At 34.6% G+C, this 288358-nt stretch overlaps 4 protein-coding genes and 3 pseudogenes across 10 annotated transcripts; 3 read left to right on the top strand and 4 right to left on the bottom strand.

The window, feature by feature from the left end:
* Window positions 1-11636: 11636 nt before the first annotated feature.
* On the bottom strand, window positions 11637-54150 carry Zc3h11d (zinc finger CCCH-type containing 11D). Its single transcript, XM_087192574.1, has 13 exons — window positions 53193-54150; window positions 49012-49131; window positions 48430-48550; window positions 29225-29386; window positions 28464-28589; window positions 28271-28381; window positions 26244-26354; window positions 21622-21729; window positions 20240-20356; window positions 18730-18834; window positions 18124-18327; window positions 15056-15151; window positions 11637-11875 (listed from the first exon to the last, which is right to left on the bottom strand). Exons 1-12 carry the CDS (start codon window positions 53289-53291, stop codon window positions 15069-15071), a joined length of 1467 nt encoding a protein of 488 aa, XP_087048700.1. The 5' UTR covers window positions 53292-54150; the 3' UTR covers window positions 11637-11875; window positions 15056-15068.
* On the top strand, window positions 51738-52551 carry LOC101700996 (sphingosine-1-phosphate lyase 1 pseudogene; annotated as a pseudogene).
* Window positions 54151-58732: 4582 nt separating the features above from the next.
* On the top strand, window positions 58733-124949 carry Rlig1 (RNA 5'-phosphate and 3'-OH ligase 1). Of its 2 annotated transcripts, XM_087192575.1 has the most exons (8): window positions 58733-58979; window positions 62938-63055; window positions 65488-65583; window positions 66272-66388; window positions 67834-68031; window positions 69046-69215; window positions 121369-121430; window positions 123152-124949. In XM_087192575.1, exons 1-8 carry the CDS (start codon window positions 58890-58892, stop codon window positions 123267-123269), a joined length of 969 nt encoding a protein of 322 aa, XP_087048701.1. In that variant the 5' UTR covers window positions 58733-58889; the 3' UTR covers window positions 123270-124949. The 2 variants fall into 2 exon arrangements, with proteins under 2 accessions (XP_087048701.1, XP_004867597.1); XM_004867540.4 differs by lacking the exons at window positions 121369-121430; window positions 123152-124949 and adding an exon at window positions 70637-72583 and having other exon boundaries at window positions 58735-58979.
* On the bottom strand, window positions 71428-155687 carry Cep290 (centrosomal protein 290). 4 transcript variants are annotated; one of them, XM_021246533.2, is made up of 54 exons: window positions 155394-155687; window positions 154753-154882; window positions 154530-154607; window positions 152824-152893; window positions 152492-152538; window positions 148154-148297; window positions 144851-144904; window positions 143975-144127; window positions 143444-143626; window positions 142445-142534; window positions 140215-140337; window positions 139321-139444; window positions 138127-138299; window positions 137202-137364; window positions 135493-135593; window positions 135334-135421; window positions 134089-134198; window positions 132758-132850; window positions 132387-132471; window positions 131720-131862; window positions 128352-128516; window positions 127727-127876; window positions 124922-125037; window positions 123075-123177; window positions 122680-122910; window positions 119652-119825; window positions 115609-115720; window positions 111309-111514; window positions 110206-110357; window positions 108274-108385; window positions 107219-107674; window positions 106264-106428; window positions 105200-105307; window positions 104793-104927; window positions 103410-103676; window positions 102685-102792; window positions 101857-102056; window positions 100575-100788; window positions 99066-99203; window positions 97227-97448; window positions 96787-96909; window positions 93427-93572; window positions 92948-93100; window positions 90306-90429; window positions 85866-86000; window positions 84838-84915; window positions 83591-83755; window positions 82913-83035; window positions 81357-81529; window positions 78205-78346; window positions 77002-77075; window positions 76358-76452; window positions 72756-72835; window positions 71428-71812 (listed from the first exon to the last, which is right to left on the bottom strand). In XM_021246533.2, exons 2-54 carry the CDS (start codon window positions 154852-154854, stop codon window positions 71582-71584), a joined length of 7500 nt encoding a protein of 2499 aa, XP_021102192.2. In that variant the 5' UTR covers window positions 154855-154882; window positions 155394-155687; the 3' UTR covers window positions 71428-71581. The 4 variants fall into 4 exon arrangements, 3 of the variants coding, with proteins under 3 accessions (XP_021102192.2, XP_012922025.2, XP_087048699.1); XM_013066571.3 differs by lacking the exon at window positions 132758-132850; XM_087192573.1 differs by lacking the exon at window positions 83591-83755.
* LOC147823557 (uncharacterized) lies at window positions 132858-134068 on the bottom strand (annotated as a pseudogene).
* An 85-nt stretch (window positions 155688-155772) lies between the features above and the next one.
* On the top strand, window positions 155773-222558 carry Tmtc3 (transmembrane O-mannosyltransferase targeting cadherins 3). 3 transcript variants are annotated; one of them, XR_002390148.2, is made up of 17 exons: window positions 155773-155977; window positions 164280-164496; window positions 170051-170269; window positions 171962-172061; window positions 178032-178147; window positions 178579-178751; window positions 180099-180351; window positions 185820-185968; window positions 188409-188529; window positions 189950-190061; window positions 196763-196866; window positions 198189-198358; window positions 200002-200228; window positions 201990-202927; window positions 206741-206857; window positions 207502-207590; window positions 221871-222558. XR_002390148.2 is itself a non-coding variant. In XM_004867541.3 (14 exons), the coding sequence occupies exons 2-14, from the start codon at window positions 164308-164310 to the stop codon at window positions 202799-202801; spliced, it is 2745 nt and encodes a 914-aa protein (XP_004867598.1). In that variant the 5' UTR covers window positions 155773-155977; window positions 164280-164307; the 3' UTR covers window positions 202802-206093. The 3 variants fall into 3 exon arrangements, 1 of the variants encoding a protein (XP_004867598.1); XR_015443507.1 differs by lacking the exon at window positions 221871-222558 and having other exon boundaries at window positions 207502-218524; XM_004867541.3 differs by lacking the exons at window positions 206741-206857; window positions 207502-207590; window positions 221871-222558 and having other exon boundaries at window positions 201990-206093.
* A 19913-nt stretch (window positions 222559-242471) lies between these two features.
* Window positions 242472-243147, bottom strand: LOC101701712 (large ribosomal subunit protein uL30m pseudogene; annotated as a pseudogene).
* Window positions 243148-288358: the final 45211 nt, after the last annotated feature.

The raw sequence follows: 288358 nt of genomic DNA on the forward strand, positions 1-288358 counted from the left end.
TCCTCTATTTTGATCTTCAAATTAAAAGGAATTCTTTGGGATTCATAAACTGAAAACGTTTATTATAGAATTTTGTAGACACTATTATCAATTTAAGAGAGTCCCTCTATTCTGAGTTTGCTAAGAGTTAGCTGCATTCCACAAATTTGATATGTAGAATTTTTTAAATACATTAATAAGCATTTTAATTTATCTTATTTCCTTATTTTACTAATAATTTATTTTGAAATACTTGATTTAACTTCCAATATATGAATATCTTGATTCATTTTTTTGTTGATTTTGACCAAATTGTCACAAAACATGGTACACAACATATATAACAAATTCAATGAAATTTGTAGACACTTGCTTTTAACCAAATATGTGGTTGGTTTTGATAAATGACTCATACTATATATGTGCTTTTAATAAATTAAGTTTATTGGTACACTTTAGGTACACTTAAGGATCACGTTCATCATAGGCAATTTGTATCTATACATAATATATCTTGATTCTTCTTTTATTTTCCCCATTCCCCTCCCCTGACTTCAACCTCTCTCCCCTTCCTTATTTACACAAGCTTTGTTTCCATTTTTTCCTTCTTCTCTTGTTTTATTTTCCTTTTTCCTTCCTTCCTTTCCCCCTCCCCTTCCCTAGTTCCCCTTCCCATTTGAACATTTTCTTCCTATTTCACAGTATCTATAACAAATTTTGGTCCTTATTTACACTTTAGGTACTCCCATGTTTATAGCAGCACAGTTTGTAATAGCTAAAGCTTGGAAACCGCTCACATGCCCATCAACCCAATGCTACACCTCTGAATACATGAAACTCTTAGAGGCATTTTACATATAAACTGTAACATATAGTTTACCATATTGCCAGAAATGAAGACTCATATTTTCATCTTTTACTAATAATTATTTTTCATAGAAACTAAAATTTGTCAAGTACAATTACAATGTACCAGGGACTAAATTCTATCTCTCTAACTACCTATCATCTATTTCTTGTCATCTATCTATCTATCTATCTATCTACCCATCTATTTCTGACTTAGTTATACCAAATAATAATGTTATGCTGGGGGAAAGCAGCATGGAGACACTTGGGGAAAAAAGACCACTTACTATCTTCTAATTTGTCCTTTAGTATAAACTACAAATCTGCTCTAGATTTTAGTTTTATTTTGCTCCATATTTTTTATATCAGAGGATTAAAGGCACAGTAAATAGGTTTGTATGACTTTCCCAAATTGCTCTTTGCTTAAAAGCAAAGAGCAAGGACATGCGTTGTTTTCACAGAGGAGTGCACAGGCCTAATAGTTCTTACAAAGCTTCCTTAATAACCACAACACTTCCAAATACAATGATTCCTTACATTGTCTATGGGGCATAGAATCAAAGAATTGGAAATTATGTCAAAATTATACTTTTGCTTATTTTCCATCTGAAATATTCTAAAAATGTAGTTAACTTGTCTTCCCCTGCTCAGCCTGGTCCCTTTAATGTAATGACAAATCTGTGGCAAAAGGCCACACATCTTTAGCACATCTGGGTGGGTTATGGAGGTGACCTTGGGTATGTATCTGGTCCCTCACCCCCTGAACTGTGGTATATTCCACTACTCTGCTTCCCAGCTGCCACCAGCTGCCATGAACTAAGGAGTTGGGCTATAATCATGCCTTTCTGCCATGACACTCCTGCCTTGGAGACCATTGACTATGGACTGAGAATCTCTGAAACCGTGGGCCATTTTCAGCCTCCATTCCCTTAAGCTATGAGTGTTAAGTATTACGTTCCAGGGACAGGAAAGCTAACTACTGCAGAAACTTGGGAGCAGATGTGAGGCCATTGCTGTACCTCTACCTGACCATGAGCATTAGAAGCATTTGGAATTGGCTAGTTATATTCTAGCAAAAAAACCTGCCTACATATTGCCCATATCCTAAGACTGTGAGAAGCTGAGTTTAAGGGCTATGAACTAATCGATCCGGCAGAGGAGATTTTAATACAGTCCAATATTAAGACTGTGGCATGGGTAGTGACATTTTTAACCAAAATTATAGTGAGAATGAGGATCAAAAAGCAGAGCAAAAAAAAAAAAAATTGGAAAACTTAAATTTTGGCCAAGAATAGCCAAAAGTTGGGACTAAAGAAGGTGTATATTAGAGCCATTAGGAAGAGGCCCAATATATTTGGCAAGGTAAAGAAGAAAGATGCCCTGTGGGTGTCTCAGGAATTAGCAAAACCCTACCCTTCACAGGTTTAAAGTTTAAAAAGCGTAAAACTTTCATTTGAGAAGAAAGCCCCTGGGCCCTTGCTCCAGAAAGGCCTCCTAGAGAATTGGTTCCTCAGGACTCCTTTCACCATTCTTAGCCATCCAGGCACTCAGAATCTGCTACTGCTATGGCCCAAGGGGGCCTGGCTACTATCCCTATGGGCAACAGACCTTGGCATCACTCATGTGATGTTTTAGGAGCAGGCAGAATGCAACTATTGTAGGGTTAGAAAAGCTTCCCCTTAGACTTCAAAGGAAGAACCAGCAGGCGGGGCAAGGAGCCCATAAGAGGGAAGTGCATGAAGCTGTGGGAATGAAGTCAAAGATGCGGTGGAGACCCCAGGGACAGGAACACAGGAGATCTGCCAAGGAGAGCCACAGACTATAATCAGAGTCACCCCGCACCACTAAAACCATAGGGTCAGGGGTGCCCAAGCCCAGTAGACTTGTATTTCACCTCATGTGCCCCAGATGCTGGATGTGGAAATATAGGAATTAATCTTTGCCCTGTTAGAGTTCAGTCTTGCTTTGGTCCTCATTTTTTCTGTCCCCATAGCCTTCACTTTTGGAAGGATAATGTCCACCCTATGCCATTATACTTAGGGTTATGTAAATTGCTTTTGATTTTTACACCTGAGGTTCACAGCTAAAAGTATGCCCGCATCTCAGAACAGATTTGGACTTTTGAAAATGGATGGAGCTGTTGAGACTTTAGAGAAAGGATTATTGTGTTTTTGGTTGTATGCAAGATATTTGTTTCATGTTAGGCAGAATTATAACCTTAGGTTTATTTGGGGATTTGTTATGGTTCTAAGAATTGCTTGGATGTCAAATTGACAAGGGATCGGATATGATACTTAAGCTTGATTATGTCAACTTGACTAGCTTGGAAACCAACCCTGGAATTGGTGGAGCACACTTCTAGATGTGCCTGGGTAGGTTATAGAAGCATGGCCTTGAGTTCTACAATTGATCCTTTGTCCCATCCTCTCTGGAATTTTCCTTCTGCTCTATTTTCCTGTCACCATCAAGTAAGCAACTTTGCTCTGCCATGCCCTTCCACCATGACTTTCCCACTTGGAGCCAGCCTACAATTGATTAAAGCCCCTGAAATCATGACCCAAATTAAACCTTTCCTCTTCTATGTTGTGGAACTCAAGTATTGTGTCCCAGTAATAAGAAAGCTGACTGATACACATAAAAAGTTCGAGATTCCCGGTAAAGTGCATCCTGCCTCTCTTTCCATTCCTTGCTGTGTCCCAAGCTCAGCAGTGTGTCCCAGTGCTCATGTATGGACAGCATAGCTTATATTCTCTACTTTATCAAGAGCTCCCCCAGTGCCACCGCCTGATAGTAAGATTCTCCCCTTTCCTAGGGCAGAGACCTGTCTAGCCCTGCAAATGCCCTTGGGTCATTTCAACAGCAAAATCCACCCTCCGAAGCAAGACAATGTCACCACAGAGTCCTTGCCCAGTATAAATCTGTCAATGCACAAGTTTCATGACAACGTTCCTTCATTCCTAGTCAAGCAGCTGTACTCTTTGAATTAAAGAAAAGGAATCTCAGAGGTAAACATTAGATGATTGTACAAGTATGAAGCACTTGCTGCATATCAGGTGGAAGGCATATAAAGACATTACTCTTGACTTGGAAACAATCATAGCTTTACAGGAGAAGAAATGAGTGAAACACTATGCATACATAACGGCATAATGAAATGCAGGTGCAGGTCCAAGTAAAAGAGTTCACTCTAAAACTAGTTTTCTCAGAGACACTTCCTGAGAAACAAATGAACACAATTTCTCTGCTCTGAAACAAAAGAGAACTACTTCCCCCAAATTTAGTGATTTAGCCTTCAAACTACAGTAGTGCCAGTGTGGGGGCAGGCCTCCACCTCCTTTAGTCCTATAAATCAGCATTCTGGCTCAATGAAGACTGCTAACAGCAAGAAAATATTTAAGAAATCTTGTAACCACTTACATCAAGCTAGATTGTAAGTTGCGATGTTTGGGAGGCATGCATTCTCTTTATTCTCATTCTATCTATTCTATATCTCCCCTATGGTGTGCGTGGCATAAGTACTTAAGTCACTTGTTTGCATCACTCATTTTATTAGAAGCTTCCAGAGTGAAAGATTTATCTTTGTCTCTAACATCTAGCAGAGGGCTGGACTCAAGAATGTGCTCTTTTAACATTTGTTGAATAAATTTCAGTTAGGTTTACACAAATGTGTCCCATTTTGAATATAGTGCTATTAATAGCATTTTCTTTAGGAGAGCGGACAATATTTTCTGATGTAGCTACCCATGTTTTAAGGGTTTTACTCTCATGAACCTTAAATTGACATCTCTGGCCAGAGTGCTCCAGGGTGTTTTTGCAGTAAACAAGGTTACAAGGAAAAGGATTAAAACTGGACTTTCATCCAGGGAAGTGGGTTGGCCTGGAATCATGCTGCCTCTGCTTACAACTACATGACCAATTAGTAAGATTAAGAGACGTAGGCCAGGGATTTAGCTCAGTGGTTTTGCCGCCTGCCTTGCAAGCCCAAGGTCCCGAGTTTGATCCCCAATACCAAAAAAAAAAAAAAAAAAAAAAATTAAGAGATGGGAAGTTTTTCATTAACAAGGATAATAATAATTCTTAATAATTCTTAGCTTATAGATTCTTTCTTTGTGGGTCAGGACTTAATTACAGTGGTGCCTCAATTTACAAATTTAATTTTTTTTCCAATTTTGGGGAAGATGGCTGTATTTGTGTTTGTGTGCGGAAGATGGCTGTGATCCTGTTTGTCACCCAATGCAGAGTTTACCAAGGAAGTAAAATTTTGCTGAATGCATTTGTTTGCAAACCAGATTGTTTGCAAACAGATGTGTTCATGAACCAAAGTATTATTAAACTTTATTTAGTATGGTGCCTGCTACATAGTAAACAATGATCATTTTTATTATGCATCTGAGAGGTAATTGTGGAAGGCAGAAAAATGGCTTCTCAAACATGTCCTCATTCTGATCTCTGGAATCTATAAATATGTTAAGTTACAGACAAAGAGATCTGATCTTAAGATAGTGTGAATATCCTGGGTCATCCAGATAAATCCAAAGTGATGATTAATTCTATCTGTCAACTTGGCTGGGCCATAATGCCTGTACATTTGGTTAAACATTATTTTGGATGTTCCCATGGTAAGACTTACCTTTAAAATGGTGAACTCTGAATAAAGCAGATTGCCCTCCAAGTAAAAGGTCTGAAGAGAATAAAATCCCTCCAGCTAAAGGGAATTTTCCATCAAAGTGCCTTCATGCTCTATCTGTACTATTGGCTCTTCTCGGATTTTTTCCAGTAATTTGCCTATAGATCAAATCTCATCTTTTTTCTTATTCTCTAGCCTGCTGCTCTACCCCATGATATCTTGGACTCATCAAGCATCCACAATCACATAAACCAATTCCTTAACACACACACACACACACACACACACACACACACACACTCCTTATTTGTTCTTTTGCTCTGACCTTGATTAATACAGTTTTGGAGCCAAAAGTGATGCAATAGGAACATAGTTTTAAGGAGGATGCATTTTCTGAACTGGCTCTAGGGCTTCTAGATTTGGTTCTATATTCTGGTTAAAGACACTAATGACTGTATTTCCAGCAGCAAATAAAGTTCTGATAGTCTGTGGCATAATGTGCTGATAGAGATATTTAAAATATCACCATTAGGGCCGGGGCTTTAGCTCAATGGTTCCGCCACCTGCCCCCACAAGCGCAAGGAGCCAAGTTCGATCCCTGGTACCAAAAATAAATAAATAAATAAATAAATAAATAAAATAAAACAAAATATCATCATTAGGCGCTAGTAATTAAGCACTTATAAGACAACAGAATCTGGGTGACCATGTACCTGATACCATTAAATGTTTCTGTCAAATTTACAAGGATGAAATTGGTTACACATAAAGTCAAAGAAAAAAGTGGAAAAGAAAAAAATAACTTCATGGATTCAAATTGCTAGCTCAAACACAGCATAAATTACCTGAAAGATACTATGTCTTCCCTGAAAATATACCCTCATCTTCAGTAGCCACAAGTGTGAAATTTCTAGAAACCAAACTTAGAATCTCAAATTGAATTTCCAGATTGGCAGAGTATATACTATTAATGGTATTATTAAGAAAAGAATGTGATCCTAAAAGTTGAAATGGGATAAAACACCCTAAAAAGCCTGAGAACATTGAGCCCCTAAATTTTGATGTGTCTTTTTTATCAGTAGACATAGCTGCTGCGATCCAAGTGAAATTAACCCCTTCACCCCTATGCAAAATTAACTTAGAGAGTCACTGATTCCCCTTCAAGACTCATCCCACTGTTATGGTTAAATCTAGAATGTCCCCCAGAAGTCTCATAGTCTCATGTGTTCAATGATGGGGCTTTAAAAAAAATCATTGAATCATAGGGGTGAAATACATAAATACTTGTCAGTGAATTGAACCATCAAGGAGTTCATAGGACCTGGTTGGAAGAGGTATATTACTGAGGGTGTACCTTTGAGATATATATATCTCCAACTCCTCCCAACTCTAATTGCTTCTCGGCCATGTAAAGTAAGTTAGCTTTCCTCCTCCATGCCTTTCCATCGTTGCATTTCTGCCTTGAAACCATCTGACCATGGACTGGAACCCCAAAACTAGAAGCCAAATTAAAACCATTGCTGTGACTGTACCTAAACATGTGGTTTAGAAGTCTTTGGAACAGATTTGTGAGAAGTTTGGAAAGCTTTGAAGATATGTGCTAGAAAAGCCTTAGAATGCTGTAAACACAACTTGATGGGTGATTTTGGTTGGAGCTCAGAATACCAGAATGCTAATAAGAATGCAAACAGTAAAGGCCCAGCTCAGGATATTTTAATTGAAACAAGGACTCCATTGGCAGAGTACAGACCGTGTGTGTTACACTTTTTCAGAACATTTGTCTTCATTTTGGCCAGACTGCAGGGTACTGAAATTAAAGACCATGGACTGATTAATCTATTTAAAAGAGCCCAAAATTCAGGCAGTGGCATGGATACTGCTTTTAGTTGAATTTAAAAATCAGGGACAAAAGATAGAGCATAAAGACTTGAAAAACTTTAATTTTGGCCCAGAAGGAACTATTTGGGGCCAAAAGAGCTGTGGGTGCTGGTTGCTGAAGAGATTAATGTCATTATAAAGGAGACAATTACTTTGTTCAGGGATAAGAAGAAAAATCCTTGGGAGCATATCAGAAATCAGCAAAGCCCCAACTATCCCAGGCTTAAAGGTGCAACATATTATACTTTTCATTTTAGTGGGATGCCTGCTCAAGAAAGTCATCCTAAGGAATTGGTTCACTGGGATTCATTTCACTATTGCTCAAACTAGTAGCCAACCTTGGAATCACCCATGTGAAATTGGTTTTACCAATATACAGAATGCAAGAGTTGTGAGATGGGGGGCGGGAGGGGCTTCCATTTAGATTTCAAAGGAATTCCTGGGAAACCAAGCATGGACCCCCAGAGAGGGAAATGTGTGAAGCTATGGGGATGAATCTGAAAGTGAAATGGATACACCAGGAACATAAAATATCTGCTGGAGAATGTGGCAGGCAGTAAGCAGAGCCAGCCTAAGAGAGAGGCCATATGGTGTGCAACCAGCAAGGCCCATAGAGTTAGAGCTGCCCAAGCCCTTTAGAGTTCACATCTGGCCATCTGTCCTAGGTGCTGGACCTGGAGATACAAGATTTAAGGTTTACCATGATGGGTTTTGGTCTTGTTTTGGACTGATTCTTTCTATCCCTCTATTCCTCTGTTTCAAAATGAGAATTTTTACTCTGTCTTTTTGTGCACCTCACAGCTAAGAGTTCAGAGAAGGGTTTGGATTTGAACTTTTCAGCCCTGCTGAAACCATTAAGACTTGGATGACTCTTAGAGATGGAATAAACACATTTTACATAATGAGGTGGACGTGAGTCATTTGGGGGTAACAAGTGAGATGTTATGGTTTAGATATGAATGCCTGCCCCCACAGTCTCATGTATTCAGAAGTGGGGTTGTTAGAAGGTGATTGGATTATAAGGAGTCCTATATTCATCAGTGTATTCATGCATTGATGAGTTCATAGCTAAATTTACTATTGGGAGGTAGGATGTTGGAAGAGGTGTGTCAGTGGGATTGTGCCTGTTGTGGGTATACCTCCCTCTGCAGCACCTCCCTTCTCTCTCTGCTCCCGACTGCCAAGAGATGGAGCAGTTTTTCTCTGTCATGCTCTTCCACCATTCCATTTTTACCATGGAACCAGAGAATCTTGGATTGAAACCCCCCAAATTTTGAGCCTAATTAAGCCTCTCCTCCTTTAAATGGTGGCTGTCAAGTATCTTGTCTCAGTAATGAGAGAGCTACCTAATACACCCACACCCTCTCTTTGCTAAGAGACCTATAACTAGATTCTGTCCCCTAAGATGAGCTACCAAATATGACCCATGAGAGGGAAAACTACACTCCAAAAGAACCCTATGTGAGTTTTCCAACTTACATAGACTAATAATCAGGGAATATATTTGGGGATGCACATTAAGGTATGGATTAGTAGTGGAAGTAACATGGACTTGGATTAGGCCAAAATTGTTGACATGAGCTCATTAAGCAAAGATTCTGCGTTTAATATGCACTTGGCAGTTAAAGGAATCTAACAGATTTTTTGTTTTTGGCTTAAAGATGGGCCAAAATGTGGCCTATTGTATATAAGCCAGAAATGCCAGCCCTGCTTTCACTTCTTGGAAAGGGATTTAAAGTCTTAGAAGGAGCTGAATGTTAGAGTCAATTTGTCTTTTAAGACTTACTCACTTAGCCTAGAATTGTCTAGAAAACATCCTTACATGTCCTTCTCAAAATTCCTATGTTACAGTCCTCATCCCTAGTACTTCAGAATGTGATCTTACCAGGACACAGTGTCTTTATAGAGGTAATCAAGTTAAAATGAGATCATTAGGATGATCTGTAGTCCAATAAGACTTCTCTTTTTATAAAAGGGGAAATTGAACACAGAGACACACATACAAGAAAGGTGAGATATGGAGACAGAAGGAGCAGATGGACATCTACAAACCATGAAAAGAGGCCTAGAACAGCCCCCTCACATTCCTCAAAAGGAAAAAGCTCTGCTGACATCCTGACTTCATACTTCTAGCCTCTAGCACTATGATACAATAAAATGAAGAACCTCACTACGGGGCACTTTGTTACAGCAGCTTTGATAAACAAATAATATACTAAGCATCTAATAAATGCTATTTTTATCATCATTTTATCACTGCTGTCTTTGAAAAGAGCACAATGAGAATACCCTACAATTAATCAACATCTTTTAGATGTGCTAGAAAAGAAACTACTGACCACTAGCATGATGAAAATTAAGTTCAGAGGCTCTATTTCTATGCTCATGAGTCAGCAAACACAGGCTGTTGCTGGCTTATTAATTTTTGGTTGTCAGCTTATTTTGTTATCTCCTATCTTTGCTTATTTTATTTTATTGGTACTGGGGATTGAACTCGGGTCCTTGCGCTTGCGCAGAAGGCAGCAAAACCACTTAGCTAAATCCCCGGCCCAATCTTTGCTTATTTTAGCATTTACTGTCTTCCTCCTTTTGTAATAAGTTAGCCCCATTTAAGCGTATTGTCTTTTCTCTGATCACAAATATAAGAACAGGTTTGGTTAATGCCATTGTCTACTTGGTCCTTTGGATAAAATTTATTATAATAAAAAATTTCCATTTATTCAGGAACATGTGTAAAATCATGCAGGCTTTTCTTCAAATTTTTCTCATTCCGCATGATTCTTTAGCTTTGAGCATGCAATAAAGACACATGCTATGAACTTGTACTTCAAGTAAAATATTTTTAATTGCCTTCATAGAACCTTCCCTCTTCACTAGTTAAAATTTTAGAAGCACATAAATCTGTTGTTAAATGGAATTATATGATTTCTCCTATCAGCTTCCATCTAGGCAGCTTTTTGCCTCAACTGTTTTCTTACATCCCTCCCAAATTTATCTCCCCGAGATTTTTGCTGGCACAGTTTCCACTTCTATCCACTTTGATTGTAAAAAGAAAATGACTACATCTTGATGTTATTGCAAGTGAGGACACGGAACACTGTTAAAAGCCAGGCATGCCAGGCACAGTGGCAAGTACCTGTAATCCCAGCACTGATGGGGGCTGAGGCAGAGGATCACAAGTTCCAGTCCCATCAGGACAACTTAGTGAGACCCTACCTCAAAATAAGTTAAAAATTTTTTAAAGGGGTAGGGATGTAGTTCAGTGACAAAGCACCCCTGGGTTCAATCCCCAGCACAGAAAACAAAAACTCAAACAGTGGGTTCATTACCTCACCAATTGGAATTACTTCTTATAAAATATATTTTAAAATAAAATATTTCAAAGAACACTCATCCCCCAGAAATACTGACATAATACTACCTAACCACAATGTTCCATGCAAATACAAATAGAGGATATTCCAAAATCATAGTGAAGTTATAAGATTTAATAAACCCAGAAGTATAAATGCTACAAAACTAGAAAATTATCACTTGAAAGCAATCTTCATATTGATTTCAGTTTGAGGGATAAATAAGTTTCTGTTTCAGTCATTCTGCAGATGATTAATTTTGACTGAAATTTTAAAAACTAAATAAAAATTTATTATTTTAAATGTGTGACCTAAACAAGGGCAAAAGATATAAAAATAAGCTTTAAAATGAGTTCTCTCTTGCACTTTATAGTACATTTCTGAGTTACTGAAGCCTTAAAGCTTCCCTAAGACTTTCAGGACATGATGTTATTAATTCACTATTTTACCAAAAAAAATGTTATTTTCTGCATTGTGATCATATAATTTTTGTTTTTATGACAGAAAAATGTTATTTTTCAATTTTGAATGTAGCATATCTCAGCAGATAGATTTTTGTAGTTGACAATTAAAAGATATTGTTCAGCAACTGCCCTGAATAAGAAACTTAACTCTATCTCTCTATACCACACATCAAAGGATAATTCTATTGAAATTCCTCTAATGTACTCATCACTAAACTGTAACCCTGGGACTTCACTGAATTTGTTTATACTTTATGTTTATCATTCCTGAGGGCCCGCCTTAAAATCCAGGTAAAGAAAGAAAATATGTTTCTTCCATAATGAATATTGCAAAACAGAAATCAAAAGCATAATTTTACTTTTCAATCTGTGTAATCTACCTGGTTTATGATTAAAGAATGATTTTAATTGTCAAACTTTTAAATTTTATTAAATGTTTGTGGTAATGCATCGAATGAATGCCAGACCTATATAAATACAAGCAGCTGTTTGTAATTTGCATTTTTATCAGTTTTGAAAGAGCGCAGTGTACCTCCTGCATTTTATTTTCAGAATTTGCATTTTATCATCTCTGGAATCTAGTCTACCATATCGGGTACTTGAATATTTCATTCTTTGAGTTTTCATTTTTGATTGTAAATCAAATGATGGCTGGCATTTTTCTCTCTTCTCATTTTTCTCTTCTCTCAACCTCCAAGTTTACTTGCTCCCATTTCTTCTTGGCTCTAATAATAAAATGCACAAAATATTTCATTTTCCTTTACAGCCTTTTTGGGGCCACCAATAGTTTATATTTATTTTGCTAATTACTTATCATAAATCTGAGCTAAAACAATGGCTATGTTTATTGGTTTTATTCCTAAAATTTCAAATTGCCATTCAAATTTCATCTATTTCTTACTGCATTCCAATGGAGAGGTGGAAAGGAATGGAAATAATCTATATATGAGTCTGTATTATAGGAGAGCCATCACGTGGAGACAGACACCTCTCCCCCCAATCTCTCTTCCACCCCTCCTTCTCCCCTCTCCCCTCTCCCCTCCCCTCTCTCCTCTCTCCTCTCTCTGTAGCCTCAAGAAAACATGGCAATGAGAACAATTCCTCAAGTCATCTTTAGTTTCTGTGCCTGGTCCACACAGAACCTGAACACTTTCCTCTCCTTTTGCTTTATCCTCATAGCATCCAAAAACGTTTTCGCAAAAGGATTCTCTCGCCCACTTATACATCCATGGCCCTGGCTGCCAGAACCCTAGAAGAACAGAGTGGCAGCTTGTCTTTTCTCCCTCTTTTTCTAGCATTCCATCTGTCCATTGGCAAATGCTAACGTTGCTGCTCAGTGCCCTAGCGACAGTGTGAGGGAAGAAACACAAACTAATCTTTCTCTTCATTTTCCAGGATGACAACAACTGGAAGGGGTGAGTTTGAGAGCTACTTGTTTCCCAATCAAAAACAAATAAAACAAATATCATGAAATATTATCTATAAATTTTATAAAAATTTTATAGCATTTATTTAATTTCTTGAATATAAATCCACATTACTCCTGATATAGAAAATGATTCTAGTCCTTTGTACATAAATTCCATCCAATCCAGTGATTTCTTAGCTATTTCCTTTTCATATTTGAGTCATATCTAAAGTTTTTTCTGAGTATTCTCCCTACTGGAATTAGTATGGAGGAAATGGTTGCCACTGTGTGACAGATAGGAAAAGGATTTGATTTCAACAGGTTTCGCATGTCTGGGTTTTGAACAGTAGTTCAGATAATTTAGTATAAAGTTCCTCAATCTTTAATGTGCATCCTATTCACCTGGGGATGTTGATAAGAAGGAGATTCTCATATAGCTGGTCTGACAGAGAGTCTACATTTCTAACAAGCTCCTAGATGATGTCTTCACAGCTGACCCTTAAATATTAACAAAGGAGTGACCAGTGGATTCTGGCTTCATTGCTGCCTATTTCTCTGGCAGAAGTAATCTCTTGAGATTATAGCTAAGAAACACACACACACACACACACACACACACACACACACAATAAGGTTCAAAAACAAGAACTTTCTGATGCATATCTCTTCTGTCTCATCCAGAAGACCTTATATAGATTCGCTGGTCCTCTCTCCTAGGAACTCCCTCCTGCTTAAGATTCACAAGAATGCATGATGTCTCCCGCCATGCAACCTTGGCCCTTGGAAATCTCAAAAAGCTGTCTTTGGTCCTCGTGTATCAGATATGCCTTCCTCCTGGCCCAGATGTCACTCAGAAATTCTCTCCAAAACTTTTCTCCCTAGATGGCACTGGGAAATGTAATATAACCCCACATGGATGCAGAGATCCTGTTGGACACATAAGTAGTACATGTTTCATGTTCTGAAGTGATGCTTCCTTCCTTCCCCAAATGCTTCTATGATTCATTTTTAATTATCTGGGATGGAAGGTGAGTAGGCTACTCACATAGAAGAGCCATCACCGAAACAGAAATAGAGAAGAAGCATATCCTTCAATACTCCCAGGTATCCACCTTCTCATAAGGAAACGATAGGAGAAAAGGCCATAGCTCAACAAATTCTAGTTTCATCTAGGATTTTCAGCAACTTTTCACCTTTTTCTCCCTCCCTAAATTAAGTGCAGTCACATGGAAAAAGCCATACAAAGTTTGAAAAGGTAGTCAATTGAATAGCAACAGAGTTCTCTTGAAGTATGTTACCTAAATGATTTGGGACCCACCTAAAGTATTAGTGAAGCACACTTCTGAGTGTATCTGGGTGAGTCATTGAGGCCGGATCTTGGGTCCCTGGTGCTCTTCCTCTGTTCTGCTTCCCAGGCACCATGAACTATCTTTGTTCCACTACACCCTTCCACCGTATTATTCCTGCCTTGGAGCCAGCCAAACATGAACTGAATCCTCTGAAACCATGAGCCAAAAAAGCCTCTCCTCCTTTAACTTATGGGTGTCAGGTATTTTGTCTAGCAATGGAAAAATGACTAATAATAGTAAAATATGATTCAGGAAGTGATGAGGAAAAAAGAAAACCAGCTGTGTCCAAGCATATTAATATGCACATGGGTCTGGAGACCAATTCACAGCTGCAATCAAAAATGGTTTTAGGAAGTGTGAGGCTAGCTATTTTGGAGAAGGGAAATCAGAGTCTGGAAGACTAGTCCTGGTGTGTCCTGGTTCCTTCTGGGAAGTTCTGGTATAAGAGCTTGTAGATTTCAGACAGTTTTGAAGGTTCTAGGATACTTATCTAGATAAGAACACTATACATGTAACTTTTTCCAAGAAAGTCATTTGTGGGAGAAATAACTGAAATAGTTTCGTCTTGTGTAATTTTCTAAACCTACTGAGCCAGCCCAAAACAGGGTGGGAGAAGACATCAAAGCTGTTTCAGCAAAGGAACAAGCTGAAATCAAGACCGCCAGAAACCTCTACTCTGAAAAGGTTGCAGGATCTTATCCCCTCCCAGGGGCACAAAGTACAAAGATGGGGACAGCATAGTCATGTGGCAACCCCTGACCAGGAAAATTCATCTTGGCTGCCCTGTCAGCCTGTACCAACCCATGATTGTTTAATAAATATTGTAAGATTTTAATATTTTATTTATGCCAAATAGTTTTATGCATTTGCCTTGTAGTATAGCAAAAATCTCATGTTAGCATATGTAGTTGATGCAATTATTATGCCTATTAACAAGGAAAGAATTGTATCAACAAGTTTTCTGGTAATCCATAAACATAGGAAGAGAAAAAATAAAACAAAGTAAATTTGCTAGTAGATTAGATAACTGCTAAACTCCAAATGATTAAATATATATTTTAATGTTTTCTAAAATATGTACCTTGAACTTCAAAAAGTACTCATTTTTAGAATTGCCTGATACTTTAAAATCACTAGTAAATATTTACCTGGATATATCTTTTAAGTTTTTGAATACGTTTTGGAAAAAGGAATTCTTTTTCTCCAGGCTGAACCATTATATGATGTTGTTGACATGTATTTGTCTGAGAAAAAAAAAAGAAGACTGCTTTTAAATATTTGAAAACTTTCAAATCATACTCCAAAAGTTTGCAAAGTTGTAAACACCTCAGTGAAGAATCTATTCTCTAAATATTTAATTTAGCTAAAGCTAAAGCATCGGGAATACAAGTGAGTTTGTTAAGACCATTTAAGTTATCAGTGAGCATGATTACAGATCTCTTAATTCCTCAAATAAGGCTCTATCTCTCATGAGGCTAAGCTAGAGAACAGAATGATAGCTGCATGAAATAAAAATATTTCATGCCACTGTTCTACCATAATTTAACATAGAATTTTACTAATGTTTGGAGAGATTTTCAAAATAGAGCAACATGAGATAACAGCCCAGTTTCCTTCTATGAAATGACATCTTGATCACAGTGATCACTCTGTAATAATGAACTTCCTGCCCCTGGAAGCCAAAGCATTTATATGCTGACCCAGACCTTAAAAACATACTTTCTCTAACATTTCTCTATTTTAACTATTATGTAACAGTTTGTATTTTCAAGTATTATGATATAACTGTGCATCTCAAAGCATAACAATACAGAGAATGTGTTGACATCTGCCCTGATGATACAAAAGTAAAATAGATATTCATTGCTGGCACGTTCACACAAATCTGGACACTAGCAACAAACTGTTCCAGTACTCAGTGTGTTCTTCACGCCCATCTACTTTTGTGAGATAGTAATAATAACATACATAATAATAGTAATAGTAAAACTAGTACTAAAAGCTAGTTTCACCTAAGAATATCCAGAGAGAGAGAGAGAGAGAGAGAGAGAGAGAGAGAGAGAGAGAGAGAGATACACTATATCATTTCATTCTAAAATAAATAGAAAAATAATTTAAATAAATATAGGTTCCATGTAAGTTGTTAAAGAAAGAATCTAAGAAAGATATAGCTATGAACTACATTGTGAACATGAAAAGCTACAAATGTGAAATTATAGAGAAGGCAATGGCACTTTGTTAAGTTGAGAGAAAGGAAATCCATCTTTAGGAGAGCAAAATCATCTGAGATAGGAATAAAAGAGAACTGGTTTCCTTCTTCCCTAGGGCCTCATCCCTCCTGACATACACTATGATTTCGCCTGTTACATGATGAAATGATTTAGAAGCAATTTGTGCATGGTGAGAGAGATGAGAGGTTGTCGAAAATATTGCAGTTAAACCCCAAACTAACCCTTTCAGAAAGTAATCATCAAGGCCTAAAGAAAGGGGGGATCAAGGTACTAGCTTGACAGTGATAATTGAACAACACAGTTAGTGGAACCGGAAATGTCAGCCATTTAAAAACAATCCTCCCTGGCCAAATAAAGCTATCCGGGGAGAACAGAGCACAAGGCTCTCGGACAAGACTCCAGGGACGAAGGGATGTCAAGTCATCTGCCCACGACTCGAGTTTCCTTCCGTGTGCTTTTAGATCGTGTGTATGACTGCACAGGTAAGAAATCCTGCCACTAGTTGATAAGAAGTTATGAGGCTTGGTGATGGCTCAGAGGAAGAAAGAAGGGAGAGGGCAGCAGTGAAGAGTAGCTGATCCATCCGGAAATTTCATGCATGCTCAGCACAGGCCAGAGTGAACCTCATCAGTGAAAAGCCTCACCTGTAGGGTTTTTATCATGAATGGGTGCTGGATTTTGTTGAATGCTTTTTCTGCATCTATTGAGATGGTCATATGGTTTTTGTCCTTGACTCTGTTAATATGGTGTATTACATTTATTGATTTATGAATGTTGAACCATCCTTGCATCCCTGGGATAAATCCGACTTGGTCAGGGTGTATGATTTTCTTGATGACCCTCTGCATTCTGTTTGCCAGTATCTTGTTGAGGATTTTTGCATCTATGTTCATTAGGGAGATTGGCCTGCAGTTCTCTTTTTGAGTTGGGTCTTTCCCTGGTTTTGGAATCAAAGTAACACTTGCTTCCAGGAATGAATTTGGAAGTATTGTTTCCCTTTCAATTTCCTTAATGGGTTTAAAGAGTAATGGCGTTAGTTCTTCTTTAAATGTCTTGTAAAATTCAGCAGTGAAACCATCGGACATTTCTCAGACAAGGAAGTAAAAGCAGCAAACAAATATATGAAAAAATGTTCAACATCACTCGTCATTCGAGAGATGCAGATGAAAACAACACTGAGATTCCACCTCACTCCACAAAGAATGGCTGCTATCAAGAAATCAACCAATAATAAATGCTGGCGGGGTTGTGGGGAGAAAGGAGCCCTTCTCCATTGTTGGTGGGAGTGCAGACTGGTGCAACCACTGTGGAAGTCAGTATGGAGATACCTCAAAGAACTAGGACTAGAGGTCCCATTTGACTCAGCTATTCCATTGCTGAGTATCTTCCCAAAAGAATTAAAAGAATCATACCACAGTGATATATGTGCATAGCAGCACAGTTTGTAATAGCTAAAGCTTGGAAGCAGCCCAAGTGCCCATCAACTGGAAACTGGATAAAGAAAATGTGGGGGGTTTTTATAAAATGGAGCACTACTCAGCCATAAAGAATGAAAAACTAGAGTCATTTATAGCTAAATGGATGCATATTGAGGCCATACTCTTAAGTGAAATAAATAGGACACACATGTGTAAATACTGAATAGTTTCATTAGTGTGAGAAACTGATAGTGTAAACAAGGGTTAAAATGATTAAAATGAATAATTGATAATTTGAAATAGGAAAAAAGGTCCAAAGATGAAGGAGTGAAGGGAGGGGAAGGGGAAAGGAAAAGAGGGAAAGGAAAAACTATGAGAAAAGAAAAAAAATGGAAATGAAATTATGTAAATAGGGAAGGGTGGAGGGGGTGAAGGGTGCACAGGTAATGGGAAAAAAATATAAGAACCAAGATATATCATGTACAGGTACAAACACCCAATGATAAATGTAAATGAATTGTATGCCTAAAATGTACCAATAAAAGAAGAAAAAAAAAAGAGCCTCACCTGGACAGACATTGATTTTGGGTTCCTTGTTAACATCAGCTTTATTGTAGGATCCATTTGTGGGCCTGTTGCAGGGAGGGTCACTCAACGTGACAGTCCTGACTGCGTCTCTTCGAAAGTGGATGTGGGATGCATTTTCAGCATTCCTGTTTTTATTATGATAATGGTAATTCATTTTATTTTTTGGATTTGGGTCTTGTACTGCTATAAAACAAAGGGTGGGGAGAGAGAGAACAAGCTGTTTCACACGGATAGCTAATGCCTTGTACAATAAAGATATGATAGCACAATGGAGTACAATGTAAGGTAAAAGAAGTAAATAAGACTCAGAGGAATGGGTGTACATTGAAAGTAATCTTTATGTTACATGACAGTGGTTTATTTTTCAAGTAGAAAATATATGATATTTGAGCCAGGCATGGTGGTGCACACCTGTAATCCCAGCACTCAGGAGGCTGAGGCAGGAGGACTACCGAAAGGTCAAGGCCAGCCTGGGCTACATAGTGAGACCTTGACTCAAAAGATCAAAAACAAAAAAAAAGAAAAAAAGGAAATATATGATATTTAATCTCTTCAAATTAGAAATGAGAAATAGCAAATATTTACCTCTTGGCATTCCAGAGCCAGGAAAGTTCTTTGGCTCATCATAAATGCATTTTCTTTTTTTCTCACCTTTAAAATGAGGCTTCTTCACAGGGTGGACATCATTCACTTAGAGGAGATACAAATTTTTACAGGTTTTAAGAGGTGCTTTCATCTAAAAATTACTGTAGGTGATAATTACATATCTGTGCATTTACATGTTAAGCAAGAGAAAAAATAAATGTACCACTCTAATACATTTTAGAACAAAGAATGATTCATTTTTAAGTGCCAAAATAATCTACCCTGAAAACATATCAATAAGAAAACTTCCAGTAAGTTGCTTTTCTTAAAAAAAAAATGCTTTGCACCAAAAGATTCTGTGGATTCTATTAAAAGAACATAAAAATTGCATTCCAAATATAATTAGATATCATTATAACATATTTTAAGGTAATTTTATAATAACTATTTTCAATATAAATTGTTTTGCACTTTTCTTTTAGCCAAACCTAACTCTTGATAAATTGAGTTAATTCACTAAAATACTTTGAATGAATTTTAGTTATCTTCTTATGGTCTTAATAAGTTAGATATATAATTTAGTTTGGACAAACAAACTGAAAAATCAGAATTTGTGAGTGCTAACATAAATGCATTTTTTTTAGTTTTTACTTACATATTTTACATCAAAATTTCTATATTCATTCTTAATTTTCCAAGAATTCCTAAGGTACATTTTCCCAGAGATTCTCAAACAACATAGCCTAAGGGCCATTCACAAGTAACTACTGCACAAAGAAAATGAAAATCAAGTGCACGATGCAGACTGACCAGCTCTCCATGTTGGACTAATAAATCTGTCTTAGCCTTAGCTCTCAACCTCAGTTTAAGGTTTAAGCCCTCAATGAAGCTCTGATTCACTGCCTCCTTGGTTAAATAACAAATTCCATCTCCCCACCCAAGCTCCCAAGGATTGGAAAACAATTTTTTAACATGCACACTAACCCAAGTTTCTGGGGTGAAAACCATTCTGGTTCCACTTCAATACCTAGCTGAAAACCAAGAATATTGTAGTTCAATAAATGAAATAAGAACTAGAAAGGAGCTGAGCTATGAAGGAATCCAGAAGATTCAAGAGTCTTAACTGCATTAAGATATAATAAATAAGTCAAAGTACTAAAGGTCAAAAATCCAAATCAATAAAAATAATCCTAAATATCATTGTAAAAAGCCACAAATATATTCCACTATGAATGAAATTTAAAATATTATACTAGTGAATCTTCCAAGAAGGTAGTGTATTATTAGTTTTAATATCAAAATTAAATTAGTGGATATAATTCATTAGGACCTACAGCACAATTCATTGTCAGAGTTAGAAGAGTACCGTGTCTTTAATTCTTAGTCCTGGATAATTTTCAAACCGTCGGTTTTTTATTTCTTTTTAAAAATTATATTTTAAATAAACAAAACGTATCCATGACAGGATGAATATATTTAAGACCTAAAAGTGATAGTGCTAATGTCTTACTTGAAGAGGTATCCTCTCTGGAATTCATATTGATATTCTCAGTAGCATTTAATACATGCATGGTGGGTACTAGTCGGGTAGTTAAGGAACACTTTGGATGAGGACTGTCCTTGTTATCTTTTAAAGCAAATTAAGAGAATAAAATGTCAATATTAGTGAAGAAGCATTTCAGTTGGACTTTTACTTTTCGAACATTACACAATTGGTTACATCTCTTCAATATATATGCATATTAGTTTTAGAAAGCATCGTTAAAATTTCCTATATGTCATGCTGTGCTTCATAAATCACTGATAAATGCAATGAGCAGCCATTATCTTCAATAGATAAATGACATCATTATATCAATATTTTAATATCATCATGCAAAATAATTAAGTTAATTTTACATCAAGAGGGCTCATTTAAATTGAATTTCCAAAAATACTTTAAATGTAACAGCTTTCACTTGCTGTCAGCTTTGGAGTAGGATGATTCAATAAGCTTTTCACAACAGTGAAAATGTTCTAAATCCGTGCAATCCAATATGATAGCCACTAGCTACATGTCGCTATTAAGCATGTGGTTTAGTGCAAGTGAAAAATGGAATTTTTTATTTTAATTAACTAAAAACTGTCATACAGAACCAGTGGGTGCAGTATTAGCATAGTTTTTTTAAATGAGATCCTTTGATGGATTGGGCAGAGCTTTTGCATCTCTGAGTGAGAAATGGACAGAAAGAGGTTTACGTATAATTTTCAATGAAAAAACTTCAATTTGATCACAAATGCCTTTTCCTATCCTTGAGGATATTTTATGGTGAGAAAAAACAGAAAATGAAATGATTTTACATTTTCTTGGAGAGACATTTGTACTTTTAGTCTGGGATTGAGACAGGTGACCAACAGAGAGATACTAGCTAAGAAGGACAGCATAAAACTATAGAGGAAATATCTTATCATATGTTTTGGTTATTCACAGACTATCAGTAGCAAGATCATAAAATGATGAAGTCATCACAAGATTAATAATCTTCATAGTGTTCCCATCAATGTTTTCTAAAGAAATTTAGTGGTTCTAAATTGGAAAAAGAAAACTGAAAACGATTTGGTATTACCATCTAAGAGAACCAATAACTTTAAAGTGAGTGATAGCTCTAGAAATAATGTAGGCCAGCAGGCTAACTATTCAGATTAACAAACTAAGGCTGAAAATATGAAAGTCCTTTGGCTAAACAATTAGGGACAAAGCCAAGACCAGAAGTTTGAGGCTTCTGAGTCCTATTTAATGTACAGTTTGATTTATTACCTTCCCTCTTATTCTGGCTTCTACAACTAGAAAGTTCTATGTTTAATTTATCTATCCAAAGTTACAAAGGAGTAAATAATATAATGAATTATTACCTTTGGTATTTGGACATTTTGACATGATGATCTCTTTCTCTTCAGTTAAACTTTCACTTTCATCTACTCCAAGAAATCCAATCCTTTGTGGAACAGAACAGTCACCTCCTATGACAAAACCATGTCCTTCTTTTCAACTCTTGATTAAATACTTCTCACTGATAACCATCCCTATCTCTATACATATAAATTCCTAGACTAATGCATTTGCATTAATATATAAGGGGTGGGCCAGGGATGTAGCTCAGTGGCACCATGCCTACCTTGCAAGCTCAAGGTCCTGAGTTTGATCCTTGGTACCAAAATATATATATGCATTCACGTATATATGTGTATATATGTATATATGTTTATATGATGACCAAAATATATAGTGAATGTTTACATTTTTAAACACTTTTACAGTAAAGGATATAATGCCAGTACTCCCTCTCAAAATACTCCCCCTCTTTGAACACATTTGACCCAAGGTTCTTTCATGTCTTTACAAGGTATGCTTAAAGATAAAATGAATGTTACTACTGAGAACTATCCAACTAGAAGACAAACTCATAAAAACATATCGTGTCCTTGTCCACCTTATTCACTTGATCTGGTACTGTACAACTTCTAATCGTTCCCCCAAATCAAAATGACCATGGAAAGGATTATGCTTTGAGTTGATTCATGACATCAGAGCAGCCAGGAAAATGCAACAAAAGATATTTACAAGAAAGAATTTCCATTACTGTTTCAGAAAGTAGCAAGAATAATGGGATAAGTATGTTTGAAGCAAAGGAGAGTATTTTGATGGAGATATTGGTAATATACTTTTCCTGTAATAAAATTTTTAGAATTTAAAAATTCACTGTATTTTCAGTCCCACTATATATATATATATTTTTTTGAATACCCTATACAAACTTACATCTACAAAATTATAAGAAAATTCATATATTAAACAAAAATAACTTTACATTAACTTATAACAAACTTTTTAGTTCTACCTTTAGAGATCCTCAGAGTAAATGTAATTTATCTTCCAAATAAAATTTTCAGATCTACGAAAGCAGTTTTCATGTTCCTTAAAGGTCTTCTAATTTTTATCAGACTAAATATCCATAGTTGCTTTAAATAAAAATTTCCAGATCCTTCACTTATACCAGCCTACCCTTTCTTAATATGTTTGAAATAACCTTTTAAAATAACACCCAAATGTACACTAACCTGTGGAGAAATCAAAACTAATATAATAAGTTGACATTTATGTAGCATTTTTCTACATGCTAAATCCTCCACCAGATACCTTAAAGTACTTATCACACTTCATTATCTTTTTATACTACCCCTAATAATTCAGTGTGCATTAACCTTACCTATTTGGTAGTGAAAGATATTACTTAATTGCTCTGAAACAAAATGGCCAAAAAAGCACTTTTCCTTCTCATAAACTATAGACCATGTCAGATTCTATTTGAAGAAAAGACATCATTAATGTCTTGAGCAGAAAGGTGAGAGTTTGTGTTTGTCACTGTTTGCTCACCTCATTGTTCCAGCATATTAACTTCTAGCATCTATAAATTTCACAAACATATTTCCCTTTACACAGTTGTTCCATACATTTAAACACACAATTATTTATCCTACAAGTATTTATTGAATGCACATCATGTGCTAGGCCTTCTGCTACAGAGATTTATCTATAGGAATTAGTTATATTCATTTCCTGGCTCCTGAAGCTTACACAAAACCAACTATAAAATTTTCAAAAAGGCTTGGTTCAGCCATGACCAAATGCTCATTTCCTGTGAAAAACAAGTATAAAATACCTAAAATAAATTGATTGGAAAACAAACAATGCATAGTACTATGATATCTGAAAGCAATAAGGCACATAGGCAAATTCCACATTCACATTCACTGTGGCTTTTTTCCATTAGTGAGTTAGGCTCCACGCTCGACAAAGCTTTTCCATAAAAGCATTTCTAATCTATCATGCAGAGAAAAATAACCCAACCAAAAAGTGACCAACCAACAAGGCTGAAAAGAAAAAGAAAGAGTCCGAAGTTTGAGCCTGTGTAACTGGCTTGAACCAAAGGGGTAAATCTGAAAGAAGAAGAAATAAACGAGTTCTCCTAAAATATACATAAGTTCTAAGGTGCTGCCTGATTCTATGCTATCTATGTACAATGTGGAAAAATTGGAAACCAGTTAAAAGAGAATCTAGGATGTAAAAAATTGGTCAGACATTTCATCACCTGTATACTGGTTGGAAGGTAAAATTGAGAGTTGAAGGTTCCCCCTGGTAAAAATATCTTGATAAATACCCAGGCTTTTAGTTGAAAACTCAGAAAGGTAATGTTTTAGGAGTAAGGGGCTTATATTCAGAATAAGGACTGTACCTCAACAGAAAGGGCAAGTAATATACCATCTACTAAGTTATTTCTGTTAAACCATACAACTAATCCTTGATTAAATCACGGTTCTGAAATTCTTGTTGCCTACTAAAAGCGAAGTTTCCCTGTGAGACAACAACTTCATGTGTGCACTATGTAATTCTTCATCTATAATGTCCAGGATATAATTAAGAATTAAAAGGCATACTAAGAAATAAAACAATTGATTTTAAAACAGTGGAAAATGAAAAGGATCCATGTATTTTCAAGTAGGAAGTTAGAAAAATAACATGACTAACATCAAAATAAAGGACTGATACAGAAATACACAAAAAGGTTTAATAGAAATTAAGAATTTAATACATGCAGTTAAAGGCAGAACCAGAGGATTAGTCGGCAGGATAGCAGATTGGAAGAATCAGTAAGAAAAAGATAATTTTTAAGTGCACTCAAGACATAAAAACACAGTTTAAGAAAGGAAGAAGTCATAATGGCCAAAAAGCTAATGAAAATATGTTCAACATTAGTATCAGGGAAATACAAAGTAAAGTTACAGCGAGATACCAATGACAATGCCTAAAATTAAAAGGACTGAAAATGCTAAGTATTGTCAAGGGTACAAAGCAAGCTTATTCCAAAGAAAATAAATGCATACATCTTTAGGAAACATGTACAAGAATACTCATAATATTCATAAACTAGAAACAGTGTTCCTCAAACCCCAAAATTAATACCCATGGTGGTTTCTTGGTTTTTCATAAACATATGAAGCATGGTAAAAAGCTTAATGTATAGTGGGCTGGGGATTTAGCTCAGTGGTGCTGCATACCTCACTAGCACCAGGTCCTGAGTTCAATCCCTGGTACCAAAAAAAAAAAAAAGTTTAAGGTATAGGATCCACACATTACAAGCTGAGATCCAACAAGGTGATGGGCTCAACATTCTTGGCCCAATTTTCATGCAGAGATGACCTGAGTATGGAAAGTAGGGCAGCCAGGTACAGAGCAAGAGCTCCAGCTCTGGAGCAGCTGCAAAGGGTTTAACTCTCAGCTTTGACATCTGTTAGTGCAACAGTCTCAGAGGAGGCACTGAATGCTTCTGAACCTTGTTTTCCCTTTAATAAAATAAAATAAAATCCACCAGAGTGAACAATTCGTATGATTTCAGATTTTAGTTTATGTGAGGATATGTATATGTATGGGGTGTGTGTGTGTGTGTGTGTGTGTGTGTGTGCCTGTTCACTGCTGCTCTCACCATATTATAATAGTGAAAGTGCAATGATAGTCTCACATTTTCTAAGTCCCATCATACTAATGATGTCATAACATAAGAGAAAGTTTATTTTTCATATGAAAGCATGAGTTTATCAGTGGTTGAAAATAAATTATCAGCAACCAAAAACACCAATGATATTTCACCAAAATGTACAATTACAGCTGATCAATCACATAAACTGGATCACAGTTTTGTTCTCATTGTTTAGAGCTAAAGCTTCTCGCTTTGAGGCACCCAAAGAATGACAGCTAGTCTAAAACTATTACAGATATAAGGAGAGGAAAGACTTTAGCACCAAGGGGAAAAAGGTAAAGAGAAGAAAATGGGTAAAAAGAATGAAATAAGGACTGCAGAAGCATCAGCAATGTGCTTCAGGTCCTTGTGAGTAATTGCTTTCAAACTCCTTCTGGCTTCTCACACACCTTCTTCCTGCCAGTCATACCTTTTCTCTTCTCACAAAAGTCTTTTTTATGTTTTTCAAAACAAACACTTAGAATTACTGTAGGAGAACAGATTATCCAAAATGCCTATGCTAAAGGCAGCTTTAATACATTTAAGCCATAATACACAATAGGAATGTGTACAAATGATACATATATGTGAATATAGTTGTTTTAACATAGGATTATTCAAAGAGTTCATTAAATGCTTCCCTGTTAATGGCTCTATGATAGTGCATTAGTACACATACTTAATATGTGAATTCACTATAGCCTGGAGTCGAGCCTACACACACACACACACACACACACACACACACAGACTTCTTATACAAATATAGGAAACTAAATATCTTATACGCCAAGCACAATTTCTCACAAAGCATTTGCTAAAAATACCAGCCTCTGAATGTATATGATTTTGCAATGTATAATCCCCTAGCATTACACATGAACTAGACAAAAATTGATAATACAAAAATTAGTTACGGTGCTAATGTATTCAGGACCACCCAATAATAAATTAACTCACTTCCATTTTCAAAAGCAGCAGTGTCAGTCGTTGGTTTCCTATCCAATGATATTTTTGTTTTGCCTTGCCTTTCGGCTGGGCTAACTTTTGTTGCAATTGTAAGTCCATCCCCTAGAAATGAGGAAGAAAAGAAATAAAAAGTCACCCTAGAAACCATTAAAAGCTTAAATAAGTTTATGACAGAATTCATAATGAAAACTAGCTTAAAATTTAACATAAATATTGTTTGCATAGTAATCTGATAATATATAAATACATTAAGCAAATTTTTATAATTATAATGAAGCAAGTGTACTAATCTTTCAATTATAATCAAAAGGCAACTTGAAAAATTAAATAGTCTAAAACTATTTGTATATATAATATGGTTTATTTTCATGTAATGAATTTTGCAGTATTACTTTTGTTTTTGTCTATTTACCATGAACAATCAAGTGAGAAATATTAGTCACTATGAACTACAAAATTCTAATTATACTATGATAATTATTCTCCCAGTTTTCCTTGTACATCGCTAAATAACTTTTTGTAAAATAAATTGTCAAAAGCAGAAAAAGATCACATGTCAAACTAATGTAATGTGTAGTAGTGGATTGGATCTACACAAGGAAAAAAAATTTTTTTTTGCCATAGAGGACATTAATGGCACAACTGGTGAAATGAGGTAGGAGCTTTAAACAATAATTTTATCAGAATAATGTCCTGACTTTTATGTTTATACTACAAAAATAGAAAATCAAAGGAGCATCATGTTTGTAACTTACTTTCATACTCCCAAACAGTTCAGAAAATAATAATAGCAACATGCACATTTAGAGAGAGTGAGAATTCACATGGTAAAATGCCAACATTTGGGAGAGACCTAGGTGAAGGGTGTCAGGAATTAACTGAAATTACAAATAAGAAGCTTTTAAAAGCTTAAGACAAAGCAAAATATAAATGACTGGCTTTGGAAGTTTTCATTCTTTTACCGTTCATTGCGAACTTTTGCTTTTTGCTTGTCTGAGTAGTGTGAGCTTGCCGTCTGTTCTTCCTTTGAAGTTAGCGCGCACCAAGATGCTCAGAATGTTCTAACCTTCTGATGGCCTGTTGCTGCCACCTACTACTGTAAGTTCAAATAACTTACCACATGAGAATTAGCGAGACAGTCTAGATGCTCTGTTGTGTGTTTTATCTTCTTCTCCTACTGATCCTCAGATTTTCCAAGCTATCTCTTCTCTCTTCCCTCTCCTCTCTTTTTCTTGCCTTTCTCGCCCCTCTCTCCTCTCTCTCTCTCCCCACCCCCCTTTCCTCCTCCTCCATCCCACTCACTTCCTTCCCGCATCCTCACAGAAGCAAAGAAGGTTACATTTCTCTCCCAGTACTGCAAAGTATGTTTTAAAACTCATCCTAAGAGCAAGAAAATTATATACACTAATGGCACCCACAGATTTCTTTTTCTTCCTGGTTTTAATCCAGAATTTGGTACTTTTTAAAATCTTGCCTAGAAGGTAAAATGTTCACCAAAATCAACAAGACCCGATTCGACAAAGAAAATGCTCCTTGAGAGAGAGACCTTGGATTTGTCCACCAGCCTTGCCCTGAAATTGTCCGGTACACAGGACACACTCACTTGTTCAATCAGCAAATACCCCTTTGTTCTGCTACTGTTACTCTGTGATCCCCCCTTTCTCCCTTTTGGGCCAGATTATCTTTTCTGTTTAGAAATAAAAATCTCTACCTATTTCACATAAACATGTATTTCATAACTAAATAAATAAAATGGTAAAAGCAAATTATATACAGAATTATTGAATGGGGTGTATGCTGCCCCCACGTGTTTATGAAACCTATTCATTCCCTGGCTCCTCTAAGAACACATAGCAGATTTTCGTAGGAAATTTGAAGCACTTCCTTCTTTCTCTTAAATGAAGTGTATTATTTATCCTTTGATACTTCTGTAGGGCACATTGTACTGAATAATTCACAGCATGTCACACCAAGTGTCTCTTATAGAACACTCGGAATATTGCCTTTTCATGTCTTACCTTCTTGCAATTCACTGTCATTTTCCACAGGCTTTCCTAGCTTTTTTTCCACTGCAGGAGCTGTGCTTTTTGATGAGATATCTGCAGGAGTATGAAATCTATAGTATTCGCCTAAAGGTCCCATAAGGAAAGAATGGTTAGTGTATATTATCACATCAAGTATCAGAAAATTCGCAAATGTTTAAGTTCTTACCAGATTTATAGCACATCTCCTTTATTATTCTTTCTTCTTCAATCTCTTCAGGAGTCTTTGTCCACAAATCAGAAGTATCTATAGGACATATTTTTTTAAAATTAAATTGTCCCCAATCCAAATAATCTAAAAATGTATAAATCAGAAAGAAAAAAGTCCCAAATAGAGTATTTGTGAATAGATTGTTCTTTTTAATTTTTAAAAATTAAGACATTTACAAACTGTTAAATTCCTACCATTTTAAGAATTAGAATCAGTTAAAAAATCTGTATATTATGTGTCTTGAAGTGATAATCTAGAGGCATAGGCTCACAGACTGAGGTAGCACAGGATTCCCTGGGACAATGAGGATGACCATGCATTGTATATGAGAAATTACTCTCCAAACCTCTGTAACTCAATGGTGAAATGTATGACAAATATATGATTAATAGATGTGTAAATAAACAGATAAACATATATGGACATCAGTGTGTCTTATGATAGTTGTGAAATATAAATAAGAGAGCACTTGTACTTATTTAAATCGGAGATCTGTCTCCCAACCATCATACAAATTTAACTTTCCAATCCAAATGATCATAAGCATGTGTGGACATGGAACAAATTAGAAAATAATGAATTATACTTATTCAATAAAAATAATTTTCTCATTAAAATATGCCCTATGTATTACATCATGAACCTCTAACATTTAAGTATGTAGAAAATATTGTGAAGTTTTTTAATGTGCATAATAATCTCAGAAAATATTTACTAACCATTTTGTTCCTCCTCTTCTTCTTCCTCTTCCTCCTCAAAGTTAATTTTCAAAACTAAAGGATGGTGAATGGGTCCTAATATATTCTCCTGAGGCTTCAAACTCTGCTGACTCTGAGTTGGGGATGGAGTTCCTTCCTGACTGTCTTTCTGTAGTGTGATTTCTACAGTAAAAATACAGCAATTCAGAGTATTCAAGACATATATTCTGAGGAGTATATTTAATGACAAATCTTCACTGTCCTAGTTAACCACATGTTTTGTTAAAATGTGTCTCTTATTTTTGGAAAGATTATTAAACCCACTTATAATAACTATCAAAATGTCATCTGCAATTCACGGAAAACATCCACTTCATAGACTTTAGACAACCATCATAATCATAGCTTGGTATGTCATACATTTGGGGATATAGATGGTCCCTGACTTGTGACAGTTTAACTTTACAGTGGTGTGGAGGCAACACAGTGGTGCCTCAGTTCATGAATGCTTTGTTTGCGAACAGTTTGGTTCGCAAACAAAAGCATTTAGCAAAATTTTTTGTTTGCAAACTCTACAACAGGTGACAAACAGGACTGCAGCCATCTTTCCCGCACAAACACAAACATGGCCATCTTTTCCAGAATCATGGAACAAATTAAGTTCATGAACCAAGGTAGCACTGTATAGGCATTCAGTAGAAACCATACTTCAAACTTTGATCTTGACCCAGGTCAACGATGTAGATATTCTCAATCAATCCTGGCACAGAGGCAGTCTCTCAATTAACTGGACGATCAAAAGTGTAAACAGCCAGTACTTTACAGTGTACTGTTTGGCTAAGCTATGACGTTTGGTATATTAGGTGTAATAAATGCATTTTCAATTAATGACACATAGAGGAAGGAGGACATGAGCCAAGAAACACAGATGGTTTCAAGAAACTGGAAAAGACAAGTCTCCAGAAGGGATGAAGCTCTATGAACATCTTAATTCTAATCAAAAGACCTCTGTGTCAAACTTGTAATCCATGGAAAAACAAGATAATAAACAGGAAATCAACTGAGACCACTTGGTTTGTGATAATTTGTTAAAATAATAGAAAACTATCACATGGAATATTAGAAAAAGTGCCATTGGGCTCCCTGTTGGAATGATCAGAATTCACATCAAAGGTAGAGTGCAGTAGGTTTGTTGAAAATTTCCCTTCTTCCACCTTGTTATTCTCAAGGAAAGGTCTCATAGCATCAATGAAAGAGAATACTAGCAAGAAACTGAAGAAAAAAATAACTTTAAACATAGACCATTTAGTTTTTCTCAATATGTTCCCAAGATTTGTCCTTAGCTGCAAAGAAAACTTGTCACTGACAATTCAAAACTGTGAACAATAAAAAAAATAATAACTGTGAACAGTAGAATCATACTTTTTAAAACTTCATTGAAATATAATTCATACATCTATAATTCATTGTTTTAGGTACATAGTTCAATTATTTTTTGCAAAAGTTTAGTATATTCAGAGTTGTACAACCACAACTATGATCAATTTTAAATCATTTCACCAATCCAAAAAACAAATACACATTGATTACCAATTACTCATTATTTTCTTCTAACCTCCCCACTCTACACTCACTAAGACATTCTTGTTTCTATGGATTTGCCTATTCTTGATATCTTATATAAATGAAATCATTCAATATGTGATCTTCATTAATGACTTCTTCCACTTATTGTCTTCTCAAGATTCTTTGATGCTGTTGCATGTAATGGTATTTCATTGTTTTTTCATAGACAAATAACATTCCATTGTATGGATGTATCATATTTTACTTACCCATTTACCAAAGTATGGTCATTTGAGTTGGTTCTATTTTTGTCTATGATAAGTAATGTCAAGGTAAACATTCTTATACATCTAGACATCTATTTTCACAACTCTTGGAACAGCTGGAATATATGATGACAATCTATAACATTTTGAGGAAATGCTAGTTTCCAAAAATAGCTGCACCATTTTATATTCCTATCTGCAACATATAAAATTTCCAATTTCCCCAGATTTTTGTCAACTTTGTTATTACTTTTTAATCAGAAAAAAGCAATCATCTTAGTGGGTATGAAGTGATACATCACTTGGTTTTGATTTATATTTCCCTAATAGTTATGGATGACCATCATTTTTCCATGTCTGTATTGGTCTTGATACATCTTCTTAGAAAAATATTCAAATCATTTGACCATTTTGTAAAAGAGTTGTCTTTATATTATTAAGTTTTAAGTGTTCTCTACGTATTCTAGATACAAGTTCTTTTATATATATATATATATATATATATGTGTGTGTATATATATATATATATAAAATCTGAAAATATTTTCTCCCACCCTGTGGGTTGTCTTTTCACTTTCTTTATAGTATTCTATGAAACAAAAAGTTTCTAAATTTTAAGTCCATGAACTTTTTATTTTGGTTGCCTTTTTTTTTTCTTTTTTGGTGTTATATCTAAGAAAGCTTTGTATGACCTAAGGTTTCTTCTGAGAGTTTTATAGTTTTAGTTCTTACATTTCATTCTTTGAGATATATATATATATATATATATATTCAGCTAATTTTTGTACATAATAATGTGAAGAAAAAGACCAACTTATTTTTTCAAGATCACAGTAGAGCTGCTTCTGTCACACTAAACTAAGATGCAGTGAAAGGAAAGAGTGGTCCAAATACCACAGACTTGCTGCTCTTACTGAGATTTGGTAGACTGTTTTGAATATTACTTCATTTATTGTATACCCAGAAGACAATTTCCAGAGATTTAATATTTTTATTATGGAATTTTTACCAAGTGTGTTCATCTGATTGGAGTAGGTTCATGGAGCTCTTAACATCATTTTGAAAGTTGTCCCATAATCACAATTTTAAAAATGCAAACAGAATTACTTACAGGTTTCTCAAATTACTTATGATATCTGACAAATGACTAAAATTTTAAAATCATTTTCTTCCAGTTGCATGTTGCTCCATGAGATATTAAAACCTATATTACCAGATAAAATCACAAAATATTCTAATTCAAAGCCTTCATCTTTTTTCTGATTATAAAATGTTTACCACAGTCTAACTCTGGTAGCAAATATTAGAATAACATACTGCTTTTAGACATTAATTTTTAGCAATTGCCTTGGTCCACTTTTGCTTCCATAACAAAACAATTGGGTAATTTATAAACAACAGAAACTTATTTTTCACAATTCCAAGATCAAGGTGCTTGCTGTCTGCTAAGGGCTCTCTGCTTTCACAATGGTGCCTAGTTAGTGCATCCTCTGAATGAGACAAATTCTGAGTCCTCACACAGCAAAAGATGGAGGGCACAAAGGTCAAAAAGGGCAGATTCCTCTTTTACAAGGGGCAATAATCCCATTACTGAAGGAGAAGCCCTCCTGGTCTATTCACCTCCTAAAGGTCTACCTGTTAATGCTACTGCTTTGGACACTGAATGAGTCTCAACATGAATTTTAGAGGAAAACAAACATTCAAACCACTCTGGCCTGGATCCCCAGATCCATTTCCTTCTCATATGTTAAATATGTTCTTTCCATCTTCACAACTCCCAAAGCCTTAACTTATTCAAGCATCAACTCAAAAGCCTACAGTCCAGAGTCTCATTTAAATATCATGTAAACCAAATATCTCTCTCCACCTCTAAGCCTGTGAAACTGAACAGATTATGTGCTTGCAAAATACAGTAGTGGACAGGCATAGGATGGAGATTCCCATTTCAGATGGGAGAAAGAGACACAAGAAACTGGTAATAAGTTTCAAGTATGTCCAAAACCCAACAAGGCAAACAACTTTAAATCTTATAGATTAAAAACAATATCCTGCCTTCTGTATACCCTGGAGGAGGGGAGAAGTTTTGTTCCCAAGGCTTCAGGAGGATCCTGCCCCCATGGACACAGCCCGTGTAGCAGCTGCCACAAATGGGAGCTGCACATTGGAGGCTCTGCAGCTCTGTGGTCTTGGGGTCGCCCCACCCTCACAGCTCCAATGACATCACCGTTTGGGGCTCTTAGTTGTGGTCCTGCTCACATGGCTCCACCAAGCACTGCCCTAGTAAGAGCCTTCTTTAGGGACCCATTCACAGGCAGGGCCCTGAGCCTCCTCTGAAGCATCCTTTGAAATTCCAGTGGGTTAACCATGCCTCTATAACTTACACTATATACTCGGCATACCTAGAGTTGGTACCCAATAGTCACCACCAAGGCTTATGGCCAACACATTTCAGAAAAGCAGCCGAGCTCAGTCTGGGTCTCCCTGAACTATAGCTGGGGTGACAGAGGAGCACTGCACTCAAATTCAGGGTAAAGGAACAGAGACTTGATGTGGCACAGGGCACCAAAAGTTGAGTGTATTCAAAGGCCCTCTTTCAACATAGTTCTGTCCTCCAGCCTTGACACTCTGGGCCTTTGATGGGAGTGGTAGCAAAATACATTGGGGCCATTCTTCCATGTCTCAATAAATAGCATCTGCTTCCCTCTCCCCGTGCTAAAATTATCAAATGATAGCTTAACAGTACCCTTAGTATTCTGTCCTTAACACAGTTACAGTTTTTCCAGGTTAAGAACCTTCCAAATCTTTATGGTTAGCTTCCTCTTTAATTATAAATTCCATCTTTGTCTCTTCTCACATTTTTCTATAAACTGTCAAGAGAAATGCACCACCAGCACTTTGCTTAGATATTTCTTCTGCCAAACATCCTACTTCATCATTTCCCTTTTCTAGTTTCATTTTGGTAACTTAAATATCAGTGGTTGAGTTGAAGTATAATGAAATGTTCATTTTAAATCGTCAGCATTGGTAAAATCTTGGAAATTATGTTTTTTTGTTAATTTGGTTTTTGTTTAAACTTATGAGAAATTTTAACCAAAAAACATTTAGGGGAATAGTTTATCAAAAATAAAGAGCAGTTCTTGTTACATTTTTTCATTCATTACACATTTCCATTCAGTGTATTAAAATATGTATCAGAAGAAGATAAGACAGGACAGGAAAGAGCACATTTAGTGAACAGAAACTACCCGCTGAGAAACATGAACAATTAAAGTGATGAATTCTTTGATTCATCAGCTGATTATTGATTATTATTACTCAGTAATCATGCAGTGAAATAAAACTTGAAATGCTTATTGGTTGAGTTTGCTTCTCTACAATGATTAAAACAATGATGTGTTAAGTGGCTAACACTTATTATTTTGCTTTTATTGATTTTCAGTAACTTCCCTATTCCACTCCAAATACCAATGGTCTGTTTTTGTACCATAAGGAGCTACTATAATGCCTTTTCCATGAATTTACACAAGATAATTTTTGTCACCTTGATTTACCCAGAGCATAGTTTTGTGCCACTGAGATCTATTTTGGTGTGATTAGATATATTTTGTATGACTTTTTGGAAAAGGATGTATATGGTTTTTAAATTATGTATTAAGCACTTTTTTTTTTTTTTTGCTTACCCTGTAGTCATTCCTTCCCTCATTTTAGGTCAAAGATGTTGAATGCTTGTTTAGAAAAATCATGTTCTCTTCATTTTTGTTAGCCCACTTAGTTTGAGTAAGGATTATTTTGGGGCCCCAGAGATTAACTTTTCTCCTGTTCTGAATAATTGCTAAGGATGAGCATGATTTTCATATCATTAGATGAGATTTGATATTAAGGCTTTATGTGGAAAAATTGCTTCTGATATTGTTAATTTAGAATGATGTGATGATAATGCTAATACTGAGTACTTGCTCCTTGCAAATAGCTTTAAGCTATTAGGTATGAATCTATCAAATGTCTAAAACAACACTATGACATGGGTGGTATTACTATTTTTATCATACAGATGAAGAAAATGGAGCCCAGAGATTAAGTTGCCTAACACTGTCAAATATGTGGTAAATTGAGATTTTCACCCAGTATGAGTTTGACCCAATGTTATGGACATTGGGTCAATGTCTTTGCTTATTCTGTCTTCAGGATCTAGTTCTGGAGCTTCCTAGTCAACTGCAGAGCAGTGTATGAAAACAAGCCTACTAGCTCTTTCCCAAGAGTTGTTGAAGAAAATCTCTTCATCTGTGGTCAGCTCTGTCCTTAATCTCTTCAATTAAGATGCTTTAATCCGACTGTGTGGTGTTTTTCTTCCTAACACCAATGATAACCTGGAGTAGATTCAGATTAGCATGTAAGAACAAGTTAAAATTTGTAGGAATTTTCCACACAAACTGATACACATTGGAGTCTGAAATTGGGCATAGTGGAAATATTTTCTCCTTGGTAAGTAGCAAAAGCTACAAATCAGGACTATTTGTTTTTTACCTTTTTAAAAAACTTGCTGGGGAAAAGATCCTGTTGTTAGACATTTAGCAGTATATAACTGCTTATAAGAGAGAGTCTCTACTAATACAAATGATAGATTACCCCATCATGCCCAGACATTTCAAATATGAGCAACCACTTTTTATATGCTATAAACTCCATAACAAATTCCTTTGAAATATATGTCATATACACTATCATCATAATGCACTATTTTCTGCTATGAATATTTTCCATAGTCAAAGTACAAATACAAGTAAAATATGAAGGTGTTAAAAATTTTTTGCATGAATAATTCAATTATGTATACCAACAACAGTATCTTTATTCAAATTCTGGGAATTGGGAACTACAGTTCCCCTGTGTTTGAAAGAGTAAAAAAAAAAAAGTGCTAATTTTTATAAAATTCACAGAGCAGAAATTCTTAATTTTTCTCTTTCTTTTTTTCCTTTTTTTTTTAAATTAAATTCTTTTATTGGTACATTTTAGGTATATGACACAATTACATTTCTCACTGGGCATTGTACCTTTACATAATGCATCTTGGTTCTTATTTTTTCCCCATTCCTAGCTCTCCTTTCACCCCTCCACCCTTCCCTGTTTACAAAGACTTTATTTCCATTTTTTCCATTTCTCAGCATTTTTCCTTTCCCTTCTTTCCTTTCCCTTGCTCCTCCCACTACCCCTACCCCTTTGCCCCTTTTCTTCCTATTTCACATTACCTATTATGCATTTAGTCCTTATTTACACTTTCAGTTTCTCACACCAGAGAAACTATTCGCTATTTATACATGTGTGTCCTATTTATTCACTTAAGAGTATCGCCTCAATGTGCATCCACTTAGCTATAAATGTCTCTAATTTCTCATTTTTTATGGCTGAGTAGTATTCCATTTTATTTTAGAAAACACATTTTCTTTATCCAGTCTCCAGTAGATGGGCATTTGGGCTGTTTCCAAGTTTTAGTTATTACAAACTGTGCTGCTATGAACATGGGTACACATATATCACTGTGGTATGATTCTTTTAATTCTTTGGGGAAGATCCCCAGCAGTGGAATAGCAGGGTCAAATGGGACTTCCAGTCCTAGTTCTTTGAGGTATCTCCATACTGATTTCCACAGTGCTTGCACCAGTCTCCACTCCCACCAGCAGTGGAGCAGGGTTCCTCTTTCCCCACAGCCCCGCCAGCATTGGTTATTGGTTGATTTCATGATAGCAGCCATTCTTTCTAGAGTGAAGTGGAATCTCAGCATTGTTTTCATTTGCATCTCTCGAATGACCAGTGATATTGAACATTTTTTCATGTATTTATTTGCTATTTCTACTTCTTTGTCTGAGAAATGTCTGTTCATTTCAGATGCCCATTTTTGAACTGGGTCTTTAAATTTGGGAGGTCTGATCTTTTTAAGTTCTTTTTAGATTCGAGATAGTAGACCTTTGTCTGAGGAAGAGCAGGTGAAGATTTTTTCCCAAATTGTGGGGTGCCTCTTCACCCTGCTGGTGGTTTCTCTTGCTGTGCAGAAGACTTTTAATAAGAAGAGATCCCATTTGTTTATTGTTTGTGCTAGTTCACAGGCAACTGAGGTTTTGTTCATAAAATCTTTTCCTACACTGATGTCTTCAAGGGTTCTACCTAACCTCTGTTCCAACTGGTTCAGAGTTTCTGTTTTAATATTTAGATCTTTAATCCATTTTGATTTTAGTTTAGTGCATGGTGAGAGATACAGGTCTAGTTTTAATCTTTGGAAAGTTGAAGCCCAATTTTTCCAGCACCTTTTATTAAAGAGGCTATCTTTCCTCCAGTGAGGGTGTTTGGCTCCTTTGTCGAAGATGAGATGGCTGAGTGTGTCTGGCATTGTTTCTGCATCTTCTAATCTGTTCCACTAGTCCTCAGGTCTGTTTCTTTGCCAGTACCATGCTGTTTTTATCACAGTAGCTTTGTGGTAGAGTTTCAGGTTGGGAATTGTGATACCCTCTGCCATGTCTCTGTTATCTAGAATTGCTTTTGCTCTTCTGGGTCTCTTCTTGTTCCAAATGAATTTTTGGATTGTTTTCTCAAGGTCCATGAAGTATGCTGCTGGGATCTCAATTGGAATTGCATTAAATCTATATAGCAGTTTTGGAAGTATGGCCATTTTCACTATATTAATCCTTCCTACCCAGGAGCAGGGGATGTCTGTCCATTTTCTGATATCATCTTCAATCTCTCTTTTCAGAGTGCTATAGTTTTCAGAGAAGAGGTCTTTGATTACTTTCGTTTGGTTGATTTCTAGGTATTTAAGTTTAAATGCTATTGTGAAAGAAATTATTTGCCCTATTTCTCTCTCAGTGAGTCTGCCATTTGTGTAGAGGAAAGCTATTGATTTTTGTGTGTTGACCTTGTAACCAGCTACTTGACTGAATTTGGTTATTAAGTCTAGAAGACTTTTGGTGGAGTTCTTGGGGTCTTCTATATAGAGTATCATGTCATCTGCAAATAATGACAATTTGACTTCTTCATTTCCTATCTTTATTCCTTTTATTTCTTTCTCTTGTCTAATTGCTGTGGCTAATGTTTCCAGAACTATATTGAACAAGAGTGGTGATAGTGGACATTCTTGTCTTGTTCCTGATTTGACTGTGAAGGATTTCAGTTTTTGACCATTTAGTATGATATTGGCTGTTGGTTTTTCATAGATGGCTTCTATCAGTTTGAGGTAGAGACCATCTATTCCAATTTTTTGTAGGGTTTTTATCATAAATGCATGTTGGATTTTGTCAAATGCTTTTTCTGTGTCTATGGAGATAATCATATGGTTTTTGTCCTTGGCTCTATTGATATAGTGTATTACATTGATTGATTTTCATATATTAAACGATCCCTGCATCCCTGGGATGAATCCCACTTGATCAGGGTGTATGATCTTCTTAATGATCTTCTGCATTCTGTTTGCCAGTATCTTATTAAGGATTTTTGCATCTGTGTTCATTAGTGAGATTGGCCTATAGTTCTCCTTTTCGGTTGGGTCTTTCTCTGCTTTGGGGATCAAGGTGATGCTTGCTTCCAGGAACGAATTCTGGAGTATTGCTTCTCTTTCAATTTCATTGAAGAGTTTAAACAGTAGTGGCAGCAGTTCCTCTCTAAATGTCTTGTAGAATTCAGCAGTGAAGCCATCAGGGCCAGGGCTTTTCTTAGTTGATAAGTTTTTAATTAAATTTTTAATTTCATTGGTTGATATTGGGTTGTTCAGAATTTTTAGGTCTTCTCCGTTCAACTTTGGTAATTCATATGTATCTAGGAATCTGTCCATTTCTTCTGTGTTGTCCATCTTACTGGCGTATAGGTTCTGGAAGTAGGTTTTGATGATCCTCTGGATTTCTGCTGGATCTGGTGTAATTTAACCCTTTTCATTCCTAATTGCATGGATTTGGGCCTTTTCTTTCCTCTTTCTGACAAGGTTGGGTAAGGGTTTATCGATTTTGTTGATTCTTTCAAAGAACCAACTCTTGGCTTCATTGATTTTTTTGTATCGTTCTCTTAGTCTCCATTGCATTGATTTCTCCTCTGATCTTTATAATTTCCTCCCTTGTATGAGCTTTGGGGTTGTCCTGCTCTTCTTTTTCTATAAGCTTGAGGTTCAGCATCAGGTTTGTTTAATTGGGCTCATTCTGTTTTCCTAATATGTGTATTCACTGCTATGAATTTCCCTCGTAAGACTGCTTTCATTGTGTCCCATAGATTCCAATATGTTGTATTGTCATTGTCATTTAATTGAAGGAACTGTCTCATTTCTTCTTTAATTTCCTCTGTGTCCCATTGGTTATTCAGAAGTATGTTGTTCAATTTCCACGTGTTTATGAAGTTTTTCCAGTTTCTTTTGTTATGGATCTCCAATTTCATCTCACTGTGGTCTGATAATATACAGGGGTTAACTTCAATTCCTTTGCACTTACTTAAACATGTTCTATTTGTGAGTATGTGGTCTATTTTTGAGAATGACCCATGTGCAGCTGAGAAGAATGTGTATTCTGATTTTGTGGGGTGGAAGACTCTGTAAACATCTGTTAAGTTCATTTGTTCAAGAGTTCGATTGAGTTCTAGTATTTCATTACTTATTTTTAGTCTAGTTGATCTATCTATTTGTTACAGTGGGGTGTTGAGGTCCCCCACTACACTTGTATTAGTGCATGTATGACTTTTCATGTCTGTTAGTATTTGTTTTATATAGTTGGGTGCACCAGTGTGTGGTGCATAGATATTTATGATTGTCATCTCTTCCTCTTGGATTCTTCCCTTTACAAGGATGTAGTGTCCTTCTTCATCTCTCTTAATCAGGGTTGGTTTGAAATCTACTTGATCTGCAAAGAGGATAGCTGCTCCTGTTTTTCTTTGGGTTCCTGTCATATGCAGTATTGTTTTCCACCCTTTAACTTTCAGTCTATGAGTTTCCTTTTGAATTAAGTGTGTTTCTTGTATGCAGCATATTGTTGGATTTTGCTTCTTGACCCATTCTGCCAGTCTATTTCTTTTGATTGGTGAATTGAGACCATTAACATTGATGGTTATAACTGCAATGTATTGACTTGTCATTGCCATGACTTTTTCTTTTTGTTGGGTTCTCCCCCTTGACATTTAATTTCTTGTCATGCCAGATGGGTTCATTCTGCTTTGCTTCCTGGGGTTGTGATCCTCAATGTCTGTTCCTAGGATATTGTGTAAAATTCTTTGGAGTGCTGGTTTGGTATTCATGAAGTTCCTAAGGTGCTCTTTGTCATGAAAGTATCTTATTTCTCTATCAATTTTGAAAGATAGTTTTGCAGGGTACATCAATCTGGGTTGGAGGCTGTTTTCTTTTAGGGCTTGGAATATGTCACTCCAAGCTCTTCTTGCCTTGATGGTTTGTGTTGAGAAGTCTGCTGTGATTCTGATGGGCTTTCCTTTCTATGTGATTTGTTTCTTTTCTCTAACTGCTTGTAGAACTTTGTTTTTCTGTTGAGTTTCTGGAATCTTAACAATTATATGCCTATGTGTAGATTTTTTTTTGATCAAGGCTATTTGGAGTCCTATATGCCTCACTTATCTGTATGTCAAACTCTTTTCCCCTGCTTGGGAAGTTTTCTGCCATTATTTCTGTGAGGAGATATTTTATGTCATCTGCACTCTCTCCTCTTTCTTCATTGACTCCAATTAGTCTTATGTTATTCTTCTTTGCATCATCTAGCAGCTGCTGGATTGATTTCTCATGTTCCCTTATAATTTTGAAGCAATTTTTCTTTTCCTGGTCACTAATTGCAATCTTATCTTCTGTATCTGAAATCCTGTCCTCACATTGGCTCATTCTGCTGTGTAGACATTCAGTGGAGTTTTTCATGTCCTGGAAATCTATTTGCATCTGTTTTATGGATTCCATTTGTTTCCTATTTTGGGATTCCATCATGTTCCTGAGCTCCTCTCTAGATTTATTAATCATGTCTTGCACTAGGGGCACAATTTCTCCTGTTATCTGAGAAATTATTTCTGCTTTCATTTTTTCCAGATCCCCTTTTGTTGCCAGTTCAGTGGGTCCAGGTGGTTGAGTATCAGAGTGTTCCATCTCATTTCCCTTTGGGGTTGCTGTAGGTGATCTGGAAGTCTGGTTTTGAGACTTATTTACGTGTTTTCTCATTTCGACTGGGGGCAGGAGGCTGTTGGCCCTTGCACGGATTACCTCCTCTGAGCTGGGAGAGGTGGGATAGTGGCTGGGAGCAGCGATAGGGATGGTGGCCCAAAAGCCCTTTCCTGTGGGCTGGGAGCAGCGGGAGCGATGGTGGCCTGGAAGCCCCTTCCTCTTGCCCAGGAGCAGTGGGATGGTGGCTCAGAAGCCCCTACCTCTGGGCCGGGAGCAGCGGGACTCAGTACCATGGTCTGGTGGTCTGGTGTCCTCTGCGTCTTTGTAGTGTGGAACCAGGTGGCTGTACAGAGGAGCAGAGGGTGGTGGGTCCAGTGGATTGTTGCCAGGGCGCGGGCTGATTTGGTGTCTTCCGTGAGACTCGGGACCTCGGTAGGGTGTCTGCAGCAGGCTGATTCGGCTTCTTCTGCTTGACTCGGGACCTCTGAAATTCTTAATTTTTTATTCACTATTCACTAATTCTTTAGTACACTCACATGGAATGATTTGATTGGGAACACTTACATACATTTTTATGATTATATCTAGTGTTCTTGAAAAAATACCCAATTTAAATGTAATTAGGAAGAAAGTAAAAAAACAAAGAAGCAAAACGCCCAATTTAAGTAATTTTCTCCAAAGCAACTGACCTGGACTCCTTTAAATGTCAATGATATGAAAGGGAAAAAGTCTAGATGTGTTTTAAAAATAGCTGCTTTATCAGAGTACATTAATCTCTAATATATACCATGGGAAAAAGAATACCTACTATGCTTGCAAAGAAAATACTAAAAATACTCAGAAATCCCTACAGAACACTTGAAATTACAGTAATATTAGATGACCTGTTTTCTTAGTATTCTCAATTGATTTTATAGATATTTCTTTTTAAACTTGCCGGTCATAACCAGAAGGACTATGATGTCTTTTGAAATTCTGTGGTTTAACAACATTTAAATCTCTTTCAAAAGAGTCTGAAACCTTTTAAAATTTGTTTGGTGGTTTATGCTTAAATTGAAAGAAGTCTAATGGGCAATTTGATACTCCAGCACCCCCACCCCCACCCTGCCAAAAAAAAAAAAGCAAAAGCAAGACTCCTGATATTTGCTTGGTGTTTAAAGATATATACTTGGCAAATCAACTAATGTAAAATTGCTTTTGGCAAGTGCTTCATATTGGAAGAGTTCAGCTGACAATTTAGATGGCATTTCTGTGGGTCCAGCTCACCTACTTAATATGAAGTATGTGACAAATCTTAAGGCCTTAAGCAGAAGCGCTAAAATGTTTCCAGGTTGTAAATTTGAACATCTAATTTTTTCTTATGTTAGGCCAAATGAAAATACACAGGTTGCATAATGCATTGTATATAATTAACCTTAATTAGTTGTTATTTTACTACTAAATAATTTGTAATAATCGCACTTTGAATTTACCAATTCATCACATAGATTTACTGAAAAGGTGCATTTTCAGAAGGTGCTATTTTGTAAAATAATCTTGGACTAAGGTGCAAATATTTGGGGCTCTAGTTTCAGTAGCTATAGGCCTTGGTGCTGAGATGTTCCTAGAAACACTGTAGAAAACATTATTCTACCAAAGATCAAATTGTACCATTTGTGATACTGAAATATTTACAGAATAAATAAATGAACTTGTGTACTTCAATACACAATTGAAAAGATCTTGAGTTGCTGTGGTGGGGTAAGTAGTCTCCCAAAGGTTCACATGCTGGAAGAGTGGTCCTAGCACGGTGGTGAGGAGGTGGTGTAACCTTTAAGGGGTGGAGACTGGTGGAGGTAATTAGGCCATGGGGAACCACCCTCATAAAATGATGAGCATCTCTCAGAAGTAAGTCAGGTCTTTTGTGACTGGGTTAGAGTGGATTGTTTTAAAGTGACCCTGACACCTCCTCTTGCCCTCTTTTCACACGCCTATTTCACCTTCTACTTCTCTGCCATGTTGTGATGCAGCCAGGGACCCTCACCAGGGCACCATTAACATACTATTTGGACTTTCCAGCCATCAGAATTATGAACCAAATAAATCTCTTTTTAAAATACACTATCTAGCCTCAGGTATTTTGTTATACCAACACAAAATGGACTAAGACAGTAGTTTATGTAGTCTGGAAATTGGACTCTTGTTCCTAAGTATAGAAATGTGTCTGGCAGAGGGAATTTATTTACTGGCTTAACAGGAATAAATATTAGAATTTCCTGGGATGGAGTTGGGTGCTATGTGAGATAATACAGTTCCTTTGTTAAGTGGTTGGGATTTATCAGAGAACAAAACAAATATTCTTACTCTATAGGAAGGAGTTGTGCAACAATCATAGTAAATGAGAAAATTATATTGTATCTGAAAAAATGACAGGGCATATGGCAGTGGTGGTGAACCTATGACAGGTGTGCTATAGCAGGCACACAGAGCCCTCTCTTGTCAGGACACAAGCCAAGTCCCCCCAGCATTGCCCCCACAGCTAAGCATTGGATAATGGCACACATGGGACGTAGTTGGCACTTTGTGATAAATAAGTGGGTTTTGGGTTGCAGTTTGGACAGTCAGTCTCTAAAAGTTTTGCCATCACTGGCATATGGGAAAAAGAAAATAGAGAAGATTGGAAGTAAGAAGGGGATGGGAAAGCTGACTACATTTCAAATAGCTGGATCCAAGGCAGAAACATCATGGCAAAAAGGCATGGTGGAGGAAAGCTGCTCACCCCATGGCAGCCAGGGGGCAGGGGCTAGGGGACGAGTTGGGGACAAGAATACATCCTTCCAGGTCATCCCCCTGTGATCTATCTACAATCAGGCCCCACCTCATAACAGCACAGTCAGTCATGCTCATCAATGAATTAATGCACTGATCAGTTAGTATAACCACAATCCTATTGGGGGGCATTTCAGATCTAAACCACAACAGAATCTTAGTTTGATTGGAACACAGTAAGCAAGTATGTGAGTGTGGAAGATAAATTCAGAGAGCTGACAGGGTACCTGGTCAAATAGTCCCTTGTTGAAGTCTCTATGAGGACTCTGAATTCTCTGAATGAAAAGACACTGGAGGATTTTGAGTAGAAGAGTGACACCTGATTTATATATCAGAATATATCACTGCGTTTGAGTAGACATAAATGGTCAAGAGATAAAGCAGAGAAAACAAGAGGCCACTGTAGTCATCCAGTTATGGGATGATAACTGTGCATTGGCTCATGTGAATAGTACAGGTGATGAGAAAAGTCAGATTCTGGATATAATAGGGTGGCAAAATACACAAGATTCCTATATGGATTAGTTGTGGGATATGAGAGAAACTGAGAATTTGCAGATGATTCAGTTGACCTAAGCAACTAGGATGAGATTGCCATTAAAATGAGATCGGAAGAGCTGTAAATGCAGAATGAGGCAGGGTAGAAAGAATGGAGGTAAAACTCATGAGTTCAGTGGTAAACATGTAAGTGTGAAATGTCTATTAGTCATACAAGAGTTCAAGATGAACAACATAGGAATATGAAGTTTGAAAGGTTAAAAATGGATATAAATTTAGGAGTCAATGACTTGTGAACACATTTTAAAAGATAAAAGACTGGATGAAAGCCAGGTGTGGTGGCACATACCTGTAATCACATCACTTGGGAGGCTGAGACAGGAAGATTGCCTTGAGTTAAAGGCTAGCCTGAACTACAAAGTGAGACCTTTTCTCAAACAACAACAGCAACAACAAAAACTTGATGAGATTACAGAGTGTAAACAGAGAAAACAAGAGAACCAAGGACTAACTCCTACTATATTGCATATGTAAGGAGTTGGAAGAAAGATTTAAAAACCAGCAAGATGAGTAGTAACAGAGCACTAAGAGAAGTTAAGGAAAACAAAGTCAAGATTTTAGGAAGCTAGGTAAGAAAATTACATCAAGGAGGAAGGGGTTATTAAATGTGTCAAAACCTCCCGATGGTTCAAGTTATATAAAAACTCAGAATTGATCACTGAATTGTACTGCAATTAGATTAAAAAATGATTACATGGAAGACAGAGGTCTTGTTGAACCAGTGCCCTTTAGTAAACAAGAGAGGTAATACCTGGTGATGAACTGGAAGTATAGACTTTAGGCAGGAATATAACAGTTTATCTATGGTAGGGGTGAGGAAAAGACCAGTATAGGTGTTTGTAGGTTAGCAGATATAACAAAGGATATATGCGAAAGTCTTCTTAAAATATTTTTAGCTATTAAGACAATATGGCCATCATCTGAGAATAGGAAGAGGAGGTGGAAATGGAAGTTTAAGGAGCAGGAAGAAAGAGTAACAAGGGAATAGGGTTGAACTGTGCAAGTAGCATGGAGCATGATAAGAAGTCAACTTGATGGGGTAATTGGAGGTTTATGGTCATGCATTTATCCCAATCAGCATGGTTGCACATTTTTCTTCAATAATGTTCAGTTAACATGGAAGCAGCCAGAGAGTAGGTAGAGCATTGTTTTTAACCAGTGTTATGACTGGCAAGGGAGTTCAGGAAAGCCAGACAGTGGCAAGAGAGTAGAAGATATGCAAAAGGGACAGATTACAAGGGAGAGGTGAAAGAAGATATCAAAGGGCCAGTGATTGTGAAAATACGGTAGAATCAATGAACTGGAAGTCCCAGTGAGTTTAAAGCATTTTTTGAGAAATATATAATATATATTATATTATTATATTATATATAATATTATGTATACTATTAATATATTATATTACATTATATATTATATATTACATCATTATATTATACATTATATATTATATATTATATATTTATTATTATTTATTATTTATATTATATACTATATTAATAACTCAGTTCATAAATGCTTCTGTCCCCAAACAATTCAGTTCTCAAACAAAAGCAGTCCACAGTGGCCATCTTCCCAAAAAATTATAAAACAAATTAAATTCATATTATATATTCACTAAGAATTGACAGAGGAGGACTGTGAGAGTGATAGCAAGAGGTCAGATTGTTGAAAGACAGAGAGAGCAGCTAGATGGGTGTAGACAAAAGCAAACAACATCTACACTGAGAGTTTGCAAAAAACACAATACTATCCATTGACATTAGATATACACTGAATGCTTTTAGGGAGAAGTGCCAGAGAACAGTCTGAAATTGGCAGTGATGACCAAGGAAATCTCTCACCTCACCTCCAGAGCCATGGTTGTACTTGATCACTGGGAGCACTACAGGAGTAATAGCACCTTCAGAGAAAAGCTACTCTTGGAATAGCAAGATAAAGATAACTGTTGATTATGGGAGGTTGGGGAGGGTTAGCGGAAATGCCAGGAGACAGACAGGAGTGAGTCATTTAAGAGAGAGTCTCTCATATTGACCGACATAGAGAATGAAATTAGCCCTTCTGAATTCAAAACATAAGTAGCTATGATGACGCTGTGTCAGGGAGGTAGGTGTATGGGGCTCCTGCTTGTCCCCGATAGAGTTAAAGAGATTTGGAGATGATGGGGTAGAATTCTTACGGGAAGGGCTTGGTCCCAGTGAATGGATCTAGATTTGGCCCTATTGAGGGGAGAGCTTACTCCAAAAGCCAGACCAAGCATTGTCACCGGGTAAAGAAACAGAGTTCCAGAAAAGCCAGAAGTTACTTGTCTTCAACTTTCAGATTCTATTTTTTAGGAAATGAGAATAATAAAGCTTGTACCCAAGCACTTCCCCTTCCCAGGCCATGCCTTACATTGGGGAGCCCCATAATTATCAGATACGTAGGTATTTCACCTTTCTGCCCATGTATGGAGATTTGTTTTTCTCTAGTCCTAAAGGAACTAGTTTAAAAGATAGCAATTTACCTATAGAACACTATGGAGCAATCCACTAAGCAGATATAAAGATTTCAGTACATTATATTTTCTGAAATAAAATCAACACATGTAAGCTAAGGGGGCAAAGTTAATCAGATACATGCAATAAGTTTCATCCTAATAGGTTACCTGTCAGTAGTCATCTAGCCATCCCCCACCCATATATCCAAACATCCAATTTTACTGAGAATCAGTGCTCCAGGCACTGTGAAAAACAACAGTAAGGAAACTAGTGATGATCCTCATCCTGATATTTAGTTTATTGAGGAACAGAAACGTTGAACAAGGTGTTACATGAATGATATGTACTGTGAGGTCAGAATTTTCCAGAACTGCAAAAAAGAGGACTTAGATTTTAGTTATGCATTTTCCAAGGATTATCTGAAGCCAATTTTTCAAATCTCAAAAGGACCAAGATCCTACAAGTTAATTTCTAGAGCTTTTTTATCAGAATAATTTAGAAGTTGGACCAGGAAAGTAAAATTTCTACAGCATCAGGGAAAACTTAAAATGTCTTTTGTTTTATTTGATATTTTTATTAGATTATGTTTGTAATACATAATTTCATTTCTCTTGGGAAACTGGTACATAGCATTTCTTATCTTCAGCTAGATTCTTGCCGTTCACTGCTTTTGAGTACAATGTCTTCTGTTTCCCTTCCAGAATCTACTTCAGAGTTCATCAGAAATTCGTCTCAGTATGGGTCAGTTGAATTGAACTGTGCCATTTCTTTTGTCGCAAAGAGATTACATTTTCTCCACAATTATAGTCTCAGGAAAAACCACAGCAGATAGCTCTGCTAGAAACTGAAGTGCATCACTCAGAGAATGTCCTCACTCTCCCCTCTGTGGGACAGGTTTCTGACATTCACGAAGAGCATTAAGGAGGCCATAACCTCTGAGCTTGGTTCCAGTGTTTGGTGCTTTGCTGAGATGGCCTCCTGCTTGAGATCTGTAGCACTCACTTTTTCAGATGAATTATATCTGTTTTAGATACAGTCAGAGAAAGTTGAACTTTTTTTTTTTTTTTTGGTCTTATTTCCTTCCTTCCGTCCTTCCTGAACCAGGGATTGATCCTGGGGATTCTCTACCAGTCCTTTTCATTTTTTATTTTGAGAGAGTGTCTTACTAAATTCCCCAAGCTGGCCATTAACTTGCAATTCTCCCGCCTTAGCCTCTCAAGTAGTTTGGATTACAGGCATGCACCATGGTTTCCGTCTTCTTGTTAGCTACAGGCTGGTTCATCTCAAGATTCTTAATAGAATCATCCCAAATAATCCATTGGCTATTAAACTGCATTGCTCACCTTGTCATGTTTTAATGTGTCATTCTGTGCTGCTACTCCAAAACCAGATTATGAGATGGTATGCCCATGTTATTCAATAAAATGTACTCACTGCTACTTGATGCCAAAAATAGTCCATTAATATTTCGAGGTTTGCTGTGATGAAACATACAATTGATCTTCACACAACCAAGAGGTTGAGTTTCCCAGAAGCATGAAATGCTGCAGTTTTGCTAGATAAAAAATGTGGGAGGAAATGTGATGATTAGATTCCATATTCACAGTAAATAGAAAGTGCTACAACAGAACATAATGTGACAAAAACAACTGCAATTATAGATTGAAGATCATCTATTTCCTGGCTTGCATTGTGTCAGTATTAAAAGACACAATAGATATTTCCAAAACATGTTCTATTAGTTTTCTAAGATTTTAAGTTAGATAAAGTGAATGTACCTAAATTAGATAATGGTAAGAAGAATAATTTTCCCTATCCCGTTGTAAAAGTATAACCCAGCATTGTCATTATTATTATTACTATCATTATTATTATTATTATTTGGTACCATGATTGAACCGGGGTCCTTGTGTTTGCGCAACAGGTGGTGAAACCACTGAGATAAATCCCCGGCCCAACTCAGCATTATTGAAAGGAGACGCTTTCAACAAAAGTGATGAGACTGAATAATTTTACCTGCACTTCCATGTGTCTAAATTTGCAATGTAGATCTAAACATTTTTTCTCTCTCCATAATGAGCACACAGTGTCACTGCCAAGGGCCTCTTTGCAGTGTCGGAATCGGCACTGGGAACCCTAAAAGCAAAAGGTAATCAGTCTACTGATCCATGATGCTTAAAATACACACACAAAAAAGGTAATCAGTGTAAAGAACTTAATGCTTCTATTTTAGTGTTCATCAATAATATATTGCTAATTAATTACAAGAATCATGAGTATATAAAATAAGAATCATAAAAACCATACTCACAATCTAGAACAATAAGTCTATATTTTAGCATTTATTTTATGTTTAGAGAGAAAGTGATGGGAGTCCAATGATTAAATAATACAACATGCCATGAGTTGCTTACCAAATGGTTTTTGCTATCATCTAATCCATAGGGTTCACTAAGAACAGGGATATAAGAGACCAGTGATACAGTGATCACAATTTAGCAATAGAATCATCTAATTTTTTCCTGAAGAAAGCCAGATAAATATTTTAAGAATCACTAGCCACGTTCTAACTTTGGAGACAACTTCTATCAGGCAATCCTTTTATTAGATCATCTGATTTGTTAGTCTGTAGAGATTCTGTTAAGTGTATTTATCTGGAGAAAATTAATGAAGTTTAAATTTTATATTATTATAAAATTTTTAATTACTACATTATGCTACATAACTAACGTGCCTTATGTCCTTGGCCTAAAAAGATAAGCAGCTGCAAATACTTATGTATAATGACATATTTATACTACAACAAAAGTAGAGATTATTTCAATGAGCTGCTATTAGTTTTTAAAAATAAATTCTATGTTCTTTTATACATAGATTTACAGTTGTAAAAATTGCAAGCCACTGTTGTATGTAGAGAGGCAACGTATAATAAAAATACTCCATCAAATTCTTTTCTCTTTCAACAGCACAGGATCTGTGGTTGTTCGTAAATTTTTCTCTCCCTCCTGCTTCTGTCTTCACTCTCATCCCCTTTGAAAAGTAGATTTGTGTACTCTCCAAGTACAGGGTAGTGACAGGGGCTTTGAAATCACATAAATCTGTATTTGATTTGTATCTGGATTCACTACTTATCTATAGTCACAAAGTGAATACTTCACTCATCTCTTTTCTGCCCCAGTTTTCTTATTTGTAAAGAAGAAAATAAAATACCCTTCCCAAAAGATAGCTGTAAAAATTAAGTGGTAAGGTATTGTGATTGCTATTTTTATTCATTTCACTAAGTACTTGGTGATAAGCACAGAAATACACACAACTCTGGGATATAAATTTTATTATTTGTCATCCTAGAGTTTAATCTAAAGGTAACAGAAGTAGATCTAATTCCTGAGTTCAGAAAGTTTGACTCCATTAGTGTTTTCTAGCAAAAATGAAACATTTTAAACTACATGTGTCATGCCTTTCATTGATTTTAGGCTGGTAAAAGCAAAAGGTCCTAAAGATCAAGTTTCTGCATTTGGTTTTATGGAGATCCTTTAACTTCTACACCTATTTTCACATTTAATTTTACAAATTTTTATTTATATTTGGCTGATTTGTTTATACCACGCAACCCTTTTTCCATGATATTTAATTACTTACTTGCTTTTACTTAGAAAGACTCTTGACAGAGAAAATTCAGTAACTGTGTTAATTTCAAATAGGAAAACAGATTTATTATACTGTTTACAGTGACTAAAATTCAACTCTTCAGATTTATATGCCCCAAAAAATTTACCCAAACAATATGATAATGACACATATAAAAACAGTTTCAAACAAGTCATAATTTAAAATCATTCCAGAATTCCTTAGAGAAATTCAGTGTATCACAAATACATGAGAAGATTTTACTTCAGATTTTTAGTGTACAAAATATCTTGTAGGAAAATAGTAAATTTTGATTCAGCAGTGCAAACTATTGCCACATATTCCTTCATTCTACTAAAAAGCTTAAATTTAAGCATGTAAAGTACTGTAAATTGTACAATATTTACCTTTATGCATGTGGAATTAAAAAAGAAATAGCAGTCATTCCCAACTTCTTTCATTTTCAACTCCCTTGCTGCTAATCCAATGACTTGTTTACATATAGATATATGTATTGCAGGAATACAGATATAAGAACTATCAAGGTGTGAGGGGGAAAATTTTCTTTTCCCCAGTCTTTGAGGCTACCAGTAGTATTCCTTTAAAACTGACCTCCTTTTGATAGTATACTACACAATAGATAATTATTAAATAAACTTAAATTAGAAGATACATTCTCTAGCTTTGCAGAAATGTTAAAAGTGGTTGCTGCTAGTAAGCACCAACCTCAAACTTCCAGAATTTTCCCCATTGTTACCTAATCCATTGTTTGCTCATCATAAGTGACCTCACATGTAACTGACAGCTGGTCTACTTTAGTAAATACTGTATATTCTTTACTCAATTCTAATATAGTAATCAAAAAAGACTAATGAAAATAAAGTTGTATGTTTTATCTGTCAATATTCTGCTTGAATATGGAACCTAAACTATTCTATACTTTTTCACAGTTAAAAAGTAGTAATTTCCCTCTTCTATTTCTAGAAGAACTTTGAGCTTTACTTCGAGATTTTGAAAGCATATTCCACAAAAGCCAAGAATTATGTAAACGGGTATTGCACCAAATATGAGCCCTGGCAGCTAATTGCATGGAGTGTCCTGTGGACCCTGTTGATAGTTTGGGCATATAGGTTTATCTTCCAGCTGGAGACCTTATGGTCAAGGTTTAAAAAGAAACTTTTTAGGCTCGTGAGGAAGATGCCGTTTCTTGGTAACAAGATTCAGAAAGAGTTGGACAAGATCACGGAAGACCTTGGGAAGCACTTGCAGTACCTGAAAGTGGATAAAGACTATGTGAAAGCCCTGCCTGCCCAGGATCTGAGCACAACAGCAGTCCTGGAGAGACTCAAGGAGTACAGCTCCATGGATGGTATCTGGCAAGAAGGGAAGGCCTCAGGAGCTGTGTACAGGGAGGAGAAGCTCATGGAGCTGCTTGTGCAGGCGTATGGAAATTTTGCATGGAGTAACCCACTGCATCCGGATATTTTCCCGGGACTAAGCAAATTAGAGGCAGAAATTGTGAGGATGGCGTGTTCCTTGTTCAATGGGGGACCAGATTCTTGTGGATGTGTGACCTCCGGGGGGACAGAAAGCATCCTGATGGCCTGCAAAGCTTATCGGGACCTGGCCTTAGAGAAGGGGATCAAAACTCCCGAAATAGTGGTTCCCGTAAGTGCCCATGCTGCATTTGACAAAGCAGCCAGTTATTTTGGGATGAAGATGGTGCGGGTCCCACCGAATAAGATGATGGAGGTGAATGTGTGGGCAATGAGAAGAGCCATCTCCAAGAACACTGCTATGCTCGTCTGCTCTGCGCCACAGTTTCCTCATGGTGTGACAGATCCTATCCCAGAAGTGGCCAAGGTGATGAGAGAATTGGCCCACCCTGGCAGTCAGAATGAGATTTTAAAATAGAATCTAATAATGCAGTACCTGGCAAATAGAAGCAGTTTTGAATTTTAGGTTTAACCATAGCAGTGAAAAACAGCTCTCATCACCCCTAGGCTGGCCATCAAATACAAAATACCTCTTCATGTAGATGCCTGTCTGGGGGTTTTCCTTATCGTCTTTATGGAGAAAGCAGGATACCCACTGGAGAAACCATTCGATTTCCGGGTAGAAGGTGTGACCAGCATTTCGGCTGATACCCATAAGTATGGCTATGCCTCCAAAGGCTCGTCCGTGGTGTTGTACCATAACAAGAAATACAGAAAGTACCAGTTCTTCATTACCACAGATTGGCCAGGTGGCATCTACGCTTCCCCAAGCATTGCAGGCTCACTGCCTGGTGGCATCATTGCAGCCTGTTGGGCCACCTTGATGCACTTCGGTGAAAACGGCTATGTTGAAGCCACCAAACAGATCATCAAAACTGCTCGCTTCCTCCAATCTGAACTGGAAAATATTAAAGGCATCTTCATTTTCGGGGATCCTCAGTTGTCAGTCATTTCTCTGGGCTCCCATGATTTTGACATTTACCGGCTATCAAACTTGATGACTGCTAAGGGGTGGAACTTGAACCAGTTGCAGTTTCCACCCAGTATTCATATCTGCATCACATTAGTACATACCCGGAAGCGAGTGGCAATCCAGTTCTTAAAGGACGTCCAGGAATCTGTCACCCAAATCATGAAGAATTGCAAAGCAAAGGTCACAGGAATGGGTGCCATCTATGGCATGTCCCAGACAATCACTGACAGGAACCTGGTTGCAGAAATCTCCTCAGTCTTCTTGGACAGCTTGTACAATATGGACACTGTAACCCAGGGCAGCCAGATGAATGGTTCTCCAAAACCTCGCTGAGCTTGGGGCTTTTCTAGGCCATCTCAGAGGGCTCCTGGCCTTCAGAAGGTTCTCCGGGTATGGAACAAGCCACCCACAACTTCGACAACTGGACTTGCTCCATAGAGCACAAAGATAGGCTGTGTGACAGCTTGAGCCTCAGGATTCTTACTCCTCCTCTTGTTACCTTTTGTGGTTTTAAATTTGAAGGCCTTGAAGGATTCTACTGCATAATGAACCTGCCCTTGTTATAAATGTAGCAGTAGGAATTGTTTTAACCATTTCCTCTCTAACTTCTCTTGTTTTTTTGTTCACTTAATCATTGTGTGGTGGCTCTGACTTGTAGCGAAGCTATGAGATCACAAAGGGTTTGCTACCCAGGCAGAGGTTTTAGTTAACCAGGTAGGAGGCATTTATGTAATAACATTTCCTGGGGTGGGTCTTTGGTGCATCCTAGGTAGGAGGCTTTTTCAGGCCTGTGCTTAGAGTAGGTCAGTTGTCTCTTAAGTCACTTTCACTGCAGCTTGCTCTGTTTTTCCAGGGCACAGGTTGTCCATGTTGTACCCTGTGACGTGGGGGAGCACGTCTGCTCAGTAGCCCATGGCAGGGTTGGTTGGTAGTGCTCCAGTGGCCCTTGTCTGTGCTTGCAGGCCCCATTTGATACTCACTGCTACTGTCTTTGGAGGTACTTATTTGAAATGATGCTCCCATTATCTTGTTGTTTCCATAGAATAGGATGAGAACATGGTTTTCAGAGGATCTAGGGCCTTCTGGCTTTTGTGCTGCCTCCTTGAATTGTCAGTGGCCAGAGCATACTGAGCCTTTTCCTGGACCTATGATGAACAGACACCAGACCCTTTTCTGTGCTTCCTGAATGTCAGTGTAGGTGAGCACCAGCTTTAAATATGTGTCACCAGAGTTGGCAGTGGTCCTCTGCTCCCCATTGCCTTAACTCGTGTAATGAGAGTATGTCTGCTGAAGGAAGAGCTCAGAGCACCTCCACAAGTTGCCTTGACTTACCCTAGGTGGGTAGGAGGAGAGTGCAGGGAACATTTTCCCCGCATTTGTGTGTTCTTCCTGCCCATTCCCCTTTGCTCAGTTTCCAGAGGTACTTTGGCAGTTTAGCCTCAACTACTGGATACTCCTCAGCTCTAGGTGAAAGGGAGCAGTGTAGGATTAGATAAATATCTGGGAATGGATAATATGTCAGCAAGCAGACATTATGGCCCTGGGCCTGGGATTCCTTCATAAAACTAGTTCCTCGGGCTGGTACAGGGACAGGACAAAATCCTGCACCCTCTTCCTACTCTCTTCTCCATTTCTGGGGACCTTGATCTAGGCCAAGCCACTGTCCTGCTCTAGTGACATACCATGTGCCTTTCTCCTAACACTGAGCTCTTCCTATCTGGACCCTGGGGAAGTGGACCAGACTTTGAGGTTTCTGTGTGGGTTGGAGGGAACTTAGAACAAGTGAGAAGGAAATTTGCTCCCTTCCCCTTCTCAGGGACTCCTGAACATGCAGCCTCTGCAGATGCTATCATCTGGCCCCCTCACGGGAATACTGGCTGGGAGAGCCATGGCCACCAGGTTTTCTCTCAGGCTTCTTAGCATGTCTGCTGCAAGTTTCTTTAGCATTGTACTTCTTAGGCAGTAGCTGACCAGCTGGCCATGTCACTGCAGAGCTCGTGTGGTGTGTGCATGCATGTGTGCATCTCTCTTCTTCAGCAATGGTCAATGTATGTGTGTCAGGGGGAGGCTGAGATCTTTAAGAAACAAGAATCATATGGCTTTCCTTCAGTTGCTGGACTGGCAGACACCTTGAGAGAGAAGCTGTCATCTAAACTGTGAAAAAACTGTCTCTGGTCTCCGGTGCATCATGTTGGAAGAGGCCTAGAGACCCAGAGTCACCAGCAGGCACCAGAATGGCTACCAGCCACTAAAATAGAAGCCTGTGCCCTACAGTCTCCCCAGGACCAGACCCTGAGCCCCTCACTTCCTCTATCCTGTGACTGCATTAGTGCCAGGGCCTGATGGTGTTCTCAAAGGGACCTACAATAGCCACTTTAATTTCTGATTAAGAGTCTTAGTTTGATTTAATGTTTCTGAAGGCTTTTAATTTTATGTGCCTTTGTGTGTGAAAGCACAAGATACCTGTTCTGTGCCAGATAGGTAGGGTTCTTAATGGTATGATGTTGCTAGCAGATGTCAGATTGGGTTCTGCACCCCATTTTATACTTGGAAAATGGTACTTGCCTCTTTTAAATCTTTTCTCTTAACTTCCTCCTCCCCATCTGCATGCTCCTTTCTTAATTGCACCAATAATCTCTTTAAAAGGAATTAAATAATTAAATGTCCCAAACTCTAAAAAAAAAAGAAAAAGTAGTAATTTCCTAGTAAATAGTAATGATCTAAACCCTCTATTATATGTTGTTTGGAAACAAAACTAAAAATTTTAAATAGGTAAACATGCTATCCATATTCAAAAAAAAACCAGGCACAATTATTTAAATATGTACTCACTGATCTGGAGAAAAATCATTGACATTATTACACATTAATAGGTACATGAAAATAAATTTGACTAGTTATTCATCTTGTAGTTTTATTCCACTTGTCATTCACCATTAAAAGAGAAATAATTTCTTCTTATAACAGAAAGCTTCCAGAGAGACTGAAAATGTTGAGAATTCATTGAAAACAGTATGATGTACTCTGTCAAAAAAATAAATTTCAATAAGCAGCTATTGAAGTCTTCATCCTACTATTTTTACTAAAAGAATTAGAACCTAGCAGAGATTAATGAAAATATTTATTATAGGTAACTGAGAAGATGCAATGAAGATAGTATTACACCAAGTCGAAATTTATGTTTAAATTGCAATGCAATTTTAATTGAAAAATTCAAAGATCACGAGAAATACGGAATTCACTTTAAGTTAAACAGTATAAATTGGTATAGATTTTTTGAATACAAAGCTTTAGGATAAGAATCCAGGAAATAAGATACTAAGATTTATAAAACAGTTATGTACCTACCCATAAGTAAATATGAGAAAAATCAAAGTCTTAAAGTAAATAAATAAGGAGCAAATAAAGATTTGGGCAGACTCTTAAATACACTGGCAGAGATATATAGGAAATATATCTTGACCTTTGTTTTGCCTTGGCTTATAACAAATATCAATCTACAGACTATACAAATAAAAATCACTTTCTTTACTGTGTACTTGGAGCTTCACTGGACCATTTTCAAATAGTGTTACCAAACTCCTTTATTATATGATTAAATAATTTCACACAGGAGAAATACTGAAAAATATTTTTACCTCTTGAAATTAATTGTGACTGGCCACATTCTATTAGATACAGCAAAAACAGGTCAAATCCACCTGGGGATTTTTTTTTCCTTTATTTATTTTTTATTTTCTTATTGTAGAGCACATTATTTTGATTTGTATGCTTTGGTAGTCTTTTGAATATGTAGGGCCCTATCTTTCCTTTTTAAAATTCTCTTCCCTCATTTTTTCTTTTTCTTATTCTCTTCACTTTTTTCCTGTTATGAATTTCACTCTCCTGTTTTAACAGACTCCTACGCATGGGCAGTTTTAGTTCCTGTAATGAAAAGTGATGGGAAATTTGTCTCCATACCTGGGGGTAGACCTGAAAAGTATTTTGTGTTAGTCAAAGCACAGTCACAATGAGTGTCTTTCTCCTTTGTGCATGCTAGAAAACTGACATGTCAAATTAAAGAAGAAAGTCTGTCTTGTAATTTGCAATCCTGTAACACCACTTTAAGCACAGTGGCTGGTGGCAACTCCTGTTGATTTTTCAGGTATCTGAGAATCAGGCAAAGTTGATTGCTGCTCCCCATCAGTCTAGGCGTCTGGTTTATGAGTTATCTGTGGGTCTTCTCAGATTTGGACTCTTGTTTTTCTGTTACAGATTTTGTTCCAGACATAGATGAAACCAAAGTATTAAAAATAGTGCTTCCTGGGAAATGATTAGCTTTGCTGCTACTATTCAAAGTGTAAGTGGAATATTTTCAAAGATTACAGTTTCTCAGAAATTACAGAATGTTGGACCTAGAAGATTCTGTGGCAGTTGAAAAATGATATTCGTGAAGGTTGTCTGTTTGGGACTCACAAGCTGGTTTCTAGGATTTTTTTTTTGTTTAATGAAGCCACTGGCATTTGTTTCAAAATGCTAAGAAGTTTCTGCTTCCAGTATCACATAGCCATCATTATGTGGGTCCTCCCCCCTTTCTTTGTAAACTTGGGAATTGTGACTTTGTTTTCCTATGAGAAAATTAAAGATACCAGGGGGGAAAAAACCCCACCATAAAATGGCAGATTTCTTCCTCCTTACCCTCTATATCCATAAATAAAACATTGAACTTTTGGAGAGGATATTTTATTCCTTGGGAGCCCCTTTATTATATCTCCAAGTAAGATACAGTTGTAATTTTTTCAAGGGCTAAGTCAATAAAATCCTGGCCAGTTGGATACTAACAGATAAAGACAATTACAGGAATGAGAACTAAGCCTTGTCCAAGTACATAGAAGATGACTTAAAATAAAAATTCCCTCACAATTTTAGGCTGAGAGCTTCTGCCTGCAATGAGATAGAAGAGGTATTATTCAATATTCAATATTTATTTTATTCAATCATGGTCTTTGTTACCAGTTCAGATTTTTTTGAGCGATGCTAAGACTGTTTTGAGCTTTGTAGTTGGCTGACTACAATTACTAAGTCCTTTGTTGAAATGCATCTTTAATGAATAAGATTCCCGTGAAAAAAACGGAGTGAATCCAGTTGTTGGTACTTTTATAGTTTTGGATTAGTTTAAGGCTAAACTCTTACTTCAGAAAATACATCCGAGTCATTTTCAACCATATTATATGACACTGAGTGTTAGGTAATTCAAACATATTTTTGGTCTATTTTAATTGTTAAAAAACCTTACCAGAAAATCAATTTTCTTTCTGTGGATGATGGATGGAATATCTCTAGTTATTTCTAAACTGTAGGGCTTCCGCCAGGAATTTATCACAGGGGGAAACAGGTTTCGCTAGAAAGGTGTTAAAATTGCCATCTGAAAGTATTTACCACTTACAACTTCATAGTTTAAATTTCGAAAATGTCACCGGTTACTGGTTGAGGTACGCACGCACACCCAGAAAACGGACCCTTGTTTCGACACAATCATCAAGCCAAGGGGAGGGTGACACATTCACGAGAGAGCGCACGCCCCGCGCCTCAGCGCCGGACTACAATTCCCAGAATGCATGGCGACCAAGAGCCCGCTTCCGGGCTTGCGTCCCCGCCCCTTGCTCCGGGTTGGCTGCCTTGCGTCGCTGGCGCTGTCCCTGGGCGCGCAGTGTAAGTGGCCTGAGCCGTGCAGCTCAACTAGGTAGGATTCTTCCAGGGCCGGGACTGGCAGCCTCGAAGAAGCACACGTTCTCTTCGCACTGCTTCTTGGAGCCACCATGAGACGCCTGGGCTCCGTGCAGCGGAAGATGCCGTGTGTGTTTGTGACGGAGGTGAAAGATGAGGCTTCCGCCAAAAGGGAGCATCAGGTACCCAGCGGCCCGGCGGCGCCCGACCTGGCGAGCGTGGCCGGGGCTTTTAGTGGGTTTTGCTGGGCAGGTCTGGGGTCTCGTGCATCCTGAGCTCCGGTTCCCTTACCTTAGTTGTAAGGGAGGGAGTCTGCGAGAAAATGTGTTCTGGTCAGGCAGTTCCAACTTGCCCTCGCAGAGAAATTGAAAACCTATATTTAAATACTCTTTTTCGCAAGTCAGCACCTTTTGAAGGAAAAACCTTAAGTAATCAGATGGCATCGCTGTCCATGCTTTATACTTTTCAAGAGAGTGGTTAGAAAGTGGAGATAATACTAGATTTTCCTTGCTTGTTCTAACCTGGGAAGCGATAGCACGGTGACACTTGAGTTGATGAAGTCACTGAGATTACTCAGTTACCAGTAATTACTTAATCCTAACTTTGGTGTTCCCATCTGAAGGTTACTTTTTTGCGTGGCTACATGTTTTACTTAGAACAGGCCCTCAGTAAATGCTAGTGAATGAGTAATAGCCTTCTGCAAGGTAATTTAAAATGTGGCAAAATCCTTGAGGAATAGAATCTCCAGCTCTCAGTTGGGGCTTTCCAATTTGGACAAAATTAATATGTGCATTGGAAAACAATCCCACTCCTATCATCATTGTTAGCATCAATCTTCTTAGACTGAATGACCCACCTTTAAGGCAGTTACTGCCCTCTTTAGTCCCAGCTTCTCGTATCTGACACATGGTCAGCCCTGATTTTCCATTTAACCTTGATGCTTTCACTTACTGATCATTCCATACTCTTTTTCTAGTGCTATACTCTAATACTTGCTACCTAGAATAATTATCACCGTGTTCTCCCGTAGTCAAAACCCTGTAGTCAACTACTCAGCGTCTGTAGCAGTAGTTGTCAACTTTTTGCTTTTATTCTAAGCCATATGAAATGTCATCCTTCATGATAGTTTACTCTGCTTCTCAACTTTGTATGTTGGTTGGAGTAATTTATAAAATGCTTCATCACAGTGGGGGGAAAAGACCCTTTTTGTCTCTCTGCAGTCAAGCATACCTTTTACAGTATTGTTATAGCATACTACCCAAATTCTTAGGTATATGTCAGAGCCTCCAATTAATTAGGCCCGTCTACTCTGTAACCTTCTCACATTGTAGTCTTTTAGTTTCTGTGTCATCCTATGAACATACCAAGCATGATCCTGTCTGTATTTTTGCTTAGGCTATTCACTCCGCCTGGGTCTCCTCCAGAATGTTTTTAATTTTTCCAATTTTTATCTTCTCCATAAAATCTCTGTAATCAATTTTGTCAGCCCAGTGGTTTCCCCTACCCAGAAATTGTAGAGGCCCCCTCAGTCTAATTGATACTTTTTATACACACATATATTATTTTTTCAGGCATTGTCTTAAGTCTTTGGTGACAACTGAAGAAGCAGAACATCCTGTACTCTTCAGTGTCTTGTATTTTCCTTGGGTCATGTTGATAGCAAAGAGTGATATATAATTGATTCTTGTGGAAGGAACATTTATGCTCAGCATGAACTCCATGGACATGATAATCTTCTCCATAGGAGCTCTGCTAAATTTAAATTCACCCACACAGCTATTGGGCCAGAGTCTGGCTTTACTACCGTGGGTTAAATTGGTATCTTTGGGTACTGGAGTCATAAATTAATGATAAATCCATATTTAATTATATCTTAAAAATACTGAACCAGTATTAGAGTGGAGCTAATTTCCTACTTTACTTGACTGTTTGAAATAGTAATCTGCCTTATTAGTCTTAAGCTGATACACTCTAGTATAATGTTTATATTGTGCAGGGTTTTCTTTTTCTTTTTACATTGTTAGGTGAATATTAACATCAGATTTAGACTATAAATATTGGCAAAAGCTTTTCTCAGAAGGGAAAATGAAATACACAGATCAAGTTGGTAAGAGCCTTAGAAAAGGTCTTTTTCCATCCTTGATATTCTTTACACTTTCTTCCAGAAAATAGAAAAGCCATCAATTAAATGTGTAAAAGGTTTACTATTGCTAAAGCTGAAAGGAACATGAAGTGAATACACTCAGACAAACAAAAGCTAAGAGAAAACAAAAGCCAAGTGGTTCTTGCTACTTTTAACAGTGAAAACTGTTAGGAAAAAAACATGAATAAACCAAATTCAGCCTCCAGTATTGGGTACTCCTTGTGTACAGAATAGAATTGAAGGATAGTGAAGAGAACAGTCAGCATATCTGAGGTGGCAAACTGGGCCGCCTGTGGCCATTGGTGAGCTGGAAGTCTCTGGGTACTCTAGGTGATAGCAGAAGCTCACTCCTTCATACGCTGCCCGCCTAACCCAGGACAATGCGCTTTATAAACTAGATGCCCAGACTTTTTGAAGGAGTGGCCACAGGGATGTTTGGATTGACATTTAGAGTGAGACTTTGGAATGTAACATTCACAGTTAAAGATCCATGAGACTACGTGGGGATATCAGTAACTGGGAAAAAACCACTATCAATGTGAAGCCTAACTCAAAAGAGATTTGTTTGATAGAGATGATTGCTATTTTGCCTTCTTGGCTATGTTGAAAATAAATGTAAACAACCATTACAGCAGAAAAATTTATGTTTGTAATATTGTGTATCTGTCCAGTATAAAAAGTAGTGGTAAGAGGACATCAGAGGTTAATCTTCCTTCCAAGCAGATAATATATTTTCCAAGAGTACTTGTTGAAACTTCATAATGCATTTTTTTAGGGTATAAAGAAGGATAAACATCTTGGAAATTAAAAAACAAAACACTTCAAGGTCTGTCTGTGATCTGAAGTAATTAGGCACAGATGAAAGATCCATCAGAATGGATCAGAAATGAAATATTAAAGGAAACTTTTATTTTTCTTGGAGTTCAGGAGGAAAAAATGTGAAACAAATCCAGAAAGCATTTTGATTTTAGCTCTTAGAAAATAAAAATTGATGTCAATTGTGTTAAGGACAAAAAGACACTGAAAGAGATACCAGATTTATGCCAAACGGCTCTTTCTGATTATACCTGGATCATGAGATTATGGATGATTTCTTGTTTATGCTTTTGTATTTGTTAACTTTACACATTTTCCATAATGAATAAGGACGTTGTTGCTTTGCAGGAAAGAAAAAGCAAAACCAAAATATGAACCATCTTCCTTATCTCCTTTCTCCTCCCTGAAAATGCACCTCGAGGCAGGAAAAAACACCATTATACTCTTACTCAAACTAAGAACCAAGTCTTAATTGAAAGACAAGTTTTGTAAATAACAGAATGTACTTAGAAAAGGGGAAAGGTCTCTTGTATTGAGATTCGTTCTTGTGACACTGAAAATTATGATTGGGACATAGTTGTATTAAACCACAGAAGCACCTGTGGAATTAAGCATAAACCTAGTTTTGCCTGCACTCAAGGACATACACTGGCTGTTATGCATTCTTCAAACACATGAAGAAGCTTCCTGACTCGGGGCCCTTTTTTCCAGTTACACAGTGGAGTCCTCACATCAAATGCTCACGTTGCCTCCTCGGAGGGTTGGATAGCATCTCATCCCTGTCTTTCCTTTATCCAATTTGTTCTTGTATGTAGCACCTATCCTACCTATTATACTGTTCCTCTTGATATTTCCAGTACCAAGGACAATACTTAATCTATAGTAGGCTTTTAGTGAATAATTGTCAAATATGTGATTGTGTGTGTTTTGTGTAGGACATGACTCATGATGGATGAAGAAACAAATAATTACAAATCGTATGGAAAATCAGGTTTTGCTGTGATAGCATAATAGGGAAGGGATGATTCAGAAGTTCATAGGAGAACTATGTTTAAATTGTTTTGAGTAGACAGAAAATCATGCATTAGAACTAATGAAATTAGGAACCTTTCAGGTGAGCATGTGCAAAGACAGAAGCTGTGTTTGTTAAACCAGTTTGTTTTTCTCTTTCTTTTTTTAAGCCATTTAAAGTTTTGGCAACTGAAACTATAAGTCACAAGGCATTAGATGCAGACATACACAGTGCAATTCCAACAGAAAAAGTGGATGGAACATGTTGTTATGTTACTACCTACAAAGGTAAAATAAACCTATAATGTTTACTCCAAGTATACTTATTTTTCTTTCTTTTCAAACCTTACAGATCTGAAATGGGCCATTTGCTCTTCATAAACCCTTAGAAAGCTAGTATAGGAGCAAAATACAAAGGTTACAATTGTTATTTATTACATCCTTGTTTTTTTTCTCTTGAGGGAGGAAAGGAAGGTAACTAATATGTTCTTAGTACTTTTTAAGGGTCTGGCAGTATGATAAATGGCTCATATATGTTGTCTCTAATTTTCGCAATAAGCCTCTCCTTATCACAGATAAGGAAACAGTCTCAGCCAACTTAATTTGTCCAAGGCCATACAGTTAATAATTGCCATACTGGAAAGAGAACATTGGTTTGTCTGAGCCTAAAACTTGTTGTCTTTGCTGCTTCCATTGGTTTTTATTATTATTGGTAGGTAATCTCATTAATTTCATTTTACTGTAATTTAAAAGAGGTAAAAATTCAAACTAGTTGTCAACTATGTTAAAGGAAAAAATGCCTTGAAGAGAGAAAAAGATTCTTTGTGTTTGCTCTGGGATTCTCAATTCCAACAAAAGAAACAACAGTTAAATGGGCATCCAGATATATTTCTTGAATCAGAAATCTCTTCTGAAATGTATTTTAGAAAGTTTTTTTAGCAGTGGTAAAAATACACTCTGTAAACATTTTAAGATGGTGTGCATTTAGTGGTGTACAGTATATTCTTATTATTGTGTTACTGTCACCACTGTGCATCTCCAGAGCTCTTTATTCTTGTAAAACAAACTTTTTACCCACAGAGAAACTCCCAGTCCTCCCTTCCCATCTCTTGTAACCAGCATTCTACTGTCTTCCTGAAATTGATTACTCCAGGTACCTCGTATAAATGGAGTTGTTGCCTGTCTTTTTGTGACTCATTTTCCTTAGCATGATGTCCTTAGGATTGATCTGTATTAGCGTAGATCAGAACTTCATTCTTTTTAAAGCTAAATAATATTCCATCGCATGTGGACAGAACATTTTGTTTATTCAATCACTGATGGGACACTTGGGTTGCCTCTGTTTTGGCTGATGTGAATAATGCTGCCATGAACAGAGGTAAATAAATATCTCCTGAGGCCCTGCTTCCAGCTGGGTTGTGAATCAAGTGGAATTACTGGATCATAGGCTAATTTTTATTCTTTGAAGAGACACCATTACATTTTTCATAGTGATTAAACCATGTTACATTGCCACAGTGTATAAATATTCCAATTACTCCACGTACTCCCTAGCATTTGTATCTTTTTTAAAAAGTAGTAGCCATCCTAGTGGATGTAGTAGAATGCATTTTTTGTTTACTGGTAAAAAGAACAAAAGATACTTTCAACCTAGCTAATAATACAGAATATCTGAACCAATAGTGATTAATGTTGTATAAACTTCTGATATATAGGTTTGAAGTAAGATTTTTTTTTCATGTTAGTTAAGAAACTTTAGTGTGCATCCTTATGTAATTATGCATGATAGCTGAAGGCTGGAGTTTTGTGTGTTTTTTTGTTTTTTTTTTTTTTTGGTACCTGGGATAGAACTTGGACCTTGAGCTTGTGAGGCAGGTGGTGGCACCACTGAACTAAATCCCCGGGGAGGGCTGGAGTTACAACCGTTAAAAAGTAAGGATGTGTATGTGTATAGAAGCCAAGAACTGTTCTACAGTGAAGAGACTGAAGAGGCCAGGGAAAGGTGTTTTTTCCTCATTTAAAACCCTAGTAGGACAGACTTTCTCAGGTCAGGTACCTCTGATGTATACAGGAACTCTCTGGAACCAGGGACTACAAAATAGACCTGCAGAAGGACTGCTGTATTTTCACTGGTCACGTAAGGCATCTTCCTACTAAGTAACCAGACTCAGCAGCAGAGCCCTTCGGTAGTCTAATACCAGGCCCAAGTCATCATTCGCACTCTTAGCAATAAGGAAAGCTGGCACAGTGCTGTGAAAGTCCTCAGAGCCACGATGACAAAGCAACACCATTAATCAGTATGTTTGATGCCTTGACCTAGGGATCGTTAGCATGCAAAGCTGGTCAACTAAGTCCAGATCTGGCAGAATTAACCCTTGCAAAATAGTGTAAGTTCAGGGGAGTGTGAATACAGTTACCTGGCTAAGTTTCCATTTTCAATAGCGGTATTTCAGTTTCTCATAAATGGTGCTTACTAATATGACTATAGAATGTGTTAAAAAAACGATTGTGTGCTTTTTATTTCATCCCCATCGTTTAGCTAAAGAAGTTCAGGTCCTGCTATAGGTAATCTGTGTCTTGGACTGCCTATTCCCCTTTGTCTTCTAGGATTGCTGCTTTGTTTAGAGAGAACCTTACTGTTTTCTGAGAAATTGTACATGTCTTTCAAGATAAATTTTGTTTGCCTCTTACACGTTTCCTTTCATTATTACTGTTTTTAGATCAGCCATACCTTTGGGCTCGGCTAGATAGAAAACCCAACAAACAAGCTGACAAAAGATTCAAAAATTTTCTGTGTTCCAAAGAAAACTCAAAAGGTTAGTTGGGTTTTTTTCTTTTCTTTTTTTTTGGTACCAGGGATCGAACTTGGGACGTTGTGCTTTCGAGGCAGGTGGCAGCAACCACTGAGCTAAATCCCAGGCCCTGTTTTGTTTTTTTTTTAAATAGCTGAAATTTATGGTTTATCTGTTGCTATACTATTTCTATACACTATATCCTAGATAAATTAAGCAATTTTAGGGGAAAATATTATTATTGAATGTTACATATAAAAGAATATTCTTTGTATGTAAATATTTAAACATATTTCCCTAATACATATTTTTGTGACTTTGAGTCTGTTTTATTAAAAGTACAATATTAGAAAGAGAGATATATTTTATTTGCATAAGAAACATGCAATTTCATAAATCAGGCAAAATCTAAAAGAAAAATTAATATTGTTAATTAGTACATTAAGATGCCTTTAAAGATATATAATAGCTATATATTCATTGTGTATCTGTTCTCATTCATATAAATTATAAATACATTTCTAACTTCATGCACTCAAAATTCATTAATCTACACAAAATGGAACACTGGCTACTTCTTATTGACTCTTATACACAAATGATGGTATATTCAAAATTTAAAATGTTAGTAACCTAACACTGAGAAATATAGTCACGTTGTGGTGGTAATGAATGGAGAATACTTATGTTAAAGATTATTTGTTCTTTTTAGAATTTCTTTGGAATATTGAGGAAGATTTCAAACCCGTTCCTGAGTGCTGGATACCAGCAAAGGAAATAAAACATCTGAAGGGGAATCCAGTGCCTGATGAAAATGGACACATTCCTGGTAGGGTGAAATCTCTTTGGAAATGGAATTTTCTGTCTACTAACAGAAAGAATCAAAGGTCTATTCCAGTGGTGGCGAACCTATGGCACATTTTTAAGACAAAAGATGTTAATGTATGAGTTGTTTTTTCTAAACTAAAACCTCAGTATTCAGGTTTAATTACAGTGTTGCCACTTTGTGATAAATAAGTGGGTTTGGGTTGCAGTTGGGGCCCTCATCTCTAAAAGATTCACGGTCACTGGTCTCTTCAATCAGAAATTGCAGAATTCAATTTTAATCTAGTTCCTCCTGTATATGTATACTGCAAATTTTCTAAATCAAATTTATGTAAAGTCTAACAGTTTATATCAAAGATCTTTCATGTCAAGAATATTCTCTTGAGTTTACAATCTTTTAAAAAAAATTTTTTGTGACAATAAAATTTGAGGCTGAAGGTATAGAGTGGGCTCAGATCTTAAAGCCCCTTGTATTTTCTAAGGAATTTTAAGTTATTCTGAAGATAATGATTATAAAGCAGGAGAACAGCAAAACTAAATTTAAATTTTAGAAACAGAACTATGATAAAGTGAGGTGGTTTTCAATGGAGGCTACAGACTGCTAAGAAGTTACTACAGTAATTGGGTGAGTAATGAAGGCCAAATATGTGGTCACAACTGTATAAATCTCCTAGTTTCTTTTTTTGCAATGAATTCATTACAATGAGGGGTCTGTTCTAGCAATAAGAAAAGGAAAATACCAATACCATTCAATAGATGTGGTATCAGTTAACTTGTTCAATATATATTGGGAAGAATTCAATAGGTTTTGGAACACTTAACTGTAGATCCACTGTCTGTGAAATTGGAGAGAAAATACAAAAAAACGTTTTAATGCCATGTATAGAGTGATGGTCAGTTCTTCCTGAATCAAGTTGAATTTTCTAGTTAGAATGTTGGGTGTTCTACAGTGGAATAATCAAACAGGTCAGTTCAATAATTGTGAACGTGTGGCATGCGTGTTGTGTTTTTATTGTTTTTCTTTTAAGACAAGAGATGTTAATATATGAGTTTTTCTAAACTAAAACCTCAGTATTCAGGTTTAATTATAGTGTTGGCACCGTGTGGTATGTAAGTGGGTTTTGGGTTACAGTTTGGGCACTCATCTCTATAAGGTTTGCCATTACTGGGTTAATTTCTCAATAGAATAAAAAATGAATGCTTTCTAATTAAAAAGAAGTAAAACTGTTAATTTTCTCAGTGTTTTTTAAATAAAAGGACAATTTACTACAAAAATCAAAATTGCCTTTATAGCCAGGGATTTAGCTCGGTGGTTCTGCCGCCTGCCTCGCAAGCACAAGGTTCTGAGTTCGATCCCTGGCGCCAAAAAAAAAAAAAAAAATTGCCTTTATTGTCAATCCAAAGAAAACCAGTATAATAAAAGTTTTTTGTTTTCTTTTTAAATAATAGGTTGGGTACCAGTAGAGAAAAGCAACAAACAGTATTGCTGGCATTCCTCTGTAGTTAATTACGAATTTGAAATTGCCCTGGTACTAATGCATCATCCTGATGATCCTGGACTTTTGCAAATTAGTCCAGTGCCATTAACAGATCTCTTAGAACAAACATTGGAACTCATAGGAACAAATATTAATGGAAACCCATACGGTGAGTGAAGCCTTTTCCTTATTCAGTTATAGCAGCTGTTATTTGTAGAGAACATTCTAGGATCAACTTAAAAAACACATATGACAAAACTAAAAAATTTGAGTTAATTTTCTAGGATTACATCCATTTTTGTTAATTTTATGTACATGGAAAAAATTATGCATGACTTTGATGTGATTTATTCAAACAAAAGGTTGATTTTTGGCCTATCTTCTTTTATTTTGATAGTATGACAGAACTGTGCAGGAAAAGTAATTACTCGGGTAACTTTTCATTCCTTTTTAAATTTAAGTGCGTTGCAGTGATTCAGAATGCACTTTTTGTGGTTAGGTAGTCATTTTTGCATTAATGAAAATAATCATGAATAAGGTAAATAATCAGCAATGAATCCACATGTACACCATGAGGGTCGGTGTATACTGAGGGTCCCATGGCTTACACTATTGACAGGAGAGGGGACAGACCTAAGGACACTGGGGATGTAACATCACAAACAGACTGATGACAGCCAAGTCTAAACCTAAGACAGTAATTATACAAGGTTCCAGAGACAAGATGCAGCTATTTGGCAAACATTAACGATAGCTGAATGTGGCTAATGGTGTAGAGGTGGACAGACTTTTTCTACCAAAGGCCAGACAGCAGCATTTTACGCTTTGTAGACCACACCTCTGAAATGGGCTTGTCTGCTTAAATGGATGGATATTCCTCTGAAACTTTACAAACACAGATATCTCTCTAGACTTGGTTTGAAAGTCATAGTTTGCTAACTCCTGGTTTATAGTACACATAGGTAGAATTTAGATTTCTTGAAATAAGATGCCACATTTGAAGGGATTCAATAGATTATATTCTCTTCAAGGAACATCATTTAAGCCTTTTAAAAAAAATCTCTTTTAAAAAGAGTTTGCCTACACTTTAAATGTTTAAAAGACTTTATCTGAAGAAGTACATTTTCTCACTCATCTTGAAAAGTTCCTTTGAGTGTGGCTAATGGCAAATTTTACTGTTTAGGTTTAGGAAACAAGAAACATCCAATACATCTTCTCATACCACATGGAGCATTTCAAATAAGAAATCTGCCTAGATTGAAGCACAATGACCTGTTGTCCTGGTTTGAAGGCTGTAGAGAGGGTAAAATTGAAGGAATTGTATGGCATTGCAGTGATGGCTGCTTGATTAAGGTAATAACAAAAATATAGCTTGTGTTGGGTTGTCATCTTTATGTTCCTACAGCAAAGAAGTGGCACTAAAAATCTCTGTACAAACTCCAGCAGTTCTAATTGCAGAAATGTAATTTTCTCATCTCACATGCCACCATTCTTTGTATGCTCACACAGTGTTTCTGAATGGGTATTCTGTGGGCTGTTGGTTCTGTCACATATGCTTCAAATTAATGTGATATTGCCTACCCTGCTCTTGGAAATTCACGTTGCACAGTAGATCTAGTTAAGACATCCTGTACCTGGTTTAACTCAACATCTCCCAAACTTCGTGATTAGTTTGTAGAATGAAGAGTAGTGCCAAGATAAGAACTGATATATACAGAATGAATTATCTTATACTTTGTGCCCTTTCTACCTGTCCCCAGACCTATTTGATTTCTCACAGGTACATGGAATTCATAATGTTCAAAACTGAATTTAGTCTTGATCCTCAGCTCTACACAATTCAGTGAAAAGCTTGGATATTAGCCGTGGTACCTTGGTTTATGAGCTTAATTTGTTTTATGATTTGGGGGGATATGCCTGTGTTTGTGTTTGTGTGGGGAAGCTGGCCATGGTCGTGTTTGTCACCTGATGCGGAATTTGCACACTGAACTGAATTGTGTGCAAACGAAAGTGTTTGTGAACTGAGGTATTACTGTATTCATAACCCCTATTACTTCCTTTGTCCACTTATCAGTTCTTAAAGATTCCTACCTATTGAATATATGTACTTCTTGTCAACCAATTGACTTCTAATTTTAATTTAGGCCAAGATTCATGCTTGAATTATTGTATTGTCTTAAACATTATCTTTCAGTTTTATCCCTGTCCTGTCCTTTCTTCACAAACGAGTAAGAGTATTAACTTCCCTGAATAAAACTGCTTAATTACGATAGCCCCTGATTAACTTTCCAGAACTGCTTTCTATTCCTGCCCCCCAAAACATATTCACCTTGTGTGTGTTCAAGCTGTGTTTAACTAACTGCAACTGGAGCCAAAAGCACCATTTTATCACATAGTATTTCTTTTGGTATGAATCTTCTCTCATATTTTTCTAGGTAGCTAGCTTCTATAATCAGCCACAGTCTCTTATTAATTAAATTTTTATAGTGCTTATAGTCAAATTCTTGGTATATTTCCAGGTGCTATAAATACATACAGTCACTAGAACAATGGCTGCCTTTACAAAGCTCATACTCTAATGGGGAAGACAGATTAAAAACATGTAAATATGTAATATGTCAGGGAAAGGACAGCTGGAAAAAAACATACAATAAAGTGGAGCCTTACTCAGTGCCTGACAGGATAGTAGGCACCCAAAATAAATACTTCTGAGCTGGTGAAGATGATATTTGTAGACTAACGCTAAAAGCTAATACCCTTTTTTTTCTATACAGGTACATCGCCATCATCTTGGTTTATCCTGGCCAATTCCAGATACTTACATGAATTCAAAACCTGTTATTATTAACATGAACCTGAACAAATATGACTATACCTTTGATACTAAGTGTTTGTTTAACTATTTTTCAAAAATAGATAATCAGAAATTTGGTAGACTCAAAGACATAACTCTTGATGTATAAAATGGAACTCCAATTAAAATTAGCTTTACTGTTAATATTCCAATCTTGAATATTCTGCCATGCTAAAAAGGTAAAAATATTTCAAGATTCCTATTATTAACTGTGAAATATATCAATATATCTTCTAGCATTTGAAGAATTGAATTTTCTAGTAGCAAATACCTGCTTAAAAACTTTAGAATCAATACATTAATTTTTGGTAATGAATGATAAACTCCCAAGCTTTTACAAAGGTTATATTCGGTTCACTCTAAATGGGTGCTAATTTAAAGACCGTTGAACCAACAATTTTATCTGTACTTTAAATCAAGCTCAATTTAAGTTTGCTAGACATTCAACAAGTGTATGGCTTAACCTCATAACTTAATGTGTACTTTTTATGTATGAATATATGTAAAATATATATTTATAGGTTTAGGAATTGAGACTTTTAATACATAAAAGTTATATATAAAATTCTAATTTTAAATGTTAAAATTATTTACCTTGTTAATATTTTAAGAAAACTGGAGAGATTATGAATGTAAATTCACCCTTGTTCATTGCCTATTTTATGGTCACAACTTATTCTAAAAATCTTCAAAAATATATTTTTCTAGTAATTTAAAAATTCCATATAATTTTATTTGCTAAAACTCTAAGTAAAAATATGAAGTGTTAAGAAATAAATTCTTTAGTTCAGACTAGATTTCCAGATGAAATTTTAACATATAAAATAAATAAATAGCTAAATTAGATTATAATTACACATGGCCCTTAATAAATGGGGAAATTAATGGGACTTTCCTGTTCATCTTCAGACTGTTCAGAAGCAGCAACAGGGCTAGTTAATTCAACTCCAAACTGTTCAGAAAGCTTTTTAAATTTTTCTTCCAAGAGAATATTTTTTTTCACTTCTTCCTTGTAATTATACTTCAGATCTTCAATTTCTTCAAAAAATGAAGGATCAAAGTTTTCTAGTTCTTTTTTCAGCTTTCTTATTTCCTCCTAATAGAAACAGAGTGTCTTTTTAAAAGTTACACGTAAGAGTACATGTTTAAGGTTTGAACTAAAGAAGTTTAATGATAAACATAAAAGCCACAGTAACCTACATAGTCAAATACATTCATAAAGGCAGAAAAATTTTCATAAGATTTGCTAATAAGGTTTTATTGTGCAGTATAAGTAACTTGTTAACTGCTACATCAAATTATCTTTCTATAAATGTTTTTCTAGGGTTTGACTAAAATTTACTAACATTCTGGTGAAATTTAATCTTTCTCTAAAAGTACATCAGGTACTTTCAATGAGGCATTGGAAAAGAACTATTATTCACATTTTAGTTATTCTGGTTAAGATTTTTTGGTTTAGGCCTCATTTGTATTTTCTTTATAAATACTGACTTTTTAATGAATAATGCTCAACTTTTTATAAATGTATTCACGATCAGGGAAAACCTAGAACTTCTGCCTGGTTAAGTCAGGCCTGTGGTGAAGACAGAATTTGAGCTTTAATGGTATACACAATAGCCAGTGATCAGGCATCAGCTAATTCTCAGATTAAGGCCCTTTTGTTCTGTTCACAGAGTATTAAAAAAGGTAAAGTGTAGAAAACATTTGTAAGGGAGCTATCACTTTAGAAAAAGATTCCTCAAAAGAGTATCAAAAGGTATTTAAAGACATTGTTCCCAATGTGACGTAAAACTTAAAAAAACAAAATATTACTGAAAAAGTGTACAAAGCTATATTTGTTAAAAAATAAATTTACTTTCTAATTCTATTTGTTTTGAGTATTTTGTTAGCTCTTACTTATCACATTTTTAACACAAACATAATGAACTTTGCAATATCAAGTGAAATAAAATGTATTTCCACACATTTTCAGGATACATACTTAAAACTAAAAAGATAATGATCATAAAAATTGTCGTCCACAAAACATTTATGTTTACCTTCAAATGCTGCCTTTCTAGATCTGATATTTTGAGCTGTGTCTCTAGATCTTTTATTGTTTCCTTTAATTGATCAGCATCTGATAAAAAAAATTAAAAAGACTCAGGTTTTTCCTCTTAAGTTCACATAAAGGATTTGTTTAAGAAAATAAGCAGAAAACTTATGAAAGCTACAGCATTGAAAATATGTCATTTTATGGCTGAAAAACTTTACAGGCTGTGAATACTAAATGGTATCTCTGTTAGGCATGTCATAGCAAGGAAAAAGAGAAAAGTCATTGCAAGTAAAGAATAAGTCTAACTTTTTACATAGGAGAAATTCTTATTTTCAGAGAAAAATTCTACAACCAGTACAACGTACAGAAGAAAAACAGATGCTTACACAAGGGGTTAAAACCAGAAGCTGGCCAAATGCTCCTTCTACCCAACACAAAACTGGCTATTCTATATAAGTCAGTATACATTAACTGTATAATTACTGTGTACAGAGTGTCCAAGGCAGGATGTGTGATACAAAGATAAATATGACATAACTCTTGATACTATGGTAGGAAAACAAAAATTCACAAATACCAACACAAAAGTTCTAATATGCTGGATCCTCTTCACATGCTAACGTACCTCTTAACTTTATAGTTATGAATCAATAGGCAAATAGCCTTTCAGATCTAATGACATCTTTGTTAGAATCATCTTCTCTAAACACTACATACACTGTGTCATGTCACGTGTAACCACTGAAGTATAAAACTCTTTGATGTTAAAGTTTGAGAAAACCAGGCAGAAAACAGATTTGCATGACTCAGACAACAAGCATATTCATTACGCAGTCCCTGCAATGGTCCTCTAAGTATAACAAAGAGACAGATGGAGATTTAAAATAAAAAGGACGGCCAGGGATTTAGCTCAGTGGTTTCATCGCCTGCTGCACAAGCGCAAGGACCCAAGTTCGATCCCCAGTACCATAAAATAAAAAGAACGAAGGAATTATTTTTCTAATGGTAATTAGAAGCCACAGCAAAATCACACTTCTTAAAACTCCCTTCACAGAAAGTGCTAAGGAGTTCTTAAAAGTTAATTCTTAATCAGCAGGCTATTATACATATATATTCCACAGACGGGTAGACAATGCAGGAAGAAGGGAATTACCATGTGTAGCATCTTTTGAAAACTATTCAGTGGTCACATTTAAATGGTGATTGAGAACTTCCAAAACAGATTTGGTTTGATTTTTGAGGCTTAATCTTTTGAAATATAGAATATCTTTATCTCTTCACTTAGAAGATAAGCAACATTAAGTAGTCAGAAGTTCACTGAGAAAACATTTATAGAATAGGGGCTCTTTTGTGCAGTCTAGTACACCAAGGGGCTGCAGTTACTAGAGATACATATCAAAAGATTAATGTCTTTATTTTTAGGTACAAGAGGCAGTGTAGCCTAGTGGTTAAGAGAAGGGAATATCGAGGATTTGACATTTCATTAGAATTGTTTTACTCTTTTTTAAAATTGTTTTACTCTTGCCTCTGCCACTTCCTAGAGGTCATGATTTTGGGGTCACATTAGTAACTTCATTGAATCTGTTTATCACATGGGAAAATGAAGACAAAAGTACTTATCTTGAACATAAGAATAAAGCAGAATACTTTAGCACGTAGCACAGTGTCTGGTGTCAGTCATACACAGGGCTTTAATACAAAGCGGAATCAGGACTACATAGGATACTGAAAAACGTTATATGAAATAGTTACAGATTCAGATAAAATTGGTATAATTTTTTAGGGTAGAATTTGGTACTTCAAGCCATCAGATAATAGCATAACTAGGTTAGAAGGTTCATCACAGATTTTATAGCAGAATCTTAATCACTTACCAGTTGAATTATTTAAATTCAGGATGACCAAAACTTGTAAATATTTTGTTAATTTTTGTAAGATTACAGGAAATATAAAAACAATTTTACAAAATTTATTTAATATAAGAATCGTGTGGCTGTCGGGATAGTATAAACAAATGCACTGCCTGAGTGATGTTCTAGGTAAACAGTTAAGTGGTTAAAATCTAAATATATCAAAAGGCAAATGGCTAAATATATTATCTGTACAATAATAAAATACAGAATTATTAAAAGACTGAGAGATACAGACTTCAAAAGATGTCCACAGCAAACTGTTAAAGGCAGTAAACTATAAATAACAACTGTGGGGTGTAGCTCAGTAGCAGACCACTTGCCTAGCATGTGTGAGGCCCTGGGTTAGACCCCAGCACCACACATGCACATACATATGCACAGCTAGAGATATGGGATGAATCCCATTTTACATCATCCTCCAAGAAAACATCTATATGCATACATACTACACAGGTCTATGCTCTCTCCTCACAGCAGGTATATCCTATAAAGCCGGCACAAACACTAATTAGTGAGTATCCAATCATCATTATTCCTAAGGGAAATGTGACACTCTCACACTCAGACATACAACACCCCTGATAAATTATGATCTCAAATACTAAAAACAAGTCATTCTGGTAGATTCTATTTTTACAAAAGAGGAAACAAAAATGTTAAGGGACTCTAGAGCATCCCACACTGCAGTGGCTGCCCCTTACTGTTTCTGTCCAGTGGTCATTTCTACATAAAAATTGAAACAAGGATGTCGAGCATTGCCTAACACATGGACATCAGCTGGAAATACACAAACTAGATTATTCAAATGCTTCACTGAATTATGTCTGCAAACCTACCACGAGTACTGAGTTTTGAGGTTACAAATGTTTTAGTCAATAGGCAAATTTGTAAATATGGAGTCCTCTAATGGGGAATCCATTGTACACTGTGTATATATGTATATACATACAGACACATTTTGTATATGTATATGTGTGTATGTGATATCTGTTAGATCTGTATATGTGGATCTGTGTATGTGCGTGTATCTGCATGTACATAGGAATAGGGGAATAATTAGTATTCACTACTGAATGGGAATGGAAGGACAGAATTTCTACTTTGCAATAGGAAAAAAGAATTTGTACAATGCCTACTTGTTTTTAATTTTTAAGAACAACAAAGTAACAATTAGTAATATTTAAAAGAATTAGCTCAGTGTTTTTGCCACCTGATGCGCAAGTGCAAGGACCCGAGTTTGATCCCTGGTACCAAAAAGAAAAAGAAAAAGAAAATGTTTACAGGGATTGACAGGGCCTATATGTACAAACCAGAAGTAACAGACCTAGTATTCATTTCTTAGCACTCTACTGTGATTAAATCTGTAACATCTGGTGGAACATGAGAAAAGTGCATACTTGCTACTCAACAATATAAACGGACCGGAATGGGAATATTTTTGCATTTTATTTTTTTTTGGTACCGGAGATCGAACTCGGGTCCTTGCGCTTGTGCAGCAGGCGGCGAAACCACTGAGCTAAATCCCCGGCCTTGAATGGGAATATTTTTATAGCATGGGGAGACAACAACTCTTAAAGGTTCCTATCAGGGATTTGGTTTTACAAGGAGACAATTATTAGAAATCTGAACAGAAAAGGTAAATTCTAATTAAAAAACATGGGGTAGCTAACAAGTCTTAAAAAAAATACATTACCAGGAATGGTGCTTTCAGCTCCACTTTGGTCCTTGTTTACTTCTAACTGATGCATTAATTCCACTTTTTCTTTATCCAGTTGACTATAGGCTAATCTGGAACACAGTGACGTATTTTTTAAAAAGCCAACAGACATCACTTCACAAAATGCATGAGCATTTCTTAAAAAGTAGTGATGTACAATTCTCAGAATATTAATATTTATGAAGGTAAGCATTTATTCACTTTCTTTCTCAAACATTTTCAAACAGCATGGGATCAAAAGCCACCAACATCTACCCTGATGTTTATTTCAAGAGTAGTTTTCTTACAAGAAGGGCCCAATGAAAGTGAGCTACAGAGACTCTTCAAAGTAAAGAATTGTCTTTTAGTATCTGCCTCTGGAAAATGATGGTTTAATCCAACTGTGCCATTAGTAAAGTTTAAATTACCAGTGCGAAACATTAGGATTGGGTATATATCCTGTTTCAGTATCTAGTATGTAACAGAGAAACTGGCATTAGAAGGATGAAATAAGGACCTAACTTTTTAAGCAGCAAAGGTGAAAGTGTCTAGTCTTCAGCTATAGAAAACCTAGTTATATAAAAGACAATTTTAAAAAAGAAAGAAAAAAAATAAAGTAGTCACATGAACACAGAATGTACCTAAGAAGCTGCAGCTCCCGTTTAAGGCCTTCCTTTGTCTCAGCATCTTCAGGGACATGCTTGAGAATCTCAATCTTTGGGCACAATGAAGTTAGAAGATAAAAGTTTAGGGTAGAAATATGAGGTTTTATAATGATACAGATTTTTAATGAGTTAAAATAATAAAAATGATTTTCAAGAGCACATAAAATCGTTTCTATGTTCTATTCACTATTCATTTATTCAACAATCACTTATTAACTACTGCATGGTAGTCACTGTCCTAAGTCCTGAGGACATAGCAATCAACAGAACAGCCAGAGTTCCTTTTTCCATAGTCTACATTTTCAGTAAAGGAAAATGAGGATGTGACACAAGGCTAAGATGGATACACTCACTGTATATCAGTGCAAGATGGGAGAAAGGCCGATCACAAATGACCCAGGGTGAGGACAGTGATGGAAGGTGAGGGTTAGGGACAGTCTCTCACCAAGATCCCTCACTGAGGCAAAGACACGAAGTGTGGAAGTGGACTGTGAGAATACTGGGTGAGCAGTACTCTAAACAAAATCAAATGCAAAGCTCTGTTCAAAAGACAAAAAAAAAAATCAGTTACTGTGGCAAAAACACTGATAGAAGGAGAAAATGGTAGAAGATAAAGACGAGAGAAAAATCTAAGTGTCAGATTAAACCGATAGGTTTACAGGCTAGGAACAGACTTTACTATGAAGTTTTATTCTAAGGCGATGAAGAACCACTGGAAGATTGAGGCAGGGACTGGTATTTTGCTTTACACTTGAAAAAGATTACTGACAACCGTGTGGAAAACAGACCAAAGATATGGAGAACTTTGTAAAATGATGGCAAGAGCAGGTGTCAAGAGACCAGGAGACCAGTTAGGAAATTACCGAAACTGTTTGAGTAGGAGATGACAGTTTGCAGAAGAATGGCAGTGATGGAGATGCTGAGAGGCAGTCAGATTTGGGATATATTTTGAAAATACAGCTGGTATGATTTAGTGATCAAAGTGATGTGGGGAATGACAGGAAGAATGAAGTCAGTGATTCATAATTTCTGGCTCAAATAAATGGGTGAAATGATGGTGCCATTCAGTTAGATGAGACTTCTTGGGGAGAAAGTAAGATTTTTTTTTTACTTAATACAAAGATTCTCTTGAGATATAACACATTATTTTATCATATAAAGAAAAATTATGTGACATGCCTGTTGTTCAAGGTCTTCAGTGTATTTCTTAACTTTTTGTTCTCTCTCTGTTGCTTCTCTTACAAGCTGTTTAAGGTCAGTAATGGTTTGATTCTTTTTGGCAATGTCAGTTTCCAATTCTTTCAGCTTAGTTTCATACATTCTAAAAGTATAAAGGAAAAAAAAGTACAGACATAGTATGTAATTTCTCATTAATTTAAGTCAGTTCAAATTATTACACTAAAAAGCAAGAATATCTTACTAGAGTCTCTTCTAGTCAAACCATTTTCCTTTTTAGCTACATAGTAATTTAGCACTAAAAGGTGATAACAGGGATAAGTATCTCTATTTAACAAATATGCTAATTAAAAGAGAATATCTAGGTGTTTCCCAAAATTATGAATAAGGATGGAGTCTGACGACTGTAAAGTTTAGTGTAAAAGTCACAAAACAAAAAAATACAGTCAAATTCATCAGAATATCAAATTTGTATTAGTAGAAATCATTAGGAATACAAAGATGGCAGAAAACTTTCTCATGCATAGACACAGAAAACTTTTTTCATATATACACACAGATGAGGTATCCATCTAGGAAAAAACAAAACACAAAACATTGTAGCAGAAGTAAAAATTTGACCAAAAGCATGGGTGAGAAAAACAGTGGATGCATGATGTGGGAAAAATGAAGCATGTGAAAATCTCAAAAGTTAAAAAAAATCCATATGACAAAGTAAATTTTCAGAAAATTGAGCCAAATACTTCTGTAGCGATATCATACCTAAACAAAGATAATGCTTGTAATATTCAAATTGTCCAGAACAAGGGAAAGGGGGGAGAGTGCCTTTCTGTTAAGTTAAAAGGGCTAGTAGTACTTATTCTTTGGTAACAAAATTTGGTAGAAACAGTTTAAGCAAGAAAAATTATGATTACCTAAATATACTCAAATAACTTTTTAATAGACCATAGAAGGCAATGTTCTTAACTTGAAAAGACTGTCTGCCAAGGATAAAGGTAAAATACAAGATGCTCATTCCTTCACTCCATCCACTTCGCTGTTCAAGCCATCCAAGCAGAGAGGCCTTCTCCAGTGATGCCTCCACATCACCCGGGTCTGTCCCAAGGACAGCATAAGGTGTGACGCAGGGTATATGTTATTAAGTTTGTTGAGCAGAGAATAGCTACTACAAGTGTTTCAGCATGAGGAAGACCACCTGTGTCATGGATCCCAAGAGACAGCTCTAAAGTGCTTCACTGAACTGAATGTATAATCTCAGTTTAAGACTATGGCAATTTTTTTTTTTTTTTTGGCCCAGGGCAGGGAGTAGATTCAGGGAACCTAGAAGTAAAGAATCAGAATGACCTTTTTCTCTGTCAAGAAACTTCTATTTTGACTTTTTTTTCCTTGAGAAAAGCATTCTCTATGCACAGTTGCACTGGCAGTTCTCAGATTAACAAAACATAAATGATCTAAACTGTAAAATCATCTCCAATTATGATTAATATCTTCATCTTTCTTCTCAACTGTTTATAAGTCTCATTAACCTCTTTTGTAGCTTCAGAGAACCTTTTTAGGAGAGGAATCATCATCTCCACAGATTCAAATATCTTGAGCCATAGAAGATATAAAATTTAGTCAAAGTCACAGTAAGAATTAGTTTTTTCTAAGCCATGGAAGTTACCCAGCTCTCCAAAGGAACCCAGGCAAGACAGGCCTTTTTGACATAACACCCAGCATGAAGGACAGATCCTCACAGTAGCAAGTACTAGGTAAATATCTGCTGAGCAAATACATCTCAAAGTAATTCAATATTCTTTCTGAAAACATATGTGACTGAAGAAGAAAATAAAGGATGAACCAAAACATTCCCTGATAGCGTTGGTAGCTGTAAGCCACTGCTGGTATCTGAGAAGACAAAAGGATTGATTGGTTTTCCCTCCATACTAATATACTTGTTATTTTCACACTGACACTAAATTTTGGGCATAATTTAATTATTTTCAGGATGTAGATGGGAAAAATGAGGGCTAAAGGGGAGAAGGGTAGATTCTGACTCCTCTAGGTATAGTGTCTCCATAGGAACCAAGGACTCCTCCAGGACCATATAGCTGTCTAGGCTGCCCCTACTACACCTGCTCAATCTTTCTTTTCTCCTTAGACTCAGCTGAGGGCTAGTACAATACGGCCAGTCCACCACAGTGTGACCTTTTAGTCTCACAGTGCTAGTAAGACTCCCATCCTACTGTAGTGATGGTGGATACCATCTTGCCTCCAATCAAGGTCATTCCAAATAGCAGGTAGGGCAGACGTAGTCCTCAAAGACGTCGGAGAGGAGACTAGACATGCAGAACTTTATGAAGATGGTTATGATGTAGATGAATCTGCCTTTTGAAACAAGAGGAGGAGATATGCTCATGGCAAAGAATACTGCTTTACACAGGACAACTTTGGTGGGAAAGGAAATGGCAGGATCCAACTGGTCACTTGCCTCAAGACCCTGAATCAGCAATGAGAACGACTCCAGAGCCTTTTGCCAACACATCACCATCATGATAAACCAACCATGGTGATATGAATCATGGAGATTCAAGGACACATGAATATTTACCTGTAAAATCCCACAACCACAAACATTAGCTTCACAGGCAAAATCCCATATATTTTCAGGAAACGTTCACAGTATGGGAGAAGAAAACAGGCTAGACTAAAACTGCTGAATTCATCTACTGGGGATATGTGAAGAGAAAGCGCCCAGGTTAAAAGTCCGAAGCTACTGCAACTCAGCACAGATTGTGACAAGACAGATCACTTGTTCCCAGCTCATACCTGAAGTACAAATAAAGAAGCCGAGGCTGCAGCTGGAGAAAAACAGCACCTGGGGGAACCTGGGCAGCATCAGCCAGGCTCATGACTGACGGCAGCTTCACGACATTCGCCTGGCTCTGAGGCCTGAGCCTACTCCATCTGCTCTGTTCTATGCCCTGCCACCCCGCCCCAACTAGTGAAACACAGTAAGAAAAGGCTCTTTGGCAATGCTAGGACAGAATATTAGCACTGTGTTAAAGTAAACAACCAAACTAGGTTGTTAAAAATAATATTCTTTGAAATCAGGGAGGTAAGGATCAGAACTAATTAAGCTTGGTACAAGTTTTAAACATTGCATTTGTTCCTACCTTGTAACAACGATTGATTTCCAGCTCTTTCTGTCAGCACCTTCAAGCTGGGGACCTTTACATTCTGCTAACTGTAATCTTTTACCAGTATCTTCTAGTTGAACTGTCATCTTCTCATTTAGTATCTCTAAATTATTCTTGGCTATCCGCAGTTTCTCTGCAGCTTCGGTTTCCTAACGTTAAAAGCTAATTAGTATATTATGACAAAACAATACTGTTCTCAAAGATGCAATGTAATTCAAAATTCCAAGTTGGAAAACAGAAAATATAGAGTTCTAAATGCTGATTAAAACTGCAATAAAAATCCATACACAATTTGATGATAATAATTACTAAGAAAGATCATGTAAATGAGGCCAGAGAAATATATTTATAAGTATTTACTCTAGCGATTACTTTTAAATTTGTCATTTTGTTCTCCATAATATTTTTAGAACAATGGGATAGTTGGTATCTTTGTACACATTTAATAAATAATGTGTTTTGATTCCCTAATTTATTTTTTTTTGTATATCCTTTTATTAGTACATTTTAGGTTTTCAATATAATGACATTCATCATTGGAGAGATGCACCTTTACGTACTCTCTTGGTTCTTATTTTTCCCCCTTCCCCTGCCCTCCCTCCAGCCCCTCCATCCCTCCCCATTTACAAAGATTTTGTTTCCATATTTTCATTTTCTCATATTAATTCCATTCCCTTCCTTCCTTTCCCCTACCCCTCCCACTTCCCCTTCCCCTCTGCCCCTTTTCTTCCTATTTCACATTATCTACTACACCTTTTAGTCCTTATTTACACTTTCAGTTTCTCACACTAGAGAAACTATTTGGTATTTACACATGTGTGTCTTGTTTATTTCACTTAAGAGTATTGCCTCAATATGCATCCATTTAGCAATAAACTTGACTCCCTAATTTAAAAGAACTGGCTATAAGCATAAATCATGTGTAAGTGACAGGTAATTTCCACTATTATACATTCATTTTTAAGCATAGATACTATCATGGTGGCATTGTAATACATGCAGTTTCTCTTCTAATTAGTTTATAATACATTAATTTCAATTTATTCAGTGGAACATCCCTATAAATAACAATGCCTACTTGTCTGGAGCAAGGAATGTATTTTGCCATTTAAATAAAAAGGAAAGGTGTGTTCTAAATCACATGAGTAAACATTAACTGGTTTAAGCCTCACAGAAGCTCTGTGATATAAATATGTGTACTATTCCCAATTTTATATATGAAGGAATTGAGAAATAGAGAGAAGTAGCTTGTCCTAATTCCCATGACCACTAAGTAATAGAGCTAGGACCTTAATTCAGCGTGAGCAGCTTCTACATTATACCACCTCTGAATGTATTTATTTTCATATTCTTAATATCCCTCATAGTGAAAGGATATAACGACAAATATAAAAACACAATACCTAAATTCCTTAACTAACTATCTACTTTGCATAGACACTGTCATTAAGGATCTATGTTGAGTTTTGCCCAGATGTCCTACTTAATTATAAGAAAAATGAATAGTTTTTCATTAGTCATGAAAGTCACACCTTTTTAAGTTCTTTACGAAGCCTTTCATTTTCAGCAACAACTTTTTCTGTGCCTTTAGTCTTAGACTCATACTGCATGCTCAACTGATGTCCAAGGTGAACTTTAAGTTTTTCTAATTCGGCCTAGTAATTAAAAAACAAACAAACAAACAAACAAAAAAACCAAAATAAAAACACCAATCATCAAAAAAAGGAAATCAAATGAAACATCATCTTCCAAACTCATAAAATTTGCTTCAAAATAGCTTCAGTGACCCTATTTGACATGATTAGAATTGAACTCTTCCTTTGAATACTGGCCATCTAAACAGAATTTACTGACATTGGCTATTCATTAGAATGAGGTGATGACTCTACAACACAAAAGTCAAAAATGACCAACACAACACCCCTCTTAGGGACAACCTAATCAAATCAATCTCAGGGAGGGGATCTTGGGCATGTATATGTTTAAGACCAGACACAAGTAATATCTGCAGCACCAAAGCGAGACTCAATGGTCTTGAAACAAGGACGATTAAGTGGAGCCACTCTATGAATGTCCTTATATTCCTCTCCAATAAATTTTTTCTTTTAGTATAAAATATGTACACCATCCATTAAAGCATTTTATATACTGAATTTTAAGTTTATCTAAAGTTAGTAAAAGTTAAAATATTAAAATATTTTTTAAATTACCTTTAATTTCTCATTTTCCTGTTCAATGTTAGCCATTTTTTCACTGGTCAGTATTCCCGATGCTCTTTTCAACTGTTCATTTTCTCTCTGAACCTTTTCAACTACTTTTTTCATTAAGCCAATGGTTTTTTCTAGTTCTGGGATTGTCTTTCCACTTCTACCAGACTACAAAGAACATGTCAAATTTTCCTTTAGTCAAATATTTTAGAGAATATAATATGAAATACCAACAACAACAGGCCCACAATTATACTCATTATTAATAATTCCTAAGAACTGATTCCGAATTTTGTGTTAACTCAATATATCCTTCAAAGTGTCTTGTTAAATAGGAATTATAATTTTCACTTTACATACATGAAAACCAAGACTTAGAAAATCTGATATTCCTAAAATCATGTGGTAAATAGGCAATGGCTTAAATAGTTTAGCTTTGATATCTGTCTGATCCACATGAATAAATCTAAATAGTCCAATCAGTTAATGTTCTCTCAAATATACCAGGAGTTTTCTTTAGATAAAATTAAAATCACAAAAGAAATGGTTTGTGTCTTTAATGAGCTCATGAATAATTAAATTTTAACTGTAGGATTATATACATAATTTTCTTCAAGAATAGCCATTGTTTGGAAATTCAGTTTTTATCTCATATAAGCAGGAGACATATCTGAAATAAAAAACATTAAGATACTTATAGAGATGGGTCACCAGTTAATAAGCATAATTGCTTATAATTTCAAATCAAAAGCTTTAATAATTGAGTAAATCAACGTGCTTAATTTTTTCACAGTTGAATTAGTATTATTAATCAGAAAAGGTCAAACTGACACACACACTTTATTTTTTTACATATTTTATATTTAAGCTGACATTAAACTGTATTTATATTAAATTATGTATAGTATACAATGTAAATATCAGAATAAATTAAAATTTCCAAAGAAACAATTATCCTCATATTTTCAAGTGTGATAATTGTTAACGAAATTAAACCAAATTTCCTTCCACCTCAGGATATTAAATTTGCTATTTCTACTGTCTGGAGTTCTTTTTCTAGTATTTGTATGCACATGCAGTGTCATCTGGAACACAGGTTGCTGTCAGCAAGATATTTTCCAATAATACTCTTAAAATTTTCACTGAATCCATCATATATTTAAATTATTACCAGAAGGAGTTTTTGCATTATGATTGCTTTTCATTAACATGAAATCAATTAGCTTTGGCCCTTGAAGCAACATACTCACCCCTCTAAGTTTCCGTTCAACCTCTGCTTTTTCTTTCTTAAGAAATTCACACATTTCCTTCAAATCTCTTACTTGATTCTGACAGATAAAAGAAAATACATAGCAATCTGACATAGTTACACCCATTCAAAAGGACAGGCAAACAATTCATGTGAACTAACAATCTCTTTACTAGTATAGCAAACTGAACTGGATCTTTATACTAACAAAGACTATGAACTAAGACACGTATTTTGTATATCAACTTTCAAGAAAAAGTTCCACATTATTGCCTTAGTATACAATAGAACTCTAATTTTTAACTATTTTTCATTTTACTCAAGTAGATCCTTATTCATGTGGTATGAAGTAAAAGAGAACCGAACAAAGACTAAGACTAGCTAAGGCAAAGACTCCTATAACAGGAAAACATATAGAAAACCAAAGAGTAAAAACATGAACACCAGAAAAAGTAAAATTTCTAAAAGAAACAATTACTCTCATATTTTCAAGTATGACAATTGTTAATGAAATAAACCAAGTATTCTTCCACCTCAGGACATTCAAACTTGCTATTCTTATTGTCTGGAATTCTTTTTCTAGTATTTGTATGTCTCATTTCCTTACCTCTCCCCCTAGCTCTCTGTTCATATTCACCTTTTTAAAAGAGACCTCTCTTACTACCCTATTTTAAATTGTACTTTTCCCTCTACTCTTTACCAATCATGTTTCACTTCTTAGCATTTAACATCAACTGACATACTACATATTGTCTTGTTTACCTGTTTATTGTCAGTCTTCCCCACTGGAACATAAGTTTTACAAATAAATACATTTTGATTGCTATATCCCAACACTTAGAAGTGCTGGATATAAAGTAGGCCCTCAACAAATATTTGTTATATGAGAAAGTATATACGATATACCACTACTATGGTATTTTATGAATATTTATTTTATAAGCTAATATAAGCAAGCATAATAATTATGTGGGAGGGGACAGGTTCAGGCCTTCAGTATCTTAATACAATATAGACTATTACACTTACCCTTAGCCTTGGCAAATCTTTATTTGCTTGTTCAAGCTGAAATTTCAGTTCAATATTTTCAGATGACAACTTCAAGTTTGCCCTTTGTAGCTCTTGTTCTTTTTGATAATGATCACCTGACTCTATTCCAGAAGTCTTCAGAAAAATGAAATTTGGAGTATTTTTAAAGTTTAATAAATAAAAGCCACAAAATACATACTGAATAAGAAAATACTATGTCAAAAGAGGAATTTCTTTTCAAAGTAATACAAAAAAATTGGAGTTCTAGAGAAAACTAAATAAGCTAGAACATAAAACTATCAGTAAGAAAAGTAATGTAGTTTGATTGAAACAGAAAACAGAGTCAAGTAAGACGTAAACATCCATAATAATAATGCCTTCACATATATACTCTCAAAATGATTAAGCTAGTCTATGCTGGTTTTGTTAGTTCAAAATAAAAGTTATCTTGTTTTGTGGTTGAATTATGTTCCTTGACTTTTCTAATCATATAGGTTAAAGTTATAATTTCCAGTACCTCAGAATGTGACCTCATGTCAAAATAAGGTCACTAAAGTAGACACAATCCAGTACGATTAGGATCTTTATAAAAGGGAAAGTTTGGGAATTTGAACACAGAGACATGCTTGGCAGAAAGATAATGTGGAGAGACATGGAGAAAATGGACACTGTAAGCCAAGACTGGGGACAGATCCTTCACTGAAAGACTTCAGAAGAAACCAACTCTGTCAACACCTTGATTTTGGATACTTAGCCTCCAGAACTGTGAGACCAGAAATTTTTGGTGTCTCAGCCACCGAATCTATAGTACAGTTGTCCCTCAGTAACCACAGGGTATTGGTTCCAGGACAGCCCCTCCCTCCCCATTACAGATAGCAAAATTTGTAGATGCTCAAGCCCTTTAGGTAAAATGTTATGATATTTGCATATAACGTATGCACATTCTTCTAAATACTTTAAATCATCTCTAGAATACCTGTAGTACCTAATGCAATGTAAATGCTATTCAAATATTATTTTAATGTATTATTTAGGGGACGACAGGAAGAAGGAAGTCTATACATAATCAATACAGACACAGCTTTTTTCTTCCAAATATTTCTGAGCCCTGGTTGGTTGAATCTTCACATGCAGAACACTTGAATACGGAGGGCCAACTGTATTGTTATTGCAGGCTGAACAAATATTGCAAAAACAAGTGCCTCCATTCCTTTCTCCTTCAGAAATCATTTCCTCATTTCTTGAACTAAAGTAACCACTCCTCTGAAATGCACTGCACTGCATTTCTCTTGGTATGAATCTACTTTGGGTTCTTTATGTTCATTTTCTAAAATTTATTTATTTATTTATTTATTTTTATGTTCATTTTTACTTCTTATTCTGAACTATAAAACTTTTTTGAATGAGAAATATGTGCGTATTTTTTCTCCAGATTGAGCAGAATACCACCTACTTCATATGACACATGTGAAATAATTTTGTGACAATACTCAGCATAGATTCAGTTTCTTTTTTCCAATTTTTCTCTGTCTAGGCTCCATGGGCTACGAAGTCAGTAACACCAGACATTATAATTATTAAAATATTATATAAATAATATACCTATGATACACACTTCTGAAATATTTTTTAACTATAAGAATTCACACTATTTTATATTGTTTTTTAAAGTAAAGACAGACATATTTTCTCTTTTTTTTTGGTACTGGGGTTCGAACTCAGGACCTTGCAGTTGCAAGGCAGGCAATGGAACCACTGAGCTAAATGCTCAGCCAGAAATACATATTTTCTTAGGTAAGATGTGGTAAAAGCAAATAAATCACAAAATAGGCCTTAGAAAAGTAAAGACATTGTAGGGAGACATTTGATTTTGAGAATGCATATGAAGCTGGCAGAAAGAGTGCATGTTTCCACCTGATTTTTTGTCTAAAGAATGAGTACGTATATGTAGAGGCAAGAAAACGACACTTTTGTTGATGTTCATAACCCACAGTAATACATTCCCACTTAATGAATTCTGATCTTCCCACTGCTAGTTTATGCGAGAACATCTTACCACTTACAAGGCTGTCAGATTTTGCATGTAGTAAGTGAAGAAACTAGACAGGATAACTTTTAAGACCTCTCCAGACATGGAAATCTTTAATTTTCTGTCTCTAAGCTTTTCTCTTCTATCTGTGGTAGCTATTTGATTTAATGAATGATAATCCTCTATGAGTACCACTGACTGATCAATTTGAAAATATAAGAAGTATCAGAGAAGATAGTTATTCTGAGATTTTACATGAGGATATACTTTAACACTTCTCACCAAAATATGAATGTAATTATTATATAAGTGAATGAATGTGTATCAATTTTTCCTTCTATTCTCAGAAAATGAAAGTATTTGTAGTTCAGACTGTCCAAAATCTGTAAAATAAATTCTAACATTCTATAAACATAAACAGAATTCCTATATAATTAACTTCATAGGAATTCCAAAGTGTTTTACTGGAGTGTAATCCCATTAAAAAGCCCAAATTTCTTGAAATTAAATTTTTAGGGCATAGGAATCGGAGATAACACATACTGGAAGCCCCAAGTTCTCTTATTAATTATGAAGTAAACAACAAAAAAAAGCATTGTGAACTTGGATAAAGAAATAATAAATAAATCACTTTCATCAATTTTCTCTTAAAATACAGATGTATAATTTCAGATGCTATCTGGATGACTTATGTGAATGGAGTATCTGAGGTGGACAAGATAAAGAAAAACTGCAATTTGATTTGAACTGGAAACAAACTTGTCTTACTCTACACCTCAGTATAAATGCACTCAAAGTAGTATGTATCTGATGTTCAGACCTGCTAGACGTGGATTTAAATGCTAATTCTAAGTCTCACCATCATTAGAGATGTACTTATAATAGAAAAAACATTTTGCAAAGTATTGTGAGAAATACACTTAGGCACAGAGCCTAAAACAACATAGATGGCAAAATAATAATAATAATAAAGCTCTCTTTCTCATTATTAAAAAAGGACTTGTTACAATACATGGTATAAGGACCACCAAACAAACTTGCTATATATAAAATAGCAACTAAATACAACAGGTTCAATTAGAAATTTCTAAGAAAAAATAAACATCTTTAACATGGATTATTTTTGCTATTTCATTATCTAATATGATGGTTTATAAAGTGTACACCAACGGTAAAAAAAAAATGAGTTCTAAACTGAATGAGGAAATGCATCACTACCAATTTTGGCAATAATTAATTAAAAATTAGAGCTTTAAAAAGAAGTCTATTAATAGTTTATAATTTCTAAATATCCTATATATTTTGGTATATTATATATATGTCTTACTTGCTATAAGAAATCCCAGCTAACAAAGAAATAAATAACTGCTGTGTATCCAAACCAAGGACATTTTATTTTTTGGCTGGACTGATACCCCAGATTCATAATTTGTCTGCGCCTCCTCCTCAGCACTGAGGCTGCACAGGCAACTGTGGCATAATCATGATTTTCCACAGCAGTCTGGGATCCATACAGTTGTGATTCACACCTTCAAGCTATGTGCCCCTTCCCTTTTTTGTTCTTACCTATCTTATTCTCTTCACTTTCACATTCCTGTTTATAATTTTCACAACATTCTTGATTAACGTACTCAACTTTAGGGTTTGATGCATTTTCAAAATTGGAGTTAATATCTGCAATATTACCATAGGTTGATCTAAATGAATTTGGTTTATTGTTTAATCTTGCTTCAGCTTCACTGAATTTAGTAGGATCTATATCCTCTGCTTTGTACTTTTGCTTATTGTAATACCACAAAATACTACAATGATGTAATTGTCACTGGCATCTATTTTCTTCCTATTTTCTATTTGGAGTATTTGGTTTTGGAATTTATTTTTTGGTTCCTGAATAAAGTGTCCTTTTTATGGAAAATATTATGTTTTTTATATATTTTAATACTAATAACAAAGGAAGCAAGCACAACAGATTCTGCTGATGTAGAAAAAAAAGAAGTGTAAAAAGGAAAAATATATCCGTATCTGAAATATTTATCTATAGCAAGTACTTAAAACAAGAGCCAAATAATTCTATGTTAATCATTAATGAGTCTTTATTAACTAGAGACATATCACACATATCAATAAAAATAGTGTGGCAACACATTTCCCCCTCTATTATTATCACAGCAAAATGTGTAATAATTATTATAATTTCTAGATATCACTTGTAATGAAGTTTTATGCAAACTTTAAGAAAGTTTTATTATGTTAAGATTAAAGAAGTTACTACCCAACATTACGTAGTACAAAAAAAAGTCAAATTTGCTATGTCAATGTTAATGAAAAGATTTTAATGTTTTGGCCAGATAAAGGAACCAATTTATTTCACTTTTATGCATATAAAATAGGGGGAAAAGATGTACACTTACTGGACGCCTAGAATATTCATCCTTTGAAAATTCCTTTTCTAAAGCATTAAGTTTTTCTTGAAGGTATCTATTTTGTAAACGTAAATCTTCTACAACAGAATCTCGAGGAAGAGCCTGATGATTCCTATGAACAACCACAGATTCTTTACCATACAAATCTCAACTTTTTCCTGTTTACTATATTAAAATATAAGAAAGCAATGAAAAATGCAATGTGTTTATGAACAGTTAATATTTTTCAAAACTTCTAAAATCTACATATAAATAACAAAAGTTTAAACTTACCTCCATGGCCTTCAAAGCTCTCCATAATCTTGCTCAAGTATATCTATCAAACCTAAATGTCCAGAAGACTTTTTTATATAGGGTGATAAATCTACTTTTAACCATTCATGGAACATTCATTTTCTTCTACATCTCTACTGGGATATGCCCTATGTCCTACATCCATATATACTTAATTTTCATTTCTGTATCTGATTCACAAAATTCAGATATCAAATTTCTTAAATTTGGAGAGGTTAAGTATCTGCTATAAAGTCTTCTCCAATTACTTCAAACCTTGTAGATTCACATTAGGAAAAAAAAGGAAAAAAGAATTTTTTAAAGCATTGAAAGTAAAAAAGTTGAAGTTTTCAAAAGTAAAATGATCAATTCTCATGAAGATATGGAGGCTATTAAAAATTAGTTTTGTTTTGAATCTATGTTTAAATTTAAGAAAAAACAGAAAGGGGAAACTTATTTTTGGACCAAGCTGTAACTTTAAACAGATGTCAAGACATAGAAATCTTTGATCATTTTTTTCTACCCTATCAAGGGAGATTCTGAAGGACAAACAAATAAAAATAAAACAAAACAAAAAAACAAAAAACAAGAACTAGTAACTTAGACAGAAAGAGATTTGTGGGTTAGAAGCTCATAAGACCACTATTTTTTTAAAGGTGCTGAAGATGAAACCTAGCCTCTGACTCCAAAATCATAGCATTGTTTGAAGGCTGGGGCATGAGACAACCCAGAAAAGAAAACATAACGAGGTATCTTCATACTCTGAGTCTTAGAAGTTCCCTCTCTCCTTACTTGAATTACAAGACTTCCAGGTTTCAAATAATATGTTCAGCCCAGATAATAACAGAAGTAAAGAAAAGGTAAATTCACTGCTGGTTGGCTGATACTTAAATTCTAGTATTCTACCCAAATCTGCCTTACACTACTTAATTTTCAAAGTTCTCAAACAGTTGCACCTTAGATTTGTGAGATACAGTTGAGTGTGTTTACGCCACTGTATGTAGAACTACCACTCACCCTATCACAGCCACCATACCATTTCTTTCAGGAAGCTTTTGAGATTTGTTTTTCTTTGTAATTTCTTTTGAAACTATGTTTTCTGATATACTCATAGTCATACAAAATAAAATAGAATCATATCCTAAAAACTAAAACTATTTACAATTTTCGGTTTTAGTTACTTCTTCCAAGATTAACTTAGGTTATACATAGTTTGTTATTTTCTCACCCAAGTGTGTCAAATGATCTGTAATCATGTGAATACTCATTGTCAAGGTCTGGTATCTGCCTGTAATATTTAGATAGGCTACATATCTTTCATAAATTTATCACACATTTTTCTATTTAAAAATTATGAGGGAAATCTTCTCCAGTTGATACAACTGTAATACCAATGGGATGGGACAATAGTTTTTTTTTCCTACATCTTTCTTTTTTCCCATTGCTGCCTGGAATTATAGTGTGGATCTAGAATGTCCTCCCAAACCTCCTATGTTGAAGGTTTGGTCCCGAGCTTGGTGTCTGAGACCCTGGCCCCATCATCCCTCTCTCTGCTTCCTGGCCACCATGAAGTGAGCTTCCTCCTGTGCCATATGCTCTGGCTACCATGATGTTCCAGCAACTAAGTAATCATGGACTGAAACCTATGAAACCATGGGCCAAAATAAATCTTTCCTTAAGTTTATTTTCTCAAGGATTTTGTCAGAGTGACAAAAAATTAACACACTTGGCTACAGATATGTGCACCTGCTGAAGTACACAGGATGAAAGGTGTAAATAAAGCCCCATATTTCTGTCCAAAGTCCCCTAATGGGGAGCTATAGGGAAAAAGGAATATCAAGATAACAGAGTCGAAGGAGCTCAAGAAAAAGACCCATTAAAGTTATCTGTGAACTTCTGAGGTCACTCTTGAGCTGCATTTGTATGGTTCTGGTCCTAATCAGAATGTAGAAGATTCTGGGAACTGAATAAGACACAGTCTATATATATATTATTAGACATCTGGTCAACTGAGAGGTGCACAGGCAGGACAGAAATGAACACCACTGTGGAAGATTTGAAGAGAGAACTGATGTTAGAATCAGAGCCCACAGAAAGGAGGCGGGAACCTGCAGCCTGGACCTAACCAGATGGATTACATGCTGAAACAAAAATACGTTTTCCATAGAATTTAAAAAGACTCAAAGGCTCACAACATAATATTTCAAGGTCAAGGATACAATCCAAAATTACTCTCAAGTGAGAAAAGACAATCAACACACCCAAACTGGAAACAATACACATTTATTATTTCCCTATCTATGGGTTCAACAGGTTTTCAACCAAAATAGGTGCTATATTTCTATGTGATAGCTTACCTCATACACAGTATGTCATTTTCTAAGTCAAGATTTCTCTTTTTTAATTCTTCCAACTCTTTCTCTGACTCCAAAGCTCTCATTCCAATAACCTGATCAACAGTCATACCAGTTTTTAGTTTCCTCTGCAAAGTATGTTTCTCTTTATCAGCTCTGTGGAATGTAGTATAAAATCATGAAAATATGCCACTTACTGTTTGGCTTGTTCTATTTATTAGGTTGCAGCTTACTCATTATTAGAACAACATACACCAATTGTACCATTCTGTATTTGGTATGAATTAACTTCAAAACCATAGAAAATTCTACTTGTAATTGTTAGAATGTGTTTGAAGCACATTTTAAGAAAAGTAAAAAGTGAGTCATAATGATAAATACTTAAAACTAGAAAAATCTTCACATTATCAATTACAATAAGATTATAACTTCCAGGTCAATAGATTTTATATATCATGTTTTACAATACAATTTAAACTTACTTGGCAAAAAGATCCTTCAAGGTAGTCAACTGCTTTGTTAGAGTATAAACTTCTCCTTCTTTCTCTTTTAACTTGTTTCGAATTCCCTCTATTTTGTTTTGCCATTTTTTACCTTCTTCCCACCTAATTAATCCTTCTTTAGCATTCTGTAAGCAATAACAAATAAGTTAGAAAATTACTAGTATTACTTTTAATTTTAAGATTTATCAATTTCTACCTAGAAAAATAGTAAACAAATACTTCTAAGACAATACGTAAAGACTCATTTTGCTATGCAACTTTGAATCTTTAGGAATACCAATCTAGCAAAAATGACCTTCAGTCTGAATAGGTTTTATTTTATCACCTGACAGATAAAATTCTGGGTGAACTAATCTTAGCACCCTTACAGAGTCTTAAAATGAAGATTCTAATATAGATGATCATGACTACAGTAAGCTAACAAATAATTTGATATATAAACAACTGACCTAATTTTGTTGGACCATGACACTTTATCATCACAACTCATCAAGTGTTTGATACACTTTACTTCACCCATTCAAAATATATTTACAGTATTTAGTGCTAACCACATGCCAGATACTATTGCAGGCACTAGGATTAGAAGCAATGAATAAACCTGATGAAAATTGTATGTTCATGAATATTACAATAGAGTTTATGGTGGTTGACTAGGTAGGGAAAAGAGCAAAGAGTAAGTATAGATAGTAAAATGAGAAACAAAATATTAGGCATCAAGTGAACTGGTTATAAGTGCTTTTAAAAAAAGAAAGGAATTAGGGTTATCATAGTGATAGGAAAATTAGCCAGTAATCACAGTGATCATAGCTTGTTATAATTTTGATAAAGAAGCCAAAGAAAGCCTATATAATTCAGGCAGGAAATTACAAGTTCAAGTCCAGTTTGGTCAACTTGGTGACTTATCAAGACCCTGTCTCAAAATAATTAAAAATAGGGTAGTTATGTAGTTCAGTGAGAAGGCTCTGGGTTCAATCTCCAGGACCACAAAAATAAACAAATGAAAAAGTTCCCACAAAGTCTAAAGTGTTTAGTGGTAGGCTTGCAAAAGGTGACTATTGTGGGCCACTATATTCATTGGTGGACTGATTCATTTATAAGTTCAAAGGTTTAATGCGCTGTTAGGAATTGTGTGGCTGTTGGAGGAGCACACCTCACTGGAGGTGTGCTTTTGGATGGTGTATGTCTCTCCCTGGTCCTGCCTCACTCTCTACTTCTGGGCTACCTTGGGTTGAGCAGCTTTCCTCCACCAGGTCCTTCCTCCAAGGCATTTCTGCCTCAGAGCCAGAGATCATTAACTGACTGTTCTGAAACCATGAGTCACATGAACCTTTAAGTTGTGTGTGTCAGGTATTTTGTCCCAGTCACGGGAAAGCTGCCTAATATACCGACAGAGCTATGGACAGAAAGCATGTTGTAGCTTTATGGTTACAGATGCAATCATTTTCATCAAAGTGACACAGATGTTATGAAATTTCATAGGGAAAGTATTTTTTGGAGTGTACTACTCTATTATTGAAATTGTTTAATAGATACTGAGCATTTTCTGGGCAAATTTTTTTTTTTGGTACCGGGGGTCAAACTCAGGACCTTGCGCTTGCGAGGCATGCAGCAGAACCACTGAGCTAAATCCCTGGCCCCCTGGGTAAATTTTATAATACAAAATTTTCCTAATTATGGTATCACCACAGTGAATTTTTTTAGGACAAAAATGACAACAAACACTAAAATTTCTCAGGCAACTTTTGGTATTTTCAATATACTAATAAGATATCTCCAGCTTATTATTCGTAATAAATTGAATTATAAGCATTTCAGTTAACTTTAGTTTTTCTTTGGGTTGATTATTCCTATCACTTATTTTTATTACAAACTGGTTTACCAGTAAACCTATGAGAAAGATTTAAGCAACTTATCTCATATTACAGAATAAACTGGTGAGTGGATTGGTTATTGAGTGTTACGAAAGTACCAAATATATTCCATTATCACTTTGTTTACCTAAAATAATAGCCCAGTCTACTGAAAGACAAAAAAAAAAAAAATACATTTGGTTCAAAGTGGGCATCGTCAAGTGTTTACCTTTGTCCAAAAGGACAAAAGCACCAATATACATAAATGATTATTCGGGGAAAAAATATATAGCTGGATATGTAAAATGGGAAGAGTCCCTGGAAGTACTATACTTAGGAAGATGACATGTAGATGATGCAGTAATTTCCAAGTAAGAGATACATTAATGGTGCTTCCTTAAGTAGACTGTGAGTTACTAAAGGACAAAAACTTTTTTTAAAAAATTCTTTTATTGGTACATTGTAGGTATACAACACAATTACATTTCTCATTGGGAACTTGTACCTTTACATAATGCATCTTGGTTCTTATTTTTCCCCCATTCCTAGCCCTCCCTTCACCCCCTCCACCCTTCCCTATTTACAAAGACTTTATTTCCATTTTTTCCATTTCTCAGCATTTTTCCTTTCCCTTCTTTCCTTTCCCCTGCCCCTCCCACTACCCCTACCCCTTTGGACCTTTTCTTCCTATTTCACATTATCGATTATTCATTCTAATCATTGGTACATTTTAGGTATACAAGATAATGACATTCATCATTGGAAATTTGCACCTTTACATAATCTTTCTTGGTTCTCATTTTTCACCCTTGCCCAGCCCTCCCTTCAACCCCTCCATTCCCATTTACAAAAATTTTGTTCCTATTTTTTCATTTTCTCATATTAATTACATACTCTTCTTTCCTTTCCCCTGGCTCTCCCACTTCCTTTCCCTTTGCCCCTTTTCTTCCTATTTCACATTACCTATTATACATTTTAGTCCTTATTTACACTTTCAGTTTCTCACACTAGAGAAACTATTCGGTATTTATACATGTGTGTCCTATTTATTTCACTTAAGAGTATCGTCTCAATGTGCATCCATTTAGCTATAAATGTCTCTAATTTCTCATTTTTTATGGCTGAGTAGTACTCCATTTTATAAAAAGTCACATTTTCTTTATCCAGTAACCAGTTGATGGGCATTTGGGCTGTTTCCAAGTTTTAGCTATCACAAACTGTGTTGCTATGAACATGGGTGCACATATATCACTGTGGTGTGATTCTTTTAATTCTTTGGGGAAGATTCCCAGCAGTGGAATAGCAGGGTCAAATGGGACTTCCAGTAAAGGACCAAAACTTTAAGATTTCTCTGCTTAGCCAGTACTTCCTTTAGTGTGTTTTTAGGCCCTCAAATTACTACAGGATATTATCTATTTATCAACTACATTTTTAACTTAATCTGTCACTATTTTATGCATATTGCTCAATATGCTTTATTACGTACCTTTTCTTTCATAGGTTTTACTTCTACATCATCCACTTTTCTTTCCAGTTGGCTTTCTAGTTTTTTAACTTTCTTTTGAAGTTCCTCAATTAAACTTTGTTTATTATCTATTAGAGGTTTGCTCTGAAAAAATAAGATGGAAGTTTACATTCTACAAATAAATGTCAAAAAAAGTACACCAGATATTCCAATTACAGAAATTTTTGAGCCCATCACTAATCATACTTTCTATAATATGTAGGTATAACAGGGTAGTTGTTCCTGTATTCTATAGGATATACTACACTACAGCTGTATATACAAATCAGTAAAAGGAATTAGTTATGTTTGTCAAAATAATCTGAAAGCCAGTTTTAGCAAATACTGTAGATAAAATTAAGAAGTAGAATAAAGTATTACTTACATATTACAAAGACTATCGAAATTAAATGTAAAATTACCTGTAACCCACTAGTTAGTCTTTTAATTTGCCTTTTGAGTTCATCATTCTCTTGATCAATTCCATCTTTCTCTCTAAGTACTTTATTGTAGGCTTTTTGTTTTCTTTGCAGTTCATTATTTAAATCATTCAAATTATCAGTTAGTGAGCTTTCCCTGTTTTTACTTGTTTTAAGAGCTTCTCTCAATTTTAAAAGATTTTGATTTAAATCTTCAATTTGTGACTAATGAGAGAGAAAGAGCTTATTCATGAATCTTCATCATCAATGATAAAAACAACACAAAACAAAAATACCATTAATGCTTCTTAAAAAGAAAAATAAAATATAAGACCAGTGCACAAGATTAAAAAACCCCACAAACTATATATATATTTTCCCATATTTATGTCAAATAAACCAACCGCTTTGAGAAAAACAAAATACTCTAAAACAAATTAATCTTCAACAACATAAAGGAACAAGATTTTGTGAATTAAACAAGTGGTTCATTGCACTTGAATGGAAGAAATAAGTACCTATCAGTGTGCCTGGTAATGGTTTAAAAACTATGAACCATGAGCAGGATAAAACAAAATATGTGACTTGAAATAATTCTAATGTACTTTGTAAAGACAAGACAAGACATGAAAGGAAAATGTGCAATATTATACAGTACATATAAAAGCCACCAGCAAGACATTTTTAGCTATCTTATATAATGATAGTGATGGAAACATAACACTATTTGGCCTATAACTATTTACTCAAATAGATTACTATAGGCCAAGTACTACTACTAATACTAATAAATTACTATTATTATTAGTTTGTTAAAGCAAAACAATCTTAGAGAAGTCAGAAAAGGATCTGAGATGAAAGACTTGAAGAATGGAAGAATTCAGACAAGATGATATTTTAGTATTAAAAAATATATTAACAAAGGTCTAGTCCTACTAATATAATTAAATAAAGCAAAAGAAATAAATCTACATATTTCACTTATCAATTTAGATGTAAAAGTTGCTTAATTCACAATAACCAAAACTGAGACACAACTAAGATGTCCCCAGAAAGTAAGCAGATATATAAAATGTGATACATTTAGACAATGGAATATATTCAGGGCTAAAAAAAGAAATGTATTATTAAATGAAAATCAATCTAAAAGGGTTACATATTGTATGACTTCACCTATAACCCATTTTGGAAAAGGCAAAGTTGTAGAGAAAGTAAAAGTATCAGTGGTTCCCAAGGGTGGTGGAAGTTGAGGGGAATTAATAGGAGAACAAAGAGGGTTTTGGAGCCATGCAAACAGTCTTTATGTTACAACACTGTGTAGCAAAGATCCATGTCATTATATATTTGTCCAAACCCACAGAATGTATGACACCACCAAGAGTGAAATCTAATGTAAACCTGGACTTTGGGTAAGTATAAGATTTCATTGTAAGTACACTAATTACAACAAATATGACACCCTGGTGGAGGATACTGATAATGGAAGAAACTAAGCATGTGTGTGGGGTGCTATATGAGAAATCTCTATATTCCCCTCTCAATTTTTCTATGAACATTAAACTGCTCTAAATCCTTTCCCAATCCTCCTGATAATCAGTGAGTATCATAAAGTTGTATTGTTCAAAAGTGCATGCATGTGCATGCACATCTATTCACCCGTAATTCATTATAAATTCCTTACTCAGGGTCAAAATTATTATATATAAAAATTATATATATATATATATATATATACACACACTACACACACACACACACACACACACACACACACACATACATATATCTTCCAATAGGAACTTCTGGGAATTTTGTTATAGTAATGTAAGCATTGATAGTCACCTTTAGCTCTCTAGTTTGTCTATCAACAATCTGTTGAACATTGAGATTTGCCTCTTTCTGAGAAGTTACAGAAATAATGTGTTCTTCTGCTGCTGCTGTCATTTCTGCACGGAGTTCCAAAAGTGCTTGACTAAGTGCCTAAAAATTAAAACATATGTACATTTTTAAAAAGAAAACAACCTAGTTTACTGTACTGAATTGTTAGTTAACAGCCATATTAGTCTAGAAAAAGTAAACTTAATTTTTTTCCCATTCGTACAGGGGAATGCTCTTTATTAAATGTGTAAGGTCTTATCTACATAGGTTTGAACAAAAACTAATAAAGTATTCATAGAATAATGAAAAAAGGTAGAAGGTAGAATGGGGAACGGGGAGAGAAGGGGGAGGGCACAGATAAAAAAAGGAATTAAGATGTGTTACGTACATTTACCAAATCCACAGAAGGAATGCAAACATTATATACTTCACAGGTGTACTAATAAAAATCAGTAAAATTAAATGTGAAAAATTCAAAATACAAAAACCCATCCTTTTCTTGAAAGACATCTTAAACTGATGCAACCAGAAAAATGCTATGTCTGAAAGTGTTCTTGGTCCTGAAGTTCTTCCCATCAGACCAGCTAACAAATTTAATCTATATACATTTAAAATTGTAAAAAAAAAAAGGAGAAAATTAATATTTTATTTGAGTAATATAAAAGAAATAAATTTTACTTTCTACTATTTTCTGAAAATATCATTTGTTCACTAAAACATAATTCATCAAAAAAACTGTACTTTTTCAAGTGAATTTCCATTAGTGATTATGCTCAATTCCTTCCCAACTGCATGCAAGAGTTTAAAATCTCAACAATAATTTTGAGAAAACAGTATTAAATCAAGAAATTTGTATTACAAAAATCAGGTGTGTTTGTTTTCAAAGATCCAAGTTTAGATACTTATAAATTATTTACTCAGTATATCCTTCAACGTAAAATTAATTTAGGTAGATAAACTTAGAAAAAATGGGCAGGAAAGGCTTAAAACCTGCCAATAAATTTCGTGAGCTAATAAAAAAAGCAGTACCTTCAAACAGTTTCAGTATATCAAATCTCACATTAATGACAGAAAAAGTGAATGAACTGACCAACTCCTTCACAAATCTATCTCTGCAATCTTCTTTAATATCTCCCTCTATCACATTTCCTTTTTAGTCCCCTCCAAGTCACTGAAATCTGCTGAATTTTTTGAACTAGCCTCAAGCCGCAAAAAAAACCCCAGTAGAAAAGGAAAAAATAATCCATAAATTGCTGATGACAACATAAAAAAGGTAAACTAAACTATACTCACATTTAAAAATAACACTGAAAAAGTCTAAGAATTATCTTGAAATATCTGTCCTATTTAACAGCATGAGATGAAGCTTATACTTTTACTTTAACACAAACATTTATACTATCACATCTAACCCATTTACAAATCTTCTCTACCACTTATTTTTACTAAATGTTAATAATTTTCTGTATTTACTTTTTGTTGTTTCTCTTTCAAGGCCAACTGGCTCTTTAGCCGATCTACTAGATTTCTCATTGTAGTTGTTGGAGCTCTTGAATTTGCTTCTTTTTGAGCCTGAAGTTCAGACTTTAAACTCTGTGATTCCTTTTGTGACTGGGCTAGAAGGCATCTTAAATCTTCTACTTCTGTTTTCATTTTTTTCACTTCACCTGCATGGTTTTCTTGGAGCCTGATATAAAAAATATATGTATTTAATTAATTGGTTGATGAGATTAATACTTAAATATTTTATAAAGTCATAAAATGGCTATTTGAAATATTCCATATGGCAAAAACACTCTATACAGAAAATTTTTTACATTCAGGAATTAAAAGCATTAAGTACTCCAAAACAGAACATAAATTTACTACATGAAAAATAATCTCTCATGTAGAAAATTTTTAACACAATGAGAAAAACAGATTAAAAAATACCATATGCTGTTACTAAATCTCATTTAGAGAAAAAAATGGCAATTACTTAAATAATAAAAAATTCATGTTAATTTTATCAGAGGCATATTGAATATGTGAGAAAATAATCAAAAGGTCTAATAAGGGCTTCAATGCTGGAATGGAATTCTGCATTAAGGACAGCAACTTTCTCACTTTTTTTAAATAACTGAAAGATAGTTCTATAATGATTAGAAAAACTGGATAATTATAAACCTATTTTAGGTTTAAAATGTATATTGTGATAAATTTGCAGAAAAATCTTTAGAATCTCTAATATAGAAAATGTTGTGAACACTCTTGTCAGTGTAATTAATAAAATAAATTACTTCTTCATTTAACAATCATTTATTCAGCCTCTATTTTGTGCCACATACACCCAGGTACACAAGCAAAGGTTTAGTACTTGTATGTAATTTTATAATTTTCAGGTGACTTTCATATACAGTTCCATCAGGTCTTCATTTAACCACTCTGAATGGGCCAGGCTTAAGTACTACCATTGCCAAAGGATGAAGCTGACACTCAAAGATGTTAAAAAGAAGATTCTGGGGAAGAATCTCTATTGGCTTTTGAGTCAGACTGACTAGTTTCAAACTGTGGCATTCCCATGTCCTCCCAGGCATGTTACTGAGCCTCCCAGAGGTCTTGTTTCCTATCTGAGAAATGGGGAAAATGACATATTGTAAGCAGTCCTGAGAATAAAATGAGATAATATATATCAACATCTGACAAAGCAAATATATTTATTTTCATTATGTCATAATTACCATTTGCTTATTTTAAGTTCATTTCTAAGCCTTACCGTAATTTCATATTTTCAAATTCTTTGATTTTTAATTCCGTGATTTCTTTTTGTCTCTCTAACTCTTGTGATACTTTCTTTAGTTTGCTTAAAAGTTCAGAAAGAGAGTGATCTTGTTCTGCAACTGTCTGTTCCATCTCAGCTAGACGAATAAAGTGCTTGTTGGTTGGAACTGGAGTAGGAGATTGTTTTATTAAATCCTATGAAATATGAACATATTAGCCATGGACATGTATAATTCAATGGCATTACTTATTCCATAATTTTAATCTAATTCTTCAAATGACCTAAATACAAAATCTAAAATTTAATAATTTAATAGGCAATGAAGCCTTAAAGAAGACAAGAAATAAAGGTTGTACTCTTTTCCATTCCTAGCATTCAGCAAAGTGTCTACATGTAGTGCACACCAATAAATGTTGACTAAACTAATGAGGTAAGGCTCAAGGATTCCCAGGTTCCATATTAGATGAAAGACAGGTCATTTTACACACAGAGAACAGAATGATTTAAAGAAGCAAGTATGAGCTCACAAAGTGGGAAGCATAAGTTTAGTCATAAGCTTTTAATGAGTAGAGTTTGGAAAGAAAGACTAAGGTTAGATCATAGGAAACTGTGTTCATGGTGAAAGGACCATGATTTTGTGAGTAGTGCTAAGTTACTGAAGGGTTTGGGTTTAAATGAACAGAGCTGAAAACACATTTTCAGGTTATTTTGGCAATAAAAAAGTGGGACAACTTCTACTTTGAAAAAATGACAAGATACAAATTTTAAACAATAGGATTTTTAAAAATCAATGAAAAATAGAACAAAGATCTAGAATCTTACCCAAGCTGTTTGTTTGAATTTACTGAGTGAACTGTCAGCCTGTAGTTCTAATTTATGATGAAGAATATGAAGATCTTCCTCATGCTTCTTAACAATTTCTCTTTGCTCCTGTTTTAGCAAAAATCAAACCTATATTTTCAATTGTGATTCAAGTTAATTATACTCTGAAAATCTTAAACATTTTATTATTTTTAGTATTCTACAATCTCTGAGATAGCAAAAGAACACTATCTTCATGTATATATTCAGATATCTCCCCTAATGAATCATGTTCACAACCTCAACTTTTAATAATTTATCCTTAACATTAGAATAAGAATAACATGTATGTATCATCTTTTAACTTGTTTCTAGAAAATTTTTTCAATGTTATGGTCTCTCCCCTACCTCTAGCTCTAGCCAATCTGATTTCCACTGATTGCTACTGTGGTAGATTTCACACTACTTACTGCCTCAATTCTTACTTATGAATTGGTATTTTTTTTTAAATCTTAAGGTTTCACCATGACAGTCAGCTGTTTCTGGTTTGGTTAATCCCTGAGATACAGATACACATATACAAACTGCCAGTTTTACTGACAGATCAGTAATCCAATCATGTGAAAGTAACAATTTCTAAATGGAATCATATGACAGCAAGAAATAAACTATCACTTTAAGGACAAAGTAAGATTTGGCATTTGACTGAAAAAAAATTAAATGGCACAAAAAATATGATGAAATACCTCTCTGGCTTTTTCTAGAAGATGCTGGTATTTCTTTAATACCTCTTCCTTTTGATTTAACCTTGCTTGCATGTTTGCAATGGTTTGATGAGCAATTTTAATTGCATGATGAGATGTTGGTTCCACCTCTTTTCTGCCTAGTTCAGCTATAAGTTTTTCTCGTTCTGTAGCAGCAGGCAATCGAAGTCTCAGTTCACTGATTACTTTGTCTCTTGACAGAATATTTTGCTCTGCTAACCGTAAAGCAGATTCTTTTTCTTTTAGCTTCTGCAGTTAAATCACAACAAATAATGAAAGCTTACTTTTTTCTTTAAAATGATTCATCTGAATTTTAGATATAAGCAAAAAGTTTTATTTTTCACAGATTTCTAATCACCATCTGACAATAAGATTAGAATTTATTTTTACATGATAGCACTGTTATTTGCAGGCATATTTTATCTGTAAGATTATCACATGTCAAAACTTCATTGTTAGGATAAAAATAAAATTCAATTGGGGCACTTTATTAGTTTAGAGGCAGCAATGAGTGCTGGTACTAGACTCAGAATGAAAATGTAATAAATCATTCCTTTTATTTTGATCTACAGACGATCAAAGCACTAAGACTCCATAAAAGTCTGCTGAGGATAAAACTGGAATTTTAGTAGCTCAAGTCAATATATAACTGCAATCAAAAACTGCAGTTCATTAAAACAAAGCAGGAAATATATTTTTACTCTTCACTGGTATGAAGGCAGATATTTTACTCAAGTGACTCAGTGGCAATTCATATAAATGACAAATCTGACTATTGAAGAAAATTGGTTTCCTGAATTTATAAAGAATACATAATTTTACATGAGAAATTGTTGTCTACATTAATTTATAGGTAATATGCTCAGTTGAAAACTAAAATAATATTTAGTTTATATTATTTTCTAATAATATTGATTTGATCATATAGTAATCAAATCTAATACCTAGACTAAATAAGTAATTTCTAGTTTACCTTCACTTATGATCCCAAATCATAAAAGGATTGGAGTAAAACTGATTCACAGGGTATACAATAGGTACTTCAAAATAAAGCGTAAGGATGAAAACATCATGTAAGTACATTATTGCACATAAAGCTATGAATGCTTTTTAAAAAATTTTCTTTGATGCTCGTTTTTACTGATCAATGTGCCTAAAAGTGACAAGTAGTAATTAAATGAATAGTGAATTGAAATTAACTACATCTGCTGTTGATTGTTGGCTATTGGAAGCCTTAAAGGCTAACAGAGACAGTGGAATCAGCAACAAATTCATCATCTTATGTTTCATCAATAAATATTATTTAGAAAATCCCCAGGACATACCCAATAATACACTAATCAAACTACAAATTCTGCTGGTTACCTCTTCTAGTGCTTTGCAAGTTGCCTGTGTTTCTAGGATGACTCGAATATTCTCCTTGAGTTTTCTTAGAGCAATCTCCAGCTGATTTGGAAGGGGCAGACTAGGGTCTGGCATTGATCCTGTAGCTTCCTCAAACTATTAATAAATATCATGTTTTTAAAAACAGCAGTTGCAGCATTGAGACTAAACAATATTAATTTATACAAATGTATAAATAAATTAATCAACCTCACTTATTTAATAAATAAATTTAATTAATAAATGTATAAATAAATAAATTAAACCTCACTTATATTTTAAACATAAGAATATAAAATCAATTTAAATTTCATCTGATTTAGAAAATATTTGTCAGTTAATGCTCCAGGCCATGTTACACAATAGCAAACAGGATCAGTCTCTCATACCTTTTGTGCTGCATTTATTATTTCATTTTGCTGATGCTCAAAAATATCGAGTTGACGTTCCAGCTCAACTTCTCTTTGATCCCAGGCCATTTGTCGTTCTTCATGAAACTGAACAAACACAATTTGTGTCAGACACACACACACAGAGGCATATAATAGGCACTTTACATACATTTTCTCATATAATCCGCACAACAACCCTTTGAGGTCGCTATCATACTCATTTTATGAAAAAGAATACAAATTCAGATAATGAAGTAACTTGCCTAACATCACAGAGCTTGGCAGATGTGATGTCAAGATTTCAATCTGTTCATCTATCCATTCATTGATCTGTGCATCCAACACACAACTAATGACATAATCAAACATTATTCTAAGCAGTATGAATACAGCAATGAACAAAACCATGTCCCTGTCACCACAGCATTATATTCTAGTGAGGGAGAGAGAGTCAGAAACAAACAAATATATGACAGAATGACAAGGACTATGGAGAAAAATGAAAATAAGTAATCCCTATTTAGAGAATGTGTGACTGTAGTGGAATTACCATCTTATACCAGGTGGCTGGAAGGTTGCACTAAAATAAGGAAGGTATTTGAGCTAAGATCTTAAGGCAATGAAAGTGTTAAGTACCATAGGCATCTAGGATAAAAAAAATCTAAGCAGAGGAAACAAAATCTCTGAGGCAAGTATGGACTTGATGAATTTCATCTGCCTCCAAATCATGCACTGTATTCTACACCAGAATGCATTCTACTCCATCAGTGAAAGCCAGGAACTTAGAAACTTGGAACTGTGGAAAGTCAAATAACTGATATCAAAATAAAAGTTAACTTTCTGAATAAATTTGCTTACATATTACTCCTTTTAACCCTACTGTTACAAATAAATGAGTATTTTTAGAGTAATATAAAAAGTGAAAAGCAAGTTGTTTGTTAGGAATATTTTAATAATAAACTATTAATAATTAGAGCTACATTCAATTAGAAGAATAATAATATAGTTATTCATACAATGTTCTTATGTTTAAAATCTTAGCAAAAAAATAAAAATAAAACCTTGTTCTGTTGAACAATTTCTTCTTCCAGGTTGCTGATTGTATGTTCATATTCAGATATTATATTATTTAAATATTTTATTTCTTCTTTATCTCTGACTAATTCTCGATTTAGTTTAAGCTCTTGAAGACGAAGTTCTTCTATTTTCATATGCCAATTGATTACCTAAGATTTACCAATTATATATAAATATAAATACTACGTAAGTAAATATTTCTCCATTGATCAGAATGATTTTAATTAAAATTAGTAGACATTTTGAAAGAGATAAGGTATAAAGGTATCATCATTCAAGTTGTATGACAAAGTTTATTTAGGATTTCCAAAGACATTCTGAGAATATGTGGTATATTACAATAAAATATTTATTCACTGAAATGAGTATCTCTAATGTTAACTTTGATTTTTTTCATTTACCATCATTTGTTTATTGAGTGCTTACTGTAAACGTGTCAGACACACATTAATACTACTTTCAGAAATGGAAATCCTAAATATCTCTAGCCCAGAGAATGGGATTTAGTTGCAAGATTATTTTTCATTTAATTTCCTCCACATGAGGGTAAAAACTAAGTCATATTAAAAAATAACTGTGAGTTTATGACTGGTAAATAATTTTAAACAGGTAATAGTTGCAAAGAGTAGAAATCAACTGATAACCATTAAAAATGTAAGAATAATTATAATTAGTATTTAATGTACATCTTTACTTTTCTAGTATTTAAACTTGCTATTATACAATCTGAGCATTTTTACTGAGATCTTTTAAGAAACTCACTTTACTTTTATTAATCATACACATTCAAACAACCAAAACTCTTAATTATAAAACCTAAATTAATGAACTACATTACAATTTGGGTTGTATATTAAGCATTTTTCAAACAGCCACATACTAAGAGCTTTAAAATTACTGGGTATGTTTGCAAATACTAAACTTCACATCAATTTTTACCTTCTGCCCTCCCCTGGCGTCCTTTAACGTGCTTGTTAACTCTTCTAGACCCTTTAACTTTAATTCCAATTCCAATGTTTTGTTCTGCATATTTCTATATTCTTGCTGAGAATTTTTCATTTCTTGCATTATCTTCAGCTTGTCATTTTGCAGTTGAATCATTGTTTTAGAGAATTTCTCCTGTTGTGCCAAGGGTAAAGCACCACTAAACTGTCTTCGCAGAGACTGAATTGTTTGGCGCAGATGTTTTGCTTTGTTTCTCCCCTCTGAACGAGCGTAATAGAGAGCCTGCTCTTTCTCGTCAAGTTTCTGCTCTAAGCGCAAATTGTAGGCCTCGACCTTCTGTAGCTTGGATGTTACTGACTCCAACTTCCCAAGAGCAGCAGCCTCACTAACTTGAAGAGAGACAACGTGCTGATGCAACTTGGCAATCAGTGCCTTTTCGTCAGATTGTGCCTAATACCAAAAGGTACATATTTATAGTAAGTCTCAAGTTTTTCCAAAGGAACTAATCATGGATTTTAAATCACAATTTATTAAACAATTTTAAAACATGGAACACGAAATCCTACAAAAATCTCTTTGCTTTAATATAAATAATTACCAAAGAATTATTTAAGAAAACGTTAAAATCAAATACTCGTAAAATCCAAACTGAACTAAATAATAGCTGGAATATTACTTTTTGAAAAAATTTCCACAAGTAAATCATAACATTGATACAATGTATGTGTACTTTTTAATCCTCCAAAAAAATCTGTAATGTGAGCATACTTGAAAAGCTACACATACATATAAGAGGAAACAATGTTATTAAAGACATACTAACTACTCCTGTTTAGTGTCTTCACTTTCAGCAGCAGCCAACATGATGCATCTGTAGGCAGTGAAATGCTTTTCTGGATTTTAAGTGGTATTTAAAACTTTAGAGTTTTTTAATCAGGTTCCAACTTTGGTTGGCACATCTTCTGATTAATACTATAATTTTACACCAATATATACTGTGAATTTAGGAAATAAGTAGAATCTATTCAGAAAACCATTACTGCATATACCTGATAGTCCAGCAGCTGCATTCTCAGTGATTCTACTTCCTTCTCCCTGGATTGTTGCTGTGTATTCAAAATTTCAACTTGTCTTTTGGCAATATCAGAAATCTCTCTCAGTCTAGGAAGCAATAAGGTATTTCAGTTTTGATTAAGTACATTTTCTAAGTAAATATCACAATCCCAAATTAACATATTCTTTTCTGGAAAGCCATAAGATTCTAGCATCTTTTCTTTGTATAAATTACAAAGGATCCAGAAGTTTCCTGAACTATATCATAAAACCTAGTTCCATGAGATATTAACAAGTATGTTATTAAAAAAATCCTCCATTTCCAACATCCCTCCCCCTTGAAAATTCATATGTAATACGGCATCATGTTAAATGTTCTGAGAAGTTCTACTGTAAATAATTATCTCAAACTGTACTTTATAGCAGTTACAAATGTATAGGACCAGGACCCTTATCTCACACTTTTTAAATAAGATATTTATTTCAAAAATGGTAAGTATTAAATGGGTTATCGGATATTAATACATGGTTAAAAATATAGAAATTTAAAATTCCTAGAGTAGGTTACAACCTGAATGGGTTAACATATATTTTAAATGCTTTTAATTTATAAGTTATCAAAAACATGAAAAGCAACAAAATATACACCTACTACAATCACAAAATAAAAGTAACAGGAAAGAAGGAAATAGACCTTTTGCAAATGGGAAGGGGACCAAGGGATGAGGGGGCTATAAAGAATTAAGATGTGTCATGCATGTGTATCAAGTACCCAAATGAATGTATTCATTATGTAATGTAAATATGTACTCATAAACAATAATCATTTTAAAAGGTGAGGTCATGAGAGGAAGAATGAAATGAAGAATCCTCATAAAGAAAAGGGTTGACAAATACTGATAGTCGCCAAGGCCTCTTGGGCTTGAGGCTCTTCAGTGCCTCAAGGCTCTAAAGGAATGGCTATAGAATTTTATGAGAAACCATATAAATATTTTTTGCTAATTATTTGTACATGACAGATTAACTCAACGCTACTCATATTTTTCTCCTGAAGTAGCACCTAATTACAAAAGCAAGTACGGAAGATCTACTTGGCACACAGTGTTTACATTTTTTTGAGATAGGGTCTTGCTGTGTAGCCGAGGCTGGCCTCTAACTCGCAGCCACCCTTCTGCCTCAGTCTCCTAAGTGCTGGGATCACACGTGTGGTCCTCCTTTCCCAGCTCATAGTGTTTACTCGACACACATCTTGTGTTCTAATTAGCTGGCTCGTTTCCCAGTGTGAAAACATTACCTGAGGGTCATTAAGTATGACCGTATGAATTACCATGTTTAGTATCTTGCACAGTGCCTAGTCCATAGCAGATAATAATGTAAATAAAACCAAAATCTGAATTGTTCATGTTTTTATAGTAATCTTATGAAAGATGGAAGAGGTACTGTTATTTCCTTTTTAAAGTGAGAACCATTCCTCCTCCATCTTCTACTTGCCCTAAAAAAAAAATCAGTAGACGGAAGAAGTGGACCCCACAATTTCCAAATTCAGTGCTTTTTTCACTCGTATTCCTGTACTCCAAAATATGGAGATTTTCAGAGATAATTTTTTCAATGTTTTTATTTAATCATGTTTAAAAAACAGTTATTATTAGTTTTTATAAAAAGAAACCAAGAACAACTACTACTATGAATATGAACCCTTATCCTTTTAATTAATTTTTTAATGGTACTGGAGATTAATCCCAAAGCTACATCCTCACTCCTTTTATATTTTTTTACATTTTGAGAGTTCAAATTTGCAATCTTCCTGCCTCAGCCTCCTTGAATGATGAGATTAAAGGTGCAGGTCACATTCTCAGTTGTAAATTTCTTAAAGACAAGTAAGAGAAGACACCTGTAATGAAGTGACTAAGATGTCAGTACACACTTACTTTGACACTTCAACTTTCAGTTCCATTTCACTCTTCTCTAATTCTAGAATTCGTTGCCTATCAGCATCACTCACTGGCTTGCTCACGCTGTCAGCTAATTCATCCCTTAGCATTTGTTCCACCTTCTGTGCATCCAAGTTGATTTTGGTAAGCTATGAAAAAGTAATAAAAAATATTCAGATATAGGTTTGTGAGGTTTTGTTGTAGTTGTTGTTTTGTGTTGGGAATGGAACCCAGGGCTCTGCTGTACCACTGAGCTATCCCCAAGATACATCAATTTTCCATGAGCTTTTTTTTATAATTCAGCTTTTAAGAGTACTACAGCCCTATTTACTTTTCTGTAATCCAGCTAGAGAATAAACAGAGGAAAGAACTGGGAATAAATTATGGAAAATGTGGTTATATTTTAATCCTCTCAAAGTACTTTATATTAGCCAAGTCATAATATCTGATTTGTTATTCTTATTTTGCTTGGACTTTAGCATGCTCATATTTTACTTTAATTATACATCTGTAAACACATTTAAATCAGTTAATAAAAGCTTATTAATAAAGAGTCAGTGACTAAGTTCAACTGAACAAAAATAACATATTTTGGAAAACACGTGAATTCTCAAAGTAAGCAACATTATAACAGTGTTGTTTAATCATCAGTTGTTGAACATTTGCAGACTGCATTACTGCCAGTTTAATGATTCTGACCACTTCAAAAAATTCAAAAATCTCCTATGAGAATGTAAAGTTTCTGAAAGTAGAGATTATTATGTTTTATTTCTTGCCATTGTCTTCACTCCTAATTAGGATATGTATGTAATAGGCCTTGAATAAACACTTGTTAAATCAAGAGATGGTGGTGGAAGACAGTTTGTAATTGGATAACATCTTTTTGTACATTAAAATTAATAATGTAACACTGATGAGAAAGAACTGACTCCAGAAAAAGCTGCACTATTTTAAACAATTCAGATTTCATAATAGATCTCATTCATTACATAAAACACAAGCATTATTTTAATATGCTACTTCAGAGATACAAACCTTTTAACAATAGCTACATAAATTCTTTACCCTCTAGTTGCATGATAAAAAATTTAATATCAAACCTCAGCAAATTTGGTTTCCAATTCAAAATTACGTTCTTCCATTTGCTTTAATGAAGTCCTTAAGTGTTCACACATTTTTTGACAATGTTCAGCCCGCTGCCTTTCATTTAATTCCTTCATTTCCAACATAGTGATTTTTTTTGAAATAGAAACAATGTCACTGTTGGTTATTGATTTCTTTGCCTTATCCATGTTAGATTCATTTCCTATATGCAATAATACTTAAGTCAATCTTGCTGTTTGTATCAAAATTATATCTCATATTTTAGATATTTTAGATGTTGCATATAAGAAAGTAATATAGTAATGAGATAATGATTTTTTTGAATTATGACAGACCTGGATTCTATTCTTAGCTTTGTTATTTCCTGCAAATCTGATGTCTATCATATTTAATGTCTAGGGAACTTGTTCTTTAGCAAACAACAATAATGAACTACTTTATTCCACATGGGACTGCTGAAATAGCAATGTAAAGGTCTTGGTATAAAAAAGCATCACATACAGAAAATCAAAAAATGGCAAACAAACACACTTTATAGAAAGAAGATAAACTATGAGAATCAAAAAGTAAAGCTGTACTACTTTGTGAATATAAATACAATGATTTGATTTTTAAGATATTAGTGAGATAAGCTGACAGATAAATGAAGATATATATCTAAGAGATTTTACCAAATGAGATCTCAAACTATGGACATTCTTTAGCCTTTGAACACATCTGATATCCACTATTTTATATTCTTTTATTAGTTGCTACACATAAGTTAGTTATAAGGCTGGTCTTTGGATATAAAATTGATTAAATAAGAGAACTGTAAGTCCCAATTTACTATGAAAAAACATTCCATAGAAGTGTCATTAGTTATCTATTTTTTTGGTGAAGGAAAAAACTCACTTTTGTTTTGCATAGTAGACATATGTCAGAAAAAAATGTTTTATAGTGTTTTGTTTTTTGGAGAGTCAGTTAAAACTCATGTTTAGGGTGGCCAATTACTTGACAGAATTAAGCATGACTCACTTTTTAAGCGTTCTTTTATAATGCCAACAATAACACATTCTATTTTTCCAATTTCATGCTTTGTACGTGAGTTTCTCAAAGTAATAAGTATTTTTTGAAAAACCATAAAAAAATTTATGTCTGTCTCCACTTGTAAAAGTACTTCACTATGACTGATATGTATTTTCAAAATATGTGACTTTAGAATAGCTGATACAAGTAATGATAAAGCAACAATAACAGATCACTGAAAACAGCTTTGGATTACTTCATTACAGAAGAAAAACTCAATCAGTAAACCAGTAATCACCATCATAAAAGAAAAAAATCTGTGGGGCCTGGGATTTAGCTCAGTGATGCCTCGCCTGCCTTGTGAGTGCAAGGTCCTGAGTTCAATCCCTGATACCGCAAAAAAAAAAGAAAAGAAAAAAAATCTGTACTAAAAATAAATATACAAAGGGCATATGTCCACTTCTCTATTTTATATCATGCTGAACTCTAAAAATAAAGGTAAACTTGTGACAGTCTGTAGCAGACTAGCCATCTGATGTGGTAAATGAGATGAAGTGACACTTAAACTAACCGATAAGGGAGGGTAAGAGGTAAAGAATTCTTTTCAGTCATACTTTGGGAGCTGGGGATATAACTCAGTGGTACTGCACTTGCCTAAGATGCACAAGGCTTAGCATCACAAAAAAACAAAATAATATAAGAAATCTACTTCATTGATATAAAGCCATGTATAGAAGAGATTAGATAATAGAAAATTAAAGAATTTCTATAAAAATTTGGCAGTTAAAGGGAGAATAAAACACAACACACAGAACCTACTTAACTTATATATAAAACTCTTATACAAGGTATTATCGAAAATACAGTGCATATATAATTTTTTTTAAAAAATTATTATAATAACAGATGCATCACCATTAATTCCCCTCAAAATACTCCACCATGTTTCAAATACATTTGTCTCATCATTCTTGCCACTGTTTTTTTTTTGGAGACAGGGTCTCACTATGTAGTTCAGGCTGAACTTGAACTCACTATGTGAAGGAAGCATAGAAAAAGTTACTCAGATTCACATGACCAAAGTGTAACCTCTGTATATGATGGTATCAAGGAGGACTGGATACCCTCCAAGAGTCTACTGTTGAGGGTATAAACACCTTAATCTGAAATATTTGGTATAAGGACTCTGCCCTGGTTCCTAGCCAGATCCAAGAACAGTCTCCTTCTAAGACACATACACCTTATCTGCATGAGGCCACCTTTGTGTAATATGATACATAAGCTAGCAGGAAAAAAGCAGACTTGGAAGACTAGGAGAACTGCATGCTGGAATTCTGCCCAGTGAGACCTCGACTGACTGCCCTTTCAGGACTCCCCAAATTGTCCTTGGGTGTTGAGGCACTACCCAAGTTGATGATGTATTACTTCTGTTATATTTTCTTTTTAATATTCCCATTGCTTAACCTTGTAATAAAGCTATCTACTTTCATTTTCATGTGGTGTAGTGTGACTTTTGTCACAGAATGAGCTTCAATCTAACTGGTGCACCTGAGTAGCTTGGTATTAACCCTTACTACAACACTATGTAGCACACACTGGCCTTGAACTTGCCATGATCCTCCTGCCTTAGCCTCCCAAGTGCTGGAGTTACAGGCATGCACCACCATGCCTGGCCATTCTTGCCACCTTTGAGACAGTTTTGGAAGTCCTCTTTCTTGTTTCTTTATTTGCACTATAGTGACTGCCTTGATATCCTGAATCTACTCAAAAAGTTTACATTTCATGGTCATTTTGACTTTGGAGAAGTGCCAGAAGTTGCATGGTAACAGATCTGGTGAATAAAGTGGATGAGGACACATTGTAATTGTTTTTATGAGCCTGACTTTCTACTGGATGGCACTCAGCAGTGGCATTAACCATATATTTGATCCCACCTTATAAAAACACAAAAGAGGACTACTTTGGAAAGCAGCATGAAAGATGGAATAAGTGTTCAAAGATGGGGAGAATTCTGAGACAAATTAATGGCAATGTGTCTTTTACTGAAATTAATTTAATTTAAATTATTTTAAACATTCACCATATTTTCGATCATCGTATCTGCATTCAAATGTCTTCCTCATGTAAGGGGTACATAGAAGTCGATTCATAGTTAGTATCTTATTAAATTAAAATTTACTTTTTTTTCTTTTGGTACCAGGGATTGAACTCAGGACCTTGCGCTTGTAAGGCACATGGAGGCACCACTGAGGATTTAAATCCCTGGCCCAAAATTTACATTTCTAAAAGTAGCTTATCTTGAATTTACCAATGTTAGGCCTCTTTAAACCAAAGCCATCAGTCACTAATTTAATAAAACAGCTCCATTTAGTAAGAGAAACACTAAAGAGCATTAGGGTACTAAGGTAGGAAACAAGCAAAAACACCTTATTCGTAGCAGCAAATTGATCCAACATTTACAAAACACAATGCTGTGAGATAAAATTATTAAAATGATGTAAACTAGGGTAACCACTTGAAAAACTGATGTGGAAAACCCTAGCAAGAGCCCAAAGATTTCAATATCATTAGTCACAAATATTTCAATATTTTCTGGGACTGAAATATCTCCATTCAATATATATGAAGATGTAGAATGCAGGTCTATAAACTATAGCAAAAATAAGAAAAGCTAATGATTTAACTATAATCACTCTAACAGTAGGATATTGCATGAATATTTTCACTTATAAGTATGATAAATAAAACATGGTAATATTTTATATAAACCTCATGAATACAGCTCAAAATAATGTTTATTATAATTTAAAGAATATAAACTGTAAGAATATCTAAGCAAAAAAATGTGATATATAGTTGTGCAACTATGGGGAGTATATTCTTTTAAAATTTTCTTTGGTATTTTATGGTGATCTTTTAATGTAAAAATATCAAATGATATATAACTAGTATAACATCACAGTCAAGAAAAAACTCATAATGTTACTATTAAAATACAGGTTATTCAAAATTATCACTAATCTTGCTTGGTAAATGATTCAAAATAGTTAATGCTTAGTCATAAAATTTTAATGTATATGATTTCATTGGGAACATATCTAAGAACTAAAAATCAAATTCTGATGGAGATTTGTTCAGGCTAGTATTCATTAACTGCCTATTAGTAAAAGAAGTTTATTTTTTCAATTAAACGCTGCCTTTTCATTTAGCACAGAAAAAGAATTTTAAAGGAAAAACATTCATTATTAGTTCCTAATCATTTTATACTTTGAGAGTAATAATACTTACTTAATTTAGTATCTTGTTCCCAGGCTTGTTCAATAGTATGAAGTTTTTCCTTGGTAATCTCCAGTTCTTTATTTATAGAATCAATTTGTTCTTTTAAGGACACATTTTCACACTGAATAAAAGACACATCAAAGGTAAGCTAAACTATAATTCAGACCAATACCACAGAAATATTAACTTTATGCAGTATCTCCTAAAATTCACAATCTGGCATTTTACTAGGTAGATTTCTCCCAGATATAGAACATACATGCACATCCCCCCTACACACAACCTATAAAATATTACCTTTAAATGATCACCAAACTCTCTTGTATCTAATATGTGGCTCTTAACCTATTAGCTTCTGCCATTAAAACTGTATGTTCATTTTGATCAACCTAGATACTCAGAGATTCTACATCTTCACAAACTTGTATTTATTTCTCTCATTATCACAGTTACTGAGCATCTTAACATACTATATCAGTGACAGGTGATCAATGTTCACAGTAAAAAGAAACACAAAATTCTGGTTTTCGCAGGCTTCTCCATTTAGTGTCTGTGGCAGGAGTTGGGGAGGGTGTGAAGGACAAGACAAACATGTAAATTAAAAAAATCTATTAAAAACTTCAAGACCTAGGGGAAAAAAAAGAAAAATAAGGCACTGAGCCACAAAAATAATATAAGGAAGTATATCTGGAAAAATGTGATTGAAGAAGGTCTTAACCACCAAAGAGGCGGTTTAAAAGCTAAGGTACAAGATCCAGTCTTAACAAGAAATTGGGCATGAAAAGAGCTGATGTGCTGGTACACTCAGATGTTGTAAAGCAAAAACGGGTTTGAAATACTGGAAGATCAGCAAGGGAAAAAAAGGCCTGAAGAAGGAAAACATTTGGAGTATTACAGAACCTAGGCAGAGGGAGTAAAAATAAGAGTGAAGAAAGTATGCCTTTATCTGAAATGTTTGGGGCCAAAAATGTTTTAGATTTTAGAATTTTTCAGATTTTGAAATATTTAAATAGACTTTAACATTGCAACATCCCTAATCTGAAAATATGAAATCTGAAATCCTCCAAATTAAAAACTTTTGAACGCTAATTCTCAAAAGCTGTATTTTAGTGTAATAACTAGAAAATAAGCCACTATATAACGTCAGGAATCAAGTGGTATGAAGAATAGTAAAAATAAGATAATGAGACTTAAAAGGAAATGTTATGATGAAACTAGCAGAATAAGGGAAAAATATAATTTTCTGGTACAATGGACTATTTTATCTAGTTTCAGATAGTGTAAACACATGAGGAAAAGAGACTTGAGGGTGTCTGAAATATCTTTCTAGCCATTTTTTTCTAGCTTTCATCATGTTTCACAGGGTAATCCTGGTCTTGTTCCAGATCCCTTTGCTTACAAGATTTTTAAACCTTCACTCTCTCTCCATTAACTCTAAATTTTCTTGCCCATCCCCACTCCTAACTTTACCAGTTTCCTATAAATTTTTTGAAAAGATAAAACAAACCCTATTTATCTACTACAATTCACGGTCATTTCCCTTTTCATCTACTATCAAATTTCCAGTTCTTCTACAGCCTTATATATCATTTCCCCTTCAAATCTTTTTTTCCCATTCCCTTTCCTTCCCCTAACTCCTCTCTATGTATACATAATGACTACAATCCGTTCAGGTTTTATATTTCTGTATCATCTACTCTCTTCTCTATACTGATTTTCACCATCTCTATTCTCATGAAGCTTTATTCATAAAAGGCATCAACAATTTCTGAATCACTACTGATGACCTTTGGAGTGTGGTGCTATATCATTCATCACTCTTGCAGGTCAACATATATTAATTTAGCTCTAACTCTGTACCAATTGGGAGATTCCAAACACCTAGTAATGAATTAAAGAAAAGTTCCATGTATACCACGAGGCTTTTATTCCAGGAAGACAGGCAGATAAACATATATAGCATGATGGGATACAAATAGCAGAACTATGAACAAGATACAGAAGTAATTCAGACAGAAGAGTGACTTTGTCCCATAAAGAAGGATGCTTCTGATAAAAAGTAATGGCTGAGCAAAGTTTTAAAATATGAATAAAGATTCACTGTGCAAATAAATTAGAAAATTGGAAGAGAGGAATGTTAGCTAGAGAATGGAAACAGCAAGTACAAAAGAAGATAGGTAAAAAAGAACACTGGTACAGAAAACTGGTAGTTGAGTTTCTAAAAGTCTGAAATTCCTTAGAACAAGATGACCTAAGTAAGGAATAAATTATAAAAGAAACGACATATTTTTCATGTGACTTGATTACTGTAGTGGTAATGGGAAGATAAAGATTGGAGATGGCGAGATGAGTAATGGCTACCAAGATAAAGATCATAAAGAATAAAATTAAGACAATGACAATGCAGATAGGTCATAAGAGAGAGATGCTTAGAATTATAACAAAACTGCAGAGAGAAAAGGATACAGTACAATAAATAGGTCTCTTAACTGGCTAATCGGAATCAGATAATGAGTACTGGCCTTCAAAAGGCTATGATACTTTAAAAAAAGAGGGGGGGCACAATTCTTTGACGCTATAGCCTTTTCAAGGACATTTCTTCCTGGCTGACTGACAGCTACCGCAAATTACATGTGCAAGACTCTTGTCAATACTCGTTATTTGACCCCCATTAGCCAGTCAAGGCTATGTTGGCTTTCATTCTATCTTGAAAGCCTGTGACTACTTTAAGCAACAGGTGAAACTATGTCACGTCCAAGCTAAGTCATAGAAGGTAAGGCAATATTCATCTGTTCACTAGAACACTAGCACTGGGGTCCTAAAATTCCAACTATTCTAAGACTGCCATGATGTTGAGGAAGCTCAAATATGTGGAGAAGTCTCAGAAGTCAGTGGTAAACAAGCCCAACTGAGAATCAGCATTAGAGTCACTCCAGCCCACATGCCAGAGGTGAGAGTGAATTTCCTTTCGGATGATTCCATCCCCCACTGATGAGTAACCCATAGTCTTTTACATTTTTTGAAATTTTGAGGAAAGAGGAAAAATATTCTTTAGGATAATAGATGAAATAAAATAAAAAATACTCATTGATATGTTATCTACAGATTTTTCCCCTGGAGTTTCTAGAGAGAAGAGAATAGAAAACAAGAAATTGAAAATGAAAATAAATTACCACATTTAGTCATAATTTTCTATAAAAACACAATAAAGTGATTATGATTAAAACTGATTAAAGTGTTTATGATTACTTCTACATAGTATTAGCACATAATAACTCAGACAATTTTGTAGGAGTTATGAAAAGTTTTTCAGAACGTTTTCATTTACTCAATATGATCCCCTAAGCAAGCAAAAGCTAACACAACCTGTTACTTATCCCAGTTGTGTATGAGGATCTGAAAAGAGAATGAGCCAAAAGACATAAGCCTCTATTTCTGATAAGGAAGACAAACAAATCAGGAGCTTATATGCCTACTGTAAAAGGCGTAGAGGTCAAGTGGTTACAAGAAAACTACTACTTGGCTATTTTCACAGTTTGACTGAAACTTAGGATATTGTACCCTATTCTTTTATATTGCTACAATAAGAAAGGATGGGGACTTGTACAGCTCATCCGTGATCCAAGAAAGGACATTAATATGTCATCTGCTGTCTAATTCCATCCAAAGAAACAGAATCCAGGGGCCATGAGAGTATAGTTTACTATAAAAACAGGGGCAGGGAAAAGGACAGTTATTTAATGACACTTCCTCCTTTGATTATAATACACTCTCTGTTCCGCACTCCTTTTTTAACTGCGTGGCTGAAATAAGGTTGATTCAATTATATCATACCAGTGGCTCATCCAGAAGTCATTATGCAATTATAAATAGATAATATATGTGTATGTGTGTGTGTGTGTACTAATATTCCAGAACAAAATACAATGAAACTGTACCTGTTTAATTTACATAGACTTAAGTTTCAATAAAATCTGCAAAATCCTCTGAAACACAAAATGACTATACAAAAACTGCTAATATCACAAAGTTCAAGGATCACACAAACTTACCTCTAGGTGTTCCAAGTTATTTGTTCTTTGAACAAGCATATTATCTTTTTGCAAGATGTCCCTGTACTTAGCGGTCAGTTCATTATATTGTTTATTGGCCAGTTCTAGTTCAGACAAAGAAACACTATTATCTATAACTTTTTGGAGAGCTGCAATCTTGAAAATGGCCATTTCCTATGTAAAGAAGAATATACTGAGTTATGTTGCCATAGTTTTTTCTAGAAAGCATGTGTTCTCACCATGCCACTATAGTCTCAAATCAATGGGGTCCACAGTCACGCACTGAAATTTCTAAAACTGTGAGCAAAAATAAAGCTTTTCTCTTTTTAAGTTGATATATCTCAGGTATTTGTTATAGTAATGGAAAGTTGACTATCACAATGTTCTACTCAGTTGCTCTCAAACTATAAGAAGCCACTAATCAAAGACACTGAAGTATAATTATTAACACCAAAATGTCTGAACTTTTAGTTTTCCACATTAAAAAATCTCTTTGTGATAAGCAAAAATTACATGGAAAAGTAAATGAAAGTGACAGAAGCTATTAAAAAGTGGTGCAATGAATACTCAAATCTATGTGAGGAAAATAAACAACATGGTTATAATTCATTCTGAAGTACAGTAATGATGGAAAAATACTTGTAATGGTGCTTCAGATCTCATTGTCACAGCTTCTCTCTTCATCTACACAGGCACACAAAATTCTACTTTGCCCTCAGGAATTTGGTTACATTTTGGGGAGGGGAAAGGGGTGGGGAATGTAGGGGTAAATGGTATTCTATTTCCCAGCCCTTAAAAATATTTCTTTTTTTAGCTTTTGAACAGTGACACATAAGCACATCCAAATAAACTTTAGGTTGGAAAATCAAGTTGATGAGGAAGAAAACTCAAGTTCTTTTTTCTTTTCTACCTCAACCGCCAGTGTATTTGTTAACATTCCCAAAAAAGTATATTCTTAAAAAAAAAGACTGAAAATAAATACAAGAATACTTTATACATCTAAAAATTTCCTTGGTCCATGTCCAAAATTTTCCTATTTTAACAGTTCTTGATGCATCAGAATTCAGCTTTCAGCTCACACTAAAAAGAATTAAATCTTTTGAAAATGTAAATGTTTTATATTCAAATTCAATAAAAAAGAAAAAAATTAATCCCTAAAATTGAAAACAATGGAAAATAAGCCTAATTATATACCATGTATAGGATATAACCACATGAAGAGAAGCATCATTTCAAGTAACTGTAGAATCTGTTACTTTGCCTGCACATTCTTAGTGAGATATACTCTAAAAAAATAAGAACTGTAAGGAAATCTTAAACTATAGTAGTTTTAATTATTATTTTCAAATGAATGTATATATATTGTAGAATTAAAAATAATCATTCTAAGGTTAATACCCACAAATTTCCATTTAAAAAATATGTGTAAAATTTGTTTGGAAAAAGTCTGTATTACTTACCCCAAGTTAAATTTGAATTTGAAGTAACAAAATGAACTCATGGTTTAATATACACATATTTCTTCTCTTTTTTTTGGTACCAGGGATCAAACTTGGGTCCTTGCGCTTGCACAGCAGGCGGCGAAACCACTGAGCTAAATCCCCGGCAATACACATATTTCTTAACTTGTCCATTGAAAAGGACTAGTAGCAATGACATTCCCAGAGCAATGACTCCTACTGATCAATTTTTTCTAACCAATTGCTTTCCCTTCTAGAAGCAACCAGGCCTCTTTAGCGAAACTGCTTGTTGCTCCACATCTGTACAAGAAGTGCAAAGGTACATCTAGAACATTTTGTTGTGTTAAGTAGTGGTGAAGTTTGATTCAAAGACTAATGGAATCTTGTCAAAAGAATATATGCATCTGTGAGCTAACTTTAAAAAGTTCTTACCAGTCTAAGTTAAGACAAAAGAATGATGACTTCAACTGACCAAAACACACTGAATACTGAAAAGTCTGTGAGTCTGCTCATAGCTAAAAAAGGGAAAGTTTAGTGGGAAGAACAGAAGAAGCAGAGCACACAAACTCTGTTTGGAAAGCTAGTAATTCAAAGGAAAAACTGAAGAATTTAGCTTGCTTTTGTAGGAGGAACTTTAAAATACTCAAATAGTGTGGGCTAATGAGAGAAAACTCTTTAGTGTACAAAAGGATGTCTTCTGTGCATAGTTTGACAGCAAAGATACTAAAAGTAGAACAAAATAATGCTGCTAATAAATAAAAAAGCATAATATAACTAGAAAATCATAATTTTTGCAATTCTTAATGAAATACTTGAGTCAGACAACAATTATCAGTGGATGCTAAAATCACTGTGAGGATTCATTATTTACATGATACCAAAATATCACCAAATGGTTTACCAAATCATTTGGTAACATAGATATAGCATATGGTTGTCCTCTTAACACAGTATCAATCATAAAACATGAAACAGTGTATGTTCTGAAGTAATGCAATATACTGTTTAGTACAGAGCATTATTTATGAAGGATTACTGACAAAAAAATGTTTAACTTGAATCTAACAGAGGCCTTGGAATTTTTAGTAAATATAAGACACAGAGGAACAAGAAAATCACAATACATACATACACACACATACACACACACATACACAAATCAGATAAATCTAACATTTTTCAGAGAAATAAAAAAGGAGGATTCCATATTACAAAGATGTATGATCTATAACATCCAAATTCAATAAAAGCATGATTCTCGACTGGAAATAGGTACAACTAAGGAAATATAGTCTGGGCATTGAGTAAATTAGAAGATTATTGTCAACTTTTCAGGTAAGAGAAAGTTATTGTGGTTTACAAGAAGGGCTTTGTACATTACAGATGCACACAAAACTAGGGGAGAAATATCTGTAATTTAAATATTCCTATAAAAACAGTTGAAGTAAATATGGCAAAATGTTAATAGATATTAACTAATAATGCTGATGATGGAAGTTCATGAATCTATCCTATCTTCTGTGTATTTGAAAATTTTTAGTCAAAACCAAAACAAAAATCAAAAATACCTTAAATCTTTGTAAACATCCAATTTTTTCACAGACTTCAGCCTCCATTGACATCAAGTCATTCTTTTGTTTCCCATTTTCTTTTCTAAGTTGTTGTTCCATTTCTACTAAGGTTGTATATTGCCTTATAAGTGACTTTTCATTAACTTGCAAGACAGTGATTTTTCTACTATTTTCTGAAAGTGTTTTTTTCATTTCATCTGAATCCATCTGAAGAGCATTGAGCAAATTCTGCAAAAACATGTTGATGTTACTTATTGAGCCTAGCTATTCGGATTTATTTTTTTTTTTGGTACTGGGGATCGAACTCAGGACCTTGTGCTTGCGAGGCAGGTGCAGTGCCACTGAGCTAAATCCCCAGCCTTGTATACCGATTTTAAAAGTATTTTACTTACATTATATTCTTTTACTTTTATAGCATCTTGTTGGATTTGATCCTCAAGTTTTCTCTTTTCTTCTTTTATTGTTTCAGATTCTGTTTTCCAGTTCTCCTTTTCACTACAAAGAGCAAAACAACAACAACATCAACAAAAGATAAAACATCAAACCTTGTAAAATGTTGTATTATGTCAAGAGCTAACTTTAGATGATGGAAATATGTTTCCCTAACACAAAAGACACCTTAGCTACTCAGTATCTAACAAACAGGAAGTTAAAATTCCACTCAAAAAGGGGTTATCCCAGAATTATTTCAGTAAATGCAAAGTTAGTTATTTTACCAAATTCTTTTCATCATAACCTGATTCATCACTCTAAAAGGCTTACAATATAAAGGCTTATCCCAACCTTAGATAAGAAGTATACAAGGTAAGTCTACAACATATAAAAGAAAATAAACAAGGTTTGAAACTTGAAGCAAAGATCAATGGGTTTTCATCAAAAGTACACAATACCTGTCTTTAAAGGGATCAAAGTTGATCCAACTGAATAATGACTCCAGTTGAGTCATTAAACTAGTAATTAATTCTGGAAATCAAGTCTCAACTTCTAACCTGAATCTTAAATTTAAGTACTGACTACTAACAAAATGCTCAGACTGCACTATTAGAAATCATCAGACTTAAATGTAAAAGGACACAAAATTTCAGTTAGACAACAGTAAGTTCAAGAGCTCTATTGTACATCATGGTGACAAGAGTTAATAACAATATAGTTTAGACCTGAAAATTACTGAAAGGTTTTAAATATTCTCCCCACCAAAAAAAAAAAAAGAGCATGTGAGGTGATACACATATTAAATATCTTAACTTAGCCACTGCACAATTTAAACATATATCAAAGTATCATGTCATATTCCATAAATATAGAAAAATTTAACTTGTCGGTGAAAAAGGTAGAATATATTGACAAATTTATTTCTTAAAAAGGTGTGTAAGAAATTGATGCTTAGAGAAGAAACATTCTACAATCACTTTGAATCCACTTGGCCAATCATGGTGGGATCATTTTCTTTGCCACTGAGTGGTTGAGCCTTGGATATGCAGCCTAACTGGCGAGTGAAAGCTAGCCAGAGAAAGTGTCTCCAGAAAAATTCTTATCTACAAATAAAAAATTATAGGGAAAAAAATGTATTCAATGGATATGGGTCCATCTTCCCCAAACTTCTACAACTCTTATCACCATTGTTAAGAGTTAACAATAATGCATAAATATTTATACCTTACCATCTAACTAGCTTTGGGTTTCTTGATAGATCAGATTTAAATCATCTTTATTAGGTATTCTAATTTCTACTAAGGAAAGCATTCTATTGATATTGATAAGATGGAAGATAAGAAGAAATATGCTGTTTCCTGCGAACATATATCGTGATGGCAGTGATGAGTGATGCTAATGACATCTGCAAACAATTCATATATGTCATACACAGCATTCATCTTAGCATTTTAATGTAATAATTCATTTAAATTTCATAACAACCCTATGAAAAAGGTATCACTGTCAGAATTTTACAAAAAAAGAAACTGAGATAGATAAAGCAACTTGTGCAAGGTTTTCTAATTAGCTGATGTTAGTCTACTTTAGAACCAGGTTGAACAATCCCAGGACACAGATGGGCTTGTGATCAATAAAATTATATCTATTTAAAATCATACTCTTAACAACAGTTACTAATTGGGGTGGGGGTGGGAGGAGGCAGGAATGAAGGGAAAACCAAAATATGTAAATTCTTTTGATGTTAATTTTATTATAAATAAGAATATACTACAGTAAATTTGTCAAGCTTTGCTAATACTTATACCTCAGATATTCTTTATATAATAAGCTTTGTTGATGACGAATTACTGCAAATTTTCTGTTATAGTCTTCAAGAGAATCTTCTAAATTCTTTAGCTTCTTTTCTTTATTTTCTAGTTCCTAAAAATTGGTTTCGAAATAAAGATTTAAAAACATCAGAATACCTTTTGAATTTGAAGGTACAAATTTACATCCTAACAAAATCATAGAAAAAAATATAAAAGAAAGTCACAAAATCCATAAGCATCACAATTTATATATTTTTAATTAACTGATTATTTTATTTTTTATTTTTACAGTACAGTAGATTAAACTGAGGGTCTTCACATCCCAACACCCCCTTATTTTTCTCGAGATGGAGTCTCACCAAGTGACTAGGTTGCCCAGCCTGGCTTGAATTTGTGATCCTATCTTAGCCTCCAGAATGCTGGGATTGCAAATGTGTGCCACTACACTCAGCTTAAATTATTATTTTTAACTGACATATACAAACACTAGAAAATTGTATATATTAATGGGATAATATATGATTCAATATATTCTGAACATTTTATTAGAGGGTGGAATGAGGGAACACACATTAAAAAAGTGCTATAAAACAGGTAAAAGTTTTATCAAATCTGATGGTTAAAATAAGCATATAAATTACTCAACAGAACAGTTCCCATTTAAGCATAAACTTTCATCAGACAAAATAAACTACAGTCACCTCCAATCACTCAGTCGTATCATTTTGTGAACATATACTTTCATGCCTCCACTCAAATTATCAAAATGATTACATTTTAAAGCTAAAGAAATTGAGACTTTAACAGATTACATAATTTATTTAAAAACTCATCCATAAGGCATTTGGCAATGCTCTCCCATGCATATATGCCAGGCTAGATACCAAGTACTTTGGACAGATTCAGATCTGATAGCTGAGGTCAGAACTGTCTCACTCCAAAAGTCACTTCTATCACTCCATCCTGCCTTAAGATTGAGGCTCAAAGATGTGTTTTGTCATTTGGACAGTTTCCGAGTCCCAGTGTTCTCTAATCTACCACGATGCTTTTCCTATTTTATGTTTTTGTTTTGTTTTTTTGGTACTAGGGATCGAACTCAGGACCTTGTGCTCGTGAGGCAGGTGCGTGCCACTGAGCTACATCCTCTGCCCTTCCTATTTTAATATAAATATGAAAAATAAAATCTTATCTCAAAATGACAATGCTGGGCTGGGGATGTAGCTCAGTGGCACCGCGTCTGCCTCGCAAGCGCAAGGTCCTGAGTTCAATCCCCGGTACCACACACACACACAAATGACAATGCTATATTGCCATTAGCAATTAATGCTATATTGCCATTAGCAATTAATAAAGTCCCTAAATTGCAGGACACTAAATCAGAGTATTATAAAAGTAAAAGTAATGATACAACATGAATTATAAAGCAATGATCTGAAGGTTGTCCCTACCTTACTGGGATAACACACAAATTCCAACATTTGGAAAACAATAATGTAATTTCAAAACACAAAAGCAAGAATTTGACAATTCTAACTCAAGTGTTTCTCTAGCAGAAGGCAACAGAGGTGCTTATAATCAAGACACATATTTTTATTGCTTCTGAACACAATTTTCTAATTGTACTTGCAGTGTACGTGGTGCTACAGGCATTCAAACTTCAAATGAAATAATGAAAACCATCTCTTATTAGACCAGACATGCTCAATCTATGCCCTGCAAGCATATAGCCCTGGATGGGTAATGATGATTCCCCATGAGATCATAAATGTAAACATTTCACATTATTATGTGATTTTGAACAATATTTTTCAAGACTCAATTGTGCATTGCTGAGGGTAGACTATGTAGGTGACAGTGGAATGCTGAGGGAAGAGTGCAGTGTTCAGTGCCATTTCCACTTCCTGTGGCCACCACACAGTCACTCAAATCAAAACCTGTGTCTTTTAGACCTTACATGCTCGTGTGGCTTTGCAAGTAAAATGCAATGATTCGAACAATAGTATTTCAACACACCTAGACGTGTGTGGGCCTGTGAAGACAGGTATATATTCTTCTTAGGCAGACATGTAAATTTTTATTTAATTATCAAACTGAGATTTCTTGTGTTATTTCATAAAATATTTTAGTAAGTTATATAAAAGTGTTGTGACTTATATACATTAACTGTATTATATATTCTGTGTCCAGCCCAAGATAACTCATCGTCACTCAACACGACCAGGCAAGACAAAAGGCTAGATAGCCATGCATTAGGCTATTTATTCATAATGCCCATGATATAAACAGCAAAACTGAGGAAAAAAAGAAAAAACACAGGGCAAGTTGTGCAACAGAGTACCCTTTCTAACTTTCTAATGGTTAACTAAAATTTATAGGTAAAGGAAAGAAAAAGATAAACGATTTGGCTCAGAAGCTTTTCTTATTGTTAACACACAAAAGGAAATAATCCTAATCATGACACTAAAAAGAACTGCATCAGACTTCAGAAATTTAGTCTCTTCAGTCCTCCCTTTTCTAACCAATAATAAAACAAGTACTCATCTTATTTTCACTCACTACTTTATACTAGCTGCTTGTTATTCTACATGTCAATCATATATTTTACATGAATAAGATATGTGAACATGCTTCAAATTTAGATAAACGGAATAAACTGTCTTTATACTATTCCATTAACATCATAATCCTTTAATAATATGTCTCACTATTAATTTTCTGAAAACTCAAAGGAATACCCAAAGAATAAATTAAGAAACATACAATCAATGATTTTTGCTATAGACATTTGAAATGTTCAGTACCTGTAAGAGATGTATTAAATATTCGTTCTGAGAATTAATGATGCTAGCACTTGATGGTGCTACCCCATCAGGTAAGTCTAACCCTTTATAAACAACATGAGATCCTTCTGATTGCCTTAGAAGACTGATTTCTTTCTCAAGATGATCTATCTGGAAACAAATAAGACAGGGATGAGAACCACATCTCTTATATCCAAAGAAAGACAAACTGAAAAGCAATAACTTTACTTTATACTATTTCAAGTGAGTATTTTTTTTTTTGGTACCGGGGATCGAACTCGGGTCCTTCTGCTTGCGAGGCAGGCGGCGGAACCACTGAGCTAGATCCCTGGGCCCCAACTGAGCATTTTTTAAAAGTAGGTAAATGACTGTTCTACCAAAAATTAAATGATACTCTAATTTTTACTTAAAAATGCCTAAATGTAAGACACAGAATATTTTTGCCATTTTTTATCTTACAAGGCATTTATTTTTCCATTTTATTTTGTAAGAATAATTGAAAGTCTTCTTAATGTTGAAGTAAGTAATTCAAGGGAGATTTTCTCACAAAGCAGCTCAAATTTTTTTTTTCTTCTAAACATATGTTTGTTGCTTAGTGTTTTCTCTTCTTTCATAAGATTCTCACCTTTAAATTTGCTTTTGCCAACTGCTGTGAGTAATTTATAGCTTCTTTCCGAGATTCTTTAAGCTCTTGTCTTAATTCTTCATTCCTTCCAGTAAGTTGATCAACTTGGGCTTTCAAATGCAGACTGGCATCAAAGATTCCTTCCGCATTCTTTGATTCTATAGCCTAGAGTATTTATATAGTATATAAGAAATACAAGGAAAAAACAGTAAAATCAGGGTAAACAAAAATTTGCCTTCTGTGATATTTAATCATTTTTTGTCTCAATCTTCTGTCTAATAACAAAACATGGTATTTCAATGTCTTATTTATGAATTTAAATTAAACTGTAGTAACACTTATTTTACTAAGTGTTATGGCTTGTGTCTAGATGTCCCCCCAAACCCTCATGTGGTCGTAGGTGGACTTTTCAGAGGTGGCTGGATCTAGAGTGTATGACGCTGGAACTAAGGGTGTATGATTACCAAAGGAATCCACTGATTGGCTTGGCATTGTTCTGAGCATGGATAATGGAAGGCCCACCCTGGGTGCCAGTGCTACCTACCCTAAGGGTAGGTAGCCTGGAGAGAATATAAGGGACAGAAAGGGGGCTGCTGGCCTTGCTTGCTGCTTCACTACTTCGCTGCTTGCTGCTTTCTGCCTGCCAAGAACTGTTTCTCTTCTGTGCCACCTGCCTGGGAGACAGCCAGCTATGAACTGAAACCTCCACAAAATGTGAGGTACAATAAACCTTTCCTTCTGTAACTTTAGGTGTTGGATATTTTGTCTCAGCAATCAGAAAAGTAACTAAGACACCAAGCATAGTAATTACTTCATTATAACAAGTAACAACATCTAGTTAATCTTAATACATTGGCAGACTAGAAAAACCAGACAGGAATAAGATGATTAATGTTCAAGAATTAGCCAGTCTCTTATTACCTGGATAAGTGAATAAAATTCTTTATATTTTAATTTGCTTGTCTCTAAAGTGGAAGAAATGTTAGCCCTGTCACTTTATAGAATCTCTCTTAATGAAAATGAAGTAATTTATATCTAAAAAAGGTTTGAAACTATCCATTATAAGAATTAAAAGCATGAGGGAAGGGATGGAACAGCTTCTACATTCTAGTAAGTGACTTTTTCAGTGCTTTCTCACCATACAATTGAAGTATACATGATAAGACCAAATATGACAAAATATTGTCCAAGAATAATGAATAAGCAAAAAAAAATTTCACATATTAAAATATTATTACAGTGGCTTCCTTGGCCTAATTCTCAAAAAATCACACATATACCATGTAAACATATACATAATCTTTGCACCTCAAAAAAATTGTATGAAGCAAAACTATTCGATGCAAAATAAACTTCAGAACTTAAGACAGAAGAGAAAATAAGTAAAAACCAAATGTAATCTAATGAGAAGGGTGATATAGGGCTTAACTCCAGGCAGCTGATTTTTAAAAGTAATCCTTCACCTGAAGGAACACAGAGTAGGCCACACAGAGCAGTAAGTTGTATTAATTCCAAGGAGATACCAGAAAGATGGAAAGCATGAGGAGGTGCTCTGACTGACAGCAAGGTAGACTAGTTAATTGTCATGGAGAATGGTATCATGACGTCTATATGGCTTTTTGCTAAAGCAACACTGAATTAGTGATTTGGGGCACTGAAAAATACCACATAGTAAGAAAGTGAACTAAAGTGCATGAAACAGAAATTGACAATAGAAATAGTAGGCAGGATTTTCCGGGGCTATTTCATTCTGCTTTTATTTGGTAACAAAGTGAAATTTCCCTTGGAGAATGAAGTTTGACTTGGAACATAGGATCAGTATTGGGTAGCATTACAGAAAAAAGGTCTTTATATAAAAAGCATGCAGAACTATATTAGACACTCAAAATTGAGGGAAAATAAAGTCACCAACCAGGGAAAGAAAGTCAGAATCAAAGATATAAAAGGAGTCAGATGGTTTGCATAAATCGTAGCAAATGATTTTGTAGCTTCAGGAAGCTGTTAACATATGAATGTCACTCTCACTCTCTGCTAACAACTATAGTGCTTTTATAGAAAAAATTCAACTATTGATTAATCATAATTTTAAAAGCAATTTGATAAGATTTTCTTCTATTTAAACAAGCAAAAATTTTGAATTTAATAATGCACTTTAAATATGTTCAGATAATATAAATGACACATACTTAAATATTCATCTAAAATGTATATTATATTCAAATTTATGTAACTGACACAATACCACAGAACTCTTAATTTTCTGCATGGTAAATATAACTAGGATATTACTTAATGGTTAAAATCTTTCCTAAAGCAATAGGTATTTAAATATTTAAAGTAAAGTCACTGTATTACACTTCAAGGTTTGTGGCAAAATAAATTTTAAAAAATCGTAAAGGTTCTAGAAAATGAACAAAATGTAAACAGGGTTTCCAGACTTCAAGTCTGGAAAAGAACAACAAGTCTTGGTCCATCAAACCATTTTTATAGCTTTAGTCTGAGGGTAAGCTGCAGTTGCAGTAACCTATAAACTTTCTGGTCTAGAAACTATGGGATAAGAGCCCAAAGCTATGTGAAATTTAAGGAAATTTCAGGAAGAAGAGAGCCAGCAAAACATCACTTCTCAGCCTTTTGGCTAAGATGCAAAACAAGTTCTAAATTCTTTTTTAAAAACTGACAGGTCTTAGGATTAGCCATGAACCAGCAGGGAAGTGAAAATGAACTTGAAGATAGATCAATAGCAATTATCTAATTGGTAGGAAAAAAAGATTAAATATTCCAGTAAAAAATAAACAGAGCCTTAAGACTTATGAGAAGATACCAAAATGTAACTGTCACTGGAATCTCAGAGAGAACAGGGAAGAAAAATAATTGAAGATATAATAGCTGGAGACAGAAGCAAAAGGATCACAAGTTCAAGGGCAGCCTGGGCAAATTAGCAAGACTCTATCTCAAAATTTAAAAAGGGATGGAGGTGTAGCTTAGTGCTAAGGCCTTGGTTTTAATCCAAGTACTGCACAAAAGGGGGCTGGGAGGGAAAGAGAGAGGGGAAATCTTGCTGAGTAGTATAAGTAAACAGATTCAAGATGCTCAGCCAGGAAACAAGATACCCAAACACATATGCTCATATACTCAGACGGACAGAGAGACACCCCCCTCAGTATGTTATACCTAAATTGATAAAAAACAAAAACAAACAAAAAGCATTAAAAGCAGCCTAAGAAAAACTACACCTCACACAGACAGAAACAATGATCAAATGACTATCTCACTGGAAACCACGGAAAGCAGTATGAAGTGGAATATTATCTTTAAAGTGGCAGGTAGGGTATCTGAAGACCTATGTTAACATGAAGAGAATAACTTACATTAACTAGTCTTTCAAGACTAGGGATAATTAGAGATGTTTCTCCTCCCTTAATATCAGGATCTTTCTGCATTTCCTTGATAGCTTGCAATATTTCTTTCATACCTTCTTCAAGTTGCTTATTTTCTTCTACTAATTCTTTTACTGTAAGTACATTTTTCTCATTGAATGAATATATCTTTTATACAATATATATTATTCTACACAGATGACAAATATTTAACATATAGAAAAAATAACCACTGGCAAAATTCAAAACAAAAAATTCAAGTACAAATCCAACATGAATAGTTCAGTTGAATGACAGAACTATTTAAATCATGTACACATACATATATATCTACCTCATAGCTGAAATAAATCAGCTTAACATAATCTGTGTTTTACCTTTAAATATTTTAAATTCAGTTTTCTCACTTTACTTTCACCAAAGAACACAAAAGAAAAACTAAGCAAACACCGTTACAAAAAATTTAGAACATCATTTCCTGACAATGAAAACAAGGCAAACCAACTAGATTAACAGCAGAGAATGAACTATATAGATTATGAGGGTAATAACAGATAATACAGAGTGACGAAGCATGTATTAAAGAACTTTCAGACTGATTAATTTTCAATATATAAGAAATAAGTATATGGAAAAATAAGTGAGGACAGTAACTTACATCTATTTTGAAATTTAGTTATTACTGTCTTACTTCTTTCTAAATCTCTTCCTTTTTCAATTAGTTCTCTTGAAAGAAATTCATTCTGGACAAAAACAAGATAAAATTAATATTTTTTATAAAATATCACAAGAGTCTATAGGTTTCCAGCTTTAACAAAAGTTTATAAATTGAGGTACAGCACACCAAAAACATGTTACAGACACAGAGCAACAATCATCAAAATCAGATAAAGTCTAAAGGGCTGAAGAGATGGTGCTTTTCCTGCCAGCTTCCCCTCCACCAACCCCCATGGCAAAAGGCAAAGAGAGAAAATGAAGGTTTTGTCTTTAGCAGCACAATCATCTCTTGATCGTCCATCGTTACCCTACCTGTTCTCCCTGGCCTCTATGATGTTCAAGCTCTATTTCTGCATTTCTACTCTGTGGTTCTCTAATCAATAAATCCTGTGCTATGACTTCATTCTAAAGAAAAATTTAATACATTAGGCAAATACATAGCAAATGCGTTGCATTTTTAAATTTTTTTAAACAAAAGAATGTGTATAAGTTAGTGTTAATGTACAAGCAAAAAAACTGTATAAAAGTTGTAGCACATTATTACAGAAATCATCAAAAGGTGATTCCAGGAGTACAACTTGGAGGAAAGCCCACTGGAGATGTAAGAAATGCTAGTCCTCTCTGTGGCCATTCTAAAATATTTTCAAGTGGATTTGAGACAATTGTGATTGTGCAGTAACAGGCACTGAATACAAAAGATTAACTTCAAGCTTACTTTTCAAAGTCTGTAGGAATACTTCTCTTTTTCTTTTGTCTTCTTTCAAACTGACATCAGCATACTTTATGTGGGGGTGAATCTGTTCTTCAGATGTTACTGCTTAAAATTTATCCATATCAACTCTATTACCATATTGTCATTGAATTGGTTGACAAAACACTGAAGATTTTTGCCTAAGTGATACTTTCCATATTAAGTCTGAAGCCGTTGGTAAGGCTTGAAAGGACGAATTGCTCTTTCGTATGAAACCAGTCTTATCTAGCGCTTCATGACTTTCTGATACTTTCTACATACAGTCATCAGAAAGACTATAAATATTCATTTCTTCATGGCTCTCCCTCTCCCTAATATAGGTAGCCACTAATGATTTTAGATTTATTAATGACTGTAGGCATGGTGCTTTAGACATTTCTCTTACTGTAATAGTTTCGGGAGGTGAATGATTATCTTTTACTTGCATAGATGAAGGATGTCTAGTTAAAGAGACAAAAGGATGCACTCTCTACACTACGATGAATTTCAGGTAACATTCCTTTTTTTTTTTTTTTGTACCGGGGATTGAACTCTAGGTCCTTGTGCTTGTGCAACAGGCAGCAAAACCACTGAGCTAAATCCCCAGCCCTTCAGGTAACACTGCTGACACAAAGTCATGTTCTGATCTGATTTGATCTGATTGTGGAATACTGAATGATGCTCTCTTATGTAGCAGTTGTGTCTTATCTAAGCTCTTACTCTGTATTCTGAGCAAATAATGTCTCATTAATCAATGTTTAGATTGATAGGTTATATAAGAAAGAAAACATTTTTCTTTACTCATTTAACAACTATAAAAAGAACAGATGCCCAAAAGGAGATAATGAAGAAATGAAAGCATTAGTAACATTTTCCTTTATTCTCTTTGCCATAATAATACTTTACTACTTACTTTTGATTGTGCTTCATTCATACTGAGGCTGACAAAATTCAGTTTTTGTTCTCCTGTTCTATGTTCTTGAATAAAGTTTTCAGTTAAATTCAGATCCTCAGTCGTTAATCCTACATGTAAAACAATTAACACATTGAAAAAACAAAAATAATTCTTTCTACTGCAATGTTTTAGCTCTTAAAAACTAGAATCAATTTTACCCAAAGTAACAGGTAAAGAAACTGTTTCCAAAATCCTTGATCCATACGTAATCAATATAACCTTCTGATACAGTTCACTTTTTTTTCTTTTTGTGGAACCGGGGATCAAACTCGGGTCCTTGCACTTTCAATGGTACTGGTGGAGCCACTGAGCTAAATCCCTGGCCCTACAGTTCACTTTTAATAAGCTATTAATAATTCAAGAAGCCAGAATTTTATCTTCTCTATCATTCTTTGTCCATTGTATACTAAAAAACTGACGAGTACTAAAATAGTATAAGAACACATACAAAACAAGAAGCACAAAAATATGAATAAACTGGATATTATATTAATAAATTATGAAGCATCACTTCTGCACAAGGTATTTGATGTGTTATAGAAGCCATAGTGCTAAAAAACCATAATATTCTATTATTCATAGATGTTCTTATGGACTTAAGCCAAGTTTTAAAATATATTCCTTTATGATTCTCCAAAAATGCACTGTAATTGCTATTATAAAACTTGACAAACTGTTATCTGTACACTAAGATAAACAATTTACATTCAATAAACCATTACTTGCATTTGGAAAAGAATAATTACAATTTACAAAGCAAGTTTTCATTGCATAATCCTTAAAGAAAGGGAAAATATTAACAAAAGAACTGCTAAGTTTATCATTAAAGATATACTATACATTGATTCCATGATTCTAAAGTCTTTTTATTCTTTTTTTGTTTTTTTTTCTTAAACCTGATTCAGATTCACAACTGAATTAAATTATACTGTTATTTCTTCTTTTGCAGGGTATTATTTTTATTTATTAGCCTTATAACACAGACAGAATAAAAGAGCAAAAGCATCTCCAACATACAGAAAATTTTACATCCATACAATTCATTTCCAAATGATTTTTTTGGGAAGTTTAACTTTTTTTTTTTTGCCGGTATGGGGGATCAAACTCAGGACCTTGTGCTTACAAGGCAGGCATGGCGGCACTGAGCTAAATCTCCGGCCCCTGTAAATGATTTTTTTAAAGGTATGGTATAACTGAAAATACCTGAATTTGTACTTCTTTTTCCTCTATCCTGAGCCATTTGACGAATTTTTCTTTTCAGATTAAGTCGTTCTTCCTCTAGACTTTCAATCTGCAAAACATGAATTATTAGTAGTTCTCTCTGGTTCAACTATTAAATAATCAATTGATCACCACACTTGCCTCTTTCAAAAGAATCTGGTTTTCAGCTCTGTACTGCTGCTGTTTTAAGCGTTTACTATTTCTAAATTCAGTTAAATCAATCATCGTCTGCGGTTCAAGGCCTACAACAGAAAACAATATAATTAAAACTTTAAAAACATTGAAATGAACTATAAAAGCTTCATACACCATCAAGCAACCAGTTATGTTCACTTAGCTTGTATTCATTAGCCTAAAGAATGGAGTACTTTTGTGCAAAAAATTTCCAGACATTTAACTGTAACAAAAAATTTATCATAATTATTATGAAAATCCTCTGTCTTCTCCAAGTGAGTCTGTCCTAACAGTGTTACAATGAATTAATTAAGAACAGAAACTAAAACAGACTTGGTTTAATTCTCACTTTCAATTTCCATAGAAGTCACAGGGATAATATTATATTTATTTTGGCTTGTCAGAATAATAAAATTAATTTAAACATAGTGCTAGTGTAGTACCTGGCACATGGTAGTTATTTTTAATATTAGTATGAATATTAGTTATCATTATTAGTCTGATGTTCCCAGCGTACCTGTCTCCCAATCTGCTCTCACTTAAGCAGCTGGCCTCTGAAAACCAGATTATCTAAACTGTCTGAAGTAATTACAAGCCAAAACTTGAAGCTTTTTAAATAGAAAATGTGGTGTTTGTGAAAGCTGTCTGGATTGGTTAGAAGTAACTTTTAGAAACTTCCAGATTCCTGGCTGTGAACTGATTGTTCAAGTTAATCAGAAGATTAATCTGATGTCCTAGTATAATCCTAGGTCTTAGTAAGACACTTCACAACTAAATAATCTGTATAAAATCTTTATTTCTCCTTCCTCTTTGGATTAAAAACATGTCTACAGGTGGTCATTTTACCTCTAAGAAAGTATTAAATGATATTTAGCAAGCATAATGAAATCAGTATTTAGATCTTTATTTTCATTTTGAACAAGCAAATTAGATTGAGCAGTCATAACATTCAAACTAACAGTATGAACTGATGACTAATGAAATTAATATATACATTTTAAAGCCATGTTTACAAATAACTTCTTAGGATTAATGGAACTCTTCAGCTATTCAAATAAAACTTAAGCATTCCAAATTGTAACACTCAAATATTTAAAAGTCCTTAAAAGGTCTGAATAGTATTTATACATTCCCTCATGAATTCATCTGAAACAAAGTATTTTGCAAAGGAATAAGTCCTATAGGCTCTTCTTTTAGGAGGAAAAAACAAAAAAGGTTAAAACATTGAAATGAACTACAAAAGCTTTTAAAGAAGCAGTTATTACTGAGCAGATACCAGGACTGAATAAGCAGTGCTCTGGGCCTCTCCACCCACCATTCCAACACCATGAAATCCCCGAGTCCACTTCAGGGCAGCTCTACTTTGGTCTTCACTGTTTTTATTGAAGTATTAATTTGAAAAAAAGAGAAACATTTAACTACTTAAAATAAAATTAATAAACACACCAAAAGTAAACAAGACAGACGTGAAACATTCAAGAAAATTAAAATCTTTTCTTTTTCATTAAGTTTATGGTACATTTTAGGCATACAATATGATGACATTTCTCATTGGGAATTTGTACCTTTACATGATACATCTTGGTTCTTATTTTTACCCCATTTTCCTGCACTCCCTTCAATCCCTCCACCTCTCCCTATTTATAAGAAAACTATAATCTTAAAAGACTGCTTACCCATACGCTCTCTCAATGCCTCGTTTTCATCAAGGAAATCATTGATCTTCAACTCAAGTTTATTGATCTCCTTGGTTAATACTTCAATGTCTTGATCTCTTATTTTAATTTGGTTTTTACAATTCTTTATTTCAATAACAGCATCTTCTAAACCATATACTCCCTAAAAAATACCCAATGACATTTAAATATGCTTCATTTGAATAAATCAAATCCATGAATTTATTTTTTATTAAGTCTAAAGAGAAATAAGTATATACCTACAATTTATATGGCAGACATATATAAGGGTTTTTGTAAATTTTAAATTAATTTTTAACCTATATTTAAAAACATAAAAATTACATTTTAAAATTACATTTATTGTGCTTTTATAAGCCAAATCTAGTAATAATGATGGGAATATGGAACAGCTGAAACTTCCCAGTGTGTTATTCTAATGGCAAAGTGACTCAAATTATTGCATATAAAATACTTAACAAAATATAGAAAAAAATTAAAAATTAATCACCAATACATATATAATTAGTTGCCGGACTTACTTTTAATCAGATTTAAGAGAAAATATAAAGTACAAAGTAGACTGTTGACACAGTAAGTGACAAAACTGCCTCTGTCACAAAAAAGTTTTATCAAACCAGCAGTGGTGTCACATCTACAGGGTGGCCCAAAGCACACAGATAACAAAGCATCTAATCCTGCCACTCATCAAAGCTGCTTAAGTGAGCAAAATGCTATGGCCAAAACAATTCTCGTAACAAAAAATGAATGCTCAAAAGCTTGAATCGTTTAGCAATTTAATCAGGACAATATTTATCGAGAGACTCAGGAGTGTTCTTTAAATAGTATATAGTAAGAGACAAAGAACAGTCTGAGTGGCAAAAATAAATGTAAGCTCCTTGACTGACAAGATAAAAATACATACCGATTCATAATCTTTTAATCGCTTCACAGCCTCAATTAATTCTTTATCCTTTTCTCTAGCATCCCCCTCAGCTAGCTCAGCTGTTCTCTCTGCCTCTTTAGTTTTCTCTTCTAAAATTTGCAACTTTGACTGAATTTTCATATAATGAGTCTGTTGAGAAAGATCTGAAGCACCTACAGGGTAAACAGAAGAATTATGAGTTAATCATGATTAGTCTTTTAAATCAGTGGTTCCAATATGAGGACAGTAGTATACCACTAAAAAAGCTTGGTACACCCTCGCTTCCGTGTCTTTGAAATTATTCCCTCTCCTTACAGCCATCTGCATGACTTACATTCTTAATTTCTCTTTTAATCTGTTTTCCATTATTCTCTCAGTGAAGCTTTTGCTTCACTATCTAAATGATTATTCTATAAACTCACTATTTCCCATTCAGGTCTTTTTAAAAATCTTTAGATATTTTAATAAACATATTCATGAATTTGTCATGAATAATTTATACTAGGATTCCCTTCTGTACCTACAGTATGCAGTGCTAGGCAAATACAACAGGACTCATGCAGAGGGGGCATGATGATTAGCAAAACTGATGTTAGGTAAGGTAATAGGAATTTTAGAGAGAATGTGATGAGACATTAACTTGGGTAAGATTAATTCAAATGCGGATGTCTCAAATTCTGAAAACTAACTGGAATGCTGACGTGGTGATTAAAATTTTATTCTCTCCATTCTTTGTTAAGTATAAAAGAAAAGTTAAATAAAAACAATTATATTACCATTTTCCTTTTTTACATAATCAGTCTAATAAAAGTGTTAATGTAATTTTCTTTCCTTTTTTCTTTTTTTTTTTTCCTTCGGCTTTTTGAGACAAGGACTCCCTATCTAGTTCAGGCTGGGCTTGAACTCACTATGTAGCCCAGGCTGGCCTCAAACACCTGGTTATCTTCCTGCCTCAGCCTACCAAGTACTGGGATTATAGGCATGAGCCACCACACCCAGCTGTAATTTTTCATCATAGAGGAAAAACAAGACAAAACATTCATCTTTTACAAATTTAAGCAAATAAACAATAATATCCTATATAATTTTAGAAAATATGGCAAAATTGAAATGGAGAACAATAATATATCTGACACAATTTTAAGAAAAAATGGCATATAAAGTTAACTGTATACTTATGAAATACTGAATTACCTTTGTTTCTTTGGAGCTCATTTTTCAAATCTTCAATAATAAAAGTATTTTTTTCCATTTCTTTTGTATATTGTTCTATTTGTTCAGTGAGCATCTTAATTTGATTATCTCGTTCTTGCACACCCTAAAAAATATTTCAAATTATCACATTCCCCTTCATGTGTATCAACATACATTTTTCAAGGTGAAGAAAAAGGGAGGTATTAGTTTATAACAAGGCTACAGAAAATGCTTTCTTGTGGGTAAAACTACGCCTTTTACATTTTGTATATCTCAAGTGCATGACATCATGTTAAGTTCAGAGGTGTCACTTTGAGTTTTACCCTGAGCTTTCTCTTTTACTCAATTTTGCCTCTGTCTCTTCAGTAATTCATTCAGAAATGCTGCTCCTTATAATTCTTCTAATTTTCCAAATATTCCTCAAATTTCATTCTTTCTTATGGACTATGAGTAGAAAGAACATGGATAATGAAGTGTGGCTTCTATTTGAGTATATGTATTTTAATAAATATAAAATCTATAAGTAGCCATTGAAATTATAACCACACTTTTAGTTGATTTCACATTTTATTGATTATATCAACACTAAGATATATCTTAATAAGAGCTGTAACATATTTTAAAATCTGAATGTTTTTAAAAGAAAATTTTTGACCAAAATAATGTTTATAGCCACATCAATAGAAAAAAAATAAGATAACTCCATTCCTAACTGTACCCTTTACTCTAAACTTCATTCTAATTATTTTCTGGGAACTAGTATAAGAAAATTCAAAATACTATACACCCAGTAACGGAAGCCACTATATTTAAGGAACAGATGATACAATAAGATAATTCAGACTACCAATTTTTAAAAACTGGTTGATGAATCAAATTTTGATAAGTTTTTACCTCTTGTAGAGCCATAATGTTACTTTTATCAGCATCAAGCTGGGCATTTTTAAGTTTCTCTCTTAGATTATGTAACATTTGCTGATATTCAATAATTTCATCATCTTTAGAAGACAAAATTAACTAGAAATAAAGCAAATGGGATGTTACAAAACATGGAAATTAATAAATCATTCTTCATTTATGGTAAATAACAATATATCATTAGAACACTGAAGAAAAACAGAAAAGACCTAGGAGTGGTGGTGCATTCCTGTGATTCCTGCACTCAGGAGGCTGAGGCAGAAGGATTGTTTTAAGTTTGAGACTAAAAAAATTATTTCAACAACCAGCAACTACCACTACAACTTTTGCTCATTTTGTATATATAACTGGAAGTTCAGACTCAAAATACACACTATAATTTTCACTTTTAAAAAGTTCAATCTTATTTGAAAAAGTGCTAGGTCTCAAAACTCACTTTTCAAAAAGTTATGAGTACCTCCACATAAAAAGTTTTTAATACAATTGATCTTTATGGAATGAACATTAGAATACTGAGAGATATAAAATATCTTGAATGTATGAAAAGTATTTGTATTCTTAGTGAGACCAAATATCATCATAAAAATGTTCATCCTTAATCTATAAATCAATTTATAACTTTTACATACACCCAATTAAAAAAAAGATTTTTTAAACAAATGAACAGCCTATTTCTAAACTTGTTCATAAGGGTCTAAAACCAGAAAATTTATAAAAACAGCCTTTTTAGATATTCAGATATGTAATAATTAAAATAACTATACACTGTTAGAAAATGGGTCAATAAAAAGGAGTCCAGAAATAAATCTAAATTCAACAGATCTGTATGTAATAAAAATGATACTGTATGTCAGTGTGAGAAAGATGAAATATCCAATGCTATTTGAATAACAGAGTAGCTCTGTTGCATCCTTTTAAATTCTTTATGCCAAAGTGGATTATACATGCTTCAAAGATTGAAATGTAGAAGATGAAACCAGAAGATACTAGGAAATAATACGATAAAACAAGTTTATATAAAGAAGCTTTCTTAGTTATGAAATAAAGGTTAAAAGCCTCTAAAAATATATTTAAATAAACAATATAAAAATACTTCATATTAAAAGCTACCACAGAGCCAAAAGATAAGTGACAAAACTGGAGAAATGCATCTGGAACATATATCACAATTATACTTGTGGCAATTTACTTTACCAATATATATGTACTTTTTCAAAACAGCATACATACAAGGATATTCACTAAAACATTCTAACAAAAAATTAGAAACCTATAAAATGCACACAATAGAGAATTATCAAACAATGTACATATGTACACAGAAAAATTACACAGCCATTAAAAAGAACAAAGCAACACTGTATAGACTGACATAAAATCACTATAACAAAATATTAAGTCAAAACAAAGTACAGCAAACATACAACATAATGGCATTTCCTCATCAAAAAATAAAAACAATTATTTTTTCCAAGGGCTAGTAAATTATGGTGCACAGGGGAAATCTGGTCTGCTACTTGTATTTGTAAATAGTTTTACTGAAAAATATTCTTGCATATTTAGTTAGTTTACTGTCTGTGGTTGTTTTCAGGTTGTACCAACAGAGTTGAGTAGTTATAACAAGAGACTAGATGGCCTAAAATATTTACTCTCCAGCCCTTTACATAAAATTTACTTACCCATGATTCCTCAGGCCTCATCTTCAATGCTATTGCTTTTGTCTCAAGTAGATATTATCTAACTTCCCAGATGATAACCAATCCCAAAATGCCACAGTTCAATTCCAACTGTAAACCTACTAGAAGCACTGATGCTAGTATTGAAGGCTTTTAAAATAAGAATTATTAATTCAGTCATATTCGATGTTTGTCAAATATGCAAACATCACAATCCCAGCTTCTCATATTTTAAGGCTGTGGAACTGGTTGAGATTTTAGTGTGGTGAGGAAAAAGAGATGGAAGCTGAAATTCCTACGTGATTCTGAGCCATCACTTTCATCATTCCCTTACTCTCTGATAATCTTAATTTGAAAGCACTCATTCAGTAACAAGCAAGAGGACACTTTGGAGCTTTTATTATAATAAACTTGTAAAAAAACTAATTAAAATGTTATTCACTAGCATAAGTTCTTTAAATGAAAATCAGACTAAAATTTAAATCTAAAGTATAAAATGAAAAAGATATTATATCCATTGAGAAAAGCACCTTCCATTCTTCTACTTTGGCATTGACAGCTACCATGATTGGATCATCTTCTTCATTTTTTGCTTTCAGAAGATCTGTAAGTTCCTGTACCTAAAATGCAACAATTATTTCAAGAACCGGTATAAATTGGTACAATATAAATATAATTATTACATATGCACATTTATATATGTACACATACACATATATAGATGTATTACACTTATTATCTATTACAGCCATAGTCTTGTGGTTAAAGATTACATTCAATGGTTTCTGAATCTATTCATTTTGAGTAACTATTAATCCAAAAATTCAAATTCTGGAACATTCCAAAACTGGCCACTATTTGGCACTGACATGATGCCACAAATATTAAAATTCCACACCAGACCCTATGTGATAGGCTTCAGTCAAAACATGGGCACACTAAAAATGTTATATAAAATTATCTTCAGGCCATATATATCAGGAATACATGAAACACAAATGAATTTAGTGTTTAGACTCAGGTCTTATCCCCAGGCTATCTTGTTATGTATATTCACATACTATAAAATCTAAATAAATTCAAAATCTGAAACACTTCTGTCCCCAAGCATTTCAAATAAGGGATACCCAAGCTGTCATAATTATCTTTTATTATTAAAGAACTATATTTTTAAACATTATTCTTCATTTTAAACAAGTTTAATCCCAAATAGTGAACAATGTATTGGTTTCTAATACATTCATAGCATATTTATTTTAAGATTTATCTTCAGCAGTAAATCCCCATAATTATGATCTTCGTAAAACTATCTATACATTCAATCAGGTATCATTTATAGCAACCCTAGACAGCAACAATTACAAAGCGCTTATGAGGAGATTAAAGAAACAAACATATCAAGATGGCAACATATTACAGTACTAAAAAGAGAAAATCTGCATCTTAGAAAATCAAAATATTTCTAGTTTCAAACAGTAATGAAACAATATGAAGTCTTTCTAAAAAGTCATTGTAACAGTTATTCTTACTTGAAGTCGATAGTGATCATTTTCTTTTTTTAACTGGTCCACAATATTATCTGTCTGATGCACAATAGCTTTCATCCTATTATATTCATCAGTCATCTTCTCCATTTCCTGTACGGACTCTTCCAGATTTTTTCTCATTTCTTGATTCTGAACTTCAATTTTCTCATTAGCTTCTGTTAAAGTCTAAAAAAAATTAGAGACACAATAACTTTTAAGAAACTGAAATTTATAGGAAAAGTAAATGGAACCATAAGTATACAATGGGTAAAAAAAATTCTTTGACTTCTAGGATAAATTGATGTCAACCAATTAAAACAAATTAGATATCAAGAAAATTATACATAAATATCTCAATCTTAACACTCAAGATAGACATTCATAAAAAGAATAAGCAAGGAATTGCAACTTCAAATATGCAATTTATTTCATGCCTTCCAAGTACAGAGTGACAGGTTTATAATATGGCATTTACATTGTAAACAAATTATGATTCTATGGGAATCATTGCTCTGAATGACTTGTTCATTTTACCTGAATTTCATCCAGATATTGAACAAGCTCATAGTTTTTTTTAGACAATTGTGATCGGTAGTCACTATCTTCTCCTCTTCTTGATAGAAGCGATTCTCTTTGAGAATCTATTTGTTTCTGGTAGTCAATAATGTCCTGACGAAGCTGTTCATTCTGAAAATACCAACACAACATTGCTAAGAAACTGTCTGGAAAAACAAAATTACATCCTCTCATTAGTGTGCTTAGATCATATCTTTAAATTCCCAAGCTTTCACCACCCTTAAAGCCTCACCTTTTTCTTTAGACGTTTGTTCTCCAGAAAAGGACATGAGAAAGGTAATTAGAAATGAGAAAAGCAACACAAAATTAAAAATAATAGCTAGAAATTAAAACGAAAATTAAGAAATTTTAAGAAAATGAAGTATACTGTTTTGAATAACCAAAGAAAGTAAGAACAACAACAACACAAAGAACATTTTGATTATTTTGGAAAGAATGCCTATCAGGATAAATGATGCACAAACATTATTTGACCCGGAAATCAAATAATCAAGAGTATGTAAGATTTCATGAGAAACAAAAATTTTAAAAGAGTGCTGGATACAAGGATAATAAGAACAGAAATTCAGTCATATATTCCATTGGTGAATTAGCAAAGACTAGTTTATGTAACAAAAAGCTAGATTTACCTACGCAGAGCTAAGAAATGCATGTAGTACTTAATGGCGTCAAATTTTATTTTCTAATTCCCTGAGATAAAATATCATAAAATCAGTTAGTTTAAAACATTGGTTACTTAGAAGATTCCATTACTGGTTACAATACAGATTTATACAAACTTTTTTAGTAAATATTTTTGTTGAACTACCACAACTACTAAAATGTTTTACCAACCTCTCTTCTTAATTTGCTGTTTTCATTTTCTGCCTCCTCATTTCGAAGAGCCAACTAAAAGCAAAAAAGTAAATAAGGTAAAATTGAGCAGCAATTCAGTATAAATGCAAGTTTTCAGCTTGTTGATTTTAATTCTAAATCCCCTCAAAAGACAAGGTTTAGCTATCAAGGCATAAAGAAGATAAAATTTTTGAAAAATAAGGATTAGAAAGGAAAAAAAGGGCCCAGTTTAAAAGATTTAAAAACCATACAAAAAAATCCAAAGAATACAAAAACAGAAAATATAGAATATAAATTATTTCTCTCTTACCACAAAAAATTCCCTAATAAAATGAGTGGTTTTAAGTACAAGATTATTGTATTTTGTGGTTCTTCTGGGTGATGGCTGGAAAACTATTTGCTCTTAGTGGAGCACTGAGTTACTAAGAAATGTATGGGAGGCACACCATAAAGTTTAAATAATTCAAATTGAGATAAGAATGGCCTAGGTTTATATACCATGTCCATCAATTTCTAGTAAAGTGTGGGGAAAAAAAATCATTGAATATCTCCTAAATGCAATTTTTTCACCTCAGATGTTGACATAAAAATTAAATAAGATATACATAAAGTCCTTAACAAAATGCTTAATGATGGAATAGGAAAAAAGATAATGTTTTCTTCTTCACATATAAGTGATTTCATTTCTGTTGTGTTTCCCTAAATAAGCAGATATCACTATAATCATAGTGATGGTCTACCTACTCTCCAAAAACCATCCCTCTGAAGACCTTTCACTATCTTTCACTATTCTGTTCTCTCCCTTACTCAAGCAGAAGACAGACTCATGATGTGCAACCACACTTAAAATTCTACAATAAAGAACCAAATGCAATGTGTGATCCTTCAGGAAACCTTGGATACTGAAGATAGAAGGTAAGATCTATGAAGGATATTATTGGGCAAACAGAGGAAATCTGATTTTAGACATTAGATAATCATACTGAGCATAATTACATTGTGATTATGGATAATTTTTTTTATAAAAGACATACTAAGATATTTAATTCTGAAGTATCATGATATCTGCAATTAACTCTGGTTCTCAAAAGAAAAACAAGTGAGTGAGAGAGAAGTATGTATATACGAAGATACTGACAGGAAGATAAAGCTAAATGTGGCACAGTTCTAAGAACTGGTGAATCTCCATGTGAGGAATATGAATGATCACTGTTTTTCTTACAATCATGAAGTTATGACAATTTTTGAAATAAAATTTTAAAGAAAACTTACAGTAAAAATCAAAGTGCAATATAAATTTTAGAAGTTTGCCTATTATTGAGAATTAAGAAAGAGTCGCATTGCATTCTGAACTGCAAAATTTTAATGAGAGAAGCCAAGGACTGAATACTTAAGCATTTAATGTTACTGATGCTCTTTTTCTCCTTGGCCTCTCAAGTATCACACCCTTGATACTCTTTCCTTCAAAGCACCTTCTCCTATTTCATTGTTTTACTAGGCATTTCTCAGGGTACATATTATAATCACTTGCCTTCTATAAAATCATAGTGATAACCCATAAATCCTCATCACTGCCTTGTGCAGTGGTGGTGAACCTATGGCACGCATGCTGGCTGCAGCAGTCTGTCTATCACCAAAAGCTCAAAAAGTTTCAGCATCACTGGCCTAGTGTCTCTTAAAAATGCAGATCCACAGATATCCTTTCTGAGATGCCCGCAACGATCTCAAACACAACGTGTATAAAACTGAAATGACAATCTCAAACCTCTAAACTCTTGTGTCCCTTCTTATAAATGGCATTCTCTCTATCCAGTGGCCAACCCACAAAATTAGCTATACTCTTCATTCCCTCCTCTCCTCTGACAACCAATCATTCATACACAATCAATTATATACAAGTACACTTACTTCTCTCACACATGTCTATGCTTCTTCATCTCATCCATACCACTTTCATTAGGCCATCATCACCACTTGCCCAAATTAATACAAATGTCTCATAACTAGGTTTGGCCCTCTAATCCACTCTCTACAAAGAAGACCTACAAACAATAGGTTTGAGCAGGATAACCTCATGTTCTTTGACTCCTTCTAGGAAAAGAACCAAATTCTTTAGGAACTGGCCCCTGCTTATCTCTGGAGAGGATAAAAGAATATCAAAACTGGGAAGACAGGACAGCACAGTGATTAAGAGAACATACTCTTGAGTGGGACTTCCAGATTTAAATCCTGGCTTTACCACTTACCAGCTGTGTAACCATGGGTAGACACATATACTATCCATGTCTCTTAATTTTTTCATTTGTAGCATGGTAGAAATGACATGATGAGTATCTCATCACGATGAGCATCAAGTGCAAACAATGAATTAATGCATATACAGTGCCTGGGACATAGTAAAGACACTATGGAAGCTGTTTTATTTATATGTATTTCTGCCAAAATGAATAATTACTGGTCCTGAGTATACTGTAGTATCTCTTACTTCTAGGTCTTAGCAAATGTTTTATTTTCTATCCAGAATGCTCATTCCTTAGTCACCACATACATTCTCATTTCTGTTGCCACACTACCTCCTACCTTAGGTCTCAGTTTTTAGACTGATTCCTGAATTGCAATACTGATTTGGTATACTTGCCCAGAGTATGCCACAATATTCTTACATCCTTATGCTTCCCCAAAGTACCATACTATCCCTATGTTATGCTTATTCCTGATTATGAATATCCTTGAGAACTAGAAAATAGTTACTGTAGCACTAGTATATAGCAAAGTCTTCGGTATGCAGTAAATATACAAAACCAACTGATAAAGGCAAAGAAAGAATTGCTCTAGCAACCTACACCCACATTCAATCTCTTAAAAGCTGCAAAGCTACACAGGTTAGACATTCCACTTTTCCAAATCTACTGTGCATATAAATACATTAATACATGTATAAATTTTTACCCAAAATAAACCGGGACAGTAAGAAAATCAATTGTTTATGAATGCCTATTAATTTCTTTATACCAATATTCAAGATCAAAGTATCAATTTTATGTGTGTATTATAATGTCCTCAGAAAAATATGCATCCAAATATAAAGGATTAATCTCCAAGTTATATTCACTTGAAGTACTTAATCCACTTTATTTTAAAGATGAAAGGACAAAATGAACAGTAATTTAAAATCTTACAGACAGATGTAGATCATTCCTCACGATAATACAGAACATAAAACTGATATTGTTAAAAAGACTATGTTCCACAAGGACATCTTAACTTGAACAGTGAAGATTCACTGAAGAATATGTGCCTTACCTGTTCATTAACTTTCTTTTCTTTATTCAATTCCTTTTCTATGTCCTCCAATTCTCTGTCTTTTTGTTCCAACTGCTTTTCAAGTTGGCGAATTTCATCACGTAAAAACCGAGTGTCCCGTCCACCTGCAGAATGGTGAGCCATCTCAAAGCGAAAAACCAAAGCATAAATTAGTTCCATTATTTTGGGGGGTTTGACTGAATCAACAAGCAAATAATTATCTTGATTTTAAATCTTCACTATGCTTCTTCAGCACCAAGTTTAAAATATTACTTTAAAAACTACTTTTTAAAAAATATGTAACTCATGTAAGTTTTAGTACACAGGAATACAAACCTTTACCTTTTCCTGAACCACTGAGAGCTATAAACAATTGACTGTTAATCACTCAGACTCTGTTACAGCCACTTAGGCACCACCCAATCTTGATTTCTTTACCTATTCAGCTTTCATAATCATCACACTTCAGGGACTTTCCTATCAAGATGAGCAACTGCCCTATCTTTCTATTCTATACCACCACCTGGGGAAAAACTTACAATGAATCAATCCACCTTTATAAATCATTTATCACAGTTCAGTAACATAAATGTTATAGAAAGTGTTTGAAATTTTCCTAAGAGCTGGGAATCAGCTGGGATAGGAAATATCTCATCCAAGTTCAAAAAAATCAGGACTGGAACTCAAATCCATCAAACTCTAGACTCTCAATGCTCCAGTCCATTCTCTATCACATTTTGAACTTTATCTGACAATTTCAAATTTTATGTGACAACCTTAGAATTCAACCATACTACCTATATACTACTATTCATCTTCACTCTCACAACTTCCAAGCACTAAACCTAAAACATAAAAATTTCTGTACAAGGCCAGGGATTTAGCTCAGTGGGTTCGCCGCCTGCTGTGCAAGCTCAAGGACCCGAGTTCGATCCCCGGTACCAAAAACAAAACAAAACAAAACTTGCTGTACAAATCCACTTTTACTTCTCTCCTAATACAAAGAAGTCTTCCTTCTACCAAAGGCTAATCCCTTGTATCACATTCTTTCCTACCTTATCAGGAATTTCAATGTATTTAGTTCCTTAACAATACATTCATATTTTAGCCCTTGGCTTTGTCAAAAAGGACTTTTACCACATTCTCCCATCATTATTCCTTAACTAACAGACGCTTCCCTCCATCTCAATTATTAGTATTCCTTCTGCACTTCTCTGGATTTATCTCTATCCAGCTGTTAAGGGCTTTATTTACTTTTTAAATTAATTTAATTGGTACATTTTAGGTATATAATATCATGACATTCATCATTGGAAATTTGCACCTTTACATAATCTCTTGGTTCTTATTTTTTCCCCATTCCCCTGCTTTCCTTTCAACCCCTCCACCCCTCCCTATCTACAAAGACTTTGTTTCCATTTTTTGTTTTTCTCATATAAATTCCATTCCCTTCTTTCCTTAACCCTACCCCTCCCACTTCCCCTTCCCCTTTGCCCCTTTTCTTCCTATTTCACATTATCTATTATACCTTTTAGACCTTATTTACTTTTAGTTCCTCACAATAGAGAAACTATTCAGTATTTACACGTATGTCCTATTTATTTCACTTAAGAGTATCGCCTCAATATGCATAAACTTAGCTATAAATGTCTCTAATTTCTCATTTTTTATGGCTGAGTAGTACTCCATTTTAGAAAAAAAAAACACATTTTCTTTATCCATTCTCCAGTTGATGGGCATTTGGGCTGCTTCCAAGTTTAAGCTACTACAAATTGTGCTGCTATGAACATGGGTGGCACATACATCACTGTGGTATGATTCTTTTAATTCTTTGGGGAAAATACCCAGCAGGGGACTAGCTGGGTCAAACGAGACTTCCAGTTCTAGTTCTTTGAGCCATCTCCATACTGATTTCCACAGTGGTTGCACCAGAGGATCATCAATACCTACTTCGAGAACCTATCTGCCAGTAAGGTGGAAAATACAGGAGAAATGGACAGAATCCCAGATAAGTGTGAATTACCACAGTTGAACAAAGAAGACCTAAAAATTCTAATCAACCCAATATCAACCAATGAAACTGAAAATGTAATTAAAAACTTACCAACAAAGAAAAGCCCGGGTCCCGAGGCCTTCACTCCTGAATTCTACAGGACATTTAGAGAGGAACTTCTGCTACTACTGTTCAAACTCTTCAATGAAATTGAAAGGGAAGCAATACTCCCAAATTCATTCCTGGAAGCAAGCATCACCTTGATCCCCAAAGCAGAGAAAGACTCAACCAAAAAAGGAGAACTATAGGGCAATCTCACTAATGAACATAGATGCAAAAATCCTTAATAAGATACTGGCAAATAGAATGCAGAAGATCATCAAGATCATACACCCTGATCAAGTGGGATTCATCCCAGGGATGCAAGGATGATTCAACATACTCAAATCAATCAATGTAATACACTATATCAATAGAGCCAAGGACAAAAACCATATGATTATCTCCATAGATGTAGAAAAAGCATTTGACAAAATCCAACATGCATTTATGATAAAAACCCTACAAAAAATTGGAATAGATGGTCTCTACCTCAAACTGATAAAAGCCAACTATGAAAAACCAACAGACAATATCATACTAAATGGTCAAAAACTGAAATCCTTCACACTAAAATCAGGAACAAGACAAGGATGTCCACAATCACCACTCTTATTCAATATAGTTCTGGATACATTAGCCACGGCAATTAGACAAGAGAAAGAAATAAAAGGAATAAAGATAGGAAATGAAGAAGTCAAATTGTCATTATTTGCAGATGACATGATACTCTATATAGAAGACCCCAAAAACCCCACCAAAAGTCTTCTAGACTTAATAACCAAATTCAGTCAAGTACCTGGATACAAGGTCAACCCACAAAAATCAACAGCTTTCCTCTACACAAACAACAGACTCATTGAGAGAGAAGTAGGGCAAACAATTCCATTCAAAATAGCATCCAAAAAACTGAAATACCTAGGAATCAACCTAACAAAAGAAATCAAAGACCCCTTCTCTGAAAACTATAGCACTCTGAAAAGAGAGACTGAAGATGATATCAGAAAATGGAAAGACATCCCTTGCTCCTGGGCAGGAAGAATCAACATACTTCCAAAACTGCTATATAGATTCAATGCAATCCCAATTGAAATCCGAGCAGCATACTTCACGGACTTGAGAAAACAATCCAAAAATTCATTTGGAACCAGAAGAGACCCAGAATAGCAAAAGCAATTCTAGGCAACAGAGACATGGCAGGAAGTATCACAATCCCCAACCTGCAACTATACTACAAAGCTACTGTGTTAAAAAGAGCATGGTACTGGCAAAGAAACAGGCCTGAGGACCAGTGAAACAGATTAGAAGATGCAGAAACAACTCCAGACACACTCAGCCACCTCATCTTCAACAAAGGAGCCAAACACCCTCACTGGAGAAGAGATAGCCTCTTTAATAAATGGTGCTGGAAAAATTGGGTTTCAACTTGTCAAAGATTAAAACTAGACCTGTAACTCTCACCATGCACTAAACTAAAATCAAAATGGATTAAAGATCTAAATATTAAAACAGAAACGGTGAACCAGCTGGAAGAGAGGTTAGTTAGAACTCTTGAAGACATTGGTGTAGGAAAAGATTTTATGAACAAAAGCTCAGTTGCCTGTGAACTAGCACAAACAATCAACAAGTGTGATCTCTTCTTATTAAAAAGCTTCTGCACAGCAAGAGAAATGACCAACAGTGTGAAGAGACAACTCACAATCTGGGAAAAAATTTTCACCTGCTATGCCTCAGACAAAAGTCTACTACCTAGGATATATAAAGAACTTAAAGAAAAAATCAGACCTCCCAAATTTAAAGATCCAATCCAAATCTGAATCCATCTGAAACGAGCAGACATTTCTCACACAAAGAAATAGAAATAGCAAATAAACATGAAAAAATGTTCAACATCACTGGTCACTGGAGAGATGCAAATGAAAACAACACTGAGATTCCACCTCACCCCACAAAGAATAGCTGCTATCATGAAATCAATCAATAACAAATGCTGGTGTGGCTGTGGGAAAAGAGGAACACTGCTCCACTGCTGGTGGGAATGTAGACTGGTGCAACCACTGTGGAAATCAGTATTTTTTTTTCAAATGAAATATTTAATCCTAGTAGAATTTAAAGCACATAAACATATAGTAGTTGAACAAAAAAAACTATGAGCACAATCTCATCACTGTGATTTTTCCAGACAATAGCAAATATTAAAAATAATTCAAAATAATAAAATAAGTAAAAAATACAAAAGGACATACCTCGAGTTCATCTTCTAGTTTCATTACTTTCGTTTTTAGTTGATTTTCTATTTTTTCAAAAGGCAAATATTTCAATTGGTTAGATCTGCCTCAAAAGATTAAAATGAATTTCAAAAAAACAGCAAAATTATTGCTTTTAAGATTATATCATGATTCTAAACATCAACAAAAACAACTATTACATATCAGATCCATGAAATAGGAATTCTAGAAATGCTTTCAAAGTAAACTGAATACACATGTTTTATAGACTAGGTTAAACCTAATGTTCTATTGATTAATGATAAATGCAATTTCTTAACATCACAGTAAACTTTTTTCAAGGTATTTACCAAATTTTGCTTGTTCTTCTCCTGCTTTTTCAACTTCTTCCAAAGCTAGCTCTACTTCTTGAGCTTTCATCTAAACACGAACAGAAAAAAAAGTTGTATTTATACACTGTGTTGAGAGCAATTCTAGATTAATTTTGGGGAAAAAGTCATTTCACAATTAAATTATGATTAGGCCTAGTTTTCCTGCCTATAGGCTGGTGATGGTATGTCAAAACATAACTCCATTTTTGCTTCCAGTCACAGCTAAAACCTCAGTGGTCCCTTGATGCCGTGACACTCAAGGGCAAGATTATATTAGCTGAAGACATCCTGGTTCCTTGAGAACCGAGTAGTAAGAGAAAAGTTTCACCTGGGGAGGAACAAATTCCTTATCAAATTAACTCATTCCACCTACTACTGTAAGAATGCTCTCCTTACAGTCCTCCTAAACATAAGAACCTTGTGACCTAAGATCTTCATCAGCATAAAATTCTCATCTACCTAGGATTACCTCTGCCCACTAAGTCACCTGATTTTCCCTCCAAATATTTTGTGTACCCAGTAAATAGTGGCCAGGTCAGAGAGTCTTTGTCTTTGCCTGCTCTGAGGCACTGACCTCCCGGACCCCATATACTTTGAAAGTCTCTGTTTTTTTTTTTTTCTTTAGCCCTCGCCGTCCCCCTTTCTAGGCAGTCGGCGTATTGATCGCAGCTCTGATAATACACCTTTATACTTTCACGCGAGCATTAAAAATAAAAATCGTTTTACTTGTTATGCCAATCTTAACAACAGCAATGGTGTCACAAGGAAACATTCAGTAATTATTTGCTGAATTAATAAATAAATGAATGATTTTTCAAACTTAGGGCTATAATTTCTAGATCTGCAATAGTTTGAAACACTGATTCTTTTTTCCTCAAATTTTATATCCTGCATTTCTAGTACTTCTAGAAATGACTTCTAGAGTTTTTCACTACAGCACCTCTTTTTTCTCTTGCAATTAATATACTAGTCTATAAATTAATGTTTCAACTTCTTCACAGTGTTACAGATAATCAGCCACAATTCCCTTCGATTTGTCTTAGGTAACATACCCAGATTTGCATATTTTGTATATATAAACTATGGTTCAAAAATCTTTATTGGCTTCTCAGTTGAGGCGAGCATAAAATACACCTTTAAGGCTCTTTGTGGTCTATCTCAAACTACTTATTCAACATTACTTTTCGTCTACAACCTGCTATAAAATTTCTGTACTTGTTCGTTCAAATGCAAAGAGTAAGTCCTAATATCCCTATTCCTAACATTTATGATAACCACTGACCCTAGAAAATCCTTTTGCATCTTACCAGTGCTTTGCACTTAATCCAAAACTACTGCTTAATCTTCCTTCTTTATGGAGACTTCTCACTTGGTTTAAATCACTCCTCCCTCCCCATCCTGGAATCTTTATAGCAACCATGGTTTGCAATTATTTGGACTGAGGATATGTCTCTTTCTGCTATTTTTAAACATACCTATTGTATTCCTCTACACATTTCTTTTAGGAATTTTACAGCAGAAACTAGGTTTTGCACACTACAATTCTCAATCCACACCTGAAGTTACCTCTTGAGAGGTAATCTAGGTATTACCAAGTACTTTCACAGAGATTACCTTACATAAAAACATATTCTTACATTTTCTCTAAGACTCAAACTTACTATTAAAATCTACCGCATACAAACCTTCATTAATGACTGAGTAATCCTGAAAAGATGTATCACATTTTCTTGATCTTCATTTTTTAGGTCATTTGCTTCCACCTAAGTAAACAAAAAAAGCAACTATTTTATAATCTTTAAGCAAAATGTAAGAACTCCTCCAGTAGTATTTTTCAACGATTTCAGAGGTAACTCAATCACAGTTGCAAATACATACAAATATATATATAACTTGTCAATCAAGTACCTTGGATAAGGAAATCAATAAATTATCTGCCAATTCTTCCTGACGAGGCAGTTCATCTGGATCAACTTTGATTAGTTCTTTGAAGTTTATATTAGGTGGCATCTTGAATCCTTTTACTGTGCGCCACCTCCTGTAACAAAACAGGTAAGTATCAGCGTTCTGAAGGTAAACATTACTGTGTTTACAGTATCATTATAACTTTCTAAGAGGTTAGCAAAGGGTTATGGCTCCTTAAGCGCAAGACAGAAACGTGGGCAAAGTAGCCTTGATCAAAATTATACCATTCGGCACAAGCCATCATACTGGACCAGCTAAATAAAATAGGGCGACTTCTTTGCCAAAATCTACACAGGTCAAAACTAAGCTTCTAAGTCCGCGCGCAAACACCAGATAGTGCCCAAGCACTGGGGAATCTGGATGGATGACGCCTGATTCTCAGAAACAGGAACTGTTTTATTTTTTTGTAAGTGTGCAAGTAGATGATGGAAATTAATAAAGTTTTGCCTAGGAAGCCCAGCTGAAGCAGAACGCGGATTGCGGTACGGAGGGAAAAGTGGCGGTAAGGCTGCGTATAGGCCCTGGGGCTACTCCGGCTAAGCACCCGGGAGAGCAAAGACTCGCAGTCCACGCAGCTTACCCACCTAGACCAAGCCTGGCAACAAGCGGCAGTCCCACATCTGTTGCAACCACCACGCTGCGCCCTGCCCGCTCTCCTGGCCGTTCCCTAGGACAGCTCCATGCTGACTCTGGGTCCCGCCAAATCGAGAGCTAGTAAAAGCGGCGGCAGCTGCTAGGCGACACCATTCCCCACCCAGCCAAAGCCGAATAAGGCCCGGATGCCAGGAAAGGCCACATTTCACGACTATGAGTGGTGCTTTACGTTTACAATCCCCCTCGGAGTTCTGAACTCAGAATTAAAGACGAAGAAAAGGCGTGAGGGAAGAACTCGAATTCCCAGAGTGCAATTACACCTTGCGGCTGTGCATGCTGGGAACTGGAGTCCCTGAGGAAGGAGGGAGGGCGTTCCCGGCGTGCAATGCGGGAGGCTGCGCCTCTTCGGGAGAGGCTGAGCGAGGGCTGAGAGGCGCGAGGCGCAGTGGCCGAGGCCCGCTTGTGCTGGTAGCTGGAAAAGAGATAGAACATGACTGCGGCTTCGGTGGTGTCACTCGCTGGGCCGCCCTTCCAGAGGTTTCCCTGAGCCACCCGCCGAAGGATCCGTTCCCAGGTGAGGTCGGGGTGTGGGTCCGGGGCTGCGGAGGAACTCAGGGGTGTAGTCACGTCTCCGCGAACCTCCAGCCCTTAGCCCTGGAGGGCCTGGCCCAGTTCTGGAGAGGTGGGAGGACCTCGCCTTCTCTTCAGACTGTGCAAGGGGCTCCCAGGTATTGCTTTGCACAAGGAGGGGGGAAAGTTTTCATCTGCATTGATACCAGAGTCTGGCTTGGTATCTTGGCCGAGATCGGGGTTTAGGGGCGAGTGGAGACTCGAGAAGAGCCGCTTCTTGGACCCCGCCCGCCTTAGCACTGCTGAGTTGCACCTTTGCCTCCGCGGACTGAAGTGCTGGCAGGTTGAGGAGCTAGCATAGAGAGAAGGCTGTCGAAACAAGGCATGGAAAAGGACCCACGGGACTCAGCAGTCTTGCTGCTGTCACCGCCTTGGTTACCCAGGTGGCCCTCCTGAGAAAGACTCCTCAAGGGTTAACCACTGTTTGTTCAGGCAGTTTTTGCTCCTCTGGCCTCTCCCAGCTGCTGGACTATGATGATACACCACTAAGTAACTTTGCTAAGATGCTGTAGGTGTACAGTCTAAATGACATTTCCAGCTATGTGGACCGGTCCCTCTCATCTTTTTCTAAGTACACTTTTTATTCTAATTGACAGTAAATTTTCCTTTTGAAAATACTTTTTTAAAGGTACAGCTCAGTAGAAAATAAAAACGTACTGATTTTGGGACATGAAAGACATCAGATTTGCGGGAACGATTGTTGTGTTTATTCCTTTTCTGAAAGATTATTTGGCATAATTTATTTATTCTTTATTTATTTATTTCATTTATTCTTCACAACAATCCAGTAAAATAGGTCCTGATTTTTTTTTCCATCGAAGCTAGGAAATTGACTTAATGTGCTGGAACACAGATCTTTCTGACTGGATGGAGGTCTGCTGTACTGCCTCCTCAGACACTCTCCAAACCAGTAACAGCGAAGTACTTGCTCTTCAGTCTTTCTGTTTTATTAAATATTTTCAAATTCAAATTTTATAACTGCTTATTCAAGATTTTAAGTGTTTTTCACAATCGGTGTTTTCGATTACTAATTTAGCAGAGATTGTCAAAGGTAAATTTTAGTATTTCTTCAGCACATATATGTCATATACAATACGATTTTACTGCTGCATATTTCATATTAAGAGTTTGGTTTTTTTTTAACTGCAGCATTTTTTTTTCTTCTTGTTTTTTCATTTATCTTCTGTTTACTTAGTTTTGTTTGTATTGAACTTTTCTACCTCTGCCTCACCTTCTTGTTCATATTTATATTCTTAGCAGTCCAAGATAGTCTGATGGTAAATTTTATTCTCATTTTTCAAAAATGAGAATACAGAGAAGATAAGTAATTTTCCAATAACTGATGAAGTCCTGACTCAAGACAAGAATTGCTTAAATTTTATTCTTTAACTCATCCTACCAATATTATTGAGCCCATACATTGTGCTAGACCCTGGGTTTATACCAGAAAATAAGCTCCCCAGAGTCTAGCTCTTTAGGCTTTGTAATCAGTATCTGTGAATCTGGAAATTTAACTCAAGTCCTACAATTTTGAGGAAAATAATTCAAACACTATTATTTGTTGCAGATTTTCATTGAGAGATGAATTTGTGACGGTTTTATAAGTATCCTTGTTACAGGATCGCTTCCCTGGACTTGCTTTATTTCTTACCTTTTATGAACAGTTTTGTCAAGCTAAAATCACCACCTAGAATAGCCTCACCTTTTATAATTACTACCTCTGTTATTTGTACCAATTTATATCCTTAAACGGTACTTCTTTTTTTTCTGGCTTATCAAGAAAATGAATGGTAGTTTAGTTTTCCAGTGTCTAAAATAACGCATGACCATTAGAAATTTATTATCTACTGTGTATAGTAAAGGTTTTGTTTGGCCTTGCTTTCGGGGAAATGAGTGTGCAACAAGCAGCTACTTGTCTTCCTTCAACATGAAGAGACTAGAAAAATTAGTAGGAGTCAAGATGAATACAGATTTTGCAAACAGCTGGCCGACGTTGTACAAACTTTTTTTAATGCTTCATTTTATTTTATGTTTTTCAATGACCTCTTTTTATTTGGACATATTCACAGTACATCATGATTACATTCATTGTGGGGAGTTGGTACATGTAAAAAACAAATCTGAATTATTTTTAGGTCTCCTTTCCCACCCATCCCTTCCTCCTCCTTCCTTCTCTTGATCTTCCCATTTGCAAAAGATCTTCCTGTTTCTTATCACAAACTTCAAAACAGTAAAATATGGTAGATTTCTCCTATTGTAAAAGATGATGTAATCATATGGAAATTGTGAAGGTATAAGCACAATGAAAATTTCCCAGGAAACTGAACTGGGAGGACTTCCTAGGCTAAATATTTCCAAATTCATATAAAATTTTAAAACCCATTTTTCCATGGGTTTCTTTTCCACTGTTAGATTATTCCAAAAAATGGCCACTCAGTACATTTGTATTTGAAGGAATTGTATTTTATGTCTCTGTAATGTACCTGATGAGTGGTCTTCAGTTGCATTTGAACTTTATAAAGACACATTTTTATTAGCAAATATGAATCAGTCATCCCATCCACTTTGACTATATGCATCTGCAAGTGTGCTTGTGTACCTAGAAAAAACTAGAAGTTTTTACAACTAACAGCAGTGGCCTACTACATTGCTACATAATTGTAACCCCCAGTGAATTCATGTCTCCCTTCATCAATACCCTGTGTAACCCTTTTCCTCCTCCCTCTGTTGCTTTCAGATGATTCTTGGACACAGCCTGAGATGTCTCCACAACTGAGCTTATGACATATACTAGGACTGTCTGTCACCCTTTCTTTCATATTATAGTCCCTTGGAGAATCTTTTAAAATTTCTGTTATTCTGGTCCTTCTATGCAACCCTTCCCACATTGCTTCTGGATGCTTTCTCACACAGCTCGATAATTTTTAAAAAAACAGTAAACTGGTTATAAACAGTAAAGGCTTGTGCATTGGGTCTTGCCCTCCTGCTGCCCTATGATCACCATTTAAAGAAGCCCAGACTAACCTATAAAGGGATGTGGCTATAAGTAGCAGAGACTGGTTTTCAAAGCTAATACCTCTACTCTGTAAATATCCAGCTTTAATCAATTGGATTATTATAAGTACATGAAGGATACAGAACAACAGAACATATATCTGTATCAAATAAAGATGTTTACACAAAAGAATTTACATGAATTATAAGGCTATTAAGTCCAAATCACATTGCCAGGCTGGAAACTGTTTAGCAAGACCTGATGCTGCAGTCCTGAGGCAGAATTTCTTCTTTTCAGGGACTCTTCAGTTTGCCTCTTAAGGTGATTGAAATGATTGGATGAGATCCATCCACATTATTGAAAATGATCTCCTTCAGGTCAACTGATTGTTCACCTAAATTTGTGTTTAATTGAATACCACCACAGCATAGCCTAAGCAAGATAATATATTACTTAGTATTTAAAACTAACCATCACAGTGGTATCGTGAAAAAATAAACATCTTCATGTGCTGTCTAGTTAGTGAATATTTTTACCTCATTGATTAAACCTACTTGAAGCTTCCTAAATTCCTCGTTTAAATGCTTTGTAAAGGGGAAAAATAAAGACATTTTTTAAGATTTCCCAGAGGAGTTTAATATGAAAAGTAGTGCTTGTTCTAAAGACATGCTCAGGAACTCAGTTGTAGAGACTTGTCTGAAGTTTTGCCCCAGAGTGTCACTTGTGGGAGTTAAGATTAGAGAAAGAGGTGATGGTTACAAAACAACCTCACCAAAGGAAAGCTGGATATCAGCAGTTTCCAAGAGCATAATAATCTTCTGATGGAGGAAGATGAAATAGAGATAAAAGGAATTTCCAGGTGTCAATCCCTAGTGATTTGGGTTTCAGTTCCTGAAAGGTCCCTGAAACACCTGTGAGAGTCTCAACTTTGAAAATGGTGATCAAGTAAGCACTTTTTTTTTTTTTTTGGTCTTCTTTATTCCCTCTTTATTCTGCTCAAAAACTAGTATACAAAAAGTATTTTTTACAGAAATGTAAGGTGCTATTTCCAGGTGAAAAAGGAGAATAGGAAATATCCTTATTCTATGACAGGCAGCTTCTCATTTGCATTGACCCCAAAGTAGGGGCAGAAAACAATTTTCGAAGTTAGAATCAAGTTCAGAATTTTGATCATTAGATTAGAACTGAGCATTTCAATTACTGAATGAAACTTTTACAAATTAAAGGACTATAAAAATTGTATTACCTAGCTATTTAGAAATCATTAGATCCGTCTAAGTTTATTAAACTAATATTTTATAAACTGAATTCGTTAAACCTAAAAATCTTGTTTATAAAGTAATATGTCATTTTTAATAACAGATGACACAAGTTGAAAGGACTAAACTCCTATAATCAGCTACATATATAAAACTTGATTAAATTGCCTTAAATTGAAACTGCATTTATATTTAGAATGTATTTATTTTTATTCAAATACTTTGTATCCCTAGTTTAAGTCAAACTTTCTCAATACTATTATACAACACAGTGTTGGGAAAGTGTTCTGAGAAATGAATCTGGGCTATTTTGTTATTGAACAAACATTATAGGGTACAAACTAAAATGTCTCCCATCACTAGACAGTATAATCTTACAGGGTTCTTTATCCTGTATGCGCTTTGACATTGATCAAAACATTATGTAGCCAGGTGTGGTAGTGCACACCTGTAATCCCAGCACTGAGGCTGAGGCAGGAGGATCGCTGAGTTTGAGGCCACATAGTGAGTTCAGAAACAGCCTGAACTACAAAGCGAGACCCTGTCTCAAAAAAGCCAAAATAAATAAATAAAACAGTTTATGTAGTACATGACTGTACTTCAGTAACTTTTATAGAGTATCTTAGTTACTTTCTTTACTGCTGGGACAAAATACCCAAGAGTCACATCCAAAGGGAGGACAAGTTTATTTCAGCTCACAGTTTGTAGAGGTTTCAGTCCATATTGGGCTAGCTATAAGGCAGGATGGCATAGGAAACAGAAAGAGTAAAGAAAGGAACAGGGAAGTGTGGAAAAAATTTCTAATGTTGGTGACAAAATGATTTAATTTCTATTTTTGTTATAGAATCTTTGTTTCTAGTGTTGTAAAATTTTACAGCATCCTGTGCCCAGTTGGAGAAGTTCCATAACTATCTACACAGACTTTGAGTTGACTTATTTTTTTTTTTTCTTTTCATTTACTAGGGATTGAACCTAGGTTCTTAGCCAAGCCACACCTCCAGTGGCTCACGTCTGCCAACCAAATCCACCCTCTTAACAGCAAGTCAGCTGTAAAATATTGTCATCAGTGGACTAACCTACTGATAATTATCGTATCCTCATGTTCCAGTCACCTTTCAAATGTGAAGGCATCTAGATAAAAACCAGAACATAAAGCTAATAGATTTAACTTAAAACTATAAACAACTCTCAAGTTCTCATAAACATTCCAGTGCTGTTTATAAACTTAGCTAAATTCTTATACTTTTCAATTAAGAATCCTAAATCCAGAAATTACACAGTCAGTAATTTAATATTATACTACATTATTGTATGTTTTGAATTACATTTATGAAACTAGGATATCCATCTCCAGTATATCAGATTCTATAAACATTGCAAATACTCAAAATATCTTGTATATATGTTATTCCCAAGCATAACTTTAATACATTAAAGCCAGAGGTTCAATTCACTTCTTTTTCTTCCATTAATTTTAAATTTTCCTATTGTTAAAACATCTGGTCAATCAGCAGTTTGTCACCTCAAGTGAATTGATATTACTAAGTTGAGGATCTGAGGTTACTTTATGGGAATGGTGTATCTGCCCTGTATACAAAATGTGATTTCTATCTGCCCAGCGATGGATGCCTGAGTTTTTGTTTTTCTAAATTACAACATATATATATGCGTGTGTGTGTGTGTGTGTGTGTGTGTGTATATATATATACATACATATATATATATATATATATATGGACATGATTTAAGAGTATATTCTTCATCTCAGTGTGTTTAAATACAGCAGCTATTCTATTGATTGTACCTTCTTGAGACCATCATACCTTAACCTGCTCCATTGTGGACTGCTTGGCAGACCTGCTTGCATGGCTGTCATTCTGGAGATTTCTTTTGTTACTATCTTATGCTGAACCCTATTCCCCAATTTCCCTGTCTTTCTGTTTTTCAGTATACTCTTATCATTTTATTGGGAACCCTCTTTTCTTTATTTCCTAAAAAGACTTTGGAAATAAATATTTAAAGACCCTGACTTAAAATATTTTTATTCTACTTTCCCACTTTGGAAATTTGGGCTTATGAATATAAAATTCAGAGTTGAAAATCAGTATTCTGCAAAAATTTGAAGCATTACTCTCTTTGGATGTTTCCCCCATGATACATAGTGTTGTTGAAAAAAAATTTGTTTTAATTCCTAGTTTTTTTTAGAATCCTGTGTTTGTTTCCATTGTAAAATTTTACAGCTTCCTGTCCCTAGTTGAAGAGAGCTGGAGGTTCTAAACCTAAACTGTCTAGACAGTTGTGCGTGTGTGTGTGTGTGTGTGTGTGTGTGTGTGTGTGTGTGTGTGTGGTCTCTCTCTCTCTCTCTCTAGTAATTATGGAGGATTGAACCGCTGATACTAAGCAAGTGCCCTAGTACTGAGCTGCATCCCATCCTTTTTTGTTTTGTTTGTATTTTTATTTTGAGATAGGGTACCACTTAGTTGCCCATACTGTTCTCAAACTTTGGATCATCCGGCCTCAGGCTTCCTTGTAGCTAGGATTATAGGCATGCACCACTATGCCCACCTAACTCTAATGTTTAATATGCTAACTTTGTTCTCATTTGTGTAACATCTCAAATATCTTGTGCCTTAATTACTCCAGAGGAAGAATCTTTAGGCTTCTGGTTTAATGTAGAAGGGTGTGGTTATTTAGCTATGTCCATTAAGAGAGTGGTTTAAACTTTGACAAATCTACCTGCTCCTAGCCCTATAGTCTAAGATCCTTGGCACAGGATCTTTTTCTTTTTTTTTTCTTTTTCTTTTTTTTTTTTTGAGATTGCTCCTGGCACAAATATTGGGAGTTGAAATAATCAGGCCATCAAGCTTCCCCGTCTTAGATTAGGATTCTCTTTCCTATTCTTCTCTGAGTCCCTTACTAATCCTTTTACTTTTCCATCTTCCAAAATTTACTATATTCCCTGCAATTGTCTTTATCTTTATGCCCTCCTTTGTCTGAAATGCTTCATTGTGATTTTAGTGTGGGGCTGGACAAGAGCTAAGGCAAATAGTTGTACACTGTCTCCATTCTTTATGCAGGCACCATAAATTTATTTATTTATTTTTCTTGGGTTTTTTTATTTTTTGTATTAGTAAGAATGTGGAAGTCTGTACCATTCCAAGATGATAATCACTTCTGGATTCAAGATGAGCCCTTACATAATTTTTCTTTTAGCTGAGGACTATATTTCTAAAGAGTACAGCTGATTTCCCTCCTGCTTTTTTGGATGGGGTTATAGAGTATTTTTTTTTTATGTCATTCATTCTGTGGTCTTCCTATCTGATTATAAAGATACTTTCATTCTTTCTCATATATATTCTTTTTATATGCATTTTTATATAAATTGTACATTTGATTTTAAATCTGCACCCACTGTCCTTACATGGGTAGGACTTTTTACTGCTGAACAGAATTTTTATTTTATTTCATATTCTTTGATCTGGCCATAACTGCACAGGTAAATGTCAGCGCTCATATTTTCTGGCTTTGTGAAGTACATATTAGTTTCTTGTTGCTGCACTAACAAATTATCATGAATGTAGTAGATTAATATAGCCTATACAGTATTTGTTTTCCCAAAAAGACTCATGTCCTGCAGCATGTTGCTTTGAGTTTCTTAGAGTAGTTGCTTACAGTACTATGTTTGCTTGTCAGGTAACCTGAACTCTGACAGTTGATCAGCAGTTCATTATCTCCATAGCTAATGATATAGGTTCAAAGATTAAGTGATATATTCAAGGACTGTAATAAGGGTATGAAAACACATTTGAAGGAGCAATTGAGAGTTAATTTTGCCTTTGGAATATGGCGAAGTATTTAGCTAATGCTTCTTAGAAGTAGAGACATTTATGCTGAGCTTTTTGCTGAAAGTGTTAACATACATCCTTTATTTTAATTATCTACTAAAATTGTATTTTAAAAATATATATTTCATTATCCTTTTTTTCTCCCAGTGTTTGTCCATAACTACTTATAGAAAAGATGGCTGATATTAACCTCAAAGAAGTAACCTTAATAGTAGGTGTGGTTATTGCCTGCTACTGGAACAGCCTATTCTGTGGTTTTGTTTTTGATGATGTTTCAGCAATACTGGATAATAAAGATCTGCATCCATCTACACCTTTAAAAACTTTATTTCAGAATGATTTCTGGGGAACCCCTATGTCCGAGGTAAGTACTTATTATATGAAACACAATTTATTTGTAATAAATTGGACAGAAAGTTAAAGTTGTAATTATCTTTAAAGCAGTGCTTCTTTCCTTGGTTGATATGTTGGCTTTTTAAAAAAGAATATGTGTATGTAAAAATCGAATATTTAGGGAGAGCAGTAAATGAAATACAAGTCTCTTAGTAAGTTTTCTTTTTTCTGTTTTGTGAGTCAATCACAAGAGATGACTGATATATTTAACCACTTAAAAATATCATAACTTCAATATAAATAGATTAGACATTATGGATAAAAATATTAAGTATATATATTGCCAATTTCCCTGTAAGAGGAAAAAAAGTAGTTATTAAAAATTTGAAGTGGTATGTCTCTTACCTAGTAGTTATTTTGGTAATAACTGTTGAACAAAACCCAAATGTCTTGTTCGTTTTCCTGTAACTTTATTTTGAAGGTCAGTGTTAAACTGATTATTTAGGATTAAAATCTTGTCAAACTTAGAATCATAGATTGGCTTCTAATGTTGTCATATATTAGCTTTATGAAAATGGTGAGAATACAGATTTTAGGTAACAAGTCATTTTGTGATATGTAAAAAGGCAAATTTTAAATAAGTCATTATGAAAACATAATATATAATACACTATTACTTTGTTTCTCAGTCATCATTTGGTTTCCATCTCAGGCTTCTGTTTTGTCAAAGTTTCTGCATCAGTATTTCTATCACAATGCAATGTTGACATCAGCAGCACTGGTTTGCTTTTCTTTGCCACATGTAAGGCCAATAGAAATCTTTCTGAAAGCCAAGGATTGTACTACACAATTCTCTGTTTTGAAACTGCAACATTTCAGTTGGGATTTTTGCTTTGTTCCTGTGTACAGTTCTTGTGATGGTCATCTTGTGCTCCATTAGCAAATTTAACACTGATTGGAAACTGGTAAACTAATTGTCGGATATCACATTCCAATTAGTTTGGAAGATGGGAACAACAAGTCTGTTCACATCATTTGGTTTATGACTATATGAATAAGGTTATTACTCACCTGATGGCTGAGTTCCAGGATAAATGTCTACATTGAAAGCATAATTAATCTTTGTATCCACCAGGGCATAAATTTCTATGCCATAGTTTGACCCATCACCTTTCTGTAAGTCTTTTACATTCCTGTGATTACCATCAGAAATCCCTGCTAAGTACAGCAGACCTATGAATGCTTTCAGTTCAGCTAGTGAGATGTCATAATAAAAATATTTTTTAATATGGCTATTGGTGCATACAGAACATTTTACTTGTATTTCAGCCTTTATATTTCAAAGCATCTTGTATCATTTGTCTGTTACAATTTCCAACACTGAATGGCAGTGTCGGCATTCTGTCCAATATGTTTCACCCCTGCCAAGATCCTCTCTATATTTTCAGACTGAGTTCTAACACTACGTCATTCCATTTGGTTACGTGACCACTTTGCAACATTCTGACTGGTCAAATATGCATTGCTGCTTTCTTTGTCATCTGAATCAAGGAGGGCTGCATTCCCCGTGTCTGTAACAGTTGATTCTTGCTTCATTTTAGTCACAGGAACTTTGGCTCACAGGACCAACATAAAAGTCATCACCAACATCATCACAGAGCCACACCACTTTTCTATTATGAAAACATGTATTTTACTGTAATGGTTCATCTTCATCATCCATGCATGAGTAATTGGATTCACTTTTGACCTACAAAACTTGCAAATCTGGTTTTTCATCTGCTATTGTACTGAACTGGGCTACTTCTATCAGAACAATAAAAAGAAAACTTTTTAAAAAACAAATCCTACAGTGGTGTGGGTGTATTATACCCTCTGTGACGCTCAGATAACATACAGAAAACCTGTTCAACAGCATCACATGGATGAAAATCCTAGTTTGACACTTTTGCACATGTGTACACACCTTGCTGTTTGTCTTACCCAGTGGGTAAACACAAAGATGGCTGCCTATAAACCTCAAGGAAAGGTACTGAGACGCACAGCCAGCTAAAGTAAAAATTTACAGTAGAAAAGGGATGTGTTCGTGAAACCCAGTGTTATGCTCATGGGGTTTAAATACTGAGAGGTCCACAGATGTACAACGACCCTTAATATGACAGTATTCATATGGCTCAGAAGAATGTCCTAAGGCCAAAATGTCCATTTAAGTTCCACACTGACAAAAATCCACATAACATAGGAACACACACATGAACGCACATGAACACACACACACAGAGCAGTACAGGCTATCATTACTTGATGACATCAATCATTAGATCTTTGTGTTAATTCCAGGCTTACTGTGAAACTTCATGACAAGTAAATACTATTTATAATTTTTCCCTAATCTCACAATTGTCTGTTGATAATCTCTTTATTCATTTTCTTCTATATTAATGACTTTTTCTTTGTTTTGGGTGCTCTAAACAAATTAAAATTTTCAGCCTGCAAAGTTGAGAAGAAAATCACAAAATACAGCACTGACACCATGATATGCTACTTTGTATGAGGTCCTTTAATATGGTCTCCTAAACTTTGAGTTCAAAATCCCAGTGCCAATGACTAAAATCACAACCGATACTTGCATAGTTTGGGGGAATGGACATGTATGAGATCAGGAAGGCTGTAGGAAACCTTATTCTTACCTAATAAGAAAAAAATATTAGTTATGTGTTTATGACTAGAAGACTGAGAAGCTTCCAAATCTGGAGAATGAAAACCAAAAGCAGGGTAGATTTTGTTAATGAGTTATGCAGCAACTATTATGTCACTTGAAACAAGACTTTGGCCAAACGTTGTGTTTTACCCAAGCCTAAACATGTGTGACATAAATAGTTGGATACTTTGCAAAGAAAGTAACAAGTGCAAAATATGATGGAGAAATTTTCTTAGAGGATTGGAACTGGAACTCATGAGAGATCATTTACAGCAGAGGAAAAACAAAATGATTCTGCCCAGGGAACTATGCAAAATTATAAAACACGCTGGTGAGCTGACAGGTGAACAGGCAAGCTCAGTATCCCAAAGACCTACTACGACAACAGGAAAAACAAAAAGATGCCAACAGTTCCCTACAAGAAAAGACAGGAAAACAAAACATACATACTTATCAGTGTAAGCCATACCTGTGCATAAAACATGCAGTGTCATGTGTGAAGACTGCCTTGTGTGTAACAGTTGAAGCAAAGATTATATTTATTGTAGAGTTCTATTGATATTTTCATTGTAGTTCACATAGGTTTTTATTTCTGATGTTATCTTTTAGGTTTTGTAACCAAGTAAATAGCTGATGTGAAAATGTTGATGTGTATTCTAAGCACTCATTACATATTTGATATTGTATTTTATTGATGCCTTATTTTCTTGTTTAGGTGTGATAATTGAAGTAAAGATTTTTTTTTTGTAGAGTGCTGTTGGTATTTTCATTGTAGTTCATATAGGAATTTATTTCTTGGCAGTTGTTCCTATTTAGACTTTGTACACCAAAAAAGTCGATGTTGAAAATTTTGATGCTTTTTATAAACAATAAATATTAAAAATGCAATACTTTATTTTGTGATATCTTTTCCTGTTAAGTATTTATTGTTTAATATAATAAAACTCAAAATTAAAATTAATAATTTATCAATAGAAATAGTCTAAAGAATAAACATGGGTTTGACACACCCATGTTTCTGTGACTTTATGACAAAAAAAATGTGTTATGCTCCAAGGTTATGTCTTTTGTAGGTTCATTCTGTAGATATGTAATACCCTGTTTATTGATACTTCAGTGGATCACAATCCTGGCTGCAGAGTAGAATTTGCCCGAGGAATTTTAAAAATCGTTATTAAGGCTCTATGCTAATCTGCTGCATCAGGTCATTCCTCAGAGTGGGATGTGGACATAAAGTGTTTTATATCTTGTTTTTCTTGTGTATGTGTCGGGGTTTGGTTTTTTTGGGGGGGATTACTAAGGGGTGAAGTTGTTTGCTTAAAGTCTTTCAAGTAATTCTGTGGTATAGCTGTGGCTATACCTTTCTGATATTTGGCCTAGAAGTTTTTGCAGTCCTTATATTGAGGCGCATAAAACTGTTGTTCATTACGTTTGTGCTTGTTTCCATTGTCATCAAATACCATGAATAATCAAATTTTTACTAAATATGCCTGTGTATGAGAATGATCTGAATTATTTTGTTCATAATAGACCTAGCTGTTTTACTATATTTTTACAGAGTAAACCTGATATAATCAGTGGAGTCTTAAATAGAGTCCTTATGAATTATGAAAATAATTGTATTGATAATCTGTCTTTTTAGTTGGTCAGTCTCTGACATACATACATCTAAGAAAACTAGCTAAGCAATTGTGAATACTGGAACTTAATACGTATTTTCTTCTACTTTTGATTTGGTCCTTTTACCTGACAGATATGTCCAGTGGAGTTACAGTAACATTTCAGGCATCCAAAAGGTTTCTACCATCTGTCTTCTAGTACAGCTCATGTCAGTTTAGTAGAGTCCCTTAAAAATAATTTTGTATGCCTGAGATGAAATTGTATGTACTAGAATTAGCCAAGCAGGAAAGAACATTCCAAATAGATGGTACAAATCATATATGTAATCAATAAAAACAGAGATAATTGAAATCTTCCTTATTTCAAAATGGGAAATGTTTGATCCTGTGCTTCCTGATACTCCCTAGTAAGGAAAAACTGATTTAGGTCTACACCTATGTGCCAGAGGGTAACATCAGAATATGGTAAGAGCTAGAAGAGCAAAGAATTTGAAGGTGGATGCCTTTTATATAAGACTACAAATAAACTCAACTAGGGAGATATTTTATTGAACTGTATTTTATTCTTAAATATAGTTTGATTTTGCTTTTGGGTAAAAAGTATTTGTGGTTAAATGTGACTTCAAAATTATAAACAAATTCATTACTTCACATAAAATCTGGTTTTTTGTTAAAAGAGAATTCTTCAAGGAAAATATTCTATTTTCATATTTTGATAAAGTTTTTACACCTATATTGCTCTCTTTGGTATTTATAGATTTTTATTTTAATATATGCATGTTTATACATTTTGGAGGCATTTTTCATAAAACAACTAGCGAATACCTTTTTGAATCATCACTATTTGAACTAATCTGATAAGCATTCTGTTCTTAATTTCCTTGTGAAGATTTAACCAGCAGTTTTATAAACTTTGATATTGGCGGATAAGGCTAACTTTGGATAGATCCTATGTTTCATTTAGACCAATGCCACCATTGTTCTACCTTTTTATAAAAATCTGGATATATAAAAGGAGTGTCAAATGTTCTTCTGGTAAATTATCTGACATCAAGAGGAAATTCTCTTGTTTTTGGAGTAAGAAAACAACATTATAAACCTACACATTATAATGCTTTTATGTTTATGTTGCTTTGGGGCACTTCATTATTTTACTGTTATTTCTCAGCCAAATGCAAATATTTTTATGGTAAAAACAATCACTAGTTTTTGTACTCTGAAGGACCAAGTTACTTTAATTAATAAGTACTTTTTCTTCCTTTTAGGAGAGAAGTCACAAGTCCTACCGACCCTTAACAGTATTGACATTTCGCTTAAATTATATGTTTAGTGAACTAAACCCAATGTCATATCATCTCCTAAATATGATTTTTCATGCTATGGTTAGTGTGGTATTTCTTAAAGTCTGCAAACTTTTTCTGGACAACAAGAGCGGTCTGATTGCTGCTCTGCTTTTTGTAGTGCACCCCGTACATACAGAAGCAGTAAGTAAAACTAATTTTTTTTAACTCTTCATTATTTTTAAAAAGCCTACAGTGACTGTGGGGCATATTTTTAAGAAAGAATCTAACCATGATTTTAATCCAAATATTTGAAAACTCTTAAAATAGTACAATGTCTTAACTTCATACACAAAGTCTCACTACTGGACAAAAATTTTAAACTAGTTTTTAAAACATAACCTTCAAGAACATAAGGTATGTATAATCTCTTAACTTTAGTAGTATAAAATATAAATGAACTCAGTTCTTTTTTTTTTGGTAATAGTTTTGTTTTTGTTTTGGTACTGGAAATTGAACCCAGGGCCTTTTATATGATAGGCAAGCACTTTATTTCTGAGCTATATCACTACTCCTATTTTTTAAATCTTATTTTGAATCAAGGTCTTACTAAGTTGCCTAAACTGGCCTTGGACTTGTGATCCTCCTGCCTTACCACCCAAGAGCTAACACAGGTGTGTGCCACCCTGCCCAGTTTGCTAATTATTTTCCGTCAACACAGACTTTAAATATTTCTCAGCTTGTCAGTGTTTATGTTTCAAATAATAGGTAATGGTAAGCCAGATTTAAGTAAAGGATGAAAATACATCAAAACATTTGGAGACACATAATAAATGACAGTGCTCTGCTACATGTTTTAAAATTGTCTATAGCCTCATTTTAAAATCAAACTATCGGCTATTGTCAATATGTCTATCAGCCACTTCCTAGGAAGACACACCCAAAGTGTAATTTTATTTATCTTGGTAACCTTGAAACTCCAAAGCTCCCTTCTAGCAGAGCTAATAGTATTCTGTTCAATTGCTTTGTTACAAACTCTTTTGTAACCAACAACATGTTTTTTGGAGAAGTATAATGTATCTGCACTAGTTGTCTTGGACCAGGAGATACCTAGCTGAACAGTTTTTCCAAACATTTCCAAAAATAGGAGATTGTTCTAAATTTTACATTGAGTTGAAAATATTTTAAAGGGACAGTTTTGGAAGTTTTTTTTAATTTTTAAAATTTAAAGAGCATGGGCCCGGGATTTAGATCAGTGGCGCCATGCCTGGCTTGCAAGCACAAGGTCCTGAGTTCGATCCCAGGTACCAGAAAAATTAATTAATCAATTTAATTTAAAGGGATTGTTTAAAGTTTATTGTATTTTTTAGTTTGCAGATTAATTATGAGATATAATTTACTGAATTTATGATGCTTTTGTATTTTGAAATTGCTCATATTTTAAGAACATTTGTAAATACTTAGCTTTTTTCTTGTTTTTAAGAACTCTATTAAGAATGGTACTGTAGGGGCCAGGGATTTAGCTGCCTGCCTCGAAAACACAAGGTCCTGAGTTCAATCCCCGGTACCAAAAAAACCCAAAAGAATGGTACAGTAATTATGGAATATGCTGCCTGAATCAGGGTAAAGAATATGCAAAGCCTCTGTACGATTTTTGCAACTTCCTGTGAATCTATAATTATTTCAGAATAACTTAATAATTAGAACTGTTTAAGAATCCCTAATAAATTCCCTTTTATAGAAGATATATAAAGTCACCACTTAGGGGCACTTAAAGAATGTTAAAGAAATACACTCTTAAATGTTACAGATTTTGTGGTTAAAGTGTTGTTACTATTATACATCGTTTTGAGGTACTCTTCATTAATATGAACCTCCTTTTCTTTCCCTTTCTAGGTAACAGGTGTTGTAGGAAGAGCAGAACTTTTGTCATCTATCTTTTTTCTAGCTGCATTTTTGTCATATACAAAATCAAAAGGACCAGATAATTCCATAGGTAAATTTCTAGCATTGGATTTTTTTCTGTAACTATATATAAAAACTTGATCAGATAAGTTTTATACATTCCAAGTGCTTCTTACAAAACATTATGTGCCACATTTAGGGTTTAACTTCATGTAGTTCCATCTACTGCTATTTGAAGGAAAATAATACAGGTACCAAAGCCTATGTTGTCTTTGAATAAGTAATACCTAGAAGGCTGTGATATTGTTTAGGCAGTGTTAAAAGCCTGATAGACTTTAACTTTTATTATGTATTGATAATGTTTCAGCTATTCATTGAGCCCCTACCTTGTGACCTATTCTGGAATGTGCTTTTTATTAATTAACTCATGCTTGACCTTGTGAGATAACAAGTTCCAGCAATAAAAATGAGGTTTTTTAGAGTTTAAGCACAGTAGACAAGAAAACAGCTTTATATAGTAGTTTTAACCTTTCTTTGGCTGATCTTAAAAGTTTAACTCTGAATTATTTTCCAGAGTTCTTGGGATTTTTCACCAGAGTCCCAAAGTACTGGTGATACAAAGCCTAGTTTTGTATGTTTGGAAACTGAGTTTCAAGAAATACATAATTTAGCCAAATAGTCTATTTTCTCTTAGATTTTTTAATAGGAATAAATTGCCCATTATTTCTCTGCATACAATACTGCCTTAAAACAGTTTTGAGTGGCAACATAGCATAATTGGTTAAAGCATGAACTTGAGAGTTGGATTTCAAATTCCATTTCCACCATTTATTTTCTAGCTCTATATTCTGCTCATCAGAAATTACTCAGATATCTCTGTGCTTTTGTTTCTTTATCTATAAAATGAGGATAATAAATCCTATATCTGTGTACTCCATCATGCAGTAAAAGGCAATTGAGTAACTAATATGGAATTACAAACAATTATCCTCTTGAAGTACTCTACAGTGCAAAACTTGAGTGATAAAGTTAAAAAATACTGTGGTCTACAAGACCATGATCAGGCTCACTTCTATTTCTAACCATATTTCCTACCATTCTTCCTATTTATTTTACCTTGTTCTTTTATTCATAATTTTAATGTCATTTTTCTTAAAGATTACTTATTTTAAATGCTAGGTCTATCTTTTGATTTAACATTGATTTAGTAGCGTATGCTATTATGTTTGCATTTTTTCTTTTGTGATTGGTGTATCTTTAAGACATTTAGTTGTTTTGGCTTGTGAGTTTAAGTCAAAATGTTTTGCTCAAGTTATTATCCACCATACCTGTTAAGAGGAAAGGCCTAGGCCACTCTGTTTCTCCTGTGATTCTGAAGAAATGACAAGAATTAAAACACAGGATGGAGAGTTCCAGGTTCCTGGGCCCCACTGTTGATCAGTGTTGCTTCCATTTCCATCAAACATCCCCTCTTATCTCTTAAGGAGAATTAGCACAAAGAATAATTAGCCATTCCTCTTCATTTACATGAGAGAGATATAGAAGATACTGTGTAAGGTTTCTTGGTAAGTTTGCAATTCTTTTTAAAATGCATGTGAGTGATATTGGTCACTCTTTTAACCTAAGATTTATTTCATCTCAATTTTGTTCCCCTTTAAATTTATTTTAACTGATAGATAAAAACACAAAAATTACATCTTAATGGGTTACCACATGATGTTTTAATACCTGTATACATTATGTAATCAAGTTAAACTTAAAGTCTCTTCAAACATTTATTACTTCGTAGTGAAAATATTCACAGTCTTTTCAACATATATAGTACACAAACTATATTCACCCTGCTGTGTAATGTAACACACTAGAACTTCTTAGCTCCCTTCTAACTGCAGCTTAGTACTCATTGATCAGCATTTCCCCATCCTATGTTCTGTTCTAGTCTCCACAGTTTCTAATAACTGCCATTCTCCTCTCAATTTTTATAAGATCTTCTTTTATTATATGCCACATATAAGTGAGAACATACGGTAGTTGTTTTTCTGTGCCTGTCTTATTTCACTTAGCCTCATAATCTCCAATTCCATCCATGTTGTCATTCTTTTTATGGTTAAATAGTACTCTATATGTATCACATTTTTCTTTATCCATTCATCATTGCTGGACACTTTAGTTGTTTCCTTTTCTTAGCTGTTAAAAGTAGTACTGTAGCAAACATAGGAGAGCAGATGCCTCTTGGGTAGAACTGATTTCATATCCTTTGGATGTACCTGGGAGTGGAGCATATGGTAATTTTATTTTTAATTTTTTGAGGAACCTTCATACTGTTTTCCATAATAGCTGTTCTAATTCACATTTCCACCAAAAGTATGCACAAGTTCCTTTTTCTCCACATCCTCAGCAGCATCGTTATCTTTTGTGTTTGTAATAGTAATCATTCTGACCGAAGTGAGATGCTGTCATTGTAGTTTTGATTTGCATTTCCCTTGATGATCAGTGAAATTGAGAACTTTGACAATTTATATATCTTTTGACCTGTTTTTCAGTCAAGTTATTTGGTTGTTTGCTGTTTAGTTTTGGGATGTGAGTCCCTGTATATATGCATAGTTTGAAAATATATTTGTAAGTTTTCTCTTTGATTCCTTTTCTGTACAGAAACTTTGATTTTGATATAGGCCATTTATTTGTGTATACTTGTGTTTCTTGTGCTTTTAGAATCTTGTTCCAAAAATCCTTGCCCATTCCAATGATCTCAAGCATTTTCCTATGCCGTTTTCTGGTAGTGTCATTGTTTTGAGTCATGCATTAGTCTTTAATCCATTTTCATTTGAGGTTTGTACTGGATGAGAGATACAGGTTTAGTTTCATTCTTCTGCATGTGGATAACCAATTTTTTCAGCCCCATTTATTGAATTCTATCCTTTCTCAATGTGTGTTCTTAGCACCTTTGTTGAAATCATTTGGCTATATGTAAAAGTCAACCTGTGGCTTCCATGCCCTCCATTTTGTTTCAGTGGCTTATGTGTCTTTTTATGCCAGTACCTTGCTATTTGGGTGACTATTGTTTGAAGTCAGGTAGTATGATGCCTCTTGCTTTGTTCTAAGAAATTACTTATTAAGATTTGTTAAATATGTATTCTGATTTTATCTCTGCAACTCACACTAACCAACATAACTGCACATTTCTTTAAAAGAACGCACAATGATCTACCCAATGGAGTCAATAGCTAGAACAAAAGTTTACATTTTTTTCTCACTTTTGCATCCTGCTTTCTATGCAGTCCCTTAAAACAGTGATACAAGCACACATATTTAAGATAATCTTGAGTGCCCAAGAGTTTACTTTTTTTTAATGCAGTATTGTTGAAACCATCTTCCCCTCATTTAATCTTTTTCAAGGGCTAATTTTGGGGGAAAAAGCTAACAGGTCATGCAGGTTCATCATTTCACCAAAACTGAGACAAATTCATGTTCTTTCCTGTGCCTTTAATCTGCATTTCTCCTAATAACTCATTTCTAACCTAAAAATATGTAATTGACATTTTTCTTTTATTATTTCTTATAATATAACCTTCATTAGAGTACTTAACTTTTTCTCTCAATTTTTTTTGGGGGGGGCTACCAGGGATTGAACTCACAACCTTGGGCTTGCGAGGCAGGTGTGGTGCCACTGAGCTAAATCCCTGGCCCCTTTTCAATTTTTAATCTCTATTTCCTGGAATGGTTCCTAGTTTGCAATAGGTATTCAGTGTAAGAATCTGTTGAAGAAATGAGCAAGTGAATAAATTTCATTTATTTTAAATTCTAACTGAAGAGATGCTAAGACCTCCCTTGGACCTCTCTGTCCTCTTAGCCCCGCTGATACTTTGTTTTCCTCTTGAAGCCACAGTTTTCATCATGATCTTCATTATTACCCACAATATCTATTACACATTTCCCTTTGCAAAAGTTTTCATTTAATCATTTAATTTCTAGGTTATGTACCATCCCATTTATGGAAGTATAATCCAATCTCAGAGCCTTTGCTCTTGCTTTGATATTATTTTAGGTTTCTGCTCAAATATTGCATCAGACGTTATCAATGGTATCACTCATCTTTCTTTGTCCTTTTTATTCACCTCCATTCTTTTTTTCCTCTATAACAGTTCTGCATTGTCAGTGTCATTTATTTATTATCTGTCCCCCCACCCCCTTGAAATGTAGTGGATATTTAGATAAAAGTACCTTTAACTTATTTAGCGAGTATATTTGTTTTGGACAATGTCACGTAAGGAAACTTTTGCCCGAGAGATCTGTTCCTAAAATCAAAGTGCATATATTTATGTGGTAATAGTGTCACTAATGTTTGATAAACTATATGACTGGTTTTAGTAAGTCATTTGCTGTTGGTGAGATTGAATCAAATATTACACAAGGCAGCTGTTTGCTATCTTCATTTGACTAGAAGTACAAAGTAGCGAAATGTCCTGCCTTTACTAGTACAGTAACCAATTTAAAATAATTGTCCCTTAATCATGTGTGACTAAAAACTCTTCCAAATTCTTTTTTTTATATTAAAAAAGTGGGTAAATTACAACTGCTCTATTATTCCAGAGTGATTTGGGGGTTTAATGAAATAATCCATGCTAAACAATACATGCACTATATATTTTGGGGGGAGAGAGGGGTGGTAGGTATTGCTGTCAGTGCTCTACTCCCCTCGCCCTTGTTTAATTTTATTTTGTGACAGACTCTAGCTAAGTTGCTCAGGCTGGGGAGACCAATTTTTCCCAGTAACTTTTAGTATGTAGATATATACTGTCATACTGTTCTGTATCATTCGTTAAGCTTATTTGTGCTCCTCCTTTATTTATGTACCCTCCAGTACCAGTTTTCCTATGACCTGTATATCCTGCAAGAGCCAGCTTTAGGTTCAAACTTTTTGTGAAGAACTATCTAATGATTTCTTTCCTCTATTCATTTCTTGTTGAATTTTGCACTGTTGTTCAGCCCATAATGCTATGTTGTTATTGGTGGTTGTGGCCTAATTAGAGAATGAGATTTGTTTTTGTTTTAAGGAAGGAATATTAGAATCCTCAGCAATTTTTTGAGTTTGTTTTTTTTGGTTTGATTTGGTTGTTTTTTTTCTTTCTCTTTTCAGTTATTTTAGTCTGTAGAGTACTTTTTTTTGTAAAGTACTTTAAAATTGAAAACAGTTTAAAAAATGGATGAGTTTATGGATTAAGTCTAAATGTTTAGTTTAGGTAATATTTTTAATGAATAGAAACTAAAGTTATGTGATCATACTACCAGTTCTTAAACTGGAAAATAATTAGATTTCATGTTTTCCAATAAGAAAACTAAAGCTCAGAAAAGTTGTAGAACTCACAAAACAGTTGGTAGTAGATTTGCTCTCATAGTCTGTTATTCTTTAACCAAATTATTATTAAATAAATAACAGTTACTTAAAGTTGATGAACTGAGTTTTCCATTTAAATGTAATTTATGAATATTCCATTACATATTTTAAAAGTAATAGTGATTTTTTTTAGTAATAGTGATTTAAATTGTTGTTATTCACCTGTTTTATTTTAAATTTTATATCCCATTTTTATGAGAATGGCTCCCCAATTTGCCCAATAGTTTTAAATTTCAAGTTTTTAATATATGAAATTACAGATATAGTGAAGTATATAATTATGTGATAATTCCAGACTTTTGTCTTTATGAATTGATAGCTCATTAATTATGACACTCAAGCTTATGCATATACATTTCTCCAAATTCACCGTTCTGCCATGTTTTAAAAGTTAGTACATATTTACATACCTCAGCCACAGCCTCCCAAGTAGCTAGAACTACAGGTATGTACCACTGTACCTGGCTTCAAATCAAACACCTTCATATTTTGCTTTGAAAACATAAAGCAAAAATTACTCACAGAATTTAAATACATTTTTAAGTATGGGATGTTAGTCAATAGGAAATAATACAAATGTTGGTCAAGTAAAGTTTAAGATACTGTCTTATAATATTATAAAATTGTTTTATATAGTTTACTTTTTTGTCTGTTCTTAAATTGCAGTGTGGACTCCAATTGCATTGACAGTGATTTTAGTGGCTATTGCAACACTGTGTAAAGAACAAGGCATAACAGTTGTGGGAATATGTTGTGTATACGAAGTATTTATTGCCCAGGGGGTAAGGAAAAATATAAATTTTCTTGTTGCTATCTTTTGTCCTGGTAGAATTAGATTTTAATAACCTTATTTTCTATGTGTGAATTATATCTACTTACCAGTATGATACCAAAATTTTGCAAGAAACAAGCATTAACCACTGAAAACGACTTATTTAACATTTTATGACACATTCAGTTCTGTATGGACTGCTTTTGAATTTTCAATAATGAAATTATCAGGCAATTTGGAAAATTACACATTAATACTGTTAAAGTATAATTCATTTTTGGATAAGATTATTGAGCTTTTAATTCTTTAATAGTTCCATAAATTGTTCTACATTGATTTTTTAATTATATTCAATTTGAATCTAATCTTGCATTTAGAAATTACTGCATTATCAAAAACATTATATTGCAATTTTTTATTTAAACTGTTTCTCTTTTTTAGTATACTTTGCCATTATTGTGTACTACTGCTGCACAGTTTCTCCGTGGAAAGAGTAGTATTCCATTTTGTCTGCTACAGACACTAATAAAACTGATTGTCTTGATATTCAGTACATTATTACTTGTGGTAATTAGAGTCCAGGTTATTCAGTCCCAGCTTCCAGTATTTACAAGGTATGAATTTTGGTTCTTGTTTGTTTTCTTCTATCTTCTCTTTTTTATTTTTAAGTGGTCATAAATGTTTTACAAGGTCTTTGATTTACATTGAATTTTTTCAACAGATTTTTGAGATATAATCAACATATTTTAAAAACTATGATATTTCAAATATACAAATTGATTAATTATGGCATATATTGCATCCATAAACCACCACAACAAAAATAAAGATAAAAATAAAATGATTGTTAAGGTTAGTGTTATCTTCTCTATCCTTGGTGGTTTTTGTCTTTATCATTTATTGAGAGATAAATATTGAAGTCTCTCTAAAACTATAGATTGGTCTGTTTCACCTTGCAATTCTATTAGTTTCTGTTTTCATGTGTTTTTGAAGCTCTGTTATTAAGTGCATGGATATTTATGGTTGACATGTCATCTTGATGAATTGATATGCTTATCATTATTAAATGACCTTTTTTATCCATAATAATAATCCTACATATAGAACTTTATACATATGTAATATGATTACTGATATACTCAATATAAATATACATCTTACAAGTTATTTTTCAAAATAATATTGAAGAATAATATTCAAGTATTATTTCAATAATATCTTAAATTTGATATTAATATCAAAATGTTATCTCTGCCTTTATGTTTGAATATTTCAGTGGTTGCATTTAAATGTGTCTTCCTTTTTTGTTTGGTCAGATAATATGACTTAAATAGAGTGTTGTGTCCTTTTATATTTAATATTAAATAACATTGGTGAATATTCTTTCTCAAAGGCCTCTATGCAATGATGAATCTATGCAACAATGAATCTTAAGTAACATTTTGTTGTGATTTAATTAGAAGGTCATAAATTAATGAAAGCATTTCTGCAAAGTCATTATATTCTATGTGTCTGAATTATTCTGATAAGTGGCAGAAAGAGATGACCTTTAAACAGTTCTTCATAAATATCACTTCTTTCAACTAGACATTTCATAAATTTCAGACAGTTTGAATTTTGACAAGATTAGGAGGTACCCATAAAATATTTCTTCTTTGGTTTAATGAGATTACACATAAAATATTTCTTTTACTGTTTTTTTTTATTCATATACATACTCTAATGTTATAGCATAAATTTGTGTTTAAAAAATATTTTCTTTGCTGGGTGTGGTGGTGCACACCTGTAATCCCAGCAGTTGGGAAGCTGGGGCAGGCAGATGACTAGGTTCAAGGCCATCTTGGGCTACATGGTGAGTTCAAGGCCAGCCCAAATTACATAGTAAGACCCTCGTGCAAAAAACAACAACAACAACAAAAAATGTTTTCTTTTAAATAATTTTATTTTCATTCTTTATACAGATTTGATAACCCAGCTGCTGTAAGTCCAACTCCTACAAGGCAGCTAACATTTAACTACCTTCTTCCTGTGAATGCTTGGCTTCTATTAAATCCTTCAGATCTCTGCTGTGATTGGACCATGGGAACAATACCACTAATAGAGTCATTTCTAGATATTCGAAATCTTGCCACTTTTGCTTTCTTTTGCTTTCTGGGGGTTTTGGGAATATTCAGTCTCCGGTACCCTGGTGATTCCTCAAAGACTGTATTAATGGTAAGAAACTTTCTTGACTTTTCAAACAAAGTTACATTCCATTGATTAAGAGCCTACCTTAAATTCATCAAAACCATCTTAGTATCTTTGTTCAGCATCATCCCTATCTATGAATTTATTTTAGGTTATCCTAAAAGTATATATATATATATGTATATATATATTATTTATATTTGTAAATTGTATATATATGTATATTTATAAGTTATATATATCATATTATATATTATTATATATTATATATGACATATAATTGTGTTGTTATATATTATAATTTGTGTTATGTTTTATATATAAAACATGTAACCTATAATACATGTATTTTATATTATATACAAATATTTATTATACCTTATATATAGCATTACATATATTATAATGTTATTACATTATTATATATTATATATTATATGTCATGTCATATATAATATGTATATATCAGAATGTGATTTTCAGGCATATATTGATGTATACATTCAACATGTCTTATATTTCTTAGCTTTATCAAACTAGGTTATGCACATCTAAAGAAACTTGTTATAGCACTGGGGATTTAGCTCAGTGGTTCCGCTGCGTGCTTCACAAGCACAAGGACCCAAGTTCGATCCCCGGTACCCATAAGAAAAAAAAAAAAGAAAAGAAACTTGTTATATTGTATACTTACTTGTTTTTCTTTCATGGAGAAAAGTTCCATATGAAATACGCAGCTGAAAAAAATGCACATAGGTCTTCTCATTAGCAAGTTTTTTATTACTTTCTGAGGTAGATCTCACTATGTTCAGAGATGCCTGATCATTTAAAAAACCTTGTTGTTGTCTTTTTGAATTATTTTTCTTTGTAATTTTCTTATTTGGCCCTCACTTCTTACAAGAGTTACGTTTCTTCTTTTAACAACAGATTAATAACTTGGCAACATTTTCTCTAGCACTTACTATATGTTAGCAAGCACATGCTTTACAAATATATCTTTTTTAGGTAGTCACTAGATTCATTTATCCAGTAGAAATTTATGATTGTAGCCTACATCCTGGACAGCATTTTTGACACTGAGGATATGATAATTTAAAAACACCAGTGCCCATTTCCAGAGAGCTTGAATTATAGAGAAATTTGTAGCCAATGGCTGAGATACAGAGAATATTGAAAGAACACAGGATAGGGTTTGGGGAAAAAATGATATTTACTATTACCTTTGGACATGTTGAGTTTGAGGTTTCTTTGAAACATCCTAGTAGAGCTTTTGAATAGCACTTTATGCCTGCAATTCAGGAGTGATGCATAACCTGAACTTAAAAATTTTATTCATAGCATAAAGGTGGTGATTGAATCCAGAATGTAGATAATGATGGCATATGGAGAGGTTATAAAAGCAACTTTTTTTCAAACAAGGTATTGTCATTTCTCTCAAAGATGGTACTACCTAGTACCATTTTAATAACATTGGACAAAAGTTAATTCATGCTTACTATGAATGCCCTAGAGTATTTAATCCCCTCAAAAACAGTTAAGCTTGCTCAAGAGAGTGAAAAAAGAAGCCTGCAACTTTGTCCTTAAAAAACTCCCATATTTAGATTTTGAATAGAGAAGAATGAACCTGAATAGAAGACATTATCAAATAAACAGAAAGATAGGAAAATGCTTTAGGAAAGACAGAGTTGTTAACACTAATAGATACTATTAAGTAGAAAAGTAAAATCTAGTTGAAAAGTGCTATCTTGGATTTGCCCTCTTATAATCTATCAGTTACTTAAATGTCAGAAACAGTTGATTGGTTGATACCAGAAACATTTTCATTTGAGTGTTAAGCTGTCTTTTTGAAGCACATGATTTGCTAATGGATTGGGTTGTAAAAACATTTATTAAGTTGAAATATTGATTGACTAAAGTGAATTTAAGACTAACTACTTGTTACCATGGGTATAACAGTCTTTTTTTGTGATTTTTAGGAACTTGTTTTAATACCTGAGGGATATAATGGGAATTCAGCTTAAAGATGAAGGCAATTTTTAAGGTTAGAGAGCCAAGAGAATGTTTAAATTTAGGTACAAAGAATAAAGTTGATTAGAAAGTGGTTGAATAAATGAGAGAAGGGATCATTGATACTGAGGTTTGTGAGGAGCAGGGGAATACTGTGCACAGATTTGACCTTAGGAGAAAACTCTTCTATGACAAGACAGCAAAGACCATGAATGTGGATGTTGGTAGGTTTAGTACCAAGGAATTGAAGAAATTCTTATTTGATGGCTTCAGCATTCTCTTAATTAGGCAATATCAAAAGTGTCAGAGCAGTTGAGATTGAAAACTATCTAAAAGACTACAATCAAACCTATTGGAAAACTAGATGCCTTAAGCAATCTTAAGGATTGATTTGAAGTTTTGGATCATGAATTTATGAGAATATTTATCTACTGTAGTTAGCTTTGGGACTTTCTAACAGTACATTACTGTTCAAATAAATGCAGACAAATAGATAAATGGTAGAATGCAGTCAAAGCTAAAAGAAAGGTTGAAAAAAGAGATAAGACAATTAAATTTTGGCAAATAAAATAATGATGTATATAGTGTATGCTTAATAAAAAACACAACAGTGCCAAAGAAATGAACATTGAGTATAATTCTACTTTAAGTGTATTCTAAAATATTTTGTCTTTTTTGGCATTGGGGATTGGATCAGGGCCTTCACACTGAGCTACATCGCCAGCTCTTTTTATTTTTGATTTGGAGACAAGATTCTTCTAAGTTCCCCAGGTGGAACTAGAACTCACAATCCTCTTACCTCAGGCTCCCAGACTTCTGGGATTATAGGCAAGAACCACAGTGCCTGGTTTAAAACATGCTGGGGGGTTTTAATAGTGGTATTTTCTGAGGATCTCTGCAAGGGATAAGTAGTGTAAAGGAATATCTTCCAAGGACTGTTGCCATGTTTTGCATTTATTAAATAAGATGTCAGATATATCTCAACAGCATAATGTAAGTAGTTATTAATCCCCATTTTATTTATAGTCTTAAGGTGATTATATGTATAGTTTGTTACATAGGAAAAAAGTGACAGATTCATCTAATTTTTTGCTATTTGTACTAACACTTCCTCTTAAAGACAGTTTATATTATTAGGATATAAAAACTTAATCATAATTAACTAGATTGGCATACATTAATAAAGAGTATTAATTATGACTCTTAAGCTGATCATTGGAGACATTTCTTACCTCAGAACCTTTATATAAGCTTCCTGAAAGATTGTTTCTCTTCTTTGATATAGCTTATATGTCAGCCTATGAGGCATCTTTGAATGAATTTTAACACTTTTAATTCCTTCAAGTGAAACTGCTTTAAAAGGGCATTATTTTTGTACAGCATCTCTGGGAATTGAAAATTATGCATACTTTAATGTTTTGCATTTTTTATTTTTCAAAAATACTGACATAAGTTGGTGTGGTAAGTTTTATGGTACTAGTTTCCCTCACATTCAGTATGGCCTCATTACAAATCTACATGTGTGAATGTTTGTAGAGAAAATATTCAAAGTATATATCTGTACATGTATATTCCACTAATAAAGTATGATAAGAAAAAGACATTCTTTGCATTGGAACTTTCAAACTTCTGAAGCTGGAGGGTTAATTAGGCACTATAAAACAAATTAGGGTAACAAAATATGGAAACGTGTCCGTAGATATAGATGTTCTGGTGATGATCAAACTTAAATCCTTTCACGGGTGTTTCATATGTTAATTTTTTTTTTTTTTTTTTGCTTTACAATCACAAAACCATTTGTCGTCCCATTTTCACAAAGCCAAGAAATCTGAACTTTTGTGATATTTTTACTTTATGAATTTTAAAAATTACTTTATAAAAACCACTGATTTAAAGGGAGCAGTTTTATTTTTATATGTATGCTAAACTCTGCTGTCTTGTCTGATGTATACTAAACTCTGCTGTCTTGTCTGAGCTATACCTATTCCATCCCTTCAATTTCCAATCTTACATGGTTTCTTATAGTAGCAAAGTTATAAAAATTTACATGTTTGTCTTTGTTGTCAACCTTTATAGTTTTTTTCTGTTGAAAGCCCCATTAGTATCTTTCCTTATCAATTTATTTTTGCCACATGTACAAAAGTTAGTGTGTAAACATTTTTTAATTTAAAAATTTTTTGTTCATCCTAAACAACTTTATGGTCTTTGGCTAACATCTTCCCAAACTTTCGTCTCCCCCCGCAATAAACACTGTTACAGTCTCTTTCTGTGAAATCAATCTTTTAAATGAAATCATACAGTATTTGTCTTTCTGTTTTCTTTTTTGGTTTTTGGTTTGGTTTTTGAGACAGGATCTCGCTATGTATTCTAAACTGGACTTGAACTCACTATGTAGCCCAGATTGGCTGTGAATTTTCAGGGATCTTCCTGCTTCAGCCTTCAGAGTACTAGAATTACAGATGTGCATCATCACACCTAGTTTTCTATGACTTCCTTATTTCACATAACTAATGTTTTCCTAGTTCATCCATGTTGCAGATAACAGTACTTCCTTTGCTTAAACTTGAATGATATTCTATTATGCATATGTAGTATCTGCTCATCCTTTCATTAACACCTATGTTAATTCCCTTTCTTAGCTGTTGTGACTAATGCTGCAATAAACATGGGGTACAGATATCTCTTTAACACATTGGTTTTATTTCCTTTGGATATGTACCAATTAGTGGGATTGCTAGATCATATGATAGTTCTATTTTTAGTTTTTGAGGAAACTTCATACTGTTTTCCATAATGGCTATACTAAGTTACATTTCCATCACCAGTGGACAGGGCTTTCCTTTCTCCACGTGGTTTCCAACACTTGTTTTCTTGATAATGGCCATTCTAATTTCAGTGAGACAGAGTTTCATTGGGGTTTTAATTTGTATTTCTGTGATAGTGATTTTGAGCTTTTTTAAATATATATCTTTTAGCCATTTGTATGTCTTTAGAGTAATCACTCATTTTTTGTCCATATTTTAATTTTTTTTATTGTTGAATACATTGTTTTAGTTACATTTCCAATTTTTTTCTTTTTTATTTATCTGGAGAAACCGTATTCAGTTTTTTAAAGATGTAAATATTTACCTTTAGTAATAAGTTTTTGTATTTTACTACAAAGACGTATTCCTCACAGAAAAGCAGTGAAAGGTAACTGATTAAGCTGTTTAGATTTAAAATGTTATGAAAGGTTCAGATTTTAAGAAATCATCCCTAAACATATCAAGCAATATTGTTTTCAAAGAAAATCTATAGATGTCCTTCAATTTTAAGTTGAGGAATTCAAGAAGATTTCCATTTCGTCATGCTTGCACAAATCCTGGTGTTTGTTACTATTTAAAATGTTACCCAGATTCATTTATCTAAATTAAATGATAAAATTTCAGATTTGAGTGTTGAGAATCCATACATTTTTTTAATTTAATAAGCTATCTTCTTTTTCTTTCTAGGCACTTTGTTTAATAGCATTACCTTTTATTCCTGCATCAAACCTTTTTTTTCCTGTTGGATTTGTTGTTGCTGAGCGAGTGCTATATGTTCCTAGCATGGGATTCTGTATTTTGGTAGCCCATGGATGGCAGAAAATTTCAAATAAAAGGTGAATTAAAATGTTAGTTCATTTACTATTTACTAAATGTAAAATTATGGTGCATAAAAGTATTTTCAATCTGTATTTAGTTCAATTTTATGTCATACTTTTATACCTTTTGGTTTTTCATTTTGATAGACTCATTTGTCTATAATTCAGATTAGGAAAGCTCCCCAGAATGTACACATTCTGTGTGTCCCCCGCACACACTTATGTAACTTTTTTTTTACATCCTGAGGCAGAACAAACGTTGACTCAGACCCAAATGAAAACAAGGATATTCTTGAGGCTAAAGTCACAAATAACCATTTCCGCATTCATAGGCAGTGAACTAAGATATAGTCATCCTATTTAAGTGAGTCATATTGTGTTCTTGATATATATAAAATGCATATAGTAAGCAATTTATAATTTCTTGTTCTCACCGTCTTCATCATTATCTTGGTGTCATTACTTTTAACAGTTAAGAAACAATATGCTTAAAAACTGTCATTCTAATAATTATCCCATTGTATACAGACACTGTCTCTCTAAAACTGCCAAATCAAGCAAATTGTTAATGGTTAAATAATAGTAACACTGTAATATGAGATTTAGTTTTAAACTTGAAATGGTCACTGCTGTCACTTTCTCATTTTCCAGTCGCTCTTCAACACATAGGATTCTGCTACTCTTTTTATCACTTTACTAGCAAATTGTCTGCTAGGAGCTTTATCCTCAACACTTTTTGTTGTTGTCATTTCCCTCATTTCTGTAAAAAGTCTCTCTTCTGATTCTTTCCCCACATCTATTCATTTCTGTTCAGATTCTTCTTGGTCTGCTTTATCTTTGAATATTTCTATTGTTGTGTTTTACTAAAAGCCACTTTTGTCATATTATATATTCTTCATAGATAATCATTTCTGTAATTTTTACTCCTATCTATACCAAATCTTTTATCTTAGTTTCTCCCCGTATATCCAGCTATAATCACTACCAATTTTTGAGTGCCTACCATGTGCCAAGAATCATAATATACTCTTTAGGTTTATTTTCTCATTTAATTTTGACACTCCTCAACTCTATTTTGCAGATACGAAAATTGAAGCTCTTGCAGGTGACCTGAATTACACAAGATCACACAGCTAGTGAACAGGAGAGCCTTGGTTCAGATTTATACCTTCCTACTTTCAATGACCATTTTATTTCTGATCCATACTGTTATTTTGGTTAACTGGATCAGTCATTATGCAAGAGATTAAACCCATGTTGTAGAGTCAAGAACACAAACTCAGAGGACAGTAATGCTAGATGATATCATAAAGATTATTTTAGAATCATCTTTTTATAAATGAGAAATTGAGGCTCAAATAATTATCCTAAAAGTTGTATGAGCAATTACATCTATCTTATAAAGAGTTAATTTTACTATGCCTTTTAATAGACAATTCAGACTTTACACTATAAAATTATTCTCACCTTGAATTCACAGTGATCCTCCTACTTCAGCCTCCCAAGTGCTGGGATCACAGGTGTGCGCCACCATGCCCAGCTGAGATAGTCTTTTCTTAGACTGTGATGCAAATGCTTTTCATGGTGATTGTTGTAGATGTTCATCTTCATTTGGTTTATTTCTTCATTTCCTTGGAATTTGAGTGGACTTATTTTTTGTTTTTGTTATGGAAGCAAAACTGGAAACTAAATACAACTTTCTGTTAAAAAAATAAATAAAATAAAATAAAATAATTCTCAATGTCATGATGATCTATGATGTTATTTGTAAGCAAAAACTTTAAATATAGCCAGAGATAAGCTACATAGACACAGATTGTAATATCTAAGTTGTAGGTATGAATGTAAAAGACTAAATATAAAAATTCACAATTAAAAACTGATCATGATCAGTTATTTTCATTTAATCTAAACAAAGCTTTTATAATAAAGGCAAATAATAGAATATACAGTCAACCTCTGTATCTAGGTGTTCTGCATTTGCAGATTCAATTAATTATAGATCAAATATATTTTTTCTAAGAAATCGCATCCATATTGAATATGTACAGACTTTTTTATCATTGCTTCTAAAGCAGTATAAACATTTACATTATTTCAGGTATTAAAGTAACCTGGAGATGCTTTAAAGTACATAAGATGTTTATAGGTTATCCACAAATACTGTGCCCTTTTATATAAGGGACTTGAGCACCCTCAGATTTCAAAATCCTATAGAGCAGAGATCCTGGAATCGATCCCCCGTGTGTAGTGTAATTGAAGACTGAATGGGAAGATCATATTCATAATATTTAATTGTTTTGGTGTTGGTTCCCTCTATAAAGTTGGATAATCATTAGAATGAATTAGAATAAATACAAACATGGTACAAGAATCTTCACCGTATTTCTTACCTTTCTTGTAAAAGATAAAATGCTTTCAGGGATACAGACTTTTTCTTTTTTGGTCTCTTAAACAGTGCATTTAAAAAGCTATCCTGGGCCTGTCTCTCAGTGGTGATACTTACTCATGCCTTAAAAACACTTCACAGAAATTGGGATTGGGAGTCTGAGTATACATTATTTATGTCAGCCTTGAAGGTAAGATATTCTTCAGAATAACAAAAATCTGTCATCAATGATTTTTTTTTAGCCATTTCTAGGCTATTTTTAATTCATACATTCAATTGTCAATATAAAGTATTTTACCAAAAAATTAATGAAAATAATTTGTTCTCTATGTAATATATACCTTAACCACATTCTCCAAATAGTGCTTAACTGTGTAGCCTAAGCATACTGAGCAATTCCCTGAAGGATCTTCAGTTATTAAAAGTTCACATGATAAAATATTTAAATAGAATACTGTATTTCATTGGTTTTTAAGATGAACATTTTTAACTTAATATAGGAGAAAAGAATAAGTATTATAGTGAAAGGCATCTCAAAAGTAACTAGTGGCCTTCTTTCTTAATGGCATATAAAATAATGGTTCTATAATTGATGCATTTAGATTCAGTGAAATAAAATACACAACAAAAATGGTTTTGAAAGGTACTGTGCAAGCAATAACAAATGGTTACGATGCTGTGGTAAAGATCAGAACTGGTAGACGTGAGTGATGTAGCATTTCTATAGAATGAATAACATACATCTGAAAAAAGAAGCACACATGTATTTTCTGTAAGAGTTATCACCAAAGATTTTTTCAGTCTCTCCCTACCACTGCCCTTCTTCAAATCTCTAAATTCTTACTTCTCTTTGTCTTTTTTTTACTCTCCATTACCTATCTCCATTGCTGTGTCATTCCAGCAATCCATGTTACTTCTTGATTTAACATCTACCTGAGATCAGATGATTGCTCTTCTGCCACACAGTAGCTCCACTTTCTCAGCTCTGCAAACAAGCAAAACCTCTGTACTATTCTTACCAGTTTGTGCTTCTGGGATATTAATGGAGCCTCATAATTTTTAGGAATTTTGATTGTCCTCACTTCCAGGCCAGTGGTTAAAACCTGTGGCCCCAGCTAGTACATGTAGCTAGCTTTTTGACTGCATATCCTCTACCTGCAAAAATACCATACCCATCAGTGACCTCAGAAAGTACACATTGACTCAGAACTTTAATCCAAAATTTCCATTACCACAGTAGGCTACTTGAATAGCTTTAAATACACATCAAGCCTAAAAAGTTGTCAATGCGATATTGAAATATAATCTCATTCTAATACCTTCTCCCTTAAAAGAATACAAATAGAGGAGCAGTTTTCAAACAGCACTATGCTTTGATAAAATTTTACTACAATTTAATAAATAAAATGAGTGAAATCGCACTGCTGCCTTAGTATATTAATGAGAGGAAGAGAAGAGTAAATTTGATGAAGCAGTCTTCATTTGGATTCTTCCTTATAGCCCAGAACATGTCCTGGAACGTTCCATTCTTGATAGTAGACTAAAATAATTTGTCTAAATCAGAGTCTTTCTTTTAAATTATAACATTTCTATTTTCACTTGTATTTAAGGTAAATAAAAATAATGCCAAATTATGGAATAATGTTGGTCATGCTCTGGAAAATGAAAAGAACTTTGAGAGAGCTTTGAAATACTTCTTACAAGCTACCCACGTTCAGCCAGGTAAGTGTTATTAGTGAATTGAGTAGTTTATTTTCTTTGAAAAAAACTGGATTTTATTTGGGGAAACCACTTATATCAAGCATTTAAGAAGTGTTTTGAAGACATAATTGTTGGATGGTACTCATGCACTTTTCATGAAGTAGTGGGTGCAAAAGCTAGATAAGAGTGAGTTTTAGGACAATAGGAGGGAATAATTGGAGACAGTTAAGAAAATTGTTAAAGTGTATTGATAAGACATAGTGGCAGTGCTAGGTATGGGATCGAGAGAAGATGGTGTTGGTAGGATAATAGGGTTTTTGTTGTTGCTTTCTGTTCTAAGGTGGGAGACAGAAAACATATTTGGAGATAATCCAGTGCAAAAAAGTAATACAAGGGGGGTGGACAAATAACTAGATCAATGTCCTTGAACAGGGGAGGGGAGATAGAAGATGGTACACAAGGTGAGGATTTCACTTGAATGTGGATGATAGTCAACACTGTGGTAACAGGGAATGCACAGTATGTGGATGTGGATAGAGGCAGGCAAGTAGATAATGGGGAGGAAGCTTGTGAAGTTTAATTCTTTTTTGTTCTTGTGCTTTAAGTGAAAGCTAAATTCTTGGAGTACAAAGTTGAGAAGTAGTTGAGAAGATGTGAAATAGTCTTCTGAGATAGTATTTCACAAACTTTAATGTGCACATAATAAATCACCTAGAGATCTTATTACAATGCATATCCTGGTGTAGGTTTATATAGAGCCTGAATTTCTACATCTCTGATAAGCTCCCAGTTGATGGTTAGTTGCGTATCACCCTTGGAAAAGTAAAGATCTAGGAACATATATAGACTAGGATAGTACAATATAATTGCCAGGCAGCTGTAACAAGTAATACTTTAAAATTAAATCAGTTGGTTTGGTTATGTTTTTGTTTTGCTACTTTTTTGCTGTGGTGGTAATGTATGCATGAAAAATTCAGTTAAAAAGGATTAAGACTTGGTAAGATGTGTTTTACTAAGCAAGAAAGGACTAAGGGTGTGATTATAGACTCTTAAATTGGTTCAGAAGGGATGTGAGAGATGATAAGTGATGAAGAAAGAAAGTGACAAGATTTATGGATTGCCGGAGATTAATGGATACCTAAAGAATGCTTAGTGTCTGAGTAGGGTGTATGTAGAGCAGCAGTATTTTTTAGTAAGAAGTGCCGTTGGTGTTACAGGTGTGCAGAAGTGTATCACACAGGATATGTACCAAACGTGGCTCCCACCCACCAAATTCCATATTATTTATTTGCCATGCCATGTGACAACTAGAACTAACCACCACACATTAAATATTCTCAGAGGAGTGCAAAGTAGTAGATAGGCCCCATTTTTTTCTAGTAGTATAATTATGTCCATTGACCTATAAGGTAGGAAAGAGATGAAAATCGTTGTAAGAAGGAACATCAGGGCCTCAGCATTAGAATATTAATCTGTTTAGATTTTAGAATGATTCCAAATTTTGACACCTGTGACATTAAAGAGAGCAGTAGGCAGCCAGGATCTGTGATCCAACTTTTGGATGAGAATGAGAATTGTCTGAGTGGCAGCAGAGATCAAGGAGGGCACCTACTCTTCTTTAGGCCTCAGTGTTACAAAGGGTAAGAAAAAGAACACAGTCACCAGGGCACAGAGGCACAGTCTAACCATGTCTACAAGACAAAGCCAAATTTAAGTTAGTGAAAAGTGAGCAGAAAGTAATAGAAATATAGCTGTTAGTCTATCTTCCCAGTTGTATTTTCCATAACCATGTCAGTTAGTTTTTCTTGGAATATAGGGTACAGTCCTGTCCCTTTCTCTTTGCCTGTTCTATGATATTTATAATTTTCTATTTAGTACTTTATTTATTTAAATGTTGATTTCTTTAAAATGTTTAATTATTTAAACTAGAGATCTCTATGGGTAACAAAATATCCATTTTTTTACCCCTGGGTCATGTTTTAAGAGCCTATATACAATCACTAAATTGAGTAGTTTTGATTCATTAGTTTTTAAAGTCTTTTAGATTAATTTTAGGGTTTTTAGAGAAGTTGTCATCTTTAATATTAGACACAAAAGGGCTTTAAGACTGTAAAATGTTACTTAGGCCCCTTTACCCATCTTTGTCATTTCTGAATTGAAATAGTTCATTTCTATTTCACAGCATTTTTGTAAGACTGAATTAAATGTATATGTGGGCGATGAATGTGATCATTATGTATGGTGAACATATACTACTAAAAAATAAATTTAGAAATGTATATATGCGTGTATGTATACACATTTTATCTAAGCAGTATGTGTCATGGATGTTGTAGATGGGGCACTCAGTTTTTTAAAATTTTCCCTATTATTGTCAATTGTCACTTATTACTATTTGAGATACTTGCTGAACTTATCTCCTTAAGTATGACTTAACTATCACACATTCAGAATTACTGTTCCTAGTAATCTAGAATAGGAAGCTATGAAGTTTATTAGAATTAATTATAAAGAAAGCAAATAAATTTAGAAACATTAAATGTGACATTAAGAGGCTTCTGGACTTGTTCCTTGGGGTTTTTGCTATGTTCATAGGTAAATTTGGCAAATAAAATGCCATATCATTTTACTGTATCATCACTGTGTATTGGAAGAAGGGAGAAAGTAACCAGGGTGGTGCTAAAAAGTGATAAGTGATGTTATGCATAGTTAAAAATTTGGACTGAATTTTATCCAGTTCAGTCACATCATTTTCTATCTATAAGTTCTGAAGAATAACAATCTCTTGTCTTCTGTACAGATCAACTTAAATACTGGTTAAAAAAGACTTAAGCCACTTTCTTACTTATAGTATATGCTCAATAAATAAAAGCTGGTAAATACTAATAACATTATTTTCAGTGAAACTAGAGAAAGAGAAGTCAAGTGAAAATATAAGATACAGGGAATGTTAGTTTTTATAACTATAACAAATACTTGATTAATAACTTAAAAAGAGGAAAGGTTTATTTTGGCTCACAGTTTTTAAGATTTCACTCCGTGGTTGGCTTGTTGCTTTTGAGCCTGTGATAAGGCAGTCATCATGATGGGAGCACATGAAGAGGAAGCTGCTCACTTCATGGCCTCCGGGAATCAAAGAGAGAGAAAGAAAGGGGCCAGAGTCTCACCATCTCCTTAGGGACACACTGTCATGACCCAACTTCCTTCTGCTAAGCCCCACCCCCAAAGGCTCCACCACCTCCCAATAGGCCCAAACCTTTAACACATGGGCCTTTGGCCCAGATCTAAGCTATAGCCAAGAAGGCTGAAAAGAGAACGAATAGCAAAGGGCCCCGTAGGTTTATTCACTGACCATGAATTTGAGAATTTACCATATACCAGGAACTGTTTTACCAGCTGGAGATCCAGTGGCAGATAAAACAAATTTCCTCATGTCCTACATACTGGTACTGTAGAAGTGTTTTAAATTTACTCTTCTCTCTGAAGTGTTGGTAAATTTAGTCTTATCAAGTAAACAAGAAAAGAACATACGAATTTTATTGCATGCCTAAGCATGAGAGTCATACACACAGTGGGAGACTTAGAGAGGGGCTGAATCTTATTATAGAGCTTAGCAAAAGGAAGAGGAGTCTGTACTTTATGGAGGGAATGAAGCTTCAGGTGAGGAGGTGCACAGTGAGCAAAGGGCTGTCTTGTTATGCGGGGGGTTCCCAGGTAGCAGCCACTTGAGGTATTCTTTCTATGCCAGGTATCAGACCCCTATCTCCTCTTTCTGTAAAAAGATCATTCCTGGGCAAAAAGGGGATATCAGATTGAAAAGCTTCTGTCTGCCACCTTCTATTTACTAATATAAATAGATATAAATTTATTTTTATAGAAGGACAGCATTTTAGAACTATCCCTATGGCTGTAGAAGTCTTCAGTTTCTTTAAAGAATCTGATAACTCAAAATATGCCAGAGAAATATATTTGGGGTTGGATATTTGGTCTCCATGATTATAGACAATAATAAACAGGTAAACATAAATAAACATCCACATGTGATTTGCACAATCTTGTGCATTTATTTTACCAGTTTTAGGACAAAAGCCTCAGCTTTAGGGGTCCCAACAGACCATGCCTGGCCTCTTATTCCTTAACATCAGTCAAGGAGATGAGCAGCGGTGAAGGACAAGAAAGGAGCTTCAGTTAATCATTGTCAGTTAATCATGGAGAATAAAGAGATCCAAGATGTGTCTTTGGACTGCCATAAGGACTAACATAAGCTTTGGGGTTTTATAGAAGAACAAAGGCAAAGGGTAGGAGTTTGTAGATCTGTTGGGGTTTGCATGGCCGGCAGCATAGGTGATCCTGGTCAAGTCATGTTCTTGCGGATCTGTATCTCCAGAGTGATTCTTCCAGGTTCTGGGAAAGCCACTCTCACTTAGGAGGCAGTTCAGCTCCCATCCAAGATGTTAGCTCTTTGTTGGGGTGGGGATGAAGAAGCCTCATCGTGGGATAAGTGCTCCTAATCTCCTTTCCATGACAAAAATAAAAAGACATTTTTAAAAAAAGATATTAGATGCTTGAACAGAGAGAAGAAATAAAATACTCAACTAGGGTTCTAAAAAAGTGAGTTTGTCAGAGAAACTATTGACAGACTGAGAGTACATTTGACATTTGAGATCCTCATTTACATTGAGTTAAAGGCAGACTGCTCAAATTCTCCTGCTCATTATTTGAAATTCTCCTTAGCTCTTTAGTTGCAAATGTCATTAATTTTTTTCATCCTGTCACCTTTTCTTATCTTTTTTAAAATTTAAACTTAACCCTTTGAAGTCTTCTAACTTTGTAACTTATAAAAAATTGCTTAGAAATTACATCACATTTTGTTATTTATATTGATGCTGAAAGATGTCTACTTACTATCTTCGTTCTTTGAGAAAGTGGAGGTACTTTATTCTAATATCTGAAGTCTACATTGATGACAATATCTTTTTGCCATAATTCAAAGGCCTGATTCCATTGGGTAGTAATTTGGTTCATGGTTTTGTCTAAATACAACCTTTTTCTTTTCAAAGCTTACTTGGAGTTGATTGATTTTAATGACATTTAAACACACAGGAGACATAATTATATTTACATTTATCCATATTTTCATTTATTTGTCCTTAGCTTAAATTCATACTGTATAATTAAATTTTTCAGCTTCTATATATCCTTAGTTCTTTCTAAGTAAGTTTCTCTGATCCTTATAACAAATGTTACAGATTTAGTTGATATGAAAAAAAAAGAATCAGTTCTCTAAAGGCGAGGATTACCTGCTCTGTATTTTTATATGCGCTTAGTAATGCAATTGTTTTTTCAACCATGACTCTACATCAGAATTCCCTGTGAAACTTTTTAACTTTTTGCCAGTTTTATTTCTGAAGATTATGTTTTGATGGAGCTTGGTGATCTTAATGTGTCTAAATTTTTAAAACTACACAAGTATTCTGATTTGCAGCCAGCCTAAGCTCTTTTCTTTTCTTTTTGCTTGATGCCCTCCTGACTTCATAAAATTGAGCCATACATCTAAAAAGAAAAAAACTCAACTCCCTTACACCTAACCTTTTCCTTCCTTTAAACCTCTAACCAAAATTACACTAAATCTGCCAGTTCTTATGCAATGCACAGAGTTGGTAGCCTGAGACATAATGTAGCAAGATCTTAGGACTGTTGGCCTCCTCCTAGGGGAATGCCCAAGATTAAATATGCTTGCCCCTTTGTGCCCTGGGAGTTGCAGTCAGACAACTACTATTCCACAGTTGCAAAATCATCAGTGTTGCAGGCAAGTAGCAATCATAATGTGAAACTTGTCATGTTTGTTAGATACTTATGTTGAATAAAAACTGTCTGATTAAATATCTCTTCCTTTTATCATTATCTAAACCTTTGAAGTATTTATTGGGGAGTATCTTTTTTAAAACTAGTGTCCATTGAGTCCCCATATTTTTCTTATTTATACTGTGTTTTTGTCTTTGCCTGAAAAATTTGCTAGGGATTTTATTTTCTACCTTAGATAGTGAGATGTAAGTTCCTGACATTGTAATATTAACACAACCTTTTTAAAGTTTTAGTTTTATTAGGAGTATATCATCATTTAAGAGAAAGACCACAAACCTTACCTAATACTATTATCCTGATATTCCATTTAATCTCATTCCAGTCGCATTCACAAAAATTTTTTAAAAGTAAATCACAAAAGTTTTTTTCATAGTCTTTTTGGTATTATCCTTTCTTGGTGCGTACTTTTTAGTTGTAACACTCTAGTTTTAGGAATAATGATGATTCTTTTTTCTTGTATAAATGAGCTACATTATTTAATTGAATTCCAAAGATATGAGATTAAGGAAATGGAAATAAGCCATTGTATAGTATAGCAAAATATCATGAACAGAAGTGATGTAAATGTCATCATTACCTCTACCTTCTCATGTGATTTAGCCTTTCAAAGATCCATTCAGATAGCTTTTTTGTGTCATGTGTGTTTTCTGTCTTTACAGTGCTTTAAGTAATTTCATAGTGCATCATTGGTCATCCATCATAACGAGTGGTATAAGGAGAACTTCAAAGAGAAAGCAGGACTTCTTTCTGCTCTTGCATTTTTGCTTTGTGTATTTGTTTCTAGAAGCATATCTTAGTATTTTACATGGAACACTGTTTAATATAATTGCCAACAAGTGCTTTATTTCTAATTTTAGATGATATTGGTGCTCACATGAATGTAGGAAGAACTTACAAAAATTTAAATAGAACTAGAGAAGCTGAAGAATCTTACATGATGGCTAAGTCACTAATGCCTCAAGTAAGTTGTCAGAATGTGTCTGTTGTGTCATGTCTACTATACATCCATATTGTGTAGGATTATCTAGATAGAAAATCCTTCAGTTTGTTGATGTAAAAATAGGATTTCTAATCAGTATTCTATTTCTGCAGTCTTTGTAAGTGTACATTTACATTTTTTGCTCATTTAATTTTTAAAAAATTATTTTTATGTGTAGCCCATTTATAAATACTTAATCTTAGAATATGAAGAGTAAATTTTTTTTTTTCTTGGTACCGGGGATCAAACCCTCAGGACCTTGTGCTTCTTAGGCAGCCAGGGTGGCACTGAGCTAAATCCCCAGCTGCCAACCGTAGATATTTTTGATTATCATGAATTAAATAATTTTAAATGAAAATTTTATTTATGTACTGTAAGCACTAAATTAACATTGCTATCTAAAAAAAATGAACATAGTGATAAAATAGAGGATGTATTTCTTGCTGTATTGCATTCATCAGTTATAATGGCACAAGTACAAGATTCATCAGATACAACAGTGCAATATCAAAAATGAAAGATCTGTGTGTCATCAGAAAAGATAATTTAACCTGGGCTACAGATTTCTCAACTGTAATAATATTTATAATAATAGTAATATTAATAATTGGGTAATTTAATATTTCTAAATACAAAATTGTACTATATAATAGCCTAAGAATTATTTCCATACTAAAATGCTACAGTTAAATTATATTTATTATAGATTTCTATCACACAGTTTATTGTGTTCCTTAAAAATTTGGATCCAGGGGGCCGAGGATTTAGCTCAGTGGTTTCACCGGCTTCTGCGCAAGCGCAAGGACCCACGTTTTATCCCCGATACCAAAAAAAAAAAAAAAAAATTTGGATCCAAGTATATTATATATAATCATCTTCATTCAACCTGAAAATTAGAGGATTTTATTTCCTAACTTTACCAAACAAATGAGTTTTTAATATCACATCAAAATAAAATTAACTGCTCTAAGGAAATATTTTGCTGACAGCATGAAATGCTCTGATGGAGACTAAGAGACTTTAACCTCTAAAGGTTCTGATTTACCTAACTGCATAGAAAGATAATAAACTAGCAGTAGTTCATTGAGCTGGCATGAGTGAAAAAAATATGTCTTGTAAGGCCACAACATTTTGTGAATACTACACTTTTTTTTTTCACATTTTATATTTTTATCCATTAGTAAAGCTGGCACTATAGTCTCTGGGTTCTGTGTTATTTTAAATAAGCTACTAAGAAAACAACCTTTTTATTTTTATTTAATATTAAAATATCTAATTATAATAATATCATTTCTTCTAAACAGATTATTCCTGGTAAAAAATACGCAGCCAGAATTGCCCCTAACCACCTAAATGTTTATATCAATCTGGCCAACCTGATCCGAGCAAATGAGTCCCGCCTAGAAGAAGCAGATCAGCTGTACCGACAAGCAATCAGCATGAGGCCTGACTTCAAGCAGGCTTATATTAGCAGGTATCATAGTTCACATTAGAGCTATCATTGTAGAAGATTGAAGCTGCATCTGCATGTACATGTTGAATAAATGGGCACATTTTTCTTGTAGTAATCTTACTGGGCAACCAAGTACATAGAAGATTATGGCTTGTTTTACACTGACAGTCAAACTTAATTGAATTGAAATTGACAAGGGAATCCCTAATTTGCCATAGCCAACATATTCTACGTAGAAGAATGGGGAGAAGAAGCTCATTCTTAGTTTTGTTTTCGTCTCATCATCAAAACCATTTTCTTTTTTTCTATTTAAAACATTGGGAGCTTACATTGTACAATAGATTGTACAATTACCCAACTCTCGGGAGCATACTTAAATAAATTTTGAGAGTTGACTGATTATAGATGTCTTTGCCATAAAGAAAACTTCTTGGTTATCAATAAAAAAGTTTTCTGGCATCGCATATTAAAACGATGCATTTTCTCATGTAAATATTATCATTTGCATACTTGAGGAAAAATGTATGTTAAATGTTGTTTTGTACCATGGCCAGGAAACCAAATCATAATTTATAACACTATTTATATGGGGAGAGTACATTCAAAATTTAACTTTATAAGAGATAAAATCAGTTCTTAAATTGTTTGCCTTTTTTAACTTTACCCAGAACTCTGTGTCATGTATTAATCCAGAATTATTCTCTAATCTCTGTATTTAAAAAAATAACATCTTAAATTCACTCCTAGAAGTTGTTTATGAGAACATTAGTAAAAATATTCTTTTTTTTTTTTTGTAAGGGCAAGTAAATACATATTTTACTTTATGGCAAACATTTAAGACAAGTAAGAAAACTTTTTAAAAAGATTATAAACACCTCTAAAGGGGTGGAAATATGTGCCCTCACATCTTACTATGACTGGTCAAGTAAAAATATTCTTTAAGCAAAGTAACTTTTTAAAGTTCTCTAACAGAAAATGTAACCATATTGGAAAGATACAGTGATTTTCAAACTAATCCCCCATTCAAGATGTACTCCTCAAAGCTATCTCTAGATGGCACTGTTGCCCTTCTACCTATCAGATCTATTTTTATGAAATTATTCTTTTTTTTTTTTGTACTGGGGATCGAACTCGGGACCTTGCACTTGTGAAGCAGGGGGTGGAACCGCTGAGCTAAATCTCCAGCCCAAAATTACTTTGAAAAAAAAAATTACCATATAGCAAATGTTCTGCTGATTTGTACAGTTAAATTTGTATCACAGATTTAAAGACGGGAATTTCTACTCTATATTTTTTCTTCTAATGCTCTATCACCTGAAAAATTCACCAGTGTTCCACTCTGATTATTTGTCATTTTCCTGATGCAGGTTAGTCTGTGTTCTTTTAAGATATATTCAAAGAATAGATTTTTTTTCTGTCCCCTTTTGAATACCTGCCTACATCCTACCTAAGAGAAGATGGGCTTTTTCTGCCTTTAGGAATATTTGAAACTCTTATCACCCAAATTTACAGATTTGAGAGCAATTGCAAACAGTTTTTTGATAAAGAACTTTTGAGAGTCAAATTTTAAAAGGGAAAAGAAAGCTGTATGTTAAAAGTCTTAAAACTTAATCAAAGATGCTCTACAAACTAACACAATAATGGTATGTTTGATTTTTCTACAGGGGAGAATTGCTCTTAAAAATGAATAAGCCTCTCAAAGCAAAGGAAGCATATCTTAAAGCACTAGAGCTGGACAGAAATAATGCAGATCTTTGGTACAATTTGGCAATTGTGTATATTGAACTCAAAGAACCAAATGAAGCCCTAAAAAACTTCAATCATGCTTTAGAACTAAATCCAAGGCATAAGCTAGCATTATTCAATTCTGCTATATTAATGCAGGAATCAGGTATGTTTCCTTAAAATATTGTTATGTTTATTCAAATGTAACTTGGTATACAGTAAAACCTTAACTTAGACTTTGTTTCTCATAGCAAACATTTTATGAGTGGCTAGTTTATAAATACATAAGTAGCTGATAAATAACTTACAGTAAGAACATTTAAAATACTTGAAGTAAACTCTTTTCAAGTAACATGCACTAAAATATGAGAGTACTAACTGATCATTCTGTTAGTATGTGTTAAGACTAAATTTTCAGGCAGTCTCTTAATACCTATTATGTCATGTTATCCATATAAACGTAACTTCTTTCATATTAAAAATACTGTCTAAATAATATGAACTTGTGAAATTGTTTTCCATAATTAGGTCTAAAGAACCAGGAGAATGATGTTTTGTTTTTTTTAAAGTATTACATTTTCCTTTGATTTACAAGAGAAAATATTTTGGGTAAATATTTTTATATTTAGTTTTACTAAGTTTTCTGAAATATTGTAATTTTCCATAACTTAGCAAAACTAAGTCATTAATCTCAGTAAATCTGTATCTTTGATCCATATTTTATATAGGATTTTACTTCTCTCACAAAGCAGTTATGTAATTATAATTTGTAATTTTAGGATGGAAAAATCTTTATTTTCAAGTCTAGTTGATTCCTGGATACTTTTCTTAAAACATTTGCAAAAAATGAATGAATCATAAAAATTACAGTATTTTAGAGCTAACGAAGACCTTTGAGTGTCCTTTACCTGTGTGCTCCTGGGCAGGTTAGAAAGTATGTCCAAGTAAATCCAATGACTACCCTGACTTCATATGACTACTTTAGTATCTAGTCCAAAAGAAAAGCTGAAGCCAACTAATTTATTTTTAAATTTCCCTTACTCATCATGTCACTTAAAAGAATAGAGAAAGGTTGTTATGTCTAATTTTCAAAAATATGTGTTTAGGAAAAAACCTAATATTTTTGTAAGGTTATCTAACTTTAATAATCATGAAAAGAATTATTTTCCAATATAGATTATACCCTAAAACATGTAGTTGTAGAACTTGAAAAAAATTGTTTATTTGCAATAGAAATTAATTCAGTATTTCTCAAATTCTAATTTTATAGCTTTTAAGTTAATTGTTTATTTGCCCTTGAAATTTCCTAGAAAGTTGGAGGTTACATACCAGAAAAATCTGATTCAGTATTCTGAAATTTTGTTTTCCAATTATAACTACTACTCGATGTGTGTGTGTGTGTGTGTGTGTGTATACACACATATATAAACATACATATATACTGTATATCACGTAATTCTTAGAAAATTGAGTAAGTTAACCCAGAGAAGTTAAATAACTTTTTGAGTATATAAAATCATAACAGAATCAAAATTGAATAGTGTCTTTTAGGAGATCTTAAGTCTGCATCCTCTTAATTCTCTGTTCTTCCTTTATTACCTAGATTATAAAACTATAAAATTTTTCTCCTTTTAGTTTCAGAAGCATTCTTAATGCTGTAAATGAAAGAAAATGATCTTTCATTTCTGTGTCTCAAATGCACTGTCTTTCCAGTGAAGACAGATTTTTTGCTGTCTGCTTATTTAGGCATAGAAATTAGTTGCTTTGGTGCTGTCTTTTGGTAACCTAATAAAATGTTTGAAAATGGTTCTGTTCCTCACACTTAATTCATTTGATAGTAATATATCTTTAATATATATCTTTCTTTAAAATAATATATCTGTCTTTAATAATGTATCTTTCTTTAAAAAAATACAACTATCCTTAGGTGAAGTTAAACTCAGACCTGAAGCTAGAAAACGACTTCTGAACTATGTAAATGAAGAGCCATTAGATGCTAATGGTTATTTCAATTTGGGGATGCTTGCCATGGATGACAAAAAGGACACTGAGGCAGAGATTTGGATGAAGAAAGCCATTAAATTACAAGCTAACTTCAGAAGTGCTTTGTTTAATCTGGCTCTCCTCTATTCTCAGACTGCAAAGGAATTAAAGGCTCTGCCAATTTTAGAAGAGTTGCTCAAATACTACCCTGACCATATCAAGGGTCTCATTTTAAAAGGAGACATTCTGATGAATCAAAAGAAAGATATACTTGGAGCAAAAAAATGTTTTGAAAAAATCTTAGAGATGGATCCAACCAATGTCCAGGGGAAACACAATCTTTGTGTTGTTTATTTTGAAGAGAAAGACTTACTAAAAGCAGAAAGATGTCTGGTTGAAACATTGTCATTAGCACCACATGAAGAATATATTCAGCGCCATTTGAATATAGTCAGGGATAAAATCTCATCTGGTTTTGTAGAACAGCCAGTACTCCCACCTGGGAAGAATACAGATGAAGAAGGAGAAAACTTAATTCCAGCTGAAGATGTAAAGGAAATCAGAAGTGAGTCTAGACCAACACAGATAACGGAAACAAGTGATGATAAAAGTCAGTCTAAACCCAACAAACAATTGCAGAAAAATACAGACAAAGAGGTGCCTCAAAAAACAAAAGATATTAAAGAAATTGAGAAGAAAAGAGTTGCTGCTTTAAAAAGACTAGAAGAGATTGAACGTATTTTAAATGGGGAATAACATTATTATCATGTGACAATGATATCAAAGGACTTTAATTTTTATCATGTGATTCCTTGACTGGGAGCTTTGAAAAATATCATGGACATGTAACTGTCTTACAAGGTGCCTCTACATGGGATCAAAGTAAGATTTTTCATTTAAGATCTGTCTTGGCCCCTGATATGCATTATACAAGATATGGCAGAAGTTGTTAGTTTTGGTGAATATAGCAGAAATATCAAATACCAAGTGACAAATTTGCAACTTCTGTTATATAAAGAAGAATTTTTTTGGCAAGATAATGTTTACTACTCTGAATTTAAAATAATTTGAGGCTGAATGATGATCCTTTGAGGACATATCCAACATACACTTTTATTCTGTGAATTCCCATTTATTAACCTACTTCAATTTCCTCTTACCTCTTGGAACATTGTGATGGGTTGAAAACACCTACTAACACTTTTTTCTTCAGCAATTCTTCTGTTAAACCAAGGAATTTTGCACTACAAAAGAATACTGGCTTCTTTATGTTATATTCTTTGATTTTTAGAAGGAATGCTGGGTAAAATGTTTTAAAATGAATCATATAACCTGTTACCTTAAGAATGTATTTTCATAATTGCGTACATGTCCTTAATTTAACTCTAAAATTTAGTTTTTAACAAGGTAAGGTTTGTACACACACACCCATATATGTACATATACATATTTCTAATGGTGCTCATGAATACTGTATTTTGCTTTTTCACATCAAGTGTCACAACATGGACTACATAATCAAGACTGTTCTTTCACTTTACTTGCAAATTTTTGTTTCTTAGGGGCATAGTCATATTTAGAAGCCTCAGTAACTTAAAACTTTTAAGAAATAACATAGTAAACTTTTCTTTCATCTTAATGTTGACTCTGATTTTATTTGAATTTTAATTTTCTGTTTCCAAAGTCATACCTTAATCATTCTTAGATACTTTAAGCCACTAACTTCACTTCTGTTTAACTGAAGGTAAAACAATGTGACAAAGTTTATTTTTAACACTAAATTCTTGATATCTTCTTGTGGTATATATTTTTATTAAATATTTATTTTGACTACTGAGCTTTCATAAAAATTTTAAAGCCATTTTAATTCTATAAAGTATGGAAAACTAATTCCTAGTGTATTTGCCTATATGTGCTATATATATTATAGTTTAACCAAAATCATGTCATTTTTGGCCTTTCTCCAGTTACAAAAATAATAACCTAATAACAGATTAATAAATGTGTCATTTGGTTTTGGCAATTTTAAATTTGGAAAAATGTTAGGTTAAAAGTAGATACAAATCACAAATGTGTTAAATATTTGTTTTTCTTGAGTTAAGATATATTTCAAATGAGTTTTTGTAATACCTAATGAAGTTGATTTAGTTTAAAATGTTAAAGCTCAAACTATTATTCTGAGATAAGTAATTTCTAATTCTGCAGTATTTCGAAAACTTTTTTAGTTCTTTTGAGATAACTAATTTCTAATTATATATATCTCAGAAACCATATTCCTATAACTTTTTTAAAGAAATGTTTTATAAATAGGTCACAAGAAATATGGTCTGCATTAAAGACCTAGGCTTATTGAATTCCCAGAGGATCTGGCATAGATTTTTCTTTTTGTTCTTTCATTCTCTCTCTCTTTTTTTTAAAGGCAGTTTAAAGCAAGCACTGATATCAGGGGTATTAATTTGTGACCCAAGCGATTCTGTTGAACATCAGAATCTAATTTCAGTTCTTAAATTATGGCTTTGTGACTTCATATATAAAGTGGAGAATACCTCATATACTGTGACTTGAAAAATGAAATTATGTTATTATTTTTTCTCCATATATTCTGAGGAAAAGTTTCTGAGTATGATCACTTCAGGTACAGTTTCAAGTGAAGGACAGTTCAGGAAAGTAATAGGAAATCTTATGATAGCAAACTATAATAAAAGTTTGAAAAATATTTTAATGAATTGTTCTGTGTATTCACATGATAAAAGTATATATTAATGTTATCCAATGATTTCTAATGGAAAGCCCTTATTAGCCCTTAGGGTCTGTTGAATAGGAAGTACTCATGTATTTGAATTTGAAATAATTTATTTAAATCAAATCCATCCCAAGTCATTAATTATTGTTCAAATCAAGGAGCCTCAATAAAGATACCACATTAGTTAAATTTGAAGTTCTGGAAGATGGAGCCATGCTTCAAAATTTTTTCCTATACTCTGATTCTGATTTGTTCTTATTGTTAAGCACTACTGCTCTAAATTAGTTCAGTAAAATCTGTCTCTCGTGTTAGTTTTTAAATCAGTAGTAACCCAATTTAGTTTTGATGATTTAAGTTCCACAAAGGAGTATATTCTGATAAGTAATATTCCTTGAAGGAAGATCTCAAGTTCCATCCACTTGCTTATGTGTAAGATTACTATGTCTCATCTACAAATTCAAAATAAAAACTCTATTCAAACTGTTCAGGTGAGAAAAGTAATGGATTTTTTTCCTTGAGAGCTTTCTTTTTGAAGAGATGGAGGGGACAGATAAGCTTAGTTCACTAAACCATGGTTCCAGAGTTGTGGATATCTGTTAAATTTGGAAAAGAAAGTGTCACAGATTTGTGTCCTGGTAAATGGATGGAGTTAATTCTCACTACTTTGCAAAATACTCTGCTCCCCAGGAGTTCTAGCAAAGCTTTGACAATCCCCAAGGAGCAGTGTCATTTTACTCCTTCACTACCTAAAATGAAGTTTCTCAAGTTGCTCCTATGTGTGTTTCCTTTTTAACATTTGGAAATAGGAACTTGAAATTATTCCAGTAAGTAGTTTTCTGAAGTTTCTGTGGAGAATAAAGTAAATATGTAATTTTGTTTTGGAAATTTGTGTTTGCTATTCTATAAATATTTGATGAGTGAATTACATTATTCTAATAAAACCCCATGCCTTTTCATTACATCTAATTTGAGATCTGAATTTCATGTTATACAATGCTTCTTTAAAGATGCTTTAATTAAAAATATTAAGAAAATATATAGATTTGTATGTCAATTTATACTTCAGAAATCCATATATTTGTCATATTTATTTTTTTAAAAAGCCTCCTAATCGCATGACTTAAATGGTATTTAAAATGAACTCCCCTCAAAATATCTGGTAACTTTGTCCAAAATTTTATGTGTTGGAAGCTGTCAGCCATCCATGTTGAAAGTTATTTTAAAATTGTATGTATTTTATATTACTATGGTGTCTGTGTGTACCATATTTCTAAATATTCAATATTAAATTGATACTTTTTAAAACTTTGACTTGCTTTTTAATGTTGAAACTTAGATAATAGACATTTCTGCCTTCAGGGAGAAAAAAGGCATGTAATTTATTAGCTATGATTAGCATTCATTAAATTAGTTGATACATTTTCAATTATGAGTGACATAAAGCAGATTAAGAGAATGAAATGGTTCAAATTTTGATACCACCCCTGGTATAACTTAGGGAAAGTTGTTTAGCTGTATATCGTCAGTTTCCTCATCTACAAGTCAGGAAAGCACATTCCTTGTAAAATTATAAAGAGAATTCATATCTTAAATATTTATGTACTCTATATTAACATTTAATTTCCTTAGAACAGCCCCTGGCAAATTAAGCTAATTATGAAACATAAGTCATAATAAGTTCAGACCATAAATGTGTGTAAAATTTCACATTTGACATGCACAATATGCATTCCTTCCTAACACTTAAGGAATATTTAGAGTAGATTGTGTATGAGGCCACAAAGGAAACCTCTGTAAATTCCCAACTACAAGGCTCTTTAACCATTAACACATCAACATTAGAAATGAAAGCATGAAAAAGGATTTGTATTTTCCCGTAGGACCTGGTAGGTCAGGGCAGGCTAACTTGTTCATTGCTACACTATGTTGTTTTGTTTTGTTTTGTTTTTAAGGATAGATTGAAAGGCATATCTTAAAATATATTGGAGAGCTGTGAATGTAAGTAATGAGAACCACAGAAATTAAAATCCAGATGAGGGAAGAGTCCTTCCTGAAAGAGTTATTTTCAGGTACTTTCCTTCTTGAAGCATTTGTGAATTCTGAGTGTGGAATGAAAATTTGGCTTGTCCTGTGCAGAGAGAACCTACAGGGAGAAAAGAGAAATTTGAAGATCTCTTGGATAGTCACATGGCATAGTATCATGTCGTGACCACAAGGAAAGTCCAAACCCAATACTGATTCTTCCCATTAGATATATGCTGAGTTCTGCTTTGACATGGAAGATTGTTCAGTATAGCTGAAAAGTAGAGAAAAATCTCCCATATAGGTGCTTAGGTGACAAAATCCTATAGAGGAAAGAATTGAATACTAAGACAAACCCATAAAACCTCCAAGCACTGTTTTCAACAAAAAGTACAGTCAAAATTATTTTGGAGAATACAGTGGCCCTCTTGGCACATGTAGACAACTGAGAGGGTGAGGTCCCTAAAAGACAGGAAGAACTTTGGAGGTGAAAGAGGAAACCTATTTTTTTTTTCTTAGCTATGGGCCTTTAGTAGTGACCTCAAGCTGATAACTTGATTCCCCTAAAGTCCTCTTAGCAAAAGAATCTACCTTGTGAGTTTATCAGGATAATTAAGTGTAATAATAACAATGAAAAATTGTTATCATTGTACTTTTCAAAATATTTAGCATTTGATTTTCTGTCTGACAGACCTGTCTTTTAACATTCTCAAGACCCCGAGGAGAAACAAATGGAAGTCAACATACCCCATGTCTGAACTTTCAGAAGTTTATAAAGTGGTATGTATATAGAATAAAATACTTTCAGATAAAATATATTCTATCCAGCTACACTAGAAAATTCATGTTTAATCAAAAGCCTAGAATAATACAGTACTCAAAGAGCAATAGAATGATGAAAAAATAGTATTATGTGTTGCCAAGTAGGTAATGTGATTATAGTATGTTGCTGATATGAAGATAAACTTATACAACTTTTGTTCAAGAATGTGGAAATTTCTTGTCAAGTTAAATGTAGTAGAATTACCAAATGACCATGCAGTTAGCAAGGGAGATAAATTACACATACACACATATGCATATTTACAGTAGCTTTATTCACACTAACAATACTGGAAAAAGCTCAAGTGTCTATCAAGAGGTAAATGAATATTTTTGTATACTCAATAAAATGTTCTTCAGCAAATAAAATTTTAAACTACATATATAAACAACTACATCTGAATCTCTGAACAAAAGAGTGTTATTTACATAGAATCCCAGAACAGATTAAATAAGTGGATTCCTAAAATGGCAGAAGCAAAGGAGCATGGGAGAAATTTGGGGAGCGATGGGAATGTACATGACCCAGTAAGTCTCACAATGCATATTTGTTAAAAGATAAAGACAAGAGTGTTCTTAGCAAGATTTTTTTCTGATAACTCCATCCTCAAATTATGAAAATTTGGATGGATATTTAAATTATGGCATAGTCACATAATTAAATGCTATCATTCAGTGTATGTGCACGAACTACTGCTATGTGCAACAATATGAATGGATCTCACAAATTTAATATTGAATGAAAAAGCCAAATACAAAAGATACTACTGCATGATTCAATTTATATGAAGTTTTGTAAGAAATATATTCTATCACAAGATAATGTTTGCTTTCAAAATTGAAATGAAGTTTTTATTGGGAGAAGTTAAGAGTGCACTTGGTGTTCTTATATTATTTCTTTCTTATTTTTTATTTATTTTTTATTTTTTTGGTACCGGGGATTGAATTCAGGACCTTGCGCTTGCGAGGCAGGCACTGTGCCACTGAGCTAAATTCCTGGCCCCTTATATTATTTCTTGATTGGAGTGATATTTGCTTCTTTTCTGGATACAAAACTTCAAAATGTTCAATAATTATATAAGGTATACTTAAGGAAATGGAAAAGCAGTATAAAATTTTAAGAGAAATGTACACAAAAGAACCCTACAATCTCCTGTTTATTGTAGTTTTTAATAAGTAACAGGGCGGAGGATTTAGCTCAGTGGTTCCCCCGCTTGTCTCGCAAGCGCAAGATCCCAAGTTCGATCCCCGGTACCAAAAATAAATAAATAAATAACAAATAATATAGAGATTACCTGGAAGAATGTACAAGAAAATTTTAATTTTTAAAACATGTTGAGATACACAGCAGTGCCTTAGTTCAGAAACACTTTTTGCAAACAGTTTGGTTCACAAACAAAAGTGTTTGCCAAAATTTTGTTTTCGTCTGTACATTCTACTTCGGGTAACACATAGGATAAACGCCATCTTTCTTTCCCGCACGAACACAGATGTAGCCGTCTTTTCCAAAATCGTGGAACAAATTAAGTTCATGAACTGCGGTACCACTGTAATTTAAATATAATGGCCCTGATCATATTTCCAGTGTACAGTGTGTTAAGTTCTAACGTACACACACCTGTGAAATCATTACAATCATTGCAATAAATGTTATCTTACCACCCCCAAATATCCTCATGCCTTTTGTAATCCCTCTACACCAATTCTCCCTTCTAACTTTAACCTCAAACCTACTTTCAGTTGCTATGGATTAGTTTATATTTTCTACAGCTTTTATGATAGAATTGTCTTTTTCTGACTTATTTCTCTTAAAAAAAAAAAAAAAGATGTGTATTGGATGTTTTGGGATTAATTAAATGTACTATATAGCATTTGTTTTGTAGCCAAGAGAAATTAGACATAGATCTGACTCAGTGAATTATGCATCAAACAGATGTCATGGGCTTAGAACTAAAAAGAGCAAATGTTTTAGTTTTTATTTTTGTTTTGTGAATCGCTTCTCGGCCTTTTGGCTAAGATCAAGTGTATTTTTGTTTTGTGGTGCTGGGAGTGGAACCCAGAGCCTGCCACATGCTAAGCAAGTTCTATAGCACTGACATATACCCCTGCCTGTGTGTATAAAATGAATGAGACTTTGTGTAGTATTGCTTGGAGGAAGGGATTTGTATGTGACACATTTAGAATAAGTAAGATGCCAGAGCTTCCTGGAAAGAGTTTCCTGGTCTTTTCCCATTGGATTTGACTGAGAGGCAGTCTTAGACTACAGTCATAGCAGCTATCTCCATAGAAGAAGGTATGAAATCCTGTATTAGTAGAGCATGTGGGGTCAACAGAAACAGTGTCCAAACGATATTGTTTGGTCCCCAATCGAACTGTAGTGAAAGCCAAAAACTGAATTTTATACATAGAATATGTATAAACATGTACTTATGTTTTTCTTCATAAACTTTTGAATTGGGTTTCCTGTCATATGATATAGAATAAAACCTACTGACACATTTAAAAATTTAAATGCAATTACATTTTGTAATTTGAAAAATACTTTTAGAGAAGCAGCATGTTTTTCTGGAGTGTGTCTGAGATAATCAAAGACAGATTAAAACTGAAAAGACTACACCACAGGAGGGAATATCAGGACATTTTTTTTCATATTTCCTAAATTTTCTATCTTGTTTTGAAAATACACAGAAAACATGTGTAATTGCTATGCTATATAAAAGGTCCTACATGATCTTTCTCTTCCACTCTCTTCCTTACTCATTTCACTGCAGCTCAATCAGCCTGCTTGCCAAACTCCCACCTGGGGACTTTTACTTCCCATTATCTGTGTAGAATGCCATTCTCTCAGATATCCACTTGTGTTCCTAAACTTATTTAGATTTTTTTCTTAAGTGAAATCAATTACCACATGCAATAAAAGCACTGAAAGAAAACATAAGGGTAAAACCTGAGAAAGAGGTAACGATTGATTCTAGGAAGAACAAAATAATAGAAGGGGTCCCAGTTCTTGAAAAGAATTATTAAAAGTGAAGAAGGAAATAAATTAAATCTCATGGAAGTCCAATATTTAGCACACTATTTTCCCACTATTGATCCTCCTAGTGTCAGCATGTAGGAGGGCAAACGGGGCAGGTTCTGGAGATTTTGTAGTAAAGGACTTATAATTCTGTAAAAAGTGTGTGTTTTCTTTAAAATAATTCTTTCCTCTGTATCATGCTCTCCTTTTCATGTGCTTTGCTGTTGTTGTTGTTGTTGTTGTTGTTGTTGTTGTTGTTATTTCTTTGTTCTTAGTTATCTTCCTACCAAGATGACTTAGACACAGGAAACAGTGAGGAACGTCAAGAGATCTTCAGCAAGTATGACTCAGGTTCATCTTACACACAGGTAGCCAACATCTCACTTACTACTTTAAGGTGTCGTTGGAATGTTGAGACATAGAGTTGTAGGCCTGAGTTCACATGCAGAGAAGTGAGAAAGGAACAGGCAGTGCCTACTCATCCCTAGAAGCAAAAAAAGAAAAGCATAAAGAAGGCTCTGAGAATCACACTAGTATAGAAATAGAACACTGATGAGTTGCAGGGGTGGTCTTTGAAGCTTTAAATCATGCAAACATCTTTCTGTTTGGTGTGTGGTGCTGATCAAACCCAGGGCCTCATTTGCTAGAAAAGTGCTGTACTACTGAACTATATCCCTTGCCCTCATGCAGACACATTGTGAAGCTAGATTTTGTTTTCCTTTTGTAGTCCCAGGGCTCCTGGTTAGTGTGGATTGTGTCAAGGGTTTACAGAAGCAAGAGATAACTTTAAAATGACTCAGTAAGAGGGATTTCAGATACTCCTGTGGTGGCTAGGCAAGTTTGTGAAGTTATATGCTTGGTGAAACAGAAAAGGTGGGTCAATCAAGCCACAGTTATTGAATGGAAAGGCACTGAGTCACTGACTTGCAGAACTTACTTCATTTTTCAGCCTTAGAAACTATGGAACTTGGAATGACTATGCTATTTCTAACAACTGTGCTACTTCATATTTCCTTGAGTTCTCCAACAAATCCCTATCACTGCAAATACATTGGGCCATGGCTCTCACACATTTGCAGGTGGCCTAAATACCCTTAGTAGTAAGTACAGTACTGAAAATCTATGTATTAATAAATAATTTGTAGTGGGCATTACAGGTCTTTAAGTCTGTGTTTTTCAGAAATATAAATGACAAGATAGAATTTAATAAATTTATTTTTTGTCTATGATAGCTATATATTTAGAAAGTTCTTGGGGACAGGGATTTAGCACAGTGGCTCTGCGCCTGCCTTGCAAGCACAAGGTCCTGAGTTCGATCCTTAGTACCAGAAAAAAAAAAAGTAAGTTATTTGCTAAATATATTGTAATTGAGAAAAATTTAGTTAATAATAATCACCTTCTATTGACAGACACTATTCTGTGGGCTTTAAGTACATTTTCTTCTTTGATATTCACATCTAAGAGAATGGACTTATTATTTCTATTTTCAAACTGATAAAATTGTGTTTTGGAGAGGTTATGTAAAAGTCAAAGATATATGGCAGATTCAGAATTTGAACTCAGATGTATAAGAATCAGTGATGGCAAACATTTTAGACACAGTAGCCAAACTGCAATCCAAAGCCAGTATTTATCATAAAGTGCCAACACTACAATTAGACCTGAAAACTGAGGTTTTAGTTTAGAAAAAACAATTCCCACATTAACATCTGTTGTCTTAAAAGAAAAGCAACGTGCATACCGTAGGTTTGCCACCACTGTATCAAACTGAGATTTGTTCATTCCACTGCATGTGTTGTGAGTTTATTCGTGAGTACTCATTTTAAAACAAACATTTAATTGAATAATAACAGGAGCTATCATGTATTTAGCACCAAGTACATGCTAGGTATTTTGTTAATCTACAGTTTTTGTCATATTTATTTGCTAGCATACAAACTGACATGTAAATGCCTAAATGTAAAAGAGTACATCTGTTTAAACAGATGACCCTAAGAAAATGTGTTATGTACATGTACCAATCCCCAGTGGATGTAATTATTATGTACTAATAAAAGTAAAAAGAATTCCCCCAAAAAAAATTTTTTTAAAAAGATGACAATGACAGAGGGAAGAAGAGGATGCAAGGAGAGCCAGTTTGAGGGAGAAGTGCTGAGCTTGAAAAACAATGCAGGGAATCCGTCTTTTCAACCTGTATCCTACAATTTGATTTACAAAAATAAATAGACCAAGCTGCATCTTTTGGAAAATTTGTTGTATACAGAAAATCAGGAGCACTGAGATATATTCTCAGCCCATTTTATTTTATTTTTGAGATAGGGTCCACCTAAATTTTAAAGTCTGGGCTCAAATTTGAAATCCTCCTGCCTCAGCCTCCTGAGTAGATGGGATTACAGTCCTGGGCCACTGTGCCTGGCTGAGACTAGATTTTTACTCATCCTTGTATCCTTACCTCTTGGCACTGTCTCTGGAACATGTAGTAAATATTTATAAAATGAATACATTACAAGGTGCAAATAAAATCTTTGGACATATTGAGTGAAATTATTCAATCAAAGTTATAAGCATGTAAAAATTACATATTTGGAAAAAGACTACAAGGGATTCCAAAAAACTAGTTTTCATTGAGTGATAGAATTACAAATAGGAGGGAGAAGAGAGGGACAGGAAGGGAATGGGATGAAAAAAGAATTACGATGTGTTATGCTTATGCTATGGGGAACTGAGCTGACTAAGGATAAGCAGCTTCAAGGAATCTGCCTCTTAGCCATTCTTTCACATGCTCATTAGAGAGAATGCTAGGTAAAATCACGTAGATTATTTGTATTACTTGTATTCTCTTTCTCTCTTCAGTCCTACAATCCACTACTGTAGCTCTAATGGCATTACTTTGGAACTCTAATGGTACATGCAAAAAAAGTCCCATTATTTAATTAGAGATTTTTATATTTTACAGGTGAAGAATATAAAGTTCAGGGAGATTAACATTTGCCCAAATGTGTATTGTACAATGAGGTATATAAAAACAACAGGATAGATATGAATAAATAAGTTTATGAATCATTTGTGCGTCTTCTCCAATTAGTTATGAGTTCCTCTAGTTCAGTGATTTAAGTAGGCTGAATAACATCTCTCATAGAAATGCACATCTGAATCCCTGAATCAATGAATGTGTTACTTTAAATGTCAATAGCATCTTTATAGATGTGATTATGTTATGGATTTTGAAATGTAAAGATTGTCTTCGATTACCTGGGTGGGCTAATATAATCATGAGGGGCCTTAGAAGATAAAGACAGGGATATCAGAAGCAGAAAGAAGACTGACAACAAAGAGGATGTGACGTGCTTTAAAGATGGGAGGAAGGGCCATGAGGCGAGGAATGTGGCCAGTCTTCAGAAGTGGGAAAAGGCAATGCAATAGATTCTCTTAACCCTCCAGAAAGAATGCACCCATTGTGACAGCTTAATTTTAGATTGCTGACATCCAGAACTAAAAGAGAATATGTTTGTTTAAGCCACTAAGTTTACGGTTATTTGTTATAGCAGCAATGATTACAATGATTTTTATCTTACCTTAGAAACAGAAAGAACTAGGATTCAAAATCCAGATCTGCTTCTTTCAGTTCATTCCTTTGTGAACATAGAACTCTTTTCCTGCTTATTGCTTGTCCCTCTTGGGCAGCACTGTGTAAATATGACCCTTCTTTTCACAAATCTATCAGCAAACTTACTTGTTTGGCACTATATGCCAAGGGGTATAATTCCAGTGTTTTAAAAATAATATATATCCAATAAAAGGACAGGTTTTCAATCTTATAAGGTATACTCAAGTATTCGCGTAAGTAAGTGAAAAACTTAGTCTTTGAGATAGAAATTAATGAACTCAACATAACAATGCATAGAACTGGCCATTAGTAAATATAAAGTAGACTTAATGATCTAATATGAAAACCATGTTGCTACCAAATTGTCTTCAGGATATCCATGTAGACAGAAGTGTCTTCAGAACCAAAGGAAAAGCAAAGAACTTTTTAAAAATATTGTTCCCAATAAATTGGATAAATCCTTGGTAAGACAACTTTGGGCTTATTGATTAGGAACCAGTGCTGACTTGCTTCATCAAGCACCTGCAGATCCTAGTCATTTCAGCCATGAAGAAACCATATAACAAATATTTTTAAGTGAGTGAATAAAATTCTTCTATCAGGCATTTTAAAATTACAAGATTATTAACTAAAACAATGTACCTTGAGCCTCCTGGCCTCTCCGTACTTGCAGTGTAGCTGGAGCTGGATCACTCCAGAGGACCTCAGAAGGCCTGTGGAAGGCCTGTAGTCAAGCTGGGACTGCCTGCATTCAGACCCAGCAGCTTTCTATAGCTAGGCTGGCATGTTCCCGTGGCACATTGTGCCACCTGGACATTAACTTGGCACTGATCAAGGCCTGCAACACTGGCATCATCTGTCCCCTCAGCCCAGCTTCCCAATTCATGGAGCTGTGGAAGGAGAATGGTTAAGTCCGAAATGAAAGTAAGTTGTCGGAACTGCTCTCACAGAACTCACAAACAGCAGGCAGAGTGAGACCATTAGGAATATATGCACATCCATGGCAAACTTTGTTTTGGACCCCTTTGTCTACCAGCCAGTCACTGTGACTAAACACTAAAGAACCTGAGATAAAGCTGCGCTCTTTAAAGCCCAGAACCAAGCCCACTGTGGAGCTGGAGCTAAAGAAGGGAACTCCTCTCAAGATCACCCCAGATAATGCCTACACAGAAATAAATGTGTGACAAGAACTTCCTTTGGCTGGATTAAAAGAACATTTACAAAATAGTGCAAATGGGCAGCAAGATCTTTGCACCTGGGAACTTAATTCTCAATGAATGATGGAGAACAATACTATCTTCCTGCTTTCAAGGTAGAAAACGGTGGCTCCTTGGATAGCAAGAAGGGTGTGAACCTTCTGTTATATTTCTGCCTGCTGTAAAGAATTCTGAGATGCTATAAATTTTGGTACAGGGCAGAGGATGGAAGAGAAGAAAAAGATAACAGGAGATTATTTTAACCAATAGCTTTAAGGTTAAACCAACGAAGGCAGAAAAATAACCTGCCCCACATTGTTTTCCTCTTTGATGAAAACTAGACACCAAACCTCTGTTATATTCTGCTTTCAAAATTAACTAACCAACAAGCAGAAAACACTTCTTGTATGTTATCCTCCTATCCCAAGTCAGGCAGTTCACATTGTCCTGTTCCTTTTACCTATGGACCAGTTCTGGTTCAATGTAAGCAATTAATGCTTTCTTCTCACCGAGATTTCATTATAAAATACTCCGGCTTCTAAGATCTCATGAACATTTGTCCAACTGCTGTCTTGCCATAGTGCTGTCAGTTTAGGGAATTGTTCCCAGGACCAGACCAGAGTTTTATTTTATTTTGGCTAACATCAAAAACAGCTCAATAAATCCCTTTTTTCTCCTTTTTTTCCTGAAATCTCTTGCCTCCTCCTCTGGATAGATAGATAGATAGATAGAATTTTTTTTTGCTTCGCTGGGGATAGAACCCAAGGCCTTATGCATGGCAGTCAAGTGTTCTACCACTAAGCTACATCCTCAATCCTTTATTTTATTTTGATACAGAGTCTTGCTGAGTTTCCCAGTCTGGGTTTAAACTTATGGTTCTCCAGCCACAGCCTCCCATGTACCTGTGAATATGAAGTCTAAGTTTTTTTTGATATGTGTCAAAAAAGACATCATGATCAGAACAAGGAAAGAACAGGATGTAGTGTTCACATTTTTTATCCAACAGCATTTGAAATCCATGAAGTTAGGAAGGCCATGGTAGAGAAGGGAAAGAACATCAAGTTAAAAAGCAAAATGGAGGCTCAAGAGGGAGTTTGGAGGTTTGATGAGATTCTGTTCTGGCAATGGAATCATGGTTGCTTGAGGTGACCTAGGCATCGAGATTCCCACAGAGGTCTTCCTTGCTCAGCAGATGATGATTTGTGGTACAACTGAGCTGGGAAACACCTATGTCAAACAGATGCTGGAAATGGTTGCACACAAATAATCGAAAAGCCCTACCCAAGCTGGACTGAAAGCAATTATGTGGCTAATGCAGCCCTGGGGGAAACCAACTACATCAAGCTGCCTAGAGAAACAGCCAAAGACGATCAGTCTCTGGAGGTTGTTCTTGTGTAGCCACAGCAAAGACTCCCATGTACCTCTTGTGATTGAGGAGCTTTACCTCTCAGTGCCTGTTACCAGCAATCCCATAGAAGTGGCCACATGGGTACCATGAAGACCTCCAAGTACTGCAGTGGGGCCATAATTGTCCTTGCCAAGTCTGAAAGCTGTGCTCAACAGATGGTGAGATACTGCCCATGTATCCCCATCATTGTTGCCATAGGAAATCACCAGTCAGTTTAGTGGGCTCATTCGTACTGTGGCATCTTCTCTCTGGTACATAAGGACCAGATCCAGGAGGCCTGGACTACAGATGTGGACCTCTGGATAAATTTGGCTTTGAATGCTGGCAAGGTCAAATATTTGAAATAAAATGTGAGCATTGTGCAACTGGGAAGATGCCCTGGCTCTAGTTTTTACCAATACCATGTGTAAAGTGCTTTCATGGACCCTAGAGCCCTTTCTCTATCCACTCTCTGATCCTCTCACTCCAATCCATCAATTAGGCCAGCAAGGCTTGTAGTACCCTCTTGGATGTAGTATAGCACTGGAGAGCTTGGACACTAGGAAAGATTAACACTACTGTGACACATGGCTACTTTAGATCCTCTTAATGTGGTATTTTTGTCCATTTTCTATTGCTAATAACACAATTTCCCAGACTGACTAAGAGATAATGAAAAGAGATTTATTCTGCCTTATGGCTCTGGTCCAAGATTAAAAAGAGTCACATATGGTGATGGGATTTTGGTTGGCCAAGTCCCCAAGTGGCATAAGGCATCAGGGGATCACATGGTGAGAGACAGGAAACAAATGACCAATCTAACCAAATTAGCTTTTATAGCGGGCTCATTTTTGGATAACTCATTAATCTATTAATTGCATGAATGAAAGAACCTATTCATGAGTCCAGAATCCTACCCTTAAAGGTCCCACTTGGTCCCTCCTCTATCTTGTAATGGGAACTGAATTTTGACATGAGTTTCACAGAATGCAGACAACATTCAAATCATAGTAGATGGTCCAGAGTCTGCTTGTCCATCATGTGACCCATCCAGACAAGCAACAAGGGAGGAATACAGGACTGGAGGTTTCCAGAACCTATCAAAAGAAGGAAGCAGCTCCCTCTCCTTTGCATTCCCTGGTCAGTTTCTGTAAAAAACAGATTCCCAGAGAACTTCCAGCCCCGCCCTAGTCCTGTCCTAGTCCTTGCTTACTTCCCTTGCTTTGCCACCTCTCCCACTCTGGCCTTGATGTGGTTGTGCTTTCCTGTTCCTCACTCCATGCAGCTGTCACTGAGGCAAAGGACCCCATCCTCCACCTTACATTTCCCCATGACTGCATCTGCCACCGGCCTGCTGCTGGAGAATCTATAGCAACATTCACAAAAAAAATGATATGGGTGCAAATACCCCGGTTAAGGAAGAGAATTAAAAAATAAACCCAGAACTGTATTCTGATGTAAAAATAACAATGCTGTCATCCAAGTACTGTGCCAAATGCTTTAATTGCATTATCTCATATAATACAGTAATCTAGTGCTATTTTCATGTCTCCCACTTAAGGAAGTTTAAGAATTGAAGAGCCAGATGCAATATGTATTACCAATGTATTCCCAGTAAATTCACATAATTTTCAATTTTTCAATATTATAAACACTGCTCAGCTGATATTCTTTGTATTTATATGTTTATGTATATATTTAGGATAAATTCACAGAAATTGAATTTAAGGATCAAAAAGTTCAAATTTATGATCCTGTTTTCTAATTACTCCCTTCTCAAAGGCTATATTCACTTACATCTCTAATAGTGTTTATGGGTGTATATTCACCCCATGTCTCAATATTTGGTGTTATGATTATTAAATCTTTGACTATTTTAATACCTCATTATAATTTTATTATGGACTTGTTGATTACTTTTGAGCCTAAAATAATTTATATATTTATTGGCTATTTGGTTTGAATTTGGAGGAATTTTTTTATGTATTACTTCTTTGTAAACAATTAGTCTTTCTTTTTTATTTGCAAGTGTGTGTTTAATATTAGGAAAGCAAGCTTTCAGAGATAATATTTATTTAAAATATTCTTCTAGGTTTCATTTTTACTTGTGATGTTCTTAGAATACAAAGTTTTAATTTTTAGGTAAATTCTATCAAAATTTTTCAACTTAGTGATTCTGTTATGACTAAAATTTTGATGAATGATATGACAGTGAACTTTACGATTCCCACGTAACTATTTAAAGTCAGTTTTTCCTTATGAAAAGACACTTTTAATGTGACCTTTATCACTTTTAATAGTGCTAATCTCTAAGTGATGAGATTGCAGGTGATTTTTATTTTCCATGTCACTTTTACCTATATTTTACCACTTCAACCTAGGTATTTTTCCAATAATCAAAGAAAAGAGAGGAGAAACAAAAATAAATATTTAAGAAGTAAAATTGACCAAAACAAACAAACAAACAAACAAAAAAAGTTATAGTCATCCCCACTCCAAATCTGATCATATACTCACGACCCAGTTTAAAAATACCTTATGGACTCATTTTTATTTATTATATGAAAATCCATATCTTGACCTCCAGAATCATTTCACATCTGGTCTTAAATACAATGTTGATTTCATCAACTAGTTCTGTATCCAATGGGCTTTCTGAATACTTTTTGGGAAAATGCTATGCCTTTTATCTACTCTGTTAAAGAACCTCTAATCTTTGGAAAACATCACTTCCCTGAAGGCTTTCCAGTCCCCTAAGAAAGCTGGAAATCTCTGAGCTTTGCTTTTAGGTGATTTGCCTATTGACTTCTCCTTCCTCCCACTGCCAGTCATATACTTATCAATTATGCCAGCTATGCTTTCTCTATCTCAGGGTTCAGAGAAATTGGCCCTAGAAGAAGCTGCAGATTAGGTGGAACAAAAGATATGTAAAGGACTGAAAGTGAGCCAAAATGTGATCTTCCCAAATGTAATTAGATATTCTTGTGCAAGAGTTTACACATCATAATTAATAATTTGAATGAAATCTAAAGTGACAATTTAAGGCCCTTTCTAGAGCAGTAGTGCACAGGAGGCTATGCTAAGAGAAAATTTAACAAAAAATGGATAGTTGGGTGAACAGATAGATCAATCAGCAGACATAGATGATAGATAATAAATTATAGTGTATAATTCTCCTCAGTTATAAACTCATGTAACTATGTTCATTTGCTATTTTGAAAGCACATGAAAATAGTCTCTTTCAAATCTTTTCTGAAAAAATTTGAATGTGTTAGGAGTGGTTATTTGTTTTCAAATGACATGCTAATTTAGATCAAATAATAGTGGCTACTTAGACTCCTACTTTCATTCATTCCTATTTCACTGAGCATGGCATTGAGTTCAGTGGATCCATCCCTTATTTTTTTACTGTAAATTTGTACTTTAGCATAGTAGGAGCCAGCTGTGCATCTCAACACTTTTCCCTGAGGGGTACAGAAAGCAATTTATGTGTTTTCAAGGTGTGTGTATGTGTGCAAAAGTGGCAAAATGGGATTTTTTACTCACATTATTCTCTAACCGGTTTTGCATATGTTTACCCAAGCATCACAGGGGGTCCAATAGACCCACACCACTCCAAGATTTGTTTAAAAAAGCTTTCTTTTGATTTTTCTGATAGAACTATCCCAATTCAGTACAATGGCACATGAAAAACCAGATTTGCAAGTTTTGAAAAAAAGTGAAAATGAATCATCAGATTATTCATGATTATTCATGAATTGATGAATGGATGAATGATGAAGATGATCTATTATGATAAAATACATGTTTTTATAACAATAGAGTGGTGTGGGTATATGACGATGATGATGATGACTTTGACATTGGCCATATGAGCTAGAGTTCCTGTGACAGTGAAATGCAGCAACAACCAACCAATAAAGTCGCAGGGAATACAGACCTCCTTAATTTAGATGATGGAGAAAATAGCAATATGAGTACATATTTGACTAGTCAAAACATTGCAAAATGGCCACACAACCAAATGGAATGAGCCAATATTAGAACTAGGTTTGAAAATATACTGAGCATCTTGGCAGGAGTGAAACATATTGGACAGAATACCAGCACTGCCATTCAGTGTTAGAAATTGTAATAGACAAAATGCTACAAGATGCTGTGAAATACACAAAGGGTGAAATACAAGTGAAATGCTCTACACCAATAACCATATTCAAAAATTATTTATTATGACACCTCACTAGCTGAACTGAAAGCATTCATAGATCTGCTGTACTTAGCAGGGATTTCTCATGGTAATAACAGGAATGCAAAAGACATATGGAAAAACAATCAGTCAAAATATAGCATAAAAATTTATGCCCTGGTAAATTCAAAGACTAATTATACTTTCAATGAAGACATGTACACTGGAACTTAGCCATCAGGTCCTTATTTGTGTAGTAATAAACCAAATGATGTTGTGAACAGACTTGTTGTTCCCATCTCTCAAACTATTCAGAATGTGACATTTGACAATTGGTTTACCAGTTTCCAATTGATGTTACACTTGCTAACAGAGCACAAGTTGATCAGCACAAGAAATGTACACAGGAATAAAGCAGAAATTCCAAATGAAATGTTGCAATTTCAAAACAGAATTGTATAGCACAACCTTTGGATTTCAGAAAAATTAACATTGGCCTTGTATATGGTAAAGAAAAACAAACTGGTACTATTGATGTCAACATTGCACCATGATAGAAATATTGATAGGGAAACCTGGATAAAATGGAAGCCTGAAATGGAAAATTCCTACAACAAAACCAAAGGTGGAATAGATGTTTTTGATGAGTTATGCAGCAACTATGATGTTACTCAAAACACAAAGCATTGGCCAATGGTTGTGTTTTACCCAATCCTAAACATGTGTAGTACAAATAGTTTCATGGTTTAAAAGAAAATAACCCATGGAGAAATTTTCTTAGAGGATGTGGACTGGAATTCATGAGATCATTTACAGCAGAGGAAAAACAAAATGTTTCTGTCCCAGAAACTAGGCCAAGAATTGTGGAGCACACTGGTGAGCTGACAGGTGAACAGGCAGGTGCAGCATCCCAAAGACCTACTACAACTATAAGAAAACCAAAAAGATATCGACTGTGCTCTACAAGAAAGGTCAGGAAAATAAAACATATGTGCTATCAGTGTAAGTGATACTTGTGTATGGAACATGCAATTGTCATGTGTGAGGACTGCATTGGGTGTGACAGTTGAAGCAAAGATTATTTCTGTGGTGGTGTTTTATTTGTGTTTACATTGTAGTTCACATAGGCTTTTATTTCTGATGTTGTTTAGGTAATGTAAGCAAGTAGAGAGCTTATGTAAAAATGTTGATGCTTATTCTAAGCACACATTATATATTTGATATTTTTATTGATATCTTATTTCCCTGCTAAGTGCATGTTGTACAATGTAGTAGGAAGCTCCTGAAAAAACAGAAAGAGAAATGACAAGAATGGCCTGCCACATAAGAGAGAAAAGCTAAGCATATGTGTTGTCAGTGTAAGCAAGACATGTGCATGGAACATGCAGTTGTAATGTGTGAAGACTGCTTTGGGTGTGACAATTGAAGCAAACCTTATTTTTGTTGTATAGTTCTATTGATATTATCATTGTAGTTCATATGTGAATTTATTTCTGATGCTATCTTTTAAGTTTTCTAAGCAAGTACACAGCTGATGTAAAAATGTCAATGTCTATTCTATATGCACAATGCATATTAAGAATTTAATAGTTTATTTTATTGATATTTTATGTTCCTGTTAACTACACACTGTATGATATAATAAGGAACTCCTGACAAAACAGAAAGACCAGTGAGATTCAAGTGTGTCCTACAAAAATATTAAAAATTTAATACTTTACTTTTGTGATTTTTTTTCCTGTTAAGTAGTCATTGTTTAATAAAACTCATAAAATTAAAAGTAATAATTCATCGATAGAAACATTGTAAAGAATATTTCTGTGAGACCCCATGTTTATGCACCTTTATGACAAAATTAGTGTTAAAGGAAAAAGAATGTGATCAACTGACAATCAGCAAGGTATAGCAGAATGGCAAAATATGCCATTCCTGGCATATTTCAGTCTCTGAAACACTTAGATTATGTAAATTTAAGAGTTGTGTAAACTTTTTTCATTTCTTGAGTCTTGTCTCTTCATGTAGGATCTATATTCTTGCATATTCTTGGATATATTCTTGGATAGGATCCCAAAGTAATGTTTTTCTTCATAGTCAAGTTCAATATAAACTCCTGTTGATAAATTAAAACACCTTTAGCTACTTCCACAAAAGTAAGACTGGATTATCGTGGTTCATTTTCATGGGTAAGTAGGTAAAATGACTTAAAGCAACTCAGTTTGATCTGGTGACTGAATAAGCAATGTTTCTTGGCTAATGCTGTGCTTTGGCTACCGTGGAACCATTTTCAGAATAAGACATTTGGGAAGTTACTTGGATGGGGTATGCAAAAACAAGATGTCATACAAGGCCTTGTTAAAAGTTCCTCCGTGGCAAGTTCAAACATATACAATATTATTAACTATGTCTTGGCAGCTCATTTTCTTCTTTTATAAACAGTAAAAAAGAAGCAGCTCTGGTTTATTTGATTCCCAGAAAAGAAAAATTGGAACCATTTAGCCTGTTCAGTATCAAAACCTACCTGACCTGCAAGAGAATCTGGAGGAATTTCACAGAACACTTTGAATTACATCATCCAATACACAAACTTTTTGACTGCAAATAAAATAGAACTTTTTTTTAAAAGCCTTAGTACAAATTTCATAACATTACTTTCTGTTTCTCCTTTTGATTTCTTTTTTATATAGCATCCTCCAGGAATTTCCAAGAATTAATTTCTTCTCTCTTGCTCCTTTCTCTTCACCTTGATCTTTTTCAGAATCTCCTCCATTCTTATGGCATGAATTTATCAATCTTGTATAAATTGATTACTAAATGTATGTCTTAAATTCCAAATTCTGTATGTGTCTGTGGTTCCATTATGCCCATATCAAACACTAAACTCTTCATTTGTCTTCCCAGAGAATGATATGCTTTAAAAATATATTCATGCACTCATTTTTCATGATTTCAGTACCAATTATCTCTTATTTGACTTTTCAATCAGAACCTAGAAACTTTATAAACATAATCAGACTGTGGTTATTTCCTGAACTCTTTCCTATTTCTGCCTAAACTCTTCTTTGTTTAACTTCAGCTGTTTAATTTAGAACCTTGAAGAACTGGAGCATTGGGCAAGTAATTTTGACTGGTGAATAGTAAAGAGGGAAAGATGATAATTATCACTTTAGAGGATTGCTCTGGCAATGATATTCAGTAGGCAGTTGGGAAGTACCTGAAAGTTTCTGTAATCTAATGAAATTAGAGATAAGCGAGGAGAGGAAGATTTGGGTTAAAATTGCATGTTAGCATTAAATAATGGCTCTCTGTGTCATCTCACCCAGAAAACAATCATATTTGAAATGGTTCCAAACAGAAGGAAAGGAGAAAGAAGGAAAATGCATGCAACTTTGTGAGTGACACTCCACAAATATTTTCTGACTTAATGAGTAGTTGATGGGTTAGATTAATGGTAAAATCTAAGTCATGGTTGGATAGTGGTGAAAATCTAATCTAAAAACTGGAGGGGATTTATCTGTTTTCTAAAGTTCTATCTTGTCTCCAAAATGGCTTTCTTAGCACATTTTCACTTATTTCATTCACCTGGAAATCCAACTTATTTCTAGTTATAGCTCCCTGCCTCTTATCTTCTCTAATTGATCATATTTTACTCCTCCCTTTATTCTGCTGCATTTTAATGTAGTAATTCTGTCTTAATTATTGTTATATAGCAATTCCATTATTTAACTGGAATTTGTTTTAATTCTCCAGTCTTTAAACTCCTTAAACATCAAAGGCCAGGTTTTCTGAGTTGTCTCACAATATTTAAAAGAAGGCCTTGCTCAGTGAGATCAAATTTTTTTGTACCGTTTTGAGTATGTTCTAGTTGTTTTCATTTGAGTACATTAGGTTGTTTTATTTTACTATAACTTTGTATGTAATTCATATTTCTCACCTTATAAGAAATTGATTTTGTTTTCCAGGAAGGAAACATTTCTAGCTGATTCATCTTTTATTCTTTCTTTCCAAAATCTCTCTCCACGATATAAACTTCCAGATGTTGATTATTTTCATCAACATCTCTTAGTGAATCTTGATATATGGTTTTATTCATACACCAAAGTCTTGGAATTGAAATACATGTAATAGCTATCATGAATGATTTTAATTCAATCAATTCTTAAGCCCTGATGAGAATATTTTATTATTTGGGACTTGACTGTATGACAAATTTAGACTTTGAAACCTAAAAGAAGAAATTAATGTAGTGGTTCCTTTATGACACAAGATATTGCACAAACCCTTAAAAAGTTATATAAGATTATTGTTTGGTATGGAAGATTATTCTTTGGTACTATGAGGAAACTTTCTTTTCAATTTTAGAACTTATTTGTCATAAGAAAGGCAGCTATTGTTTTCTTCTGAGTGAAGATTTTATATGGGCAAAACTGTAGACTATCATGGAACACTCAGAAATTTTATTTACTTTTTCTATTGTGGAAAATATTTTCACCATTACAATTTCTGTTTTAACAAATTCTATTCAAGAAAGTAATAGACTATACAATTATTGAAGTTTGTGTGTTAGTTTTTTATTGCTGCTATAATAAATTACCACTGAGTGGCATAAAACAACACAAATATGTCATCTTACAGTTGTGGGTCAGAAGTCTAAGACATCTCACTGAGCTAAAAATCAAGATGATGGCAGGGATATATTCTTTTCATGAGGATCTAGAAAAAATTTTTTCCTTATCTTTTCCAGCTTTTAGAGCCACCCGTATTCTTTGGCTTGTCTCTTTCCTTCCCCAGTTCCTTCCTCCAGTTCCAAAGCCAGCAGTATGGGTTAAGTCCTTATTGGGTTGCATCTTACTGTGCTTTCCTCCATTCATTGCATCTGTCTCTATCCATAGCTGGGAAAGATTCTTCATTTTGCATGACTTGTGTAATTAGATTGGCCTACAAGTCACCAATAATGTAGTCTTTGTTCTAAAGGAGCTTAATCTCTATACACAAAAATTTTAAAGTTATAATTTAGTGTACTATAAAGCCCCTGCTGTCAGTCTGTTTTGGAAATCAAGGAACCCAAAATGGTTAGTCTTAAATTTGATTCTTTTCTTGAAGTAAACCTAGACTTCATTTATTGTAGCTTCCTTTGATCATTTTATTATCACAAATGACTGAGAAGAAAAAGTATATTATAAAAAATAATAGATAATAAGAAGGTGGTACATGCTTGTAATCCCAATAATCAGGAGGCTAAGGCAGGAGGATTGTTGAACTCAAGGCCAGCCTAGGCTACACAGTGAGAGCAAGGCCAGCCTGAATGAATAGTGATGCTCTGTCTCAAAACAAAAACGAAAAAAGAGAAAGATAATGAGGTAGAAAATTTGTTTTGGGATAGACAAAAGAGTATTTCTATGTGCCCAAAGGAAATATTCAGGCTATAAATCTAGATATTAACTGAAGATATTAAAACTTGCACTGTATGTAATTTTCCACTGTAATTTTCAGTATGAATTGTTTGAAAAATAATTCTAATATCTTGAGCCATCATCAAACTCAACTTAGAAAAAACAAAGCTTTGAGGAAGATAATCCCTTTTGTGACTTCATGACAATATCTATCTGCCTAGCTGCCATACACATACTTAGACACATGACACATACATTCTAGATGCTCAGTTAAAAGAGTTTAACAAGGGTGAAAAATTATTGGTAAATGGTTTTAATGCTTATAATATTTTGTTCAAGTTTCAGATTTAGTACTTAAAAAGCAAACTTGACTAGAGAGAAGGACCAGTGCATTCACTGTTAAAAGAGTTTCTTTGCAAGGTGTGAGACCATCAGTGACTCAAGCAAATACAAAACAAGATACTCCACATTTTATCCCTACTCAAGCACTCTTTTGAGGGAGTTTGCCTATAATTCTGACAATAGATTTACACAAAAAACTCAAAGAAGACCACAGAGGATAGCATTAAAGTCAATTGTAATGTCAGAGAAAGGGTCAACTCCCAATAATCTCATCTTTTCATGACTCAAAGATTACCCAGGCTACAAATTTTGTTCTTTTCTTTTCCCTTGAATAGACTAAATCTTTTAGACTAAAACTTGCTGTTAGGAGATTAGCTTTGGATAGAGGCAGGTCATTGGAGGTGTGATCTGGAAGGGTATATTCTTTTAAAAAAATTTTTTTATTGGTACATTTTAGGTATACAATACATTTACATTTATCATTGGGTGCTTGTACCTGTATATGATGTATCTTAGTTCTTTTTTTTTCCCCATTACCTGTGCACCCTTCACCCCCTCCACCCTTCCCTTTTTACATAGATTTTTGTTTCCATTTTTTTCTTTTCTGATAATTTTTCCTTTCCCTTCTTCCCTTTCCCCTTCCCCTCCCACCACCCCTACACCTTTGGACCTTTTCCTATTTCAAATTATCAGTTATTCATTTTAATCATTTTCATCCTTATTTACACTTTCAGTTTCTCACACTAGAGAAACTATTCGGTATTTACACTTGTGTCCCATTTATTTCACTTAAGAGTATGGCCTCAATATGCATCCATTTAGCTATAAATGTCTCTAGTTTCTCATTCTTTATGGCTGAGTAGTACTCCATTTTATAAAAAAACCCCATATCTTCTTTATCCAGTTGGAAGGGTATATTCTTGTCACTGGCTCCTTTCATCTCTTTTTTCTTCCTGGCTGCAATGGGATGAGCAACTGTCCTCACCCAGGTCCTTCCTCTGCCATTTCTGCATTGGAGCTAGGCAACCATGAACTGAAGGCATGAACCAAAATAAATTTCTCCTCCTTTAAGTTGTGGGTGTTCAGTGTTTTGTTCCACCAATGGGAAAGTGACTAAGACAGATTTTTGTTACCAAGTATGGAATCATTGCTGTGACTATTCCTCAATATGTGGTTTAAAAGAGAACTGTGTTGCAGAAGGAGTTTGGAATTAGAGACACTAGCTAGGGAAGGTGTAAAATGCTGTGAACTGAGCTTAATGGAGGATTCTGGTCAGAGCTCTGAAGACTAGAATGCTGATAGTAATGCAGACAGTAAGGTCCAGACCCATGAGGTTTCATTGGATAAGGACTTCATTTGTGGACTAGAGACCAAGTATTTTACACTCTGGTAGAAAATTTGTCTTTATTTTGCTCATGTCCTGAGACTTTCAGGAGACTGAGATTAAGGATAGGGGACTAATTAATGTGGTGGAGAAAATTGCAAAGTAGCCCAATATTCAGGTTGTGGCATGGGTACTGCTGGCTGCATTTAGACAGAGCTACAGTGAAAATCAGAAGCAAAAAATCAGATGTGAATTTGTAGTTTCATCAGAAGGAAAGAGGTACAAAGTTATGGCTATGGAGAAAATAGTTGCTGAAAAGATAACTGTAAAAAAACCAAAATAGTTTCTATCAGGACAATAGGAAAGATGGCTTGAAGGCAACTTAATCAGCAAGAACTCACCCTTTGCAGGCTCAAGGATGTAAAACTAGACAGCTTTCATTTGAGAAGAGAGCCCATGTGTACTCCGCTTGATAATGGCCAACTCAGGAATTAGTTTTCCAGGATTTATTTCATAGTGGTCAGCCATTCAGGTGCTCAGAGGCTGATACAGTCATGAACCAAGGGGACCCAGCTATTTCTTGAGCTGACACCATACCTTGGTGTCAATAATGTGATGTTGGCTTTATAGGCATGCAGTTAGAATTACAGGGTCATAGAGACTTCCACTCAGATGCCAGAAGGCTTAAGAGGCCAGGAAATGTGGCCCAAGTGTAGTGGATGAAGTCATGAAAGTGAAACCAAAGGTGCAAGGGAGACCATAGGAAGTTGGAGATACCAAATATGTGGACCATCTGCTGAGGAAAGTTGCAGGCAGTGAACCCAGCCACCACAAGAGAGAGGTTATATGGACTGAAACAGATAATGTTGCAATGGCTGGGCTGCCTAAGCCCTCTGGAGTCCACATCTTGCCACAACTTGTCCTGGTTGCTGGATATGGAACTACAGGATTTAACATTGCCCAGCTGAGTTTTGGTTTTGCTTTTGTCTTATTTCTTCCTGTCTCCCTATTCCTCTCTTTTGGAATGGGAGTGTTTACTCTGTGCTGATGTATGTTGGAAGTATTTAACTTTATTTTTACAAGGGCTCACAGGAAGAATTTGCTTTGTCTCAAAGCACACTTTGCAACTGGACTTTTCAGCAATGCTGGAACTATTACAAATTTTGGCAACTCTTAGTGATGGACAAAATACATTTTGCATAATGAGATAGACATGAGTTTTGGGGAACCAAAGGTGGAATATTATAGTTTAGATCTAAAATGTCTCTCCCAAAACCTCATGTGTTTGGGCCAGGGATTTAGCTCAGTGGTTTTGCCACCTGCTGAGCAACCACAAGGACCTGAGTTCAATCCCTGGTACAAAAAAACAAAACAAAACCTCATGTGTTTGACAGGTGATTTGGATCACTGGGGCACTATATTCATCAGTGGCTTAGTGCACTATTGACTTCATAGCTGAGTAGCATTAGGATGTGGGGCCTTGTTAGAGGTGTGTCACTGAGGGCATGATCTGGAAGGCTGTATTCTTGTTACTCCATCCGATCCTCCCTTCTCTCGTTGCCTCCTGGCTGCCATGGCACGAGTAGGTGTTCTCTACCCAGGCCTTTCCACTGCACTATTTTTTCTGCCTTGGAACCAGTTGCCTATGAACTGAAAGAATGAACCAGAATAAACCTTTTCTTCTTTAAATTGTAGGTGTTGAGTATTTTGTCTTGGCAACGGAAAGTGACTAAGATAATAAGTAAGCCAAACATTTTACAGCAACTGTCATATGGCACCATGTTTGTGTGTGGTATTAGGTGAAACAGTTGAATCAACAACAACAAAGAAGTGACACACAGGAGTAGGAATTACAATGACAGAGCTAGCCTTTAACATTTAATTTAAATTTTAAGAAAGTTGTTTTTATTTTAATCAACACAGTAATTGCACATATTTATGGAGTAGAATGTTACATTTTAATACATGCATACAATATAATGCTCAGATCAAAATAATTAGCATAGCTATCACCTCAGACATTTATCATTTCTTTAGGATGGAAACATTCAAAAGGCTCCCTACTAGCTATTTTGAAATATTGAATTCAGTTTCTTTCAATCATAGTTACCTCACTGTTCCATAGTACATTAGAAGTTATTCTTCCTATCTAATTCACCCTATACCCATTAACCACCCTCTCTATATCCCTTATTCCTTCATACTCTTTCCAGCCTCCACTAACTGCTATTCTATTCTCTACTTCTGTGAGATCAAGTTTTTAGCTTCCACATATGAGAACATGTGGTACTTGTCTTTCTGTGCCTGTCTTAATTCACTTAGTATAATATCCTCCAGTTCTACCCACATTATTGCAAATGACAGAATTTCATTCTTTTTTATGGTTGAATCAGAAAGCTATGAGTCAATTCCTATGAAGTTCTAAACAAATAGAATTATCATAAAGCATGCCTAATGAAAATCTTAAATGCTACGCCAGATCAGCCCGCTGCAGACAAGCAGGTCTGCCCATGCCCTACCAAGGTCCTGAGTCACACGGAACATGCCAAATCAGCCCACTGCAGACAGGCAGGTCTGTGCACACCCTACTGAGGTCCTGAGTCATGCGGAACATGCTGAATCACCCCACTGCAGACAAGCAGCCACCTGGTTCCACACTACAAAGACACAGAGGACACCAGACTACCAGACCATGGTACTGAGTCCCGCTGCTCCCGGCCCAGAGGTAGGGGCTTCTGAGCCATCATCCCACTGCTCCTGGTCCAGAGGAAGGGGCTTCCCGGTCACCATCCCTCCCGCTGCTCCCAGTCGAGAGGAAAGGGCTTTTGGGCCACCATCTGTCCAACTGCTCCTAGCCCAGAGGAAGGGGCTTCTGGGCTAGCATCCCTCCCACTGCTCCTGGCCCAGAGGAAGGGGCTTTCCAGCCACCATCCCTCCTGCTGCTCCCAGCCCACAGGAAAGGGCTTTTGGGTCACCATCCCTACTGCTGCTCCTGGCCCCTGTCCCACCTCTCCCAGCTCAGAGGAGGTAATCCGTGCAGGTGCTAACAGCCCCCTACCCCAGTTGAAATGAGAAAACACATAAACAAGTCTCAAAACCAGACTTCCAGATCACTTACAGCAACCCCAAAGGGGAATGAGATGGAACACTCTGATACTCAACCACCTGGACCCACTGAACTGGCAACAAAAGGGGATCTGGAAAAAATGAAATCAGAAATAATTTCTCAGATAACAGGAGAAATTGTGCCCCTAGTGCAAGACATGATTAATAAATCTAGAGAGGAGCTCAGGAACATGATGGAATGCCAACATAAGAAACAAATGGAATCCATAAAACAGATGCAAGTAGATTTCCAGGACATGAAAAACTCCATTGAAAGTCTGAACAGCAGAATGAGCCAATGTGAGGACAGGATTTCAGATATAGAAGATAAGATTGCAATTAGTGACTAGGACAAGAAAAATTGCTTCAAAATAATAAGGGAACATGAGAAATCAATCCAGCAGCTGCTAGATGATGCAAAGAAGAATAACATAAGACTGATTGGGCTCAATGAAGAAACAGGAGAGAGTGGAGATGAGATAAAAAATCTCTTCACAGAAATAATGGCAGAAAACTTCCCAAGCAGGGGAAAAGAACTTGACATACAGATAAGTGAGGCATAGAGGACTCCAAATAGCCTTGATCAAAAAACATCTACACATAGGCATATAATTGTTAAGATTACAGAAACACAATAGAAGAACAAAGTTCTACAAGCAGTTAGAGGAAAGAAACAAATCACATACAAAGGAAAGCCCATCAGAATCACAGCAGACTTCTCAACACAAACCATCAAGGCAAGAAGAGCTTGGAGTGACATATTCCAAGCCCTAAAAGAAAACAACCTCCAACCCAGATTGATGTACCCTGCAAAACTATCTTTCAAAATGGATGGAGAAATAAGATACTTTCATGACAAAGAGCACCTTAGGAACTTCGTAAATACCAAACCAGCACTCCAAAGAATTTTACACAATATCCTAGGAACAGACATTGAGGATCAACCCCAGGAAGCAAAGCAGAATGAACCCATCTGGCATGACAAGAAATTAAATGTAAAGGGGGAGAACCCAACAAACAGAAAAAGTCATGGCAATGACAAGTCAATATGTTTCAGTTATAACCATCAATGTTAATGGTCTCAATTCACAAATCAAAAGAAATAGACTGGCAGAATAGGTCAAGAAGCAAAATCCACCAATATGCTGCATACAAGAAACACACTTAATTCAAAAGGAAACTCATAGACTGAAAGTTAAAGGATGGAAAACAATACTCCATGAGACAGGAACCCAAAAAGAAGCAGGAGTAGCTATCCTCTTTGCAGATCAAGTAGATTTCAAACCAACACTGATTAAGAGAGACAAAGGACACAACATCCTTGTAAAGGGAAGAATCCAAGAGGAAGAGATGACAATCATAAATATGCACCACACACTAGTGCATCCAACTATATAAAACAAATGCTAACGGACATGAAAAGTCATATATGCACTAATACAAGTGTAGTGGAGGACCTCAACATCCAACTGTCACCAATAGATAGATCAACTAGACTAAAAATAAGTAATGAAATACTAGAACTCAATCGAACTCTTGAACAAATGAACTTAACAGATGTTTACAGAGTCTTCCACCGCACAAAATCAGAATACACATTCTTCTCAGCTGCACATGGGTCATTCTCCAAAATAGATCACATATTCACACATAGAACATGTTTAAATAAGTGCAAAGGAATTGAAGTTATCTCCTGTATATTATCAGACCATAGTGCAATGAAATTGGAGATCCATAGCAAAAGAAACTAGAAAAATTTCATAAACATGTGCAAATTGAACAACACACTTCTGAATAACCAATGGGTCACAGAGGAAATTAAAGAAGAAATCAGACAGTTCCTTCAATTAAATGGCATTGAGATTACAACACATCAGAAGCTATGGGACACAATGAAAGCAGTCTTACGAGGAAAATTCATAGCAGTGAATACACATATTAGGAAAACAGAATGATCCCAATTAAACAACCTGATGCTGAACCTCAAGCTACTAGAAAAAGAAGAGCAGGACAACCCCAAAGCTCATACAAGGGAGGAAATTATAAAGATCAGAGGAGAAATCAATGCAATGGAGACTAAGAGAACGATACAAAAAATCAATGAAGCCAAGAGTTGGTTCTTCAAAAGAATCAACAAAATTGACAAACCTTTAGCCAAGCTTGTCAGAAAAAGGAAAGAAAAGGCTCAAATCCATGCAATTAGGAATGAAAAGGGTGAAATTACAACAGACCCAGCAGAAATCCAGGGGATCATCAATACCTACTTCCAGAACCTATATGCCAATGAGATGGAAAACACAGAAGAAATGGAAAGATTCCTAGATACATATGAATTACCAAAGTTGAACGAAGAAGACCTAAAAATTCTGAACAACCCAATATCAACCAATGAAATTGAAAATGTAATTAAAAACTTATGAAGTAAGAAAAGCCCTGGCCCTGATGGCTTCACTGCTGAATTCTACAAGACATTTAGAGAGGAACTACTGCCATTGCTGTTTAAACTCTTCAATGAAATTGAAAGGGAAGCAATACTCCCAAATTCATTCCTGGAAGCAAGGATCACCTTGATCCCCAAAGCAGAGAAAGGCCCACCTGAAAAGGAGAACTATAGGGCAATCTCACCAATGAACATAGATGCAAAAATCTTTAATAAGATACTGGCAAACAGAATGCAGAAGATCATTAAGAAGATCATACACCCTGATGAAGTGGGATTCATCCCAGGGATGCAGGGATGGTTCAATATACTCAAATCAATCAATGTAATGCACTATATCAAAAGAACCAAGGACAAAAACCATATGATTATCTCCATAGATGCCAAAAAAGCATTTGACAAAATCCAACATGCATTTATGATAAAAACCCTACAAAAAGTTGGAATAGATGGTCTCTACCTCAAACTGATAGAAGCCATCTATGAAAAACCAACAGCCAATATCATAATAAATGGTCAAAAACTGAAATCCTTCACACTCAAATCAGGAACAAGACAAGGATGTCCACTATCACCACTCTTGTTCAATATAGTTCTGGAAACATTAGCCATGGCAATTAGACAAGAGAAAGAAATAAAAGGAATAAAGATGGGAAATGAAGAAGTCAAATTGTCATTATTTGCAGATGACATGATACTGTATATAGAAGACCCCAAGAACTCCACCAAAAGTCTTCTAGACTTAATAACCAAATTCAGTCAAGTAGCTAGTTACAAGGTCAACACACAAAAAATCAATAGCTCTCCTCTACAACAATGACAGACTCACTGAGAAAGAAATAGGGCAAATAATTCCTTTCACAATAGCATCCAAAAAACTGAAATAGCTAGGAATCATCCTAACAAAAGAAATCAAAGACCTCTTCTCTGGAAACTATAGCACTCTGAAAAGAGAGATTGAAGATGATATCAGAAAATGGACAGACATCCCCTGCTCCTGGGTAGGAAGGATTAATATAGTGAAAATGGCCATACTTCCAAAACTGCTATATAGATTTAATGCAATTCCAATTGAGATCCCAGCAGCATACTTCATAGACCTTGAGAAAACAATCCAAAAATTCATTTGGGACAAGAAGAGACCCAGAATAGTAAAAACAATTCTAGGTAACAGAGACATGGCAGGGGGTATCACAATCCCCAACCTGCAACTCTACTACAAAGCTACTGTGATAAAAACAGCATGGTACTGGCAAAGAAACAGACTTGAGGACCAGTGGAACAGATTAGAAGATGCACAAGCAATGCCAGACACACTCAGCCATCTCATCTTTGATAAAGGAGCCAAACACCCCCACACGAGGAAAGATAGCCTCTTTAATAAATGGTGCTGGAAAAATTGGGCTTCAACTTGCCAAAGATTAAAACTAGACCTGTATCTCTCACCATGTACTAAACCAAAGTCAAAATGGATTAAAGATCTAAATATTAAAATAGAAACTCTGAACCAGTTGGAACAGAGGTTAGGTGGAACCCTTGAAGACATTGGTGTAGGAAAAGATTTTATGAACAAAACCTCAGTTGCCCATGAACTAGCACAAACAATCAACAAGTGGCATCTCTTCTTATTAAAAGGTTTCTGCACAGTAAGAGAAACCACCAGCAGGGTGAAGAGACAACTCACAATGTGGGAAAAAATCTTCACCTGCTCTTCCTCAGACAAAGGTCTACTATCAGGAATCTATAAAGAACTTAAAAAGATCAGACCTCCCAAATTTAAAGACCCAATCCAAAAATGGACATTTGAAATGAACAGACATTTCTCAGACAAAGAAGTAGAAATAGCAAATAAATACATGGAAAAATGTTCAACATTACTGGTCATTTGAGAGATGCAAATGAAAACAAGGCTGAGATTCCACTTCACTCCAGAAAGAATGGCTGCTATCATGAAATCAACCAATAACCAATGCTGGCGGGGCTGTGGGGAAAGAGGAACCCTGCTCCACTGCTGGTGGGAGTGTAGACTGGTGCAAGCACTGTGGAAGTCAGTATGGAGATACCTCAAAGAACTAGGACTGGAAGTCCCATTTGACCCCGCTATTCCACTGCTGGGTATCTTCCTCAAAGAATTAAAAGAATCATACCACAGTGGCATATGTGTACCCATGTTCATAGCAGCACAGTTTGTAATAACTAAAACTTGGAAACAGCCCAAATGCCCATCAACTGGAGACTGGATCAAGAAAATGTGGCTTTTTTTTTTATAAAATGGAGTACTACTCAACCATAAAAAATGAGAAATTAGAAACATTTATAGCTAAGTGGATGCACATTGAGGCAATACTCTTAAGTGAAATAAACAGGACATACATGAATAAATAGCGAATAGTTTCTCTGGTGTGAGAAACTGAAAGTGTAAATAAGGACTAAATGTATAATAGGTAATATGAAATAGGAAGAAAAGGGGCAAAGGGGAAGGAAGTGGGAGGGCTAGGGGAAAGGATAGAAGGGAATGGAATTAATATGAGAAAATGGAAAAATAGGAACAAAATCTTTGTAAATATGGAGGAATGGAGGGGTTGAAGGGAGGGCTGGGCAAGGGTGAAAACTAAGAACCAAGAGAGACTATGTAAAGGTGCAAATTTGCAATGATGAATGTTATTATATTGTATACCTAAAATGTACCAATTATTAGAATGAATAATTGATAATGCAAAATAGGAAGAAAAGGTCCAAAGAGGTAGGGGTAGTGGGAGGGGCAGGGGAAAGGAAAGAAGGGAAAGGAAAAATGATGAGAAATGGAAAAAATGGAAATAAAGTCTTTGTAAATAGGCATGGGTGGAGGGGGTGAAGGGAGGGCTAGGAATGGGGAAAAAATAAGAACCAAGATGCATTATGTAAAGGTACAATTCCCAATGAGAAATGTAATTGTGTTGTATACCTACAATGTACCAATAAAAGAATTTAATAAAAAAAAAGAAAATCTTAAATGCGTGTCTAAATTGTCATCAACTTATTCTTCACTTCTTGAAGTGTTACCTTCTGAAACCTTTCTTCACTATCACCCACTGTCAAATTTGCTCTTCCTCTCTTGGTGAGAACAATAAATTTCTTTATATTACATTTTACCTAAAAATGATATTTATTTTTAGATTGTTATATTTTACTAATATGAACATATTTTCCTTGCTTAACTGAGAATACGTTTCAGTGCAAATCACTTGCGTATTTTGGACTGAGAAAGAATGCAATCATAGCTTTTTCCATTAAAATTAATGAAACTATTTTTAAACTTAACAACTTTTCACTTAGCAACAGGATTTTCAGAAATAAACTAAAACTGTTAATTGAATGATAAGGGTATAATAAAAAATTTTTCTTGTACCCAAAGTCTTAGAATTTTTCCTCACAAGCATCCTTTTTCAGGAAACTAATGGGAGTTATGCTCCAGAAAATGATCAAGAAGAAAACAAAAAAAGAAAGTACAGAATTCAAGAAGTAGATTTTCCAGCTCAGGCAGGGTGTAAGGAACTTCCAAGATGATGGTGGAACGGAAGTCCCAGCTAACACCCCCAAATTGAGGCAGTCTTTAGTCCTCACGTTGATAGGCATCTTACTCAAACTGGTATTTCTTGTCTTGGCCAGATTTTGGTAGCATTCCCTTATTTACTTCACTTCCTGCTAGCAGCAACCCCAAGGGGGTACTTTTATGTCCTTTGACTCTACTGGCCCCCAAATCACCACTTATCTTCTTCCAGGGGTCACCTTGTCCCTTTCCGTAGGCCCCATGGCATGCTGTTCTCAACTCTCATTCATCTCACTTAAGTCTGGATATCAACCAGGGAAAGTTAAGCCATAGGGTACTCACCCCCCCAATCTCATAGAACATTAAGGAAATATGGCCAGTTTGGTACAAAACTATCCCACAGCTAGGGCCGGGGATGTAGCTCAGTGGTTCTGCCGGCTGCCTTGCAAGAGCGAGGTCCCGAGTTCAATTCCCGGTACCAAAAAACCCCAAAACTAACCGACAGGTGAACTCTTTCTATAGTCCCAAATGGGAAATTGGGAACGACATGTGATTTCCCAGTGATACTTTCGCTTTTCTAAGTCATCTTTCCTTTCTCTGAAATTCAGCCTGTGAGGAGATGATTCTCACACTTGTCATTTCACCTTTTCCTTCCTTGTTCTCTCCTAATCCCCCCAAGCTTCTTCTTGGATTTCTCTAGTAAGAACTTTCTTTTACCTTCCTTCCGGGGAACACTGGATGCAGGGCACTAGGCATGCTAAGCATGCGTTCCAGCACTGATCTATGCCCCCAGCCCTCCAGTAACAAATTCTAACCCCTTTCCTGTTAAATGGATTCCTTAGAATGATTTGAACAAAGAAAGGAAAAGAGAAAAATATATTAATAATCTTAAATTATTACCTCATATTTCTGGTTTTTATAAAAAATTTCCTTAAAATTATATTTTGGTGTGTACACACACAAAGAGGAAAAAAAACTTATTTTGAGAAACTTGTGCTATTTTCTTATTTGTATTTGTGCCACAGGTTTTTTTTTGTTTTTTTTTTTTTTTGACTCTTCAAACTTTTTGCCAGCAACCTTGATAACTGTTCTAAAGACAGTAAGGATAAGGTAAGGTATTGTGGCAACAGAATAAAACTTGTAAGGCAGCTTAAAAATATTTTCTTCCTTTGTTTTTTGAGGTAATCTATAAGGAGAGAGATACAACAACTTGAATAAAACAAATTTAATGTATATGTAAAGAAGTTCTTGTCTAGCATAATCAGAGATAAGCTTTTTGGATGTTGATTGCATAAGACATTGTTAGTTTGATTGCTTAAACTCTTTTCTCTTATGAAGTTAATGTATGTTATATTGGCTAAAACCACAAGATTTAATCATATATGGTGGTAATGACTGGTACTATTGATGATCTATTATGTGCTAGTCATTTTACTTGTAGTTTTTTGTGTGTGTGTGTGTGTATATATATATATATTAACACTTAGATAATTAGTTATTATTATCCCCACTTCTTGAATAAAAAAATTTAAGACTCAAAGAGATGGCACAATAGCAATTTCCATTGTTGGTTCTGGGTCAGCATCAGAATTTCAGCATAGATTTCTTAGGTAGACTCCAAAAACTGCTCTACTTCTGTGTGTTAGGAAGACTTTCTTTCCTACCTCTGCCAGTTGTTTGTTTTATCACCATTACTGTATTAATGTTTCTGAAAAGACTTCAAAATTATAAAAATAATTTAATAAAATATATCCCCCTGGTTTACTTATATTGACAGAAAGAAACTACTATATCAAAATTTATAACAGAGAAAGATAAATGAGGGTACCCAGAAGGGTGAGGTCCAGATGAGATGGTGTTCTATGTGGCCAAGATACTTGCGACAGAATATTTAGGAAAGGAAGAAGAGTTTTAAAGATTTTCAAGACTGATAAGCCTGAATGCAATATGACCTGCAAGTTGACACAGACAGGAACCAAAGTATCTTAATTTCTACCTTGGCAATGACCTGAATATGGTGACTTTCCCTTTGTTTCCTTCTTTCAGTAATGCTGTGACAAGTGGAAGAATCTTCATTGAAGGTCGCAGAGTCAAGGGAAAGGGCTTACATTAATTTAACACTTGGTAGCTTACTTTACCCCAATAAGAATTCTCAGTGGGCATATAGATTACCTCATGCATCCTTGTCAGCATAAAGGTTTAGCATGCATTCCCAATGTATGGAAATTTATTTATAGAGTACATACATGTACTACTATTATCTATAAATTAATGTAAATTACCTTTATTTCTCTATGAAAGATAGAGAAAATAAACAGAGGCTCTAATATTTTCTTCGTGACCCTCACTGGTTTACTTTGAATATGTACTGGAATGAACTTATCAGATTTTGCAGACTACATATTCATTATAACTTTATCAACACAAAAGAAACACCTGAGAATGCTTTTCCTTTAACAAGAAAACATAAAGCCTTTTTGCAAAGGAACTACATACCTTTATTTAGCAAAATTATGTTTCAGACAAATAGTAAGTAACTGTTAGAAAAGCACATAAAAAGATATTTTTCTCTTGATATTACCAGAGTGATAATCTTATCAAGAGGAAAACACTTGAGGAAGCAATCTACTTTACTTGTGTTTCTAGGGGAAGATTTATGTAGATTTTTTAAGTAATAAACTTATTTTTGCCTACTATGGGTGGTCTTGATAGTCAAAGACGTATTTCAAGACAAGATAAATCTGTTTCTCATTATTTGTCCTAAAGATATAAAACATTGGCTATGAATTATAACTGTTCCAGTTATCCTCAAGAATAATTTTATGGACATATTTTTCCACATCGATAGCTAAGCAGAAGTCAGAGTCAAAGTCTATTTGAACCCAAATAAAAGGGTGTTTCTCTAAAAGTTATCATTAAAATCCTAATTCCAAAGAAATGATAACAAGAACCCAAACCCTTAAAATTGAAATATGAGGGCCCGGGATTTAGCTCAGTGGTTTCGCCACTTGTTGCGCAAGCGCAAGGACCTGAGTTCGATCCCCGGTACCAAAAAAAAAAAATTGAAATATGATATAAATTTCTTCTATACTTCTCTAATAATTTATTTTTATATCTGACATGATATTTAGAAAGAAAGATAAATGAAAACTATCTCATTAATTTGTTCAATTAGCTTACTTCTAAGATTATTTTACCATCACTAAATCATTGTTTTTTTGGTTTTTTGGTTTGTTTTTTTTTTTTGGTACTGGGGATTGAACTCAGATCCTTGCACTTGCGCAGCAGGCGGGAAACCACTGAGCTAAATCCCCGGTTCATTGTTTGATTTCATTAAATCATTTTGTTTAATTTTATGGAGATACAAATAGAATTGTTATTGAAAAGATAAGCTAAGAAATATGCTCACTCTGAAATTCACCTGACAAAAATCACATCTTCAAACACAACTGGGAATAAATTATTTCTGAGCTATGTTCAAATATGGACATAAATATCAAATAATATTTTTTAAAAGTCATTACTCCCCATGTTATGTTTCGAAACTACATAAAAAGTTGAAAGCATATTATGGACTCTCAGTGGAGAAAGTTTAAAAAATGTTTAAGTAAAACTATCACTTAGTAAAGATAAATTCAGAAAATATTTTTCCAGGTCTAAATATATTAAACAAAAACGTCTCTTGGAATAGATGTACATCTTTACACCTGATATGTTTTTGTTAAATTGTATCTATAAAACATATTTTAAGATGATGCCTTTTAAAAATGAGTTTTAGATCTGGTACAATGATATTCATGGTAGACACAGCCAAAAAAATTTGATTAGTATTCTTTCCAACTTCATCTAGGTCAATACATTCTCAACTGTCCTATAATTGCCTTTAAAAAATCATAGACCAATCAAATCATAAGTTCTGAGGGCAGTTCCTGAATTTTGTTATTTTATTAATGTTCTTTGTGGGCATTCAGAGCTGAGAACATTTAATCTAAATGAATATTTGTGATCATTACTATTTTCATTTGTTGAGGGCTACCCTGTGTCAAGTGTTAAGTGTTTGACATACATCATATAACCTAATCCCTACAGTAAAAAACATTTTACTGTACATACAAAAAAATTTATCCAAATCCCTCATTATTTAGTAGTGGTACCAAGGCTCAAACCTAGAGCTGTCACTTTACACATTCCCTTCACCTCCCATTGTAACCTAATGGAAAGCAAGGATTAAACAGACAACAATTCAAACAGTAACAACCAAAAGAAACACACTTATCTCTATCTTCACGGCAGTTCTAGGCAACAAGCACAGGAAAAAATATGGATTTAAATATTTTTGAAATATTTTCCAGGTTGTCTTTGTTTTAGGATGTGGTAGGCAGAATTGTGACCACCAAATATAGACCCATCTTAATCCTTTTACCTTGCAAATATGTTGCCTTTCATAGTAAAAGGACTTTGGTGATGTAATTAAATTAAGGATCTCAAAATACACAGATAATTCTAGATTATGTGAGTCAGCCCAATCTAAGCACAGGTTTCTTATAAAGGGAGATACAGAAGATGTGATAGTAGCAGTAGAGGTTGAAGTGTTGAAGGAACAATGACTTAAGCTATTAGATTAGGCTTTAGAAGCTAGAAAAGGCAAGGAAATGAGTTCTTCCCTGGAGCTTCCTGATGAAACATACACTGGCAACCCAATTTGAACCTCTGCCCTTCAGAACTGTAAATAAATTTGGTTTTGTTGTTTTAAACCATTAAATTTGTGGTAAGTTGTTACAGCAGCAATGGGAATCTAATGCAGAAGATATTTTATTTGCTACTACTATCATGAAAATATGTAAAATCCACCCACAAAAGTAATCCAGTTATTATAAATGAGACTTTTTTTTTGAGTGTGGTTTTACATTTATTAAAGGTAAGTAGGAAAAGAAACATGTTCTACTGAGCAAGCATGGGCTAATTAAAAGTTGGAAAAGAAGTTCACTCTGCAGGGTGAGTGTAGCCACTGTGGAAGAGAGAGCAGCAGCCAAGAGCCCAGTGGCTGCCATCTTTTGTATCCATCCTTGGGCTGATGTCAGTTCTAGGCCATCCTATCAAACTCTTGCTTTTATTTATTTATTTATTTATTTATTTATTTATTTATTTATTTATACTGGGGATTGAACTCGGGTCCTTGCACTTGTGCAGCAGGAGGCGAAACCACTGAGCTAAATCCCCGGCCCTACTCCTGCTTTTATTTACCAAGACATCAGGACTTGTTTCCTGCTCCACAGAGTTTTTTTGGTTTTCTGAGTCAAGGTTTCACTATGTAGTTTAGACTACCCTTGAACTATGTAGCTTGGGGCTGGCCTTGAACTCTCCATGATCCTCCTGCCTCAGCCTTCAAAATGCTGGGATTACAGGTGTCCACAGGCTTCAGATGCCACTGCACACCTAACTCCTGCTGCTCTTCAGGCATGTGTCAGCCATGTTTTCTTCTGTTGGAAGTCCTTGTGGCAGCTTCAGGGGCTGGATTCTTATCAAATTTTTAACCACTTTCAGTTTTGCATTTACTGAAGGGATATTCTTGTGAACTTGAGGGGTATGTGCTTTTTCTAATCCAAGCATCTTTATTATATCTTTTTCCCAATATGGACGTCTTTTTATACTTTTTATTCTGGTAACACTATGCAGTTTATGGGGCTGCTGTGGGTCCCCACCATATTTTTCATGATCTTCAGGTGAAGGCTGAAACACTTTACCTGGAATTCTTGATTTGGTAAATTTGTGATGAATCCAATCTGTACCCATGAGAGATTCCATACCTTTCATCACAGTCTGTAGCCTGCCTGGGGGCCCTTCAACCACTGTGCACAAAATCCCTGCCATAGTGTAGTATTATTTGCTTTCAGAGGCTGTAAGAAGTATAGAATAGATCCACTGGTGAAATGTTTTGGAAATGGACAGGTCCCTCCTTCTCTAGTGCAGTGGCTGATAAATGTCCAGCCTGATCTTCCACCTAAATGAGACTTCTTAGATAGCATTGTTTTAGGACTGTTGTAAAACAGAAACTACAACTATTGAATTGCATTTTTTGGGAAGATGTTTGCAAAACAGAGGGAATGATAAACTCCAGGAAAACTCAAGAATCTGTCAGTTCCTCTTTCTTGAGTCCAATGGTTTGAAGTTTATGAATACAAAACCTCAAAAGTGAAAGACATATTGCTCAATGTTGTACCACCTACCACTATGAGAAGCTTAATATATGTTACATGTTAAGGTTTCTATTTGGTATTAGGTGGGCTTTTTTTCTTTGCCCACTAAGTCAAGAGCCTGGGTGTGCATAGCAAGACTTATTAAATGGAAATTAAATGGAAATAGCAAGACAGGCTCTAACTCCTACTACAGTACCTTATCTTGCTCGATATACACCTCTGGTCTTATGGAGGGATTCTTATAATTATTGAATAAGAAGAAGAAAAGTTCAGATAGGCCCTACACAATTTGCCAACACAAAATACAAGTGGATGGCTGAAGCATTGCAGTCCCATTCAAGGTGGCCTTGAAAGCAAACCATGGAAAGAAACCATCCCAGTAGGCAGACTATTTAAGAGGTCTATTAAGATTGTCTACTTTATCTGGACAAGAAGAATGAATTCACATTGATTTGTTAGCAATTGTTGGTGTTTTGATTGTTTTGGTCAGCAGTTTAGAAAGAATAACATTGGAAGGTTGGTGACAAGGGGTCTGGAGAGAGTATAAATAAATAGACTTCTCAAACATGGTGTCTAGTGTGAAAATAATTGTATATAATGTAAATGCCCATCCAATGGCCCTACTGCAGAGGAGTCTGTCAGTAATCAGATGGACCACATGACATTTTCTCCTAATGTCAGCTGCCTGCTTTGACCAAATATTCTAGTGTTTGTTCTAGTGCTTTGCTCAGTCTAGGCAAGGTGGCCATGATCATGAGGATGGAGACCACACATGATATCCACAATCAGAAATTCCTTTTACCAAGGCTGAGCTGGATGCTGCTTCAGATTTGTTTCTACTTATCAGATGAGATTGGGCGCGTTCAGGGTGGTATGGCCATGGACTTATTTCTACTTATCAATTACAAATAAAACCACCATAGACCTGATATATTCATATTTATATCTATAATCATATTAGTCTTTTGGTAGGTACACAGTTTTATAAATATTTCCTCATATTCTGTGACTTGCCTACTAATTTTCTTAATAGCAACTTTCGTTGACATTTGTATTTTGATGAAACCTAAGTTACCATTTTTTTCTTTTATGGTTATTGCTTTGTTTTATCTTAAAAAAAAAAAAAGCCTTTGTCCCCAGGTCACACAGATTGTTTTCTATATTTCCTTATAGCAATTTTATAATTTTAGCATTGTGATCCATGTCAAATTAAGCTTTGTGTATGGTCTGAGTTTGGGGTCATTGTTTATTGTTTCCATAATGGATTTCTCAGTACTCTAGCCCCACTCATATACTCCATTGGGTTGCTGTGGAGCCTTTGTTGAAAACCAGTACAAGCAATAAGTCTAAGTCTGTATCTGAATTTTGTTCTATTATTTTTTGATCCACATAACAGACTAAAATGGATTCATTATTGTAGTTTTATAATAAGTCTTGAAGTCAGGTCATACAAGCCTTCTAATCAGACTTCTTTCTCAGAACCTTGTTGGATATTTTGAGTTCTTCATATTTCCATATATATTTTAAAATTAGCTTGTCAATTTCAATTTAAAAAATCCCCTGGAATTATGATTGGGACTGATTTTATTTTGATGTCTTACAAATGGATGAAGTGTGCCCTACTTTTCCTTTTATGAATAACTATTTAATTGCTAAATGTTATAGGAATTTGTTCAATTAAATTCTCATGAGACTTTATTACATTTTCTTCCTTTACATTTTCTGAGGACGTCATTGACCTGACAGTGTTTCCTTCCATGTATGGCCCAGGCTGAAAATATCAGTGTAGTCTGAAATGATTATCTTCTGCACTCAGCCAAAAATTTTGTAACTTCCACCTAGACAAACATTAGTAAAAACATTACACAGAGGAAGCTATAACAAGTGTCTTAGAAATAAATGTTTATAAATATTAAAAGGGAAACCTTATTTCTGGTCAGCCTAATGATCTCCATGTGTTCAACATTACTGGTGCTTTCCCATCGTGAGCTAGGTTTTAGTAATTTCAGTTAGGGTATTGCGGAGAGGAGCTGCATCAGAAGTGTTCAGGACTCCCTACTTGACACTATTCAGTCATAATTATATCCTTTTATACTGTGCTTACAAGGGCTGTACAGATGAATTTTTAAAATAATTCGGATGGAAGCTGTTTGAAACTATCTGCCTCTCAGAAGAGTTTGGTAGAACTATCCTGTTATTTAGTAGTTGCTCAGTCTTTTTGTTTCTTAATAGTTGTTCCATTTCCTAATGAATCACAATGACTTTGAATAAAGCATAATTTAAAAATGTGATCCAGACATATAATCTACCTCATAATGTATTTCATAAGGCATCAAATTCTGCACCTTGCTTAAACAGCCCTTACAGAAGTTCTGTTTAAGTCAGTGATTGTGTGTGTGTGTGACATAATCCAGAGAGGATTTTTTAAAAAACATTCACATAGAGCATGATCTCAGAGACCAAAGATAAATTAACTGAATGCAGAATATTTATGGTAAAAACTGTTGCCTGTGGTAGCAGAGTCACTTTGCAGTGGAACTGGCTATATATCCACCATTCTACACAACCCATATTTACTATGAGTACTCAATTTTAGACACCGTATTAAGCCTCTGGGATAAACATACTAATAAAATGCTGAACATGTCTTAGATAATTTCACAATGTAGTAGGAAAGGAATGTGTAACAACAACCAACTCTAATAATAAAATGTGACAGTTATGTACAGAGTGTTCTATAAGGCCATAGAAAGAGCCATTAGTACTGCCAGAGAGACAGAGCTTCACCAAAGAAGGGACATTTGGACTAGATCTGAAAGAATTTAAGTGAAATCTAAGTGAAACAGGAGAAAAACCTGTGCACCTTAAGTGTAGGATTAATTTTAGGATGAGTAAACTCTCAGTTCCATCACTGGCTTAGACATTATTTTCTTAAAGTGTTTTAAAAAAAATAAATCTAGATTCTGAACCTGTATCTTCCAGGATTATGTCGTCATGATAATTTTTATTTCTATTGCCACTTGTTATTTCTTCTGCTTTACTTTTGATGAGGAAACCAGAAATTCTCCATGGCAATTGAGGTACATAAACGTTTTAGCTCATCAATGATCCGAATTGCTGGACAGTATTTCCTCTTTTGCTCAAGTGGTAATAGGGTCAATGACTATGTTGCTGCTCAGGAACTATCTGTACCCCTTAGTACGTGTCAGTTACACTGATGCACTATTCTTCAGAGGACCGTGCTACCCTAGTCAGTTTACACATCTGAATGTTGTGAGCAACTCCTTTGTATTTATTGGATTACATAATTGTTTTTCAGAGAAGCCCAAAGAGTTATTTTACTTGAGACTTTATAAAAATGACATAAAAATATCTTCAGAACAATTAAATATACACTAAAACTTGAAAGATGTATCAGTTACCTTAAGAGTAATGATAAATACATCTTGCTTTAAACAATGCAGCCCTTAAGATACTTGAGGTTGGATTCACCCTTAGGCCTACATGGCCAGTGAATATCTCTGAGGACATTAACTCTCTGCTGTTTAGATTTTCTTCTGATTCATTCATTTAACCTTCTATTTTTTTTGAGTCTGAATAGTCACAGTCACTCTCTTGTATCAGAGACTTAAGTACAATTGTTCAATACTCTCCATTGTCACCTGTCAAGCATTAACATTGCATCAGCATCATTTATTCTTCAGCAAAATTTATTTCAGAGATATGAACAAAAAAATTAAGATTTTTTTCTCTAACCACTTGAAAGATACTTTTTATTACTCAAGACATTCTTTGGATTATAAACCCTCAGTTTCTTTCTCCCTCCAGTTCAAAAAATGCCATGGTTAAGATTTTTCTCAAATACTTTGGATTTCCTATTATTATTCTAGTAAGATGAATGTCCATGTCCTCATCAGGGGGAGACTAAATATACAAGGTAGATGCTGATGGACACACAATGAGGCCATCAGAGTGGGGTGGAGTTTGCAAGGGGATGAAAAGGGAATCACCGTTTCTTTCCTCCTTATGATTTATATTGCCTAATTGAATGTTTGAAGTGGCCATGTCTCTCTCTTGGGAGAGAAGGCCTATTGTCTTTCAACAGTACATAAAACAATCTAGGAGGTCTTCAGCTCTGAATGCCTATTTGGAGGCAGAACAGGATACAAGGAAAAAGGATTAAGGGGAGATGAACTAGCTGTGCATTGAATTTAGGATTATGAAATAGCTATTAAAGTGAAAGTGATATTTGGTGTTCATGACTTTTACCAAACTCATTGTGGTGGGAAAGGAGCCCTAACATGGAATACTGTACAAACAGTTGTGCAGATAATGCCATATAGCTCACCCATCTTTAGTGAAAAGCTCCACTGGGTACAGGTGCAGTACAGAAACCAAACCTTAATATCTTGAAAACCTCACTAACAAGGGCAAGTATTTCTTTAGATGAAATAAGATTTAGCATAGATCTCTAAGAAATGATTATTTGTCAGCTTGTTTACATAAGCTATTTCTCTCCCTCCACACTTACTTTCTAATCATTTTATAGACAATGAATGTGTTTCCTGTCTTCATTGATAGTCCTCTAAATAAGAAGAATTAGTTTTCAGGATACTCTAAATGGATCCCATCTTTATCTTTTTTTTTCACTAGTACCCTTTCTTAAAGCTTTGTAACTCTATTAGCTTATGTTGAAGCTACTTTCATTACAGAGAAAAACAAAGGAATACCCACAACGACCTAAAACCTCCCACTAGGTTCCACCAGTAAGAGTTTCCACCATTCACAGTAGCACCAAGCTGGGGATTGTGCCTTTAACACATGGGCCTCTGTGGATTTTCCAGCACTAACCCATAGCAGACACTGAGGCAAACTGTGAGGAGTATTGTGAGGGGTGTGCATAAGCCAAGAGTGAATACTAAGGACAGAGATGGTCTGATAGGGCCTGGGCAACCCATTTTTCTCACCACAGGAGTTAAAATGACTTCATAGTTGGAAAATAGTAAAATTCTTTATTTTGCAGATGAGGAAACTAGGAGTTAAAATGATTTAAGAAGTATTTTGTTCAACAAAGATGAAACCAGAGTACAGCCTTCTGGGGTTTCAATGGCTGGGTTATTGAGGTGGAAGTCAAACTGTGCATACACTGAAATTTTATTTTACCCCGCCAAAATAAAATGATCAAAGAAGATTCTTTTAGCTGGTTCTGATGATGCTATGTTATCTTATCCTTTAGTTCTGAGAAAAAACATTAAAATGTTGAATTTTCCTCTTGTTGTTCAGTGAAAATGTTCAGAGAAATGTGGCATTTTTGCCATCACTTTGGTAAACTTGGTTATTTTCCTATGACCATCTGTCACTAAACTACATTATTAAAGATATTCTTAACTTTATTCTTTTTCAATATAAGAATAGAACATGAAAAAACCCCACTGAAGTATTTTTCTATGCTTTAACTCAACAAGTGGAGAATGAAGGATAAGAAGAGGAATCCCAAAAGGATATACTTTAAATATTATTGAATCATGAAATATAAGTTAAGAACTTAATAGTTAGAAAGTTACTGCTATTTCAAAGATAAAGTCTTAAAATTTTTCTGTCCAATCATCTAAATGATGTATAAAGTTCCTTGATTCTCTTCTCTATTGTACTCTGTATTTTTAACTCTTGTACATGCACTAATTTAATTTTCTCTAATAATAATTATCTAGGATATCTTTGTAAAATCAATATATGTTCACTAGATTATTTAGACATGACAGGTAAAGAAAAAGGAAAATAAATATCACATATAACTTTCCTATATTTCTCTGAGAATTTATTATCGATCCTATTAAGAATGATGTTTGAGAAGTCATTATAACATTTTGAAATTTTTATGATATATGAACAAACAATTCTGGATCAAATAGACATACTTCTCTCTATTTCTCTTGTTAAAAGACAGGGGAAGGGTAATCTCATAAAACTGAAAATTTTTAGACAATAACCAACATATTCTAATAAAAAACACAACAGAAAAAAAAAAACACTACTCTGCCCTATCGTAGCAAAGAAAGATTCAATGGGAGCCTAAATTTCCACTGTTACCTGCTTTAATGAGGTGCCCCACTTGTCTACCAGGACAGTGTCAGCTAAGGCTGAAAAGGGAACTGGACTTCCATTCCCAGGTGGTGATAATTGGGCGCTGTCCTGTACAGCTTCAGTGGAGGCCATGTGAAGATGGCTGACTGTCTTCTGCTTCTGGGGATATTATAAACTGGGTATATGTATTTCTTAAAGTTTTGGAGACTGGGGAATCTAACCTACAGGCACAAGCACATTCAATATTTGGTGAGGGCTGAGTAGGTAGCACCTTCTTGGTGTATCCTCACATGGTGGAAGGAACAAACAAGCTCCTTCAAGGCCTCTTTCATAAAGCTACTAATCTCCTTCATCAGGAGATTGTGTCCTAATCACTTACCAAAGGCTGCGCCTTTTAAGACTGTTATCTCAGGGTCTCAATTGCAGTACATGAGAGGAAGGCCTGGCACACAAATATTCAGAACCCCGAATGGACTCATTACTCTCCAGCCATACAAAGTTTCATCCCCCAGTGTCACAAGACACCAAGTGGGAAGCCAGAACTTTTGCATGATCCAATGATAAGGAACTCTCCTCAACTGTGGTGTTAGTAGAAGTCCCGTGGGAAAAAGTGATGGGATGCTTTCCCCCTATTTCACCAGCCATCACCTCTGCTCAGCAATGATGAGATGTTCCTTCCAGTCAGGGTGACAAAGATGACTAAATGCAGAGCCAAGACTTTCACCTCCACATGTGAGAAGAAGAAATATTTATTATTTAAATAAGTCATGGAGTCTCATTGTATAACATACCAAATGTACATGATACAATACAAAATCTTTTACTAAAGCAAGATCCAGGAAAATCTCACTTTGGATGTTGAAAGACAATAGATGACAATACTTGGTTGACATAAACATTAGAATTCACAAATAAAGTTTTCAAAGAAACCATCATAAAAATGCTTCTGTGAGTTTAATTATGAGCATGCTTGAAACATAAGAAAATAAAGTCAAAAAAATAGCTAGACTATACTAAACTGAAATTTCAGAACTACAGATATATCGAAAAAAGAAACTCCATGGATATCCTTAACAGCAGACTAGACAGAACAGAGGAAATAACTAATGACCTTACAGAGAGAACAAAAAAATTACATCATCTGAAAAACAGCAAAAATCAGTTACCGAAGAAAAATGAAAGGAACTCAAGGACCTCTGGGTTATAACAAAAGAATCAACATTTGTATCATTGGAGACCCAAAAAGAAAGAAGAAAATAAATGACACTAAAAAAGTATTTGAAGAAAAAAGTGACTAGAAGCATCTCAAATTGGGGAAAAGATATAAACCTACAGATTCAAGAAGTCCAAATAGGCTAAATCCAAAAACAGTTGCACAGATGTGTCAACCTTAATTATAGTTGCCTTGTCTTTTGTTATAAAGATTGTTTCTAACTTTGGGTAAATTATGATGCATAGAGAACTAAATATCATGTAGTTATTCTGATAGATTAAAGATGAACATGAATCTTTCAGTTTCCCAGTAAAGGAATGAAATCTATTTTTCACTTCCTTTAATTAAGTCTTATGACTCCTATCCTATAAAATACAGTTTAACACTGTGGGAACTCCAGGTCTATCCTTGAAGAATAGCACCTTGAGTTTCCTCTCTAGGGATGCTTGCTCTGTCTCTCAGGACACAGCCATCATGCTCTGAGAGACCTAAACCACATGGAGAACCACAGCTCCCAGCCAGCAACTTGCATATATTTCCAGCCATGTAAGCAAACTCCCATGGACATGCTGGCTGAGGCGAGCACCCAGATGACTGAAGTCTTGGTCAACATGATGTGGTGCGGAACTGCTCAGCCAAGCCAGTTAACACAGGATGAGACATAAAGATATAGACGTCTTAAGTCAGAAGCTGTGAGGTTTTCTGTTATTAAAATTTAAAATTTGTTTTCTAACAGATTTTGATGACATGGGAAAATGTTGATTTTAATAGTAAGATAAATGCAGAGAAGTAACAAAGTGTGATTGATAGTGTTTAAAAACATGATAAAGACAATGTAATTTAGCACTTCATTTGTACAGATAAGACCGGAAATAGACATCTTGATTTCATAACTATATGACTAAAAGGATGTATGATTTGTCATTAGGGGTTTAGAAATTTAATTCTTTAAATTTCTATGTTTTTTACCTTATAATTACCAAGTAATGCTAGTTGTAAGAGAAAACATTTTATATATTCACCTTCTTAACAATAGAACAAATCTGGTAGTTTAAAAATACAGTACGTATAATAATAAGTAACTCTCCATTTGGAAGATAAATTCAGAATTCTGGATTATATATTGAAGTAACATAATTTAGACAAATTCAGTTATTAGCAGGGACAACACTTTTGTGACATTAATTCTAATTTAACTTTTCTATGATAACCAAATATTCAATTTTGAAAGTAGTGGAAAAATCATACTTCTGAGTTAAATCCATAACCAAATGACTTTGTTTTAAAATTATAATTGTTTTAAAACACAGATGTGTTAATAAAAAGATTTTGAAATACATTATTCCTCTAATCAGAATGCTCAGAATTTTCAAGAGATATATCACATGGAATCACAGACAGTAAGACCTTGAAAAGACTTACGTTTTCTAAATAACCTCTCAATGTATAAAGAAATAGCAATGCATAGAGTTTAGTTTATAAACAGTCATTACTTGAGAAACGACCCTGTCTAGCTTTGAAGGACAATTGTGAATGTTACATAACTTTGCACACATAACCAAATTAGATGTGTAGTTTCTTTATTGGGTGATGATTCTAAATAATTTCCACATATGCCATATCTTTTCAAGCACCCCAAGAATTTTTCTGGCATTAAAATGAAATTCATTATTTCTGTTATAAATGTCATGTACAAGACACACAGTATTTTATTGGAAGGTATTGATTTCCTGGCCCTATACAATTTCTACTGAGAAAGACAAACAACAATTCATTTACTTAGCCAAAAAATACTTTTTTACTGAGAACTCTTTGGTGATCCAGTCACTTTAACAGGTTCTGAGGATACACAAGTATATACAGCAAAGTCTCTGCTCATATGCAATTCATATTCTGGAAAGAATAAAAAGATAAATATACAAATAAATATACAATAAAGTATCAGATGGTGATAAAAAACTTAAGTAAGAGAAGGGAAGTATATGAAACAGAATGATGTAGGAAAATCGTTGTAAGATATGTATATGTGAGTAAAAGCCAAATGATCTGAGAAACATAACTAAGCCAAATAACTGGAGAGCTATTACCTTTTTTGAGAAGAAAAGTGATAAAACTTGCTGTCTAAATTAGAAGCCTAGTTATGATGTAAGAATAAAGAAATACTGAAGATTAGTCAGTTCAGAGGTTATTACAAAACATAAGAAAATTCTGGTACTGGTTACAGCCAAAACACCAGAAGAAGAAATAGATATAATATGCTTTGCAGAGATAGATAGATAAACCTTTCAAGCTAGTGAGGAGTTAAATTTTAATTCATCTTTCCATTTTCATTAATATCATCAACTATACCATGATACTGTTCACCTATCACTGTGATAACATAGATACGTAATACTGTGCTGAACACTTTACATATGGCATGTCATCTAATTTCCTAAAAAGACAATTACAAAATAGTTACTCTTATTATCCTCATTTTTAAATGGTTTTGTTATTAACTTCTGTAATTTTTATTTCTTGACATCTGTGTTATTTTCTTCTGCATTCTTTGATTTCATTGCCTAACCTCAATTTATGCAACTATATATGTAATTTACCATGTTTAATATCATTTTTCTCTGGTGGAGTTCAGTGAGTTCAGATTTTGTTTAATAACCATGGAGTCTTATTTTAGTTTTTTTGTAAATGGCTAATATTTTCTAAAGTTTTCATCTATAAGGTTTAACAAATCTGTATTGGTGGTGACTTATTGTGATGAATTGTTTCCTTTTGTGTTGTACAATAATCTCAATTTACTCTTATTACTTGTTTTTTGTTTTGGCTTGTTTGTTATAGAGTTTATTTTTTAGGCTACTGTTTTGGAGCTTACTCCCATGTATGCTTCCTTAAATGCAAGGTGTGTTTTTAGTGAAGCCCACCTTGCTATACTGCTCTACCTTAAAGCTCGATGTAAGACTCACCTTGACCATATAATGTAACTTCCAGCTGTGGCCGAATGCTCCCATCACTGCTGTTGCTCTCCCTCTCTGTCTCTCCTATCATTTAGAATGAGGATACTTTTTTTTTCATGAAATGTATGCAATAATAATGGCGCTCGAAGAAATTTCTATAATCCCACAGAAATAATCCACAGATATTCAAATCACATGACCATTTAAAGTTTTACATCTCTAGCTAATCCCACTACCTTACTCTAATGTCAGTACTCTTAAAATAGAGAATATTTTCTCATGTATGGTCTACCAAATTTTTCATGTGAGATGGATTACTTTTCTTGGATTTATTAGTTGCGGTTTCATTTTTTTTTTTGGTACCAGGGATTGAACTCGGGTCCTTGTGCTTGCGCAGCAGGCGGCGAAACCACTGAGTTAAATCCCCGGCCCTAGTTACTGTCTCACTTAATGAAATATTTATGCAGTTCTCTAGTTACTTCCAAGTTTTAATTTTACAATTTTAATTTTAAATTCAGATATTATCATAGACATCTAAAATAGTAACTAGAAATACGTTACCACTAGGGAAAATTCATTCAAGTGTAAAATATTTGTTTAAATGTATAGCATGATTTTATAACAAATACAAAATTGTTTTAATGACAAAATTATTTTCTACTTGTCTACATTTCTATTTTATGACTTTTAAAATAATGAGAATAATGATAGAAAAATTTTGACTTTCAAATAAAAATAACATTCCAAAACTTCTTTGCTATGGAGGATATTTGATATTGAAAGATGAAACAACACAAGACATGCATATTTCTTTGACTATTTTTTAAGAAATTAGATGACCTTTTCCCCAGTCTTATTTTATAACTCATTAAGTGTACATTTAAACACCCTGAGCCACAAAAATAGCATGATTTCCATTTATTGTCTATCAGCTTTTAACCTATATTTAGTGTTCTAAAAATATTTGCTGTAGATTTGTCTGACACTGCTACATTTCATTAGTTTTAGTGAGTCACTTCACAAGCCAAATTTTTATTAATACATAATTTGAGTATATATTTTTAAATTGTCTCTGAAAGCAGATATATCTATGCAAGTAATTTAGTAAAACTTAATCAGCAAGTACAATGCTTTCCCCAAGATTGTTTTTTTAAAAATCAAGATTTCAAGAGTTAGTTTCCAAAACAATTGTTTTCTATTAAATTTTCCAAAGAATTACTCTAGAAATGTCTCAGGTAGGCCAAAATAATGTCAAAACAACTTTTAGTTTTTACTGTGGCTATAAACTATTCAAATCTGCGTGGATTAATTTAAGTGTGCCAAATAAACCTCAAGTACTTAAAAATCCTATTTTCTTTTCTCAAAATTGATTCACAAAAAGATGTTTTTTCATTTGTACTTTTTCTCTCAATTATAAAAGAAAGATTTGTCATTTGGTGTAACTGTTTGCTTTCCAGACATAACTGACTACTCATTAATTGAGTATTGTGTAAAAGAGGTAAGATATCTGAATCATACATAGCATTTTAGAAAATTCAGTTCAAGCAGCGACACTGATGCAACTCTGCTATATAGGAGATGACATACACTTAGAAAGCAGCTCTCTTCACTCCTAGGTTTCTTTTTTTGTTTCACTGTATTGTGTGGTGAATTAAGAAGATGGGCTGAGCGTGGTGGTGTTTGATCATAATCCCAGCTACTTAAGATGTTCAGGGCCAGTCAGGGCAATTTAGTGAGAGTCTGTCTCAAAATGAAAAGTTAAAAAGGCCTGGGACGTAGCTAAGAGCTCCCTGGGTTTCATTGCTAGTAACAGACACACACACACACACACACACACACACACACACACACAGCTGGCCTGAGGAAATGAAGTCATCACCACCATTATCATCACCATCTACCTTTTGCTGAAGACTTACTTTATGCTTGAGTTAAATCTCACAACATTATCTTTATTACATTGATTAATCCTCACAAGAAGTTATCTGAGGCTTCAGGAGATGAAATTCGTAGATCCGGAGAGGCACAGCTGACAGCTAATTGCATAGATGTGTTTGATATCATAGCTCTAATTAGGATAATTTATAGTCAATCCCTTTTTCTCCCTCTTATCTCTTTGTTAGTCCCTTGTCTTTGAACTACACATAGTGTTTTTCTTCTTAGACCCCAAACGGTTGGACTTAGTCATATTAATTACACTTAGTTTTAATATTTGCTCATCTTTTTTTTTTACCTCAAAAGTATCAAGGCTTAGTATTTAATTTTTTGTGCCTTCATTTTTTAGTCTATTTTTGTTTTGAAATGAACATTGTGTCATGCAGCAAACTCTTGTTTAACATATTTAACATTTATTTTCCATAATGTCTAGAACCCTGAAGAAGAATAATTTGCCATTTCAAAGTTTTTACTTCTTAAAAGGTCTTTTCTTGTACATTAAGTGACTATAAAAATTCTGGCTCCCTGTTACTAAATGGATATAATTTTATTTATCTCATGTGCCAAACAAATTTCACTAAATCACATTTAAAGACATTTACTGGAGTGGTTTTCAGCTTTTTTCAAAATACCTGAAAAACCAAACCATGTTCTAAATGTTTTAAGGTGAACTTTAACGCTACTTATCAACACTGTAATTCCCCAGATCACATTCCTTTCTCTCCTATTTCTAATACACCTTAAAAAAAACAATTCGCTCCAGTTTGATGAAATTTTTGTCATCACTCACAACTTTAGAACAGCTTAATCCAGAGGGATCATTAGAGTTGTTGTCTTTACTTCCTTTCTTGGTGACCTTTGACATTATCCAGCATCTTAATCCTTGAAAGATGCTGCTCTTTTGAACCTTATGACATCATTCTAGCCTAGATTTCCTTTTAAACAAGTTCTCTTTTCTCTCTTGTGGCCTTCTCTTATTTTGGTTATTCTGCAAATACCAGTGTTTCAGAGTAGCATCCTAAACTTGTTCTTTCTACACTCATGTGTATCTCTTCAATTTATTAATTTTTAGAAACCATTAAGCACTAAATCTGTAGTTTTGATAAAAGCCTAATTACTGAGCTCCAAATGATTAGCCAACAAATCTATTTAAAGCTATAATCACTTTAAACTCAACATTCTCAAATCTAAATTCTCTCTTTCATATACATATATATATATATACACCATGTATACATGTGTATGTATACATGTGCATGTGTTTTGTATACATATATATGTAAAATCTATCGATCAATCTATATCTCTATTTCTTTATCCTTGTTATAGAAAATCCCTGGAGATTTTCTTACTCTTTATTGTCTATTTAAGACATTAAAGTAGTTTTTAGACTTTTAAATTATTTATATTTAATATCATTTCTGGCTGATTCAAAACTTCCATTACTACTAACACTGCCTTAACTCAGAATTATCAGAACTTTAAAATTAGTAGAAAACATATGGGAGCAAAATGGCTATGAAAACTCATATATAACAGATCAAAGGATGTTTGTTTTGACAGAGTAGGAATGAAATAAGATTGAAGTGCCATGCGTTTTATATTTCTCTTACCTTGCATTGGGACTTCTGAGACATAACTATGGAATCTGGGACTTTGATAGAAATACTTAATTTTTTCTAAGTGATAATCATAGTTATAATAATTCTCTTAAATTCTACACACTACATGATCACTTTCTAGACAGTCTAGAGAAGGCATAACTTTAGAATCATTCTAGCTCATTGGTTGCCAAGCATTAGAGAAAAAAAGGAGCCACATAATGGAAATCTTATGATGTTGAACTGCTGTATTTGGTAATGTGGTTGTAGACATTTTTCTTGTTATCAGAGAAAGAATTTACAAATAAGCAGGGATAAGACTATAATGAATCTCATGATACTAAAATTGCAGATAAGAATATTAGCATATAGATGGATAGATAGATGATAAATAAACAGGCAGGGACTTACAGAGAAGAATCTATATCAGTGTATAAGCAATTCTTTTACAAACATGTATTTTCTAATTCTCGCTGCTGTAACAACCTAGAAGAAATGATATCTTCATAGCAATGAGTATATTTAATTTAGATCTTGTTTTTAAATACCATTCTCCAAGAAAAGGGTATTAAGCTCCATGAGGAAATGATTCACACTTGGGCTGGACAGGAAAAGTACAAGATTAATCTAGAATACTGTGTAATGCCATACAGTAAATAAATTTTTAAAAAATTCTTTTATTGGTACATTTTAGGTATACAGCACATTTACATTTCTCATTGGGAACTTGGATCTTTACGTGATGCACCTTGGTTCTTATTTTTTTCCCCACTCCTAGCCCTCCCTTCACCCCCTCCACCCCTCCCTATTGACAAAGACTTTGTTTCCATTTTTTTCATTTCTCATCATTTTTCCTTTCCCTTCTTTCCTTTCCCCTGCCCCTCTCACTGCCCCTACCCCTTTGGACCTTTTCTTCCTATTTTGCATTATTGATTATTCATTCTAATCATTGGTACATTTTAGGTATACAATATAATGACATTCATCATTGGGAATTTGCAACTTTACATAGTCTCTCTTGGTTCTTACTTTTCACCCTTGCCCAGCCCTCCCTTCAACTCCTCCATTCCTCCCTATTTACAAAAATTTTGTTCCTATTTTTCCATTTTCTCATATTAATCCTATCCCCTTCCATCCTTTCCCCTAGCCCTCCCACTTCCTTCCCCTTTGCCCCTTTTCTTCCTATTTCACATTATCTATTATACATTTTAGTTCTTATTTACACTTTCAGTTTCTCACACCAGAGAAACTATTCAGTATTAATACATGTGTGTCTTATTTATTTCACTTAAGAGTGTTCCCTCAATGTGCATCCACTTAGCTATAAATGTCTCTAATTTCTCATTTTTTATGGCTGAGTAGTACTCCATTTTATTAAAAAAACCCCACATTTTCTTGTTCCAGTCTGCAGTTGATGGGCAATTGGGCTGTTTTCAAGTTTTAGCTATCACAAACTGTGCTGCTATGAACATGGGTGCACATATATCATATATCACCCATCCGTCCCTCCCTATTTACAAAGACTTTGTTTCCATTTTTCCATTTTCTCATATTAATTCCATTCCCTTCTTTCCTTTCCCCTACGCCTCCTACTTCCCCTTCCCCTTTGCCCCTTTTTTTCCTATTTCACATTATCTATTATATGTTTTAGTCCTTATTTACACTTTCAGTTTCTCACACTAGCGAAACTATTTGGTATTTATACATGTGTGTCCTATTTATTTCACTTAAGAGTATTGCCTCAATGTGCATCCATTTGTCTATAAATGTCTGTAATTTCTCATTTTTTATGGCTGAGTAGTACTCCATTTTATTTAAAAGAATTTTCTTTATCCAGTAACCAGTTCATGGGCATTTGGGCTGTTTCCAAGTTTTAGCTATCACAAACTGTGCTGCTATGAACATGGGTACACATATATCACTGTGGTATGATTCTTTTAATTCTTTGGGGAAGATACCCAGCAGGGGAATAGCTGGGTGAAATGGGACCTCCAGTCCTAGTTCTTTGAGGTATCTCCATACTGATTTCCACAGTGGTTGCACTAGTCTACACTCCCACCAGCAGTGGAGCAGGGTTTTTCTTTCCCCACAGCCCCACCAGCATTTGTTATTGGTTGATTTAATGATAGCAGCCATGCTTTCTGAGGTGAGGTGGAATCACAGCGTTGTTTTCATTTCCATCTCTAAAATGACCAGTAATGTTGAACTTTTTTTTCATGTATTTATTTGTTATTTCTACTTCTTTGTCTGAGAAATGTCTGTTCATTTCAGATGCCCATTTTTGGATTGGGTCTTTAAATTTGGGAGGTCTGATCTTTTTAAGTTCTTTATGGATTCCTGATAATAGACCTTTGACTGAGGAAAAGCAGGTGAAAATTTTTTCCCACATTGTGGGTTGTCTCTTCACACTACTGGTCGTTTCCCTTGCTGTGCAGAAGCTTTTTAATAAGAAAAGATCCCACTTGTTCATTGTTTGTGCTAGTTCATGGGCAACTGAGGTTTTCTTCATAAAATCGTTTCCTACACCAATGTCTTCAAGAGTTCTTCTGAACCTCTCTTCCAGCTGGTTTAGCGTTTCTGTTTTAATATTTAGATCTTTAATCCATTTCAATTTTAATTCAGTGCATGGTGAGAGATATAGGTCTAGTTTTAATCTTTGGCAAGTTGAAACCCAATTTTTCCAGCACTATTTATTAAAGAGGCTATCTTTCCTCCAGTGAGGGTTTGGCTCCTTTATCAAAGATGAGATGGCTGAGTGTGTCTGGTGTTGTTTCTGCATCTTCTAATCTGTTTCACTGGTCCTCAGGTCTGTTTCTTTGCCGTTACTGTGCTGTTTTTATCACAGTAGCTTTGCAGTATAGTTGCAGGTTGGGGATTGTGATACCCCCTACCATGTCTTGGTTACCTAGAATTACTTTTGCTATTCTGGGTCTCTTCTTGTTCTAAATGAATTTTTGGATTGCTTTCTTAATGTCCGTGAAGTCTGCTGCTGGGATCTCAGTTGGAATTCAATTGCATTGAATCTATATAGCAGTTTTGGAAGTATGGCCATTTTCACTATATTGATCCTTCCTACCCAGCAGCAAGGGATGTCTTCCCATTTTCTGATATCATCTTCAATCTCTCTTTTCAGAGTGCCATAGTTTTCAGAGAAGAGGTCTTTGATTTCTTTTGTTAGGATGATTCCTAGGTATTTGAGATATTTGGATGCTATTGTGAAAGGAATTATTTGCCCTATTTCTCTCTCAGTGAGTCTGTCATTGGTGTAGAGGAAAGCTATTGATTTTTGTGTGTTGACCTTGTAACCAGCTACTTGACTGAATGAGGTTATTAAGTCTAGAAGACTTTTGGTGGAGTTCTTGGGGTCTTCTATATACAGTACCATGTCATCTGCAAATAATGACAATTTGACTTCTTCATTTCCCATCTTTATTCCTTTTATTTCTTTCTCTTGTCTAATTGCCATGGCTAATGTTTCCAGAACTATATTGAACAAGAGTGGTGATAGTGGACATCCTTGTCTTGTTCCTGATTTGAGTGTGAAGGATTTCAGTTTTTGACCATTTACTATGATATTGGCTGTTGGTTTTTCATAGATGGCTTCTATCAGTTTGAGGTAGAGACCATCTATTCCAACTTTTTGTAGGGTTTTTATCATAAATGCATGTTGGATTTTGTCAAATGCTTTTTCTGTGTCTATGGAGATAATCATATGGTTTTTGTCCTTGGTTCCTTTGATATAGTGTATTACATTGATTGATTTGAGTATACTGAACCATCCCTGCATCCCTGGGATGAATCCCACTTCATCAGGGTGTTGATCTTCTTGATGATCTTCTGCATTCTGTTTGTCAGTATCTTATTAAAGATTTTTGCATCTATGTTCATTAGTGAGATTGCCCTATAGTTCTCCTTTTCAGGTGGGCCTTTCTCTGCTTTGGGGATCAAGGTGATGCTTGCTTCCAGGAATGAATTTGGGAGTATTGCTTCCCTTTCAATTTTATTGAAGAGTTTAAAAGTAGTGGCAGTAGTTCCTCTCTAAATGTCTTGTCGAATTCAGCAGTGAAGCCATCAGGGCCCAGGCTTTCCTTAGTTGATAAGTTTTTAATTACATTTTCAATTTCATTGGTTGATATTGGGTTGTTTAGAATTTTTCGGTCTTCTTTGTTCCACTATGGTAATTCATATGTATCTAGGAATTTGTCCATTTCTTCTGTGTTGTCCATCTTATTGGTGTATAGGTTCTGAAAGTAGGTATTGATGATCCTTTGGATTTCTGCTGGGTCTGTTGTAATTTCACCCTTTTCATTCCTAACTGCATGAATTTGGGCCTTTTCTTTCCTTTTTCTGATAAGGTTGGCTAAGGGTTTGTCAATTTTGTTGATTCTTTTGAAGAACCAACTCTTGGCTTCATTGATTTTTTTGTATTGTACTCTTTTTCTCCATCTGATCTTTATAATTGCCTCCCTTGTATGAGCTCTGGGGTTGTCCTGCTCTTCTTTTCCTAGAAGCTTGAGATTCACCATCATGTTGTTTAATTGGGCTCACTCTGTTTTCTCAATATGTGTATTCACTGCTATGAATTTCCTTCGTAAGACCACTTTCATTGTGTCCCATAGATTCCAATATGTTGTATTGTCATTGTCATTTATTTGAAGGAACTGTCTGATTTCTTAATTTCCTCTGTGACCCATTGTTTATTCAGAAGTGTGTTGTTCAATTTCCATGTGTTTATGAAGTTTTTCCAGTTTCTTTTTCTATGGGTCTCCAACTTCATCATGTTATGGTCTGATAATATACAGGGGATAACTTCAATTCCTTTGCACTTACTTAAACATGTTCTATGCACGAGTATGTGGTCTATTTGGAGAATGACCCTTGTGCAGCTGAGAAGAATGTTTATTCTGATTTTGTGGGGTGGAAGACTCTGTAAACATCTGTTAACTTCATTTCTTCATGAGTTCGATTGAGTTCTAGTATTTCATTACTTATTTTTTGTCTAGTTATCTATCTATTTGTGAGAGTGGGGTATTGAGGTCCCCCACTACAATTGTATTAGTGAACATATGACTTTTCATGTCTGTTAGTATTTGCTTTACATAGTTGGGTGCACTAGTGTTTGGTGCATAAATATTTATGATTGTCATCTCTTCCTCTTGGAATCTTCCCTTTACAAGGATGTAGTGCCCTTCTTCATCTCTCTTAATCAGTGTTGGTTTGAAATCTACTTGATCTGCCAAAAGGATAGCTACTCCTGCTTTTTTCAGGTTCCTGTCACATGGAGTATTGTTTTCCACCCTTTAACTTTCAGTCTATGAGTTTCTTTTTGAATTAAGTGTGTTTCTTGTATGTAGCATATTGTTGGATCTTGCTTCTTGACCCATTCTCGCAGTCTTTTTCTTTTTATTGGTGAATTGAGACCATTAACATTGATGGTTATAACTGATACTTATTGACGTATCATTGTCATGACTTTTTCTTTTTGTTGGATTCTCTCCCTTTACATTTAATTTCTTATCACACCCAATGAGTTCATTCTGCTGTGCTTCCTGGGGTTGTGATCCTCATTGTCTTTTCCTAGGGTATTGTCTAAAATTTTTTGGAGTGCTGGTTTGGTATTCATGAACTTCCTGAGGTGCTCTTTGTCATGAAAGTGTCTTATTTCCCCATCAATTTTGAAAGATAGTTTTGCAGGGTACATCAATCTGGGTTGGAAACTGTTTTCCTTTAGGGCTTGAAATACATCACTCCAAGCTCTTCTTGCCTTGAGGGTTTGTGTTGAGAAGTCTGCTGTGATTCTGATAGGCTTTCCTTTTTATGTGATTTATTCCTTTTCTCTAACTGCTTGTAGAATTTTGTTCTTCTGTTGAGTTTCTGTAATCTTCACAATTCTATGCCTATGTGTAGATTTGTTTTTGATCAAGGCTATTTGGAGTCCTATATGTCTCACTTATTTGTATGTCAAGTTCTTTTCCCCTGCTTGGGAAGTTTTCTGCTGTTACTTCTGTGAACAGTTTTTTTATGTCATCTGCACTCTCTCCTGTTTCTTCTTTGACTCCAATCAGTCTTATGTTATTCTTTGCATCATCTAGCAGCTGCTGGATTGATTCCTCATGGTCCCTTACAATTTTCAAGCTATTTTTCTTTTCCTGGTCACTAATTGCAATCTTATCTTCTATATCTGAAATTCACATTGGCTCATTCTGCTCTATAGACTTTCAGTGGAGTTTTTGATCTCCTGGAAATCTATTTCCATCTGTTTTATGGATTCCGTTTGTTTCCTATGTTGGGATTCCATCATGTTCCTCAGCTCCACTCTAGATTTCTTAATCATGTCTTGCACTACAAGCACAATCTCTGAGGTTATCTGAGAAATTATTTCTGATTTCATTTTTTCCAGATCCTCTTTTGTTGCCAGTTCAGTGGGTCCAGGTGGTTGAGTATCAGATTGTTCCATCTCATTTCCCTTTGGGGTTGCTGTAGGTGATCTGGAAGTCTGATTTTAAGACTTGTTTATGTGTCTTCTCATTTTGACCCAGGTGTGTGTGTGGGGGGGGTGCTGTTGGCACCTGCATGGCTCACCTCCTCTGAGCTGGGAGTGGTGTGACAGTGGCTCAGAAGCCTCTTCCTCTGGCCTGGGAGAGGTGGAATGAATGGTGCCCCTGAAGCCCCTTCCTCTGGGCTGAGAGCAGCAGGACAGATGGTGGCCTGGAAGCCCCTTCCTCTGGGCCAGAAACAGTGGGAAAGTGGCTCAGAAGCCCCTTTCTCTGGGCCAGGAGTGGAGGGATGGACAGTGGCCTGAAAGCCTCTTCCTGTGAGCTGGGAATGGTGGGACCGTGACTCAGAAGCCCCTTCCCCCTGGCCAGGAGCAGCATGATGGATAGTGGCCTGGAAGCCCCTACCTCTGGGCCAGGAATGGTGGGACAGATGGTGGCTCAGAAGCCCCTTCCTCTGGGCCAGGAGTGGCAGGATGGACAGAGTAAAGACATTAATACAGAAAAGGGAATAGAAGATAAAAAGAAAATAATGCAGAAATAGCATCATACAGGACACAGGAGTCTACCCTAAAGAGTCTTTGGTGGCCAGAACTGGAATAATTTGAAGAAAGTAAGTAGTATTAGTATTAAGTTATAGTATAAACCAAAGGAAAAATATTTATGAATCCATAGTGATGCAAGTGAGAGCTTGATCACATAAATAAATGGAAGGAAAGGGAAGAAACAAATTTTCCTTATGAAGAATTCCAAATAATAGATGTAAGAAAACACATCACACCCTGCTTCATGTAACCCTTCCACTACATTTTATGGCATCAGTCAGCTTTATTGTCTCTGTCTAGGATATCCTTGAGAACTTTTGGGGGTGCTAGTTTGTTGGTCATGAATTTCTTAAGGTGCTCTTTTTCACTGTAAAACCTAATTTCTCCAAAAAATTTAAAAGATAATTTTGTAAATGTATTAGTCTAGGCTGAAAGTTGCTATCTTTTAGTGCTTGAAACATGACACTTCAATCCCTTCTGTCTTTTGACGGTTACTCTGAGACAGAAAAGAAACAATAACCACTGCCAAGAAAGCCCACATATTTGAAAGAACAGAAAATCAAAGCAACTTCACAGTCCTACTTTTTTTCCATTAAGTTTATTGGTACATTTTAGGTATACAATACAGTTACATTCATCATTGGGATCTTGTACCTTTACACGGTGTATCTTGGTTCTTATTTTTTCCTCATTCCCCTGCCTTCACTTCAACCCCTCCACCCTTCCTTATTTACAATATTTCCATTTTTTCCTTTTCTTCTATTTTTTTCTTTTCCCTTCTTTCCTTTCCCCTACCCCTCCAACTTCCTCTCCTCCTTTAGACCTTTTCTTCCTATTTCATGATATCAATTATACATTTTGATCCTTATTTACACTTTTAGTTTTTCACACCAGAGAAACTATCCAGTATTTACACATATGTGTCCTATTTATTTCACTTAAGAATATGGCCTCAATGTGCATCCACCTAGCTATAATTATCTCTAGGTTCTCATTTTTTATGGATGAGTAGTACTCCATTTTATAAAAAAAACCCACATCTTCTTTATCCAGTCTCCAGTTGATGGGCACTTGGGCCATTTCCAAGTTTTAGCTATTGCAACTATGCCACTATAAACATGGGTGCACATATATCATGGTGGTATGATTCTTTTAATTCTTTTGGGAAGATACCCAACAGGGTCAAATGGGACCTCTAATCCTAGTTTTTTGATGTATCTCCATACTGATTTCCACAGTGATTGCACCAGTCTGCACTCCCACCAACAATGAAGAAGGGTTCCTTTCTCCCCACTATCCTGCCAGCATTTATTATTGTTTGATTTCTTAATAGCCACCATTCTTTCTGGGATGAGGTGGAAACTCAGTGTTGTTTTCACCTGCATCTCTCAAATGACCAGTGATGTTGAACATTTTTTTCATGTTTATTTTCTGCTTTAACTTCTTTGTCTGAGAAATGTCTTTTCATTCCAGATGCCCATTTTTGAATTGGGTCTTTATATTTGGAGGGTCTGATTTTTTTGAGTTCTTTATGTATTCTACATAGTAGACCTTTTTCTGAGGAACAGCTGGTAAAATTTTTTCCCACATTGCACGTTGTCTCTTAGCTCTGTTTGTGGTTTCTCTTGCAGTACAGACACTTTTTAAAAAGATGAGATCCCAGTTGTTGATTCTTTGTGCTATTACCTGTGCTACTGAGGTTTTGTTCATAAAGTCTTTTCCTATGCCAATGTCTTTGAGAATTCTACTTAATATTTAGATCTTTAATCCACTTGGATTTTAGTTTAATGCATGCTGAAAGATAGGGGTCTAGTTTTAATCTTTGGCAGGTTGAAATCCAGTTTTTCCAACACCATTTATTAAAGAGGCTATCTTTCCTCTAGTAAGGATGGTTGGCTCCTTTGTCAAAGATGAGATAGCTCAGTATGTCTGGAATTGTTTCTACATCTTCTAATCTAGTCCACTGATCCTCCAGTCTGTTTCTTTGCCAGTATCATGCTGTTTTCATCACAGTGGCTTTGCAGTATAGTTGCAAGTTGGGGATTGTGATACCCCCTGCCATGTCTCTGTTGCCTAGAATTGCTTTTGCTATTCTAGGTCTCTTCTGGTTCCAAATGAATTTTTGGATTGTTTTCTCTAGTTCTGTGAAATATACTGTTGGGATTTCAATAGGGATTGCATTGAATCTGTATAGCAGCTTTGGAAGTAAGGCCATTTTCATTATATTGGTTCTTCCTTCTGAGGAACAGATGTCTTTCCATTTTCTCATATCCTCTTTGATCTCTTTTTTTCAGAATGCTATAGTTCTTAATGTAAATATCTTTTGCTTCCTTTGATAGATTGATCCCTAGATATTTCATTTTTTTGGATGCTATTGTGAAAGGAATTATTTGCATAATTTCTCTCCCAGTGAGTCTGTTATTTGTATACAAGAAGGCTATTGATTTGTGAATGTTGATCTCATATCCAGTTACTCTACTGAATCTGTCAATTAAGTCTAGAAGTCTTTTGGTGGAGTTTTTTGGGTCTTCTATGTAGAGTATCATATCATCAGCAAATAATGACAGTTTAACTTTTTCCTTTCCTATCTTTATTCCTTTTATTTGTTTCTCTTGTCTAATTGCTGTGGCTAATGTTTCCAAAACTATATTGAACACGAGTGGTGGTAGTGGACATCTTTTTTTGTCCTGATTTTAGTGTGAAGGATTTCAGTTTTTGACCATTTAGTATGATGTTGGCTGTTGGTTTTTCATAGATAGCCTTTATCAAGTTGAGTTAAAGACCATCTATTCCAATTTCCTCCAGGGTTTTTAATCATGAATGGGTGTTGCTCTGCACTCTTCCAACCACTTGGAAACCTCAGTCTTTTAAATTTACCTTTCCCTAATAAATAATAACATCAACTATCATATGTGCTTATTTGCCTCTCTTTCTATTTTACACTTAATATCTTTTTGATGAGATACCTATTCAGATATTTGGCTATTTAAAAATTTGATTTATTTTGTTAGTATTGAATCATGAGAATTCTTTTATCTATTTGAGAAGTGAATATTTTACTAGGTATGTGTTTCACAAATATTCTCTCAAAGTTTGCAGCTTGTTTTCCAGTCTTGTTAACAGTATATTTAAAATAACAGCTGTTCTTACAGTTAACAGAATTCATTTTATCAAGTTTTTAAAATATAAATTTTGGTTTTAGGTTGTATATAAGAAATTTTTCCTTGGAACGAGGCCATGAACATTTTGTCTCATATTTTTTCCAAGGATTTGTATTGTTGCAGTTTGTCTTTTTCATCCATATTGAGTCAATTTTTGTTTATGAGGAAAAGAATGGGTCAAATTTATTTTTTTGCATGTGGAACTCTAATAATTCCTGAACCATATGTTGAAAAGATAGTTATGTCTTTATTGAATTGTCTTTGTATCTTTCTAACATTAGCTAATCAAATATATATGAACCTATATTTTTGGATTCTTTACCCTGTTCTCTTAACCTAAGTATTATCCTTGAATTAATTCAGTTACTTAGTAATGTAGCTTTAAAATCAGCTATGAAATCAGATGATACAAATTTTTCAACTTTATCTTTTTTCAAAATTGTTTTGGCTTTCTAATTCTTTTGAATTTCCACAATTTGTGGGGGGGGGGGGGTCAGCATCTCACTGTGTATTTCAGGCTGGCTTCAAACTCACTATATAGCCAAGGGTGGCCTTGAACTCATGGCCATCCTCCTGCCTCAGCCTGGGATTACAAGTGTGTGAATACATTGTATCTCTCCATTTACATAGGTCTTCTTTAGTATCTTTAATCAGGATTTTGTAGTTTGCAATATACAAAAATGTACATAATTCATCAGATGTACACTATTCAAAATTCTGTATAGGTATATATATTACTGTTTAATTTTAGTTTAATTTCATAATATTCTATGACAAATATGTAACAATAAAATTGACTTTTGTATAGTAATCTTCTATATCACAACCTCATTCAAGTCTTTTTCTTTAGTAGCTGTTTTGTAGAGGTTTTAGGATGTTTTACATAAACAATCATGTTATCTGCATTCAGTATGCCTTTTATTCCTTATCCTTCCTTATTGCACTGGCTAAGACCTTCAGTGTGATATTGAATAGAAATTGTGGCAGCAGGCACTCTTGCTTTATTTCTGAAATTAAGGGAAATCATTTAGTCTTTCAAGATTAAATATGATCTTAGCTGTAAGTTTCTGTAGATGGCTATTTGTCAGGTTGAGTATATTTCTTTCATTCCTGTTCATAATATTTTATCATGCATGGGATAGTAACTTTTTCAAATACCTCTTCTGCATAAACTGAGATTATCATATGCTCTTTAGTGATTAGATCATTAATATGCTGAATTACACTGATTGATTTTCAAATGCTGAATGTATTTATTCCTTAGAAGAAAGTTCATTTTTCATACTCCATCATTCTTTTGATTTGCTAAGGTATTTTTTCCCCCATTAAGTTTATTGGTACATTTTAGGTATAAAATACAGTTACATTCATCATTGGGATCTTGTACCTTTACATGAGTATCTTGGCTCTTGTTTTTTTCCCCTTCCCTTGACCTCCCTTCACCTCCTCCACCCCTCTCTATTTGCAAAGACATTGTTTCCATTTTTTTTCCTCTTCTCGTAGTTTTTCCTGTCCCTTTTTTTCCTTTCCCTACCCCTCCCAATTCCCCTGCTCTTTTAGACCTTTTCTTCCTGTTACACAATATCAGTTATACATTTTTAAAATTACAATATTGAGATCTAGGAGACATTACCACAGATTTTACAGAATTTAAAAGGATATAGAAAGCATATTACAAAAATCGTTTTTGAAATAAATTTGACAACTTCCAAGAAGTACTTTGGAAGACAAATTAATGAAACTAACTCTGGAGGAAATATAAAATTTGAATAGCACCTATTAAAGAAAGTATATTCCTAGGTTGAAAACCTACCTATATGACAACAGCAGGCTCATAAACATTTTAACTGATAAATTATATCAAGCAATTAAAGCAGAAAAAAGAAGGAGCACTTCTCCCCTCATTTTAGGAACTCAACATTGTGGTAATCCTAAAACTGGATAAAGATAATAGAAGAAAAAAGTATGAACATAGATAGAAATTTGTTTAACAAAACAAACTATTAGAAGTCAGATCTGGCAGGATGTAGAAAGTGGTTTTGTTATAGGAATGGCAGTGTTGGTTCAGCATTGGAAGATCCACCCCTAAAAGTCATCATTTTAACAGAGGAAAGGAAAAAGCCATATGATCCTGTCACTAGTTGGAGAAAATGTATTGGACTAAATTCTACAGCTGTTCATGGTAAAAGCTATCAGGAGCCCAGAAGTAGAAGAGAAACTTCTCAACAGATTAAAGACATGTACTCCATACTTCCAGCGAGAATGTCTTATATAAATGGAGAAGATACAATGCTTTCTCCTTAAGGTGGGGAACAAGGGCAGATATGCTTACTCTTTATCTGTCCATTAAACTTTAAAACCTAGTCCCCACCAAAATAGTCCGGCAATAAAATGACACAACTAGGATAGGATTGGCATGCAGAAGCAAAATCTTTATATGTAGATGAAATGATCATCTACAGAGAAAATACTAAAAAATCTCTAAGAGCCCCTAGAACTTGTACTTGAATTTGGCAGGATTAGAAAACACAAGGTATATATAAAAATTCAGGTCTGTGTACACTTGCTATAAATGAAGAATTGGATATTGAAATTTAAAAGTTATGTAGGAGTACAAAGGACCTAGAAAAATTAAAAACAAAAACAAAAACAGTGTTGGAAGACTTTTAGTACCTAATTTTAAGACTTCTTCTAAAGCTACAGTAATCAAGGCAGTGTTGGTGTAAAGAAAGACATATAGATTATTTGAATAAAACAGAGAATCTAGAAATAGAACCACACACATATGGTCCACTGAGTTTTGAAGCATTATTTAACATTAGCATTTTATAGAATATATAATGTTTGCAGCAAACAGCACTAGAACACCGGTATCTGTATATAAAAAATTAATCTCAACCCTTTTTTTCCATACATGAAAATAACTTGAAGGGCTCTATGAACCTAAATAAGAAAGCCTAAAAGTATAAAAATTTAAGGAGAAATTATAAGGGAAAATATTTATGAATTCAGGGTAGGCAAGAACTACCTAGGATACAAAAAACATGATATATAAAAGAAAAAAATTAATAAATGAGATTCCATCAAAATTTAGAACTTTAAATGACATCATTAAAATGAAAAGTCCTTAAACAGACCATATTTACAATGCATATAACCTATGACCAGAACATATAAAGAATTCTTAGATCTCATTAATAGACAACCCAATTAAAATGTAGATATAAGAAGATGATAGTCAGTATAGCACAAGGAATGGTGTGCAACTCTAGAATCAGAAAAATACTAATCAGTACAATAATAAGATTGAATTATACACTCATTAGGGAGATGAAGTTGAAAGTTTTAAAAGCCTTGTCATGACTTTTTCTTTTTGTTGGATTCTCCCCCTTTGCATTTAATTTGTCACGCCCAATGGATTCATTCTGCTGGGTTTCCTGTGGTTGTGATCCTCATTGTCTTTTCCTAGGGTATTGTCTAAAATTTTTTGGAGTGCTGGTTTGGTATTCATGAACTTCCTGAGGTGCTCTTTGTCATGAAAGTGTCTTATTTCCCCATCAATTTTGAAAGATAGTTTTGCAGGGTACATCAATTTGGGTTGGAGGCTGTTTTCCTTTAGGGCTTGAAATACATCACTCCAAGCTCTTCTTGCCTTGAGGGTTTGTGTTGAGAAGTCTGCTGTGATTCTGATGGGCTTTCCTTTGTATGTGATTTGTTTCTTTTCTCTCACTGCTTGTAGAATTTTGTTCTTCTGTTGGATTTCTGGAATCTTAACAATTATATGCCTATGTGTAGATTTTTTTTGATGAAGGCTATTTGGAGTCCTCTATGCCTCCCTTATCTGTATGTCAAGTTCTTTTCCCCTCCTTGGGAAGTTTTCTGCCATCATTTCTGTGAACAGTTTTTTTTTTATGTCATCTGCACTCTCTCCTGTTTCTTCTTTGACTCCAATCAGTCTTATGCTATTCTTCTTTGCATCGTCTAGCAACTGCTGGATTGATTTCTCATAGTCCCTTACAATTTTAAAGCAATTTTTCTTTTCCTCCTCACTAATTGCAATCTTATCTTCTATATGTGAAATTCTATCCTCACATTGGTTCATTCTGCTGCGCAGACTTTCAATGGAGTTTTTAATCTCTTGGAAATCTGTTTGTATCTGTTTTATGGATTCCATTTGTTTCCTATGTTGGGATTCCATCATGTTCCTCAGATCCTCTATTTTTTTAATCTGTGTCCTCTCTAGATTTATTAATCATGTCTTGCACCATGAGCAAAATCTTTGCTGTTATCTGAGTAATTATTTCTGATTTCATTTTTCCCAGATCCTCTTTTGTTGCCAGTTCAGAGAGTCCAGGTGGTTGAGTATCAGATTGTTCCATCTCATTTCCCTTTGGGGTTGCTGTAGGTGATCCAGAAGTCTGTTTTTGAGACTTGTTTATGTGTCTTATTTCCACAGGAGCGGGTGCTTCTGGCCCCCATGAGGCTCACCTTCTCTGCCCTAGGAACTTGGGATGGCAGTGGGGGAGCTTCCTTCCAGGTTCTGGGACCAGCTCAGCTTCTCTGCTCTAGGAGCCTGGAATGGAGGCAGGGAGCTTCCTTCTGGGTGCTGGGACCAGCTGAGCTTCTCGGCCCTAGGAGCCAGCGATTACTAAGGTTTTGTTAAGAATTATATTAATGAGAGGTACTAATTTAGATTCCCATACATGGTGTGCAGGAGTTCTCTTCATATCCTTATAAATACTTGTTTCTTTTGTGTTTTTTGTAATAACTATTCTAACAGGTGTGAGGTGACATTTTATTCAGCTTTAATTTGCATTTCCCTGATGACGCTGTTGAACACTTTGTTTTATCTGCCTGTTGGCCATTTACATTTTCTTTTCTTTTCTTTTTTTTGTACCAGGGATCAAACTCAGGACCATGTGTTTGCGAGGCAGGCGAGATACCACTGAACTAAATCCCTGGCCTCATTTTACATTTTCTTTTGAGAAACATCTACTCAGCTCATTTGTCCATTTTTTCACAGGATGATTTATTTGTTAACTATTGAGTTGTTTACATTCCTTATATATTTTACATATTAACTTATCAGATGTATGGATTATAAACATTTCTTCCCATTCTGTAGGTTGTCTCTTCACTCTGTTGTTTTTTTGCTGTACAGAAGAAGCTATTTTGGCTGGGGATTTAGCTCAGTGGTTCCAGCACCTGCCTTGCAAGTGCAAGGACCTGAGTTCAATCCCTGGTACAAAAAAAAAAAAAAAGTAGCTATTTCATTCAGTATAATTGCATTTGTGTATTTTTTTTTCTTTGTTTTGGGAGTCATATCCAAAAATATTGATTAGATAAATGTCATGGATTTTTCTCAGTCTCCCATTCAAGTACTAACCAGGCCCGACCCTGCTTAGCTTCTGAGATCAGAAGAGATCGGGAGCATTCAGGGTAGTATGGCTGTAGACCTCATTAGCATTTCATTCTTTTCTGTGTAAATTGCGATTACAAAAATTGTAATATTCCTAGATCACCCGTGAATTGTGAAAAATTGCAAATTCAGATATGGTCAGAAAAATGCCTATTTTTATAGTTTAAACTCTAAATATGTTATGTCTCCTTCAGTTATGTAATTTAATTTAATAAAATACTGTATTAATAAAGCCTTAGAAGTTGCAGGGTGTTTTGGGGGTGTCTTGGGGATCTTAGGGCTTTAAGAAGAACAAAACTGAGAACACTTGAGATAGCTACAATGTGTTATAGCAACTTGTTATGATGCAGGAATGCTGGTACATCAGCCATGTAGGTTACATGGCAGCAGCCAATCAGCAGCAAGGAGAACTGAATACTGCTCTTGGATTGGCTACTTGCAAACCTCTTGCCAAAAAACAATTTCGGAAGATATTTACTGTTTCTTAGAAATTGTGGGGGTTTCTGTGAACAATTATTAGTTAAGTTCTAAGGAAAAATCCATGAAAGACTGAGACTGCAATGAAGTTATATTTTGGTTATACAAAGTTATATTTTAGTTCTAAATGTCCCATTTAATCGCGCCATCATTGAGATTCTCCACTTGAGTTTCATAATCCTAATTATAATGAAATTCCAGCACAACAGAGAGGCCATGTTTAAAACTAAACCAGGAAGAGGCGCTCTTATCCAAAAGGAATCGTGAATATTTTCTATGAGCCCACATCTCTTGAAAAGTTCCAGGACTAGATTCGAAGAGTGATAGCCAGGGAGGGAGCACACAATTTTAGAATAGGTTGAATTTATCAGTGTGGAAGATTCAACTGCTAGCTTTAGTAACTATGAGCAGTTTTAACTGCCAGGAGGTTGAATAAAGCATGAACTCAGTGTGGCCAATGCTAAGTGAAAATGAGGTGGTAAAAGTTCCTTGATGTAATGAAGAATAAATTTAAAATGTATAGGTGTAGAAATACTAGGTTGGATTGTATTGTGTACAACTATCCCTTACCTCTCAACTATGCTCCAAATAGGGGCCAAAAGGATACTGTCTTCACCAAGATACTGGGGATTACTTCATGCATGAGGTACACAGTCCCTCATGGTTATCTTCTGTAGTCAGCGAGTACCAGGGAAATGCTGCTGTTGAAACTGGTTGCCTGATTTTAGAGAGAATGGTGCCACCTTAACAAAGCTGAGGTCAACAACAGTGATTATTGGCTTCTGGCAGAAAGAACGTAGTTAGAGAGGTTATCAGAGCAGTTTTACTCTCAGGGATCTCAACAGGTGGGTAATTGATCACAGGGTCTTTCAGCACTTAAATTAATGGCAACTTTCAAGATGTACTAAGTAGAGTCCTGATTTCAGTCACTTAAACAGAGCTTCTTGGTCCCTATTGGGTTTTCCAACCAGACAAACCTGCAGAGAGAGAGAGAGAGGGAGCAAGAGCGAGCTGTGCATTCCTTAGTCTGAACTCTGTCATAACTCCAAAGTATTTATTATAAATCTGTAGCCAACACTAAATGGACCTATGGCCATTGGCTAAGTAAATGACACTGTTGAATGTGGAGGTCCTGATATATACAAACTCCAGCAGGTAAATTAGTCATGTGAGTTTTAGAATATAAGAGTCTACACAGGGATGATCTATAGTTAGGAATTAATATGGAGCACAAAATATCATTTACACTCACAAAATTTCCCAAATGGAAAGTTGACAAAGACTGAGGTGGGAAAAGTGGTTTCTTTACTGTACTATAAAAAAATCAGAATTTATTAATGAAATTTAGAACTTAAACTGAAGTAGCCAGAAGATGCAAGTATACTGCAATCTATAATAGAGAGCTCACCAGGTATTGAGAACAAGAAACTGTTCAATTTTAGTAAGATAACACTTTGGTCAAGACCCAGGATGAAATCTGCAATGACCCAGGGTTGTTATAGAAATGTGTAGTAAGTAAGGTGCAAATGGTTTCCTTACAAATGTTCTTTAAGATGCAAGTACAGAATTTGTGTATTTTTAAAGTCATTCTTAGTTTTATGTCTATATTTCCTTGAGTCTGATTTATACTATTGTCCACTGGATATTACAGTTTTCTGAATAATATTGAAAAATAAAAAAGACAAGAATGCCTAGTAATAAAGTTGTAGCATAGCACATTTATGTATTAAAATATGCAGCCATAAAATGTAGTGTACATATGTAGAAAATGGATGGGAAAAATGTATTAGTGGGTCAATAGAATTTACCTTGAGTGATAAAATTTATGCTGAGTTTTCTCTTCCTTTTTATATTTATCTATTTAATCCAAATTTTCTCCAGTGAACATGTGTTTGTTTTATTACCAGAAAACAAAAGCAATAAAACAAAAACTAATTTCACTGGTAGAAGTTGTTCAAATTCTATCTCATTTGGGTCAGTGTTGGGATACTTTGTATACCAATCAAGCCTGGCACTGCACGTGAATCCCAAACATCCAAAGCCATAGGAAAAACTTTCTGCAAGATATGTTGTAGTGTGGGAGCTATCCCAGGATTGAGTATATGTCAAAAATATTTAAGGAAAATTAACCAAAAATCAGGAAACTTACTGTAGACACTCAGGTACAAAGGGCAAAAATGTAGCCCTAAGTAAGAGACAGAGCTAAGTGGCAGAGGCAGATAAAAATAAATTTGAAAATAGGAGAAAGGAAGAAATTATGGAGCCCTTGGCAATTGCCATGAAATTCCATAAAATGCCATTTTATTTAGGTTACTATGTCTTGGGAGGTTGGGATGACTTAAATGCTGTGTTAATGGAATAAGAAAAAAAAAACTTCAAAAATACTCAATTTCACTTTACCAGGTTTAACATAGTTTGAGAAACATTCGGGTTTCTAAGTCTCTTTAATTGTGTCACATCTTCAGTTGTTAAAATTTCTGAAGGTTTAGCTGAAGTATGACCTGTTTTCTCCAACCCCCAAATGGATATGATTTCTTAGTCCCCATTTGATGACTTGCAAATTTTATGTATACTATTTATGGAATACAAGTTTGTCAGCACAGTGAAGTATCAAACTAGCCTTTCAGGCTTGAAAACGTACAGAAGCTTGGGTTGGCATATATTATGCAGCTTTATGTGACACATTGTGTGTAACTTTTAGTGACAAAGTGCTGCAGACAGGCACATATTTATTAAGAGAAAAGTGATAAGGAAAGTTGTCACACACTGCAAATATACTCCTCTCAGAAGCTATATTTTATCTTAGTAGCTAATACTTTCACATGCCTGCTAAGTCCTTTCGTACTTGCTTTTGAGTCATAAATTACTCTTTAAAAGCTGGCATACTTCCCACTGTCAGAGTTTATGCATTAAATTATAATCTAGAACATTTCTGTTGTACAGCCTGGTAAGATTAAATTTAGGCCTCCAAGCCACTGATGTTTTCTAGTTAATCATGTAGCAGTAATGCTGTTGAGAATAGTGCAGTGGAGAGAAATGGTATAGACTGTCAAATGTTCATTTTAAAGAAATAGATATGGCAAATTTACTGTCTTTTCTGCTTTTCATGACACTATATGCTTTCAAATGAATTAAATTTATTCAAAATTTGATCCCTAAACTTTTTTCTTCTTAGTTGTTATGGTGTTTTAACGATTTTGCATTGCCTCTATTAATCTGCAAATTAACTTTCTTACCGATTCATGATTGGTTGTGTATTTTGAACTGAACTTTTGAAACCACATAATAAAGTCTGTAACTCTTTTTACAACTTTTTGCTTGATTTCTCCACTAGAAAATCCCACACATTCCTTAAACTCAAATAAATATAATTATTGTTTCACTCCATCATGCCACTTCTGTAAATTCTCTTTGCTAGAATCTGAGAGCATTCTAATTCTCCCCTTACATTCCAAATTGAATCAACCACTATTATCTTCGAATATTACACCACAAATAATTACTAATAGAATATAATAGAATATAATTTAGACAGATTTTAGGTAGTCAGTACATACAACTTGTTTTCCTTGTCCAGTGCAGAACTAAATAGGATTTCAGAATGAGAAGATAAAGAATTAGTGTAATTGAGGCTAAACTCTTGAAGCACTATGAATGCTACATGGGTTGATCTGAGTGTCCTGAGTGACACCTCCCATTGTGTCTTAGAAAAGTTTTCATATACGTAAATATGATATTAAATCATTAATGCTAAGCTAGCAGCCTCCCACCGTCAGTGGAAAAAGAAACAAAAAGACCTGTAACTCCTTAGTGATTATGAATGATTGGCATGAAGGATAGACTGATGACTTTCAACTACCACAAGAACCTGACAGAGGTCATGTTCCTTGCAGAAGAGTGACTGAGAGGTTAGGCAAGAGGTCCACTGTTCATGTTAGAGAAGGTCATCCCCTGAAACAAGAGAGGCTAGAAATAGCAAGTCCTTCCTCTAAAAAGAGATAGGAACAAAACAGGCTGGGTGAAGAGTCATGGAAGTCAAGAAAAAAGACTTTTAAGAAGAAAATAGCTAAGCAGAATGTAACGAGATCAGAGTCTAACAAGCTCATATTCCTCGGAAGGTTCAGGCAGGAGTCATCCGCGTGAGATATTTGTTGATTTACAAAGCCAACAGGCTGTTCTCCATCACTAATACTTGAAATTTCAATTGATACATGTTTCAAAATGTTATATTTTAATATAAACACATATCTTTTTTTCCCATTAGAGGAGGAAACCTTTGGAAGCAGAGATAACATGGTCCATTATAAATCACTAGTAAATTTCTTGCTCTAGAATGTTTATCACTACATAAATAGTAAAGATAAACAAACAAAATAAATATTGAGGTTGTTACAAATTTTATTATATTATAACTATAAATGGAATACTAAATAATTTTGATAGAATATATTTTAAACAGATTTTAAGTAATATGAAAGCTACAGTTCTATTAACATACATAGGAAAACAGAAAGTTGCAAAATAATTTGTAAAATTATTTATCAGTATTTTATATCTGAATATACATATATGAAATATACGCATATATTGTCTTTATTGAAGTGTACTTGACAAATAAAATTGTGTAATTAAAGTGTATAATGTGCTATTTTGATATACATATTTTTATGATGTAGTTACCACAGTCAACATAGCCATCATTTCATATAATTACTATTTTGTGTATGTGTACATGGTGAAAACACTTAAGATCTTCTCTTTTAGTAAGTTTCAAGAATGCAATACATCACTATTATTAACTACAGCCACCATGCTAAACATTTGGTCTCCAGAAATTACTCATTTTATAATCAGAAGTTTGTATGCTTGACCTTATTTGCTTTCAGTCAATGGGTAAAGACATATTTTTTTAGTGTAAACATACCAAAATATTAACCATGTTTATTTTGGGTAAATATTACTTTCTTTTTGTCCTTTTCACTTTTTTCAAAATAATAAACATTAGAAAAACAGTAATTATAATGGTAAAGCTAAATGAGTCTTTCAACTGTAGTTCAGTGACTTCTCCCTCCAGTGCGTGGCGCTCTTCATACTGTGGGCTTCATTAAGTATTGGTGACTAAGTATTGGTGACTATTGGGAATATTGAGGCTATTGGTTTGTTAACAACTTTTTAAAACTTTTAACCATTCTGTTCCAACAAATCCCCACTATAGTGTCATTATTGGCTCCACCTATCTGTTATTTATCTGGAAATAGAACACAAGACAGCTTCAGATCATCTGAGAGGTAAGTTTTCAGGATGATCGGCAGAGTCATATATCTAATAATTCTTAGGTCAAACATGCCGTGTTGATTTTTACATATCCAAGTTTGGTTTTTAAATTGCTCTGCCAACACAAGTTATTTTAGTCTTCTATGTATATTTCTCAGCTACCTGCTCCATTCATCCCATGCAGCTTTCATTCTGGGTATCTGTGCCAGTGTAGTCTATTTATAACACTAATATACTGATGTAATCTATTCAGTTTTATCTCTATAAAATTTGGCTATCTTTGCATTTTTGTATGAAGAAATAAAATTATTCAGTTTTCTATAAAACTGAAAGAATCCAATAGGTCCTGAACACCTTTGCTTCAAAATATTTTTCTTTTGTATTAATGTAAATTGTTTAAATGGTTGCATTTTCCCCTTTTATGAACTTTTCTTTCAAACTTGTTTAATTTTGTTCATATTTTCCTTCTAATAGTCATTTTTGGTTTCTTTTTCTATATTGCCAGTATCTTTATTTAGCTGTACATTAACCCCATGACATGTGAAGCATCTACCTTTTGTAGAGGGGAACTAGACATGCTCTTAAATCTCATACAAAAATCTGTTGCCTAGTGAATATTTGATGTAAATGTGTAATTCTTTATGCTTCATCTGTTTTAGCAATCCAACTATTCTTGGTTCATAAACCCATAATAGTAAACTCCTTGCATTTATTTTTTTGTCATTTCTCTTTCATATAAACATTACTATTTTAGTGTGCTATATTTTATGTTTCTTTTATCTTCCAAATGTCAGAATATATGTATATAACCAATATTAATGGAAGCAGAGACCTGTTTTTTCTTGGTGTGATTGGCAGTTTGTAAACAGAACTCCTAATTAATGGATTCTCTTTCCCCAGAATCCATGCCCTTGTGTAAATCCCCTCTCCTTCAGTGTGGGTTGAACATAGTGATATTTCTAATGAACAGAATGAGGCAGAGGTGGTGGGATATCACTTTTAAGATTAGGTTTCAGAAGCTATGACTTCTTTCTTAGCACTGACTCTTACCTTCTTTCTTACCTCACTCTGAAGGAAGCTGGCTGCATTATGAGCTGCCCTGTGGAAAGGCTCATGTGGTTAGGGACCCTGTTGCCCCCCCCCCCCCCGCCCCAGCCCCGTCATCAGTCTCCAGTAAGGAAATGAGGCCTTGTCTCAACTCCTCCTGAATGAGTCTTACCAACAACAACATGGGAGGATAGAAGCAATTCCTCTCACATTTGAGGCTTCAAATGAGGGTTTTACAACCTCATGAATGACCTTGAGCCAGAGGCACCCATCTGGGAGCACCTGGATTCCTGACCTACAGATTTGGATAATAAATGTTTAGTTTTTGAGCCATGTCTTAGAATTATATATTAGGAATCAAACAGGTAACTAAAATATTTTACCATATATATTTTTGGATATTCCTGTGTAAGGCAATTTTACAGCATATTTTTGTGATCTTTTCATTTTACAAAAGGGAAAGGTTTGAGAATTATGATGTTAAAATTTTTAAAATTTAGAATACACCACTTTGAGTAGGAGATACATATTGTCTCAAATTTTTCTGCAATGATTGCTAAAAGTTGTTTAATTCTTAATGCAATCAATGTGCCAACAAAATGGAGGCCTCCCATATCTAATGAGCTAGACATGGAAGTGCATAAGTCAATGAGAAAAGAGCCTTAGTCCTTAAAAAGCAAACTTGAGAAAGATGAAGCCAAGGAAATGTGGCCATTGCTGCTATTATAGAAGCTGGAGGAGGGAGAAAGAGGAAAGAACTCTAAATACAAAATGATACTCCTAGGCAACAGGGCAAGAGTTGGCAGATTACCATTTTGCATATTCAAATTAACTGTAATCTTCGACTCTTCTTCTTGGTTTTGTCTTAGAGCCAGCAGTGGTTAAGCCACATTCCAATAGGTATTTGTCACCAGTCATTTTTACCCTCAGAGAACGTGCTCTATGTGAGACCCCACTCCAGCCATGAAGCTCAGCTGTCAGTTTCTACTCTGCAGCTTGTCTCTTGTCACCATTTTCTGTGTCTCCCAACTGGCCAGCATGATTATTCAAGAAGAGAGATATCTGATCAAAGTTGGGTAAACCTAATTATCTTTCTTGGAAAAATGACCTAGAAAAGAGCCATATAAAGAATGTTATTGGAGCTGGGTTGTTTAATGTTAATGGTTAGAAGATCTGATAGCTAAGTGGACGCACATTGAGGCAATACTCTTAAGTGAAATAAATAGGACACACATGTATAAATACCAAATAGTTTCTCTGGTGTGAGAAACTGAAAGTGTAAATAAGGACTAAAATGTATAATAGGTAATGTGAAATAGGAAGAAAAGGGGCAAAGGGGAAGGAAGTGGGAGGGTTAGGGGAGAGGAAAGAAGGGAATGGAATTAATATAAGAAAATGAAAAAATAGGAACAAAATCTTTGTAAATAGGGAGGAATGGAGGGATGGAAGGGAGGGCTGGGCAAGGGTGAAAAATAAGAACCAAGAAAGATTATGTAAAGGTGCAAATTTCCAATGATGAATGTCATTATATTGTATACCTAAAATGTACCAATGATTAGAATGAATAATTGGTAATGCAAAATAGGAAGAAAAGGTCCAAAGGGGTAGGGGTAGTGGGAGGGGCAGGAGAAGGGAAAGAAGGGAAAAGGAAAATAATGAGAAATGGAAAAAATGGAAATAAAGTCTTTGTAAATAGGCATGGGTGGAGGGGGTGAAGGGAGGGCTAGGAGTGGGGAAAAAATAAGAACCAAGATGCATTATGTAAAGGTACAAGTTCCCAAAGAGAAATGTAATTGTGCTGTATACCTAAAATGTACCAATAAAAGAATTTAAGGAAAAAAAAAAAGAGAAGATCTGAAAGCTTGTGATGGTAGAGACTCAGACCAGCCACAGTCTTTAGCTTTGTTAATGCAGCATGGCGGTTCAATATATCTTTTATTTCTGTGTGTTGCCTTAACAGTCAAATGAATCTGATTTTCTTACATTAGTCAGAGTAGTTTTGGTTATTTAATAGTTAGACCTACACTTATTTATTTACTACTTCCCAGGTAAATAGACTTATGCTTTATGATCTTGCTCGGAACACATGTATAATTTAGTCCTTTCCACACAGATAAGTTAAAAACAACAACAGTAAAACTGAGTTATCTTTTATTGCTAAATCAGTAAGGACTTCTTTTGAGCTTTGGTCTTGAGAATGAAGATAGATTTTAAGATGTGGAAAAATATCCTGGAGAAGGCAAATCCATAAAATCTCAAGTCCATTCTAAAACCCAGTGGAACACTGAAACTTCTTAAACCCCAGGACACTGTTCGGACTATATGTTAGTAAAGTTTCACACTGATTTCCTGACTGAGTCAAGATTTTGTGCAGTCTTTTAGGATGTGGTTTATATCACCAAGTTTTAGATATAAATTGTGACCTTTACATCAGAAAGGTTCTCTTATTGCTTTAATTAATTTGGGAAAAGTAAGTATTTTAGTGAAATATCACCTTACAATAAGTATGTCCTACTGTAGTCATTGAGAAGATTATTACATCCTTCTTTGGAAAAGGTACAATGCAATACAACGATTAAAAGCATGAGATGTTAAAATGTTTCAAATCATAGGTCTCCTGGGTTTTGGTGTTGCTGCATTTCAGAGACCAGTTCAGTTCATTATGGCAGGTTTCCATATTAGTGTTATGCTCTAAGGCCCAAGGAGTTTTTATGTGATGGATGAATATTTACTTATGTCTGTTTGGTTAACTTGTTTTGTGGTGGAGCAGCTGTTTCCTTCCAGTTACGAAACTAGGCTGAATTAAATTAAAATGACATGGTCATTTTGTTCCTCCTTCTACTCTTGCCATTATGTGAAAGGGAAAACAATGACAGCCTTTTATTGGACAAATATTTATGTAGCTTCTACTACCTGCCAGAAGCTGGGGATAAGGTTGTTAACGAAAACATTATGGTTCCTGACCTCACAGAGCTTGTGGTCTAGAGAATCCAAAAGAGTGACCCAAGTATTCCCTGAAACTCACTCAAACTGCAAAAGTTCTTATCTCCAAAAGAAGGATTTTCAGGGAAATGACCACTTCCTTCTCAATAGCACCCAGCTTTTGACTGTGGGAAACATATGTCAGTCCTGTTGGCACCTTCGCTGTTATGTTGATAAAATATTCTTGCAACAGGTAAATATATTTTAGATGTATAATATAGAATTTTGCTAATTTATTAGCTTCCTTATAAGTGGAGACTCCTTTTTTATTTTTCACTGTGCTCACAACTGTGGTTAGTGTGCTTTTCAAACATGCACTCAGACCATCATCTGTCCTAGAAGTTTAGTTTGATTCAAGTTTGCAATGTGAAAAGTAAATGACAAACATTCCACTAATCTTTGCCATCGACCTTGGTTACTGTTTCAGCTGTTGTTCAAGAATGATTTGTACGAATGTAGAAACATTTTCAACTCTATGAGTAATTTTCATTTCTTTCAATAAAATTTTTCTTACAGTAGAAATATCATTATGGCTTTTCTTTTCTTGAATACAAGGTAAACATATGTTTATAAAATATTAGGTAATAATAATGATAAATTTTTAAAAATTATATTATTATTCTTATACAAAAATGATCAATATTAACATTTCAATATTTTAGTACACATCTTTCCCACATTTTAATAGACATACGCACAGGGGCATACACATTTGTGCTCCCTCCTTTTAATTTAAATAATTGAAATTATTTAAAACTGACTATTTTGTAATTTGCTTTTATCACTTGACTTCGTATCACAGAAATACTTAGACTTCAAAATTATAGGTCTTCATTATTATTTTAATAGCTGCACCATAATCCATTTAATTCCATAATTTATTTATTCATGTATTACATTTCATTTTTCTCCAATTTTTTTCCTTAGGAGCTCTCATTTAGGTACTCAATAGTCCCTTGTAAGACCTGACCTCTTGTACATATTTTTATATTTCTATGCTCTTTAAATACTTATTAGGGACTCATCTATACCAAGACTATTTCACTAAATGTGAATCCATTTAGAAATAATTATACAACAATATTGTATTATAATGTTGATTTCATACTTTTTCCCTGTCCTCGTGTAGCACATATTGGTAATTTCAATTTTGCATTTTTCTCTGGTCACTTTCCACTAGTTTCCAACTGCTCCCCTTCTAAATTTAATACTTATCCAAGAATGAATGTATTAAATCTGAAGTGTTTCATGAGAGTAGCCAACCTCCAAGGTTAGAATAAAGGGAAAGACAAACATACCACCCATCAAGGAGCCAGGCTATTTCCAAGGTAATTCTATCATTTATCTTTTTCTCGCACAATGTGAGGTTTGGCATTCTTCTCTGTCCTTTCCCAAGCAGCAGCCAAGAAAAGGAAAGAAGAGTGGTATCCTTCTCAGCTCCCACCCACACACATGCAAACACTCACAAAATGAAATGTATTGATAATTTATCACAGAGCCACAACCGGTCTTTGTCCCCAACTCCTTGATACTTTCACTGTTATCTTTCTAGTTTAGAAAGACAAAGGAGGAAAACAAGAAAAGTCCCCAAGACACTCCTTGATAAAGGAAGTTTTAACAATAAGTAGCATTCATTTCGTTTTTACATACTGCCAGGAATTGCTTTTATACATGTGCTAACTAATTTAGTCATCAGATCTGACCCTTGAGGTAGTTACCATTATCATTTGCAATTTACAGATAAGAAATTTAAGCACAGACACATTTAGCAGTTAAGATCAGACAGCCAGTGAATACGAAAACAGGATTCAAACTCAAGCAATCTGATGTAAGAGTCTGTCCTCTCAACAAATTTATTATGTCTAGTGTTACAAAGTCAATTAGATGAAGTAAATGCTAAGCATCCCAGGCATCTAGATTTATAACAAAATTTATCTACTTACCTTGGATTGGGATGAATTGTTAGAAACAGACAAGAAGGAAACTGATTAGTGTTAGTCTCTTAGACACCAATCAGGCTCAGTAATGTCAGATTATGTTGTCAGTGTTGCCGTTCACTGCAGGTCTAAGGGCATCTGTTGAGATCTTGATGATCCTTGTCTTTCTAAACTCTTAGCTGTTGTACTTGCTTCTGCCAATTCCATTTTACACAGCTGCAGATCCTACATGGCTGCCAGGTTAACCCACGGAAGTAAATGTCATTCTTCCCACCTCACTTCACCCCAGATGCCAGACACCTGTCACCTGGTGGACACAGTGAGCCTAGGACAGTGGTGGTGAACCTGTGGCTTGCATGTTATTTGGTTTTCTTTTAAGACAAAACATTTTAATGCAGAGGTTTTAAAAATTAAATCCTCAGTATTCAGGTTTAATTGCAGTGTTGGCACTTTGTGATAAGTAAGCGGGTTTTAGGTTGTAGTTTGGCACTCAGTCTTTAAAAGGTTCACCATCACCAGCCTAGAATCTCACTTCCACATTTCCTAGGCAAAGCGTTCTCTTTCTTTGGAGCTGGGGCTCCATCCACATCGGAGTTGCTTATTCAATTTTTGCTTGAATACTCATGACATACACTTCCCTTGGGCAGAGTTTCATCTTTAGCTGCAAGAAACTTCATTTTTATTCCTTTATCTTAGTTCCTAGCACTAGCCACATTCCCTCTCTCAAGTTGCACCAGTAGCCTTTCATTTCTTTCTTGATTTTAATAGAATAATTATGATAATCATAATTATGCTCATAATCTCAAATTCTCAGTGGTTTAAAAGACATAGGTATACAGTACATACATACATATGTACATTTGTGAATATATGTATTTTCATGTGTTTTGGGCCAGCTCAACCTTGTCTCAGTTCACCCTGGGCTTCATGGCAAGCTGTAGTTTGATTTCATGTATGCTCCACATGTCTTATTATTATTTGGCTTTTGAGAGGTATTTCCTTCTCATGACAATGGCAGAAATGTGAATGTATAAAGTATGTGGTGGTCAATTTTATACGTCAACTTGACTGGCCTAAGGAATTCCTAGGTAGCTAGTAAAATATTATTTTTGGGTGTGTCTGGGTGTTTCTGAAAAATTAGTATCTGAATTAGTAAACTGAGTGAAGAAGATTTGTCTTTGTCAGTGTTGGAAGGTGTCTTCTAATCTACTGAGAACAAAAAGGAAGACAAAAGATAAATCACTGATCTCTCTTCTTGAGCTTGGACAGTCAACCTTTCCTGCCCTTGTTCATCTAAGCTCCTGTTCTTGGGCCTTCAGACTCTGTGACTTATACAATCATATGCCCTGTCACTCCCCTCCTGGTTGTCAAGACTTTGGCCTTCAGCCAGGAGTTACAGCAACAGCTTCACTGGTTCTTCAGCTTGTAGACAGGATCTGGTGGAACTCCTCAGTCTCTATAGTTGCATGAGTCAGTTTTCATAATTAATTTCCTCATATATGTAATATATTATATCTTAATATTATATACAATATATTTACAAAATATATCTTACATATATGATATATATTATATAAATATATTTCCTATTCCTTTTTTTCTCTGGAGAATCCTGATTGGTTCAAAGTAAAACTATGCAATCCCATTTAAAACTTCTGCTTAAAAGGTCCAAGGGTTTGGGGATGGCAGGAGGGGAAGGGGAAAGGGAAGAAGGGAAAAGAAAAATTATGAGAAAGAAAAAAAAATGCAATCAAAGTCTGTGTAAATAGGGAAGGGTGGAGGGGGTGAAGGGGGCACAGGTAATGGGAGAAAAATAAGAACTAAGATACACCATGTTCAGGTACAAACACCCAATGATAAATGTAAATATATTGTATACCTAAAATGTACCAATTAATATATAAATTAAAAAAATAAAAATAAAAATAAAACTTCTGCTCATGTTGTAGCCATTAACATGCCATTGGCCAAAGAACGCTGCTTAAGCTGAATGTCAATAAAACAAGAAAAAGTTTTCTACTCGTTCCAGTGGGAGCATTCCAACATCACATGCCAAAGGTTAAGGGTAAATATTTCTATTACAGGGAAGAGGAAAGGAGTTGGAAAAAACACTCCAATCATCACTAAAGGGGATAGAATTAAAATGTTCTAAAGTTCTAGGATCATCAGGGGAGTACAAAAGTTAAAATGTTTATAAGTCCAAGACACATGTTGAGATTTTCAGAATAATCAAGAAAAAATGACAAAAGCACGCACATATCAGTAAAAGTCAAAACATAGCCTCTTTAAACATCGATGGGTTCTGGAGGGGCATGAATTTATATAAAGACTGAGGTAAGGCTGAACCAACATTCAAGAGAGAAAAGCTCTGGAATCTTCAGGGATAATTTCAGTTAAGTTGAATTCAGTATATTATCTGTATTATGCAACACTAGGGCTCCATTTTGAATAAAATGACTCAAAATTTTGCTGACATAGCATCCTTTAAAGGAGTCCATCCTCTTTCAAAATAAAACTCAATGTAATTTTTCATGATATAAATAGATTTATGTCCACAGACACATGATGAATATTTTATCTTGGTATCTAAAACAATCCCTTTTGTACTATTCAGTAAAAGGTCACAAAATACCCAACAAATAGACAAGCTTATGCATATTGAACAGAATATTTGTGCTCTACTACATTTTAATAAAATAGCTCCCTGTGTGTTCTGCTGTTTATTGCAGATTTTCCATCTGTTTTTAATATTCATTGGAACCAGGTCAGGAAACATGGCAAAGATCAGTCAATGTCCATCATGTTGTTTAACATTCAAGATACTGCTTAAGGAGTTTTGGCTGTCTTCAATCAAAAGTCATGAATGACTTTTTATTTAGAGAATAACTAAAAACCAAACACTATTTAAGGCTTTCACTGCAGTTGCAAAGTCAAGAGTAGTTTAAACATAAAAAATAAATTAGACCACAAGCTATTTGTATATTTAACTATGCTGTATTTTAAGGTAACTTCTGTTATTTTTGAACTGGTTAAAATAGCACAAGGTGACCTATGTGGTATAGTAATTTGTTACTTACTGGTAATAATACTGTCAAGACCACTAGAGTTTATTCTGTCTCATTCCTTTGAGACAAGAATGTACCTCAATTTTCCCTCATATATAGGTGTTTGACCAAATAAAATACATTTCTGAGTCTCATATATGTTAATATGTATATTATTAGCTTCTCCCCAAACTCTAGAAACTTTCTATATAGTTGTGGCTTTCCATGGAGGAACTGCAGTCCACCTTTTAGAAGAGATTAACCCCCTGCCTTCTGTCTTTCTGCAGTGCTTCATGGAATTATAAATGTAGTTTTTCTAATCTCATCTTGACTTGGCTTCTTGGCAAACCTTTCGACTGTATTTGGTAAAATTTCCCTGTCATCATGCTGTGGCTCCCAATGTAGAGGGAGCTTCAAGGTAGGTGTGACATGGCTCCAAGCCCAGAGGAGGTAAGCTGTGTGGTGCCAGGGACACACACCTACCCTACCCCCACACCCTCACGTGAAAATGAGAAGACAGGTAAACAAGCCACAGAACCAGACTTCCAGATCATCTACAGCAACCACAAAGGGAAATGAGATGGAATACTGTGATAATCAATCATCTGGACTTCCTGAACTAGCAACAAAAGAGGATCTGGGAAAAATGAAATCAGAAATAATTATTCAGATAACAGCAAAGATTGTGCCCATAGTGCAAGACACGATTAATAAATCTAAAGAGGATACAGATAAAAAAATAGAGGCGCTTAGGAACATGATGGAATGCCAACATAGGAAACAAATTGAATCCATAAAACAGATGCAAACAGATTTCCAGGAGCTTAAAAACTCCATTGAAAG

The sequence above is a fragment of the Heterocephalus glaber genome, unplaced genomic scaffold, assembly GCF_053883595.1.
Source record: "Heterocephalus glaber isolate CG9 unplaced genomic scaffold, H.glaber_assembly_v1.0 deba00001572, whole genome shotgun sequence".
Lineage (NCBI taxonomy): Eukaryota > Metazoa > Chordata > Mammalia > Rodentia > Bathyergidae > Heterocephalus > Heterocephalus glaber.

Bases quoted from the DNA above. Each gene is read 5' to 3' on its own strand.
- Tmtc3 (XM_004867541.3), top strand. From the start codon at position 164,308: ATGGCTGATATTAACCTCAAAGAAGTAACCTTAATAGTAGGTGTGGTT. The intron at 180,352-185,819 runs GTAAGAAACTTT...TTTTCTTTCTAG, and splicing joins CCTCAAAGACTGTATTAATG to GCACTTTGTTTAATAGCATT. The intron at 198,359-200,001 runs GTATCATAGTTC...ATTTTTCTACAG, and splicing joins AAGCAGGCTTATATTAGCAG to GGGAGAATTGCTCTTAAAAA.
- Rlig1 (XM_004867540.4), top strand. From the start codon at position 58,890: ATGAGACGCCTGGGCTCCGTGCAGCGGAAGATGCCGTGTGTGTTTGTG. The intron at 68,032-69,045 runs GTGAGTGAAGCC...TTTACTGTTTAG, and splicing joins TATTAATGGAAACCCATACG to GTTTAGGAAACAAGAAACAT. The intron at 69,216-70,636 runs GTAATAACAAAA...TTTTCTATACAG, and splicing joins GTGATGGCTGCTTGATTAAG to GTACATCGCCATCATCTTGG.
- Cep290 (XM_021246533.2), bottom strand. From the start codon at position 154,854: ATGCCACCTAATATAAACTTCAAAGAACTAATCAAAGTTGATCCAGAT. The intron at 134,199-135,333 runs GTATTTTCAGTT...TTTTACATGTAG, and splicing joins AAAAAGAAGTACAAATTCAG to GATTAACGACTGAGGATCTG. The intron at 106,429-107,218 runs GTAAAAATTGAT...GGTAAATCTTAG, and splicing joins ACGCCAGGGGAGGGCAGAAG to GTAATCAATTGGCATATGAA.
- Zc3h11d (XM_087192574.1), bottom strand. From the start codon at position 53,291: ATGGCACCCATTCCTGTGACCTTTGCTTTGCAATTCTTCATGATTTGG. The intron at 29,387-48,429 runs GTGAGTACATTT...TTTTTACTGTAG, and splicing joins ATTTTTGGCATCAAGTAGCA to AAATCACACTACAGAAAGAC. The intron at 28,382-28,463 runs GTAAGAACTTAA...TGGGACCTTTAG, and splicing joins GGAGATGTGCTATAAATCTG to GCGAATACTATAGATTTCAT.